This window comes from Squalius cephalus (assembly GCF_949319135.1).
Source record: "Squalius cephalus genome assembly, chromosome: 7".
In the NCBI taxonomy this organism is placed as follows: Eukaryota; Metazoa; Chordata; class Actinopteri; order Cypriniformes; family Leuciscidae; genus Squalius; species Squalius cephalus.
This window is the reverse complement of record NC_137128.1, coordinates 31,137,624-31,400,185: the sequence shown is the minus strand read 5'-3', so window position 1 is coordinate 31,400,185 and position 262,562 is coordinate 31,137,624. Positions and strand designations below refer to the sequence as shown.

Genomic DNA, 262,562 nt, shown 5'->3' with positions numbered 1-262,562 from the left:
ACCAGTCTTAATGGGGAAAAAATAGACGACTTAAAGTTTATGCAACCATGGTCCAAGTAAAGACTCAGCTAAAATCAAATTTCAAGTAAAATTTTTTTGTGACTCACGTGCAAGTCCAGACTCGACTTCAGATTTACACCAGATTCATTTACCAATATGAAGGCCCTGAATCCCTGATGAAGGTCTGTTTAGGCTGATATGTGTTGGTGTTTCTTAATATGTAGCCCTACAAATAAATGCTTTTTGCACAATGCTAAGTACTAAGAAATTCAGATATTCGATAGAGTGGTACTTAAAAGTTATTAAACATTTTGCCCAAGTCATTCATAAACAGGTTAATCCTGTCCTGAAAAAAAATTGAGGATTTACACGCAATGTACTTCAATTCCACGCAACTCAACAATTTCCACTTAAGACCATAAATGGTCTTAAATGAAAATTGTTGAGTTGCAGTAAACTTAAAGAAAAGACAATGAGGGTCTGGTTTGCAGAATATGACATATGAGAACTATTTTAGGAAAGCACTTTGATGTCCTTAAACATCTCTAACTTCAGCACCCTGCAGCAAAAATCTTATTTCACGCTGCTCTCCTGCAGGAAGTAAAGTTCTCAAAGACAAGAGGAAATAACAGGCTGCCTCTGTAGATTTTTGGCGTGGCTCTCATATACCTTTAGAGCTGAGTATGGTGTGCCCAGGCTAGCCCAAACCACAACCCCCTGTGGAGCTGAGCGGACCCAGCCCATGTCTAACCCTGTCTGAGAATATTCTACAAGAGACAAATGCACCCCCCAATGAAGTGTCCAGCAAGGTGTTCAGAAGGAATGTGGACCACCGCTGTTGATGAGCAACTCAAACAGTCATGACCTATAATCAAGGTCCTTATGGAGCTACTGGAATGTGCTGCATTGAAATGAATAAAACAAATTTGTCAACAATCAGATCTGACACGCATCTCCAGTTCCCACTGTAACAGGAGACGGAGCTCAAGAAACACCCCTATGGTTACTTATAATCCCTAATAATTACTAGCTTCGCTGCTCATCGTGAGATCGAAATAATAATGTAAATTCTGTCTTTCAAGGGAGCTTTTCAAAATTACTTTCAGTAACCCATTACATAACATTTGAATCCACCCATTTCACATGAACAAATTAAGAATATTTGTCTGACTGGAGCAAATACATTTTCTCAAAAGATTTTACAGTTCTAGACATATGGATTAAGGAAAACTATCTTTAGTACGGGCTGTTCTAATATCTAGTGATGCATTTCCCATTTTTCGTGCCATAAGACTGTACAATTCATCTACCCACACTCTCAGAAAATAAAGTAAATAATTGTACCTTTAGGGGTACAATGGCTTGTCACTGGGGCTGTACCCTCAAGGGTACAATATTGTACCTAAACCTTTAAAAGAAACGGTACATATATGTACCTTTTAATGCTTTTTGACCCTCAAAAAGGTACATATATGTACCTTGAGGTCCAATAATAAGCCCTATGGGGTACGTTAGTGTAGTTGTACCTTGGGGGACAGAAATGTACTCCTGCTGTACCCCTATTTCTGACAGTGCACCCACATATGGTGTGAAACATAATTAGATGTGTGCAGTTTCTTGAAGTTATCAAATTTCATTAAAAATGGTCTGGATGGATGGATGGATGGATGGACGGACGGACAGACAGACAGAAAAATCTAGCTAGCTGTGGTCATTATTGGTCATTCTTGAGAGACAATGCATATAGACGTGGGCCAGGTTAAATTAAAGGTTGGGTCTTGGTGTGGTTCAGACTCACCTGCCCCACAGGTCTGTGGATGAGGTCTGAGAGCGGCCGGAGGCCTCAAGGCGGGCCTGGGACAGGGGCTGCATGCTGAGGCTCATGAGGAGCTCTCCGCCTCTCACGGCAGGGTCTCTGTCAGTCAGCGCTGGCCCCCTGCAGCCCACAGACTTGCCAGGACACAGCATAGAGAACACACAGGTGAGTGTAAGGGAGAGGAAGGATCTCTGCGTGGGGCCTTAGATATAATACAGTCTAATGTTCTCAAAGGAAGACAACTTGACGGATGATGGACAAATAGGCCATAATTGAGAATATTTTAGAGGGATTATACTGTACTTGTAATTTTGAATGATGGATTTGGGGACAAAAACTGAATGTTAACTGAAGAAAGATTTGTTGAATAGTAATTGTAACGCTAGTTTTTTTTTTTTTTTGTCAGTTTTGTTGTTGCTAGTGTAGTAAACATTAAGTGTCACGTTTGTCTGTAAAATTACCACGTTAAATGAAATATCACACTTTGATAAAGTAATAATAATGCTGCTAAATGTGTACTGTGTGTTTGAAGTGTATTTTCCATGCAGTCATGTGTAAAGTAGCAGTGCACGCAGCATTTAATCAGTTAGCGCTCCTTTAACCACTTGATGTTGTCTTGGAAATCAGCCTGAACTGTGAAAGTGTTTATTCATTTAAACTCCAAAGCTATTTCTAAAGCTAACTTCACTGCAGGGCTTGTTATGGACATCTACACCAATCTGTTTTGCTTGTGACGAAAGTGTGTTGAACAGCTTGCAATAATTCCATAAATCCTGGCAGGGGGTATGAGTGTTTTTCCATGACTGTGATTCCTTTATTAGAACTTACAAAATAACAGCATTTTCCAAGAGATCAAATATAAAGGTCGAGTTAAAAAAAAATCTCTTTGATAGCCAACACCAGCACATGTTGGCATTAGGTATGACTTATTGTGCCAAACTTCCATGAATAGGTTTCCGATTGTCAACAAAATCTTTTCTAAACACGAGCATTGTCTATGAATATTCTAAAGAAACAGAGTCTCACAACTGGAGTGTATGTGTGTCGATACAGACGTTATGGGTGGATGTGTGTAGTGAGTAAGACTAATCGCAAGTCAAAGCTGAACCCACCTAAGCCTGGGGAAGAGTGAAGAGGGACTGTCAGAACTCAGCTGGATGCCACTACCTGGACTATTAGTCATCACACAATAGGAGCCATTTATAAACACTGAAAAGAAAAAGAGATTGGAAAAATGAGTTACTGCACAGGGTATCATTTTCCTAACAACAGACAAATATTTTAGGAATGAAATGCATTCATTTTACAGATGATTTAAGATGGTTTTCACACTCAAATATATACATTACCACTCAAAATGATGGGGTTGGTAAGATTATCTCATGCTTACCATACAAACAGTAATATTACAAAACAATATAATTTATTATTGTGATGGAAAATCTGCATTTTCAGCAGCCATTACTCCTTTAGTCACATGCCTCTTCAATATGCTAATGCTATTTATTTTTCTCTGACCTTTAATCATAATTGACTTATTGTGTAGTTGTTGATTTTATTTTTTATCATGGTTTTATGTTTGTAATATGTTATTTTGTTTATGATTTTATTGATTGATTGTCCTTAGACATATTGTCAAAAGTGGTTGTTTTAATGGTGCTATAATAAAGTTGAAGTTGAAGAAACTGATTTGGTGCTCAAGAAATATTTCTCAATATCAATGTTATGCTGCTTAATATTTTTGGCGAAAACTGTGATCCTTTGATGAATAGAAAGTTCATAAGAAGGTTGGCTTAAAGGAGTCCACATTCATTCTAACTGCACAATGTTTAAAATGTCCTTTAGTGTTCCACAGTCAGATTAAATAAAGCCATACAGAATTTAAATGAAATGAGAGTGAATTTTCATTTTTGGGTAAATTATTATTATTTTAACAAAACACTTATTATAAAGAGCATCAGGTAGCTTGACCAATAAATGAACTTGCACGGGTTCACTCACGGGTACTAACAGGTTCGGGATGGTGTGATGTCCAGGTGACTAAGATCACAGGCCTTTCGAGTGTGCAAACGTGGTGCAAAGTGGTACCATGGTTTGTACAGGCCTCTTAATATGCGTCTGTCACGCAGATCATTGCAAGCACATTCAGGTTCTGTTGGAGCCGCATGAGTAGTAGTTGACTCCATGCATACATTCACACCATACGTGGGTGTGGTTACTCTAGTTCTAGATCAGCTAGTTTATGGCTTAGTCAACTGTACTGCTGCCAATACAGACACGTTGACATACACGTTTTGGATGGATGCTGGCACGTTGAACACCTGTAGTTTCATACCATGCCTTAAATGTCCATAATACTGCTTTATACTGTTATATTTCATTTAATGTTAGCCAAGGGTGACTAATAAAATAAATTAGCCTCATTGCAGGGGTAGGATGGTGTATGGCTGGACATAAGAGGAGGTCAGCTATCATGTCTCTTTTATGACTGTACCTGGTGGGATTCTCCACGATTCCACCAGGCAGGGCGAGGCTGCCCACAGAGGAATGTTGTTGCTGTTTTAAGTGACTATTACTACCTGCTGTCTCTCTTTCACTTGGGCCTCTATTGCCTGGGGATTCGATTGGATTGGAGCTGTAAAGTCTTGTGTTCCATGGGGCAGGTCCCAGGGGTAAATTGATGGGAGGCAGGACCCTCATTCAGGCCCAGTGGGGGGCTACAATCGCAGGCCTGCCCTAGCCTTTGGGCTGCCCTGCTTCCGGCTCAAGAGGCCTCAGCAGGAAACGCTATCCCAGTTACACAGCCCAAGTGACACAAACAACTCTGTCGGTTTAGCTAAAGAATCAATCGTTGATAGAAGAAAGGTATATTACCAGATTTGAGCATTAAAAAAAAAATAAAAAAATAATAAGATTGTTATAAACTACCAATCAAACCTTTGTAATAATGATGTTTTTTTAATGTTAATGATCACCAAGGCTGAATTAATAAAAAAAATAAATAAGTAAAAACGGTAATGCGGAAAAATTCTTGTAAAAGAGCTGGGGGTTTTTTTTTGGAATATATTTTAAAATGTAATTTATTCCTTTGGTGGTAAAGCTGAATTTTTTAGTAGCCATTACTCCAGTCTTCAGTGTCACATGATCCTTCAGAAATCATTCTAAACAGCATTTAAAACTAACTCAGAAACTAATCATTATTCTCTGGAATAAATTAAAAAGGCTTAAATGCAGCCTTGATGAGCATAAGATACTTCCTTAAATAATATTTAAAAACTCTTAATTATTCCAACCGTTTGACCTGTATTGTAAACATATTTTTGTATTTGATGGATGCATAGATATGCTGTGAACAAAATTACATTGATTCATTCCCACAGGTGGAGCTGCTAGAAAGGCCTTGGCCAGGCAGTTCCAGTCCTATGCTTTTAAAGGGGTATGATAATCGGCACTTCACATCCACTCTGTCACATAACACAAAAAGTGCTGAAGGAAGAGGTGAGAAACAGCACTTCCCCAGCCTTAGAAATCTCAAAACAACAACAAAGAGTAGCCAGTGTAATCCCAAATGGCCCAACATGGCAGGTACAGGCCATTGCGATTGGGTTTGAAGAGTTGATGGTGAAGTCCTTCATCTCCATTGTTCGGATGTAGTGGTGTGGCTGAGAGGATGGTGGATCCTCACGTTTGTGTTTGTATTCCTGCTGCTTTGAACTTCAAGTTCAAGTTTGTTACAATTCAAACATGTCACCATTCCGGTCCTGACTTCACACTAATAAAATAAAATCCTTTAATGAAAAATTAACTCTTCGAAAATATATTTTAACAATATAAATACAGTCAAAACCATAATCACAAGCCTTTCCTATGCTTTAGGAAGCCCATTCCCCAGCCATACAGCATGGAGGGGGAGGGGGAGGGGGAGGGGGGGGCACTCAGTCATGATTAATGTGAAAATGTGTTTTAATGATGAAATAGAATAAACTATTTTAAAACAAATCACAATTGCCTAATTGCCAATTGCCACAAAAGGCTTTCTAGCATTAATATTAGGCTACTATTGCAACATTTTGGATACAGTCTGTTTTGCAACATCACATTTTGATTGGAACATTAACCTACGAACTTGCATGCCACGAAGAATGCAGCTCTACTAAAAGGTATGATGAAATATTTGTTTCATGTTTATACTATAATTGTTAGTACTTAGTTGATTATTTCACTGTATTGTTATTGTTTGTATAATTTACCTTTTTGTTTTATGTAGTAATATTATTAAATGTTCTGCCATCTGTATTTGCTCAGTAGCTTTTGGTTTCATAGTTGTAGTAGAGACAGGTTTGTTTATGGTCCGACAAAACGTGAATGGGCCACATATGTTTTTCTAGATCAAGCGTAGCGTTAGTTCTGGCAGGTCACGTTAGTCAAGCTCGCATCGGCTGATCCACATCTACCTATAGGAATACGACACCTATCACCCTATACATATATAAGCACCTTCAGTGTTATCAGCAGCTATCGCGTTCTCAGGAGCTAATTACCCTCCTCCCTCCCCAGCTCCTCCTCTCGCCTAGTCAGGATTTGACATTCTGATTCCCCTTGAATCAGAACAATTATCGAATATGTTGTACCTTTAAAATCTTGAATTAAATATATTTGCAAACATTCATGTTGGTTCTGTTCTGTTTACCCCAAGGGTGATTATTGCTTCTCTCCCTGCTCTTATCCATGCTAGGCTGCATGGATGCACAGGGAGTTCTCGCCCAGAACGGAACCATACCGCCAATCCAAACTGTATGCAAATTGTAAATCATATTTGACGGTAGTGGTCCTGACAGAACTGGGGATACTTTGAGTTACATTGTCGCCTCCTTTTGTTAATTCAGACGCCCCCTTTTCAGTACTCCACTGGCGCCTGCTCTGTGTACCAGGGGTTAAAAAAAAAACATTTAAAACTAGTTTTTATTTGTTACATTAATGTCTTGTTGAGTTTTATGTAAAAAATAATAATAAAAAAAAATGTTGAAAATTATACCTCTAAAACTGATGTAAATAGTTAAATGCACATTCATTTCAAAATCTATCGTGTGTGAAAATTATTTATATACACTTTCACAGAAAACTTGAGAGAATATAATTATTGTGCATCAATTCCAATCAAGCTAGATTTGTCACATTATACAAAAAACTTATATTATTTGTGTTTATTAAGGGTTCATAAAATTATATCTAATGCATAAGCCATTGCAAGACAAAGGAGTCAGCTATTTATATTTTATTTAAAAAACAATTATAATGTTATTTCCACCACAGAATACTTTTAAACACAGTTCGGGATGTGGTGGAAATGCTCATGACATTTCAAAAAAATGACCCTCCAAAAAACGAGTTGGGAAAAGTGTGTTTTAGGACTATTTAATTTCTACAGATCCAAAAGTGCCTATGTTGGAGAAAATAATATATTATTTAATGTATATGTAATTCATCCAAGTGTTAACACTGCACAGTCATAAAAGGTCAAACAAGCTTCACAATCACAAGTACATATACACCCAGTGTACTTCTAAATGTTGAAAGACTGCATGAGGAGAATATTGAAACGGAAACAGCTGAAGAGAGCAGGCATGTTCCTGCAGTGTTTGACAGTCAATGTGACACTGTGGCTAAACTCTTCAGCACCTCTTTGCTCTTTCCTCTGTTTTCACAGGTGCCTGTTGCTGGTTGTTTTAGGCAGAAGTCGGAGCATTAGACTGAGCGATATGAGGAAAGAGGTGGACAGCCCACGTCATCACCTGCCCAGGGTCAGCTCTAGACACTGTTGATCCAACAAGGGCACAAAATGTACTTCCTCCACCCAAATTTCTGCATCTTAGTCATTAGAGTCATAAACCAGATTCATTATCCTATCTCAGGGGGAGCATTAAGGAAATTGTGTCAGCCCTGAAGCCACAATGTTCTTCATGATGCTTGGGGGAACAGACATAGAGCGCATTTCCTCTATCAACACTTTAACACCACACATGCTTCCGTCATGATGATTCACGTTTCTCCAGGGTGAAATTCAGGAAACACTTATAAAAATGCTGCTGATCATTTGATGCTGTGTTCCCTATGTAATCATATATGCCCATTTAATTCCATTTTACCCATATTAGAACTGTTCAAAACTAGATTTTTAAATGTTTTTGATGGAAGTCTCACGACAGACATGCCAGGCACCATATTGGTGGAGTATTGATCACGTACACCTGATACTTCTCAAGTTCATCACCAAGCACACACCTCGAGCCTCATAGTTGTCTGGTCTCGTATTTGAGTAAAGACTGATTACCCGTACTCCTCGTTCCAGCAACGCTATTCTCTGTATGTTCTACGTTCCTGCGTTCCAAGTCTCACTACTCCTCGCCCCGTGTGTGCTTCTCTGTGTTCTACCTACTGTACCTGCCTCCTCTTCGTGGGTCCTCGCGAGGTGTGTGCTCCTCATCCCGCTCTGAAGTCACGACCCCCGCATCTTCTCTGCATATAGTTCCAAGCCATTCTCTTCAGTGATTATCTCCATTGACATCTCGCATCTATTTTCATTGATTTCGCTATACTGCAATAAACCCTTTCTTGATTATATTCCATCTGTCTACATTCATGTCAATCCGTTACATTCATGCTCTTATGCTGTGATCAAAAATACAATAAAGACAGAAATATAGTAAAATATTATTACAATTTTAAATGGATGTACTGTATTACATTGTAATTTATTTTAAAAAGTAATTTATTCCTGTGATGGCAAAGCTGAATTTTCAGAAGCTATTAATCCAGTCTTCAGTCTGAATTAATGCAGTCTTGGAACTAAGGAAACATGTCTTATTATTATCATCAATGATGAAAAAAGTTATGCCGCTTAATATGTTTGTGGAAACAGTGATACGTATGTTTCTTTCAGGATTCTTTGAATAAAAAGTTCAAAACAGCTTGCATAAATACTCACAGGACATTTAAACATGCAAATAATCAAAAATAATGAAAAAAAAGAAGAAAATAAATAAATTGCTTTCAACTTTCTTTTGGGTCTTATTGACCAAATAATCAATCTTGCCCAACAGACCACAACTGTTACCAAGAATAAGACAACTTTATTCTAAAAGAAAGAACGAAAGAAACCCATGCATTTGTTTCTATCCAAGCCGTAAATTACATGGGCTCAATAAACTGTGAAGAATTTGGGATTAAATGTGTTAACTGTCAGTTATATGACAGATCATGTCATAAAAACACCTCGTTAACAGAAATAACTCCTCTTCAAACTGTCAGAACTAACACAGAATAGCTGAATGGCTATGAGTATTTGTAGATGAATAGAGGCCAGAGATGACAAAAGAAAGGTGTCCCTGCAGGCACAAGTGCACCGGCCCAAGAGGACACGATAAAGATCTGGTCTGGCCTGGACATTGCCGTTGCAGCTCCAGGGCAAGACAGTAGGATGAATAAATATGTGCCATCAGATAAACCCGTCTCTCCTGTTCCTCCACATTACAGACCCCACTGCAGGAATCTGAAGCACTGAATATAAATGGAGCCCACCTGCTCACAAAGCACCATCCGGCCTCCAAGTAAACATTTGGATCATTTAGAGACACTTAAGAGACAGCAGAAGTGTCTATGCCATTCAGTTTGAAATGATCTAAATGTTGTGTAAAAGACAGCACTGTCACATAACAGTCTAAAATAAGAACAAAGACCATGCATGTAGAGAACTGTTTTACTGCCTGCTCTATGATCTGGATGAAAGCTTGGACCCCTGCTGAGACAATGAGATTCTGATCTTTAACTCACACACATCCGTCCTCACTCTAATTATATAGAGAACAGACATGCGAGAGGACAGTGACATCCTCTGATCAGGACCTCCATCATGTCATGCTGGACACACATATTCTCTCTGTTTGCCATAGTCGTTCCTTCACTGAAATAAATATTATCCTAGGTGAAGTGCTTTCTGCACTGCATCTGCTGTCTAAGCCATGGGTACACAGTTGATTTAAATGTTAACAGTGAAATGCAAACTCAGAATATTACCCAAACTGACAATAATTAAATGTTAAATGACACAAATATGTATTTCATCTCACTGTATTAAGCAATGTCTTTGCTGCTGACATTCAATGGTCCAATTCGACCACACTAATAAGCAAAAATGATTTTAGTTAAACAAGCAAGCCCAGCCCAGGTGAGAAAAAGTAGCGCAAAAGTAATGTAATGCATTACTTTCCATAAAAAGTAACTAAGTAATGCAATTAGTTACTTTTTAGGGAGTATTACAATATTGTAATGCATTACTTTTATAAGTAACTTTCCCAACCCTGCTTCATTCCTATTTTGAATGAGTTTTTATAGTCATTATTTTTTATTAATTTGAAATATTTATATTAGTCTATTTTTATTTCAGGTTTAGTCATTTTAGTAATGTAACAAACTTTATTTCAGCTATAGTTGCCAAGGCAAGATTTCTAATTTTAATTTAGTTTTTCATCTAATACATATAATATATTTCATTTCAGTTAATATATATGTGTGTGTGTGTGTGTATATATATATATAGTTGTAATCAAAATTATTCAAATTTTGCAGCCAAAATGCAGCCCTGAATGTCAGCAGAGACCGTGTCTAGACCATCCCCTCATCGACATGACTTGCAGTCATCGCCACAGATCCTCAGCAAGGACCAAAAGGTCCTCCGCACAGACCCTATGGCCAGATTTGGCTCTGTACCGGCGTGATGAATCCGATCTTCAAGCAAAAGGAACTGGATGAATATTTGAATGCTACCAGTCCCGATCTGAATTCTGACTTTTGATGCAGCCAGAATCATAATCACGCCGTGTTCATTTGTTGGCCAGAGGAGGAGTTCATGTTCCTGCTTTTATAGATGAAATTAACTAATTTAATAACTGATTATCTATACACCGGAACTGAATCAACACTGAAATGCATAATTTTCCTAATCACTGTAAAGCTGCTTTGAAACAAACTGTATTGTATAGCATGCTATAGAAATAGAGGTGACTTGACTTGACTTGACTTGATGGATACTACAAACTGCCAAATGATCAGAAGGAAGCAATGACAAGTGCAATGAAACAAAAGCTGTAAACCCTGTTAGACTGATTCCAAACTTCACCCTAATCTGAGGTTCAGCACTTGTTCTAACGCCTGACCGTTTGTTTGTGTTGAACCGGGCCCAACGCAAACAGCAGGCTTTTATGTCACTGTGGGGACTGCGGCTCCTTTGCCATGGACATTGACACTGAGCTCTGATTATTAACTGCACATCCGAAGAGACAGGAAATACAGGAAGCAAAAGCAAGTAAAGGAGAGGCTGAGGATAGATGATGGTTTAATGAAGTCTAAAGGTCTTCCCCAAAACGGAAAAGGAGGGCTCTGCAAGTTTTCATGGCTGGACAATATATCAGCCTCTCCCACTGTAGCAGTGAAGGAAAAGACTATTGTCTTTGGTAAAAGGCAATGACAGATAACTGAGAAAGCCTCCTGAAAGGCAAGGCAAGATTATAGCACATTTCATACACTATGGCAATTCAAAGTGCTTTACACAGAAAATAAATAAAATAATCACAAAAAAAGCAAGGAAAATTAAAACAGTTATAAAATGAATTAAAAGAGAAAAAGATGATACATAGATAAACTTCTCATCTGGTAAAACACCGGCGTATCATATTTTTCATTCCCAGTTTTAATTTTTGTTTGTCCCTTACCCAATTCTCAGTGCCATTTGAGTTCAGTTTAGAATCAAAAGGAGGAATACAGTGCAATAGTTAATATTAGTTAATAATAGTACAGTCGTTTTCATGGAGTCATGCAATAATTGGATAATATCAAGCTATTAAAAGCTTCATACACTAAATTTTAAACATATACTATGAATTAAAATTGAAACTATTTGTAGAAAATTGTTTCAATAAAATAAATAAAGTTAAAAGTTCTCTCATACATAACACATCTTGCAAAAAAGTTTTCCCTTTTTGGTTACACTTTATTTAGATGGACTTAGACACAAGTACAGTAACTTTGCAACTACATGTCACCTAACTCTCATTTGAGTATTACAGGCTGTTACATTACGGTCTTGTGTCAGGGTTCAGGTTAGTAGAATAAGTTGACACGTAGTTGCTAAGTTAGTTATAGTCAGTAGAATGTCTTTTGGGGGACCATCAAAATAAAGTGTTAGCAGATATTAAGCAGACAGTCTTGAGTTAGTTGAGATGTAGTTGCAAAGTAGAATGTCTAAAGTGGACCATCAAAAAAAGTATTACTTTTATTTTTGGCAGGGCCAGTGAAAAACTTGGCAGGGCAGGTACAAATCTGAATTACAGGCCTAACCAGGTCAGCAGGAATAATCCTTATTGTTGAAACCTGTCTTTGTTCAGTTGTTCAACAGGAGCAAACAAGAAAAGAAAATTATTATTTAACATTTTTTACTTTTGTAACCAATCTTTATTCTGAACCGCTTCATTTTGCAAGTTTTGCAAGTTCAGATACTTTACAAAACTAGGACACTATAAGATAATGTTTGACCATTCCAATAACAAATAATAACATCAACACTGTATAATTAATCTGGTTCTTGCATTTCAGATCATAGCATCTGGGGAGAGTAAAAGTTTGGGGATTTCTTGTTTTGTTTTTTCACCAGGAAATGTGTGGCATTTAAGCAATTGGCTATCTACCTTCCTCCTTTCCCACCTTTCACACTCTGCCTATTCACATCAAACAGCCCTGGATATGGGAAAGAGGGGAACATGGTGAAGGGGAAAACCCCAGCCTCTCTGTCCCCCTCAATGGAGCCACTAAAGCCCCAATGAGGGACGCAGTGGTTCAGGCCATGACCACTAACAGGCCCCCTGCTGCAAGACTGCGTAGGACTGAGTTAAGGATCTGGCGGTTAACTGATGGAGACGCGGCTCACGGAAGTAGACTGGTTCCCCTAGCGGACACAGAGGAAGCACCTCATGCCCCAATGCCTATTAAAGCCAATTAGGGAGAGCTTGAATGTGGGCCAGCCTGGCCCCTGTTATATTGTTTCAGTAGGATGTTCTGCAAATATAGTTGTATACATGCTACTGTGCATAGGACCACCAAGTCACCAAACCAAGTGACATCTACGAACAAATGCTAGACCTTTTGTATTCATTTTGACCAATATATCTATTTTTTAATAATGTTTCTTCTAGAAAAGTGTGTTTTTGCTATATATTACTTAAAGTGAATGCCATTCGGTTTGGTATGTTGAGATAAATTATTATTTTAAGGGACAAATATATGTGAAATTATATCATTGTCTTGAAAAATGAACATGAATGACACTGTGGCAGCACAGTATGAAGATGGTGATGGTATCCATCATAATTGTTATGATTCACACTGTGGGAACCTCAACAAAAGCAAGATTAACAGAAAGATGGGTGGAATTCCAACAATGAGTCAGAGTCATTTCAGGTTCACCCACACAACCAATGAACTCTCTGTAGTATCCATCCATCATATGTCCTTCACTGACAGATTTAAATTTATCTGGGCAAAATTCTCATGCAAAGGACAACAGCACACACATGTTGTCACAGAAAAATTAAAACACATGGTAGGACTACAGAGAATAGTTTATTAATTCATTTTCAGAACCAGTGATATGTGTCATAAAATCTCAGACATAAAGAGAAACTTCTGAAGGACTCAACAAATTTGGCAGCTGTGCGAACTTGGAAGGATCTAGCTGTGAGTCATCCTCATCACTCTCACTGTCCCAAACTGAACTCTGAATGTAAATATCAGATCAGAAAATTCAGCACTTGTTCATCGCATTAGTGGATGCATCAGTCGACTTCCTAACATTGAACACAACTGACTTGAGGAGATATGGATCAATAGTTTAATTATAATGCAGTTCAACTAGGTCATTTACACTGCGCACTCTCATCTCATGTATTCACTTGTTTTGGTGGATTAATCTTTTTAATTACTCAAAATTCAACTGTGATTCTCACTTAGAATTGCACCGAAGAAGACCTGAGAGCCGAAATGTTTGTGCTTTTCCACTTGTGTAAAACAAATCAACAGTTTAATTAGACTTTCAATCGCTATTAGGAGGTCAGATAAGCATTTTCTACATTTTTATAATATATATATATATATATATATATATATATTGTTATCAGTATTTTGAGAATATTTTCATTAAATTAATTGTATTTTGGTAAAATAGGTATTAGAAAAAAATATGTATTATTTATTACATTAAATATTTATATTTGTTATTTTTTACCACAGATAATTATAACAAATAATTTATTAGGTTTTTAATTTGCAATAGCATTTGGAAATTATGCAACTATAATTTAAATCTGTGACAGCTATAACATTCATCAACACAACCAATGGCATGATTTACTTATAATTTTCAACCCATTCTGGGCACAAATCAGATTCAAAATGTTAACTAGCTTGTAAATTACAAATAAATATAAGAAAACACACGATAGGTATGTGTTCACTGAAAAAAAATATTTTTGCTGCTTGTTCAAATTGCTTATTTAAAATGAGCTTAAGCAACACAATTGCTACATTGCAAACAAATGATGTTTGTTTAACTTAATGGATTCATGTGGAACTGATGTACACCATTAAATCATGTAAAGTCAACACACTATATATATATATATATATATATATATATATATATATATATATATATATATATATATATATATATATATATATATATATGGCTGCCTGCCCGGCAGCCAGAAAGCTTCCCATACCCACCCCCACCCCTTCTCCCCACAGTATGTGGTTAATATGCTGTCAGCGCAAACACATTTACATGCACTATACATGTCAGTCTGCACTGACAGTGTAATCTGCCGGGATTGTAATGACATAGTCGAGGACACAATTTCAGAGGAGAAAAAAAAACTTTACAGTGAAAATGACAGGTGGAAAAGGGTAATTTAAAGACTCGAGTTAGAGCTTTCACTGATCACAGAAACATGCATGAGGTTACACACGCAATATTTCTGGCAAGACAAAACAAGTTCAAATACAGCCTTTTCCATATACTGCAGATGATATATAGGCAACCAAAAGAGAATAAGAGACATCCTATAATTGGAAAGGTTTGTCTGTTATGAGAATTTCCATGCAGGACATGAGAACATATGTTTCTAAAGTAATATTTAATTATTTAGAGATAAACCTTTTTAATGAGAAAATTAGCTAAAGTAAAAAAAAAAAAAAAAAAATTTTTTTTTTTTTACATTTTGTCACAACTTGATTTAATTGTGTTCAATCAACCTTATATATTTAAAACTGAAGTTTACTACATTTGTGTTAAAACATGAATCATTTTTGCTGACATAACAAACTGGGCAGTGGATCTGTAGTTCCCAGCATGCTTTGAAAGGGACTGCATTATAAGAGTAAAATTAGGGATTAAAATGTTATTTTGTGTTTTTCCGTAAAGGGAAAGATGTTGTTTATGTTAGTGTTTAATGTTCAGTTATGCTGCATGAGCATTTAGAATTCTGAGAAGAATTTAAAGAATGTTGGTAACCAGAAAGTTGACAGCACCCATTGACTTCCATAGTAGAAAAAAAAAATGCAATAGCCTATCAATGGGTGCCGTCAACTGGTTACCAACATTCTTTAAAGTAACTTCTTTTGTGTTCAACAAAAGAAAGAAACTCATACAGGTCTTGAACAACATGAGTAAATGATGACAAAATGTTCCCTTTAAGTGCTTTAGATACCGGCTCTTACTTTCTTTTCTTTTTAAAATACGCACTATTTCTGCATTCCTTTAACAGTGTTCAAGTAGCACAGTAAAGTGCAGTAAATCTTGAAATCTGAAATTTAGCTGCATATCAATCACAACGACAATGATTTGTCGGCAAAAACATTGATCAAAGTCACCAGCAAAAAAACGTTGAAAAGTCTTTTACAAAAATAGATTTTGAGAGCCATGAGCAAAATCAATCGGCAGCTGAACTGGAGGCACGCAGGCTAAATAATTCGAGTTAATTAATCATTATTAACTGAATATGACTCTGAATGGGGGAAAAGATGGAGACCCAAGGGGCACGGAGGTATGTGGCTCTCCTCCAGCTTGTCTCCGGCATGGGCCACGGCACGTATATCAAAGGCCCGGGGGATTGCTGACAACCAGCGGCTTCCAAAATGAAAAGAGGAAACTCAGCGGATTTGCTTGTGCGCAACATCAAAGGCCTGAGATAGAAATACAATTTCCACTCAAGATTTTCTATTTAGATGTTATTGGGCTAGTGGCACCAGCAGAATAAAACATTTGTGTCACAGTCACACCCGTCTTGAATGGAAAGTTTGGGGTGATTTTGTCTCCTGTTGCGCTTGGCACCAAATGAAATCCTGCCATTCCTGATTATGACCGAAAACATCCAATTGGAAATTACCTTCTGTGTAGGCTCTTTGAATCTGATAAACTGTTTGTTTGTGCTGGATTCTGATACGCATCTATGCCGTTAGTTGTTAAAAGCCCTCTGCAATCTCCCCTCTAGCGCAGAGCGCAATCATTACAGTTCATGAACTAATAAGTGAGCAGTTGATAAGGAAGCGCGGTCAAAGTGGTAGACGTGACTGCGCAGCCCAGGGGAGTAGCTACTATCAAAATTGTCACAGACTGCGCGAAACGAAAACGTCTTGTGTTCAAACAAGCTGACGACAGCGATCATGTATTTGATAATGCCACCCTTTTTTGCTTGTTAGGCTACTGCGTGAGACATGAAGTTTTGTGACATGCAGATGATGATTATGGCCACTGATATTTGTATAATGAAAAATAAGATGTTATGAGATGTCCATTAATGTTTTGACAATAGACCTAAAAAAAAAAAAAAAAAAGCTAAACCTTTTACATTTTTTTTTTCAATAGTAAAAATCTTGTGTATTGCCAAAAGTGTGTGATAAACAACAGCAGACCAAATAATAATAGCCTAATATCATTCAATATCATTCGGCTTGTATGATAAGTACAGCGCCCTCCAGTGGTCTCACTGGTGCACCTAAATAAACTAAAAGAAATGTACTAGCACTAAGAAACGCATGATGTAAAAATGTCTTATTCAAATAATTGTATTGTTTGTTATATAAAAATAAAACTGAATAATTTAAAAACAAATAATCTAAGTAGATTTTTTTTTCTAGTATCAGGAAATTTAGTAAAACACATAAAATCATATATACACTACAGTTCAAAGGTATAACATTAAACAGCACAACTATTTTAAACATTGATAATATATAATAAGAAATGTTTCTTGAGCACCAGATCATCATATTGGAATGATTTCTGGAGGATCATGTGACACTGAAGACTGGAGCAATGATGCTAAAAATTCAGCTTTGGCAACACAAGAATAAATGTCATTTTCTAATATATTATACTAGACATATTTAATAATTTATTAATTTATTTATTTTGATTAAATCAATGTAGCTTTGGTGAGCATAAGAGACTTCTTTCAAAACATTTAAAAAATCTTACAGGCCTCAGACTTTTAGCGTAAGTGTTGTATTTCACAGAGGTCACTCTGCACTTGCTCCTGAAAAATTATGCAATGGAGTATCATTACATAAGCATGTTACAAAAGGTGCACTACTATTTCTAAAAGTATAAAGCCCTAATCCATGTTTTACATATTTGTGAACAGGATTTAAACATCACAACAACAGACTTTAACCGAAAATACCAAGGGACTGTTGGCATCTCAGTGTAATCTACTTGATGTGGCTTGCCTCACTGATAAAGGATAGCTCTCATTTTAAGGACAGCATTGTTGACTAGTGTTTGGGCAATGGATAAATCTGTCAGCACATCAGGACATTGTCGGGCTAAATAAATCAAGTTCCAGATAAGTGTGACTGATCAGTAAATCACAGCCTCACAACAGGCCAGGTGGAATCTGTTTTTCATCCGTGTTGTCGCTGATGTCTTCAGGATGGATCTAAAACGTCATGGATTTGTGAGTAAAACTGAGGTAGACTTTAAAAGACGTGATGTTGGGAATTATCCAGAATGACAACAGAGCATCATACATGATCTACTGATATGCTCACAAACACTAAAGCCTAAATAAAGATCTTTTACCGCTTCGTTGTTGATAATAGGCTGAATGAGTGAATAAGGCATAATTGTACCATAACAGTCCCACAGTTCTTGGTAGTAAAAGGAACACCTGTTTTCTCAAAGCATTGAAGGAGACCATTCAACATAGCGTTTCTTCATCCTTCTTAAGTCATCAACTGAAATTGATTTAAACTTAAAGTGGTTGATATTTGCATTGAATATCATGTAAAACTGCACAGGTGTAAAATTACTAATAATAAGTCCAGCAGCACTTCATAAGAAGGGGCATGTTACTTGTGACTGCACATATACAGACCCTTTCCAAAAAATTAGAATATCATGGAAAAGTTTATTTATTTCCATAATTCAATTCAAAACGTTAAACTTCCATAGATTATAGATTCAGGGCCCACAACTTAAACGATTTCAAGTATTTAGTTGTTTATTTGTACATAATTTGGGCTTCCAGCTCATAAAACCCACAAAAACAGGATTTCAAAAAATTAGAATATTACATGAAATCACACAGTAATTACACAGTGATACCATGGTCATTGAACCAGGTTTTGGTTATTTTGGCAGTGTGGGCAGGTGCAAATCCTGCTGGAAAATGAAGTCAGCATCTCCATAAAGCTTGTCTGCTGAAGGAAGCATGAAGTGCTCTGGAAATGTCCTGGTAGACGGCTGTGTTGAGTGGACAGCACAGTGGACCAACACCAGCCGATGACATGGCTCCCCAAACCAACACAGACTGTGGAAACTTCACACTGGACTTCAAGCATCTTGGATTGTGTGCCTCTCCATTCTTCCTCCAGACTCTGGGACCTTGGTTTCCAAATGAGATGCAAAATTTGCTCTCATCAGAAAAGAGGACTTTGGTCCACTGTGCTTTATTAAATCCAGAGTCAACGCAGCCGTCTACCAGGACATTTTCAGAGCACTTCATGCTTCCTTCATTTTCCAGCAGGATTTGCACCTGCCCACACTGCCAAAATAACCAAAACCTGGTTCAATGACCATGGTATTACTGTGTAATTACAGTGTGATTTCATGTAATATTCAAATTTTTTGAAATCCTGTTTTCGTGGGTTTTATGAGCTGGAAGACCAAATTATGTACAAATAAACAACTAAATACTTGAAATCGTTTAAGTTGTGGGCCCTGAATCTATAATCTATGGAAGTTTAATGTTTTGAATGGAATTATGGAAATAAATAAACTTTTCCATGATATTCTAATTTTTTGGAAAGAGTCTGTAGAAAGACAACTCAGTGTCACTCCTAAGGGTTCCACATAACACTTAATGTGACAAAAGTATGTAAAGCCCTCAAGCTCAATAGTTGACTAATGACACCAGACAGCTTTTGATTTTTTTGATGTGTCTTTAAGCCTTCATAATGACTTACATGCTTTGCTTAAGCTCCGCCAACCAAAAAAAAAAAAAGAAAAAAAAAAAGATAAAAGCACAACATGAGAAACCATCTGCTATAACAGGCACACACAGACTATGTCTTGTGATATGTGCATTTGTCATATGTAAAGCTGTTGAATAAACTTGTGATAAATATCTCAATAGATCAACAAATAGATAATGAAGGAGACAGAAGGGGGGGGGGGGATACAATCTGGACGAGGGCCAGGTATGTGTCGGTCTGCGCCTGAGGAGCAGTGGTTTCATTGATTAGACAGGTACCCTTCTTGTTTTCAAGCTTGACTACATCATCTTGCTGATAACTGCCCTCAAGTGCTTTCTCTGAGACATCCCTCTGTCAGCAGATCAACCCAAGCTTCACCCTCACTTCTGCACTGAGTGTGCCATGAAACACACCGGTATATGGGTCTGTGAACAATGAAAGTTTTACAGATATCTTTGCATTAAAGGGCTTGAGGAGGAATATGTAAAGTTCAGAACGGGACAGATTATGCAGAGTCTTGTGGTTTGAGGCATTACATAACACCCAGAATCATCAAGTTCAGTAGATATGAAAAGTTATTTTTGTCCAATCAAATATTTTTTTGCATCTATTTGATTTTATTCATAATTTTTTTTAATTTTTTTTCAAATTCTGTTACTGTAACTGTGAAAACAATAAGTTCAAATGTAATGGTTTAATAAATAGATCGGACGATAAATATATAAACCTGATTATTGTGTATTTAAAACACATTTAGTTTATTTTTATAATTACATAAATCTCATTCTTTCTTGTTTCATATGCATCACTGACAATCACATTAAAGGGATAGTTCACCCAAAAATTTTAATTCTTTCATCATTTACTCACCCTCAAGTTGTTCCAAATCTGCATGAGTGTCTTTCTTCTGCTGAACACAAAAGAAGGTATTTTAAAGAATGTCGTAACAGTTGACGGTAGCCATTGACATCCATAGTAGGAAAAGAAATACTATGGAAGTCAATGGGTGCCGTCAACTGTCTGGTTACGACATTCTTTAAAATAAATTCTTTTGTACAACAACTTGAGGGCGAGTAAATGATGACAGAATTTTCCTTTTTGGGTGAACTAACCCTTTAAGTTAATTAGTTTATGTTAAAATGGCTAACTCAAATGAATGAAAATACAAAGTGTATTGTGTGAGTGTGTAAATATTCCTAGAAATTAGGCCCAACAGGCCTAAAACAAGGACAGGAAAAAAAAAAAAAAAAAAAAAAAAAAAAATGAAAATGATTGCAAGCAAAAGTTGTTGTTGCACTGTATTATAGTACAACTAATCCTGACAGATGTCTTCATCTTAAATTCCTTTAATTTAAACCCAACAACAAATAAAGAAATAATAACAGTTCCCATTCATTTTATTATTTACTAGATTTATGATGAAATGTATCACATGCAAATAAAATGCCAAAGTTATCACTGGCAGTGAGATTGTGCCAGTCATGTGCTGACTGTTGTGCTTCTTTGGCATCATGACCAATCTGCATTCTTAATACCTTATAAAAGTTTTAAAAGAATGCTTGACAAGCCTCATTATGTAATACTGTTATGCAATTAGCAGAATCCACACTTAGTATTTTTTTTCCTCACTCACCTTGGCGATATATTAGGTTTTACAGTTTCGAGGTATTATCTTGTCTAAATTATTTATAATTATTATTTTAAAACACTTCAAGTTCCAAGAAACTAGACTAGAGCGACCAAAACAGTACAGCACTGCACTAGCAACGTTAACGTCATGGGTTTGAGTATTCCTAAGGAATGCATGAACTTCCAAAAAAAATGTAGAATCCAATGTAAGCTTGAATAATAAGATCTGCCAATGTATACAGCATCTGTTTGCGGCCTATGTCTATTGTGTTCCATTAATGCTTAACTGTTTTGGGGTCAGAATGCACTATGGCCAAAAAGCTGAATTACAAGGAGAGAGTGAAAGAGACAGAGAAGTGTGCATTTCCTCAGAGGATCCCCAAAAAGAAAGAAGATTTAGTATTTTTCCTCTGACAAGTATCTACATGTTGAAAGTGCCAATCCTGGTTCCCTCATATCTGATCCTTAGTTGTTCCACATACATGCTCCTTTTTGACAGCTCCCTCGCTTCACAAAACAAACCCACACTAGGTGTCTACCGCACTCTAACTTTAGCTTAAGAGCTCTTATTGTTTCATACAAGGCCATAGGGCACAAAGATGTGGAGAACATGGTCCCGTTGAAGATGTCCCGTTTAAGGCATGATCATGGGTCTTTACTGAAACATATTTACAGACATAGTGGCTTCAGATTACCTGGCTGGGTTCACCAGTTTATTCTTGTCTCTGAAGAGCAAGAGGCTTTGTGGGCATTATAGAAAGAGGAAAGACTAATCTAGATGGAAGGTTGAAAGGCCTCCAGCCACACTCAATCAATGACAGAACTCCCATGTCAAAGATATATATAACCCTAACCTGAAGATATTAATGTATTAATTAAAAGAAATTCATACTTTTATTCAGCAAGGAATGCATTAAATTGATCAAAAGTCTATTTCAAACAAATGCTATTCATTTTAAAGAATCCTAAAAAAAAATCTAAGTTTCCACAAAAATATTACTGTTTAATAATCAGCAATCATATTAGAATGATTTCATGTGACACTGAAGATTGTAATGGCTGCTGAAAATCTAAAAAATAATAAAATAGTAACCAGTTATTTTTAAATTGCAATAATGTTTCCCAATATATTACTGTCTTTTTGACCCAAAAATTTGACCAAAAATCTTACTGACCCTAAACATGAAAATATGCTAAAGTAAATATATATAAAAAAATCTTCTTCTCACTTATCTTTTAATTAACTTAGAATTTATAAAATAAAGCTTTCATATACCTGAAACTTCAGAAGTCTTCAAATATAGCATTTACATTAGTTTAATGGTACTTTTTTGGAGCTTGACAGCCAGGATTCAGCAAATTGGGCATTCTGCTAAACTACTTATTTTGCTTTCTACAGAACTAGAACAAACCAGGTTTCAAGCTGAGTAGATGGTGTCAAAACTATCCCTCTTTGAACAGAAATCTGGACACACAAAATAGATAATCTGTGTATTCAACCTCTCTCATGGACGGAAATGACTCATTGATGATTTCAATAGGAGAAGTGTATAAATTGACATAATGGTACACCGAAGCAATCGACAGATGCCGTGATAAGTCGAGCGATCAGAGAAAGTAAAAGAACAATGATATGGATGTGGTTTTATCTCTTCTTGTTCTCAATGGAAGTGGCAGATGAGCAAAACCTGTCCTGCAAGAGGAGAGCCTCAAGAGAGCCGTTTGATGTTCTCTCAATAAGCCAGTTCTCCCTTTTGTCCCGATCTCTTTCTTCTCTTTCTCTGTCACTCCTCTCTCTTGTTCATACACATTTCCCAATCCCCCCCCCCTCCCTTACTCCACACACGCACTTCATTATAAACACACACACATATGTTTATTAGTTCTTGAACATTTATCCCAGAGAACAAGCATTGCATTTCCAGGCTGGGACATGCAAAAACACACTGCACATGAACTACATCCTCCCTGTCAGTCCTGTTTACCTGTCGCCATGTCTCACCCCATCATGCAGGAGCGCTGGAGTTGACATGCAGGAAGTAAACAGAATGCCTGAGCTCCAGAATATAATAATCCATCTCACACCTGCTCCAAACCACTGCGAATGAGGCTGCAGGCAATTGAAATACGTTTTTTTTTTTTAAAGGTGGATGGATGGCAGACATTTTGTCCAGCCTGTTCATCTCTGATGAAATTATACATCCATGTGCCATAATCACAGTGGAAACATGAATAGCTGTTTGAAACCTCGTCTTTGTGCCCGCCAACAAAAGCCATTGTCCGCCACAAAGCCTGCTCTCCTGACAGAAAGATCTGGAAAAAGCAAAAAGGCAGCCATATCAAATATGCTGTTAACTCTGCGCATGTCAAGCCGAGGTCACTGGAGCCAACGTTACCTGTGTAAATCACCACACAATGGCTCGCAATCCCAGTATTCAACAGGTGACATAAAGGACCTTTGGGAAGTATAGTTTCCACTGGTCCTATTCTGCAACAAAAGGTTTCTTAAACATCACTGCCTGAGGACAAATCATACGACACTCCGAAACAGGAAATCTCTAAATCGCCCATTGTCCGACACCACATCAAAATCCTCCGTGCACACAGGCGGGCTGGGGGAGGGCCAAGCTGCTGTCTTCTTTGACAGAGGATATAGAAGGACTTTAAAGAGCACGTCTATGAAGAAATATCCTCGCACTTCAACGAATGACAGCCGGTGCATTTTGAATTGCCATCATCCTTTTGTGCCACCAGTGTTTTGCTATGGTGCAAACATAGCCATGAGGGTTTTCAGCAGTATATTCTATTATAGTATTTATTTTTATTTTTCACTTATCGTTTTCATTTTAGTTTTAGTCATTTTGTTATGTGCTTTAGTAATTTTTTATTCATTCGTTTTATATATATATAGCTACTATTTAGATTTCATTTATTTGATTTCAGTTTTAGTTCTAGTGATTTTAATACTTAAACCTGAAACTTTTTTTCAGTTCTAATTTCATTAAAGCTCTTAAATGTTAGTATTTCTTTAAATATTTATATTTTATTTTACTTTAGCTTTTTGTTAATAGTTTTAGTTACCAATAACGTGGTATTCAGAATGATGCACTTTTTTTTCACAGTCATTACAAATCTACTGTAAGCTAAAATGATACATGATAAAAGCAGCTGGTTTAACAAGGATGTTAAATATACCTTCTGAGAGTGTGAGAATGTGACTTAGTCAAATGTATTTCCCCTGAGGCTTCACACTACAGACATGTAAACATTTTAAAACTGCCATTCATAGACAGACAAGGAATGAAAAAAGGGAATTTGCATTTGGCTTTGGTTTTAAAGAAGATTGGAAAAATATTTCAAGGCAACATGTTTTAACATCATTTTTTAACAACACTGGGTAGAAAAAATACGACTGATGAACGATTGAGTTCATGAAATGTGACTAATTTGCTTTACTGTACTGGAAAGAGAGAGAGAGAAAACCTCTTTGCCATGGGAAAACGAAGAACATGTCTGTGGTCTAACATCCTGGTAGATGAAGTCACACTAGCATTTTCATATTCAGAACGGTTTCAATATTTACACTGGAGAGTTAATAGGAAGAGCGATAAGGTTTATTTGCATTCTTGGGATGTTTACATTCACAGTAAAGTGACATGTTACACGGGCCACAAAAAAGGGAAAGACATAAAGTCAACTGTGACATGAATGAGACAGGGACTGCACTAACCTGTCATGGTGTTTGTTTTCTCTCCCCTAGATGTACTTTAAAACCTATAGTGAGACAAATCCTTACTCGTCCTCCTCTTTTGTAGAGCTGATAACTGTCTGCAATTGGAAAGTTTAGGAAAAAAACTTTTAAAGCAAAGTTTAGCATCGTGAATGGCACAGACACATTTCTTAAATCCTAAAATGTGTGGTTAATTAAGGGAAAATATAAAGGAGGCAGTCAGTTACAGAATACGGTGGATTTGGCGGATTTAAAACCAGTCTTTCAAAACCCTGTTTGCACAGGTGAGTCACGGCGGCCTCGGGCCATCATACTCTACCTGTTCTATCTGCAAAACAACCACAAAACAACAAAAAAAAGATCTCCTCTTAGGCTGGACAAGATCATTCAAAATAAGTAGGCTGTGGAAGGGGTAACAGGCCTCAAAAATGGCCAAGATAAAATACAAAACTTGCTATTCAAAAAAATGATAAAATATCTTGCTATTTCACACTAAAAATGTTTATCTGCTGCCCTCTAGTGGATTCGGATATGTACTGCTAACAACAAAAGTACAGGGCAAACCAAAGTATAGCCATGGAATGATTATTCGCTACATTTTAAATCAGAGGACAGGCGAACTCTGAAAGTGGACAGGTCAGATATTAATGTTCAGCATCATGGCAGACATGTATCACAAGTAACAATGGTCTGCCCAGCAGGAGTGATGGACGAGGCAGAGTCAACAATCTCCTGCTCTCTCACTATATTGACTGTAAAGATCAGGGCGCTGCTTGTCAGAGATAACACACTGCACAAGACAACATGCCTCTGTCCTTATCTTATAACTGGGTCTGGCCCAGGCCAAACAGTTGCCCATGCCTGCTCTCTCTCTGTCTGTCTGTCTCTCTCTCTCTGTCTGTCTGTCTGTCTGTCTGTCTGTCTGTCTTTTTCAACGGCTACCAATGCACGAAGATTAGAAGTGGGTGAATGGTATGCTAGTTAGTGCTAGGCAAAAAAGAAAAGAAAGAACGAAAAAAATCGCTAAAAACCAAGTAATGAATACTTATTGGACATGTTTATAATAATTTAAAAAAAAATCTAAATCATGCATTCAATTTATTTTTAACCACACAGAACTATTCAAAATTAAAAGGAAGGTTCACCCAAAAATGAACATTCAGTCTTTTTTAACTCACTCTCATGTTGTTCCAAACCTGTTTGACTTTCTTTTTACCAAGAAGGGGAAAATTTTCAGTAAATAAGGCCTTAAAATTTGAGTCTGTTCATTGTACAAATGAATAGCATATATGAACACTTGGCATATATGGTGCCAAACTACAAACATACACTACCATTCAAACGTTTTTTGTCAGTAAGGGTCCGTTTTTTAAGTTTTTTTTTTTTTTTTTTAAGATATCACTTACGCTTCCCAAAGCTGCATTCAATTTAAAATAAAGTATAAACAGTAGTATTGTAAAATATTATATGTATATATAGCCAAAGGCTGAATTTTCAGTAACCGTTACTCCCACATCGTCATACAATTTCTAAGGATTATTTTTTTGATGAATAAAAGTTAAAAAGTACAGCATTTATTTGAAACAGAAATCATTTATAACATTTTAATTACTTTTGATCAATTTAATGCATCCTTGCTGAAGAAGAGTATTCATTTCTTTTGAGCTGTAATGTAGTATGGCACTTTTAGGGCTGTTTTAAGAGCTTCAGAGTGCCTGGTCTATGCTTTCATTTCATTGAGAAGGGCAGCAGGAAGATCCTTCAGGACTCCCACAACTTTAATTAATACATTTCCATGAGGTTTCCATGCTCTTTTCAGTCATCAATAATTTTTGGATAAGGATTTTTAAAAAAACCCTTTAAATTCATTCAGACCGATTTGTGAACCGTTTGACTGAATCATTGAAAAGAAGCAACTCAGAAGAACATCACAGACAAATACAACATCACTAGGCAAGCAGGTTTTAGACAAGCAATATTTAGAAAATATTTAAATATCTATGAAATATTTTAGACCAGAGCATAAAAACTTTTTCCAGGCAGTTTATGTGTTACACATAAAAAAAGAAGTTCAAACAGGTTAGGAACAACAAAATTTGCTTTTGTGGATGAATCATTCCTTTCCTTTATGATCTCAAACTCCTTAAGCATGTTTACAGTGTCCTAATGTCACCAAGAACATCTCACAATATTGGTGTAATGTTACTAACAGTAGTTTCCTCACGCCAAATCCAACAACGCATTGTCTGTGTTTGTTTGAGAACAAGTGTAACGTTTGCTAAGTGTTGTAAAAATCCCCTAATTAGAGGCTCTTCCCATTAAACACGCTGAAGTCCAGACACAGAATTATGACATAGTTTAACGCACAGTTAGTGGTATTATTATGCTATTAGCGGAGCAAATCCTCACTAAGGCAAGGTAATTGTGCGACGAGCTGTGACTACAGTAGAAGCACTGTTCTTGAAAGACTGAGAAAACCAAACAAAGCCATTATTACAGACCATAAGCCTTTTAAACGGCCTCAGAAAACAAATGCTTTAACATCTTTCTGAATGTATACAAACGACACAAACACCTTCACAAGCATTTGTACAATACTGAGCCACTGAAAACAGATTAAAGTGAAGCAATATTGATGTTCTGGCATGCTGAATTGTGTGATCATGCACATAGGAACAGTAGGACTGATCTTGTAGTGGCACTACCGGCTCTTGTGAGGCCACGCTCAGAACTGTCGTTCACCTGCCTCTCAGATAGACAGATACTGTAAGGGACACAGAAATAGCAGACCCTCGCACCCCCCCCCCCCCCCCCCCCAGCCCCCCGATGTGCAGACAAAGGGCCAGTGTTTGCCCCCTGGGCAGACGGAAGATGAAAGGTAAGGTGATGAGCGGGGCAGATGAAACGGCGGGAGTCAAAGGCTTCTCTTGTGCGAGCGCTGCGTGTGGAGTGGGTGGCGGAGGGGCTGCTGGGGGTCTAAAGTTTCAACTGCTCGTGCCCATGTGGGAGGTTAGATATAGTCGGCGTGCGATATTTGCAATATCACTCCAAAAAAACATGTTTAATGAGCTTAGAAAATTGACATGAAATCAAACTCTCCCTTTCCGCTGACGTCACTTAGGCCGCGTGGGTTATTTGATACTGGTAACCAATAGTCAAACAACTATTTTAATCATCATTTTAGCAAACTTGCATTTGGTCTGGCTACACTGTGGAATGTTACGTCCCCTTTTCACAGTCCAATAGAGCAATAGATTAATGACGTTAATTTGTTGGTCAACCTGGAAGATTAACTCACCGCTCACATTTTCAATCTTTTAGATCCCACAGACCCCCAAAACAGTGGATGGGACCCCATTGACTTCCATAGTATGGGAAAAATTACTATGGAAGTCAATGTGGTCCCATCCAATGTTTGGTTACTCATATTCTTCAAAACATCTTCTTTTGTGTTCAGCAGAAGACAGAAATTCATACAGGTTTGGAACAACTTGAGGGTGAGTAAATGATAACAGAATTTTCATTTTTGGGTGAACTACTATCCCTTTAAAATGGCTGACTTCCTGATCAGTGCCCTGACTACTCAACTAAAGAGCTGATTCTCATTGTTCTCAATCACATCCATTGTTAACAAGTTGCTTATAACTTGCTATATCTTACTGAGTCTACTCACCAGGCTACTGTTACCTTTGGCTTGCTCAGTTGGGGATATTTAATTGAATTAATCAATCAACAATACTATTGATCAGCATTACCAAACGTGGACGTTTTCCACTAGAAGCAAACATTGATGTATTATTTTAATTTAATACTGTGAAGCTGCTTTGATACAATCTGTATTGTGAAAAGCGCTATATAAATAAACTTGATTTGACTTGACTTACTGTTATAAGCATGAGCCCCGTCTGATTGGTCGTGGTGGCGGTGTTGCAACTATTTATAGAGATATTCTTAATGTTAAAACAGGACACAGGTTTAATTCATTTGAAGTGCTTGTGCTAAATTTGACACTCTCAAATATAAGAAAAGAAAATCCCTACTATCTCTCGCTTTGGCTACCGTGAATAGACCTCCAGGGCCCTATGCTGATTTCCTAAAAGAGTTTGCAGATTTTCTCTCAGGCCTATTGGTCAACATTGATAAAACGTTGATTGTTGGAGATTTTAACATTCATGTAGATAATACAAATGATGCATAAGGGGTTGCATTTACAGATTTACTGAACTGGGGTCAAACAAAAAATGTCACAAGACACACTCATACACTAGATTTAATTATATCGCATGAAACCAATCCTACTGATATAAATATTCTATGGCAAAGTGACGATGTCACCTACATTTGCCATATCGTGCCGCGTTATCGACCAGGTAGAATGAATATCCCAACCACTATAGATATATTCACAAATCACCTGCCTAATCTGTCTCAGCTTCTCAGTGTACCCAAACAAACAAATGAACTTGAGGAAATGACTAGCGGTATAAGCACTATTTTGTATAGTACAATCATGCACACATCAGATTAAAGAAGTTTAGAGAGAAAAGTACTGCACCATGGTACAACAGTATTACTCACGCTATCAAGAGAGAAACTAGAGCAATCTAGAGCGCAAATGGAACCAAACTCATTTAGAGGTACAAATTCAAAATATCATTGTGCATCAAAATGTGTTTTCTAAACCTTTTGATCATTTTTAATGCACATTTTGTAAAATCACTAACTCATAGAACAAAAAATCTGTGTGTTATGCATAAACGACAAAGTCTTTTTAGGGGATACAGTGTAGCTGTCACTATTGTTCAGTACTGGCAGGCAGTATGATAGCCTTTTTGCCTGTGTTTTAGGTTGGTGTTAGTAAGTGTTATAGAAGACAGAGAGGAAAAGCTGTACCTTTTCCAGAAAGTGATGATAGTGAGGGCAGTGCATCAGAAATGAAGTCCATGGTAAGAAAGAAAGAAGGTGAAGATCAAGGATAATAGAAGTAGTTAGAGTGATAATTCATAGATTGTTGTGGAAGTCAGGCATTTTGGAACACTATCATATGACAGTTTGGAAAATATGATCCATAATGTGTCAGGAAAGTGCATATTGACTGCCTATTGGCCTCACTACACTGACAAGCAAATGCTCCAAAATTGGTGATCTGAATTTTGGATCATCTGAATTTGTGTCAAGTTTCTGACATTTTCACATGTGACTTCCAAATCAAATATAGTAGCACAATATCAAATTGAATGTTAATAAAGGTTTTTTAAAGTTGTTTTTTTCCCACTAAGACATTTTCACTACTTTTCAGACAGTGAAAATGCATTTTAATGTCTGTGAAGTTTCAGACATTGTGCTAAAAAATTATTTCAGTCAGTTAAAGTCAGTTATAAATGACGAAACCCTAAAAAAAAATATAGCTCAGATGTAAAAATCAAATTTTGGAAAATGATTTTAGCCTTAAATATAGCCTATTTAAAATCTAAAGTCATTAATGTATTTTTTCAAGCTGTGTTTTCATAATTAGTCCCATGTCATAGTTTGCGCTCATCTTTGGTAGCACCTTTGATTGCATTTCGAGTAAAAGGGCTCTATATTTAGAGACCTGAACCGGAAGCGATGCAACCAGTTTGTAAAACTCTACAAAAATACTGCCACATAACTTACCTCTACTTATAAAAATAAAGATAGATTGAAAATGTGTATAATAATTAATTATTATAATAATTAGTTATAGCCTAGTAATCTATATAACATAATATATTAAGCCTTACACACATTCACAAGCTTTTACTGTAAGAAATCAATGCAAAACAAGCAACTCAGGTTGTTTTATGTGACATGTTGATATGTTAAAACACTTTAAAGACGTTCTCTTTCATTTTTTTATTATTTTTTTAAAAAAAAGTAAATTGTTTAATTTATGCGCAGCACGTACACGCGGACAGCCTGATTGGTTGATAGGCCATAACACTAGTAGTTTTAGAGATGAATGTGCCAACTATGGCTCAATAGGCCTACTCTTAACTACTAGACTAGTCATGTCGACATGTTTCTCACACAGAGATGACGAGACCTTATTCACAGCTGCGCCATTTTTGATTTTGAACAGGAATGAAAGCGAGGTGAGGGATAGACATAAATCTCTTCAGTGGGTTCCACTGTTAAATGTGTTTTTTTTGGATTGTTCTGCAGACGAAACGCTGCAAAAATAAATATCCGAGAAAATAAATAAATAAAGAAAACACCACACAATATGAACTGTGGAAAATTTTAAGTGATTTTGATCTTTATAAGTGACCACTGATCAAAACGGTAAGTCTATCCCTCACACCCTCGCTTCGATACCTGTCATGGGCGCTGCTCTAAAAAACACAAGAGAAATCAGCTACAGATGCAGATCATTTTCGCTATCACACGTCTACCGTATCGAAATGCCTTTGGATACAAAATAAATGGCTAATGTGACGCGAGACCAAAACGATTCAGCATATTACTAAAAAGATGGAGTTTACCTTTTCCTAAGGAGAAGCTTCTCTTCAGCAGTGGTTTGCGCCCTCACGTGGTCGCTACGTCATACTACAAGACACCTGCAAGCAGCTTGGGGGTTTGAAAAGGTCTCATATAGTCCTACTGTATTGTATTGAAAAAATATTGGGAATAAATCTTTCACTTAAAATAAAATAGGCAAACCATCGCTTTACATATAACATAAGAATAGCATGTGTGTGTTTTTGAAAATGGCTTGTGTGTGTGTGAAAAATCCTTTTCACATTTTACCTTGTCAGGCCTTCAAAGTCTCCTGTCTTGTGATCCTTTTGAGGTCAGCAGGTCAGAACTTGTTTTTTTTTGCAGCAGCAGCAGCCAAACACAACAGACAAAGCTGATAAACACTCCGTCAGGCAACAGGAGACATCGCTCTTAGTATGGATGCATCTTGTCACAGGGGTTGTAATACGTTGTACTTGTGATTGATATATGTAATCTTGGGGAAGTAGCGGATATGAATGCTACAGCAGATTTTCTTTGGTAATAAATAGGTCTTGGGAGAGATTACTGAGCCTGGGGAACAACACTCCCACGCTGCCCCATTAAGAGTCTACAGCAGCACGGTCTTAATATCTCATCTTTCACACGAGCAGGTTTATGGTAATACTGTCAATGATAACATACACACACCCACACACACACAGTCACATGCATGCACATACAGCACCTACACAAACACACAAACCATTTCTCCTCACCTCATTATTAAACAAGCATCCCTGCTAAATCCTCATAATGTTACCAGGCAATCTTGTGAGCATTGGTGAATATAAGAACAATTTAGCATGGCTTTAGCCACAATGTTAGCTAGAGAACAAAGCTATTAAACATTGACAAAAACACAATCATCTAATTCTTCCCGGCTGCTTGTGAAAGACAAAAGAAAGGGGGATTATTTTGCCACTAAATGTCCAACTGTTAAAATCCTTTCATTAGTTTATGTGAGCATCTAGAGTAGAGTTTAATGGATGCTGTTCACTGTCAAATGAGCAGATAAGACTTTGGAATAGGGAGATGCATGGTTGTAACAGATTCTTTGCTTTATGTCTAACTTTTTTGTGCTATTTATCTCAAATATTCTCAAAAATTATTGTCTACAACTTGTCCCTAAAGCTAACTGTGTGAATTAATCTCAAGTACAAAGAGTGCTGATGACCCCCCTTTCATTTTAAGCATTTTAATTCGAAATGGGGGTTTTCACAAAAAAAAACAGGAAAAAAAAATAAAAGTTGGAAAAATATTGATTAAATACATAAAATATGAACTAACAAGCAGTCACTAAATGGGCAAAGTCATGTTACAACCCTCTCAGACATGTTTCTAGTATTTATTTATTTTTTATATTTACACTGCTGTTTAAAAGTTTTAAATTGTAATAATATTCTGAAATTCTATTACAATTTTAAAAAACTGTTTATTTTAAAATGTAATTTATTCCTGTGATGGCAAAGCTGAATTTTCAGCAGCCATTTCTCCATCAGAAATCATTTAAATATGCTGATTTGATGCTCAAGAAACATTTATTATTATCATCAATGTTGAAAACAGTTGTGCTGCTTAACATTTTTGTGAGAAAGACTTTTTATAGCTCCACCCCTGCTTGGCAAGATTAACTTTGTGACCAAAAGCCGTTGTCTGTAAGGGAATTAAATCTGTCTCTATCCATTCATGGTCAAATTGGACTAATGCACAACCAGTACATTTTCATGCTGATATTTATTGGCTTCCTGAAAATTTGACAATGCATTCCATTTATATGCACTCTGGAGATGCTATTTTTCCGGATGCTCAAACATTTCAACATTCCTCAATTTCCTCCTGCAGTACATAACAAAATGCCCAAAACGTTTTTTTCCTGTCAAGCATCTTGAGTGGATCGATCTTATAAAGAGGCTGAAGAGAGGAGAGGAGAGGCTCCTAATTGAATGAGTTGTACAAGCACTTCAACCAGGTAGTGGACACACTGAAGGGGAGGAGACACGCTAAAATTCCCACATGAAGGTGTAAATTACCATTGGTACAGACAGCCAATGCAATCGAGGAATTACCCAATGCGACAGAGAAGGCCTGTCCTATTGATTGGTCTGCGGAGATGTTTGTAAACTGCCTATAATGGCCCCCACACTTTATACTCCCCATCAGGGATGGCTTTGACCTCCAAAAGCAATTTCTATAGATCTGCTTCCACTCATCTGGCTTCTTCCTGGTTCCAGCGCCACTCAGGCCACAGGGTGGGCAGTAACCCGAGCCCTGCTCGCAGGCCGTCTAATGCACTCTATGGATCGCACTGCTGTCTGGAACACACAGCCTTGACAGTAAGTAAAGACTTGGGTTAGATGGTAGAGAGGTGAGATGATCTAACCACAGTTACGTTCTTCAACCACTACAGAGGAGACACATTACCACCTACAGCACAGACCCCATTCTGACCTCGGGTAACCGTTAAATCCCTGTCCCTGCGAGGTATCACCAATACCGTTGATACGACATTGATATCAGCCAAATATCAGATGCCTCATTATGAACGGGTTCATGGATTTCTATCAGGGGTTCAAACTGGAAAGGGGGTGCCAGGAGAAACACAGAAAATATCAGAGGAAAATATTGTCAATTAACAATATACAACACCGTTCAAAGGTTTGGGGTCGGTAAGATTTTGTACCTTCTTGTAATAAAATGTTTATAAAAGAAATCACTTATGCTCACCAAACCTGCATTTATTTGCTCAAAAATACAATACAAACTAATATTTTGAAGTATTATTACAATTGAAATGAACTGTTTTCTTTTTAAATATATTTTCAAATGTAATGTATTCCTGTGATGGCAAAGCAGAATTTCATTGTTTTCAGTCTTCAGTGTCACATGATCCTCTGGAAATTATTCTAATATGATGATTTAGTGCCCAAGAAACATTTCTTATTATGCCGTGCTCAAAAAGCATTTATTTGGAATATAAATCTTTGTAACATTATACTTTACTATGTAACATTATTCTATATTATCTTTACTGTCACATGAACAATTTAATGCATTCTTGCTGAATAAAAGTATTAATTTCTTTTTTTTTTAAATGTATTGACCCCAAACTTTTGAACAGTAGTTTATGTAAAAAATAAAATGCTAAAAAACTAAAACATGATGGAATAGTAAATAAAATAAAAAATGTAAATGTATTTATTCATTTTAATCATTTGACACTGTTGCCTTTATAATACCACACTTGCAATTTCTCTCGCACAGTATGAACAAGTCTTATAGAATACAGTATAACTGCCTTTATATTTTAGGAAAGAGTCCATGGAACTGAGAAGTCTGATTTGCAGAATAAAAATGGTCTGTATGTGCACTGTAATTAAGTCCATAAACTGGAACAACATAACTGCTGTTCACTTGAAGGTTCTCCAAGCTTGTTTCTTTTCAAAAGAAACCCACAAACACTTCCAACAAGAGGCTGAAATAGGGCTACACAGACTTAATATAAACTCCTGCTGATTTTCCAACGTATCTATCAGCACTTTACAGGCATCTGAAAGTGTTTAAGGGCCCTGCTACTGTTCGCTCCGATACATCATGAACCTGGAGTTTGGCCTGGGATCAGAGGGTGTACTGGGGAGGTAGACGACTTCTTAATTACATCTTGTAATTTCATGAAATTTTCATTACAGTACTTAATCTTTAAAGTGCACCGTGCTTGTGCTTTGATACAGCTGTTCAGGTAAAACATCACCTGATTATTTAGCCTGCAGATGGCAGAATAGAGCACTAACGTTTCCTTTTTTCCAAGCGTCCAAAATTAGGCCCAAAAAGACCTAATTTGATGCACTTAGTGTCAGGGATAGTACAAAATCAATGGGGCAGTCTCAAAACCTCATCATTATCACTACCGGATGCAGTGTAATGCATATCGAAATGAGAAATCACAATGCCTTAGGAAGTTGTTTTGCTGCCCGACACTCAATGGACATTTATTGACTGATGTACTTCAACAGCTACGTCAGCAGGTAGAGCATGTGGTACCATGATAACCAGCTTCACATCTCGAGTACTCATACTGGTATAGTTCCACTAGGCAGACCAGTGAATGAAGCCAGCACATGATGACCAGTTCAGATTTACAGTCGTTTAATTGATGTCAAATGTAGCTTACAAACGGGAAAGACACGTACCATTTTCAAGAATATACAAGGACACAAATCATATCACACAATCATCTTGTGCAATCTGTCATCTTTGGGGCAGGAACGAATTGTTCGGCAAAGGAAGAATACAAAGAGTCAACCCTAATTCTTATTTACTACCTGTATTTTACAAAATTGTTGCAGAGGGGATGTTGGAACAGCTGTTGACCCAGCCACTGTGAAGAGTTTAAGGAACAGTGAAAGAAGTTATAACAAATGCAACATTTGACTGTTTATTGTGGTGTTGGGATCAGCAATGACCTTTCACTTCTTCCTTTTTTAGCGCTTACATCAATACAGAAATCACAGAATACATAGATGTACAAATATAAAGCACACTGTCTCACTCCTAGGGAAAATGTGAGCAGTCAGTCAGTCGGCCAGTCAGGGAAACGAGTCTGGACTCTTCCAGTTCATTCTTTGAGAAAATAAAAGAAAATGTTTACCATGTCCTTGATGTTTCAGAGAGGATGTCTGAACATAACTTGTAAATGAGAGCACCCTTAGATGTGTTTTTTTTTTTTTTTAAATAAAAATCCCTTTCCGAGGGAAGAAACTGATATGCAACGTGTTATGTTCAACGGAATAAGCAATAATTCCAATTGTTTGTAACAGACAGATGGCATTCATCAGCATTAAGCGAAAAAAATGAAAAATGAGGGTGAATTAAAGCAAATCTTTCCATTTCTTAAAAAAAGCAAAGAAAAAGGAAGATACTTTCCCTTGTTTCATGATTAAATCTACAGTTTTTACTGTATATTTCAATGAAAAATGTACACCTAAATCTTTTAAGTCCTAGTTTGAGTAGTTTATTATTATTATTACTTAAATTTCTTCCTGTACAATGAAATACAACTTCAACTTCAAGACAACAACATCTGCTTTAAAAATACAGAGGGTTTTCTTTTCTTTTTTAATTTTTTTAATTCACCAAGATTGAAACATATGCCCTCCCTCCCGACCCAAACCACCCCCAACTAAAACTGGACTTTTATTCAATATATATTTCTGTATGTGCATGTGTGTCCGTGTGTGCACGTGTATACAAGTGTGTTTTGTTCTCTATGTCATTTACTCACAACACTGTAAACATACAGAGACTATTATACATGTGCTTGCACTGATTCATTGAATTTGGTTGACATGACTAGAACACCACAAAAGTAGTAATGGTTTGGGGTGAATGAGAACACGATGGAGAATCGAGATTGAGGAGTTCTGGAGAGCCTCAGGTGGTCCGTTAAAGTCTCCTCTTCTTATCGTCAGGCTGATGTTCCGGTCGGGTGGACGTCAACGGTCTTGGTGAAGAAGTTGCCACAGAGTGCGAAAGTGGGAGACTAAGAGCAGCAGCAGCAGTGCAGGTGAAGGGACAGAATTAGTACTCTTTCCATCATCTGAGAAGAACAGGTTCCTCATCAAGGAACTAAGCTGACTTTGGAGAGGGTGGACCATGGACCAACACAAGAGGGAAGCGGGTGGGCTCTTTACACAAGCAATTGTAGAGGAGGACTGAATCTATGAAGTCCTCATTAGTCCTACGCTTGTTAAGTCCTTCCCCATTTGAAGTCAGTGCGAGTCTGTGCTCGTGCCTCTCATGGTCAGGAGGCCGGAGGATACTCCACTCCCTCAGGCGGTGGGGAAACCAAAAACACTAGCGCAAATGGAAACAAAAGTAAAACGAAACAAAAAGAATCCCGGCCTTTTTGTTCACAAATAGACACGTCTGAGGTCCCCTGGTGATGTGATGGTGTTGCATTGTGGGCAGAGTTTCTTATTTCCCTATAAGAAGAGAAAGACAGACAAGAAAAGAAAAAAAGAGTGAGAAGGTGGTCATTTCCATTTGAAAATGCAAACTGCTATGCTATCAAAGGGACTTTTTATGTACAAGCATTTTCCTTAGTCTACACTACCATTCATAAAGTTTTGGGTCTGTGCAAATACACTGATTTGGTGCTCAAGTACCAGTGCAGTTTGTACTGTAGAGCAGTGGTTCCCAACCTTTTTTTTTGTCTGAGACCCCCTTTTCCCCAAGAAAATATTTAATTGATATTATCGCTCTTGTAAGCTTGCAACAAGGATGACAAAAAAATTTGTTTTTAACAAACAGTATGTTTATTACTATAATCAGATGTTTGTGCACAAATAATAGCGTATAATATTGAAAATACTATAACAAAAACATCAGTAGGCCATTTGTAATTTAAAAACATAAGCCTAGGAGAAGCCTATTTGAAATGAAGCTTATTTTGGCCCTATTTGAAATGCAATAACAAAAATATCAGTATTCACACTGGTGTGTAGGAAAAAAAAGAATGAATATAGGCTATTACAAATAGCTGCTGCTTTAATGCTCACTGCTCAAAACTTTTCAAAATATGATGCGACCCCCCAAAGAGCTCACTGAGGCCCCCTTGTGGGCCGAGACCCCCCTGTTGGGAACCGATGCTGTAGAGTACTTTAATAGTGCATGTATGTGGACGTAAAATTTGTTTTTGGGCCTTACACGGGCAGCCCACCCTGTTCAACAAGCATGCGCCTTTCCCACTACCACTCTGATGTTCAGCCAGTACACATAAAGCCTGCACCATAAAAGCAAGAGAACAGCAGGGAGAGGTAGAGGAGGAGGAAGGTGAGCTGTGTGGTCTGCTGTCTGCACCACACACACATGCTGAACAGGACCGACTGAACATCACAGGATCTGCTCTTAAAGTCAGCTAACTATATACTTACTCAGCTTCATAAAATACCACAACACTTGATGGAGACCTAAACAGCAAGGCATGAGAGAGAGAAAATCCTCACGTTTGTCGTGTGCCGCCTCTAGAAACGAACCCAACTGTCTGGTGAAGTTCAGACAGTGACGTTACTGTGAGGAATCTTGCAACCATTGGCGATCATGTCCTCGTGTAACCTTCTCGCACATGTGCCACTGATGGCATATTTCTCCTCCTCATACACATGAAGCGCACTGCTACCGCTAATATAGGAACTGACACATTTAGGGGGGGTTTACCATACATGAAAATGACCTTTTGCCCTAGACAAGCAAACTGAGGAATCTGGGAGCAGTAAGGGTGCCAGAGCATGAACCCTGCAGTGTGCCTTCACATCTAACTGTAAAGAGGATTTGTGGCTCCATATGAATCGGTTCATGTCTAGGGTACCAGAACCCGGACCGTTGATCCTGACTGCACAGAATGAAAGAAATCCAGTAACACTACCTGGCTTGTTATGCTGTAACAATGGGCTCTACCATTACACGGCAAATGTGCAAATAATCAAAACAGTTTCAAATTCAACATCATGGTCTGACTATGCGAGTGGTTTATATAGATGTGGCCAGCGTGAAATTGAAGTTGGGTTTTCCTTCTGATTCCCTACATAGACTGAGTCATGTTCATTTACTCTTTTTTAAAGTGAGAAGTAAAACCTGAAGCAGTGTAGCAGAAAAAACTCCAGTGTGCTTCCCTCCTTACCAACGATCCCCCAGACACAAAGGGGACCTGAGATTTGGTTTCTTTGTTCTGGGAAGCAGGAGTTTACCTAGTTTTAATGAGCGTGGGCAGGTCACGGTCTAAACGTGGGCTCCTCGCATCAGTGGCGGGTGGCTGCTGCGCTCCATTAGATTCATAAAACAAGGCTGACGCTAACCAAATTACACGCATTTACTTTGATCAAGACGCAAGGAGCCCCGCCGTGCTACTTTTATTGCTGTCTTTAGGCAACAATTTTAATGCCTGCATCACTAACAATCCGCTGTGGCAGCACAGGCTGGTGCACACACACTTCTCTGTTCCTTCTTGCCAGCGAGCCATACACAGAAGGCCTTGTGATAAGCGGAGATGGAAGGAGCTGATTTAATATATAGCATATTGGAAAACGGCTGAGGCTGGGAAACATTTCCTTATTAATTGTTTCCGTGTGGTGACAGAATGTGTTAGCGGCTAATGAGAGTGGGCTCCCAGAGGAAGACCGGCTAAAACAGCTTAGAGAGAAGAGGAAGAGCCAGTGAGTATAACTGTTGGGATTACAATCGGACAAGTAGAGGTAATCGCAATTCTGAAGATAAGAAGCAAATAGAACACCAACACCGAGCGCTACGTGAGGAATCTCACAGGTCTGGTCTAGATGAACTCTTCAACCTACACTATAGCCAAATACCACAGCATTATCAAAATAAACTACTCCATTAACCACATTAACCACGAGCGACTCACTGCATGAGAAGGGTTGGGCACTCTGTGGTGCGTAGAACTGAAATTTAATATGTACCTGAACTACCCGCATTTCATAATTTACACCAGCCACAACTGCACTACCCCATTCTCTTTTACACTTTAGTGTAGGGCTGTCAAACGATTAATCGCATCCAAAATAAAAGTTTGTGTTTACATAATATATGTGTGTGTATGGAGTATAATTATTTTCTATATATAAATACACACACATGCATATATATTTAAGAAAAATGTGTTATTTATATATAAAATATTTATATATAATATAAATTATATATAATATAAATATATATACACAGTATATACATGCAAATATTTCTTAAATATATACATGCATGTGTGTGTATTTACATATAGAAAATAATTATACACCGTACACACACATATATTATGTAAAAACAAACTTTTATTTTGGATTTTAGTTTGACAGCCCTACTTTAGTGTGAAAAATGTACATAGACATGACTTCAAGCAATCCAAGGAAGAGCTTGTGATGTGTGTCATGTGATATAAGTTTCTTAATGCTCTTCATATATGATGAACCCCATGTGAAGGACCCCTTCCAAAAATATAAAGCTACATATATTCATGTACACAAATAAACTCTTTATAATGGGTGAGAAAAATAAGCATGATTCAGCATGTATTTCTTTAAAGACAACATCAACTCACTTAGTATTAGCATATCTTCTTTTTACCGATTATTAGAGCAACACATAAAAACTTAACATAAAAAGAATAGATAAACAACAATTTATACTGATTTTACTTATTTTCATGGAACCACTTACAAAAATTGAAAGAAAGCTTTATACAGTATATTAATTTATAAAACCCATTCATACTGTGTGAGAAAACATTCTACTTACTATAACTATATATTTACTTTATCAAGACACAAGGAGTCCCACCATACTACTTTTATTGTTGCTATTTATAAACCAAATTTTTCATTTGGTAATTCCTCTCCCTCCAGAGCAACCCCCAACCCCCCTACACACACACACACACACACACACACACACACACACGATAAAATGTATTACATGGAGCTGCGCGTATTACATCTTGATTGTTAACGGACAGCAAAATCAAATTAGCCCAAATGTTTAAAAACAAACACTTAAGTACTAGAAAGCAACATGGAGAATTTAACGAACAATAGGCTTTTAACATTCTGCCTACATTTGCATAATGTCTTGCATTATGACGATTCATTATGGACCTACAGATGAGCAAATGCGTCATTCTTACCAGAGTCCTTAGCCAGCATTCTTCACAGTGCACATGCCAACACTGGATGGAGGTGAGTGGCATTGTATAGGAGTCCTAAGGTAAAGACAGAGAGAGAGAAACAAGACAAAAAAAGACATGATTAATTTAACCAGGTCAAATGAACATAATTTCACATCTACAGCCACCCACATATACAACAAAGGACATCACTAGACAGCACCAGCACAGCAAAGAGCAGCCAATGGAGGCAGGCAGGTGGGCAGTGAGGGAGCATGTGGGGCAATGCAGGGGTCAGGCGGGGTTAGGCCAATGGGAGCACAGAGAGCCTTACCCTCCGGAGTGGGAGCAGCTTCTTAATCCCACTGCTGTCCGCAGTGGCAGTGCTGCAGCCCGTTACGTAGCCTCTGTACAAACAGTACACGCCGAGCTGCAGGGCCTCTGCGCTCCCGTGCCTCTTGACCGCCTGATTCTTGCCGTCAGCCCCTGTTTGGGGTGGCTTCCGCTGCAGGGATATTCAAGAGCGGTACTGAGAAAAAGAATGTGGCCGCCACGGCAGGAACAGACACACACATCAGACCAACTCTCAGCTATCAATAGAAGCTCTAGCGCAAAAGGGATAAAATGGATGGTTGGGAGTTCTGTTGTATTTTTGCACGAGTTTTCGGTTTGGATGTCATGCTAGGTAGGTGGCAACTGTCTAAAACAGATGTTAACAGTTAATTTACTGAGAATTCATTTATTGGGCTGCTCTATTTCCAATAACCAGCAGGTGGCAGTAGACCACCACTGGGAAAAGCTCAACTCCACAGACTGCACATGAGACAGAAGCAAACAGAAAAATGTCTAGAATCTTTTTAATTAAATAATCAAAACATTTACAAGCATCTTTATTCAGGACAATGTTCTCTACAAGGCCACAAGTGATCAATCTGTATATCTGGGTGACTTTCAGGATGTTTTATTTCATTTTAATGAAACTGAAAAGTCAGGATGGATCTAATCAACCTCCAGACATACAGAGGCATGTCTGATTAGTCAGAAGCACCTATATAAATAAAGCTGAAAAGGTTTAGCATAGATATCCAACAGGATGGCCACTACTGCTAGAGGAACTCCTGCAACAGAACCTAATTAAATGGGTTAATTTTCCAGGCCATGCTAGATTGAAGCTGAAGGAGGCAAACCATCACAAAGCTTCAGCCAGCTGGGTGCATGATTGCGGGTGTTAGGTTATCACACCATGGCATGTTATTAGGATGCGGTTATAACCAAACACAACCACATGGACACGCACAATATTGGCAAGCGAGAGTTCTCACCATGCATATGAGACACTTGTATCGGTCTCCTCTGAGGATTTGCTTCTCCAGTTCTCGTATACGGGCCTTTAGTGCCTCCAGTGTGGTCGCTGTAGAGTCCTCTGTGATCCTGAAGGTTAAAAAAAACAAAAACAAATGAAAGTTGAGGTTCAATTAGAGCACAACAAACCAGTTTGGCCCATACATAAAACTGAAAACTGTGGAATGCTAATTACGTTTAAAAAGTTGTGCAGTCATGCAAATTTGCTATTTAAATTTGCAAAGCTGCCACACGGCTTCAGTTAAGACAAACCTGACTGCCAACTCCTAAAAACACTAATGCGAAATTAAAAACAGACGTCCCAACTGGAAACAGTGTATTCATCACTGTTACAGAAGGACCATGATGTCAAAATGAAATAATATGTTTTTACTTTATTGTACTACTATTTCAATTTCAAATCTCATTAACCAGGGAACTGGGCGTCTTCTGAGGTCACACTCGCACCGGTTCCTCCAACTTCTCACCACTCAGGCCTTCACTAAACATTCCTGAGACAAATGCTTCTCAGCTGCTGAATGTATATTTAACACTGTCCACAGCATATGAACTTGCAATAACTAAATCAATATGGCAACCATTGATTGTGCGGCAAGGCGCTTGGCGAGATGTTTATGGTGATCCGCTCATTTTCCAGCCAGATGGAGCACTGATCTACAGTATTGATTTAATGTTGCGCCAGCGTTCTCCTAGGCACAATCCCCCCGATTAGTGCCTGCCGTTCCACTGCCTTTTCCAATAGCTTCATTTATTACATGCCTGTGTGACTCCACAATGAGTACACGCTCAGGACACACACACACACTGGGACATGGGCCTCTCGGTAATCGGGTAGTATTAGAATGTAAATCAAGGAAGGGCCATTAAAAACGGAACAGACCATTTATGGACTCAGTATCTCCTATAAGGCCAACCTTTAGGAAGAACAATGACAGTGTAACTGAAGAACCATGGGCACCTTGAGAAGAAAAGCTTAACCTGTTAAGCTGCAACGTCACTTTTGAAAAATCCCCAGAAATGACATACCCAAACTTAAACAGATACAGTTCATGAACCCTTTGTACTAAAAGCACAAGTATGATCTCATTTGAAAGCTGACACCTGGCAGTTTATTGTAAGTGTAGAATTAATTATTGTCATAATGAAAAAAATTGTTATAAATAGCTTCAAAGTTTTGTAAAGTTATTAGAAATTAATTTTTATGAAACATCCTCATGAAAATAAAATTGAAGTTGGCACTGGAGCAATCTAGAAATGCACTACAGCTAAGGCCACATGTCTAAACATTTTATATTTAAAATCTGAAGATAATAAGTCCAAAACTCTGTATTTAGTTAAATGTTTTTCAAGACCATGTCAATGACTTTATTTTGATTTGCTACTTTAAAATGCTACTGATGTTTATTGCCATCTTCTAAACATCAATTCAGTATATTGTCTCTATTGTTTTGTGGTGCAAACGAGCCCCATTCAGTCTCAGTCTCCCCCTGCACACATTCACACCTCTCCAGCCTGGTTATGGCTCGAAATATGCATTTCTTTTGTCTGCATTATAGTTACTAACGACTGGCTATTCACAAGCTATTCATAGGGTTTCAATCCCTAATTTCTTTTATCAAAGTTCTCACTTAACATTTAAAAACTGGATCAAATGCCCTGCTTGAATTTCAGTAAGCATATTTAGAAAAAAAACATAAAAGGATAACTGCTATATGTGGCAGGTGCACCTAGGGCTAGCTAGCATGTTAGCTTAGCACACCATCAATACACGACAATTTATGAGATTAAAACCATGTTTGTGCTCCAAACTTAATTTATAACGCAAGTCGAGTGTTTTAAATAATCTTCTGTGATATAATTTCGCTTCAGATAAAAAAATCAGACAGAAAATATATATATATATTTTATTCTGCACAATGATAAAGTCTATATCGATTAGCATTACATTATAAATATAATCTATTATTATGGAAATACCTGACATTACTCGAAGAACACAGGTAAACCAAATATCATTTTCAATCATGTTTATTGTCTTCAAAACATGTTACAGCGATCTCTGATAGCTTTGAATGTGTTCGAGACTTCCTGGAATGTCACATGATCATGCCTCTTCTTCATGTATGGACAATTATTGTGCATGTAGCGCCCTCAGGCTGTTGGTATGGATTGAAAACACAATACATCACAGTATCCAGCGATCATAATGATTACATCGACGCATTTGGGCATAAATTCAATAAATATTATTCCTGTCTATAGAAATCTGATGAAAACCTATGAAAATATATCAATATTTCTCCAAATCTGCACATTTTTGAGCTAAAGCCCTGAGGGACGTTGTTTTGTGTATCGCTGTCATGACGACAGCACGGGAGTTTTTTATGAATGAAAGCAGCTGACGCGCATAATTCATATTAAAGGTATCGACTCATTTTTTCATTTCATAACTCCTGACACAAATTAAGACATAACTGTCACTATAAGTTTTTCAGAATACAATAGTGGTCAAATACTGAAACTTGAGTCTTATATCTTTTTAATGATGTATAGTTTGTCAATGTATAACATTAAATCTGATAGTAATTTTTAACTAAATAAAAAAAAAAACGCTTCAGTGCGCCCACGCACTGGTGAAGCTTAACAGGTTAAAGGGGACCTATTATCCAAAATTCACTTTAATATTGTTTTTGAACTTGTCTGCAGTATGTACACAAACGTGAAGGCGAGTTTACGAGAGTGCCACGATGCATGCGCGAGAACTGAGATGATGAGAGAAGCTTGTAAACAGTGTAGCGCTTCCGGTGTGTCGAAGTGCTGAGTCCCAGTGAACTGAGCGAAGTCATCTGCATCATATCAGTTCTCACGCATGCGTCATGGCGCTCTCGTGAACTCACATCAGAAGCCCACACGGAATAGTCTAGATGGGAAGTGCCCAAAAAGTGAAAGTGAGGAGCATTTATGGGTACAAGTCGGGAACCGGCCTACCTTACATATTTCAAGGGTGCTGAGTCCAAAAAAACTGGTTCCCAAGCAACATTTTGAGTTTTTGACCTTCTAATTTGCATATCAAAATGGCCGCCAAATTGCCTATCTTGCTCAGTCGTTGGACCATTTTCCCCTATTTTTTTTGTAAGTAGGCAATCAAGATGAGGAAATTAAGTTTCTAGATCGATAGTCAAGGGTCAGAGCAAAGATATAATGGAGGCTCATTGCCTTTTTTATGTATATATTTATGCAAAATACCAACTTTTAAGGTGAAATTAAGCATTATTTGTGTCATTTTTTAAGGCCGACATACATATTCAATCAATATCACTCTTAAATGTTCCCAGTGTATATATGATATGTGATGTATTCCATATTACATAATAACTAAGAAAAACACCATTGCAAGTTGTCTGAGATTTCATTTTTTATGCAAATTAAGGCGAGACACTACAGGTGAATAGGGTAACATTTTTAACTAGCAGATATCACCATGAAACTTTCACAGTTGAATACCTACATTAAGATGAGAAAAAAATGTATTACAAGTTTTCTGTAATTTAATGTTTAAATATGCAAATTAGGCTATATCTAATCAAATGTGCACTAATTTGCATATATTTAAAACAACGAAATCTGAGTATTGGATAAAGCCAGGTTAAAAATGATTTTTTCATTGTGTTCACATATTAGATGGGAAAAAAAATACAGAGGGATTTATGGATATCTACTTTTGTTATCCTGTAAATCAGAAAATACTGTCAATAGCCTTAAAAAAATGATTTTCGCCATGTTTTTTGGAATAAAATGTTATATAAATCAGGCTAGGAATAATATATTTACAAATCCCTCTGTAAATGTCTTCATAATATAACTAGGTACAAGACTGGAAAGTTTGGTGTATAGGTGCTACTGAAGTGGAGCGTCATCCATGTGGTTTCCTTAGTCTGCTTCCGAAGCCTTCACCGGCCCCAAGCAGGAGGACGGCACCACCCGTCTCCGCCCCTTAGCCGGCCAAAACGCCAGGCTAAGCAGCACTCCTGAGATGGGCAGCTTGGAGTTAGGGCTCAGTTCTTCTCAGGAGCTGGTAGCAGGACCACTCCTTCCCCCGGTGGAGGGCCGGGGGAGAATCTTTTTTCTAAGAACTGATGCCCCTTCCTCCGAGCCCCAAGAGGCCATGGATGGCAGTGTGCGACGCTCTGCCTCGCCACTCTTGTCCCCCTCTGTCGCCAGACCTCTGTCAGAGCAGGCCCCCCATGGAACACTGGTCCTTCCCTGGCCTCCTCTGTCAGGATGCGGCAATGACCGTGCCCCCACACCGGGTCGCTACGCCGCCCACGTCCGGACCGTTCATTCCACTTCGCTGCCCTACCGAGGGTACGTCTGTGGTTCCCATGACCCCGCTGGTTCAGTTCTTGGGAGCCTGGCTAGAGTTTCCCAACCTGTCCCGCTGGGTTGAGAGAACCACCAGGCTCGGCTATGCGATTCAGTTCGCACAATCTCCTCCCCGCCTCCGGGGAGTCCGTTACACTATTTCATGTCATATTTAATAGATAGTTCATTCATTTTAATAGAATAATAATACAAAAACTACAAAAAAGAATTAACACAATGATATAATTTTATTATTTTTACTTATAAATTTGTCATAAAAAGCAATAAATAGAGCACATAATACATGAAAGCTGTATTCCTTTCAGGGTTATCTGGTTTTGTTTATTTTTAGTTTTCTCCACATGGACTCTGTTTGTGTTTTCACCTTGGTTAGCTTATCTTCATGGTTGTTAATTTGATTCATTACTCAGTTCAGGTGTGTGTTGTGTTCAGGTGTTCATGTCTCATTATCCTCTAACTACTTAAGTTCAGATCAGTTTGTGTTTCGTGTTGAGTCTCGTCTATGTGTAGTTGTGTTTGGATGTACCTCTTTGGAGTACTCTGTTGGAGCATTAAAGCCTAACTTTCGTCGTCGATTCTTTGGTGTTTTTGTTTTCCGTCTTGTTTGTGTTTTGCTTGGGGCTGGTGAATGATTCGGAAGCAGACTAAGGAAACCACATGGATGACGCTCCACTTCAGTAGCACCTATATACCAAACTTTTGTACTTGTACCTAGTTATAGTTATATTATGTTATATTATGAAGACATTTACAGAGGGATTTGTAAATATATTATTCCTAGCCTGATTTATATAACATTTTATTCCAAAAAACATGGCGAAAATATTGCTATTGACAGTATTTTATGATTTACAGGATAACAAAAGTAGATATCCATAAATCCCTCTGTATTTTTTTTTCCCATCTAACATGTGAACACAATGAAACATTTTTTTTAACCTGGCTTTATCCAATACTCAGATTTCGTTGTTTTAAATCTATGCAAATTAGTGCATATTTGATTAGATATGGCCTAATTTGCATATTTAAACATTAAATTACAGAAAACTTGTAATACATTTTGTTTCTCATCTTAATGTAGGTATTCAACTGTGAAAGTTTCATGGTGATATCTGCTAGTTAAAAATGTTACCCTATTCACCTGTAGTGTCTCGCCTTAATTTGCATAAAAAAACTTGCAATGGTGTTTTTATTAGTTATTATGTAATATGGAATACATCACATATCATATATACACTGGGAACATTTAAGAGTAATATTGATTGAATATGTATGTCGGCCTTAAAAAAATTACACAAATAATGCTTAATTTCACCTTAAAAGTTGGTATTTTGCATAAATATATACATAAAAAAGGCAGTGAGCCTCCATTATATCTTTGCTCTGACCCTTGACTATCGATCTAGAAACTTAATTTCCTCATCCTGATTGCCTACTTACAAAAAAACTAGGGGAAAATGGCCCAAAGACTGAGCAAGATAGGCAATTTAGCGGCCATTTTGTTATGCAAATTAGAAGGTAAAAAACTCAAAATTTCGCTTGGGAACCAGTTTTTTTGGACTCAGCACCCTTGAAATATGTAAGGTAGGCCGGTTCCCGACTTGTACCCATAAATGCTCCTCACTTCTTATAGAAGGCCATTTTTCAAAAATCCGTCTAGACTAGAAGTGAAGTTGAATAAAGTCGTTATTTTTGTTTTTTTGCGCACAAAAAATATTCTCGTCGCTTGATAAACTTAAGGTTGAGCCACTGTAGTCACTTAGACTATTTTAACAATGTCTTTAACTTTCTGGGCCGGCAGATGCAATTACCAAGCAGCCTATGAAGGAGTGAGCCAGCTCTCAGATTATCAAAAAATCTTAATTTGTTTTCCGAAGATGAACGAAAGTCTTACAGGTTGGAACAACATGAGGGTGAGTAATTACTGACAGAATTTTCATTTTTGGGTGAACTATCCCTTTAAAACGCATAGAGATGATAATCAAAAACAAACAGATGTTTTGTTTGTTTTTGGCAGAGTATCCAAGGCACAAGCTGTAATTGCACATAACTATTCTGGATAGGGGGCGGGAAGCAGCACAGAATGTTTTTGCGTCCACTCAAAATTGGGGATTTACAACATGGTATGATAAATAATCTGAGGGGTATTTTGAGTTGTAAATTCACAGACACATTCTGGGGACACCTGAGACTTATATTACATCTTGAAAAAGGGGTATAAATAGGTTCCCTTTAAATTCAGCCAGCCAGGAATCAAACACATCCCATTTATTTTAAAGCCGAGATGATGGAAGAAGCGACAGATTTATTTTTGTATCTGTATTGTGACATACTTCTGAATAAAGCAGATTATCACAAAACAAAAAAATGTGGAGCGGGGACTTGGTTCAATTCATCAGTTGTTGATTGGATGGGAGGCAAAGGTTGCAGTCACTTGCAAGATAGGTGCAGGGTTTAGGCAGACCAAATGACAGGAAAAGTCCAGCATGTTATGACATTTTGATTAAGAATTACGAGGTCAAAACAAATGTTACAAATTATGACATATGCTTGGATGAATACCACAATAAGATCAATAACATGCATTTAGAAAATAGACGAAGGTGAATAGGGTGAATTTTTATTTTATTAAGGAACATGTTAACAAAACTCTGAAGTCCAGGCATCTTCTCAAGGTCACCCTAAACCTCAACTAGGTCTCTCTCAAAAAAGCCCCAACAAGACAACGACCTTGAATAAGGAGAGCAAGCTGACCGGACGGTCAATTCCCTGCAGCCTACAATCCGCACAGGGACTATAAAGCTTTAAAATCTCTTCTTATTAGTGGCCAGCTTGTAAAAAAGCATTTAGTCTTGATTAGCGTGCATGCTTATAAAGCAGACAGGAGAGTAGGTGTACCAAGCTCCATGCCTGCTGTTTTTCTTTAACAGCTTCATAAATCGCTGTGGTTCACTTGCCCGTATGCCGTCACCAGCCCAACAAAAAAAAATACAACTTTTACCCCAAGTAATGCCCAACCCGCTGCAGCATGAATATTCATTGTGTGGTGCTTTATAGAAAACCACATTCTAAAAGTTATTTAATTCCCTCTGGTAATAAAAGAAGGTTTTACTCTGTCTTTATATGGATGGAGAGATCGTTTGAGGGAGAGAGCCGGGCTGTGTTTTAATACGAAAGCAGGTGTAAAACCTGGAGAGGGGTTGCTGGGTGAATTCGGAACAGAAAATCATCAAGGTCCTATTGAGTGTGTTGGAGAAAGTTTTAAAGACATTAAACACAGGCCTCGTCTCTGCTCTGCAGCAATGTGCTGGCTGAATAATGCCAATGACGTCACCTAGGGAAGGAATAGAGTCTTTTCAATTATGAATTTAAGTTACTAAGGAAACCACAATGAGGACTGACATCCAAACTAATAATGCCGCTTACCTACAGCTGTGGTCTATAATGGTACACCCATTATATTAAAAATCAATGTGGATGTTAAAGCAATGATGGACGAGTTTAATACTTTATACAGGCATCACTCTCTGTAAAGGTATATTTTTAATTTGTAAAGCAACAAATGCACAAGTTTAAACAGGAAGTAGCCTCTGCTGCTATCTCACACTGCCATTATGGCCCAGCACTGAGTGTGAGGCTATTTTTCATTTCATTATCCTGCCCCGTAACCATCTGTCTCTATCAGAGTTGAGCCTAACTGTAGAAGGCGGTCTAATATATAGGTCTACATGGCCTGACACGAGAACACATGAGTTACAAGTACAGACAGATACAGAGAGATCTTTAAAAAGTCACTTGGCTGACAATCAATCCAATAGTAAGGGTCACTGTATATTTTAAATCAAGAGGCTGATTGAGCATAACAGCTTCTGATAAAATATATATATATATTAAACTTGTAGAACATGTTAAATATTATGCAAATTACTTTTACAAATACACACAGACACACAAATATATAAATTGCTGTTTTAGTGTTTCTTAAACCTAAAATGTGTTTCTTGTTTGGAGATATTGCTGATGCTATAGTAAAAATGTGGCTAATGGGAAAAGGGATTGAAGAACAAAATAACTAAGTCATCACTAATGAATTTGTAAAAAATTTGATTATTGTGGAGGTACACAGAAATCTGCTCCATTGCTTCAAGTTGAGCATGAAATGTGGCTGTGATCACACGGGTGGCATAGGAGCCCTCATTTATCATGTGAAGAATGAGCGGAGACAAGAGGCGACCCCTGTACCCAGAGATCATTACCCATCTGGGCACAGGAGAGCTCGGAGAATTCATCAGCCCCCTCTGCCTTACAAACACACATACGTAAGTACACAATTTACACAACTCATGACACAGAAACAAGCTCACCCTCTTACACAAACACACACACACACACCATCCACCATGAATCACTGTAACTAAAGGGGACAAGTCTCATTTTCATTGCAGATTGAAATGCATGTGTTTTACAAACAGTGGGGTTTGAGATTGTTTTCAGGCTGGAAGTGGAATGAAATGATTCAGCTCCTTATGTGGCCTCTTTAAAGCTCACTCACATTAAGAACCCTCACTTCAGGAAATTGGAAATGAAACAATGGCACAGCCATTCCCGTAAGTTTGCATGCTTTATCCATTTGGCGCACACCATGAAGAAAGAAAAAAAAAAAGCATTTTTTTTAATGCTTTACCAATATATCAAGTATAACCTCAAAAGCTACAACAACTGCTATTTGTTTCAGCCAGGAAAGAGTTAATACACCTCCCTCCCCCTTCTCATGACCCCTCAGTATTTGATTAATGACATCATCATTGAGATTTATCTCCCTGGCCCCTTTCATAAGACAATATCACGTAACATCCTGTGATACCTGATCAAATCAGCAGAAGGAGAAAGGAGAGGTGCTCTTCGGAAGAGAGGGCTCTACTGTCGCGGAGAGATGGATAGATTCAGACGGAGGGCCGAGAAGGACGGGCACAGACTGGGAAAAATATTGCGGGCGATATTAAATAAACGAGTGTGTGTCACGTCTGGAGCTAAGAGCTAAGCTAATAAAACGGGTGGCGGGTGGGTTGCACTCATTGCTCGCTCTTTTCTATGACATCAAACAGCTGCGGTGATTCATACCCCGGCCGGCTAAACACTTAATGCTTTCCGATACAACGCTACGGCTAGTCTAAACGGCTGCCTAGTGCTCTGCGCTATATGCGGAGGGAGGGCAAAACAGAAAAAGTCTCAACGGAGGAAAGCAATGAATCAATCTAAGCTGTCACGCTCCTGCAACTCCACTTAGGAATCCCGTTCTGTCCATTTTCATCCTCCTACTCACACACCCACGCTCGGACAGAGACACACAGTGTTCATAGCATCATCCACTAACATTCATTTCCACACACTCAGTCAAACCTATCAAGCAACAGTGTGCAAAGTCACGCCTTTAACTGCAGTTCGTGGAAAACGTGGTTAACAAACGATTTCAATTGCAGACTGAGCTGACATCAAGCTTGTACTACAGATGAAGTCATTCGTAGATGCACACTTGACTAGAGTTGGGTGAGAGGAACGTGCTCACGATGTGCTGACGAGAAAAATCAATTGTGTCGGGTCTGCTGCGCTTATTCACCAGTTATCCGCCCCTGATATTTAATATGGGGCCCAGTGATGGCCGCCCGCACAAGATTGATTCAGCTACATTAGAAGTCTCTCCCTAGAGAAGAGGGCTCAGAGGAGAAAACAGACAGATAGAGAGGACAATGAATTTTCGTTTTCTTTTTTTTTGGGGGGGGGGGGGGGGGGGGTTGCGCCTTTAAGAAATGTTTAGGAATTTTTTATAAATAAACAAATAAAGAGTGTGAAAAAGTACAAATAAATCAAATCTTATAAAAAGACATTATACAAGCAAAATATAAATAGTATTAAATACAGAAAGTAGGCCTAAACTAAACTGTCGAAATGAAAAAAAAAAAGATAAAAATGAATATCTTTGTATAAATCAAAGTAACAAATATTACTGAAAATAAAAATAGTATTAAATACAGAAAATAAACTAAACTGTCAAAATAAAAATGAATATCTTTGTAGAAATCAAAGTAAATATTACTGAAATAAAACACAATTATTATATAAAAATCTAAAATAGTCTGCTAAAAGTGTCAACCACACAAACAAACAAAAAATCTATATTAATCAATTTATCAAAAATAATCAGAAGTTACACATTTACTATGTTTTATAGGGGTAATTTCACATACCCCTGGTTGAAAATCATGAGCACTTCTGTTAAATTCAACAATACAAACTTAAAACTGGCAATGCCCTGGACAATCCTGCATAGTGGGATTAAACAAGGATAGAGACCAGACACAGGTCATGTGGACTGACAGCTGTGCTATTGGGTAGGCAGAGTGTGACTAGTGCGTTGACCCTGGACCGGCTCTAGACAGCAGGGGGAGATCGAGCCAGGAGAGAGGACAGTCGCACCACCACCGTGGCAATAAGCTCCTCTTCTACGAGGAGCTGCGCTCTGACCCCAATTACCCATTCAGTGGGGCTGGGCCCCCGTGTACAAGAGGGAGGAGAGTTTAGCGGGAGCAGTTGTCGGGGAATATGGATGAGGACGCAGAAATGCGGGAATTACAGGTGCCAGCCTTTCACCCACTCAGGTTATTCAAATTTATCTTTTTGTAGGCTGCCTGCTAAAATTCCTCCATCTTCACTTTCAGTGGAGTGTAGGAATTCATCTAGCTTTCTCTGTGTTCCTCTGTTGTTTGATTGTTCACTTAATTTAAGAATATGACATTTGAATTTGACAAGTTTAGGGGGGGAAAAAATCCCTCCATAAAGGTAAAAACTTCCTTTCACTTCTTGCAATTAGAGATAAATATTGCACAATTCCTGCAGCGTAAATCTGTAGTATGGAAATGGCTATGGGGATATTAGCATTCGCGGGCTGTGCGGCGAGTCAGGGCCAGACAAGGCTCAGCTGCCTGGGATCAATACTCTGGACCACTCCCTGTGATCAAGCATGCTCCAGAGAGATGAGCACACTAAATGCATCATTTATGATCTTGCAGTCCCTACACAAACTAATCTCACCCCAATACACCAGCAAACACACTGCCACTGCGGACAGGTGTGTGTTTGTACTCACTTCTCAATCTCACTGTTTTTACAGGTCCTCGGTGTGGAGGACGAAGATGAAGAACTGGGCTCCTGTTTGCTGCTCTCACCATTACTGGTCGACGGCATTTCTGCAAAAAATAGAGACAAACAGAGCATATATAATGAATGAGGGCCAACAAAAGCAACATTTCATTCTATATCAATCCAACTCGAATATATAGACAAAAAAGTTTCCTATACATCTTTTTAGTTAAGATTTTTTAAATAAAAATAATTTATAGAGACCGAACTTACACAGCAATTTCCAGTGGATTAAATATTTTAGAATATTACAACTTACCATTTTTTTATGTTTTTGAAAGCAGTTTCTTATGCTCACCATTTATTTGATCAAAAATACCGTAAAAACAGTTATTTTCTAAAATCATTACAATTTACATTTAACTGATTTAAAATGTTAAATGAGATATATAATAAAAGCACACCATAAAAAAGGCCAACTCACCATCACTGGCCCATTTGGAGAACTCAGGTGTTATTCTATTGGACGGCACACCACCACTACGGAAGAGAAACAGAAATTTATTGTAAGGGCCAAGCCTACAGTTATTATTTGTCATTTTAAAGTCTGTGATGAAATCATCTCAGTGAAGGCCAGCTTACTTCAAAACGGCTCCACGCAGTGCCTCACGTTCTTTGGCCTCTCCCTGGTCCTCTCCAGAGCAAGGAATGATGTCTGCCTCAGTGTACCTGAAACCTTGAATTAAGGAACAACTGCATCTAATTTCAGTTACTGTTTCTGTGCACACTACACCACCACTGAAGAGCAAGACGTCTCCTAGTGAATGAACAAGGATACTGGGCTTTGCCGTACTCCAGTGTGTCATCTCCATCTACATCTAGGTCTGCATCGCTGTCATGGCTCTCCTTCGTGCTACACATGGCAAAGCCTGTTCCTAAAAGAGGGAGGAGAGGAATAATAGTATTCAGTAAATGGAATTTAGGTTTAAATTCTGTCATATTCATTATGTTACAATACATCTCCTGTCACTAGCAACCATCTCCATCTGTAACTGACCCAATCCAGGACAGTTTTGTCATGCCAGAAAAATCCTAATTAAGAAGGCCTGTTCTAGCTATTAGCAGGACCAGATTACAGCAGACAACCCAGGAACCTGGTGCTTTGGGCCCAGATGGAGGCATCAGAGACAGCCTGAATGGGAGTTGTGTCAGGTGCCTGTCAGGGTGTGGGTCCTGAGCACTGGGGCGTGCAGTCTGAGTGGCACTTCTATAAATCCAGTGATGAGCGCACAGACAAACTCCTGCTGCCGGCTGACTGGGTCCTTCAGTTCTGGTTAGGGACAGTTTGGATCGGCAGCAGCCTGAAGGGTGGGAGCAGCCCGCAGAGACCAGAGTCTGATTGAGCCGAGAAAGGCTGGAGCGGGCCAGGCCCCGCAGCGGCTGATGGAAGGATGTCAGGGCACCGCTGGAGGACAGAGTATGTCACGGATGAGGAGCTAAGGTAGGAAATGGAAGTGGTGAACGGTGCTTCCTCTCATTCCGCAAAGTGCTACGACACATGATGACTACTGCACAGTGTGGAGTGGATAACTACAACCTTCAGGGAGAGTGTAAGACACTGACGAAGAAGAGGAGGACTGAAAGTGGATGTGGTGGCCCTGATCTGTCTCTCCTCCTCTCCGTAAAGGGATCCAAAAGAGGCAGAGTAGGGATAAAATGCATCACAAATGCTTGCCCCTTTTTACAATGTGCCGATGGTTTTTAATGATCAAATAAAAGGGACCTTTTAAGTTTTATTTGGTCCCTGTGACTGCAGAGGCATATGCGAACAATAGCTGAGCTACATAAATCCAAGCTGGTCGCACATAGAATCAAGGTTCTGATTGTACATTACCACGGACAGTTGAACATTACTGTACATGTAACGTACATGTACATTACTGTCAACAATAACTTAAACTAAACATGGGTGTCTATTCATTTAACTTGCACTTGTGAGACTGTCTGTCCATTGATAACACGCTAGAATTAATTAATTAAATTATCGAGACCTACTACTACCATTCAAAAGTTTTAGGTCAGTAGGATTTCTGAATGTTTTTGAAAGACGCCCCTTATGCTTACCAAGGCTGCATTTATTTGATCAAAAAATACAGAGAAAACAGTTATATTGTGAAATATTGTTACAATGTAAAATAACAATAATATATAATTTAAAAATGCCTCATTCATTCATTCATAACCATTTTAGCATTCAGCAAAGCTAAACTTTCAGCAGCCATTACTCCCGTCTTTAGTCACACGATCCTTCAGAAATCATTTTAACATACTGATTTGGTGCCAAAGAAAGATTTATTATTATCAATGCTGAAAACGTTTTCCGGAAACCATGACACATTTTTTAGGATTCTTTGATAAATAGAAAGATCAAAATAATAGCATTTATTTGAAATAATCATTTTTATTATACATTTTATATTAATATATATATATATATATATATATATATATATATAGTCTTTACTGATCAATTTAATGCATCTTTACTGAATAAAAGTATTAATTTAAAAAAGAAATCTTACTAACAAGTAGTGTAGCCTGGGGCATGTTTTATAGTATTTAGGTAAGTGTAAGCTTTAATAAATTGTGGCACTGACTGAAGTGAAAGAAGAAATATGTGCGACCACATTAAAACATGAACTGTGTATCCTGCGATCGACACGTCTCATTCTAGCCTGGAAATAGTTTCAGTGTTCTAAAGATAACCCTCCCACCCCTCTGGCCCATCTGAAGTTGGGTAAAATACACAGTCAGACAAAAATAAAAGATCATAATCTGTAAATGATGGTGAACATTTCATTAGTACATTGTTGACAAGCTGCAAAGAAAGCCAAACAGGATAGAGAAAAAAACTAATAAACATTGGTCTGCCCACCATTAGTGGTCACAACAGAGGAAGATATGGCCATAAGCAGTCAAAAGAGAAAAAAATAAAATAAAAATTTCACTGTTAATCTAATCAATTGATCAGCCTAAGGATCCTGGATAATGCTTCGCTAGAACCAGGGCAGGAAGGATGTTATGTAGCATTGATTGATTCACGGACAGGAAGAATGTCCACTTTGGTAAGCACACTGACGAAACCCAGCCAGACTGAAAAAAAAGCAGGGCACACCTTCTCAGCCAAATACAACTTTAAAACAGCAACCTGAATGGTGTATAACTACCCTAGCAGTGTTGTAAGTGTGTCTGTGAAACTGTGAAAGCTGGGGCTACAGTTAAGCGGTCTTGGCAGGCAATCTAATCTGTGCCGAAAAGGTCAGTGCCACTCTAACTGCCTCTCAGTCAAATTATGCACACCATCGCACTGCCTCTTTGCCCAGCAGCGCCTTGGACGTAAGCTTACTCTTCCTTCTTCATGACATACAACTGGATGAATAAGAAAACTCTTCCTCTGCAATACTTCGCAAGATAATGTCCATTTGCAATGTGTCACATTCAAAGAAGACCTTGTATCCCTTTAAATGTTAAGTCGTCACATGCATAAAACACGTTTTTCCTTGTTGGGTCACATTTTACAAGCTGATTTACATATGCCATGATTGTTAAGCACTAATCTACATATGTCACTCGAGACAGGTGTCTCATGTCGTGGCTAAGAAAGGGGACGCAGAGATCCCACAGAAACAGGACATGAAACATGGCCTCTCCTCCACCACGTTGCCATGACATCTATCAGCCTCTCTCAGTATGTGTCGCGGGTCAGAGTTCATCCAATCAGAATGGCATTTACCATGTATGCCTGCCAAGGAGGGGGCTCAAAGTAGCCATCTCTCAAGGTTATTTACAAAGACGAGCGACTGGCCTCTGTTCTTCTTTCCTGACTGCACCGAATCTCTTCCATCTCTGCCTGTGACTGCCATCGCTATCTCTTTATCAGCACAACAGCCCTGCTAAGCCATGGACACAGGAGGCCGTACGGGCCTCCACCACAAACTGATCCTCTTCGATTTCTCTCTTCCTCTTGGTCTCTCTTTTCCCTTATCATGCTCTTTTTGTTCGGTTTAAAGCATTTCCTCTCTGCTTTTTTCCTGGGTCCTCAAAGAGGGAGAGGGGCTGGTGCTTCAGAGACGATAGCCCTCTTATCCCATTGAAGACCCCTTTCAAGCCCCCCACCCCCCTCAGACTAGCTCCCCCCGGGCTGGAGGGATTCTGCAATGCAGGCCGATTGAATGCTTGAGGACTTCAGCTGAGCTTTCAAGACAAAAATCCACCTTCTGAGTATCCTGGGGGGAGCTTTCAAGTGGCCCCTGGGCCACCGAGTCACTTCTCACCAGGTCCCCCCTCTATCGCCATTACACCGGTGCCTGTGCTGAAGATAAAGGGCTGGAGAGCTTCTGTACAGACACATGCAGAATTGATCTGGGCCACCGTCTGTCTAGCCAGGCGTTAGAGGAGCAACTCCGTTTCTTTTCTTAATCCACACAGCTTTGCAATCTGTTCTTTGCTTGGGATCGAACAGCCTTTCCATTTAAGAGTGCATAAGTTTACAAAAGACCACTGAGGGAGGAAACCAAGTCCTTTTCTAAATATGAAAAGGACAGTGAGGGGGGAAACAGAGACGTTTTTGATAGGCATTCACTTAGCACTTCCTCTAAAGTGCCAACTCCACAAACTTAACCGAAGAAATAAACCCCTTTCAAAATAACTGATCCAACATTGAGAAAGTTCTAAGATAAAAATCTGAAGTATGGAGGAATGACTGACACTTCCTCCCAAGTGTAAAAATAATCTGAGGAGGTAAATTATTTATGAACCAACTAGAATTCCCTGGAAAGTCTTTCAATGAGTGTGGCAGCACATCTAAAAGGGTCTTAGGGAGCGAGTGTGTATGTGATAGAGAACGTCCCAGGTGAGCAAAGTTAGGTTGGGAGCTATAATTGCATTCCTGCAGCGGGGGAAGCCCAGGGGTCAGCGGCCCATTTTTCCTCACACACATCTCTGTACTGGGTGAGTCGGGTCAATTGCACAGCTAAATGTGTTTTCCTTTGACTCCGTAAAGGCCGAGAAGGGCCTGGCAGAACTCACCTTGTCTGGACTACAGCTGCCTAGCCTATAAATGAACACACTTGAACAGGTTGATCTTGGGGTACATCGAGAATGAAATGAATGTACCCTCATTAAACAGTTTAAAGGTTATAGTTAGTGATCTTTGACAGCTATTTGACAACCTTGTGTGTGTATGTATGTATGTATGTATATATATATATATATATGTATATTATATATACATACATATATACACATACATGCATACATATATACACAAGGTTGTCAAACAGCTGTCAAAGATCACTATAACCTTTAAACTGTTTAATGAGGGTACATTCATTTCATTCTCGATGTACCCCAAGATCAACCTGTTCAAATATATACACTACCATTCAAAAGTTTGTAGTCAGTATGATTTTTAAAAGAAAGATCAAAAGTCACTTTCATTGTTACAAATATTTCAAACAAGTTTCTGAAATGAAGATTCATTAGATTAGATTTCGATTCGATTTCGATTCCGATTCGATTCAATATTGATTATTTTGGATATCAGGTACAATACATGGCAAATTTCAAATCTCTAAACAAATGTCTTAACTAATGCTGTAAACTATGGGAGTCAGTTGTAGCCTACTAGGCTTCATTAGCCTACTATAATATTGAAGGTAAAAATTAACTGATTTGTATAAAAACTTAAATTACACTTTTATTTATTTTTATAATAATAAAGTTATATGAAATGTAAACATTTAAAAGGTGGCTGTCATAAAAACTTACTAGATTTATTCAAACATGCATGAAGTATTAAAGATCATTAAAAATTATAATGAATATGTAATATGGTGCATATTTAGCAAAATGCTCCTCTCTAGAGTTAATTTTTCTAGCTGACAAATGAGTTTATGGTCACTGGATATGGTTTTTCTGAGGTAAATGTGACGTTACATGACATTGTTTACAAGCCGTTCTAATTACATCTTTCCACTGTTGAAACACTGATTGAGCGATTTCATGTGACATGATACGGATTTCGATAAGTTGTATTCTATCTTTTAACACACTTTCAGATGCTTATTCATGTTTATTTCGCATGGTAACTGGTATTATTAAGGCGGAAGAGAAGATCACGTGCGCTCCGCACTGCTGCTTCTCTTGAGCTGAGCGATCTCACGCCACAGCGCCAAAACGGTATTTATGTTTTGGAATTTCATAAGAAAATGGATGTAATTTGAAATCTGAGACTTTGTTTCATATCAATAGTAACAAAGCACAAAGATTATTGCGATTTATTGGATGGGATGCGCGCTACAATGTTCCATTTCATTCATCAACTGAAAACAGCATGACTACTCGATTCTTGGGATTTAAGAATCGACATCGGTTCGTAAAAATGAGAATCGATTAAAATCGAGAAATCGATATTTTTTATTTGGTCACAACACCCACTCCTAAATGCAATTTATGTGATTGATAACATAATTAACATATATAGATATAATGCATGATGAACAGCACTTTTTATGGTTGTTTTCATAAATGGTAACAGGTATTTTATACTAGTGCTGTCTTTCAACATCTGTAGCACCAATGATTGTTCAGAAAAGTTAGTGTACAGCCCTGAAATATTAAGCTGTTTTCACAATTAAAATAAATAAGAAATGTTTCTTAAGCACCAAATCAGCATATTACAATTATTTATTCTACAATTATTTTAGTTTTAAATTTAAATATTTCACAATATTACAGTTTCTACTAAAGCATAAGATACTATTTTCAAAAACATAAAAAAGCCAAAAAACGCTTACCTCTGAAACCACCTTCCAATAATGTAGTAGCTCGGACCCTCTTCTGTCCGCACCACTCGTATTCCTCAAACCGTGTTCCATTCTCTCCTTCAACATCCGCGGAATCCTCTTCTGTTGCGCCTTCCCTCTGAGAGAACAAAACCACTTATCAAAAATGTACCAACACACTTCAATCGGTCCACTCAATATAAAAAGACAAAACCACAAAGTGTGACTACATCAGAGGAAATCAAAGTAGCGCTTTCAAATCCACTAACTTCTAATGATGTCTAATTTTAGGAGCTATCAAACCACATGCAACAGAACACCCGAATCCAACCACCAAGAATACATTAGTATCATAAGAACTACTGGATTAGATGGGTTAAGAGGAACCTGCTATATAATATAAAGGGCGAGTGCTGCATCCTGAACCACTAAAACGGCTAAAAAGGGAAGCCAGTCAGACTGTGTGAACAAGTTTCCATTGAGCCGCTTTATAAACTCAAAGGCTAAGGACAATAATGTAGAATATCTCTAAAGTAGGTTCAGGACGCTGAAACTGCCAACTAAATCTGCTAAAGTGGTGGAAGAGAAAGAGGAGGAGGAGGAGGAACACTTCAGGAAAAGGCTAATCCTTCAACTCTTCCCTGGACATCCATGTAGTAGTACAACATGATAGTAGTCATAAGAAACTAATTGATCATGTGTATGTGTTTTGTCAGATGCTGATGTCCAGGGAAAGGTGAGGGCAGAAAGGCCAAAGCTTCTAGAGGTTGGAGGCCCAGATCACTGGGTTTATGAAGCTACCTTGAACAGACATTGTTCCACATGCCTACTCATTTCCTCCTCTGTCCCTGCCAGCGGGGCGCTGCACAGTGGACATACCTGTCCATCCTCGGGCTTCCGGCGCTTCATCTTTCCAATCCGGGCTGCAGCACAAGAGAAGAGAGAAACACCATGTGATAAATCAATGGAGCAAAGTGACCATTATAAATACCACAAAAATAATCCATATTGGCACTGAGCTGTGGAAAAGGTGATGATAAAATAAACACGAATATTACAAAAATCCAAAAACAAATGTTTCACTTAAATTCAATTTTTTGGGTTTTCTACTGATAAATATGTATTTACATATAATCTTTAATTAAATATTAAATTAATATATTTTTAATTGAAATGACTATATATTTGTATTGTATTTGACTAAATTTATAGATTTTTTTTTTTACATTAAAACCTGGGAACAACAACAGCTAATGTGGCTGACCAAGGACATCACTGGATACACAGAGTCAAGACGGGAAAAAAAAAAAAAGAGCGAGCAGCATTAAGCCCACACAGATCAGGATCCTTTACAGACTTAGCTCAAGGCTAGTAGGCATCTCTAGCCACAGATTTTACTGAGGGAAGAAAGATGGGTTGCAAAACACGACAGTGACGTGACAGGGCTCAGAGGTGAACTCTGTCCATTAGACCTTTGCACCCAGACACCAATTCCTCCTGGTTACATCGGTGATGAGCACGAAACGGCCAGGGCTTGGATCTCTCGGGGTGTCTCGCTCTACCCCCTCCCCTCCCCGAGCACATAATTAGAAATTTAACACAGCAGAACAGCGCCTATTGCGCCGTAAGTCTCTGTCGCTTTTTCTTAACTGCAAATGGCGTGTGGGGACATTAATTTTTAGGTGGCTGTGATTGCGAATGGGGCCGAGGGGGACTGGAGGAGGAGAGGCGAGAGCTTCTGCCATTACCTCCAGGAGAGGGAGAAGAGAGAGAAGCACCGGCCACGTTGACGGTAATGTGGGGGAGACGGGCGTCATTAAATAGCAAGAAAAAGGCAGATTAATTAGGCACGGCAGGAGTTTTTCCAGCCGGCCCCTCACTCTGAAATCACAGTGTCTCAGATGAGAGGTGATGTACATTAATACGGGATCGGGTTTAAACAAAGGCAGCCCCATTTACCCTTACGGTGCCTGCGGCTGCGATAAAGGGGGGAGGGGGTCTTACCATGCCGCAGGCAGCAAGGGGCTAGGGGCACTCCTCTGGGCACTGGGATTGGGGGGCTTTTGAAACTTTCCTTGGCGTAGCGCCTGCACCAGCAGAGGTCATCGACTGTTGACACATGAAAAAACCAAGAGTTAAGGAGATTCTCTGCTTGGGCAGGCGCTACAGTCAAGGGAAGTGCAAAAACAGGTGGCCACAACTGACTACGAACTATACTAACTAGTTTTGTCAATTTACATAAATTCCCATAATCTATCTTTGTTTAAATTAACAATCAATTAATCGTCAACCTCTTAAATCCGAAGCGGGGTGGGGGCTACTAATATTACTTAACCACCAGCTTAACCAACACAAAGTAGGTGTCGTTTTAAATCTTCGAAGCTTGGCTTAGCAGTGAATATAAGGAATATGACCATCACTAAACATGTGCTTTTAAATTGGCTGACATATTTGAAGTGAAAAACAAACAGCTTAGGCTTGTAGACATCACTCAATCGTCCGCTATAAGGCATGGAGGCTGAGGTTGACATGGATGTCAAGCTTCTGGCAAGGCCACATAACAGACACCAGTGCTGATGAGCATTTGGCTAATGTACCCTGAGAGGTGAGGAGCTCCTTATCCGTACCAGACGGTTACTGACACCCAGAATAACAACTGGCCTCAGGTCAGAGAGCTCCCAGCTCACACCAACCCTCCTCACGGGTGCAGCAGATCCACCATCACACCCACCGACTAATGACTATGCTTTTGGGGGTTCAGGTAACCATACAAAATGACTAGACTCACTGTGATCAGTTTATAACAGCAAGAGTCTTCAGAGCATGTAGTGTAATGCGCACTGAGCAGAATGTCATGTAAATGCCTCAAAACCGTATTATTTTATCAGGAAAAGGTTATAAACGGTCTAACCAAAATACTAATACTCCAATTTTGCTCTTTGACATTTTTCTTGTGCTGTCAGGTATTTATAATGAGCTGATTTTGACAGTTATCGGCGTGTTGTTGTACACATACACACATTAGTCATACTTCTTGTTTTAAATGATGACAAGACTGATCTTCAAATATTAAATTAAACAAATAAGACTATTATTTTCATCAAATATTACTGCATGTAATCAGACTCCAGAAGTAATTAAACTCAATTTAAATATTACAGTTTATTGTTGTTGACTTAATGTGCAACTTTTCATTAATGCCAAAATAATAATAATTATACATCAATAATAGTAGGCTAATAATAATATAGATTAATAATAAAACATCAAATAAGAGACTGCTGGGTAAAGGAAGTTTTCCATATATTAACAGCAATTTATACTGATATAAAGTATTAAAACATTAAATGGATGATAACTACGTTTTTAAAATCATATGTCAACAGATAAACAGTCATAGTACACAATAAACAGTGAAAATTCTCTTGTTGCAGGGTGAAAATATACATACCATTCAATCGTGTTTGCCTGTTAGCTCGAACTCGTAAAAATGTCTGCAGGTGAAAAAAGAGAACAGGGAAAAATCTGTCATTCACTTAAGTGTATTTATAATTTATTTACGAGGACTTTAATGATCCGCGTATAACTAGATTGCGCTGGATTCTGCAGCACATCTCTGATGTCTTGATGTAAACAAAACCTACTTCTCTCTTGCCATTGCTCTGCAACTCCTCTTCCATGGCAAACGCCACAACCCCCCAAACTCATTTGGCTTACTTAAGCATGAAGCCTGGATAACTCTTCTTCAAAACGCCGATAAGAAACTCAATAATGAATTTACGAAGGATGAATGCGGATTGAAAATGTTAGGCTCACTAGAGCAGTTCGTTTCAGCGCGCCATCGCCGCCATACTGCTACCGGTCATGTGACCGTCACGTCAGAGTCAAAAGTTGCTACTGGTGCAGTTTCGTCTTTCGCCACTGGGGCGCAGCAGTATTTAAATGACATATGATCTGTGCTGTTCATTTTGGTCTCAACAAACTCTCCTGGCTTGAAATCTAACCCGCAATCACTTTACTAAAAAAAAGGTATTTTTTTGAGAAATTACATGAATGTGAGATGAATAATATTTAAATAACCTTTTCTCTTTTGAGCTTTGTATTTCTAATTGTAATTTTCTTCTAAGATATGAAACTTGTGTAACTGTGATTGAGGCTATTCCTTATGGTATTTTGTGTTAGAAAAATACATTGAAGAACAATTCTAAAAAGATTGCATAGCATCTGACAAAACAATTAAAGTATAGCCTAATATATATTATTTTTAAGTTATGAGAATATTTTACAAAATTCTTTAAAATTAGTGCTAACATTTGAACCTTTCAAAAACCACTCATTGATTATTTGATATTTAAATGCATTTTTTAGAATAACTTTAATATAAGCACAGGTCCATTTAGGACCTCATTAACATCACCCAGTCATCATATGTAAGCCCCATTACAGAATTAGCATTCTGCTGACCAAAGCAGGCCAGACGTGGGTATGTTGGGAACAGGTTCAAACTGCCCTAACATTCGGCTCATGTACAGCATAATGTATATAGGCAGAAGGCCATTCAGGCATTGCTGTTGAAAGTCAGTCTATTTTATGATGATATTCTATGTTAATTGTCCTATGTGTCCACACCAGACAGATTAGGTTAGATCATGAATTTTAGGGAAAATGCATCATTAACATGAGGTAATTTGAGCAGTTTCATTAATGAGAAGTTCTACAAAACTCCTTCCTTTAAAGTGTCATTATGTTTTTTAAGCCTCTTGACAATCATATTTTCACAATTGCATATCTGTAATTACTTTTAGTTTTGTAATGTTAGAGGCAAATTCGAAGACTTATCAGGACCATGCAGGAGGGCCTTCTTATAGCTAATGTGTAAAGATCTGTCCGGATATTGTTTTAATTGAGAAATTCTCTCACTTCTAGGGTTGAGGGACAGATAGAGACGCAGAGCAAAATGTCCCACAGAGCCACAGCTCCAGGGGGAAAGCAGGAAGAAAACAAACATGTCAAGGACACTGGAGCACAGAGATGATATCCGGGGCTCGGGGCAGCGTAGATTAGCCCAGGGTTAAACTATGGATGATTACATATCAGAGCAGAACACACATTACAACCTGAGTAAACCTGAGGCTGGAGATTAGCCGAAAAAATCTCAGCCTGTATTAATACGTCCAGCAGTCAGATCCAGTCTGGGATAAGATGGAGGATATTGTGGAGGAGAAAAACTGGATTCACATATACACATGATTCTATAGACTATTCTTTTTTTGCTGTTACTTGACATGTTTTAACATCTTTTCATTTTCAAAGAGAAATTTACTTGAATTCATAAATGTGTGTTGTTTCCCTTCCCATTTGTGCCCAAACGATTATGTTTAATACATACAATTATTGTTCAACTGAACTGTAAAGCCAAAATAAATGTCCTTCAAAACCATTAGTTTTGAACCAATAGCAAGTTACTACAATGTAATGTAATAACAAAATTCTGCCAGTTTATGCAACACTTCTGAAATGGTTATTTATGTCTTCACTTCCTGTTGACAAAAATCAAGGTTCACAGTGTAACATCTCGGGTAAAGCACCAACTTTTAGCGACATGGTGCCTAGATTTCATTCAATTTAAAACTCCCACACACACAGCAAGACAGGGTTTCAGCGGTCTGTGTGTGGAGTGTCAGAACTGCACAGTCTGTCAGTCTGCACATGTGACAGACTCTTTCTCTTTCTGAGGTTTGCAGTCTCACCTGGTATCTGTCAGAATGGTGAGCTTCATCAGAGGAGAGCGGGGACACAACTGGAGACTCGCCCTCACGTTTGATGTGCACTGACAACAGGAGAGACTAGCAAGACGGAGAGAAACACAAAAACCAAGAGAAAGAGGTGAGCAGCCATCCGCTAGACAAACGTGTCATCCACAGAACTGATGGTTGCTGTAGCTGGTAAAAAAAAGAATAAAAAATACACGCAAGAACTCCAAAACCGGTGTGTTGAAACAATGTGATTGATGTGAACAAATGTTGACAGATAACCATTAACTGCCATTTCGGCTTCAAACTGTGAGTGTTGACAGGACATCAGTGTTTAGAGTAATGGATGCTTCGACAGAGGAATAGAGAAAAAGCAGGACACCAGACGGCATGACAGTACACTTTGATCACCTATAAACGTACCGCCGTGTGCCGAGACGCAACAGGCCTGTCCTTCTGAAAACCTACCGGTAATTGACTTAATTTCTCAAATGACTGAGGAAAGGGGGAAGGGGAAATACTGCTTATACTTTCCCGAGAGTCTTGATCTCCGTCCTGCTTTTATGAGGCGGCTATAAAATATTTGTATTTACAATCTGCTCTGATTAATCAGAGAGAGAGGAGGTGTAGCTGCTTTAGTGGCTGACAACTGTAATCTAATATTAATATGTGAAAAATGGCAGCCTTTCTCTATGGGGACAGTAAATTAGACATTATGAATGGCTCCTTATGCTTTTGAATCGCAAGGTCAGGAAACAATTTATTTGTGATCTCAAAACCTTTGGAGCTCAGGGAATACGGAGTGTGCCAAAGAGAGAGCATTTGTGCTAAGTGTTTACAAGGGTACCGTATCTAGCGTATGTGATGTTTAACTGTTTCGTTGTCCAGTGAAAATGAATAACACATGAACGGCTAGTTCAGTGCAGGTAATCTGACTTGAAGCAATAATGTTATAATGAATAAAATTGTCAAAATATAATGTAATGTAATAATAAAGGTTATACACTACTGTTCAAAAGTTTGGGTTTGGCAAGATTTTTAAAAAATGTTTTTGAAAGTCTTATATGCTCACAAAGGCTACATTTATTTGATCAAAATACAGTAAAAATACTGTAAAAATCCTTCATAAATCATGCTGATTTGGTGCTCAAGAAACAGGTTGAAAACAGTTTTACTGCTTAATATTTTTGTAGAAACTTTGATAGATTTTTTCAGGATTATTTGATGGAAAGAAAGTTTTCTACTAATTTCTTCTAAAAAAAAAAAAAAAAAATCTTAACCCAAACTTTTGAAAGGTAGTGTACCATTCATATATATATATATATATATATATATTTATTTATTTTGCTAAAAGATTTACGTTGAATAAATATAGCACAAAATACTTTATAATTATAATGTTTAGCTAACTATGCTAGTGGCACCAAGTTACAATAAAATTTGTACCTAATCATTTAGAAGATGTTTAAATTGCTTTTAAATAGCTCAAATTCCTGTAAAATACCTGAAAGTCATTATTTAATTTGCACACTGACGTGTAGCACCAGCAGTAGCAGTGCTGCAGATGTTAGCATGGTAACTGTGCCGCCTACCATCGTTGGCCTTCGCCCCATTGGATTAGGAGCCGCACAGACTGGCATGGAGTCGCTATGGCAATGGCGGCTTGAGAGAGGTGTGAAGACGGGCCAACTCGGCCTGGGGTTAATCCCCTTTAGAACTAGCGAGCTGGGCCTGATCTGCCTGCTTACCGTCTTTTAAAGGAAAAGCATGGACCCCCTCCACCATCCCAGCTAGCCTCTTCATTTTCCACACACTCCTACGGAATACTAAGTGTGCGCTATAGAATGCTCAGTCACGCCTCACATGGCCTGTTCTCTAACCCGCTCCCATGTCTTCTGGCTCCCATGCTTTTTCCATACTCTGCAACTGTGGGTCCGAATCAAAGGGTTTGCCCTCTGGAACGAGGGCCAATCATACGAAGATGGTACGTTTATTATCACCATTCTTATTGAACTGTTCATTTCTTCACCAAGAAATATGCATTTATTCGGGGACAAAGTAAAAATATCTCAAACCGTCTACAGAATGTCTTTAGTGAATGTGAGGTTGGCATTTCTGATTTGCAAAGGTTCATGGCAAAATAAAATCTGTAAATTGAATCTGAAATGCCTGACGTGTCACAATACTCTCCACTGACAATGTCATACCATCCTGTAATTTGTACTTCTTCAAAGTTATGGCATATTCATGCTTAAAGGGATAGTTCACCCAAAAAAGACAATTCTTTCATCATTTACTCATGCACCCTTACCTGTATGACTTTCTTTTGTGGATATTTTGAAGAGTGTTTCAATTATTTTGGTCCAAAAGAACAAAGGACCCCATTGACTCATTGTAAGGAAAACAAAAAACAAACAAAAAATGCAACATTTGAAAAATATCTTTGAGGGCAAGATGAGAGTGAGTAAATGATGACAGAATTTTCATTTGTGGGTGAACTATCCATTTAACATCCTTGTGGGAAATGAAATACAACTGTTTATAGCGCATTAAAACTCTCTAGTGAATCTTGTGGTGATTGCACTACATAATTCAATTGATGTGGATGGAAATGTAATTAGGGAAATACGCTTGGCCTCTTCCTCCTTTTAAGACAATGAGACCATTGGTATCATTTTCCATGTCCAGGTCTTTTGAATAAGCAGTCAGGAAACATAGAAAGCTGTAAGTAAATTACTGCAGGAAATAAAGCCAGAAGTTTGCGGCCACTCTATTTTATCCAGTAGTTACACAAGACTCCTTTAACATCTTTATCTAGGAAACAGAGCTCTAATTGCCATTAATTGTGGCTGAGCCTATCAGTGAGCATAATGATTTAAAATGGCTCCACGGTGGTGGCCATCTTACCTTCGGTGTGCCTGGAGCCGCATTGATGTCCTTGTGTGATGGGTTCTTGCTGTCGGGGGGAAAAAGACACTGTGAGAGATGGCTATAACCAGTATAATGCTTCAGATGGCTATAACCAACACCATGTGATCAAAATTGAGGAAACCATATGTAAAATTTTGGAATCAGCCATAAAATAAAATAAAAAAAAAACACTTTTTGACCACTCTTCTGAATATCAAGGTCAATGTCTCAATGTCTAGGTGCTTTCGGCCCTGCATCTAATCGATGAGACTTGACTTGACACAAAATGGCCATTGAGGAGGACAAGTTCACAGTTGACGTGCTCTGATGTTAATTTCAATGTAATGTGATGTGCGAGAGCAACTTGTTGGAATGATGGCTGATCTATTTTGATCATGTGTCACAGCACTGGCTATATCACCTTTTGACTGAACAGAAACTGCAATCTGTCATATCGAAAAGATGTAAGTTTTGTCCCCTAAGGAACCGGACCACATGTGTCTCCTCCATCAACACTCACTTTAGCTCAGTCACGTTGAGCGCTCCCCTGTTGGCCTCACTTAGGACCCGAATGGGCCTTCAAAAGGACAGCTGAGACAAAAGAGAACAAAGCCACACAAATCACACTTTTAATCATCTGGAGATGGAAAACGGGGGAAAAAAAAATCGAGAGCAGTTTCAAACCCATCCTCTATGCCACTCAATCCAGGCAGCCCTGGGTCATGCTGTATTTGAAACAATTACTGTCCAAAAGTACGACTGCTAAGCAGATTTGGGTTATAATTTTTTTATTGAAGTAATCATTCTCATGGATGCTTCCATCCAGACCTGATCCCCCCCACCGCAACCCTCCCGCAGTTAGACTAAGGCAGAAGGAAATAAATGATTTTGCGGTTATTTGATTTGTCAGTGAAACGCCTTGGGCACTTAGGACTTTGAAATATGTTGAGGACAATGCACTGGCTTGTAAACATTGTATTAAAGAGGAAGAGAATGGCAGAGAGAGAGAAAAAAGGGTGGGGGGGCGACTCCTTCTCGAGTCTGGCGGGTGGATTGTACATTGAATCTTTGCCTTGTGGACATTGTGGATTGAGGATGACTGATTGGAAGGCAGGAATTATTAAACGGGGCGGCTAAAGCATCCACCGACAATAGGGAAAGACATATCAAATCGGATTCCTCTCTGAAACATTAATATCTGTCCTGCCATCTCTCTTCTCTCTGCTTTCTTTTTTGTCTGACTTGCTTTTTTTCACTGTCTGCCTGTTTCCTTGTCTGTCATTCTAGCTGAATCTCGTTTAGAGCCCCCGTAGATTGGTCACTGCTGGGTGTTTATAAAGCAGCGTGATGACGACCTGAGAAACAATGACAGGGTAACATCACCCTTGTCATGTTCATTTTAAATGATGCATTCACACCCAGAGAGATGCTTGCACTGAAACTGAATTAGCCTGCACCCTAAACTGAAAGTCTGATCCAGCGGACGAACTTGTCACTGGACAAAAGAAATGGAGAAAGAGCAAAAGAGAACATGGATCCTGTTTGTGTTTATTTAGATTTGAAAAAGACTTGCAGTTCCTGCTTTGACAGATGGAGTTACAGTACAGTGTGTGGACTGGCTAAAGAGGCTCAAATGTAATAAATGACAGATGAAGGCAGGGTTTGGTGTTTTGCCCCGCCTCTACACTCAGGTAATAAGCCTGAAGCCCGCCTTTTCTGCAGTCAGCATGATTGATCTGACAGCCAGGGGAGAAAAGAAAGAGAAGGGGACAGAGAGAAAAGATGAGACAGAGGAGAAGAAAGAGACAACACAAATCAGGAACCAGGCCTTGAGAGGGGATAAATTGCCCCATCGGTGGCAGTGCGCTGTTTGCAAGATAATAAACAGACTCCTCGGCATCATAAATCCGCCCAGCGTGGCACGGTGAATCTCGGTGACCTCACACATCTCCTCATGTCAAAAAAATAACACTAAGATACACTTCATACCCCGTAGCGCTCTAAATGCCCCCTCTGCACTCATTGTACGGCCTAGTATCTCAAAACGGCAGTGGGACATGCAGGGAAGAACAATGGCAGAAAAACACTCTTCACTACATTAGAGATGCCACACAGGACCTGAACTATAGTACCTGAGGGATATCATGTAATGGTAGGTACTGTATATGTAGCACACACACGTTAATTTAAGGCTTGTGTGCAGACAATAATGCATAAATCATGATGGATTTTTGCAGTGAAAATACTGGCATTTTAAACGGAACCATCATGTAAGTCTTGTGCAAGTGATCTTCAGGCAAGATTCTGTGTACTCAAATGAGACAAAAACTGTGTTAATTTGAGATGCTACTCTTTAAGGTAGAGGGTTTAAAACTTTTTGATGATCCAAAAATAGGATGATCCCTTTGCAAAGGAACTGTGTGAGAAAAATTTGTGTAAGTGTGATGATTACAAATGAAATCATTATCTTGACATTGTACTAAATACAAAAGGAATTATTAAAATATCTACAATAATATTTTAAAATAATTATTACTAATTAAAAATACACTTTCTTAGGATACGTATTAATGTCTCCCTATATACTGTATGTATTAATTCATGAATTTCCCAAATTCAGTTTAAAATTATTCACTGTGTGCACCTGACTTCCCCAAAAACGCCACAATCCGGACAAACCAAGCTTTCCCATTCCCCTCTTGCAGCCAAATTCAGCTAGACTGAGAAGAGAGAGGGAGCGAGAGAAACGAAGAAATGGAGAAAGAGCAAAAGAGAACATGGATCCTGTTTGTGTTCATTTAGATTTGAAAAAGACTTGCAGTTCCTGCTTTGACAGATGGAGTTACAGTACAGTGTGTGGACTGGCTAAAGAGGCTCAAATTTAATAAATGACAGGCAAAAACGCCACAATCCGGACAAACCGAGCTTTCCCATTCCCCTCTTGCAGCCAAATTCAGCTAGACAGAGAAGAGAGAGGGAGCGAGAGAGAGGGAGCTGGTGAAAATTGAATAAATGCCAGTCGACAGTTGGGGGGTTGTAAGCTGGAGATAAAGATTGCTTTTCGTGTCGTTTGCCACCCGGATCTCCCTCGCTCCGCTGGAGGCAAATTGATTACGTGGAGAGGTTGGGAAAGGGTGGGGGAATATGTAGATTGCTGTGGCCCTCAGAGCAGGCAGACGGGTAAAGGGCATGATGGATTTCCATTTCCATACATGAAGAGCGGAGGACGAGTCAGGAGAAGGGGCACGGCGATACGGCCACAGGGGAGGGAGAGAGAGAGGAGTACGGCGACGGGTTCCAATCTCACACACACTCACCCGCATCCACTCAGACATCTGCCTAATGCTACATCTTAAATAGCTTTCCCCATTTTACATGCACTCAAGTCTCATTTGGTGCAGAATGAAACGCTATCATTAAAGGGAGATTTACTACAAATTGCCACAAATTCGCCATGTCACTTCCAATGATCTGTGTGTGCTAGCATGTGTTGAGCGAAGCCCCGCCTGGGAGGAAGTATACAGGGAAGGAAGACGGCAGCAGTTACCCAGAGTTCCACACTGATTGAAAGAGAACCAACAAAGCAATACTGTGACTGCTCTGTCTATCTCAGGATTGCCTTAATTTTGTCCAATAATGTGGATGCAAATGTTGTAGATTAACAAAAATGGGATCATTTCAAGTTTACTGTAGATTTATAGAAAAGATATCAACAACATTTGTAATACTCCTGAACCATGGCAAAATTCCCATGATGAGCAACACCATGATCTAACCAGATACTATGATATAAAGTTTTCTATTTTTATCATTGCTTGTTTTATTTTATTGTCAAGATGTACTGTCTTCAGCAGAACACAAAATAAGCTATTTTGAAGAATGTTTTAACTGTTTTGGTCATTTAATGAAAGTCAGTGGGGACCAAAACAACTTTGGACACCATTACATTTCACTGTTTCACCATTTTTCAAGAATATCTTCTTTTGTGCTGCATGAAAAGAAAAAAAAAATGCATACAAAATTTGGAACAACATGATGGTGAATAAATGATGACACTATCCCTACCTGATGATTGGCTGTGATTTAGATAAATTGCGCGGAAAAGAGAATATTACAGTATGTTTAGGACAAGGTGTAACAGAATATTATCAAACTAGTGAATATTCTCTTAGTTAATTCTGTATTCTTCTAATTTTACTCACCTAAATCACCTAAATCTCATTAAGTCCATCTCTCTCCTTCTCTATATCCTAAATCACTATTTAAGTGATTGCACTGCCTATAGCCCAGGAAAATAACTCTCTTGGCTATAAGCAGGGGTTAAAAGGAGTGCAGGAAAGGCTAAATCACGGGCCTGTAATGTCGAGCGGCATCCAACCCTGACAGACCGGGAGCAATGATGCAATTTCCTTAAATAACCACCACCATCAAACAGACAGAGGCGACCGAGGCCCAGAGCCATGTCAGTGTCCACAGTCACTACCCGCAGGGGAGGGCGGCCCACTGCCCTTTATTAATTATTAAAAGATAACTCCTCACCGCCGTGTGATGGATAACACTCGTGCAGGAAAGACATCCTGCTGAGAATTAATATCTCCCTCTCTCTTTCTCCCTGTGTCCCCGTTTGAAGCCCAGCAGCATAATCTATTAAAAACGAAAAGGGGGATACGATTCGCAGCATGAGGTCTATGACATGCCTGTGACCTATAGATTCAAACGACATTGTTTCTTGTTATGGCTAATGTTCGTTTGAGCTCACAGAGTGAGACTTCCTGCCTGGGTTGGGCGGACGGTGTATGAGAACACAGCGTTTTAACCTGGTCAGGTTGATGTACCAGCAGCAGGGTCCTGGGCTATTGCTCCAGGCTGCCTTGGCCTGTCTGAAGGTCTCAGGCAGTGGATGAATGATGGGTACTGTGCTGGATCTCTGTGATCATCTGACCATACTTAACCTGGCCACATGAAAGGCCTAAGCGCATGTGGGCTGATGGATGACAGGGAGAAAAAGCACCTGTTCTGCTGCTGCATTACACCAGTAGCAGGTGTCCTTACTGCTGATTTTTAGATCAAACTCTTATGTGAGGGAGAGCAGCCAATGTGCTTCATTTGTCTGGGAGACGGTGACAAGAACTGATGGAGCTGTCAGAAGACGACAGGTATAGATGTGCGAGTCTACCTGATGTGCATGTGGGTGAGCCTCTCCATCTCCTGCTCCATGTGCTCCAGGAGTTCTCCTGGACGCAGCAGCACCTGACAGATGGGGCAGATGGGAGCCTGACTGTCATAGAGTGACACCTTCTTCTTACCTGAGAACAGAAAGATAAAGAAAGAGAAGAGAAGATGAGGTTTATCTATCATGATGAAAAAAAATTGGGAAATTTGTAGATATTACTAAACATTCAAGATTCTTTTGTTTGTCAGAGCAAACCCACTACTAACCAAAACTAAAATAAAAAAAATACTGTATGAAACACTTCCACAAACCTTGGCAACTAACTGAAATAAGTTGAAGTTGAACTAAAACTAAAATTGAAATAGAAATAAATTCAAGCTAAATAGGATACATATATCCTATATATATATATATATATATATATATATATATATATATATATATATATATATATATATATATATGTATATATATATATAAAGATGCAGAATATCCCCAAAATATAATTTAAAAAATCCCATTTTTGAGGGAAATCACAAAAGAACACCCAAGAATACAGTAGCATTGGCCTGTTTATATACTAGTACACTTCAAGATGAGCACGGGTCAGATGAGTGCTCAAAGTCTTTTTTCCTCTCTCTGGACTGTGTGGATTAAGTGGCTCAGATTTCTGCCGAAGGAGAATCCGTCATACTCGGCCTCCTGTCTCCTGTTCCCTCATTAAACCAGATCCACAGCTCCGCACAGGACAGTTACGCCACTGAGCGTGTGACACTTCAGCTGTATCTCGCACACACACTTCATATACACTTATCAAATCACCAATGGACAACATTTCATCAGACACTGTATTATAAAGAACCACTATTCTCAGTTTTTGTGAAATGCACAGTAAATTAAACAATAAGGCTGCCCAAGTGACTTCAACAGTTACAAATATATGAAGATTTGGAATCTTTTTATAGTACTGTGTATTGAAAGCAGGCATGTGTACGTGCATTCACATCTGAGCACATGGCCGTGTTTATTATTGTCAAAGTCCATCAGTGTGGGTGGGTGTGTGTATCAAGGCTGCCTGTGAGTAACTAACACATCTGTTGCATGTGAATTATCTAACGTGCGGCTCTGTAAATGAGCGAAAAAACATTTCCTGTTTCACTCTGCTATCTCGTAATCTCTCAGATCTGGAACTAGCCAATCAAAGCGACTATTTTTAACCTCTGGGACAATAGATCCTCCCTCAAACAGGATATCCTGGATGAACTCACTGTTACCGACAGACTACAGCTGTAAGCAGCTGCAAACCCAAGGCACAAATGTATACACAAACAGGAAGTGACAAAATCACTTTTTGGAAATTCTCTGAGATGTACACATGCTAGATTATTCACTAGCATTAGCTTTCTTCAAATATGCCAGGGCAGTTGCCAGGACATTGCTATGCAGTTGCTAGGTGGTTGCTGGGACAAATTCTTATTAGGACTTTCTGAATGGTTGATAGAGTGTCGTTATATGGTTGCTAGGATGTTCTTGGTGGTTTTTAGTTATCACTACTAAAAATGGTGTATAGTTAGTGTTCACGTCTTGATACTTTATACTGTCACATCTCTTAGAACATTTTATTTAATGTGCTTAACGGACATAAAAATGCACGATTTGGTTTCCATTGCACACAGGGAAAAAGCAGATCCATTGTGTCCAATTATCAAAGTGTGTAACAAACATCTGATGTTTTCAGGTTGGTTGGAATGTCTGGGAGGCAGCTATTGATCTGTTGCAGTAGGGGTTAGTGAGCATCTTTTCTCGAGATGATGAGGTAACGTGAGGGCAGGTTGCAAACAGATGTACAAACACACACATAGACACACAGAAGTGGGGCTGTAATCCTGGTTCTTCTCTCTACATAAAGCCCTAGGCTCAGTATGAGCCCGTCCTTGACTTCAGAGGGCACTGTTGTGTTTGTCTTCACATGATGTGTGTGCAGTTTGAGAAGGTGATGATCGCTAACAGTCCAGTCTATGCACACACATACTGACGCAGACAAACATGACCGTAAACACATGTAAACGCTCACACACACACACACATACACAAACACACGCATACATACATGCGGCAAAGTCCCTCCGGGGGAACATATCCTCTGCTCAGATATTGGCCTGTCAGAACTATTTCCTGCAAGAGCACAGATTCATCAGTGAGGAGCTAGCAGGGTCAGTTAGCATCCCAAAACTCCCCCTCCCCCTCCCACCCCCATACATCTCTCCACCTCCTCCCTCTCCTCTCCCCAGTCACGCGTGCCTACGCATACCCATCCCCTATTCTCCAGCACCACTACTTAACGGCCCCACACTCTGGACACTTTAAGTGACTTTGAAAAATAGGTAATCGATTACAATTCTGTGTGTCTCTGTTTCTCTCACCACCCTTTTCTCACTCGCCCCACTCTCCCCTCCCTCTCTCTCTGTCTCTGTCCAGCAACATCCTGCACATCTATTTCTCATTTTCTGTCCCTTTATTTGTTTTCCGTGCTCTCCTCTGTCTTATCTCCTCTCACCTATTTCTTTCTTTCTTTCTGTCTTTCTTTCTTTCTTTCTTTCTTTCTTTCTTTCTTTCTTTCTTTCTTTCTTTCTTTCTTTCTTTCTGCTATATACCGGTAGACACGATTAACCGGTAGAAATTTGTCAACTGGTAGAGATTTTGGACTATAGTCTCTATCGCAGTCATGCTCATGTGACATTGCCGTGCTGCGCGGTCACAAAAGCTTAACGTTTGCATGCGTTTTTTAGCATTGCAGTTTAAAAACAGGTGATTTTAAACTGTTGAAGCGCAATTAGCAGCGAAAGAGAACTCATATCAGTATGTGCGCACCCAATTGGGCTTGAACGGTAAAATACACATACCTACAGTATGTGTCAAAGTGGCCATAATGTATTTGCAAGTAAACAGAGTCATTTATGTCTTGAGTGAATGTAAACAGTTAAGATAGAAAACGCATGAATACAATGGATCCGCGCAGTCGGTCATAAAGTGACAGCATCCAAATTTACCTGCGGTCATTATTAATGCTAATCAAACAACAAAAAAAGAGAAAAAATCTCTCACTGCTCTTGACTGAATCACTTTTTGTAACTTTAATAAGAATAAATTTGCACAGTAAAGACTATGCATTGTATTTTATACATTTAATTACTTTGAACATTTAAACATAGTATTTCTAGTGCTTGAAGTTATTCAGGTCTATTTCATTTGTGTCTTCATTCTGTTGTAATTTGTTTTCTTTGCTCTTTCTTTGTCACTGTTTACTTGTCTTCGGTAAGCTTGAGAGTTTTTTGTAGGCTAGTATTAGTTTTTTAGATGATATTGAAAATGGATAAGAATTACAAAATTTCATTGGTATAAAAATGTTGATATCATGAAAACCTTATTTAAAGCAAAAATAACTAAACCGTGATAAATGTGAAATAAAATTACTCACATCATGATAAAATATTTTGATCATTTCGCCAACCCCTTTCTTTCTTTCTTTCTTTCTTTCTTCCTTTAATTGCAATACTGTTACTGTATCATGGTAAGGTCATGGTCCTCTGACCTGCTGACAGTACATTAAATAGATGTGAATACTGAATTAAATAAAAATGAATCCTTAATTAATTAATTAATTAATAAAAATTAATTAAACCTGCTTTTTTACCAGATTTTTTATTAGTAAATATATATATATATATATATATATATATATATATATATATATATACACACACACACACACACACACACACATACACACACACATATATATATATATGTGTGTGTGTATATATATATATATATATATATATATATATATATATACACACACACACATACACATCTCTTCAAAAGCTTTTTATATTTTTTTTAATGATTTGAAATTGTATTACATATTTTCATTATTACAATATTATTACATTTTATTATATTTAAAAATTATAATTTAATTCATTTTTAATAGTAATTAATTCCTGTGAGACGACAAAGGTGAATTTTCAGCAGCCATTAATCCAGTCTTCATTGTCACATGATCCTTCAGAAAATATTCTAATATAAATTGTACTAATAATATTTCACAATATTACTGTATTTTTGATCAAATAAATTCAGCCTTGATGAGCAAGACAACTTCAAAACATTAAAATAATCATACTTTTTACCCATGTGTGTGTGTGTATATATATATATATATATATATATATATATATTATATATATAATAATGCTTTGGCACGACTCAAATTATCTTGTCAGGGCAATAAAGCTGACCGCTGCTGATGAGAGGAGGAGAGAGAGAAAGGAAGATGTGGGGATGATGGGTATACCATAGATAGAAATAAATTGCAAAAAATTGTATATAATAAAGAACATGCAAGAAAGAAATCTTATATATGTATACATATGTATAATCATGTATATAATTTATTTCTATGTATGTATAATACATGATTATACATATGTATACATATATAAGATTTCTTTCTTGCATGTTCTTTATTATATACAATTTTTTGCAATTTATTTCTATCTATGGTATACCCATCATCCCCACATCTTCCTTTCTCTCTCTCCTCCTCTCATCAGCAGCGGTCAGCTTTATTGCCCTGACAAGATAATTTGAGTCGTGCCAAAGCAATCACCGTCTGCAAGAGTAAACAACGAGAGATCCAGACCCATTCTACACCAGATAAATCTTCAACCAACTCTTTTACCTACTCTTTCTCTCTCATGTGGCCATTTGCAACATGCAATCTGACAACCTGACATGTGTTTGTGTAGGAATGACATAGTCTGTCTACACAAAGTCATTATCATAGAGCTATTTATTCTTAAACTTTTGTGTTTACACGTTGTTAAGAGTTATAATCTAAAATGTAATATTTAAACGGACGGTAACGTGAATGCTAATGTAAATTATGACTGAATCAATGCACCTTCTGTATTTTCTTGTGTATTTCAATTTGTTTCTTTCCTTTTTTGTCTGTTGACATGTCAGATGGTTTACTGACAGAGTGTTACTCTGACTCTGTTATGTGTGCATGATGGGATCTGTTAACAGAGCGTGTGATTGTATGTGTGTGTGTCCCTCTGTCTGTGTGTGAAGAGAAAATGAGTGTGTGCCTCTTGAAACTGGCTCTTTAATTCATCCGTACACAATCAATGGGCTCAGTAATGGAGTCATGATGGTTTGGTCAAGCGCCTGTCGGGACCTTAACCACCTCCCTGTCACTTGTCTCCCTGAAAACACACACTCACAAACAGGGAGCTGGTCATTTGGCAGCTTTGATGTTAATACAAGATGGAGAGGATTCACACAATAGAACACATACTAAATCATCTGTCAGTCAGCACTGTCTGATGAACGCCTATATAGTAAAAGGGTGAGTGGACATGGGTTTGCAAATACCTGAAGCCGTGTCAAAGCTTCACATATATCCATGTTTGTGATAGTGTATAGGCCTAATGTTTTTCCTATAGACCGCCCCATTATGTGTGCATGCAGTGTGGTGCTGGTGTCCACATCGTCCCCAGAGAGGATTGACTAATAGAGACAGCCAGTGATTAATCATGTCTCCCCTGTGAGGGCTGGAGACACACACACACACACACACACACACACACACACACACACACACACATACACACAGTCCATCAGCCCTGGACACACCCTCACAAACACATTATTTGTTATACTTTAGGATATTTCTATTACTTTTGCATTATTTGCTGCCTTTTTAAATGTATGCCTTATATATATTTATTAGGGATGCAACAATACAGTTAGCCCACGGTTCAATACATACCTCGGTTTTTTAACCACGGTTTTCGGTTCGGTTCGGTTCTGATGGCTTGACACATAAGAGTGTTTTTTTTTGTTATTCTGTGCTTAGACAATAGGAACAGTAAGAGGTTAAGGAGAAAAAAAATAAAAACGATTTATTGCAATACTCCTTTATTTTACTTAAAAGCTAAGCAAAGTCCACTAGTTCCTAGTGTATTGTATAATATACAATTAACACTGACATCTCACAGCTGCTGGTAGCCCATGTAAACTGGGGAACACACAAATTCCTAAATTTTGAAACTAAACATAGGCCTACATTTTAGTAAACATAAAGGGGGTCAGTCTAGGACAACTCGAGGTATCGCACACCGGACGCGCACTTTCTCAGTTTATGGCCAGCAATATTGTTATGTTTATAAGGACATTATGAAACTAAGATAATGCCTGTACTATGTTATGATTGTACTGTACAATACAATCGTTGCTAAGTCTGCAGTCTGAACACTTTACCTCAGAGCGTCCGTTAACTGAATGAATGACAATATCACCTGAAAATCCGATAACATCAGCAATTTTCATTCAAGCAGCTGATTTCTGTGAATGAATGTAAAACTAAATGTATATTGCAGCACAGGGTGAAGTCAGTATATACATGAACGACGATTTGAGACAAATAAATGTACATTTAATGTAAAACTATGTAGATGGCGCTCTGTGGCGCGGCAGGATTTTGAACACGGTCCTGAGCCGTTGCTGGGCGCCGCGGACAGACGCCGAAAGGCGCCAACGGTGTGTGTAGCGCTACGTACACTCATAGAGAATAATGTGTTCGAATTTAAAAGACGTGGCGCTGCGCGTCCGGTGTGCGACCCCTTTAAATTGACCATTTCAAATAAACATATTTGTGCCTTCAGACAGTGATATTGCTGGGTGATGGTGCCGCAGATGTGCAGTCATGTTGGAAGTGTTTCTGTTTGAGTAGGCTACACGTGTATAACAATGCTTGCACACAGTTATTTTTATTGTTTACCGTTTTTTCTTCCTCGGCACTATACTCAACGGCAAAACCGAAATGTCCCGACACCACGGATTTGAAAGACGCCGGCGCTTCCTCGTACTGTAGCCTCACTTCACCGCCGCTTGCCATGTTAAAGTGTGGAATGATGGTTAAGCGCCCCCTAACTTTAGAGCATAGTGATTGAATATTTACTCGCGGGGAATTTCCTTATCAGCTAGTAGACTTACAGGCACACACAAAGAGTCAATTCGGAGAGAAATAAATTATTTAAACGTAAAACCGAAAAAACCGCAATTCATAAGCGCGTATTGAACCGTGGATGTCGTACCGAACGGTTCAATATTATATTGAGAATTGTGGCATCCCTAATATTTATAGCTTTATATATATATATATATATATATATATATATATATATATACACAGTGGGGAGAACAGGTATTTGATACACTGCCGATTTTGCAGATTTTCCCACTTACAAAGCATGTAGAAGTCTGTAATTTTTATCATAGGCACTCTTCAACTGTGAGTGACGGAATCTAAAACAAAAATCCATTGTATGGTTTTTAAGTAATTAATTTGCATTTTATTGCATGACATAAGTATTTGATCACCTACCAACCAGCAAGAATTCCGGCTCTCACAGACTTGTTAGTTTTTCTTTAAGAAGCCCTCCTGTTCTCCACTCATTACCTGTATTAACTGTACCTGTTTGAACTCGTTACCTGTATAAAAGACACCTGTCCACACACTCAATCAAACAGACTCCAACCTCTCCACAATGGCCAAGACCAGAGAGCTGTGTAAGGACATCAGGGACAAAATTGTAGACCTGCACAAGGCTGGGATGGGCTACAGGACAATAGGCAAGCAGCTTGGTGAGAAGGCAACAACTGTTGGCGCAATTATTAGAAAATGGAAGAAGTTCAAGATGACGGTCAATCTCCCTCGGTCTGGGGCACCATGCAAGATCTCACCTCGTGGGGCATCAATGATCATGAGGAAGGTGAGGGATCAGCCCAGAACTACACGGCAGGACCTGGTCAATGACCTGAAGAGAGCTGGGACCACAGTCTCAAAGAAAACCATTAGCAACACACTATGCCGTCATGGATTAAAATCCTACAGCGCACGCAAGGTCCCCGTGCTCAAGCCAGCGCATGTCCAGGCCCGTCTGAAGTTTGCCAATGACCATCTGGATGATCCAGAGGAGGAATGGGAGAAGGTCATGTGGTCTGATGAGACAAAAATAGAGCTTTTTGATCTAAACTCCACTCGCTGTGTTTGGAGGAAGAAGAAGGATGGGCACAACCCCAAGAACACCATCCCAACCGTGAAGCATGGAGGTGGAAACATCATTCTTTGGGGATGCTTTTCTGCAAAGGGGACAGGACGACTGCACCGTATTGAGGGGAGGATGGATGGGGCCATGTATCGTGAGATCTTGGCCAACAACCTCCTTCCCTCAGTAAGAGCATTGAAGATGGGTCGTGGCTGGGTCTTCCAGCATGACAATGACCCGAAACACACAGCCAGGGCAACTAAGGAGTGGCTCCGTAAGAAGCATCTCAAGGTCCTGGAGTGGCCTAGCCAGTCTCCAGACCTGAACCCAATAGAAAATCTTTGGAGGGAGCTGAAAGTCCGTATTGCCCAGTGACAGCCCCGAAACCTGAAGGATCTGGAGAAGGTCTGTATGGAGGAGTGGGCCAAAATCCCTGATGCAGTGTGTGCAAACCTGGTCAAGAACTACAGGAAACGTATGATCTCTGTAATTGCAAACAAAGGTTTCTGTACCAAATATTAAGTTCTGCTTTTCTGATGTATCAAATAGTTATGTCATGCAATAAAATGCAAATTAATTACTTAAAATTCATACAATGTGATTTTCTGGATTTTTGTTTTAGATTCCGTCTCTCACAGTTGAAGAGAACCTATGAGAAAAATTACAGACTTCTACATGCTTTGTAAGTGGGAAAACCTGCAAAATCAAATACTTGTTCTCCCCACTGTATATAAAGACAATTACATAAATGATGCTATAAGAATAAATGACCCAAAGAATAATCTAAAATTCCAAATACAAGTTAAATGCTGATTTTGACCAATTTTTTTATAATTGTAAAAATTATAAGAAGAAAATTTAGAAAATTATATGGATGTATAACAAAAAAAAAAATGAATAAAGTAAACTGGTAAAGTTATAACATATATATGTTACAACTTTAACAGTCATCCCAATTTACTTAAAACACACCAGGCACTACACCACATGTGGTCTCTAAAGCATCCCATTTCTCTTGTCCATTTCTTATTCTTCCTTCCATCTCTCTGTTTCCCCCTATTTCTCTCTCTAAGGGAGTGAGTGATGGCTAGCAGAAGACAGAGAGATAAATCCTGAAGCATGGAGGGGGTTTGGCGCATGCTGCTTGTCAGCGCGTTAAAGATGATTAATGTGGGATGCCCCCCTGTGCCGGACCCCTGTGTGCAAAAAGGTGGGGACTCCGTTTAATCTGAAGGGCCGGCGAGACCAGCGTGCAGAGAGGGGCAATAACAAGGAAATAGGACTGACAGAACTTTTTAGTGCTGAGATTTCTCACCTAAATGCCATGCTGTGAGAGAGAGAGAAAGAGAGAGAAATAGAGAGATGCCTTTGACAGCTCTGACTGAGTGCTGGCCTGATCTTCTCTAATTTGCCAAGATGGATAGCTCTCTCTCACCATCTCACACTCTGTCTTCAAATCCCCTCTTTTTCCCTCTTCTAGACATAGCACACCTTTATCACAGTACATTCGCTCACCCGGACCTCCATTCTGATAGCACAGCTAATGAGGGCCAGAGCCAGCGGCCTCTCTCTGCATTAGACATCCCCTAATTATTAAAAGCACTTTCATCACACGTAACCTTTCGCTAACCCCACTGATAGCACAATTACACACTGGACGGCTGAGTTAGCGCATGTTAATATCTTAATAGCGTAAAAATTTGCTGCCTTGGAGAAGGCAGAATCGAGCTAACTTGGCCGCTAGCTGTGTGGTGATGTAGCATTTGCCTCTAGCTGCCTCTGACACTCTTTGTATGTTGTTTTACAAGCCGTTGTGTAAAAAAAAAAAAAAGACAGAAAAAGAGCTCCACAGAAGCCACCTCAAAAGCATGCTCCCCTGGTAGCTGGCAGCCCGCCATCGGCAGCTCCGGCTGGGGCTGTTAGCTGTCTGTCTCTCCTCTCATTTAGCCTCACGCAGCATAACTCAAACAGCATGCGCCTATTTATTTAACTGCTTCCAAATGCAGAAAAATCCCTCCATGCTTACATATCTGTGTCCATAAAACCTGCCGCGGCAGATACTGTGAAACGTTTAGATAGAAAATTGACATATAACATACGTAGGCATCTTTTAAAGATTTATAATGGTATAGTAACACTCCACACATCACTGTTTGGGCAAGTCCCACCTTGACCTTTTAAACATTACTCTCATAATTGCAGTAAATTCACTCGTTCGGTGGGATTAATGGTCTTCGTCTGGTTTGCTAGGAGTCAAGAGTACGTTTTTGAGTTTAGGTGTGTGTGCCACGTGTGTGAGTGTGTGCTTGGTGAACAGAGAGCTCTTAACGCATTGGCGAGAGAACAAAGCTGCCACTAATGGGCACAGGCAGAGAGCATGTGCCTTTGGAAACCTCTCTTTGCTTACAGTGTGCCCATGCTGAGCTCAAGATGGAGATGGAGATGGTAAGGAGTCCCCCCTCCAAACCTGGGAATGCCTAAATTAATTTACAAACACCAGCTGCCTCCTGTAAAGCCGATCACTACACCCACAGGTGCCCAACTGCACCAACTGCACAGCATGGGCATGAAAGTAAATGGATTAATGTACATCTTTTTAGCTTATTCTTCTTTGATCTAGAGGAATTCATTAAAAAAATTTGCCCACATGGTTTGATAAATAAAACAGCTGGTTTTAAATAAATTAGCTGGTTCACCTAGCGATGGTTTTAACCAATCTTACAAACGTAAAACAAAAGCTATTCTAAGATGTTTTACAGAGTGGTACAAAATAAAGTACAAAAATCATACTTTAAACCATATTTTGTGTTTTGACTATTCTGTCTGACCAAAAAAACAACTTAGACTAAGGTGGTTCAGCCAACAATGGTTTAACCAATCATCAGCTAAGCAAATTCATAATGTGACCAGCTTAGTTGATAATTGGTCACAACCATTGCTAGTAAACGTAATATGCTACGTTTTGGGCACTTTTATATTCACCCAGCATTTTAACAGTAATATACAGCTTGTGCCAATAACAGACCAGTATTGTCAGTCTAAAACCTATTTAAGCTGGTTCAATCTGGTCTAAGCTGTTTTCAGCAAGGCAACAACATTTAAATACAAAATACATGAAATATGAGAAAAATGGTTTTATGGATTATCACTGGTTTAATGCTTTCACTGATTAAACTAGTTACTCTCTTTGGCCATGACCATAAAGAAGGTCCCCACTACCACCCAAAAAATTTGTCCTCTTCTTTTCTCATTTCATACAAGAGCACGACGTTAAACGGGTTTTCCAAGCATCAAGTGTTTACGCCTGCCTCATTCTCTCTCCTCTTGCCTTTAAGCATGCCAACATCAGTAAACAGTGAAATCTCTCAGCCTCTTACCGAATGTAACCACATTACGCTGTCTGATAACGTCGTCAAATAATGCCCGATAAGAGGAATTTGATTTGATTCAGGGCCTTTTTTCCCTCCCTTTCAAATGCTTCTCTTTTCTTCTCCTTGCCTTAAGGCCACTCAAACACACACACACACACCTCTTTATACTCTGCATCTTCAAAAATGACACTGCCTTGTATGTGCAATCAAATAAATCCAGCGGGCCTGTCAGCCTTCATTTTTTCGCCTCCCCTCCTCCCTAAATCAGAGCAAGGTGAGCCGCTACAAGTCATCTCCATAATGGGAAATATGTGCTTTATACGCAAAAGGAGGGGAATTAAACTGATAATGGGACTGGCCCAGACTGTCCATGTGTCTGTGTGTGTGTGTGTGTGTGTGTGCTTTTTTACTTTATTGTAAGTGAGCAGAGGAAACACTAAGCAGGCTGGACAGTTCCTAGGCTGATTACTCAGGGTTAGGTGAAAAAGAGGGGAGAGGATGAGAGAAGAAGGGAATGAGGCATCGCGCCTCATTCGAGAGGACGTCTGATGAAATGGAACGAGGTCATCCTCGGTTTGGGACCTGACGAGCGTCGGCGTTGGCGTCTGTGCTAACCGTGCACGGAGGCCGATCACGGCTGACAGTGATGCATTGTGCTGTTAAACAGCAGCTCCTCATGCTACCGATCACACACACACACATACTCAGGGTGTCACATTTAAAAAGGCAAATGCAATCAGCACCTGAGAGAGGAGTGGGACGAGGGGAGTGGTTTTGTGTCGGTATCACTCTGTCATTCTCTCTCAGTGGGGAGGAGTGTTTGGTTAAAGATGATGTCGGTTTGATGCGTATAATCAGCATATGTGCGGGGCGTGCAGAGATGTGCTGGCAGTGATGTGGAAACGCAAGCCAGTTTTAGGGCCAGATTCATAACTGTGCTCATCAGAGGGGAGGAGACTTGATTATCAGAACACACAAACAACTTTAAGGACTTTTTAAAGGGCATGATGGGAAATTGTTTTGCTAGTCTGTGTATGGCAGGGTTGTGCAAAATACATGTAGAATTGAAATTAGAATTAATAAGTGTGAATTTGAATTCAATTTTAATTAAATTAGTCACGCGCCACAGGTACACTATACTGTTCAAAAGACTTTCTTAAAGAAATTCATACTTTTATTTAGCAGGGATGCTTTAAATTTACAGTATTAAGTCATTTATAATGTTAAAAAAGATTTCTATTTTAAATAAAGCTGTTTTTTAACTGTCTATTATCAAAGAATCATGAAAGCAATGTCATGGTTTCCACAAAAACACTAATATTAATATTAAAAATATTAAGCAGTGCAAAATTTATAATAATTAAAATGTTTCTTGAGCACCAAATCAACCAATATTTTACAATATTATTATTTTTCACTGTATTTTTTTATCAAATAAATGCAGCCTGGGTAAGCACTTAATTTCAAAACATTTTAAAAATCTTACCAACCTCAAACTTTTGAACGGTATTGTACACTGAAAGTTTGTCTTGCTTTTCTAGTTAAAATTGTTTTAAATGAATTTCAATTCATTTTAATTCTACTTCCTTTCATTCAAATTGCAATGTTTGCTGCCTTTATTCAAATTCAGGAATTGATTCAATTCTGAATGCTGCACAATCCTGGTGTATGTGCGGAGAAGATGGTGTGCACAGGTTTAAGAGTGACTGTGGCTTGCTTTGGAGAGCATGTGGGTTTACTTTGAGGGGATAGTGTTGAGAAGGCGTCTTATTGTGGTAAGTGTGTGTGTGTTTGGTTTGAGTGTATGGTGTTCAGGATAAGACTTGTGTCAGTGGGTGTGAGCGCTCACAGTAGTGACAGCTGTTTATTCAATCAATCACCTTGTGGATGGCACAGCAGAGTGAAACGGCTGGAGATTGAGTTTTGCCTCACAGGGGAAAATGGAGCAAATTAATAGACCATTACCCAGGCGCTGACCCAGGAAATGAGAGTGACACTGCAGGGTTAGATCTGCCAGCTTGCTTACCTTGCTCGGTCTCCCTCTCTTTCTATCTCTCTACAGTCCTCACCGAAGGCAAAAGCCTCAGTCCCAGCACCCCCTGCTCCTCCCTAGGGGTAAAGACCATTACGAATCTGGCTTTGTGACTGAGAGGAGGCAGGGAAGGGCACATATCTGCTTAAATATGGATGGATTTGTGCAGCTCTATGAAATCATGTGTTTGTCTGAACAGGTGGGCCATGTTTGCTGAGTGGGCAGGGTTGAGTCCCAGAGGACATCATCCCTGTTGGGCTTTGCACACGTGGGCGAAAGTTTTTGCATTCAAGGGTCATTTGTCAACGACCAAAATACCTAATGTCCAATTATATGTGCAGTGAGAGCGCTAAGACACATACTGTGCTACTCATATCCCATTGCTGAATATGGGTGATCCAGGAACCTGCCCAAAATATTCTGGTCAGAAGGTCAAAGGTCATTTCAGCAGTCCTTATGTGCTCAGCATACTCAGACATAACACAGACATATCCAAAAGGTCTTAAAGAGTGCTCATCTGGAAAACATCTGTTGTGTACAAATATTTGATAAACATCTTTAAAAATCAGTTTTATATAAATTCTAAATCATACATATATTCAAGACATTTTCTAAATTACTATGTAAAATCTGACAGGAAATGTCTTGCAGTTTAGCAAACGGTCACACAAATCAAGATGTCTCTGCAATGTATCTGTGTTATTAGGGCAGCATATCTAGTCGAGTGAACAGGAATGATAATAATTCTATAAATAATGCTAAAAAAGTAAAGTAAATTGAATGCTAAAGCTGATGCTAACGTTGCTTTAAAACTCGAAAAAGTGCATTGAATGCTAAAGCTAATTCTAATACTGCTAACTCACACAATGTGCATTCGAAATGTGTTGAAGCATGAATGTAAAACAATATACTTTGTGTGCCCTGAACAAATGTTTATATAATAAAACGGCAAAAAAGTGCTTTTAATAAGATTTGATTTTGTGTAAAAAAAAAAAGTAATAAAGAAAGGGCATATCTAAAGATTAACAAAAGAGAGACAAAGGCTTGGCCAGATGGCATATTGCACGCTGAGTGCTCAGCCTTGTAACTGATGCCATGTGCTGCCTACTTTATGCTTGTCCATTAGTGGGCTTGTACACACACACATGAGCACTGTTTCCTAAATAATGCCTAACCATAATTGATAGCACAAAGCCACCAATAACCTCTACAGGTTTCTTTTCATCAGTAAACTGCCGTCGGTGTGCCCCTCTCACGTTCTCTCTCTCTTTTCCTTCCTGCTCTCATATGCTTGTGAGGGGGAAATAATTACCAGAGCCAATTTACTGTTTATACTCTGATGTTTTAACTAATTACCACTAATGGTGACAGAACAGCAGCCAGTGGAGTTAATTGAATTTAGACTGCAGGTCCATCTGAATAGAGCCTCTCAGGAACTGTCATAACCGACCGCCCCCCACTTCTGCCTGCGTTAACACCCCTGCCTGTCATCGCTTACAAATGCACACACACACACACACACACAATGTCGAATGCATAAACACAGACAACTCACATTCACACGAATCGCCTGCCCACTCCACATCAACTCCCTTTCATTCCTGTATAATCTCATATTATAGATGAATATAGATGTCTTATTAGCATATGAGGCTGACATGTGTACTAAAGTCAATTGTCAGATCATTTTTATTTCTATGATGAATGTCAAAATGCTTTGTAAAACGTCAAAATAACCAATCAAATGCTGTGCATTTGCATAAAGTTCTGTCACTCGTGTCACCTTAAATCGGAAACTTTTATTCAAGTCTTGATGTAACAGAAGTAGCAACAGATCTTTTCTTCCGCCTTGTGACATAAATCCGAGTGAAACGGATTAAGGAAAAATAAATAAATGTACGATGAGGACTTGGTTCTATCCATTGGTTGTTGATTGGATGGAAGCAATGGATTGGATGAAGAAAAGAGTGAAGTTTGGCATTCGACATTAGAAAGTCTATTGTTTCACCAGAAGATCGAGTTATGACATTGATTATAAATTACAAGTTCAAATAATAAACAAACATTTGCATGAAGGAATTGTTCACAACAAGATGCGTTTAGAAAATAATAGAAAGGTGAATTTCCATTTCATGCCAACCTAAAAAATGGCTTTGTCTTTGCAAATCTCCGTCAATGTGAAAGCCCTTTAACATTCTGATGGTTTATCACGTCACGTCTGGTTAGGACATTCTGTGTCAGTAACCTTACACAGGCATTTCTGATTCCTGCTGTTCTGGTTAGCCTTTGCTTGGCCCCTGACTCAACACATCCTGCTTCAGCAATTTGGAAGAGCCAAGACAAAAAAAAAAGTCGTAAAAGAGCTGCCTGATACACTAAAGGCTTAATGATTTGAAAGTTACAAGAGAAAGTGCTGCGGGCCGTCACCGTCAATCATATCTAGTACCAACGCATACGCCAAACGCTCTGGCCGCTGAGCTCACTCTTCGCATGCGACATGGACGCTCCCGGGCCATTTTGAGAGCGCGTGCAACGGTTAACCTCTTTCCCCCCTCCTTCGACCCGGAGCGCATGAGACATATTCCTTTTTACACGTGTTAACCTGCTGGCCTCCTCCGCAGTAGATCAGATCAATGGAGCTGAGCGCCGAGGTGTAGTCATGGCCCTGGTGCGGAAACCGACTTTGGCTCAGAGGCTGTGATTTGAATATGGAACCTGTGAACATGCTGTAATCTCACCCGCGACAGCTCAGTGTATTGAATGACTCTAAATTGATTTTCTGTTCCAAAAGCCACTTTTCTCATGTACTTGGCAGTTGGAGTACAGCCCTAAAGGAAGTTCCGGTCTCTGTTGCCTGCTTAAAGCCCTCAGTGCGGCACTCCTCTCGCCCTCCTGCCGCAGTCGCTCCAGCTCTGGTGTAGACGGAGTTTGAGGGATGGAGAAAGTGAGATGTGGATTGATTTGTCATCAGAGACGCTTCTGTGTCTGCCTGTCTGCAGCTTGTGCCCAAAGCGGAGAGCTGTGAGTCTAACCCTGCAATACGACAACACAGCCATCTCTATTTATCTCTACCTCAACCACACACACACACACACACACACACACACATAAACACACACTCTTCTGGGCATTAGGGCCAGGGATTTCCTGTTCCTAGCTTCTGCTCATCTGTCAGCAAAAGCAAGGAGCTGACATGAGCTAACACCTCCATTCCACAAACCATTTAGAGCCTAAGCCTCCCTCTCTCCCTCTCTCTCCCTCTCACTTTCAGAGAACAGTTAACACGGCACCTGTGCTTCACAGGAGAGATTGGGAGAAATAAAGCTATCCCGCTGCCCTGAACACAAAAGCAAACTCACTACTGAGCTGATGATATTTTCTATCCCCTAACCTAAACCCTCACAAAACTGCGCCTTTAGATTTTAATTAAACATTATTTAATATGCTTATTAAGCAGAGACATTTGCTCATAATACAGGCAAAACACTCACAGACTTAAAGGGATAAACAGATCTAAAAATGTTGGTTAATACAGAAAGGAGGATAATTATTTTTCATGTTATGGTCGATAACAATAAATGGCCAATATTAAATTGTAAAAAACGTCTAAATACATTAAAAAATAAAACACTAAAATCAGTCATTTTAAATGCTACAAATGAATTTATGCATCACATCATTAAAATGTGCAGTATAAATAATATATGATATATATAATATATAAATGAATATTTATTTTGAGATTTGCCAAACCCAGAAGGCCCCAGAGCGAACACAGTTGAGCACATCTACCCAAGTGATTTAATATCACACCGTCACACAGTCACACATATACCAGCATCCATTTCTATGTGTTTGTGTGTGTACTAATCTGTCAGAGGGAGTATGACTCAGAAATATGGCACGGGGTCACAGCAGTGGAGCAGAAGGCTAACAGGAGCGTTGCTAGTTAGACGTTTCTCAGTATAAATGGGCTGTGATTTATCCTCAGCACAGCAGCACAACTGCATACAGCCTGACTTGCCCAGCCTGGTCTCAATCACTCTATCCTGTCACCTCTCCAAAGCTACTGTCAGTCCTGTACTCAGTCTCTCACTCTCTTACCCTCCCTTATATACAGTCGACCCAAAAAGTGAAAGTATTAAAAAGTTTACTTAAAGTATTTACTTTAAATCACACTATTTTTTTTTTTTTAATTCTTCATCTACTCATCCTCATGTTGTTCCAAACCTCAATAACGTTCTTCTGTGAAACACAAAAATGTATCATTTAAATGTTTGTGTAGTTCTTGGTATGATACTTTGTAATATAATGTAAAAACGTTCATACATTTGTAAGGCCAATTTAAGTTTCCAAATACTTTTAGGGGCCACTGCATTTCCCAAATGTAAACAACATTGTTAGAATGAAGCACAACTTTGGGAATTCTGAATTCACCATCATGGTTCTGAAGAGTGACTTCAGAAACAGATGTGTTCATTTCTTCAGGAGGTCTGTATGATGGATTGACAGCTCACCTGCATGTGAGGGCGAAGCCCATTACAGCTCTCAGGCTGTTATCAGGTCTTGTCACCGACAGGCGACACTCAGCTAATCCTCCCACAGTGCTGCCATATCTGTATCTTTAGCTGGCATATATCTCTTTCTCTCTCTTTCAGTTTCTCCTCTCAGCGGGCAGAACTGGCAGATGGGTTTAATAAAGGCCATAGTGCAAATGAGGGCTGAGCATGGAGATGGTTATCTGGAGGAGTGGGTTTTAGAGCAGGCAAACCTCAGGCCACACCCGATATGAAAAGACCATGGGGTCCTCAAGGGTCCCCCAGAGCCTCCAAGAGAATGCCTCAATCAGACATGGCCGATTCCATCATAAACATGAGCGAGCCACCACTGGACACCACAGTGATCTTATCCATGTCTATCTCTAGGGTCCAACATCACCAGCTTCTCCATCAGCTTTATAAAGGAGTATGTTATGACTTTTAACAGCAGAGGGGGATGTTACCCCTTGGCTATGGTGTGTGAGTGAGTGGTTAGATGGCTGTTTAACCTTTAACCTTATGGACATTACTCACCCAGTATCTGCTTCCCCATGAGCAGAGCCCAAAATGAATATTCGCAAAGCTCCAAATGCAAGAAAATGGTATATAGAGTAAATAGAGTATTAGAGAATGTTTACCATTTTGTATTATTTTCATATATATATAATGCACAAAATACATTATGCAACAAAAATAATCTACAAATATTAAGCTACAAATATTTATGCCTTATAATCTTTTTAAATTCCCTGCCATTAACAGGTGTGACTAAAAAGTTAATTTTGGGCTCCAAGAGACAAAAAGGAAAGAGATGACAGAGATGTCATGAACAGGAGACACCAAAGTGAACAAGTGAGGAGGGAGGGCTGATACTCAAAGCAGGAGCACAAGGATCAATAGAAAATTAAGAGGCTGAAACGGTTCTGCTGGCATTCCCTTGCTAACCTCCTCACTCCTGTATCATCTACTTTTCCTCTATCTCACGTTCTCCCACACACACACACAAAAACACACACACTCTCTCCCATTTTCTCTTTTTCTCCAGCACCCTGGTGTCTTCCCAGTACGGTACGGCGACAGACAGAGAAAGAGAGAGAGAAAAAACCTTGTGAGGGAGCTGACAGGAGATGGTGGTGTTTAGGAGTTTAAGCATTAAAAAAGGGGTGAAATAAAGCAATGGAGCAGCGTAATAGCAGCGAGCGAGGGAGGGAGGGAGCTTTAGCAGTCTGCTGGCTGTCTGGGGACTCAAATCTCAGAGCAATTTTCGGGCCGGGTGATTGGCAGCTTGATGTGTATTCTTCCCCTGCAGGAGCGGGGCGATAACTCTGGCCCAGTCGCCCATCTCGGGCCTGTTGTGGGGCTATTACAATGACAATGCCGATAAGGGACATTTATCACTCCTGTGGCGCGCTGACAGAGAGGCCCCATCAACAGGTCTACCGGGGCCTGTGAGGCACGAGCGAGGAGAGGACGTTCACTGAGCCTGAATTACGGGCCACTCTCAGCCACATAACAATGCGTTTATCACAAGCATACGCACATGCACACATACACAAATAGATATGTACACACATTCACACAATATACAACCCAGATATGACACACAATACAGGAAAAGATGCTTTTGCAATATATTATTTGCATACATCTGCTCAGTATTAAGGCCCCTTCACACCAAAGATGATAAATATAACTATAAAGTTTAAATAATTGTTCTAATTCTATGAGAATACGGAAGTGCACATTGCAACAATAACGCCAAAGAAGAACGATATTGTTGGAATCATTGGAAGAACTATATCACTGGAATTGTTGGAAGAACAATATTGTTGGATAACGACACAGAATAACGATGTTGTTGGATACCAGCAAAAGAACGATAAAAACGTTGACAGCCAACCAGAATCCAAGTTTATAGAGCCTGTGCATTTAAAGCAGCAGACGAAATAACTGCACATGCGCACTTCGAAAAAAAACTGTTATCCTACATTTGCGTGGACACTAATATAGTTATCACTATAGTTATCAATCTTGGTGTGAACAGGCCTTTAGACATTATGAGACATTTTTCACATTTTCTCCATCAATTTGGGGGAGAATTTTTTTTTTTAGATTAAGTTTAAAATGACTAAAAATCAATCATCAATCAATCTATCAATCAATAGAGCTTAAATGATTTGATCACACATGAGATGTTTCAACAGCAAGAAACAGTAAAAATTACTGCATCTTACTGTGGTGTTCTTGTTCTGTTTCGTTCATAAAATACAGTCTATATCTAAAAATACAAGTCATGCAAGTCAAATTACAAGTAAATAAAATGCTTTTTTTTGTCTTTTTAGAGACTTTTTAAGTCTTTTTAAAGACTTTTATGCAATCATTTGACACTTGAAAATGACAAATAGTGGAGTAGGTCTTTGCTTTCAGCAGCGTATGATAACAATAGCATTGTGCTGCAGTGTACGGCACGCAGGGCTCTTTGTGTCAATCTGCCCTCTGTGGTCAAAGGGCCCCATTATGTTAAGGAAGGTGGCACGGCTCAGACCCACAGCTGTGGACTGGTGGAGGGCGGTGGCTGGTCCAAAATAGGGTTATTGACCCCCTCCCCACACACTTAAACACACCAGCCTCTGAGACCTGAAACTAAATAAGCCACAGTTACACCCAGCCACCTGTAGGGAGCGCCAACGGTGAGAAAACACAGAAAATTAAAGACATGTGGCCAGAGTAATTCAGATTGTGCATCTACCTTCACATCCGTGTCAACACTTGGATGTCTGGAGATGAAAGATACAGAATTCAAAGAAAACACTCTGAATGAAGACTTCTGTGAAAAAAATTACCAAACGGACTAAACGGTCTATGGTGGCAGCCTGTTGACAGCTGGATCTGAGGTTAAGCCCTGTTCACCTTGTGAATTAGAGCACACATTAAGGCTCTGAACCCTTCTTATCCACCCCAAGAAGCTGCTTCTACCCTTTCTGTCCCCCATTTTATGGCCCTGACCTTGAGCCATTAACACTACAAACCTCCAGACAGGCCGGATACTTTACAACACTAACAGACTGAGAGAGTTAAAAATGGTAGAGACTATAATGATGGTAGATAAATAGCCGGATGCAACCCTTAAAAAATTATGAATGACTTCCACCCCATCTGACAGAATCCAGATTTTATTCGCTTCGTCAACAGTGCTGAACATCACAGTCACCTAAAACCCAACAAATAAACACAAAATTACATGCACCAGAATAAACACCAACTCCATTTATCATCGGGATTCCAGCCCTGCCCACACTGTGCCTTCAACGAGCCGCAGAAACAAACTGCTCCTGATGGATGAGCACTTCTCGGGCAATAAATGTATTAACTTTTAACTATCAGCTACCGCTTGGCATGAGAAGCGCCTGCGATGAATTAACCCCCCGGGTACACCTTCATAACTCAGAGGCAAGTTTTCTCTCCCCTCCGTTTTTGGCCATCTATCTCTATTTCTTCAGAAGGGCATTAGTCAGGTATCTATTACCCATTAGCCTCTTTCTTCACACACCACATGAGACTAAATGCAGGGGGAAAGGTCCAAAGCTGCCTCCATGTTCAACAACAGTCATTTCCTGCTATCTAAGTACAGTACAAATAGTCTTTTGAGCATGTAAAACTCAAAAGGGATGTTGTCCCAATTGAAAAAGCATGTTTCAAAGCTAACTTTAGGACATTTTAAGCAGTTATATGTGACAACTAAATGCTTTCAAAGGGGAAAGCCATTAAAATGTGTGACGTCAAATCCACCACCTATATGTGTGTTCTGCTTAAGGAGGGAGTTGGTTAAAGCGTATTAGTCAAGAGGTGAGTGTTGATAGGTATTTAGTCTAATTTACACATAGACACACACACACACTCTTGACGCATTGCAGAATGACCCATGCCCTGTTTATTGACAGACTCCAGCCAGTCTGGAGTTCATATGTAGTCTTCATAATCTCTGTAGAGATGATTAAAAATTAATTGATCACCACAATATTATCCATACTCCCCAACCAACCAGCACAGATGACAAACCAGCTAATAAATGTTAATTACTGCCCTGTTTCCCTTCCTGTTTTATGACCCCTGCCAGTCTTAGGCCTCCTGATATCAGGTTGTAAATTCATTAGACGCTAACACACCTAGCAGGGCCAGCTCATTTAGCAATGACAAACAAGATTAGGACAGGAGCGAGGGTTGGTGTTCCCTCGGACTCCCGTCACCTGATAAGAATGTATGTCTTCTGTGTTTCTGCTGAACACAGGCAGGTATCCAAGTTGTGACACCTCAATCATCTATGAATGAATGAATGAATGAATGAATCTATCTTTTGTATGACTGCGATGTGTATGTTTGCAAATACAAAATATTAAATCATCTGATCTCTATTATATTCAGCACAGATGCTTATTTTTACCTGTTTGTCTGCATATAATTGAATTGGCACGGGTGGATATAACAAAATAATTTAGACCTAGAAATCAAAGTCGGAGAGAAAAAAGAGATAGAAGTGTGAGGCTAACTGAAGATTTTGTGAGGGGATAATTTCATTAAAGTATATTAGGCTCTGTCATAACCAGGCAATACTTTTAAGACATTCATATTCATCTGAACACACTGATCGAACACAAAAAAGCCACCATCGCCTGTCACATTAAATTGCCAAATAATACAAGGCAGGCTCTAACCTCACCACCACAAACAAAAGACATCAGCCCATTTTTATCTTAGATTAAAAGAAGCAGTGGGGTGCATGCCAGACGTCAGAAGAGAATCTAAAAATCAATCAATCACATGGTGCTTATCAGGAACAGCGACTATGACATCCGCAGACTAGCAGCCAATTTCCCTTGAAAGAAAAAAAAAGCCTAAAGTCAAGACCAATGCTGTTTAATCCCTTTACACCAAGTCTTTTAACTTACAACACAGACGATCTTTAAATAACATATGTCCACTGGAGTTAGCAAATTAATGCTGTCCTTCTCACAATGTCGTATAATCGGCTGAAAAAAATTATCACCACCAACCTCTTACCTAAGAGTTAGATGTGAAACAGACAGTGGAATTTTTTCCAGCAGTGTAAAATGTGACACTCCGACAGAGCCTGAGGCCTGGTCCCTGTGAAACACAAATCTCAAAACACTCTTATTTACAGAGAGAGATGAATGTACTCTCCTCCAGACTCAAGTGCTTAGACTGTTGACAGTAAGAGACTTCTTGGCCTAAACTCTCTTAAGCCCTCAATCACTGCATACTAACAGCTGTAGCAGCCTAAACCAGGGTTAATGGAGCAACAGTAAGGCTGGGGTAGTTCAGTGCTGCTAGGTTTGTTCGTTTAGTGGGAATCATTCAAGAAAGGTCAGTCAGAGGACTTAAGGAGGATACAAAAAAAAAAAAAAAAAGGAAATGTAATATAAGTATTTTTTTTCTTAGAAAATGTTCTTACATTTTCTTATTTCTCTTAAGATTAAAATTATTTTGAAAACCAAAATAAATAAATGTATAATAAATTATTATTAAGAATAATATCATTAAAAGCTCCACATTTTCCTTTTGGACGGCATAATTAATTAAAGTAATTGGGTGATCCTTATGTTTTGACTGACATGACTAGAAAAACAAGCTCCTCACAAAATTGATTTTTAAACCCTAACTATTAAACGTCTCATTTTGCATATACTGAGAGTTTATGTGGAAGTCATGCGGCACGTCTCCAGTTTCATCAGTCTATGGGACATTTTCCTGATGACATTTCTCCACAATGCTCTGTGACATCTGCATCAACAACTGGTGCATAGCGCCACTGAAGGTCAGGGATAATGGGAGAAAAGGCCAAGGAAATATTAGACTGCTTGAAAACAGCGCAAGCTCAGGCTCACCAGCAACTGTCACTCGTAACGTAAGTATATATGAAAGGTCAAGACTGAGGGACAGTTTCCGTCAGGTTGACAGGCAAGGCTGGGCTGTGGTACTAAGTTTCTGCTAGTGCGAAAAGCACAGTTCGGTGAAAACTGCCATGAAGTAAGGTCCTGTAGGTGAGTGAAGACATGTTGACAGCTGATGGCATTTTTTAAAGGGCTTTATATTAAGACATTTTGAAAGTTGTGAGAGTAGAGGACGTAGCCTTGAGGCACTCCTTCAGACTACAGTGCAGTACATCATCGGTCAAAAAGGAGATGGATGGCTGTTAAGCAATAAGGAGGAAGAGGCGTACCTGTGGTAGGCTCATGCCGTTAGCTCACTCAAACCACATTACCAAAGGGCCTCTTCCTCAGGCTAACGGCCAGCCAGGTGGTGCTGTAGTCTGGGCTGCCTGCCTTGCTCAGGAGGGTAAGAAAGAACAGGCATGGGGTCTCCTTACAGGAAACCGAGGTTATGATGCCGCAGACACGTTTTGAAAACATTCTCACACTGCCACTTTGAAATCGGCATCCGCACCAAAACCAGGATTAAATAACAGTGAGGATGTGAAGTGAAGAAGGCAGGCCACACAACACTGAGGGAGTGAGGAGCAGCCACCGAACAGACACCTCGCAGAGGCGAGTCACTCAATCTCAACTGCCCCACCACAGAAAATGATCACATTTCCCTCAGTGTGTAGCAGAGCTTCTGCTGCTAGAGTTTCCCCAGGTGAAGAGTTTGCCTTAAGCAGTGGTCATTAAACCCATCCTGATTCATTAGTCTACAGCTGTTCCTCATTAGCTCAAACGTATGAGCCGTAGTTGCTCTCTTTTACATACACAATAGCTCTGTTTCAAATCCTAGTAAGCTGCCTTGCTGTCTAATACCTATATAAGCATCCTTGCTAGATTATGAAACGTTACCACTGGCCAGGGCTTAATTTGAGTTAAGATGCGAGGGAGTGACATCCCCCTTGTTGAAAAAAATGACAAAAAGCATACCCTCTTCACCACCATCCCATTAAAAGTGTTGTGTATTATGTAAAACTTATCATGCAAATTAAATATCAAAATTATCTACAAATAATTAAGAAACTATAAATAACAGCGATTGACCAATCAGAACTCCAAGACAAGAAACCTTACGCCGTTTTTCCCGCTGTTCAACATAGCCAAGAGAATGGCTCAAGCACATCTTTTGATGTTCTTTAAAAAGAAGAGAACAGAAGGAATGATATTTCTTTGATTAGTGTTTAAGGACATTCCCCTGACATAACATTAGAAAGAATAACAAACATAGCTAAAGTATGTTGATTAAGTAAGGGATCGTTAGCATTGAATTGATGGAAGTGAATTCAAATCACAGAGGTGATAATGCACATATGCATAGCATATGTTAGCTAAATGTATGTGTGTTTATTTATGTATTTAATAAAAAAAAAACTATTAGCCATGCTCCTACGACAATTCAAGGCAAAGCTAACACAGATCGCTAATAGCTCGACATAAGCACTCAAGCCACCAGCCGCTATTAGCTTGAAAGTGGTACTTTTGAAGGAGTTTCTAGCTGTTTCTATCCAGTTATTTAGAATAGAAAGTTAAATAATCATTGTATAAGGTTAGCTACAGGAGCACCCCAGCCACCCCCCTTGAATTTTTTTTTACCATCCGACCTCTGCCAATAACCGATTTTACACTCTAGCAATGATCCCAAATGATTTCAATAGCCATTAACATATTGCTAACATAACACAATATACTAATAAGCATAAAAGTACACATACTGGTTAAAAAATTTGGTTTTAGTAACACTTTTCAATACTTTTCAGTCTTAAATGAAATATATTTACTTACAATAAAAATTTGTCTCACATCATCCGCCATCCCTTTGTCTTTTCGTCACAATGATTTCTGGGGTTGTTTTCAATACTGATTTAAATTCTGCATTTTAGGAGGCAACATACGTAACTAAGATTAAGATATTTAAGATTGATAAATCAGATGATGCCTTAAAATGCAGCTTGCTAGGTTTTGGAACAGAGCAACTGTGTCAGATTATGCGTGTTTGTGCATGGAACAAACAGTGCAGATAGATACAGGTAAGACATACACACACTGTCCTTGCTATCCTCCACCGTTACAGGCATTCCCCATAAAGCAGGCCTTTTACTCTCTGCACACTCTCTATAATATGGCCATCACCATTAAAGCTGTCAGGGCATAGGCACTAAGTGTTATAGCCCATACATTATACACACACACACACACACACACACACACACACTTTGTGGCCTTTCCACCCCTTAGAGCGGACAACACCATCCCAGAAACCCCGAGTTCTGCCTCTCACCTTGTTGCATCCTGCCCTGTCCGTCCCACAGCTCCACCTTGCTTAGGGTTGGCCCACTGCACTGTGGGAGAGCTGTGTGAGAACAGCCCAACTATAATTTACGACCATAAAGCTGGGACCCCTATGTGCATAAAAATGTATATTTTATGTCCTCTGTGAGGCAATGCCCTACTCAAAAAACATCACTTAACAGACATAGATCAGAGGTCAGCCATTTTAAAACCATAGAATTCAGTTGCCAGAAAAGGGTAATTTCAAACAGCAATGGTAAAAGCGTATCATCACAGCATGATGAAACAGTGCAAATGAATATAAAAGAGAACAGAAATTGAAAGAGGCAGGTGGATATGAGAAGACTGACAGGAAGGATAAAAATGACATTGCAAATACAATTCAACAATGCAGTTTAATGTTAGAAAATAATACTTGAAATTTGTATGAATATAATATAATATAATATAATGCTTCAGATTTTTCTTATAATTAATACTCTATGATTGAAAATGACAGGAAGAAAAATAATGACTAGGATGACAAAAAAATCTAAAATGCAGTCTAAAGATGGAGAAGTTAAAAAAGTTGTTTCAGAATAAATTACAATCAATTTAAATTATGTTGTAATATAATTAAAAAAAAAAAAAAAAAATTAAAATGTATTCAATTAAAATATTTAACGACAAAATAGTATACGATTATTATGTTAAGGATGATTGTAAGTGGAACCCTGTAAATGAATGTGTCAATGCTTACTGTATTCTTTTTACAATTTTATAAATGTGCCGTGGGTTGTATCGTGCTGACAGATTCTAAACCACGACCCACACACACACACACAAAAACAACAACAACAACAATGCAATTTCATTTAATTCAGGCAGATCAGCCCTTGTCAAATCCTCCCATTTGTGTCATTCCGCTCAGCGTACCTGACCTCCATCATGCCTTCTTTCTCCCTTTCCTAGTCATTTCTGACGTATTTACCACATTAGTATTAGTGCTTCTCCCTGTCATTCTGTGCTCGCAAACCGGGCTCAGACGTGCTGTTTGTGGCCCCCCAGGAACCCCCGAGGGGGAGTGATCTGGTTCCTCTTTCCCTTCGGTGACAATTTTCTCCCTCCCTTCTACCACACATGAAGAAAAAAGACCAGGCCTGGCAACAACTGAGACCAGCGAAAAGAACAGCGCAGAGGGTTTCCTGTGAGACAAAGATTGCCAATGCCAGCTTCAATATGACAAGTGCCAGTGTTATGAAGACAGACATGAGCAAGGATGGGCGGGGTGACCTTTTCCAAATGTCACATGTCATCAGAGTTTTATGTCACCCTCCAAACAATATGTCAGGGGCATAAAAAAATCATTACACCCTAGAATTATGTTATACAGGGCAAAAATAATAATTAAGATCATATTATTCAAAGCCAAATGGAGATTTGGGGGAATTTATGAGCGATGTGAGCATCGGTGTAAGAATATTCCCATGCATGCCTTTAAAAGTTCCCCCTGACTAGTTAAATTGATCTAAAATGCATCTCTTTAGTCTCCAAATATTGTTTTGTTAGTAGTTGAATATAAAAAAGCTTCAAAGTCAAAGGTAAGGCTTCTGGATTTACAGAGGTTTACTCAGGTCATCATTCCAGTGTCCTTGACTCAAATGGCCCCTGTGTAAATATCTGTATGAACCAACAGCGAGATCCTCGGGAGATGCCAGATGTTATTAATCATGTTATTGATCACCTGACTGAGCTGTTGTCTAGAGATAAAGATACAGAATGAGCGTGTGTATCATCAGGAGGATGATCTTTCCAAAGTCGAACCTGAACATTGTCACTGTGAGCACTGCTAAACACAAGTCTGCGTTTCAGCTCAGGTGTGACCCTTCCTTAGATCAGCAGTATAGAGGAAGTCAATACAGATGGACTTGTCCAATCAGCACTATGCAGCGCCTGGGATCAAAGGTCAGGATGATGTCATACATTCTGACAACACAATAAAGATTGTGTCTGAACAAGCCTGGCTTGTCCTGGTCCCCTTTCTCCATGACTCCATCTCTCTCTCTCTCTCTCTCTCTCTCTCTCTCTCTCTCTCTCTCTCTCTCTCTCTCTCTCTCTCTCACCGATGGTGTAATGGGCTCTTGTCTTTGTTAGCCCCCCTACAAAAGGCTGCCTTTTCCCAATCTGGCACCGGTAATAAAGCACTCTGTGAAATCTTTATTGCTTTAATAAACAAGAAAGGGTGATTAATGTTGGTCTTCTCCTTTAGTGTTTCAAATAAATTATGACAGTTTTATATCACGGTCAAAGCAGCAAAATCCCTATGAAACCCGTCAAGAGTGGATGGATGGTCTGACAAGTGCAAAAATTAGCCAAACAATGCAAGTGCTGTTTCTGTAATCTTCTCAAAAAACAATCAAACCCCTTCAATTTGTCACGGCAGTTCAGGTTTATTTTAAAGAAGTTTTTTTTCCCCGCTTTCTTTGTTTCTCTTTGCCAGCTGGGTGCACATGAGAGCCTTGTAAAGCCGCACTTAGAAATATTGTGCTTGACTCAAAACGATGTTGGACAAAATGGGAGAGAACTTTGGCCCGGTATGTGCCGAAGGAAAATGCTGAGAAGTTCTGGATAGGGGTTCTGAGTCATTCACATTAAACGAGTGAGACGTGCGTCAGTCTGTAATGGCAGAGAGATGATGGTGGTAACCTTTAGTGTAAGACTCCATTACTGAATCAAATGCACACAATATTTAAACACATAAAAGAAAAGCAATAAAAGACAGGTCAAAAGCATTCAGAGCAACCAATGTAATCTGATTCTTTAACAAATTACTTAAATGAGTTGGTTCTTTTTAGTGAATCAAACATATACAGCTTACAACTGTGAAACATAAATCAGTGTAATTACTGACTAGTTCTTCATATGACAACATAAACTTAAAATATACACATTATGCGTTTTGTCTGTAGTATTTTAATAAATAAATGAAACATATAACCACATTTTGTTTAGTACTGTTGCTTAAATATAGCTGAGGCCAATTGTGGGATCGCATTTGTCACTCCTAAAAAAGACTGTGAAAAATCATTAAAAAGTGTTTAAACACCTTTTTATAACTTGTTTTTTTTTTTTTAAATCATCATTGAAATGATTTTATATAAAAATTATAAAAGAAATATTTTAAAAATAAATATTTAATATTTAATTTTAAATGTAATATAATTAATTCAATATTTAAATTTGAATATACATATGTGACCCTGGATCACAAAACCAGTCACAAGTAGCACAGGTATATTTGTGGCAAAAGCCAACAATACATTGTATGGGTCAAAATTATTGATTTTTCTTTTATGCCAAATATCATTAGGATTTTAAGTAAAGATCATGTTCCATAAAGATAATTAGTAAATTTCCTACCATAAATATATAAAACATTTATTTATGTGAGTGTATGCAGCACAATCGCGAACATAAATGGACAACTTTAAAGACGATTTTCTCAATGTTTCGATTTTTTTGCTCCCTCAGATTCCAAATTTTCAAATAGTTGTCTCTCGGCCAAATATTGTCCTATCCTAATATAATAATTAATATTAAAAATAACAAGTAATGCAACTGTTTATGAACCAGGATTGTTAAAAAGAGGAGATGGAACCAGAACCTGAATTGTTGGATTCTTTACGATTCCCATCCCTACTGTTGACCTGACTGCTGTATTTATTCGCTATGAGACAAACAGTGGTGGTCAGAGACAGGAAGGTCAAAGAGATGACACGCCTGTTTGCCCACAGTTTTCTGAGTCAGTGTTATTTCTGTCCTCCATCATTTGATCATAGGGAATTCCTGTTGCACTGTTGTATGCTGTCCCAGACAAGCCTTGCTAAACACACTGCTACCCATCCATCTCTAAACCCCAACTCCACCCCACCCAGCTTTTAATAGAGTTTGAGCATGTTCCACTGAGCTTTCCAACAGCAGGAATTCAGTCATTTCTCCAAAATCAAACCAGATATGCGGGCGTGGTGAGAAAGGCACCCCGTGGTGGGCTTCATTCATTGAAGTCTGCTTTTATAAGCCCCTGCCTGGCAAAGCCTGAACACTGGGGTCGAAGGAGGGGGAACTTATCAGAAATGGGTGCCCGTAAGTGGGCGATGCATTGTGTGTGCTTTTTTTTTTTTTTTGTGGAGTGACAACGCAGCAATTGAAATTCAATGGGAGTTACATCATGCCCGTCGTCTCTCTTAAGTGAGGTGGGAATTAGACGGCCACCGTCTGAAGTGGAAAAGCACAGCTGGCAGAAAGGTTGCCACATGCTAAGGGGGTCGCCCCACAAACGATTGGGAGTCATAGCGGGTGAGGTGGGGGTGGGACTGATGCCCCGAAGTGATAGCAGGGAACACAAGATGTCATCTCCGCACAGTGACGAGACCCCGATGCTCTGTTAAAGCACCACTACAGCCGCCCCCTGAGACAGAAAAGCACAGAAGAAAACGCTTCAGCTGCAAAGCTGTCAATCTGGAACCTTTTACGAGTACCGAATACTTTTTATATGAAGCAGCCATTAAACATTTCCTAGAAAAGGAAAAGCAAGAGTAAACCGCCTATTATATTTGTAGCCTTGGGAAAAGGCACGTGGCGCCATACCTGATAGACTCAGCGGTGGTTAGAATGCCGAACGCTTTACAAGCTCTTTACGATCTCCGACTCCTCAGTCTTTTTCTTTAATCAATGATTACTCCGTATAATGGAGGGAAGGGCCTCCCGATGCTCTCTGCACAATGGCATTGGACACCTGGCACACAGGTAATGAAGTGGCTCCCCATAGACATGATGCCCAGGTGCAAGTCCCGTCAGCCAGGGGTGTGTGCGCCTGTAAGTGGGTGTCTAATGGAGCTCCAGGAGGTGTGCCAAGTGTGTCAGTCCTGTAGCCAGCATGGAGTAGTGCACTAAACAGAAACAGTCAACTCGACGGAACTTAATGATACACACAGAACCGACGGATGGAAATAATAGCTAATATTAGGAGGCCTGACTCAAAGCTTTATAAAAGAAATGATTCTTTACCATGATGTCATGGAAGCAATTGACCTTAAATTCAAGATTTACTTTTACCTTACTTTAAAAGTAACAGCACTACTTTACATCACCAATCAAATAACCAGAATCACAAATATATTCTTTCCTAATCTCAATCTCATTACGATGTCTTCTGACCCTATTTCACTGTAGAACTTTCTGTCTATGGGTCCAATTATCTGGGCCAATACATTACACAGAGGCTAATAGATTAGAATATCATAGCAATACAATCATTTCAGGGAGAAGTCAAGGGAGTCATTCTTCTTATTAGCCTTACTGAGGAATGGAGGTTAGAAATGTTCAAACAGGAATGTTAATACCACTTTACATGTAATTGTCCCCCGCCATTCTCGCCCACTGAAATATCTCTTTATTAATAGTAATTGAGGTTATAAATTATGAATGGAATGATTTTCCCCCAACATGCAAAAGTGAGGCAAAATGATCGTAATTCTTAATCATCTTTCTGCCCCAGCCTCTCTCATCTGTCTCTATCTCTCACTTCCTCCTGTGGGGAAACTGTCTACTGAGAGGAGGAGGAGAGCTGAGCTTTTAGCTTTTTCTTCTCATTCAGAAGCAGCTGTGTGACTTTCGTAGGGCTGATGCGAGCAGCTATTATGATAATCAGTTATTCGGTGCTTACAATAATCAATCAGATATAGATATAATCATGAAGAGTCTAAACTATACCAACATAATTCACCTGGTAGTGCCTAAAAAAAAAAACATTCAAAAAGACAAATGGAAGCTATCTTAGTTTACCAGTTTCAAAAATAACACAAAATATTATATATAAAAAAAAAAATTATAAAAAAAAAAAATATATATATATATATTTTACAATTCAATTTAAAAACTAAATCAAAGTAAAGTTTGAAATTAAACAGATTTTAAAAATAAAAAACCAACCAACCAAACTTAAATTGATTAATGTTGCTATAATTTTACCATTCTGTCCTCACAATGGCTGCTGAAAACACTATTAGTTAAGAATATTTATAGTAATAGTCAAGTAATTGTTGTAGCTGCTGACTTTAGCATGGGCATAATATGCATGAGTTTACCGTTTGGCCTCATTTGGTGTTAGGATCTAAAAGTAGAAGCCACTGAGCTTGGGGTCCAGTGCTGTAGTGAATTCAGCTCTTAGTAATTACATAATTTAGGGGGCCTAATGGCTAGAGAGTCGGACTTGTAACCCGAAGGTCGCGAGTTTGATTCTCAATACCGGCAGAAAACGACTGAGGTGCCCTTGAGCAATGCACCTAACCCCCAATTGCTCCCTGGGCGCTGCAGTGAATGGCTGCCCACTGCTCCCACTGTGTGTGCACTAACTTGGATGGGTTAAATGCAGAGGACAAATTCCGAGTATGGGTTGCCATACTTGGCCTTCACATCACTTCACTTCATAATAAGAGTGCTGACGATTGCCTGAGGGTAGGGAGGCAGCTTGGGCTTTTTTGGCCAGTCTTAGACAAGCGGAGATTGGTCTTTTTAAAGACTGACTTTCCACACCTACGATGAACCGCTACAATTCTTGAGCGCCGTACCCCATCCCTGGTCTGTTTTTTATTTGGAAGATCAAACGTTTCACTTCATTAGGGCCCTTTGTGTTGCATTTGAAGCATGTTTTCCGAAACAAAAAGACTTGGAGGGAAAAAGAAATCATGCAGTCTGCACCGGTTTTATTGGGGGAAATAATAGGCAATTGAGAGAAGGTATTTAATAGGCCAAATCCAGCATTTCATCTGCTGTGGAAAGCCAGTTGGTGTACTTCTAAAATATAAGGCCTACTTTTCCCTGTCACTCTCCCGTAGATACCCATGGCAGAGACTGTCAGAATGAGTGATGTCATAAAGGAGGAGGGGTTTGAGTTTTTAACACACCGGAGGGAATCTAAAGACTCACAGCATAGGGCATCTGCTCTGCATATAAATGAAAAGAGAATGGACAGAAGGCAAAACATTCGCTGATCAATACTCCAATATCTGGAGCAGGAAGACTCCAATAACTGCATCAATGACCACCGATGGCTACATGAGGAAAATGATACACAATCCAAACGACTGACTAAGTGAATCAGTGCTTGACCCTGCAATGATGCTTTCCAACAACAAACCATTTTTCAGCACAGCCAAATTTCAATATACCTCCCAGTAAACCTGTCACCGTAATGCGCTTGTCGCGAGCTATTGGATAATTCTACGAGTTATTAAGTGGAAACCATTAAGCAAGGAGTACGATTTTCTAATAAGAAGGGAGGCGAATGGATGAGCCCTATACTAATCAGATCAGCGAGGGCTGAAGTGGATACAGGGTGCAGGGCGCTGACCTTTAGTGACCAGTGGTCGGTGTGGAACTGACCACAAAGGGTCAATAGCACATGCCCACCGCCACCCCCTCCCCAACGGCACATTCACAGTCAAATCAATGTCGAATTATGGGTTATTTATTGAATAATCAAAAAGGTATTATCGCCCCTGATGTGAAAGAGGTTGTCAGATGGGAACACTATTTATCAGCCCTCCTCTCAAAATTAGGGTAATCAGTTATCATGTAAACAAGAGCCAGCAGCTGCCTGCCAAAGCATGACTATTACTCACAGCTACTCAGCACCGCTGGGAGAGTTTTTGTGTCCGTGTGTGTGTGTGTGTTTGAGAACAAGAATATACATTTTTCTGAACTGCAAAGCACCAAAAACCACCAATGTGACTGAGTCCAGTGCTGCGGGAATATTACACACACCACAAACACACACACACACGTCATCTGAGCACAGTGATATGATAGAGGTCAAAGCACCTCGTTACAGAGAGGCTGCAAAGGACACAGGATGTGGCAATGAGCAGATTGAGTTTCTCTCTCCTGAGCTCAAGGCTGGACACAACTCATGAGCCAACTACACACATATACTATACATATACAAACCCAAAATGTGAAGGTAAAATAAACTTCACTTCATAAACTACCTGATCCTTGAGAAATGGGACAATTTTCTTTTACTTTCCATAATTTATTTAAATAGCAATATATATATATATATATATATATATATATATATATATATATATATATATATACTTTCTACTAAATTAATCAGTGGTGATAAAAAGAATGTTCTTAACACAAATGCCATTTCATTGAATTTTCACTAGTATAAAATATGTTAGAGGAAATTGCAAATCTTATAAACAAATTAATCTAAAATGATTTAATACATAAACTTTTTTTTCATGATGTTTGTAGCATGTTTTGTCCCAGTATACAGAATCGGTGTGCTGATATAATCATACATTTTCACTCATAAACTCTACATCTACACATCAGCTGACATAAGTATACTACCCAAAAATTAGAAAAACATGGCAATTTTCAGATTGAGAAAAAAAACAAAAAAACATGTTCTGTGGAAATACAGCTCAGTTCCACTTCCTTCCCTCAGACTCAGTGAGTTTTAAGATCTCTGCCGCTCTTTACAAATGAAATAAATGGCTGTACAGGTCGCTCTTAAACAGTCCTATCAATCAAATACACTTACATCTGCCATAAATTTCAAAGCAATCATAGGCCCCTTTAATGCATTGGCTGGAGCCACAGCAGTAGAATCTATAGTTGTGGCCGGCTCTTCAAAACCATTCCTCCATTTACATTATTATCTGTCACCAGATTTTTTTTGTCCCTCAAAAGCATTAGAAAAGCTGATGTTGTCTCTCTAACCAGATTAAGATTGGTTTTTGTCTCTGCCACAAGGGAGGTAGAGTTACCGACAATAAGATCAAAATGAGCCAATTCCTTTTCTATTCTCATTCAAAACAAACAAAAGGGGCTAATAGCCCCAGCATCTGTGTCCAAAGCGGTGGCAGGTCGATATACACACTGATAGATGTGAGCCACAAAATTGCTGGTTATTATGGCAGTGAAAGGGCCTTGCTCGGTTTAAGTGGTCAGTTGCGATCATATCTCACTCCCAGAGATTATCTACCATAAGGCAGAGCTGTGTTCACTTATCGGAACGAAGACTGCGCTTGAGAAATGTTCTGATAAGATATATTGGGTTATAGCAGAGCTGTGAGGAAGCAAATATCTAATATTGTATTCCAGTTATTACACTATTTTGGCTGTATGGCATTAATCTGAATCCATTTTTGTAACCGTTGTACTGGCCTCCAAATGTCATGCCCCATAGTGCACATATTTCTCACCGGTACTGCTCGCTGTCGTTATTGAAAAACACACAGATGAAACCAGACGACTTTAAGGGCTGGACAGAGCCCAGCAGCCCACTCAGGTGAGAGCGATACGTTGCTGTAATGTGGATTGGGCAGGCAACGTTAGTCATGGTGACCTGGCTTGCCTAGCTTCCAGTCCTCTGGGCTTTCTGTGTACCTAGTGTCAGCCCTCCCGGGGGAGCTATCACCTCTCTCCCCCGATTCAATTCCAGGCCGATTTCATTCTCTCCCTGCCAGCCCTAGGCCGTGGCCACACCAGCGGCAACCTTGTCTTAACCCCACACTCCCTGGTGTTAATTGCATTAGGGCCACGATGTAAGCCTTGTAAAGGGTCACCTCGCAGGCAAGGCTGCGTGCTGCTTACCTCACTCCTCCTCCACAGCCCATCCAGCCCAATATAAAGGACTCTATTCGCTCTCATCCTCTCTCATTACGCATTTGTCAACTCCCTCGATCCGTCCTGGGACCCGTCTTGTAACTCTGTTAGCACACTTGTTAAGAAAGCGACCACTCTTGCCCACTACCCTCCCCTTCTTCTTACACAGATCTTCACCTCTGGCTCACCTCTCCTAAACCTTTGCCTTTCTGACCTCAAATTATGTTTATTTACCTTGTAGTGGATGTGATGTACCTCCGCACATACTCAGATAGCAGAAAGCGCTGCCAGATAACCAACTTGAAAGCATTTATTAGGCGGCACACATGGACTTTGGCCCCATTGTCCCACCCCTGAGGAACAGCGACAGCAAGCCAAGAAGGTCTTAAAAAGGAATAAAATATTTTAACATGCTTCTATTTATTAATAATAAATGATTATTATTAGAATTATTAATAAAATAAAAATAATAAAATAGTATAACTGATAATAAAAAACCCTAATTATAGCTTATTTTCGATTTAAAAAATGAATAATAAAAAAAGCTTATTCTTATCAGTAGAAAAATAGTCTCAATGTGCTCCCCAAACTATTACACCTGTGCTCTTTCTTAATAGATGAGTTGCGATCATATAATGTCAAACTGGTGCCGTTATAGATTGATGGCAACAATCAAAGACCTACTTTCTGTCTAGGAACATGAAACTTGATTAAACATATTAATTGGAGCAGCCTGTAAATATGGCCTACTGTAAATATGTCTAGGGAAGAACCTTGGACCCCTCTTATGAGAGACACATAAAGCCCTATGTCTCTAGGGGATCTCAGCCAATAAATATCATATTAGGTCCTGCCTCAAACACCACCCAAACCTCACTATAATCAGACTGTTCCATTATACTAAGAGGAGCGTCAGTCTTGAATGCCATAAAGCTCTGCTGCCCACACTCCTCCACCCCCTGATGGGCTGATGTGAGGTTAAGCAGCAAGACGTGTATCTCATGGTTGCACGTTCAGATTTGCTCCCGGTCCTTGGCCAGGCTTGGGGCGAATGATGATCGAAACCGTGCCTGTATAAACGTCCTCGTAAAAATGACAGCTAGACATATGTATAGATCCCCATTAAAATTTTACTACTAATCACCCGGCTGGCAGGCCTGCTGCCTGGGCCGTGTGGACTTTAGGCTCACAGGCGGAGCTGCGCCAGAGGGACCAGTTCTAAATGAAGACATCAGCTGCATCTCCCTGCCTTCGCCAACCATCATAAAAGACAGTCAGCAACACCTAGCCGACAGGGCCCTGTAATAGGCTTTTTATTTTGGATTGGTCATAGTGATGGGGGAAATTAAACCCCAATTTAGTGTTTGGGGGACATGAGCTCAAGGTCATGAAAAGTGAGCTATATTCACTGAACACAGGAGATAACGTTCAAGATTTTATTTTGTCATGTCATGTATATACTTTTAAGGATTGCCTTAATTAAAATAAATATTATAAGAAAACAAACCATGTAATAAACATTAAACAATTATATTGTGGACAAAAGTTACTTTAATGAAAGGATTTTTTTTTTTTTACAAATATATATATAAAAAAAACAACTAATAATATATATATATTAAAAATTTTAAAAAAGGGAAATACATTCATTAACACATTATGCAACACTAATACTGTTGCTACGCTGAGAGGTTAGGCATGTAGATTAGAGATTAGAGTTTAGGAATGTAGTTTTTGTTTGTTGAAACTGTTCAGAGTAATGAGAGGATAGCATGGCAATCCAAACATGCTGGATTAAGTTGCAAACAATGACAGGTGTCTGATGGGAAAGCACACCTGCAGAAATGCACAACCACCTGGAGTTTCCCAAACAATTAACCAACTCTGAGAGCTGAATCTGCCAGACTTGTTATGACTGAAACTGACACTAAAATTGGTAAGTCCACCCTCTGATTTAAGGAAGCTTAATCTCACTCTGCAGCTAATAAAGTGAACATGCGAAAGGATGCGTAGCCTCCGAACCTGTCAAATTACAAGTATTATGTTACTTAAAGTAAGGATTAATGGACTAGGAAGACAGACGCTCCCATATTCACAAGGACAAACAATCTGCGTCCAACACAACTCCCCTCTCAGCAAGTAAAGACCTGTTAAATATCATCAATGCAGTCCATCATCACGAAAGTGGAAGAGATATGGCAAGAACAGAGGAGTCTAGTGGAGAAAGAGAGAAGCGCGGCAGGTCAGATTGAGGAGATACCCTCTAAATGAACCCCTTTTACTAACCCCTCCCACTGCTGCCCCCATATTCAGAACACCTCTTCTGCCTCTATTACCTCCCTGCCCGTTTCATTATCCAGGCTGAACTCTGAATAACCCCCCTGTGGTCATTTTTTATGTCACTTCGGGTACAGGGTCTGTGATTTAAACACACAGTCCCCATAATTTGATTTCTTCACAGGGTGCACTACCGGTGAAGAGACAGGAGAGTGTCGGGGGGGTTTGGGTCTCCGGGGTCGACTTGGTAAGCGATAGCAGAATGACTTGAAGAGGCTAATAAAGTAATCAAGCCCTTCGTTACATGGTGATAATATTGCCCCTAAAACACTGATAACTATTACTTGGCCCAATGATTACCGAACATTAATGGCTTCCCACTTTTTTCGCACCCTCTGTCTCGCTTTCATCCGCTCAGCTGCCAATTAGCAGTTAGATGAGAGAAATAAAAGCCTGTCTCTGCATGGCTGGCAATGACGGTACAGAAGCCACAGAGGAACAGTGAGTAAGTGAGCAGATCCACAGACCAATACTGCCAGTGTGGTGTATCACTTACCTTATTTTACCATCCCACAGTTCCAAAATATACTTAAAAGGACTATATGAGCTGTTAATCTTTAACAATTAATCTTACGTACATTCAAATATACGCTGGACACATTTTGAATGATGTTTTTTGTCATTTAACCCAAAAACAACATGAGGATGAACCACATCAGCTAGAAGATAGTAGGTTTATGGTTAGGTTTACCATTCTCAGAAATTATTTGGAGAATGGTTTAGACTTTTTTATTTAAATTGAAATAAAGTAGCAAACAAGATGCAAAATTGCAATTCAAATTTGAACGCAAGGACGCTGAAATAAAATGAAATATAAATTCCCTCTATATAAATTTGTATTTATCTCAATCTATTTAATTAATTTTTGCAGACCAGGGTGGAAAAACACTTTAATTTCCCAGCATTACCTGTGTTTTTGTTTATATGCAATTCAGTAAATTCTTCTTCCTGTCATTCCAAATCAAATTCCAATTCAACTTCCTGTGGGAAGGTATTCTCGATTCAATTCTGAATGCCACACAACCCTGCATGTACAATGTTTAGCATAATGGCTCCATTTTTGGTGTATTTTGATTGATTCACTAAATAGAACTGGTAGTCCTGTAAGATTTTACAATTTAAAATATCATTACATAACTAAATGATATTTGTAGCCCTGATCTCCTGCTACAAAGACCTTTCTCACATAGGAGAGGGCCTATCGAGCAGACCTGCTGCCAGAAAGGCCCGATCAGTCAAGTGCCATCAATATGACCCAGCTTGTTTACACCTGGAGAGGACACGACTGTGTAGTGGAAATCAATGGGAATCACCTGAGTGGCACCTCGAGCACTAAAGGGAGGGAGACAGAGAAACAGGAGGAAAGGGAGGGACCAGTCCAACAGACAGCCAATAAAACAAACAATCTCTCTCTGTCTAAGAGGTGAAGGGCAAAGAACCAAGAACATAGTGATGTTTGACAGAGGACAGTGTAGTTTTATCCTAAATGCATTGAAATCAATGGGATATGGGTGTTGTTGCAAGCTGTATCCTGCTTTCCTAATATTCGAGGTTGTATGAGCCTGTCAGGTGCCCTGAGACGACTCCATCTGGAGAGCAGACTGTGGGAGCTGCAGCCATTACATATGAGTGCATTCAGATGGAAGGGTGTTTGTGTGTAATAGGGGGTGTCTGCATTCCAAAAACTTGCCTTATAGTTCTTTAATAACACTTAAAATGTTACTTGCTGAGCAGTAATTGGGGACTGTGCTGCCACACCCATGGAGGTGTCACAAAATTAGTGAAATGTAGGTAAAAAAGGTTAAAACATTTATATAAAAAAAACACACATACAGATACAATATATAAATATGTGTGTATACACACACACACACACACACACACACACACACACACACACACACACACACTTATTATGCATTATGAAAAAACTTACCTGAAAAGTGATGAAGAACCATGATGAAGAAACATGCAAGAGAGAGAAAAAAAGATTATATTAACAAACATCCATACAAATTCACATGAAAACACACTCAATACACTTATTTCAATAAAACACTTGTAGCATCTTTTGTATATATAAGTTTGTTTTTGAAGGACAGATGCTGAGGCAGATTGTGAATGTAGCTGTGAACAGCATTTTCATAGTGGACACTCGAGGCTGCCTGTAGTTCACGTCTCAAGCCCGTGTCCCCTCCCGCGCCCTTGTGCTGTGGTGTAAACACACATTGTTAGGTTAGAGGTTAAAAGTGTTGTGCTTAGATTCTTTGACAGTAATCTAATTTCTCCTCTCTTGCGCATCTATATTTATTTGGTTTTGTCAACACTCAGGGCTCTTTTTTCTCCCTTTTGCCTTCAGTGTATTGATCTCTCTAATGGATTGGATCTGATTCCAGAGCGTCTAACATGCTTTTGTATCCCTTTATTTTCACCCAGGAAAATCGATCAGGCAGGCCTGAAAATCAGCCAGGATCAGGTTTTAAGGGATCCACTGTGGTGGGAACACTTGGTGCGCGGACTGGAGAACTTTTAACCAGCCAATAGGGTATTTCAGATACATTCTCCGGCTCTGCCCTTGTACCATCAAGCTGACTGCAGATTGACTGATACTTCATTATAATTCTTAGTTTGTGTGTGTGTGTGTGTGTGTGTGTGTGTGTGTGTGTGTGTGTGTGTGTGTGTGTGTGTGTGTGTGTGTGTGTGTGTGTGTGTGTGTGTGCTCACAGAAGACTTGGTTATAAGCTTTATTAACAAAAGGCAAAACTAAACATAAAGCATGACAACTGTAGCACACACAAACCCAGGTCATCTAGTCCTCTCCCTCAAAGAGTAGAGTTGAATATGAGAAGAGAGTAGATCAATGACCAGGCTGATTTTGGTACTGTATGTGGCAGCTTCTCAGACTGCAGAAAAGAGGATTGGTAAAAGCCGCAAATTCTACCTCCACCTCTGAAATCGGAGCAGATAGATAGATAGATAGATAGATAGATAGATAGATAGATAGATAGATAGATAGATAGATAGATAGATAGATAGATAGATAGATAGATAGATAGATAGAGCTTTTCACTTTCCTCTCTCTTAAACCCGGTGCCGGCAGTATGAGAGGTGCTGCCCCATTTCCCCCAAGACAACTCTATTTGTGAGGCTGCCGAGGGTTTAACAGTGCAGAGAGCAGGAGTAATGAGAGGCCAGTGACATCTCATAAACTGGTCCACCTCGCACACAAACACACCTGTGAGTGGCTCTCTGCCACATGACAGAGTGACATCACTGATCTCTGACATCTGCTCCACGGCTGTCACCAGCGGCTGATGGAGCTGCCCCTCAAAGTACTTACGACATGAGCTACAACCTAACGAGGGTCCCTCGATGATCACACAAAAGATAGAATCATATGTAGCAATCAGAAACAATGCCTACTCTGTCATAAACACGCCCTGATGTTACAGGCAATGGTGCGGAAACCGCTCATACTCACGGTGCAGGTGCAGATCTGTCTGCTCTCCAGCCCCACATACCCAGTGACACTTTTCCCTTTGAGGATGAGAAGATGAGTAGAGATGAAACACTCTCTCTTCCTCTTCCCATATCTCTAGAGCAGATCCTATCAGGCATTCTGTGACATTTGACAGTAGCCATCTTTAAAAGCATGGTGGCATATGAGAGGTCTGAGACTATGTTTTGGTTTTCCTGGCGTAAGCTGCCCAGCTGTGTTAACGTTCACAAGATGTTCTACTCTTAATCACAACAACGTCAGAAGGGAAAACAAAAACATCACTCGGGCTTGACGATAATACTGAACACTCAAGTTATACTTTTCTGCAGACACTTGTAGTCAACCCAGATCTGAATTAATTACATTTTTATCTGGGTGATGATTTCAGGAATTTGTAACCTGACAATCTGCCTATGAATTATTTAATATTTGATAGAGGGCAGAAACGCAGATGACTGAGGAAGAAGAATGAACTCATACATGTTTTAATGTGATGTGCATTTAGGGTGATGGCTTTCCACACACAGATCTCTGCCAGTGTGAAATCAAATCCCCAAATCTTGGAACTGCCTACACTCTCTCTCTCTCTCACACACGCACACACACACACACACACACGCACACACACACGTATGTAAGCGCAGAAGGAGTACTAATATTCAAACACACACACATGCAAAAAAGCCCCTTCTCACAGATTTATCACCCAAGCCCTGCTCCCGTCGGCATCACAGTGGCTGATTTTCTCATTTCATAGGCCACCGGGGTAGAACAGACATGTGCTTGTTCAAATCCACCCAGCAAGACGCACCGGTCTCAGCACACAACTTTCTCTTTAGCAGCTTAACAGATGCCAGGCAGGGGGGTAAGCTCAGAAGAGGGCGCACACGTGAAGGGGGGCACACCCGTCAAGGGCGAACCCTCTTCGTGCACATACACACACAAGGTAGAGACAAAAATGGGGGAAATGAGGTTCCTGCGATCCTGCGCTCTAGCGACCATGACCGTGAGGGGTTTTATTTATCATTCTGTGCCAGTGGTTTTAAATGATAGCACTATTTTGGCCCCATTTTTTCCAGCGTGAACCAAGCAGAGCACGGCTCCTCCAAATATAGAGATCATGTTTGTATTGTTTGACACTGAGGCCTGATGGAGTGCTTATTCTGTTCCTGTCGACATGGGTAACCCCTTCCTGTGAGCATGCTGCCCCCCCCCCCCCCCTCCTCCCTCTTCTCAGAGAGCCTTGGAGTAAGAAATCAGCATCAGGGCTACAGACAAGCGGGCTGTTTGGGAAAGCAGGAACCCACATGAAAGGCATCAGCCCATGCACGGGGGAGAGCGAAAAGAGGTGCATATACTGTATACGTGTGTGTCCGCACATGTAGGCGAATTGCTGTTTATGTGTGCCAGACTGCTAAAAACAGCATTTTTTTGAGGGGGAGTCTTGCTGGAGAGAGGATTTAATTGTGCCCTTTTGAGCAATGCCGGCTTATTGATGTAATGGTTTACTCATGGTGCGGTTGAGGAGGTACAGTTTAACAATAGGGGCTTGTTAGGAGTCACTGAGTCCTGTGCACAGCATCCACATTACTTAGCGGGAGCATGCAGGCTTGTAATGAGGAGCAGGATCGTTCAAATGATCTGCTCTGTTTGGGCTACAGCTCAGCACAGGACAAAGCACATGTAAATGCCTGTTGGCCACTGGGAAACCTCAAGTGGGTTCTCAGACCTAGTTTGGCTACTTGGCATGACACATAATGTGCAACTTGGAAAATTAAACAGTTTCTATAATGAGCCAAATATAGCATTACAAAACTGGCCTTTTGTAGCTTCAGGCAGACAGATTCAAGGGTCAATGACATAAGAGGGCCTACTATACGAAAACGAAATGTAAAAAAATTGTAATATACATCTTGTTCCAGTTGCAGAACAAATATATTTAATGTATTTTTAAATAAATTAAAAGATAGAAGTGTTACATCATTGACCACATGTAAATGCCCACTGGGAAACGTTCTCAGATCTAGCTTTGAAAACTGCATAAAGCAGAATAGGTAACAAATACAGAAGACAAATGACATATACTATGCAACTAGGAAAACTAACTACAGAGTTTCTAAGATCGCACTACAACTGACAAAATTGGCCTTAGTAGCTCCAGTCAGAAAGATTCGGATAGTCAGAAATGGGGTGATACAGACACTCAGACAATTTGGAACAATAAATGAAAGTTGGAGGACCAGAGGTAAACATGCAAGATAAAAAAAAAACTTTTTTTCTTGCAACCTTGGTGGTTTTCAGTAGAATAAAGGCAGGGGATATTTTTCCTTTGATGGTATGCCAGATGGAGTAGCTGTGGATAAACAGAAAGAAGCCAGGAAAATATACAAGGTCCGGGGTAAGGCCTGGGTCTCGCCTGAGGAGCCAAACCATAGGAAGAGCACTCAGTTAGGCATGAGTTCACCTGCCCTGGCCCTGCAGTGCCACACCAAGGATTGGCTGGACAGGCTATCTAGATGCTGTTATTGTAACATGGTGAACACATGCGAGCTCCGTGGCCATTTATTTAACTCCAGTCATCCAACTGAGCCTCAAATGGTACCAAGATCTAAAAGGAGCCAATAGGAGATCCCCTTCCACACAAAATAGCCAGACTGTGTATTTTATTCTTCAACAAAAGCTAATTTCAATTGAAATCTATAAAATGTGAGAGTATGTGGCATGACAGAACGCCACATGGCATGCAAGAACAAGAGGTATGTTGCCTCTAAAAGACACTGTGCTGCATATACATGACAGATTGTTCAAATCTACCAGCCCCTGTTGTTTTCTGTTGTAATGTTTGTGCTGCTATTGCCACAGACAGACACACTCTGGGCGCCTGGTATCCCTGCTGCTGCCCACTGCACATGCTGGTCTATTGTACTTGGCAACCTTGTTCCCACAAACAGATCACAATGCACTAGCTCTCTCTGGCCGGCCTCATGTTTGCACTGGGAGCAGCTGTCGGTGAAATGGCCCTGTAAGCTCTTCCTAATTACCTAACATGCTCTGTGTCTAAGCAGCCCTCCGTTTAGTCCCTTTTTCAGGGCTCCACACTGCCAGGCCTGCACTGGGCAAACAAGCCCCACTTTCCAATGCAAGTGGGGGGTCAAAGAGAGTGAGAAGAGAGGGCAAAAAGGCGACGGGTGGGGGTGGTAACTGGGGCTATGCAGCCTATCGTGCCCCACCCACCTCCCTGGGTCAGCCTGACACTCTTTTAGATAATATATCAGCCTGCCGTCCCCTTGGAAACCCAGCCAGACCCCACACACAACACTACAGGGTAGCCACCCCCTTTTCTGCTCCCCAGTACTGCCACCTGGCCCCCTTCATCCAGCCTCTCAAAGAGAGAGCCTCATCGCTCAGCTAGCAGTCCATTGTTCAGCTCATGAAGTAACTGCGGGCCAATTAGCAAGTTAACAAGTTAAGAGGTGGACTCTGTCAAATGCAGAGCTTTTTCACCCCAGGGTCATCTGCCGGGGGGGGGGAGTCACTTTCCCCATTCTGGGTGGGGCATTTCATAAAATGGCCGCCAAAGAGCTGCTGAGCCGTGCATGACTCTGAGGCTTCAATGCATCTCTAAGTGCTCAGTTATATCCAAGTATACATGACACAACGAGAAATAAAACGCATAGTGTGAAAGATAAAATATTAAATGCACGTCGAAAATTACTTTGAGCAAGCATACCAACAGCAATGCCAATTGTAGTCTGTATTATTTAAGTCTGTTAGTCTGACTTTGCAAAAAATGGACTGTTTTGATTTTAGTCAGGTTAAAGTATTTGAATGACATTTTCAAAAAGACAAATAATTGTTTCAGTGCAACTGAAATCAAACTTTCAAATCAAAAGTGCAATTCAGAGTCAATCCAGTTTATGCTACAATTGAACTGGTGCCTGAATTCAGATGCTCTTTTACAGCCTCTCAGAATCCAGAAAATAATTACAGTGGTGAGATGTTTAGCTATTCCGGGTTAGTTTACAAGGTTTGCCCGTAACCAAATCCGCTTCCATAAAACCGGTCTGAGTTCGTTTTTTTTTTTTTTTTTTCTGTGCATCAGCATTTCAGCTTACCTGTGAAAAAATCTACCAAGCTTGGCTGATCTGTGGAAAATGGGTCTTTCAGACCTTGTTCAATGAAGTCGACCGGTTCAATCTGAAACAAAGCCTCAACATATTTTCTCTTTAAACTGTGCAATTCACAATGCATTCTACGGCTCCCACATACTTTCAATGTCACAGCACCCCCCCCCCCCCCCCCCCCCCACACACACACAACACTTTCTCCTCCATTCCCCCTACCTCCTCGGGACAAAGACAAAGGCCCCAATTTGTCACGTCATGTCCAGCTGTTGACTGGGAAGACCCTTTAGCCAGTGAAAGAAGCACAAGCTGGGGGAGCCAAATGGCTTTTTCCCCTTTCTGTGGGAATGTTTGTCCAAGGAAACAATGCCACCTCGACGGGGCGGGGTGGGGGGTACTCCCAGGGGGGTATGCGCCTAGCTCCTTGGGCTTTAACCCTTTTAGAGAGAGCTGTCCACCTTGAAAAGGCCATTGAGCTGCTGCTGGGTGGCAGAATAGCATCATTAAGCTTCACTAACCTCACTGTGAATGCCAGGACCCTGATAGCAGTGATGCCTCACATAGATTTACTGCCGGATAGTTGGTTTGTTCTCTTTCCCTAAAGGGACTAGATCAGGAGAAAGTCCAAGGCTGGATGAAACAATACTTAGCTGTGAGGTGAGTGAGAGGGCCAGTACCCACTTAATGAAGAACTTATAATAAACTCCCTCCCTAAACCATCTCCATGGGCTTCCCTGTGGTACGCCTATGGTATGACGTTAACTGCTAATTGAGTAAAAAATTGCCAGTTGCTTGACCCTTCTAAACTAATGGCACCTGCACCCAATTTAGGATGATTAATTCATATTCATGTGACATATAGGTTGACCCCTTCAAACCTATTCTTGGGAAACCTCTCAATCCAAATTCAGTGCATACATGCATTATTCAGGACCCCTACCAAGGATTGAGGGGAGGGGGGGGGGGGGGCGTCTTTGACCGTACATTAAACTCACGACATGGAGCACTTTAAGCCAACACCTATAATCAGAGCATCAGAAAAAAATCTCATATTGGACACAACAAGGCTTATCAAACATGTCGAGCCATCTGAAGGCTTTTCCCTTGACATATTGTCCTTTCAGGAAAAAAAAAGGTGGAGTAGGTGTTCCTAACTCTCCTTTTAATGTGCTCCACAATTACAGCTGTCACAGCACAAGCCTTTACGTAGTTTGTTTCATTACCACCCTCCCTTCCCCTTTCAGTGAGTGAAATATGGAGGCAGGGAACAAACCTTCTGTCATAAATACCCTCTCTATGAGAGCTATCAGAGAGCAGCTTCAGGAGAGGAGATACAGGAGAGGTTGCCGGTGGAGGGGGCGAATGCTTCTCATAAATTATTTGGGTGTGCAATAATATTTGCTTTGTGGAACAGGCCCCCATTTGGACTGCTGGCACATAGAGAGGAGAGGAGAGGAGAGGAGAGGAGAGGAGAGGAGAGGAGAGGAGAGGAGAGGAGAGGAGAGGAGAGGAGAGGAGAGGAGAGGAGAGGAGAGGAGAGGAGGAATGACCTCAAAGATCTTCCTCTTTTCCTCTGCCGTAAAACAGTTTGATTTGGCTGACCAAACGTTGCTCTTGTGCACACCAAACCCTAAAACAATTGACTACCTTCATGCTCACGCTAGAGTACATAATCTCCTCAACCTGACTATGGCTTGGCAGAGCCCACTGCTCCACTCCTGCGCCTGATCTAAAGCCATCAATATGCCAATAATCTCTTCAGCCAATATCTCAGGCTGCCTGTGCAATTGAACAAAGGGAAGGTGTTATAGATCCTGCATCTCTCTGTTCTTCCTAAGTCCGGTCACTTGGAAAATCAGGCACAAGGGCAACGTTTAGCTAGGAACCCAATTCAGACTGACACTTTTGGGCTGAGGAGGTCAAAGGCCAGCATGTCCATTATGGACATCCAATTCTTCCTGCCAACTGTCTGCTTTCATCTGGGTTTACTGGTGGGCTGTGAAGCTTTCAGAATGCACTGAGTAATATTCACCAAAGAAGCATGAACAAATCTAACGAAATTTATTTCCTGTATGATATATTCATGCCATGAATAACCACGTTTATTCATGGCACTCACAAGGTAGCTTTACTAGGATTACCGGCACAGACGCCTTCAGCTCGATGCACAAAAAAACGATAAACTCATAAACAGCAGGTCGTAATGCCATGCATATTCTGTCATGCTCAACCCCACTGCATTTTAATTCACAGGAAATGGTACAGATTGGGCAGATGCTGTGACTGATGAGCACAGACACCAATAAGAGGGCCATATAAACAGGCAACGCTCGGAAGCCATTGGAGCGTGGGGAGGCGAAGTGCTCCTCAGTACTCCACTGTCTTCCCTGAGGACCCTGAGGAGTCATAATCAGACCCTTGTAATACACTAGTACTTGTGTGGTCCCCTGGGCTCATTTGCATACTAATTACCGATTGCAAATGAGAGGGGGAGCCAATTGTGTTCTGCCTGAATCGCCGCGGCGGCAGAATATTCCGGTGATGCCACTAAGGAGCTTATCCAACACAGCAAGCCGAGCAGAGCAGGGCCCTCCCCTGATATACAACCCCTCATTAGTATTACAATTAAGGACATGAAAGACACATAAAACATTATATACTGCCAAAGTGTTGTTTTCATACCAATTAACACAGCTACTGATTTACTATCAGAGAAGACCCAGATCTCAGAGGAACCCAGGAACATTTCTCACAAACGTACATGACACATGCACAAACACACACACACACACACACACACTGAGCTCACTGTGGTGGCAGAACTGAAAGGTAACAATAGACTTAGATTTTCAGATGGGAGGACCACATAACAGCCAGACTTAGATGGCAAATCATCGTGTTATTCTGCACTGTTAACTGGTGTAACAAGCCTCACACATTCACACACACACATACAGATATATAGGCTACCAGCAGTCGTTCTTATACACCTGACACTATCTCTGCCATCCCTTTTTCTTCCTTTATAATAGCTCTTTGTTTTTGTCACTCCTTGGACTTTCACTGGTGTGAAAGAAGGATGAGGCGATTGTGTGTGTCATAGCTCAGTCAGATGGATGGTAGGGTCAGGAAGTTAGAGTGTGTGTGTTTTTTTACCTCTGTTCTTGACAGCCACTAGGGGACTGTTTTATAGATCTCTTTCACAGATCTACTGATTTGCCTGCAAAATGCCACGGAGGTCTTTACTCTTAACTTTATAATAAAATGTGTGATATCAGCGAAACAGAACACAAGCACATACACACACACTAACTCAAAGATGTCACATCCAACATGCATACAACAAATATCAACTGCAAAAGATGTATTGTTAATTATTATTTTTCCAGCTTAATATTTAAAAATCCTTGAAACAAGATATGTTTACTGCAGTATCACTGCATACGATATTCATAATAGTTTTCAGAGAATGTACAGTATGTAAAATAAAATGACTTACTGTACTAACTGTCTCACTTACTGTATAAAGAATAAAAAAACAAGGCTTAATGTCTTCTGCAGTATTGCTTAAGTAAATTTATTTTGTTTCTTGTTTATAAAATAAAAATATTAAGAAAAATTAGTATGCATTTCAAATGTATTTAAAATGAAACAAATAAAAATAGACTAATTCAAAGCAATTTAAGAAGTCATTTTCTTTACAGAGTATAACACAATTTTGCTCATTAGCTTTGCTGCTAGCTAACCCTTCTTTTTCACATTTGGCTGGAGTTTATTCCTATCTACTCCTCACTTCCTTGCTGTGGAGTGACTGAACAAGGCAGAATACCTTGCTAGCACTGTCTTCTTTCTCCTCTCAGCGGTGCTAATGGATCCTGTCCCCAGGCCTTCTTTAACTGGGGAATCAATCACATTGGGACAGCCATTCCCAACCATTCTCACTCTCACTCAGTCTTAACCATTGCAAACAGCCCATTAACCTGCATTTAATCCCCACAATGTCTTCTGTGGCCAAACTCTCACACGCGTATGGTCTGCCACAGCCAAACATACACACACACCAGCCGAGGCAGACATAATTATTACTAATTATGATGTTTTCTAAATACTACAGAGGGTCTTTTCAGATGATGATGAGATGTGAAAGATTCTGTTTTTCCGAATTATAAGTGAAAATAACATTATGTTCAAGCCAACTTATCTGTGGGAAACATATCTAGTGGTGCACACAGCTCGTTGTTGCTTTGCTCCAAAAAAAAAGATTAAAAATTATTTTCGAGATGAACATGGTTTTTAATAACACGCAGCTTGAGAAATATATATCTCATCACACAACCTTACGGTGGGCTACGAAACGGCTAATAGACAGAAATATGAGTGCAGGGATTTTTGTTTCAAGTCCTCAAACATTCTCTGCGCACCGTTGGTGACACACATCTTCCTCTCCGCACGAGTCCCGTTCATGAGTATTATATCAGGCCTAATTTTCCCCTCCATTCAGTCTGCTGCTACGCAGGGTTAACACGGATCTTTATCAGCGATCTCTCTCCTTTGCCGACACAGCGTCTCTCACTCACACACACAAACCACACAGTTTGCCCAGTGATGGTGTCATATACACATCCTCTTGCTCTCTTTCCCTCTCTCACACACACAGAAAAAGACACATAATCAGTCTTTGTTTAACTCCTTGGGTTTGTAAAAGCACTAAACATATCCTGACACTCACACACATTACCATCAGCCAATAATTCCACAAATCTGTGCCCATTACTCGCTATCTGCAAAACGTCAAGCCAGGTAATACGATTAGCACCCTCAAATGAAATATCGAAGACTCCTGATGAAAGTAATGAATAGAGGTGTAGCGTGTGATGTGCATATGCATGTTTGTGCGAACATATACAGTGGGACACTAAAGTCTGAGATCACTAATGAAAAGTGCTTTTATTTTGCCTTTTTATCATTTAATACAATTATATCCATTACATTTATATTACTATTATACAAATTTGAGTGAAAAGTGGAAAATATACAAAATGTACATACTACATTTTTTAGTATGTACTTGCTAAACGTTAATATTTCAAGTTTTACAAAAAACAAGAACCTTTTGTTTTGTAAAATGTTCATGTGGTCTCAGACTTTTGCAGCAATAAAGCAAATTCTGACACTGTTAAAGATCTCAGGCATATAAAAAAAATGTGAGGAAGGGGAGTGTTGAGAATGAATAGATGGATGTTGGTAGGCTAAGTACTGTTATCTGTTCTTATTTGAGAGGGTGAAGAGATTTGCACTTTACAAAGGAGTAAGCACAGCTGTGACCTCACTCGCTCCAGGGTAGTCCTGGTGATGCTTTTGGAATGAGGATGTATTTGTGTGGAGATGCGGATGCGGCAATTTTAAAATGCGAGCTTGATGGTCTTTAAATGTAATCTAGACCTAGGAACGATTTTTACTGTCAAACACTAATGATAAGGATCCAAAAGTAATAAAGCTTAAAAACTATGTGGTCTGTCATTTACAAATCATTTTACATCTGTATATTCGAGTGAAACACGATATTCATTGAGAGCATAGATTGGTGTCTGTGTCATTTCAGAAGAAAAGCAAGTTGCTACTTTTTGTTAAATCATTACGCAGCCAAACTATTTTTCTTTCATCCACCAATAAATCATTCACTATTAGACCAGGAATGTACATTAAGAAAGTAAATAGTAAATTTATTTAAATGACAACAAATGAAAGCATATGTTTCCTCTTAAATGTCTTTTCGCCTGCCTATCACTCTTGTCTTGTGTGGAATGGTGTGGATTTCCAGACGTGCTTCAGGGATGGGAGGGCCCATCCTAGCCCACCCACTTCCCCTGTCCTTTCGTCTGTCCTTCGTAAAAGTGCAGGCTCTTCCGGAATGTAATGAAGGTTTACAGCTCAGCACAGCCTGCTAATTACCCAAACTAACAACCAATCTTAGACACCTGTCTGTCTGCCAGGACGTGAGACCCAACCCAGTCGAAACAACACAAAGGGAAACACCAGGCTGTATAAAACTGTCAGCTATGTCTGCATCATACACCCTTATCTATATTTACTGTATGCATACCTAAATAAAGAGGATAATTACCAAGAAATATAAAAAAGAAAAAAATATAATATCTTGAAAATGGCTTAAAAAAAAAGAAAGAAAGAAAAATCTATGAATAAAAATTAAAATCTGTTTTTTTTTCCATCTGACAAAATAAAATGGAAAATAATCTTTAAAAAAAGCTAAATAAAATTAAAAAAAAGACAGGAATAGGCTGATGGAAATCTTTTTTTTTTTAAATTACATTTACAGAAGTTCCAACACCACCTCCTCAAGAGAAACACCTTGTTCTTGACCTCATGCTAACTTTTCTAGAGCCACAAGGGAAAGACGCAGGTTTTGAGGAAGCTAGGATAGCTCTCGGACCACTGAGGTGTGTTCAAACAGTCCCTGAGCTTACTCCTTGTAGACCACTTGAACACTGAAGCCCACCACCACCTAACAGCCCTACACAGACCAATAAATCCCTTTTCATAAACAACGGCTGCGAGAGAGTTGGGGGCACAGAATGATGAAAGAGGAAAGAATACAGTCAGAGAAAACAGGAGAAAGAGATAAAGTCAGCCAGACACAAAGAAAGATGAATCTGTAGATCTGTGATGTTCAGTCTGCTCTGCAGTGCCATGTCTGCTGCCTGACTCAGGCTGGATGGGTCATTAGGGGCTGACCATTTACTACGGCATCACGACTCATTAGAGTGGGCAGCACAGAGGAAGAAAAGGCTAAAATGACTTCCCCAGATGGGAAAGGTCAAACAGGAAGTGCTCAAGGGGTCAAAAAGGACCAAATCAAATACAAACAAAATAGCCAAAAAACACCTCACTACCTTCAAGAAAAACAAAACCATTCTAACCTGAGTCAATAAAAAGACAAAAAGGGGATAAGTTGTTCAAGTCATCTTTGGAAAGACAGGAAACTTCCAAAGAATCGGGATTTATTAAATGGAAATGTATTAAACGCTATTCCTGGTTTGCTTTCTGAGAGATGACCTAAGCCTTTGTCTCAGAGTCAGCCAGAAGTGTTGGTGGAAAGTTCACTGCATCCTTCCTCTCAAAAATACAGATCATAATGTTTGGAGAGGTGCTGTCATGTTGTGGTGATGGCGTCACCACGAAACTACAATTACATTGTGGCCACATCACAGGGACATAATGGAAACATGGCTGTAGATCGGCCCGGGCATTCTCCTCAGCGAGCCTGCTATGCTGCAGGAGGAAATTAAGGCTGAGAGTTTGCCATAAAACATTCCATTACTGTATCTTCCGCCAAACCAGGACATAAATTTCTACAAATGCAGCTATTTTCCCCTTTTGGCTAAACAAATCTTGCAGCATCCAGGGACAGATTGCTCAACTTAGGACTAAAAAACAGAAAAGGGATATGGGAAAACATCTATTTACAACACAGGAGACTTCCAATTCCTTCATTCCATTATCTTCATTGTGACTGTACATCAAGCTCTTTAGCTTTTCAACACTAACCTCTGAGATTCCTCTAGTTGAACTCTGAGAGTTTCTTAGGCTTGTGGGAGCTAGCGGTCTTCAGTGAGGCCCGCCGGCCGAGCCTTTGAAAGCAGCTGGCTTCTTACCGAAGCACAGGAGCTCCTTGACTATTAGTTTTACTGGTAAGGCAATCAGCCCTGAAGGCTTTGTTCAGCGGCCTTACAGAATGTTTCCAATACTATAAAGTATGGAGCCCAAGGACAAGACACCGGCACCACGTCTCACACACACATATGGACACCGAACGGGCCTGAACGGGTTTGCAAGAGCACAAACTTCTTGCGATGATATCAACCCAGGCACAATCATGTTGACAGATGTGCACATGAAGGCAACTCTATCATCTGCACACACTTGCCATGGTTAAACATGTGGGTCCAGTGCTCAATAGCAGGGCATCCCTCCCTTTAAGACCAGATTTAACGCTGCATGTCCACTACTCAGTATTTGCTTGAATGATTTGTAGACTCCAGGGACTAGGGATGTGCCTTTTTGTAGTAAGCCAACAATCCTAACCCCCCCATTTCCCTCCCTCTTCTGAATGCTTTGAGTCTCTTCCCTGCTGTCTTTGAACTGAGATCAGAGAGAAACATTTTGGCACACATGATGCTGGTCGATCAGGTGCAGGGATAGCCTCCTTTTGAGTGGTCTGTTGTTTTAATAACGTAACCCCCTACCCCAACCCCCAACCCCAACAAGCCTTCGTCTTCCAGTGCTCTTCCTTGCACCCCTCCCATATCTCCCTTCTCCTTTTCAAAATCATTATAGCCCCCTTGGATTTCTTTTACCCCACGCCATGCAATTACTTTTTTGAACAAAGAGAACAAAGTAAGGGCAGTTTGGGAACATGGGTCCAGAGGCTTCGGACAGGAGAAGGGGGGCACACTTAGGATATCTGATGGAGGGGGTCAGAGTCCACACTAACCCCAAAGCCTTGCCTGGGAACTCATGAGTGGAACCTCTTTTAGGGGATTAATCCCCGGCTGGGCTGAGATCTCTTTCTCTTCGCTGGCACTTGAAGGAGACTCTTACTTATCAGGAAGTGATGATATAAAAGTCGATGGCTTAAGAAGTGACCTCGTAAAAACGAGAAGGAACACAACTGAGGTGTGGCAAATTCCATCGCTTCTTTGAAATAACAAGTGCACTCCGTCTTAAGGGTTCAGAGGGACAGATGGAATGAGGAGGAGGGTGGTTTTGTCTAGAGTGAAAGGAAAGGAGGTTGCAGAAGTGGTCTAATTGAATAGTGCCTGGGTTGTGATTACTTGTCTTCAATTAAGGTGCCAAAGTTCCATGCAGAGAAAAACAAAACTTTGACATTTTTCCCCTGACAAATGAAACCAAAATAATAATATGAAAAGGGAGGGAAAAAAGAAGAGAAAGTAGGGGGGAGGATATCCTGTTTAACTACCACTTTTTTACACCTGTCAAGCCTTCCAAAGCCTCGGCACTGCTCTGTTTATCTGGGATAAAAAAAAGACAGCTTTGATTGAGTAAATCAGAGAGTGAAATGTCTGCAACCGCACGGAGGGCAGCGAAACAGCCGGTTTCAGCACAGCACTGCAATTTGGTGTAAATTTGACCTGAAAAACACAGGGTGTTTATTGTGCACTATCATATAGGCCCTGTCAAAGCACCGGCAATTATTGCCATTAGGCTTCCATCATGTCAGTGGCTGTGGCTCTTGAGCGGCCCGCCCCCTTTCTCCAAGCCCTATAATCTGAACACACTTTTGCTCCATCAGGACGGCCTGAAGCAGGCAGATTGTTAAACTGGCACCCATCACCCTCTTTTTCCCTCTCTTTCCAGACGTCAGACAGGAGGGCGAGAGCTGGGTGCTAAGTCACCGTCGGCCGCTCTTTTCTTTTTCATTTGCCTCCATCCGTTCCTGGCACTTCAGTAACTCTGACAGGCGTTTGGGGACCTGACTGATGTTTGTATTGTGTGCACTGAATTGAAAAGGAAATAGCCATTAAAGTATGGGAGATGGTGGTATGCGAGCGGGTAGGAGGATGAGTGGTGAAGTGTGTGTGCGTGCGTTACCGTCCAAGTATTCTTCAACTCATCCTCCAGACTGCATTTTAACATGCTTGGCTGGCACAACTCAGTTCACAGATACTAGATGAATTGTCCTGCGTATTAAATTTGTGAGTCCCCCATGGTCACCCAGAGAGATGAAAGGGTGTAAAAACTCTCCTTCCGGATGATGTCATCCTCTGCCCTTTCCACAAACGCCCCTCAACCCGACAGGCCTTGTTTCTTCAACCTCCGCCCAGCTCTCCCTCCTCCCTGCTCTCGGCTCGCATCAGTACCCCAATACACACCCCAAATCCACCCAGCCGCCTCACACTCATGCACCACTCCAGCTGGGCTGGATGTGGGGGGAGCAGGAGGACCACCACCTGTTACACTTCTCTGGAGCCTGAACACATGGCCTCGAAAAATGTAACCACTGAATGATCATTTACTCAAGTGATCATCACTAAAATTACACAGGTGTAGTGATTGATAACCCAGATTATTTAACAATAGTACAATAGTAAGTTTTCTCATATTAGATATGACTAAAGGAAGCAGTATCTTTCCAGAACTCTTACTTTTGTGAGAGTCAAGGCTTGAGCCAGTTGGCTAAGATGCGGGTCTCCTGTGGGCCCGAGGCCGTTTGGCCAGTGATCAGGAAAGGAGAGCTTTGTGTACGAGTACACACACTCACACACACTAACGCAGTGACAGCGAAGTCAGTGTGCATGGCTGCAGAGCAGCGAGCATTCAGGTGCGCAGTGTGGAGAGTCTCCTGTGTGGATCATTAGGGCTCTCGGAGGCACTGGAGTGGGATTAAGTGACTTTGAAAGGTAGCAGGCTCAAGCCGCAGACTCTGCCTGGTGGCCACTTAAAAGCAATAAGGTCTCTGGCACTATGATGTCTGCCCAGCCAAGTAGGCTGAAACTGTCTCACTGCTGCTAGGCTACTACTCTTTTTTTAATCTTCTCTTTCTATATCTCTCTTTCTTTCATCCTCTTTCCTTACTTCTACCATTCCCTTCCCTTTTATCTTTCATTTCTTTATTTCCTTATTTCTTCTTTTCTTTGTTGTCCTTAATTTTTCTTTTTTCCTTCTCCCTTCTGTACTTTTTAATCATCATTTTTCTTCCTTCCTTCCTTCCTCCCTCCCTCCCTTCCTTCCTTCCTTCCTTCCTTCCTTCCTTCCTTCCTTCCTTCCTTCCTTCCTTCCTCATATTTTCATCCTTTCATAATTTCTTTCCCTTATTCCATGTTTATCATCCTTTCTTTGGTTTTTCTTTCTTCGACTCTTCCTTCCTCCCTTTCCTTTCTTCCTGTCCTTCATTTTTTTATTCTTTCTTTCCATCATTGTTTTTTTTTTTTTTTATTACTGTACCTATGAGTCTACAAGAAAAAGACTAAGAAAATGAATATGCCACACAGAGTAGTAATATATATATCAATATATATACTGGCCTCCACTCCACTCCCCTTGAGCACAGAAAACAAACACATGTGCATACATGAGCAAAAATGCACAAATCACACATATTTGTGGGAGGCAAATGGATAGAGAAAAAGAGATTAAATGCAAGTGGGAGAGGGTTACATAGTCATTTGTCCCCAGAGAACCAGGCTCTTTTTCTTCCTTCTTTGTTTTCTTCTTTATAGTATATACAGACAGAGCACAAAATCTATTTATTGAGCAAACTGTATATTTTTGGTTGCTTGAGTTATATTTGATGTCAAAGAAAAAATGGTTGCTTGAGTTGTTGTATTTGATATCAAAGAAAAAATATTTTCTGTAAGAAAATATATGAATCTACATTCAATTAAATTAATAACTTCTAAAATGAATAGTAGGGAAATATTTCATGTGTACAACCCTCAACAAATAAAATAAAGCTTCCAAATTTCGGGTCAGTTAAAACAGAGATATGAAAAAGGATTTCAAGACACTGCCTTTTGGGATACAAAACTTTTTCTAACCACATAAAAACAAACATACCAATGTACAAAGCTGTTTGGCTAGTCCGATGAATACAAACCTTGTCACAGATGGTTCATAAGAATTGGACACAAATACTTTCTTGCCCACTCTCTCTCTCTCTGACAGATTTAAGAAAAATGCTGTAGTCAATGGTGTGGATAGGGCTGTGGAACACAAAGGGTTGGCTTCATCGCAGCTCTTTTCAGGGCTGCGGGAGGATAATGTCCGTCCTGTTTTGTGTGTGCTTTTTCAGGGTCACAGAGGAGGGCACATTAAGCCAGTATCGCCAAGCTGGTCATTTCACTGCTACTTCTGCTGGCAATTTCCACCTCCCTCTTTCCCTTTCTCTGTCTCACCCCCCACCTCCCACCCACCCCTTCACCCTTTCTTTCCTTTCTAATACAGCACCAAGGTCTAATAGGCCTCTATTGCTGTGCGGCCATGGGGGCTTTATTGAGACACTGGAGTGTTTAAAAACAAGAGACGGAGGTGGCGGAGGGGTTGTTGGTTAGCTACCTTTACCTTGTGAAAAAGAAAAAAAAAACTCCCGCTCACTTTCTCTGCTAGTGCTTTTGGAAAGGAGACGGGAAACAGTGGCTAGTGACTCTTTCCCTCACCCCCTCCTTCCCTGAACCCCCCCGCCAGGATGAAAGCTGCCTCCACTTTAAAGTGGATTAGAGGAGCAAAACACTGAAACAATGGGAGGTGAAAAATCAAATTAGGCTCTTAAACATCAAAAAGGGGCCTTGAACAGTTAAGCTTCCTCTCCTCTAATCTGTTTACTTTCAGTCAACTATATATTTACAATCACAAACTGTTTCTCCACAAGCTTGGCACTAAAATGCAAGTCTGTTCCTGTCACTGGAACAGTCCAGGGACTGTAATACCGTCCACACAAACAAAGAGCGAAAGGGCACGGCAAGTCTGTGTGGTTTAGTCTGAAGTGCTTTAAAATGATCACTTTTGAGAGGAAACTCTTGAGAGCCTGAATGCTGCAGTGGGTAAATAGTTTGTCTTATTTCCGTCTGTTTTTCTTTCTTTCCCTTCTTATTTACTCTGTTTTTATTTTCTCCCTTACTCTAAATCTCTCTCCCACTCTCCCCTCTCTCTCTCTTCATCCAGCAGGGGTGATTTTCACTAAAGAACACCCCAGCAGTGTTCCATGTTGCATTGTTCACGCTCTGCCTCCAATTTGCTTTCCACATTCTGCAGCCCCGTCCGAGACGTTACGCTGGCTTAAGAGACAAATCGCACACACAAAAAAGGGGGAAAAAAATGGAGAGAGGAGAAAGGGCCAGCCCTTCACAGCAATGCAATTATCACAGCATTTGATGCCGGCGGCTGCCACTGCTGGCTTTTGTAGTGTGGCTTCTGCTCTTCTCTGCTTGCCCTGTACTTCACCAGCGCACCTAATAGCCATGGAAGCAGCGATTTTTACGGTACAAGACATTAACATGGCTACACTCCCCAACAATGCCCACATTCAATAGGACTTAAAAAAGAGAGGTGGCTTCGCCTACTTAAGTAAGCCAGAACCTGCCACTGAAAGAGACAGTCCGTGAGTTTATTACACCTTCAGAGAGAGAGAGAGAGAGAGAGAGAGAGAGAGAGAGAGAGAGAGAGAGAGAGAGAGAGAGAGAGAGAGAGAGAGAGAGAGAGAGAGAGAGAGAGAAATAAAGAGTCTTCAAGCTATGTTAAGAGTTTTAGTATAAAACTTAAAAATTAAAATATATAACAAATTATAAACATTTTCTCTCACTGATCACACCTTTATTAAATGCCACAAACAGCTACAGGCAACCAGAAACTGACATATTCACGTATGTCTGTCTCTCCAGCTAAAAATGTATTTAGTAATAAACAATATGTTTATAATTGTGGTATATTGCTCACAACATTTTACGTGGATAAAAAAATGTGTATAATGAAAAATTAGCTTAAAAAAATGATTTTGTTGTTATAAAACCATCTTTGTTTCTATCCATTTAACTTAATTTCTGTTATGTCTACTCTATTTTATGAGTTTCAAAATTTAAATGAGCCAAACTGCATTGAAAGTGCAATATACTGCAGGTTGTAACTTTGGCATAAGTTGGATTTTAAAATAAAAAATTAAGGCAGTAATTAAAAATTGTAATTATATAAATGTTATATGTTATAATGCATTGAAATTTTTTTTTTACAGAATGGGAGCACATTGTCAAATGTCTTCAACATTCAAGTGCCGGTCTATGTTTTCACAGATGTTTAGTAAAATTGAACTATATTAGGAAGTAAAAACATAACAAAGAATTTATTTTTTGCCCTCCACAATCTTTCGGCAAAGTAATTAATTTTATAATTTACTCAGTGCAAGACATTAAAAGTTGCTAAAACATGCTTCTGTATATTTGTGCCCAAATACCAGAAGAACAAGTTGTCGGTTGGCCAGTGTGTTTGTGCTGGTTTGTGTTAGTGATACGACGTGTGATATTCTGCTGTTCGCGGTTGCAGATGCACCAGACAGCAGAGAGAGAGAGAGAAGGCAGAGGAATAAAGGCGGGAGGAGGCGGAGGTGAAAAGAGGGACAGATGAGCAGGAGGGGGCACTTTTACAAAGGCGATGGAAAGAGAAAGTTAGACACAAAGAAACAACGAGGAGCAAAATGCGGGACACGGAGAAAAGAGAGCTGAGCCATTGAAAAGACCATCTGTGATTTGAAATGGATGAGTGTTTTGAGCACTGTGTTTTTCCTTATTCGGCGCTGAATGGACAGAAACCAATCAGTAACTTAAAAAGGCCATAAACAAATAAATGTGAAAAAAAGAGCCTTTCGTGTTTTCTCACAAGACAAATTATACGGGGCGAGATGTCTCGACACAGCCTTTAAAATAACAAAAAACTATGAAATTGGGAATTAACCGCCGATAAATTATGAATAATGAACATTCAAAATTACATTTTAATTCAACAAACGCTAGTAAAAAAATGTGTGGAAAATAACAGGGAAATACTAAAAGTGATTATACAGGCTGTAATACAGATCGAATAAGTTGATAATTGACTAATAACCATTCAATCTAATTATCATTAGGGTTTTTTTTCTTGTGGTTTATTTTTCTTAATATTGGCAGCAGCAGAAATATTGTTATTATTGTTAATAACAATAAAATTTATCGTGTTGTGCACTTATCCTTATTTAAATTCATGTTACCATATAACCTTAAAGAAAATTAAAACAACCTGTGATACAAAATTACTCATGCATAATTATCTCATGCTAATGACTGTTTATGAATAAAGAGAACACTTTAAGTGATTGACACAAATTGTATATAATTTAAATCATGAACTCAATCTAAAGTGCTAATATTCACTTTCTTTCTAGAATAATTCAGATAAACGTACATGGTAAAAGAGAGGAAAATCTATATTACAATAATTACTTTTTTTTAATACAAATGAGAGCAGAAATAACTTCTATAAGGGTAACATTATTATTAATTATAATATTTTATATATTATATTATTACATTTTTGTAACAACAACAACAATAATAATAATAATAGTTATTATTAGTACTGGTAGTACTATTAATGTAGCTGCTTAATATGAATGCTGATTAAATCAGACCTGTAAAATTTCATTTGGTCAATTATTAAATTAAGCACATAACAGCTTTGTATACATTACTGGACATTAAAGCAAAATAATAGACTTCTCTAAAAGCATCACTCATTAAATGCGCCTACATAGAGCTCTACCGGGACAATGAATTACTTTTCTCTCCATAAAGTAAAATAATGTGAAATATCGCATATTTTAATCAACTTCAAAAGTATTGCTATCCTCAAACTTTGGACGGGTGCCGAACACATTCATGGCAGTTTAATTAAATTAACTCATGGTACATCTTTGATTTGTACCCATTAAAAATACAATTTTATGACTCAATTCGAAAAAGCATCATAGAAGGTTAATGACTAAAAGTGGGGCATAAGAAGCTTAATTGCGGACAGACACTGCAGACAGTATTTTATTGTGTAAAGCTAAATTCAAGCAGCTAAAAGGTTTGTGGATGGCATTAAATCAAGGGGTGGCCTGAGACAACTGCTCTAGAGGACAAAAATCATCCTTTAAAAACGTGAATGAACTTTTTATATGCCTCAATCGAGGGTTTAATTTAGGATTTGATTGCTGGATGTTTGCTTTCGTTTAATTAAACATAATAAAATTAACACCAATATATTAATAGTCCCATAAAAACTATCCAAATTCATTATTAAATAACTTTATAAAAAAAGAAGAAAAACTAAGAAAAAGATGATAAATTAAAAGAGAAAGAGAGATCTGCTCTACTACCTGCATCAGGCCTTTTACACATAGATAAACTAACGGCTAATAATTTAAACATCCATTTCAAGCAATGTAATGAGACATTTTATTGATTCCTGAACTGCAGTATATCTAGACAAGTATGGGTGTCAAATTGAATATATTAAATGTATTTTATCCATCTTCCGATGCTGAAACACACCTTAACCGAAGGTTCTTAATATGCTCATTTTAGAGCTTAAAGGATTACAGTGCTTGGCACAATGAGAGTGTTGAGTTGAATCTAACCTATAGGTGAAGCAAGCTAATAAACCAAAGATGAATTTCCGGATGGTGATTAACCCATGCCTTGGCTGGAATGAGCGGATGTCAGTGGCGGATACTGAAGGGATGACATTAGCTGTAAATGTAATGATGCAGCGGTCCATCTCTCACTGCTAGGATGAGCTGCATGATGAAGTCAGTTGGGTAAGAGCACAGGACTCTTATTGACCAGGGGGAGTTTGCCTAGCACTAAATTCTCAGCAATAACAATGTAGTGAATAGGTGAGAAAGGAAGGAGAGCATAGATCAGCCTGCGGCGTGACCCAAGAAGGGGTGGCCTAGGTTTGGGGAGAAAGGGAGGAGGAGGAGAATAGGGTTGACGACTAGTCTCTTGACCTCCCAGGATCTTGGTTCCTCTTGGTGCACAACCAAAATGACAGGACCTCCCATCTTTATTTTCTCACGCACTCACTCATTCACTATTAAAACGCAAAGACACAAATAAGCACCCTCACAGGACATATACTGCATTTAGGGGTATTACAAAAAAACGAAAATAGGAAAAAAGAGCGAGACAAGCTTATATAAGTTGTCATATCTACTAAAATATTTAAAATTGCTGGCCTTGACACATTAGTACATTGTGAGGGCGAAGGAAGAGAAAGTGTGAGGAGAGTGGTAAACAAAACATCCCCTAATGGATGGGTGTGTAGGGGTTTTTAAAAGCGGTCTACAGTTGCCATTAACAGATTAAAGCACCCTTTTGGCCTGATCAGTAAAGCATGTCGGCAAACTACTCCTAACTACTAGCAAACTGCTCCGAAACACTCCTGCCATATTCTCACAGCAGACACGTTGAGAATCTTCAGCAGTTTAAAGAGAAAACGGACAAGACAGGATAACGAAGGATAACGAAGGATAGGGTCTGACCCGCATGACTGCCCCCCTCCCAGCACCCATACTCATTGACAGGGGGTAGTTCCAGCCTGGTTGTTGGCAGGGCTCTCTGATTTCACGGCAGGCTGGGTGGTGCCATTGAGCACTCATCATGCTCTCTTTCAGCCTTTTAAACTACAACCCCCCCCCCACCCGCTACCTCATCCGCAAGTCTCACACACACGTTTCAACACTCTCACCCAAGCACTACTATGACCCTGCCCTGCCATATAGCACTGTCATAACACTGCTTCTCACACTGCGTCCAAAGATTTCAATGTTCGCATGTTAAAATGTTGAATCTGGCAGACTTTTTTCTGTACTGATTTTGGGTGAAAATCTGTAGAATTCTTCAAAATATATGTTTTCAAAATATATATAATATGTAAAATATATCATAATTTTTGATAAAAAAAAAGAAGATAAAATATATCATAATCATAACTATTTCTCCCAAATATTTTAATAAACAGAGGAACTGAGAACATGTTGAATCTGATGAGCTTTCTGTTGAACTCCATGTGGGCCTACTTATAACTTAAGCACCATCCCATCATTGTCCCCTAATGTGTCATCTGTCACACAATACAGAGACGTGACGTAATTTAGATGCCGTGTGAGGTGCGAGAACCATGTGCACAGGGTGACAGTGTCTTACAGGGAGCAGTGAGGTAACCTCTTCCTCTTTCTCTCCCCTATTGTCTCCCTCTCCTCTGAAAGCGCACCCGAGAAAAGCTGTTTTTTGTTTGCGAGTGAAGTTTTCTCCTCCTCTCTGAGTGGGTTGGAGAAAGTCTCCCTTCTCTCCTTTAACAAACTCCCCTCTCTTCTGTCAGACTTCCAGCGGGCTAATTAACATGCAGCAGGGTGACTTTTCGCCTCTTGTGTTTCTCTCTCTCTCTAAAGGGTACTTAATAAAATGTGAGTATGCGGAATGTAACAAAGGCACAGCGCCTTAGAGCAGCTTCATTTCCATTAGAGAGGCCTCCCGGCTCTCACACTAACGTCTGGACCTGCAGTTCATTCTCGCAGAGCGGCCCGACAACAAGTCGGTACTGCCCCAGTGACAAGGTACAATTTGTACTCATTTTCTTTAAAAGTGTGAAACGAAGAAAGCACTTTCAGTCCATGAATGTGCAAAAACTGATGAAGATACAGTGACAGACACTCTAACGTTACTCAACAATCAATTAAAGGTGCGATTATCAATATTGTTTATATCAATAAAGCATATAAGAATATATATATATATATATATATATATATATATATATATATATATATATATATATATATATATATATATATATATATATATATATAAACACTTTTAATGAGGAAATTACTGAGTGCATCTTTAATGAAGGATCATAAACTCCTAAGTTTTCATCATTTTTTCTTTTTTCTTTTTTTTCATGATAAACAAGATTAAATGAGATTTGCCTCTCTTTTATTTTATTCACTGTGGGTCAATATAAGGGTAAATTCAAGATACTAAAGGATGGCTGGACTAAAAGACAAATAGTGTTTACTTAAAATATCCCATCATCACCTCATTAAAAATTCCATTTGTTAAAATTGCGCAAATATGTGTTTCATTACACATGACAAATGGCTTTGGTATTAATGAAACACTTGCAGAGCTAAGGAATTAATCATAGAAGAGACAACTGAAATAAGGTATTAAAAGTTATTCAGGTACAGTTATCGTGGATGAAAATTGTTTGACTAAGATGAATACTGCTGATTCTTAGATTTAAAGCAAGAGATGATGACGCCTCCCGAAAAAAAAAAAATGCTTGAATAAGACCTCGTGCTACAAAATCACCAGTGATGATATCATTGTGGTATAATTTCCAATGGGAGGAAAAATTACCCCACAAAATAAAAGTGGTTTTCTCCTCGACTTTAATTTTCTTCCTCCTTACGTTCTTATTGCTCTCTCTCACTTCCCCAATTGTGTGTCCCTGATGTCTGGCTCTCCCTCACATCCTTTCTAAATTATTCACAAGCAGTCCAGCAGTTTGCTTGATTAGGTTTTAATTTCAGCAAATTACCAATCAGCAGGAGGCCACCCTAGTTATTTATCAGAGCTGAGGAGGTGAGGACACTTTAGAGCTCCCTGTACTCTAATCTACTGGACACTGACCTGGACTTCATTGTGCAAATAGTCAATAGGCCACAGCTAGTCATTTACTCACTCAAGCAGCTACACCTGACTTTGAATTTGTGTTCACGTTGCTATTCTGTGAGAGAACTTGAAAGCAAAATGTATTCCTTTACATTCTTAAAGGGATAGTTCATCTAAAAATGAAAATTACCTGACACACTTATGTCAAAACCTGAAGTTCAGTCTTGTTTTGGACCCCAATGTCATTCACTGTATGGACAGAAACAGTTGTAACATTCTTCAAAACATCTTCCTTTATGTTCCTCAGAAGAACCAAAGTCAGAAAGGAATGACATAAGGGTGAGTATATCTTTAGATAAACAACTTAGGTTGATTCTGTGACATTATATATTTGACTTGAATCAAACTAGTTAAATTATGTGTTACCACAAGAAACATTTTTTGGTTGCCTGACATAACATTATTATAGTGTATGAATGCATTTTGTCATTGCAGCCTGGGAACAGCGTGATATTCCCCTACCAATCTCCTGACATCATATGTGGGGAGCAGATTAGCACTCAACACACTGTAAATTACATTGTGGTCTCATTAAGACCTAATAGCATCTTATTACTCTAATTTACCGATATAGGCGTTTGAAGAGCTAGCAGTAGCACTCCATACCACCGCTAACTCCGCGCTTATAGATTAGCGCTCTCCTTCACAATAATCAAGCACTAACTGCAGGTAGTAATTTAGCACTCAGGATAATTACCACTAATGATCACGTCTGTGTCAGAGCGAGGAAGCGCACATGCGTGATGTGCATTCACGCAGCATGTTTGCGTTAACATGCAACCGCTGTTGATTTGTGCGTGTGAAATACTAACGGTAGCGCAGTAGCTCATAACCCATTAGCCTGAGTGTGGGGAGGTAGCCAGGGCCCTGCGTCGGATTTATCACGCTCTCCCTGGGTGATTGTCCAACACGGCTTTCCTGTAGCTCTGACAATAGGGTTGGGATTAACGCGGCCTGTCAGTTTCCCCCACACTACAGATCTTTTTGTCCTCGTTAAAAGCTCCTCTAATTAGCGCAGAGGGGCTTCGCTGCTATCTGCTATCGCTCAGAAACACCACAGGGTTATAGCTGAAAAAAGGAACACATTTTTCCTCGTGTTTTCTACTATGGGCAGCACACCCACCCACACACACACACACCCCTTACGTACCTACGAGATATCAGCCTTCCCCTTTCTGTGGCTTTAAGCACACCGATCATAGATCTTATTAATGGGCAGTATTGCCTTATTGTGGTCTCAGCTTTAATGAGACATAATAAGGGGGACATTTCACAGCAACACGCCGCTCTTTTTTTATTTGCTGAACCGTATCTCTCTTTCTCGCTCCCTCCCTCCCTCCCTCCCACTCTCGCCAGCTCCCACTTGGCAGATGAATCATATCTCTCGCGCTACATATGCTAAAGCCATGTAATTACAGGGCACCTTAAATACAACAAGTCTTAAAGCTGTCGCCAGAATTACCCCGAAACAAGGCAGGCGGCTCTGTAACCAAGCTGTCACTGTTAAAATTAATTTATCATGGGACGGGGAGAGAGAGAGAGAGAGATAATTTGGCAGAGGAAGGCTAGTGGCTGTAACAAAGTGAATCGAAAGCTAGACTGAATGACAGGAATAAAAAAGGATGAGGTAGGATGTCGACTTGAGACGTTCCACACCGAATGACTCATCTTAATACGTTCTACTCTTTTCTATTCATTTTCTATTCCATCAAAGCTCACTATATGCTGTGATAGGGTTGGCTATCTGACTCACAAAGGTGCGTTTAAAAAAAAAACAAAAAAAGGACCAGGTAGGATGTGGACATGATACGTTCCACACCAAATGACTCTTTATTCGTCCTACTAATTTCTATTCGGCTTCTAAGGCACCACAGCTCACTATATGTTGTGATAACTGCATATGATTGGCTCACAAAGGTGCGTTTAAGATGTAGACAAGCAGTGTGTGTGCGCGGTTCAGCAAAGTTTCAGCTTCCCCCTCCTGGCTGCTAAAGGCTTTAATTCATCAGCAGGCTGCCTGATTGATCTGCTTCTCATGGGCCGCTCTGCCGCTGCTGATGCTGCAGAGCGCGTGTAGACGGCTGGCAGAATAAAGAGTAGCAGTTGTGTGGCTGGCTGCGAGAGTGGATGGGACATTTTTTAAAACGTATTAATCGCCCTGCCTGATCAGGGCCTGAGTGCTGCAGACAGGCCCTGTCAGGGCGAGCCCGAGAGAGAGATGGTCTGTAGGACCGCGCGGGTCTCAAAAGGGCTGCTACTCACGCCTACAAACACGGCTGAGTCCTTCTGTTCTGTGAATCATACACACACACATACAAAATCAAACACACACGCTCACTAGCAGCACACATGAAAGAGCACACAGCTCTCTGATGATCTTAATCGGGCTTCGATATCAGCAATTCCCTGAACGCTAAACAAGCTCCATGAAGGAAAACCAATTTGTCATAGTTTTGTTTTTTCTTCCGTTGCGATGTTATTTGTACTGCCCTCAAAGCTATGTGATTAATACATTATAATAGCAGTATTACTTCACTCATCCCGGGTGCTTGTCTTTTTCCATTTTTTTGTGCACATACAATTCAGTCATTAATTGACGAGGGATGCAGGGAGGAATAGCAATGAGAGAACCACAAGACGAATCGTACGGCGCTGTGCTTTCAGCCCCATTTGAACAGAAGGGTTTGCTATTGTGGTTATGCTACATCAGTGCTGGGCTCTATAAGTGACGTCTCTGTTTAAGATGTTTGTGGTCACACGCCGTGCAACTGGTGGTGGATTAACCTATCAATTCCATGACCTACCACTGAGGAGGATGTAAAGTAATATTAACTTCATTTCCTGACAGTAGAGGTGTTTTGAACAAAATTTAGAAAATCTAGGCAGAATGGAAGCAATGGATGCTGCAAATATATGACAATAGAAAAGTTATTTTAAATAATATTTCGTGGTATTACTGTTTTACTGTATTTTGATTTTAAAAAATGCAGCCTTGCTTTAAAAAAAAAAAAAAACTTCTTTAAAAAACATTTAAAAAATCTTACCGACCTCAAACTTTTGAAATGCTGTGAAAAATGACATCAAATTATGATATGCAAGTAATAAAACCAATAATGGCACATACACTGTACAAACACAGAGATCTATTGCTATTCCTCAGTGTTGAGCCTTAGTAGAGAGTGCATGAATCTTAAAGGAATAGGACAGTTTAAAAGGACATGCTATTAATTACCGGGCTACAAATGCAACCCACAAATGGAGCACACTAAAGGAAGCCATTTCTGATTGAATGACCATTGACTGGGACAGGGGAAGAGGGAGGAGCCAGAGAAGAGAAAGGAGAGAGACAGAGAGAGAGAGAGAGAGAGAGAGAGAGAGAGAGAGAGAGGGTGTGTGTGGTCTGGGCCCTGCTGGCTCCCGGGGTGTTCCGCTACACTGAGGACAGCACAGGGGAAGTGAGAGGAGGGAGCCAAGGTGGCGAATGAGAAGGGAAGGTGACAAGACATCAGGGAGAGTGCAATGAATTATTTATGAGGCCACTGATGGACAGGCTGAATAAGAGAGACAGAGAAGGGGGGAGACATAAGGATCAGTGAAGGGGAGGGGTGGACAGTAGAAACCAGGGACTCTTTCATGCTTTGCACACACATATAGACTCACACAGACAGACAGGCGCACACACACACCACAAGCTGTTGTGTGAGTCCGGCCGGAGAGGTAGGGTGATGGGACGCTTTGATTGTAACAAACCCCGAGCATAAGGGTGCGAACTGCAGAGATCACAAGGGATGTGCGGTGTGTACATGTGTGAGGATATGCACACGTCTTGTCTGTCCTGAGACCTGCCCGAATGAAATTCGCTGGTAAGAATATAGCGAGCTTAAAAAAATAAAAATAAATAAGAGGACTGTCACTATTTTTCACAGTTCCTGGCCATAAGAAGACAGTATGTTTAACCTCGGTTCCCTCCTTGTGCTCTAGGCCTTGTTCAGGGCACATGTGAGTGATGTAGTGCTGAGAGCTCTGTGCTCATGTGGCCGCTCTGTAGGTGCACTGTGAGGGGGGCTAGGACTGGTTAAAGCTGGGATGATGAATATTTAACCCATGTAGACGGACGGTGGTTAATTTGTCAGATCCGCTGGTTAAATGCCACCATTAGCATTGGGCCCCGATATTGACGGGTGGAGGCTGGAAGCAGGGATGATGGATGTAGAACAGCCCAAACCAGACAGCCGGCTCATCACGTCGCTGTATCGACAGAATATTATTAACACAGCAGCAGAGCGTGCTACAACAGGTATAAGAGCTAGAAAAGACCCCCGAGGGTGGACACAAACACACACACACACACACACTCAAAGCTAATAATTTACATACCAGCTACTACATTATATGCTTATATTAAATTATATTATATAATATGCTATTGTGATATAAATGTGCAGCTGAAGTTGCAATTGTTGTAAATGTAATCTATATTTAGCATAGATAAAAAAAAATGTGTATACAACACACACATACATAATATATATATATTATCTACATCTATAACATCTACACACAGACACACACATAACTATAGAGATTTCATTATTTATTAAATATTAATATTAAAATATAAAATATTTCATTAAAATAAAAACATTATTACTATTTATAATTATATAAATATATTTTTATAAATCATTATCACATTCATATTAACCGAATGAACTTTGGTGTTTGCTAGACTGTATGAAGGACAGGAAATGATGGAGAAGAATTGCAATTAAAACCAGATTCAAACTCACATCATTCATATGAGCACCGTAAACTGCTAAGCCACGACACCAACCCGATATTCTGTTTACTCTTTATGAAATACAGCTTTATCCTCAAAAAATACAGTTATAGGGCAAACTGTTTTATTACCCATTACTTAAATACTTTTTCGCTCGTGTTTTTTACTTTTTGTGTAAGCCTTTTCAACACCTCTCAACAGCATGTGGCTAAGGGTGAGGGTCATGTCAGTGCTGTTCTTACAGTCACAGGTAAACCTCTCCCTGTGCTCCACGCCCTGCCATTACAGCGCACAGCAAACCTCGAACCCCTACAAAAACATTTCCCACCATGCAATCTGCCTAAGGAATGCAGACATCCTGGCCCACTGGGGCGTCTGCCCCGATCCCGCCAATTGCCCTGTTACCACGGATATAACACCAGGTTTCTGCGTGAGGCCATTTCTCCCCAGACACCTGCCACTGGAGCAGGCTCATAACATCCCTCCAGTTGTTACTGTGACATTGCTGCAAAGACAGGCAGTTTTAAAACCTCCACTTTACAGGCCCTTCTGCTATTCACACAGTACATGCCGCCGTCTACATCCGCTGCTGATGCAAACAGCCTCACACTGTCATTATGAGAATTCAGCTAGAGTCGTAACAGTTTGGAACAGATTGCCTGAAAATCCACCAAGGGAAAAAAAACAAGAGGAAAAATAAAACTGGCTTTCTGGAGAGGCAAAAAACAAATCTTGTATTTCTTTGTGCATCACTCCGTGAAATACAAACACATCTGAGAAAACGAAGTGAAACATTCCTCTGTGTTCACCCCAGCTCGGCAAGCCATTGGTGGCAGGTTTGTTGAAGCCTGACTGAACAAACAGTCTCATCTCAAAAACAAGCCTCCTTTTTCTGGTGCTGCGAGTAAACTATTCGCTCTCTTTCTCTAGTTCTTTCTTTCTATCGGTCCACCTCACTTCTTTTTAGCTATGTTCATACGGTAATGTTTTAGGATTGAAAACTGTATTTAAAAGCAGGTGTGATTCTTAAACTGACCTGTTTAAACAATGACTTTCAGAAGTGACTTTAATAAGGTCAGTATTTTTCAGTTAAAAAAGCGATAAAAAATCCAACCCAAAAGATTTCAAAACATGGTATTTTTTTCCCCTTAACCCTCATGTTCTGTTGGGATTGACATAACTTTTTGTTTGAGACCTCAATAATGTCCATATAAAACAGTAATAATTAAAAATCAACCATTTTACTTTCCCTTTAAATGATGTACCTCTGATCTAGTCAAAAGAAAAGTGAAGAGAAATTATTGAAGATGTATTTATTTTTTTACCTGGAATAAAACTTCAATATTTGTAGAATGCACATACTGTAAATAGAATTTTAAATGAAAATGAACTGTATTCATTTTAAATGTTTTTAAAATATGTAAAACAATGAAAAATATTAAAATGAAGGACTTAAATGTGTCAGATTCGGTGAAAGATAGTGTCACATCTGTTTATAAATAAACTATGTGAATGTAAACATATTTAGCACTCTAGAGTGACATCGGTATTCTTCTGCTGTGTGAACGTAGCCTTCCTCCCTTTCCTCCCATCTCTTTCTCTCTCCCAAGCCTGATATACTGAAGGATAGGCTCGCTCTAAGAGGCGTAGGCCCTTCTCCCCTGATACTGTTCGTTTGTACATGGTCGCTTTGTTTCCCTCCTCACTGCTCCACAGATTTTTACATCTCACCATACTGTGTGTATCTGAGGAGACCAGTAAAGTTAAAGTGGAGGGTCTGTTTGAGCCCTCCTAAACCCCACAAAGCAAACTGGACACACATGCAGGACCAAAAAAATGAGGGAAAGTTGAAGCAAAAGGCCCCACATGAGGAGCAAATGCTGTCATACGTGTGAAGAAAAATGGTCTCATACGGAGAGATCTGCAAAGGGGAAACGGAGGGGAGCCAATGCCTTTTGATTATTTGTACTTGTTTGATGCCCCCGCAAGGAGGACAGAGAGGAGACGTGTTTAACTTCTAGAAGAGAGCATCACGCTGTGTCCGAGCCATACGACCACTATCACTAAACCCCACTCAGCCTGCCGCTTGTTAGTCAGAGCACTGGAAAATCAATATATCTTTGAATGGAGGTCACAGGGGTGACTGCTTTGGGAAAAGTGACAGATTTGCTCTCTTTTGCTCTCTAAGCTCACCCCCTCCTCCTCCGGACCCCATTCGCCGACTCGACTGTGCCCCCCCCTCCACCCCCGTTTCCCCAGAGGCGGATGCCGTGCATTCTGCCGTGGGGATGTGGTATTAGACAGCCCGTATCCAAATGGCACCCGCAGAGCCGCGCGAGCACGGGAGCCAGGGGCCAACATGACTACAGGATTACACAGCAGCAGGTGTGAATCACAGCTTAACTCACAAAAGCACATATACACACACACACACACAGGAAGGGGGGACTAGATAAAGAGGGAGTTCAGATTAGCCACTTTTAGGTGCCATTTTCAATGGCGACAATTTTCGGCTCTGCAGTGCTGAAATTGTCGTGGTCTAGGGCCTGCAGGCGCACAGCCGCCGGGTTGAAAATGGCCGACCGAAGGGGGGGCCTTTGATAGGGGTGAAGTGGAGGGGGTCTCTGCTTAAGAAGATTTTTGACCCCCTGGGAGGAGATGCGGTCAAAGAACGTCCGTGTTCTTTGATGTATCACAAAAATAAACTCGCTCTCGGCTTGCAGAAAACACAGACAGGAAAAGCACTCGCGCATGAGATCACTCGTGACCACTGTGTCTTCTCTGTCCAATACTGTATCGCTCACATGGAGTGGACACAAAAAGGAACAAAGAACAGTGATGAAAAGCGAATGAATCAATATACCTCCCACCAAATAAGATGAAATTGATGATTGCCTCGGGCTTCTTAATTGCAAAATGTTGTTTTTTTAACCTTAACCACCCCCATGTTCTGTTGAGACTGACTTTACAATTTGTTTGAGACCTCAATGATGTACATATGAAATTAAAGTAGTAGTAATTAAAAATAAACCTCTTATTTTCCCTTTAAATTCTTTAACATCTTTATTCCATTTTAACAAAAATTAAGCTTCATTATGACTTGCACAACAGATATTTAAATTAAAGTCCACTGCATTAATAAATGTTTTGCACCTTTTATAAATATATAAAATAATAAGATATAAAGATATATATATATATATATATATATATGTTTAAGAAATTATAAACTACCTCATGGAGCATGATTAAAGCATTATCAAGTTGAAATTGTTTATAAATAAAAAGATTTACAAAGCAAAGATTAACAAAAGTCATCAAGTATGAATCAAGTTTTTTAGGTTTGTGTTAACAAATTTTGTAAGATTTTTTAAAGTTATATATTCTTAAATCATTTAATTATTTAGTGTAATTAAAACCTTTTGTTGTTGTTGAAACTTTTATTTTGAGTGTTTTCAATTCTTTTCAATAAAATAAATTCAATAAAAATCCTGGAAGACGAGGATGCTAAAATGCTAACAACTCTGGTTCAATGATAGCCTGAGATGCATATGGTTAAATTACAGCACCGCGCCAGTTGACAGGATAATATGACCATGGATCCATGTTTACAAAATGAAAGGAAGAGGAAAAAGGAAGAGGAAAAGAGAGACAGAGTAAGAGGGAGGGAGTGGAGAAGAAGAGGAGAGGGCCATTTGTAATGTATACTACAGGAGGCATTGATGATTGCAATTATCAAATAGCTGTTTTAAAAGGCCATTGATTGGTGTCATTAACTCAGCGAGTGTTTACTGATTGCTGCATTTGCACGATCACTCATGCTGGGCGCTCGCGCATCTGTTCTTATTAGCCCTGAAGAGGAGTGGGCCATCAAAGGAAGGATATAAGCTCACACACGTCCAGCTGGCAGTGAGCACACGGAATTAGTACACAGGCAAATTAATAAAACACACACATACAGTTCCAGTATGTGCACACATAGCCAGAATTCTCAGACGCACAGCGGCTGGCACACGAAACGCTTATCTACTCAGGGCTACTGTATTCAATTATGTCAAAAGCCTTGTTAGAACACAACTGAGAACCGCGGCGTAACCCATCGTGATAGGAGAGGGGGGAGGGCGTTCTTAAGTGCCTATTTTAACTGTTTTCTCCCAGGCTGCCTGGCTAGCAGCCCACCCCCGAAACGGCCTTCTTTATTGGCATGTAAAAGCCCAGTTTGAGGGGCCTGGCCAGACAGACCAGCCTGACAACTGCAGGAGCGCTTCAGCTTCCTGACCGCCCCGCACTCTGGCCTTTTCACTAACCGCACACAGCCACAGCAACCAGCTGCCATGGTGCTCTTATCAGTGGGTGCCTTCCCTGTCACCACAACAAACAAGCCCCTACTGCCACCACACAACCACACACAGAGAATAAGAGAGGGATGCAAGTGAAAATGCTAGATAGGAAGAGAACAGGTAAGAGAAAGGCTGACCAAAAGATGAAAAATGCTACCTTTGCAAGTAGTAAACAAAGGTAGGAAGGCACACTCACTGTCTATGATATCCAACAATACTGTTCATGCAATCTAGTGGTTGGTAGAACAAATACAAATGGTGAATTGAGTTGAAAGGAATACAATTATTTTAAACTTTATATAGACGATAGTTTCAATCAAATGTAAAATGCCCAGTTGTATTGTGTCTCTAATCTATTGTTAACTTATAATATACAGACAGACAGATAGATAGATAGATAGATAGATAGATAGATAGATAGATAGATAGATAGATAGATAGATAGATAGATAGATAGATAGATAGATAGATAAATCTTGCAAGAGCAAATGAGATTGAGGATAGAGAGAGAGAGAGAGAGAGAGAGAGAGAGAGAGAGAGAGAGAGAGAGAGAGAGAGAGAGAGAGCTAGAAAAGAGGGATGGATAGATAGCAGCTGTTTTAGGTTTTGGACAACAAAGAAAGTAAGGGGAATTTGGAATGAAACTGAGGGTTTACGAAATAGATATATATGTAAGTTTCATGATTTCTTCTCACCCTCATTCTTCCCGATTCTCTTTCGTTTCCTACCACATCTTTCTGAATAAAACCCCCCTTTCCATGTGTCACTTTAAAAAACGACCATGCAGTCACACCTGAGAGGGGACGAAAGATACACTCTCACTTCCTCCAGAACAGCTGTAGCTTAACTCTGAAATGCAACCGCAGCGACAGACGCAATAGTCGACGGAGTCACACGGCGCACAGACAGTCAGGCGCAGTGACAGGCATTGAATTTAAATATGAGCTAGCTGCTGCGAGAGGATGCACAATTAGAATGCAGGATTGGATCAATAAGCGTGCTGACAGATGGATTACTAAGGTAAATAGATGATACATGCTGCTAAATAATTAATCAGGCCCCTACGAGCGCCTGGACAGAGAGTGACGGGAAGAAGGTACAAAATGGCAACACTTTCTAATGTGTGCGGGCTATTGGCATTCTGGAGGAGTGTGCGTATCTCCATGCAGATTCTCCTGAGCCGCCTTTCTGCCTCAGGTCTCTGCGACCGGTAATGAGCAATGATCACACATGCGGCCCTCTCAAAACCAATAAAGCAGAGCTGGAAGCTTCGGTAGCAGCCGAAAACAAGCAACAAACTGCTACAGGTGTAAGGGCTTACAGCACGCCTCTAGCTAATGCTAATGTTCGGAAGAAAGCCGAGCTTACATTAAAGACATTTCTCATGCAAGATGTCACTTTGGATGCTGTTGTTTTAATCCGACAGTCGTCTGAAACTCCGAGAAAGCGCCCAATGCATCCCACTCAGTAATCACTTGTGTTCAATAATTCACATTTAAGGGAAGCAATAAATATATATAATATGTGTGTCCTTTAGCCAAGCCGGCTTTTTGGAAACAAGTCTGTCACAGAAGACTGCACCCGCACACGAAGAGAAGATTAGATTACTGGGGGAAACAGTGAGGAGGGGTGAAGGAAGGGAGAGAGAAGGATAAAGAGGTGGTGGAAGCGAACGGGTGGCTGGCTGGGGTGGGTCTGCTGTGCTCTGGGTGGTGAACCTGTTAGCGAGAGTGAAGTTTCATCCCCTACCTCTTTAAGGGACTCAGGGGGATGAGGCTTTTCAGCACATCTGCATTAGTCTAGGATGGGGAGGAGGGGAGTTTGAGCCTGATCTAAGGGCTGTTCCTGGTTGCCGGTGGCCCGGAACTAAACTCAGGGCTGACGGACGGCCCGCTGTGGTACCATGACCGGCTCCCTGACCCCGGGTGCATGTGCAGAACGGATACTAATGCCAGCTGTGCGGTTCTACAGGACTCAGCGGACCGCTTTCAGCTTGCTTTTATAGCAAAGTGTGACATCACCACAAGGCCCACATCCAGGCCATGGGAACAAGCCTGACCTAAAGCCTGGGAGACTGGGTGCATGCCTGATGCTTGCCAGAACCTCCATACAGCTGCATGTACACAACAGTCAAGAGCTTGCATCTATGAATGGAAATCATTTAGGGCATAACGTTTATATTATTTAAAACCACAAATTAATCAAAGCAATACACTATTTCATACCAAACAAGTGTGTTTGTTAGACAATAAAGAGCTACTGTATATTCATGAGCATTGTGCGGTGGTGTGTAAGACCTTCACTCGTTCACTCTGATCCCAGCTGTTTGTCTGGAGAGGATGCATGCTCTCATCCCATTTCCCCTGTTCATTTCCCTAACAGTGGCTCCAGCGGTCCGCACACACCAGCCTGTGTCCAATTCAAGTGGGTCTGCCAACAAAGCTCAGGATGGAAGCCCTAATCCTTGATCTGCATCATGCCGCAACAATGGCCTGGCCCTGTGCTCCCTTACACCGCAAAGAGTGGTGCAGCCATGGCCTGCTGCACTGACACCTGCTGTCTTTTGCCAAGAGCAACCACAGAGAGAAAGAAAGATCACACACTTTACTCTTCAGATCTGCAATAAAGTAATTCTCATCTCTCTCAAATGCTTCTGACAAGCAGATTTTCAAATAGAAATGAAACCTCAATCCCATAATGTTGATTGCAAGCAAATGTTTGATATAAAAGAGAGAGACAGACAGTAAGACAGACAGACAGACAGATAGATAGATAGATAGATAGATAGATAGATAGATAGATAGATAGATAGATAGATCTTGCAAGAGCAAATGAGATTGAGGATAGAGAGAGAGAGAGAGAGAGAGAGAGAGAGAGAGAAGCTGGAAAAGAGGGATGGATAAAGGGTGGAGGGGTTACCAACAGGGAGGCAACATGAGAGGACAAGCCTTTTAACATCTGGGTAAGCACAGACGAGCGGTCGCTCTGCAGCCTAATTATTAGAACACTCTTACTTAACTTAGCCTCGCCACTAGACCGTGACAGAGAGGAGGAGGGAGCAGGAACCAGAGCAGGAGGACAGATGAGGGAGGGAGGGAGGGAGGGAGGAAGAGACAGAAGGAGGGGGGATTTTAGCTGGGATGACAATGTTGATCTCCTTAACTCTTCACCTGCCAGAGACGAGCAACAACACTGTCTGCTTGAGAAAATTATCCTCAAACGGAGCCTAAAAAAACGTTTCCCTTCAACTGTGAGCAAGCCAGCCATTTTTTATTGTTCAATAATAACAAATTTCCATTATTATGATGTATCCTGGTGTATTTGCCACTTCCTCTGCAACTGTTTCCCAAAGTTTTCAATACATCCTAAAGAAAAACACACACAAACATGCCACTGACATCTGCTCTCTGACAAAAAAGAGGTAAAAAAACCCCAACAACTGTGTGTTTTAACAGCTGTCAGTGCACACTGCTCTTCAGAGCTTTTGAAAGGGAAAAGACGGCAGAATAACTATACAGTCTGACAGATCTGTGTGGCCCAATCGAAAAACATGAAAACAAGAATCAATCACGCAGACAGGGTAGGGAGTGAGGGTAGGGAGAGAGAGCAGGAGAACGAAAAAGAGACAGAGAAAGAGCACCGGCAAATAATTAAAGGCTCAAACCCAGTGGCTGACTGGCAACTACAAAGCCAGAGAGCGACAGGGAGAAGCAATACAAAAATAACTATGCTTGCTAACACAATGCATCTCGGCGCTACTCCTCAGTAGCCGTGTAAATTAGAGAACGAGTCCCTTCCAGGTTTGCCACTGTAACAATATATCCTCGTGACTGACGCTCTGGCGCATTCAGGGAGGACACGGGAGAATCTTTTAACATGTTGACGTGTGCTATAATCTGCGCGCTATATCAACCCGGGCTGAAATCATTTGAAGTTCAGAACGAGTGTGTCGGAACTCCACGGGGAAGGACGGGTGGTCGGCGGCCTGGCTTTAAGACTGGGCCGGGGTGGTGGGGGTTAAGCACGGAGCTGACAGCCACCCAGTTCCCCGTAAATCAGCGGGGATTTATGGAGACAGGCCCACACGGCTCACGAGCTGGTCACGTCAGGAAGGAAGCCCGTGTAGCTCCGCTCTGTTGTCTTAAGGATTTTTTCCCTTTTATTTCAGCTGCTCAGGAAGGCAGCTGCAGTCTGCGTTTCAGCTCACGGCGCTGCTGATTGCTCATCCCCTGCCTTTTATTATTTTTTATCTTTCTTTCATCTCTCTCTCCCTCATTCCTTGCCTTCTCTCCTTCTAAGACTACGTCTCATGTCTTATTTTTTCTGTGGCTCACACTGAGTTTGGAAACAGGTTACACTATCTCAGTCTCTCTGTTTATCACACACATTTTCCCTGTGGATGAGAAGCTGGGATTGCTGTCCTGGGTCAGGTTCACTGCTCGGCACTGCCGCGCCAATGTGTGGAGGGAAAAGGCAAACAAACAAGCTCCAGATGTAACACATTCACACTGGGAAATGAGCATACCAATACACAAATCACATGCTATAGAAGAAAGATTTTATGGTGACCATAATTTCAGTCAAGCGCTTCAACAACCATAATGAAATTACCCTTCACAATAGAAAATCCTTACAATGAACTCTGTTAGAGCTACATATGGCAATTTATCTGTTCAATAAAGTACCTTACTTACCTGTTGTGAAATAAAAATGCCATCTCGATGTAGCTTTTACAACATTTCAAATCCCTCAGTTTTTGCCATCTAAGAAAAGCCAAGCCAATGTTGATTCTCGTTTTATTACGAGCTCTGTCACATTCTCTTTTTGCAAGCAGAAACTCCTCTGTTCAACGGTGTATTGACTTAGTTGTATAGTTAATTTTTAAATAAAAAAAACTATATATATATATTAGGGGTGTAATAGTACACAGAATTCACAGTTCGGTACGTACAACAAATCCCCAATGCTAGGTTTCTTTTCATTTATTTTGAACAGACAGCAGTGCAAATTGCAGTTTGTTCCACCTAGTGGTATTTAGTCCCCCCAGAAGTAGTTGGTACAGGACAGCCTCCTTTCAAGTATTAAGCACTAAGTAGTAAACAGAATGCACTCTTGCATAGGTAAATATTTTTGTAGGGCTGATAAAATTAATATTTATATGATATATTTTAAGTTATTACTATCAGTTACAAAACTGAAAAGCATCTTGTGTTATAAAAGTACAAACTAAATACAATAATGAAAAATAAAACTTGTGCAGAGATTAGATACAATAAGAATATATTCAATAAGAACAAAACATTGTGCTTTTGTAAAATAACGAAAACAAACAGGATTCCGATTCCCAGTTTTCTTTCCGTGAAGTTAAGGGACCATGTCCCATCATTTTATTGAAACTCAGCACTTGCTTGCCATCTGAACTCTTATTTTAGGTTGGTGCATAGATCGTCTCTTCTTCTTCTGCTCATTTTCTTGTTGTGGCGTTTAGCAAACAGCATTGCATTACCGTACGCGCCCCCTTCTGGATTGGAGAGTGGATCGCCTGTGACTGACTGTATTTGTCATCTAACTCTATGCACTGAACCGTGACATCCATACCATGACGTTTGGGAAAAATGTACCGTTACACCTAATATATATATATAGTACTTGTACTGCGTGAAGTACTTGTTCTATATATAGTCTGAAAATCACACCGGCAGCAGTACAGTGCAGATTTGGGGCTTAACGCCCAGAGAGAGGACAGGGCTCCTGAAGTGACAGCCAGTAGCACAGTAGCCAGTCAAGGGGAACCCAATTTAAGTCTCTTCTACAACACTGCTGGAAATTCAATTGCATTAGAGCCCTTGGTGGGCCTAAGGTTTAATCTAATTAGATTCAGCTTCAAAAGAGAGGAGGAGAAGGAGAGAGGCAGAGAGTGAGAAGGCAAAACTGTCTCCTACTCTCCAAATCATTGTATTTTAAAACTCTCTCTCTGTTCTTTCTCCTCAGAGAGGAGGCTGAGGCTTTCCTATCCCTTCCGCCACCCTAATCCCCTCTCATTTCAGCAAGAGAAGCCGCTGCTCTTATCTGATAGTATGAATGTCAGATTACAGTCCTTTGAGGAACTTGGATTATACCTGGATTGGCCATTGAGAGCCACTATCTGCGCTTAATCTGAGCTGAGGGTGAAGGTGTTATAATCCATCTAGCCGAAAGGACCGGCACTGCATCGCTGCTTCCTGTGCAGCTGCTGGTTCAAAAGCGCTACGATGGATGTCTTAAAAAGTGCTTTCAAACGAGACACCCTCAGAGGGGAAATTCTAGATGAGATACTGGACACAGTTTCCTCTAGTCTGTCTCTCTTCCTCCCTCACACTCCTGCTTTCCTCTCTTGTTTCTTGTTGGGTGTCATTCACGCTCCTCCCAGCCTGCGTGCTGCTGTTTTTATCGGATCAGTCTCAGCTCGCCGCCCTTGTCTCTCATCTGTTCGATCAAGGGTGCTTCCTCTCTTTCTGTATCCCACTCTTGCCATTTCCCCCACGGCTGGGCCTCCCTGTCGCACTACAGCTCCCCCTCCCCCTCCACCCCCCAAAAAATGAGCAGGTGGGAGAATAGTTGAAAATTAGAAACATTTGAAAATCTGAAACTTGATTTGAAACATTGATTTGAGAGCGAGTGCGCATATAAAAAATGAGGACAGATGCTACAAAGAACAGTGATGCTATGTGTGGCAGAGTGTGGCAGAGAGAGGCCAATAATTAGACAAGAAAGCCAGATAAAATAAACAAGTAAAAGATCCCATTTAAGGTCTAACATTAGTTAATACATTAGCTAATTTGAACTAACAATGAGCAAAATATTTTTTACAGCATGTATTCATTTTTCTTAATGTTAGTTTATGAAAATACAATTTAAATGCATTAGTCAATGTCACATCAACAAAGCTTAATAAAGGCGGTAGAAGAATTGTTAATTTTTAGGTTTTGTCAACTAATTTTTACAAATAGAACCTTATAGTTAAGTATCACTGGAAAAAAGAGAACAAGAACAAAAAATAGAGATGGAATCCAGCAAGACCTGCAACTGACTTTATAACCTCTGAATTTACATGTATAAAGTGTATTTACAATACAATACACTCATATTTGTGTGTATGTGTGTGTGTATGTGTGTGTGTGTGTGGGGGGGGGGGGGGTATAATTGAGATACATCTAATGAAATAATGAAAAAAATTTATAATAATTTTGGACGATATCCAGGTACAACTAAATTAGACAAATGATTTTAGTTCTAAAAAAGGAAAAAAAGTTTTCTTGAGGTTTGGATTTGCCGAAAGTAATTATGGTTAAATAAATATAAAAATAAAATAAAAAATAGAAGTCCACATCATACAACTATGTGTCTCGTGACCTAGAAAGTGTTCTCAAATTAGATTTATTTACAAAAATAATTACTTCTTTTTGCTGGTAAACATACTGTGAATAAAAGCTGTAAAAAAAAGGGTTTTCAGAACCGTGTGTGTGTGTGTGTGTACCTATGTTTTCACTGGGACTTCTAATGTATTTGAGTAAGAGTGGTCAGGTTGGATTACTTCAGTAATACCACTGGGCTTCCGCTCTGCAGAGGTCTTATGAATCTGTGCACACATTTCACATTTCCTCAACTCCAAAACGCACACATACTCACTCATACACACACTCTCTCACCCACGAGAAACCCCCATTTCATTTATGAGTTTTATCTGTGGAATTTATCAGCTCTGTAGAACCGGTAGGACACACTCTCTAAACATTCCCCAGCAGTTTGACTTGTGACACGGGACACGTTTTCTATATTACAGGGATAACATATCACAGCAAGAAATTTATAGGTTAAGCACTGTTACACACAGAAAGTATTTATAAAGTTTATAACCTTGATGTTTAGGTGGAACTTACAGTATATTACCATGAGTTCCTAATAATTATTCTTAATAATTTCTCATTGGATAAATTTAATTGGTTAACAAATGTTTATTTTTCCATTAAAAATTGTTATTGTTTTTTTCTCCATTATTATAAATGCTTTTCTAATATCACCCTAACTGTTGAACTAACTTAGTTAACTAAGATGTTTGAGAACTATCTTAGAGAAGGTAGTTTGTTGCATACAACAAAACAATAAAAGTTATCAGACAAATGTGTGCAAGCGGACCGGACCTACAGGACAAAAAAAATGCATTTTGGGATCTAAAAGTAGTAGAAGACTCCAAAGGTTGTCGTTATTTTAAAGAGTACAGCTATAACAGTTAGCAGACATTAATAGTGCAGTTCGTTAAAAAAAAGAGTGTACTCACAGCGCTCAATGCGATCCTCTGGACTGGACGAGGTTTCTCGGTCCGACAGCAGGCCTGACACTGCGAAGATCTTCTTCCCTGCGTCTTCCACGGCTTTGAGAGCGCTAGGTGAGCTGGAGGGGATCTGAGCACCGCCAAAGTCATACTCTTTCCCTTCTGCGTCGGAGTAGCGCAGGTGCGGGGAGGCATCGGCCTCCAGGCAGCCCTTTAGCCGCTTGGCAGGGGTGAAGGCGGACTGATATCCCCCTCCAGCTCCATCACGGTCCTCTGGAGGTGAAGCAAAGGGCCGGAAGGCCCCGACGCCGCTGTGGTTAAGCATGCTTATTGGCGAGCAGTCCAGATTTGGAGGGGCAAACTGATGATGGAGGTGTAGGAGGGAATGAGGAAAGTCTCTGTTAGGGAAGCCGGGTGGTACGGCACCCTGCCGGTGGTACATGGAGGCGAACGTGTAGGAACCGTTGTTGAAGGGGAGGTGAACGTCCTTCTCCACGGACACCGGCACACCGAATGGACGAGGCTGCTGGCAGGGGATGGAGGCATCGCGGCTGGCCTCTGCTGTCGATGCTAGCACCATTAGCGCTGGGGATGCTAACGGGTTGGGCAGGTAGGAGGAACTCTCCATTTTGAAAGCCGCCCGGTGCAAGTCCATTTTGGAGACTGGGCTGAAGTTGTGCGGAGGGGGGGTTAGGGGCGAGAGCAGAGGGGAGTGGGGGAGGGGTGGAGAGAAGAGAGACGGGGTAAACGGTATGGGCAAAATGGTGCAAACTTTTGTCGACGCTCTGGCAGAATCGGGGGTCGCTCTCACTGGCGGCTCATCCTCGATGGTCCTCCACCTGCAGAAAGTTGAACAGAGGAGGAGTTAAACCACTTAAAAACACTCTGAAACTCTTGCCTACTTTTCCCTTTCTGAGATAGAAAGTTTCCCCCCACAGATCTGAGGTTCAGATCACATATAAGCCTCTTACTCCATCTCCCTGTCTGCGGAGCAGAACGGCGTCTGAGGCAGATAAGAGCCGCGCGCTGATCAGATAAGAGCACGGCCCTGCTCATGTGAACACCCTGGTCCTCTGCCTCCAATGGGATTCTCATACTGATATCGTATCAGCCTGCCATCTGCACAGGATATTTGACTGAATGAATAAATTAGCCGCACTTCACCCCTTGACCCCAGCTGCAGCCAAACAGCCCGAGAAGAACCCCTGGAGGATAAGATTCACTGATTGGCAAAAGTGTGAGTGGGTTTAATGAGAAGCATTTTAGCAAATCTGTGTCTATTTGTGTGCATGTGCATCTGTCCATCATCGCCAATCCCTTGAGGGTGACCCGAAAGTGATCCATCAGAAGTTAAACAGACATTTAACTTGTATGAAATGTAGAAATGAACGTACTGCTAAAACTGCTTGCTTCATTACAAATCAAAATTAGGCTACCTTGTTTAGCATATTTGGAATCCTTTATTTTTATCATCAACCATCATTAAAAGGGTCAAAAGTGAATATTTACATAAAAGTGAACTGTACTACTGTTCAAAAGTTTGGGGTCAGTAAGATTTTATTTAAAGAAAAGAATACTTTTATTCAGTAAGGATGCATTAAATTGATCAAAATGAACAGTAAAAACATTTATAGTGATACAAAAGTTCAAAGAAATGCTGTTCTTTTGAACTTTCTATTCATCAAAGAATATTGGAAAAAAATGACCACATTTTCCACAGAAAAAAATTCTAAAAAAATATCATCAACAGTAATGATAATATGAAAAGTACTAAATCAGCGTACTGAAGTACTGAAGAATCATGTGACACTGACGACTGGAGCAACGGCTGCTGAAAATTAAGCATTGCCATCACAGGAATAAATTACATTTTAAAATATATTCAAATAGAAAACAGTTATTTTAAATTGTAATAATATTCTACAATATTACTGTTTTTATTGTATTTTTGATCAAATACATATAGTCTTGGTGAGCAAGAGACTTCTGACCCCAAACTTTTGTATGCTGTGACTTTGTGAGATGTCATGCTTGTATGGAAAACAGAATTTAATCCATGCATCTGGAGAACAGGTCCTCTTATTCAGAGTAATTCAAATAGATGGGCCTTTAGACTTGTGTCACGGCGAGGCCATTTCAAATGCCACACAGAATATCAGACTGCATCAAAGAAACTCCAGGGGAATTTATCAGGGCATTTTTACAGATATCAGCTGTCCAGAACACTCATTCGAATCAATTTTAAAACTCGATCTGCACACACACACACTCTGCGGCCCAGTAAAAAGAGCTTTACATTATCACATACATGGCAGGGGAATGTGTGCAGTTTCCTGTCTGTAGAAAATGGGTTACACTACACCGCTTGATGCTGGCGAGAAGCCCAAGAATCGCATTACCTTCTGTCTTCTTACTCGGCCTAGCTGGGAAAATAGCACCTTGAAAATGTACCAATATTGAAAGCCCCCTCTTTTTTTCCCTCTCTCACACTCATCAGGGCCTCGTCTCTGTATCGAATCTCTCCCCTCGGATAACCTCTAAAAAATGAGTGCGGGTGGGTGTTGATAGCAAGGTAATACAGTGATAAGTACCTGGATATTTCAATTTTATTATCATTACCATCAGCGCAGTCAGGCAGTGTGAAACTGACAATCCAATAAAAGGACACAGGATATCCCCCCAATGGCGCACGAGAGAGAGAGAGAGAGAAAGAGGGGGCATAACTAGGCTGAGTGTTGTACAGATGTGCTAATCATTTCTGTGGCTGCGGCCGGTCTGCCTGGTGCCCCAGCTACACACACGCACAAAAGCATGCACTAACTGAGAGCCCAGTGTCCCAGAGCAACCAAAGAGAGCAGTGAGTCAGCCTGACACACACTGACACGCCAAAGAATGCGAATGAGTGAGGGGGGGTAGGACCGCAATGTCCACCGCAACTCTTGTCACGCTTTTTTCCCTTCGTCTATCAATCATTGCAAGGAAAATCCAAGATTCATGAAACCATCTTAAATGACCCAAACTAAAAATCCATTAAGTGCTCAACATTGAAATTCATCTCCGTATCAGAAAAATTCGTAGAAAATAGACTTGAATGGCAAAGTAAAAAAGCCGGTGTTGACATAAAATAACAAAAGAGACTACAATTTTTTATTTTATTTTAATTTAAATAAATGCAGAATTAGTTTTTCATTTAAATGTATTATTATTATTATTAATAAAAATATAGTATTATAACTACAATAAAAAATGTATTCCCCTGGAAACTTGCATTTAACTTTCATTATGATATATTTGTCACAAGTTAAAATTGAGATTGATTATCTGGGAAAAAATAAATCTGTCACTGAACTGTTATCCAGCAAAAATCTAGCATTGCATTTCCTTTTCAAATTACATTGTTATGATATTGCAGTGTCAGTTGTAGTGATGAGCTGCGTGTTCTCTCTCAGAAAGTTAATGATGTAAGGAAACAGAAAGGGTACAACAAAGACAAATAAGAAGTTGTCACCGACACATTTTCTCGGGGCGCAGCTCTGGGGAGCCGTGCAAATGAATCCAATTTCATCGAAAACAAACGACTGTCAAATTTGACTGCTGAGAGAAAATGCAAAAGTTTCGGCAGAGGGTGTCACTCAAAAACCACAGCTCCTGCTCCTCTGCCTGTCTGTCAGTATATTTAGAGATTGTTGACAACCGTGAAAGTGCCACTCTTACATTTTATTACAGGACAGGGCAGACACTGTCATTCAATACCCTCAGAAAACACACACTCAAACCCACACATCTCTAACTGTCTGACCATGTGAGAAGACAAAAATGGCAACAGTTACAAGAATGCGGATGACTAACGGATTTCATGCTAATTGCTGCTCCAAATTAAGCCATGCCAACGATTTCTCACGCTTTTTTAACTTTCACTGAAATGCTTCCAGCGCTGTCAAAAGACATGATGCGGTGTGAAGGCTGTTATGTGTGCAGCTGCTAAAATGGAGAGCCCTCAAACGTCGTCGCAGGAAATGACACTGCCGCAGCATGGAGCACATTTGAACTTCTTTAATCTTGAAAACTTCCCAAATGCCTTTGTCTGAAGGGTCTTAGCAGCACTCGAACTCGTTGCGTTTTTTAAATCACCCTAGAGGGTAAACTTATGTTTATCCACAACCGTCTTCTTAAGTATCCACTATGGCTGCCGTCACAGACACAAACATGGCAATCCAGCCTCATGTCAGCTTGTCAATCAGGGAAGCGGTGTTAAATATTTGCGGTGCCGTGCGTATCACTCAGGCTGGACTTGCTCGGCAGAGGGCGGCTCACTTAGTATTCCGTAAGGAAGCGCTTTTGGACCGGAGGACAGTCGATATTATTGAAAATACAGTCATTCACTGTCGGCTGGCCTGCAACTCAGGACCACGCAGATAATGTGTCCTGCTGAATTAGAATCAAAGCCCTTGCGATATGAAATCTTCCACTGAACAATTCAATAACGTGTAGCAGCTTCAGTATGAGACACAAAAAAAGGAACGCCCGCGTTCTGAAGACGTGAAAGTGAGATTTAATGACAGAGTGAGAACGCAGTGAAGGATAATGACACTTGGACATACAGCTAACTAAATCAATAATGATAGTACAAGCTGTGCCTCAACACTCCAGTTCACTATCAACAAATAAATTCCCCACAGTGTATGACACACAATAAAACCTAGCAATAAATAGTGGTAATCAATCACTGCTTTATTGGATCTTATCGCCTGCATAAGTATACCGAGGGCCTGCCTCTAAACTTTCGCAACTTTTTTTCTTTCCACCAGACAAAATTTGCACGATTTACTCTCGCTGTAAAAAACGTGCACTCGGTATGAGCTGTCAGAATAAGTGAGGATTTGCTTTTCAAATAAAGCTTTGCGGCGGGCACCAGGGAACATTGATTCATTGTGAACAAAATGATTTTCAAAGTTTCCTGTCCTGCCTGGCCTATTCATTTCAGGGGCTGATGGACTGTTTGTTTCATCCCACCCACCTGAGCCAACTAATTCCTCACTAAGCCCAGATTATTTGCAAGGTGTCTGGATCCTCTCTGCTCAGAGCCAGGACCGGACTGCAAAGAAGCCAAGCCGCCCCCATCCCACACACCCACCTCACCTCCCTTACAGCTGTCCACTGCTGCCCACCACTGTGTACTGAGACAGGCAGAGCAAGAGAGAGAGAGAAACGCTTTTGATTTTGCCTGGTTTGAGCACACTGTTTGCCAACCAGGGGTTTGTCAATAATAGATAACGAAGCACAATGCAAGAGCAGTCTGCCACTAAACCGCCTGAACTTGTTGGCCAGCCTAACACAAGAATAATTTAACTATCACGGTTGGCCTCTTATTCCAAGTTCAGTTCCACAACATTTTCCACCGAGTAAGAAAACAGAATGAATTTCATGCTTATCCTTCTACAAATTTGTGCATAAAAAAACAAAACAAATTGAATTCGATCCCTGTAAGAATAAAACACAATAACTAATATACAGGGCATTTATATATATATATAAACTGATGGAATGAACTGTTTCTCAGTATTGTTTAGTGGGAAGATAACAAGCAACATTCGGACAAGCAGAGAGATGTAGGACTCTTATTGATCCCAGCCAAATGCACTGGTAATGCCTTGTGAGAGAGGGTGTAAAATAGCACTAAACTCACATCTAAATAATGGACAGGTAGGTAAATCAAAAAAGAACAAATTACAAAAAAGATAGCATTGACTGTCAATGAATCTTTGGTTAGCTCAACATTTTGTCTCTAACATAAATGTCCATAACTTAATGCTTTTCAAATGCAGTTTTGTCTTAATTCACACAGGACGTTCGATTTTTTTGTTATTTGTTCAACTACATATACATTAAAAAAAATCTTACAAAATATGTATAGGCCTACTGTATGCACTTTAAAATAAAGAGCACACGCAGCCAACGCCCCATTGAATATCACTGCAATGACTGATTCAGTTCTTCATAAGTTCAATGCGCGTCAATTTATAATAATTAAATTAGCGTTGATATAGTAGTAAACTATTTAATTTAATAATTAAAAATGAATAAAAGCAAAACATTTCATTATAAACGCTATAAGCTTTAATGATAAAAGCTATTACACGCAGTAAAACCCCTAAAGATATAAATCACAACAATAGAAAAATAATTTTACTCTTAATAATAATAAAGAAGCTATCTGGAGTTAGTATAGTAGACAGGCTAGTAAAAGAGGACGAAAGCGATCCTCAGTGTTCAAAAACGCAGATTTTATTCAAAGGCATTGCTGCGGTTGGGGCGCTAACAAACAAAGTATCTCACTCACCATAAAATTTCAAATGTTCCGCCTCGGCACTAAATAAAAAGGTACATGAATAGGCGTGTCTGCACGCTTCAAAACATAATAGAAGGGGACATGGTGAAGTTAGGCAATCCAAGGACTACACCTGATTATTTTCATCTTTATACAACCGTCCAAACACTTGTCACGCACGCGCATCTTAAATATTTCTCGACGAATTCAAAAGAATCCTTTAAGGACCACGACCTTTCCCTGTGCTCAAACTGTGGTATTATTTGTAGATTATTTTAATTACCATATCATGCCACCATCTGCATGACAAATGAGCTTTCGGTGAAGTGTTTATTAGCACGTGAAAACATAAACATGCACGAGGGCGGGTGGGTAGGCTACCAGTTAACGGGGTTAATTCTAGTTTAATTCGTTGGGAAACAGCACGCTTGTCGATAACATGAACTAGACAAAAGGCCAATCAAGCCGGTGCATTAGAGAAATGCGTACTTTCAGTGCACGGGGTCGGAGGGATTTTTCTTTTGAATCCAGACCTGAAAGACTTTTCCAGTCATATATTATTGCAAGTTAGAGCCGCAGAACTTCTTGCTGTCTCCAACCTCGCTGCCTGAGGGGAAGGATGCTCTCTTCTCCTCCTGATTGTTAACAAGAATGAAAACGTTTAATTGCGCTTGCTCTATTTTAATTCTACAAATCCAGATTAAAATAACTCTGGTCATTGATCCGGCTACTGGAATCGACATTAATTTTAGTTCACTTCTCACTTTGCACGGGGATCAATGAGAAGCAATAACAACTGACATCGGCACTGAAAAGGACAGAACAGAAAACGCAGGGCTGAAAATCGAAACGCTGACGAATAAATCATCTGCTACTTTTCTTCCATCCTCTACTCGTGTCTTGTCTCATTGGGACTCAAATCGAGCTCATGTCAAATTATTCGGGGGGAAAAAAATAATCTTACGCGTTTATGGGCTTGAAAACTTTAAATCAGACTGAATTCATAGAATTGCGCTGTTGAAGTTTTAGATGCAAGAGCGCAACAGGGTGTCGTGATTTAATTTGTTTTTATTAGACTAATAATTCTGATAAAACGAATAAAAACCACGAGAGTAAAATTTTGAACTTTTAAGAAATGGAAATGATTATGGATGTTTTGCATAACCCCAGGCATAATAGGAATGAATATGAATTTTAAATGAATTAAATGAACAATAAATACAATATAGGTAGTAGATTCCACAGGGTTCCGTATCTCACTGTCAAAACTTGTATTTATCATATAATCTAATTTAACAAATATCAATTAACACATTTATCTTAGAAGACACAAAGGGCATTTCAGATTTTTTTAGATTCAAAAACATAAACTTGATGTTATTATTTAAATAGCCTATCTAAGTAACCATTAAACGTGGACCAATGGAATATTAAGTGTAATAATAAAGATTTATGACTAAAAATCGAAAATTAAATATCGAGCAAATTAAGCGTGTAATCGTGAAAAATGATTCGCCCTGTCTGAATGAAAGGGCGTAAATACAGCGCGTTACTGTCCTGTAGAACAATGTCTAAATACAGATAAACAACGAATTTTATTTAATTTAATAATGTAGCCTACATTTGGAAGTGCTAAATATTGTTTGTTTTTTGTTTTTGTTTTTTTGTTATTGTATGAGATATAAAATTCAGAGTTATAATTAATAATATGAGTCAATAGGCCTACAATATATTCACAGTTGTAAAGTGCAAAATAACTTCATGTTTACTGCACAAGGCCGTCAAATAATACGGGAATAAAATAATGAGCTAATAAACTCCCTCTTACAAATGAAAATTCACAAATGAAAAATGTTAAATTAATGAGGCTATTTACTGCACCGAATGCATTCTGTCAGCCAAAATATAAATAATTGATATGAGTGTAAAGACATTTAGATGTGTAGCTCTAACCTAACACAGACTGAAAATATGAAATAGATAAACCAATAAATGTAAACATACTTTTATGCAATAATACTCCTTTAAATTGCAGAATCGAAGCCAAGTGTTTAATCGCCTTTGCTTATTTGTCTCTTTTTAATATGTAGGCTATTTGTTTGTTGTCACTGTTGTTAAAAAAAGACTAAGAATAATGCGTTGTGAGAATTATTCAAATTATTGCAAACTGTAAATAATAATAATACAAAATAAAACATTGTGACGATTATATGCAAAAGATGCGAGAATAAGTCTTAGTCTGAGAGTTTTGCCTATAGAATCTTCCTTAGAAATTCTATTAACAACTCATATGCACAGCGGAAACACTCCCGTAGCCTATGTGTTGTGTAAATTGTAATGACCCATAGTAAACAGGTGTTTCCTTGCACCTTGTTTCTCACTGCACGGATTTGATCTACTTTCCTCGCTATAACTGCTATCCAACTAATTGCTCCGAGTAGGCCTATAGTTTTCTTATTTAACAACCATTGTTGAGATTCATTTAAAACTAAACATTTCTTTATCAATTACCACAAATGTGCACGAAAACAGGCGAAAAATAAAGAGTGGCCAACAGTCTTTTGTGGCTTGAGTACAAAATATAAATTATCCGCAACATTGGTCTCGAGCGCATTAATTCCCGCTCTGATTACAGACTATAAATAGAGAGGACTATAAATGGAATTGTAAAATCTCCACTCACAGGAGCAGTTCTCACTTCCACTACCAGTTACAAATTAGTTGGGAGCGTAACTGAACTACCAAGCAAATGGTTTTAAAGCCGGTCAGCACGGATAACGTTTCGTTATTAAAGGTTGACCCACTAAACATCACACACGATCTTATACTCGTGGGTGGCCGCAGACACGCGCACATCATCACGGGTATCAATATAACAAGTTCCCTTTCAGTTCTATCATCCAAAAACACCAGTATTTCAATGACTTCCCTAATTTCCCACGACTCTAGACAGCACTTGTGCCATTCTTAAATGTGTTTTTATGTTTACCGGCATCTATGATACGTTACGCCTTGTTAAACAATATTGTTTAGGGCCATATGATTTATTGGATGATGATAATAATATGTTGGCTAGACACCTTTTAACAGTAATAAGTGTTTATCACATTCTCAGATAAATGGCTATGGCATTCCAGTCAGTTAATCTGAGGTCAAATGTACAATTTCAGCAAACTTTAACACCACGAACTGATGTTAAGTCAAAACAAAGTCAGCCGCTGAAATGTTTTAGGAGTTCAGTAACTTCCATACTATGAAGGCGCTCCATAAAAAAAGTCACTAAAATAATTGCCGCAATCAAGCCATTACGCGCGAGCGAAACATTGTAGCCTATGTGATAGGAGATCTGTTGATATGGAATAATAAAGTTGCGCATCATCGCCTTAACTCAATTTCCACACAACAAAAAGCAAACAACAACAATAACAAATGCAATACTATCCTGGAGCAAGAGACAGCCAAGTTAGGGTGCGTTAAATCTGAACCGAAGTCACTCATTAAGCAGTCAGATAAAACTATATTTCTTCACTGAAACATTTAGACGTCAAGACATTCGGAGCACTTACGTTGTTTAAAAAAATCCTTTGGAAGGTTTAGCTGTCCTTTTATCCCCACAACCGAAACTTTTCGAAACAGGCGAGCGAAGATCAACGCGAAGCATGAGAAGCAAAGTAGAGTCGAATCTCGAGGAAAGAACGTGCGACAGTCGCGGCGCGTGAGACAGTTCCCGGGTCGCGTCGTTTGTTGAGAGTTGTATCAGTTACATGTACCGATGAGAACGAGTCTTCGTTCGGTGGCAAAGTAGAGACGATAGGCAGAGATTTGCTCAGAGGTGGAAACCAAGTGTTGGAGGTGCAGTGCTGCCGCTCAGCGCCAGGTTCGCTCATTGACTGACATTCATTCTCTCCTCCTCGCGCGCTGAGGACCCTGACCCCCCTTCTCCACGCTCCCGTGGGGGATCTCATGGGCTGTTTTGTGAGCACGGAATGAATTATCGTCTCTCTTCACTATTTAGAAGACCTGGGAAATGAAGTCCACCGCAAAACAAAAGATGTTTCAACAATGCGCGAGGTCTTTACAGACATAGGTAAGTGTGCTGGCTGGGTTGCTCGCGAGTTTATCTTTAGCTATTTGTATTCCATAAACTCGCATTTGGGTGTTATAGGTGTTGTAAAAAGTAATTCTAGTCTACCTGTTGCTTATTTTTTGCACATACCTGCTACTGAAGTCGAATAAGGACCATGAATGCGTCTTCAACACTTGTCAATCTGGGGGGAAAAAAACGGAAAACGTGCGTTTTAGTCATTCGTGTTTTTTATGTTAAACAAAATGTAAAACGAACATATATATATATATATATATACGCGGTGATCTAATTTCTGCAGCTTTACTGAAATTAAATCAGTTTATGAGTAAACACGTTCAAACAGTAACAGACTAGATATGATTCAACAGCACGCAGAAATCCACCTGCTGGACGGAGCTGGAATTACACATCGTTTCAGCCTCAAACAGAACGCTAATATGAAGCGCAAGTTTACAAATGTCAATAAATAAATGTCTTGCTTTGTAAATAATGCGGTATTTTATTGAATTCTTTCTTCTAAGAGAAGTCCGTACAACAAGTTAGTTGTTTGTGTTCCCAGGCCAGAGTAATGGGAGGGAGGGCAATGTTGGGGTGATGGGAGGGCAGCAGCCATACATATGTGCATTACTGCATTACATTAGCACTCTCTTGTATTGCTAATGACCTCCGTTAAAGCATCAGTGAAACAGAGGAGGAAAAAGCCCATCCATGTCCAAGGTCCCTTTCCATTCAAAATCAAATTTCAGGCCTCAGTCTCTTAACATGTCTCTAAATGGACTGGTGTGGATTGGTGAAGTGCTTTGATGACAGCTCTTTTTACCAGGCTTAAGCACAAATCCTCTCCTCCATTTCCAGAGCCCCCTGATTCGATTGAAATTATTTTACATTCTCTCCAGACTGTATCAAATAACAAAACATATTACTATGACTTGATTGAATCCATTACAAGCAAAGCTGGGACATTTATAAATCTACACTTCAGTCGATATAAAAGTTGAGGCAGCCAGAGAGCTTCATCCGAGTGTAAATGATCTGCTTTGTCTTTATGATAGAGAGACATCCTACTTTTATTTCAATTTGAATGCAGAAAATCTTAGAAGTAGATGAAAGATAGTAACAGTAATATCATGTTAAAAGTGTTTTTGTTTGGCCTCATAACTGCTCTTTTTATTCTTTTCAGGTCTCATTTGTCATCCTTGCCACGTCCATGTGAACGCAGAAGAGGAGTAAAAATCATCACCACTTGAAGGGAAGTTAAACATCACACATTCATTTACGCTGAGTGATTTTGACTTCTCAGATGTCCCTTTAATGCAGAGCAGTGATAATTGAGGGACCTGTGTTGAGGCAGAATGGCCACTGCTTAACAGAGACATCTCTTCAACACACCCGTCAGATCTTAATTATTACCTTTACAATGTGGTTGCAGTGAAATGTGTACCAGAGGACCTATAGCGAGATGTCCCGTACAATGGAGCCTCAGAACAGATTCCTCATTAGCATATGTCAGCCATGTGCTTCAGATGGCTATTCATTTCTGTCACTTAGCACTTGGAAGTGCTCATGCTAAGAGCTGGTAAATTAAATGCTGTATTCCTGCACTATAACCTAAGATTACGGCGTTGTCACTGAGCCTGTCTCCGCTAGTAGATTACTTTTTAAAAATAAATTAATTAAAAAAACAGACAGGACAAAAAAAAAAAAAAAATGTAATGGACAAGCAAAATGGTGCTGCTGTAAAAATGATTGACAGTTACAATATGAATGAAAACCAATCAGAACCAGGAGATCACTTTTCTTTTCACCTGATGGTGGAGGGATAGTTCATGCAAAAAAAATAAATTCTGTCATTTACTAGCCCTCATGTTGTTCCAAACCTGTATGACTTTCTTTCTTCTGTGGAACACAAAATAAGATATTTTAAAGAACGCTAAGGAGCATTTTTTTTTAAATTACTTTCATTGTACAAACAAAAAAACACATTTTCAAAATGCCTTTTTTTATTTTCATTTTGGTTGAACTAACCTTTTATACACTTTTCAGTAGACACGAGTATAGATTCATAAATGAGATGGAATGATCCCTGTATCCATCGTAGAGCCTAAAAAGAAAAACAAAAGAATTAAAGACAAAGATAGAAATGGCAGATAAGTATGTCACAGTGAGATTCCTGCAAAAAACAATCATTAAATTCCTCTTTCTCTTTTTTTCTCAACCGCTTCCTGTACTCTAGGTGTCATGAAGATGATTCACCTCAGCACGGAAGCTGATCCGGGCCGCTTGCCTTTTTTTAAAACCAGAATTACACAAGGCCTCTCTTCTTATCTAAATCCAAACCCGAGGACACCCATCACTCTCAATGGATCTATTGCGACGTCTCTATATACACATGCACAAATACACACAAAAGAACAGAGAGTGTGAAAGACAGAGGGGGAGAGCGAGCACGTAAGCATACTGTAGACAGTGCTACATGATCAAAGGCGACGGGGAGAGAAGGGGAAACGAGAGCTCTAAAAATGGTTTTGCAGCTGATTCTGTGAGTCCTGGCAGTCACTCTCTCCAAATACATGCAGGCACACACACACAAGCATGCTCGGCGCTTTCATATTTAACTAAAGGCAGGGCCCGGCGTGTGTCACACTCCAACAGGGGGACACGACTTTCGCTCGTTTGAGGAGCGGAGGCTTTGTTTCCTCTTGGTGGTGTGGCACCGAGTACCTGGGGGGGGGGGGGGGGGGGGGGGTGAGAGATTGTTTCTCTTCTCTCTTAACAGGAAACAGCATCAGGAATGAAGGGAAAGTGAGAGGGGAACCCGACTACTATGAAGTTTCTCCCAGACTCCATTTCAGAATATGGTGCTATAACTCCCCTACATAAAATCAATGATTTGTTTAATTTAGACAGAGCTCGTAAATGTGCTAATTTCAGGGACAGCCAACAAATCTAGAGGGCCTTGTTATCCCATTTGCTGCTCCATTAGTTGGGAAATGATACAGCCCAGCGTTGTTAAGAAACTGAATGTTCGGTCTTACCATTCAAAAAAGGAAATAAGTGACAATGCTGCAATTGTCAATGAAAAAACTAAATTCATATTAATATTACATATTCACAAATTTACTTCAGATTATCTTTTATTTAAAACTGACAGCAAGTACAATTATAACCATACAGGCCTGACCGAGACCTTTATAATACTGTTTTCCAGAGTTGTTTTTTCTTCAATTTGTACCATTTTAAGATTGTTCGACTATTTATTGTAAAAGACAAATTTAAAAAATGTACAGGTAAAATATATTTGACTAAGATAAAAGTAATTATAAAATTATTATATTTTATGTTAAATTATAACCTTATATTATAGATTTATTTTTTTATTACATTTTATTATATAATTTTATATAAAACAATTAAATAAATATATACCTGATACACACACACACACACACACACACACACACATACACACACACACACACACACACATATATATATATATATATATATATATATATATATATATATATAAATTATATAATTTAATGAAAAGGGTCTGAAGGGATCCAGTGAGTCTATTCATAGCTTGAGTTATAATCTTTAGCACTCCATGTTCCTGTCCTGGTAACAATATTTTATCAGGGGTGTTATATTCTCTCTCTCTCTCTCTCTCTCTCTCTCTCTTTGTCTCTCTCTCTCTCTCTCTCTCTCTCTCACACACACACACACACACGCACACACACTCCAGCTCTATTCTCAGTGCCAGGCATCAACACTCATCTGTCTGACTGGGACTCAGCAATTAGGGGCCACACAAGCAAATGCCACTCATGACCTGAAGCGCAAAGCCACTGACAAACAAGCAGAGACAAATCAAGGGTTGATTTAAAAGCATATCGCTAAAATCTCAATATTTGGCCATTCAGATTTAGCAGCTTGCCCAGACAGGGCCATAAATTCACCCTTCCATAAATAATTAATATGACAGTGCGATGTAAATCTGAGTCAACCCTGTTGGTTATGGAATGAAGTTTACTGTCATTATCATCATTCTGTGCGGTTGCCTAAAATTCGAAATATAATTTATTTAATGTGATAAACACATACAATTACAAAAGCAGAAAAAAAAAAAAAAAAAAAACTATAATTCAACCCAAACTCACATAATCCAAAAGCAAAAACGGGGGCTTTATCTGATGAGATGCTTCTTTGGTTTGCCTTCACTTTGCATTTAGATTATCAACTTCCACTTCAGATGGTCGTTTATGGTGCCGCCCCAGTGCCAACAACACAAGTATGCCTGACCACACCTTCTGATAGTATTCTGGGATATACTCCCATTGCCCATAGAAAGACATTTAAAACAACTCTGGCATGGGACATGCTGTCTGGATCTTACTGTAGCTCTTCTGCAAACCGTGCACAGTAAATCAAGTGAAGCTAATATGAATCAAATCAAGACAATATATTACACTAATTGCCTTATCAGATGGCTGTCTTGAATGCTTTAAGGTTCCTTGCACAGGGTGTTGAGGCTGTATTCATAAACAGGGCTGTCCTTGAATAACTCAAACGAAACTCTATTTCAATAACAGTCTGCTAGAATAAGTCGAATAAAAGAGGCCAGTACGTCGTCGAAGAGTGGAATTCCAGCCCTCTTATATCTCTCTTAACCACATCCAAGTGTGGAATAAGGGTCTTTGTGTTTGTGTGTGTTCAGCGTATGTGTCGCATCGGCTCTGGTGGTTTCCTCTAGGATTATAAGTGTGCCCTGAGCGAGGGAGATTGGTCAAATGCACGCCGAGCTGCCACCTCTGACTGTGAGCATGATTCAATGTGATGTCCACTTTGTGTCCCTTTATTTGCCTCTGAAAGGAAAAGCTTGTCTTTTATGTCTGCCACGCGGCCCTTTCCAACCCTGCACAGCTAATCATACATCCTGTCAACACGACTGTTTTACACTAAACCCTGTTGTTCTGTTTAGAAAGCCCGGTTCTGTTTATGGTGCAGAAATGATGCAGCCTTATGGTAAAATCAATAAAGTTGCATGGGTTATAAATATATGAATCTGAAAACGACAGCAGAGGGGGAGTAATTATACAAATAAAACATTGTGTTCTCGGCGGGAAACACGCTAGGACATAATTGATTAGCATTTTGAAGGTGATAACGAGACATTTTGCGTTTTGCTCTGTTGTATAGCGCACGCATCTGTGTGTGTGGATTTTAACTGTCTTGACATGTCCTTGTGGAGTGATCTCAACCGTGATGGTAATAACAATAATTATCTTCTAAGTGTGGAAAGTCAAAGACATGAATATTCTCATACAGCGTTAAGTTCAGCAGACAAGTGCTTTCACATGATTTCATCAGGACAAATTAACAGTAATTGCACATTGAATTGTTCCAGAAATATCAGATGCTGTTGCTTTCTTAGTTTGATGTTCAAAGAAAGGTTTTTTTTTTTTTTTTAATTCAGTGGCACCGTATAATTTGTTGGTCGTGGCCATGAGGAAATCACATTGAGAAAAAAACATGTCCAGAAAAATGAGTTGATCAAAAAAAAAGTTCACATAAACAAACTAAAACTCAAAAGCAACCAAGACTTTATAGTTCCATTTGGAAAAAAAGGCAAAAGCTGGCCAAATCTGCCATCACTTTTGATTAATTTTTTAGTTACTCTTTCACAGGCATTAGATATTTGAAAAATTGTTATTAATAAGGACATGATTTCTAGAGATTAACCCCTCGTTCCTTTATCCCTGATCCAGAGACCTTTGGAAAATTGATCCTGTTAGATTGATGGATGTCCTGTTTAAGGGTTTGTCCTTGTGCTAGTGTTTTTGCTGTAATCCTGAGGGCTCGTTTGTTTAATGATGCAATTGTATCTAATTTTGTCACTTCTGTGTAATGTCACATTGAACAAACCTTAAGTTGTTTAATTTTGGGTTGTATTAGTCCTAAAGAAAACCTTCAGACAGAATAAACATTTTAAGTTACTTTAAACACTTAACCATTTTTGTTTGTCAGTTGATGAGTTGGCAGACAGTAAAAACTATGTTCCATCAAGATGATGTGGTCAAAATTTGGAATGCAGACAATAGCTATTGTGTTTCCATTAAAATCAGAATATCACAAAACTATTTGTAAATACATGTGCAAAATAGAAGTGAAACAGTTGTAGCCATTCTATAAAAAGCATTCAATTATTTGTGGTTTAGAGCGCAAACAAAACTATTGGACAAATTTCATGTTTGCCAGCAATTGGTGGCAAATGCCTTATGTCTGGGAACAATACCACATCTGACAAATCAGTTCAGTAACAGTCCAAATGTACATTATGCACATTAAAATTTATGCAAAATCCCAAAAGTTGCATTGAAATATGTAGACGAACACTGGGCTAATGAATGTTAGTGCAGTGGTCATGTTTACCATTTTGTAAACAAAATGTGGATTGATGACCATCGCAGATATACAGCCATTTAGCACAGGATGAATGGTCGAAATGAGCTTCATTATGGAGCTGTGTCATGGGGCCCTGTTATCAGGCACTGCACCATGGGTCCAACTGCCTGAGATAGAGACAACTCTGTGGACAGAGCCTTGATGTTGACACACAACATATTAGTCCCCCTGGAAAAACGGGGCTTTGTCCCAAATTTCCATTTCCTCTCCCACCGTTTAACTGGTGTCATCAAACAAGGGCAGATGGAGCTGGACACTATGAATGAGGGAGCATCTGAGGGAGAAGGAGAGAGAAGAAAAGGGATGTTTATTGTCCATGTATTTTTAAAGAGGGCATCTGCAGCACTAGATGTGTAAATATAGCTTGACCCTAGAAAGTAAGAAGTAGTCGTGTTAAAGAGGATCTTCGGGTAAGAAATGGCCAAAAAAGGGCAGTCAATAAAAGTCATTGAGCTTCATTAACACTGACATACACCTTTCTTCCATGTTATTAATGCCCCTTATTAAAGCATAAAATTGCATATTAACTATTGATTACCTATTACCATTCTTCAATAATCAATCGTAACTGCTTCAAACGCATTCTAGTCCATCTTTATTTTAATTTGGTTTAAACTGCTCTTTTGTCTAATTTTTCCATTCAAGCTGAGAGCAAATTCTATATTTATCGTTCCATTATGTTTAAATATAGGGGATGATCAGCACACGTCAAAGACAGGCAATGCTAAAACAATTATCTTTATAAAGTGGTAACCTTTTGACCTATGACCTTCAAAATAGGGCAGTACAATTGCATGGAGATTTCGGTCTGTTTTGTGAAAGATTAAAGAGAGACGATCTGTTGCACCTGCCAGCCCAGCGTGTTATTATGGCGCACTACGGCTATGACAGGTCCATCTTGCGTCCCAACTGGCTGATGTCAAACTCTTTTCTTCTGTGGTCAAAATTAGAGGATCAAACAGGATTGGATACGTTCAGGTCCAAGTATTCTGCCATTTCAGATCTGTAAGAAAAAGAACAGAACTGCAGTGAAACAACAATCTGAATATGAAATGAATGGCTTGCCAATTAGAGGCGAGTTTTGGGCTTCCCTGTCGTGTCAGGGTCGTGTTAAAAAGAAGCCTGTGATCTGGGTAGATCTCTGGAGCAGCAGCGGTAGGCTTCCAATACCATCCTACACCCCCTGAGTTCACAGGACACGTATCACCTGCGCTCAGCATCTCGGCTCCATTACAGGCCTGCCGCAGCTTCGGTGCCATTCTGCGCATCTGCTCCCAGAGCAGTCAAAAGCCCATAATGAGCTTCTCTCACTCCAGCTGTCCCACTGATAGCCTAAAACCAGCTGCATGCTGGGAGCTGCAAGGATAGGCTGTCAGCAGGCCGATGGGCTTGACCCTTGACCCCTAGCTCAGCCGAACTTCAGCATTCTGACTGATGACGCAGAGATTAGCGCTCCCCGGAGATGCGCCGCCACACGTCTGGTCGCCGCTTTGCCATTGCGACATCGATTCATGGGATTTTGTTTTTTCCACACATAGGTTACAGACCAGTTCTTGTGTAACCTTTGAACTTTAGCAGTGAAACAGCAAGTCTGTTATCCAAGTGCCTGATTGGAGCAGCCATCACTGAAGTGTGATTAGAACTCCACCAAACAAACATGGAGGCCTTCATTGGATTCCTGTCAAGTCCATGCAAACCAAAGGTGACAGATGTAATTTGTTTGTCCCGATAGTTTAATTTAAGCTGATACCTTTAAGCTAGAGCCGCAGTGTGTGAAATGGCAGAAGGAAATGGGTATGGGGACAGTGGAAAATAGGGAGAGAGAGAGAGTTCCTGTCCACTTGTCTCCTTGGCTTCTTAGTATATATGCCTTACTGAAGGCCAGCTGCATCAGCCAAAGAACTTCCACATTTACCTTCTGAAAACAATCCATTAAAACTGTGCCGGGCTACCGGCCCTGCCACTCCACGAGGAGCGCAAGAGGGAATGGAGCGACAGCGTGAGATAGGGACAGTGTATTAACCAGGAGTGAAGGCATCATGTGAGTAACACAGTCGGGAAGGGAGATAGAACGAGAGGTAGGAAGAACGATGGAGAGGATGTGGGAGAGAGAAAGAGGGAGAAAGGGATTGGAGAGAGTGAGTGAGGACACTGGCGGACAGCTACAAGATGGAGTAGCAGCATGCGGGAGATAAGCTGTCGAGGCGGAGACATTGTGTGACAGTCCTCGAAGCGGCAAGCAGGCGAGAGTGTGACAGGGAATACAGAGAGCTGCATTATTGTTTAAATCATTGATTGCTTCCCTCCTCCTCAGCCTGTGACGTGTGTGACACCAGAGAGAGGGCTGAAAAAACAGGGTGCAAAACCTCCTCCTCCTCTTCCCCTTTGTTCTTCCTCATTTACACTGGATGCACCGTATACCTGCCGTCTTTGTCCTAACCATCAACTGGGGTTTGTCTTCACTTGCTTTTTTGCCGCTGTTTCTTTTCTTTCTCTACTTCATTGGTGTGTCTGGATTGCATTTAATTAAGCGGCAGAGTGGAGATTTCTGAAAACTACATATATATATATATATATATATACACACACACACACACACACACAGAGGTGTCATGCCCATTCAAACTGATTTTTGAGCCAAATGGATTAGAATGCAGCTTCCATAAGAAAAAAATTAATAAAAATGATAATTAACCCTTTAAAGCATACAGTCACACCAGTGTGATTAGAATCTTCAGTGCGTCACATTATCAACTGCTATATTCAAATCTGTATTTGCACTTTGGCGGGCATTGAGCCAGTGATGAACACATCACATGCATCATATCACAACTGTTTAGCGTTATTAACCATATAATGCTTATTTATGATTCTGACATTTAAATAAAGATAAATAAAGGACAAGCAAAACATTTATAGTTTGTAAAATATGCATTGATCTCTATTGTCTATGGAAGCGGCAATAATCCTTTCAAATATAATTGGGTAACCGTGTTTTATCCGAAAACCTAGTTAACACATTGTGTAGGTAACTATAAAGTTAACTCTACTCTTAGAATATTGTAGGTACAAAATTAATAATGCCCTAAAGTTGTGTTCTTTTGGTGAATTTCTTCGTTTTGAAGCTAAAGTTTGTCACACAGCCTGGGCGATTCGTTCAGAACCATCGAGTATTCGCGTGCGGGTGGTTGGGGGAATCCGTCCAGAATTTCTGTTAAATTGACTTTTACCGATGACCGAACTCTGAACTTCAAAGAGCAGCTTCTGATTCACAAAATGTGCTGCCGAACACCAAGAAAAGGTGCAGTTTGCGTTGTCAGTGCTTAAATGCTTTAAAATCGTTTGTTTATAAGCTACAGAATAGGCCTACTTGGAAGAATGAATTGATGCAGGATTTATAGGCCTAATAGGCTGGAATAGCGACAGTAAATGTGTTAATAATGTATATAATAGTTAATATTGGATATGACGACATTACTTTAATTATTGCAGTGAAAGCAAGTAGTTCTATTATAAATAATAATCGTTTTTATAGTTGTATTTGGGTAAATAACTATAAACCCCCAACTGGTGCCCCCTCAACAATATTGAGTGCATGACACCCCTGTGTGTGTGTGTGTGTGTGTGTATACATACATACATACATACATACATACACATATATATATACACACACACACATACAGTATATATACATACACACACACACACACACACACACACACACACACACACACACACACACACACACACACATAGTATAGTTGCAAAACATTACAAAAACATTTTACAGTTTTTGCTATTTTTAAAGTGACAGTTCACACAAAAATAAAAATTTTGTCATTTACTCAACCTCATGTCGTTCCAAACCTGTATGGCTTTCTTTCTTCTGCGGAACACAATGTGATATTAAAAAAAATATATTGAAAACGTCAATATAATGAAAGGGTCTGTCAACCCATATGACAAAAATCCTGGTATGATAGTCGTCAATACAACTTTTGCGCTATATGCCAAGTAGCAATGTCTAATTTGTAAAGGAATCATTCTTTTTCAGTCTCAATAAAAAAAACTAAATTGGTCTGAATAATTCATTCATGAATCAGGCTAATCTGTTTCTGGAGATCAATTTAACTTAAACTGAGATTAACAGGCTACTAGATAGGAAGATTATCAGTGCATATGTTACATTTCTTTTGCGATGAGGTTTTTGGAAGGACATGAGTAAGTAAATGATGACAGAATATTCATCATGCATTTTAGTCAAGGCTAAATCATCCACACAATTATTGTGGAAACTAAAATATTTCCATGCTTTCTATGATTTATTTTAATGCTCAGAAAACTGGGGGAACTTTGTTTCGAGATTTAAGAATGCAATAAATAAAGACTGAACAACTTCTTCCTGCATTTTATCCTGACACTGCAAGAAATTTGATCAATTTCACCATTCAATCAACCTTTGATATTTTCCGTTAAGTGAGAAAGTCACCTCTTCTACCGGTCAAATGCAAATTCCATACAGAATCATCTTCCCGTTTAGACCATAAGGACATGATTTGTCTGTATCTTTATGATGTGCAGCTTTAAGTTCAATAAATAACACCAACATTAAGCCTGGTAGTCTAGTCTACACTACTCATACTATAGTTTAATTAAAACAATGTTTTCACATGGCTTTCATTAGCAATGTTTCTTGAGCACCAAATCATCATATTAGAATGATTTCTGAAGGATCATGTGACACTGAAGACTGGAGTAATGATGCTGAAAATTCAGCTTTGCCATCACAGGAATTAATTACATTTTAAAATATAATAAAATAGAAAGAAAAGAAAAAGAAAAATCACAATATTAGTTTTATTTTTGGTCAAAAAGTTCAGTTTACATAATGCGACTCAAAGATGAATCATGATTTTTGTGAGAAAACACTTGTTTTCACAAATATCTGTGAACATGGTGAATGTGACCCATCAAGTTCAAACCCTACACTGAAAGACGTCTCTTTTCCTCTCATCTTGCTCATCTTGCTCGCCTTTCTCTCCAAGTGCAGGCAGTGGAGGTGTTGGGCAGAAAGTGGCTAACAGTGAGGTCTTGTGACACTCCCCCCTCCACCCACTCTTCCTCTCCGCAGGCCGGCTGTCTCTCTCCGCTCGCCCAGAGCCTGACACTGACGTGACACTCGTGAAATAATTATGAACCAAAAACACTGCTGACAGCAAACAGCCCGCTCCCCTCAATGATGTGTCACCCATGATTAGCATGGGTCCTGGCATCCTCGCAGCCCGCAGGCGGAAGAAAAGAGGAGGGTGAGGGGACGGAGGGAAGGAAAGGGAAGGGGATGGGGGGACGGCGAGATGGACAAAGAAAAAGTCTAAGAAAAAAACGCAAAAATTAAACAGAGAGGGATGAAGCGTAAAACTAACAGAGCTGGTAAACGGAGGGAGTGATATAAGGACGTACAAGGATGTGGGGTGGAGTTAGATGCTCTGCTTGAAGCTCATGACCGTAGGGAATAAACCTTAGATACTGACACCTGTATCTGTCATCTGCTGTTATAGGAGACATATGCCTCGCTTCAGGCCACCACAGATCAGCACCGGCGGCGCCACGCGCTAATATGTGGTCCCTGACCTTTGCCTGTTAAATACCAAAGGTCAAAACAGATGTGGGTGAATCAGGGTTGGACATAATTCAGAACTGAGTGTGAATTTGAATTGAACTGACCACACCCTACAGGAAGCTGAATTGAAAAGTCGGGACTTGCAATTCAGAGAACGCAGATTTACTGCATTCTGGGAAATTCACACAAAAATGATTTGTGAATGAAAATTAAGTTGTTCCAAACCCATATGACTTTCTTCTGTGTGTCTGGGTTTTTTTATTCTTCTGTTTTTGTCATTAGGGTCCAAAACAAAATAGCATTGTATGGACAAAAAACACCAAGACATTTTTCTAAATATTTACACACACACACACAGCCATGTTTATGTGATTTGTGAGGACATTCCATAGGCGTAATGGTTTTTATACTGTACAAACTGTATATTCTATCCCCTTACACTGCCCCTATCCCTAAACCTACCCATCACAGGAAACATTCTGCATTTTTACATTTTAAAAAAACACTGCTTAGTATGTTTTAAAAGCCATTTGAAAAATTAGGACCCCCAAAATGTCCTCATAAATCACGTATTTTCCCGAGTGTCCTCATTTGCAGGTGTGTTATCATAAAAATGTCCTCAGTTGTCATGAAAACAAGTACACACACACTAATGCAATTAACAATCTAACGTCAACATTTTTCAACTGTTAAAAACTTTTAAACAAGGCAAGCTTTCAAAGTTTGTCTTTATATGAATTCACTTTAATTCTATTTCATTGCATTTGAATTTCAATAGCAATTCTGCATTCTGCATCCTAAATTCAAATTTAGAAATTCAACTGTAACGTAAAAATCAATTCAATTCTGAATGGCAGACATTTCTGCAGTGAAACTTGAAGGAGTTTGTGTGGCACGTGTAGGACAAAATGTGCAGTTGCGACAAAAAGTCAGCTAGTACACGTTCCAGGAAGTGAAATCCATCAGCCACTTTGAAGCAGGCGGACCAGGCGTTTAAAAAAGCAGACCGCATCTCTCCAGCCCTCTCCAGTGCCAGAGTGAATTTGCGCGACGGCGTTGAGATTGATAGGTGGATTCACAAAGCCCTTCAGAACTCTAAGGAAAGCAGCTTTGTTTCCATGACTGGAGGTATAAAATGCACAATGTACATAACTCTTCTTAACAGAGAGTAAATCCCGGTAAAACAACTTGGCGTCTGAAGGGACAGTACATTTCACCTCACTATATTTGGAGATAAATCTAGGATGATCAACCATGAAACACTCACCGTCCAGAGCTGGGAAAACACTGGATTTATAGAGCTGGGAGTTTCAAAGAGCTACAAAACGTCTGAGAGACAGAAAACACAAATAAAAAACATTTTTATAGTGCGTCAAATAGATGGGCATCCCAAAACGTTTTATTAGCCGCTTTTTGTGACAGGCTTTCCTTCTCCGACACGATGCTCAGGCCAGCGTTGAGCAGTAAAATGAGAGGACGGCTTTGTTGTGCTAACTCAGACTAGTCTAGACTAGCATGTGGGAAAAGCTTTGAAAATGAAAGCCGGAGTCTGCGTAGGTAGGGCTACAGACGGAAGGGTGTGTGTCGGTAGCAGTGGGAGGGGTGGCGTTGGCCAGGGCTGTTGGTTGAAGGGTGGCACAGAGAGAGAGACACATGGTGACACCGCAGCTTTGAAAGGTTCATACAATATTAATGTCCACGAGGGAGAATCACTAGCCTGGCCCCAGGGGTCACCCAATTAACTGGAACACACTCCCATTTCCAGTGTGTGTTCTGTGCAGTCGGCTCCATACCTCCTTTCTGACATCAATGTGTGAATGTGTGTGTGTTTGCTCATATCTGCGCACAATGATAGTCACCGCACTCGTAGCTCATGTTTTCTTCTGTTACTCTAGTCTCTCTCTTGGAAGAAGAAGTGTTACAGACAGTGATGCATGGCTGTAAAAAGCTAATGTACTGTTTTACTTTTTCAGCTTATTAATTTGCTGAAAATTAATTGACTGGCCTGGTGGAGCTGGCTCAGGTGAATCTAACAAACAGAGCTGCCCTTGGATTTGGACCTGGCAGTGCTAGACACAGTTTAGTCACACAGTAGAGAAAGGACAAAAAAGAAAGTGAAGAGGGGAAAATGGGGGAACAGCCTGAGAAATGCTGCAAGCTGAATTCAAACCCGCATTGCGTACACAAGCACCAACGCTCAACATATCTGATGCAACGGCTAACCCACGACTCTAATGATCTAAACATTTTAATAATATTTAATGTTAATTTGGTACAATAATTCATTAATATAAGTAATTAACTAAACTTAACGTAATTCATATAATTAATACAATTTACTTAGAAATGTCTATACTGTTATTTTTGATCAATTAAATGCATCCTTGCTAAATGAAAGTAGTATTCTTATTTTTTCTTTTAAATCTTACTTACTCCAAACTTTTGAATTGTATGCCCGGTTCCACAGACAATTAAGGACTAAAATGCATATTTGAGCTGTTTTAACTGAAAGCAACTTGCACAGGCATATCTTAAAATATGTCATTGTTCTGTCTCAAGATGCAGTGATGGTTTTTTTTTCTAAGGCACATTCATTAAAGCTACTTAAATGTCCTCCTAATTGAACTAAGGCCTAGTCCTGGATCAATCTAAGCCTTGTCTGTGAAACCAGGCTGTAGTGTATCACAAATTCCACAAACATATTAAGAAGCAAAAACGGTTTTCAAAATTGTTAAGAAGGATCATGTGACACTGAAGACTGGAGTAATGGCTGCTGAAAATTCAAATTTACCATCACATTACATTTTAAAATATATTTAAATAGAAAATAGTTATTTTTAAATGTAATATTTCATATTGTGTGTGTGTGTGTGTGTGTGTGTGTACGTGCATGCGTCCTGGTATATCCTACATTATAGGGACAAAATGTCCCCACAAAAATGACAATATCCAAAGCTTTCTGTGATGGATAAGTTTAGGGGTAGGGTTAATGTTGGTGGGATAGAATATACAGTTTGTACAGTATAAAACTAATTATGTCTATGGAAAGTGTGTGTGTGTGTGTGTGTGTGTGTGTGTGTGTGTGTGTGTGTGTGTGTGTGTGTGTGTGTGTGTGTGTGTGTGTGTGTGTGTGTGTGTGTGTGTGTGTATTTATATAAAAATTAATTGCTCTAAATTAACATATCAAATTGACAGCATTAGAATTAATACAGAAACATGATATACTCTCTGTTCTATTGTATGATAAAGCTTATTCTGTGACAGTAAAGCTCAGAAAGACTTTTCATGGTAAACGGATACATGATTAAAGTCCCTATTCACAACTGACAGTATCTCATGGGGCACTGTTACTTTATCTGGATGTCATAGCAGGTTAAATGAGGGCTAATGGTTAGGCTAAACGCTATGAATCTGGGTGTCAATGCCCTGATTGTGTTCTTATCAGCTCTCACAAAAAAGCAGCACCATCTCTCTCTCCCCTATGTCTCATATTTCACACTCAGGTCTACAGTCCCCATGGTCACAGACCTCTCTTGAGCACCTGCAGATGACTGATATTAGCCTACTGCAGGCTGTACTGATGTTATATTTGCACTGCAATTCAGCCCTCCATGGTGGACAGGGTATCATGATGTAGATAACTGTGAAAGGTTATGCAAAGAACCACTACATTGAGTAGAAGCAGAACTGTGACATTTCATATTTCAATGCCATGCAAATTGGACAATTTTAGCTGACCACTGGCACAGATTTATCTCTACTAAAGAAGACTACATGCTGAATAATCCAAATAAATACTTGTATCAATTGCGGTTGAGATTGAATGTTGGAAAATATTAAAGTCATCTTTCACTATGTACCCCAACACACAAAACTGATGTAACAAACTTATCGTTATCAAACAAAACAGTGTGGACTAACCTTTACAGTCAGTATCTAGACTATGTGTGTGTCTCTAGTTCTACACTGCAAAATAAACAAAAGCTTAACAAGAACCTGTACAAGAAAAAAAAAAAATAATAATAATCCAAATTTAGGATTATTTATTATATATTATAGCAGATAAATTCTGCTATTTTCTTGAAATACACATTAATAAACAATGATAACCAATGAAACCATATAGCTAAAATTAGTAAAAAAAACGAAAGCCAAAAATGATAGCCTTTTTTTTTAGCCGAATTTCTATTTAAATAAACATTTTGTTTAAAAAATATTTAATTATCAAAACCAATAATGTTATTATTTGTTTCAGTCTATCACTATTTTCACTACACACCCTTACGTCACCTGACTGCAGGGGCAGCAACGAGTATGAACCCACTTCTGATTGTTGCAGCAACACTATTTAAGCATATTTAGTCCTTGTCTTAATCACAAACATGCTCATAAGATTCCCAATTAATTACACACATTCATAATAGTCATTTAAATGCAGGGACTCGTTTTAAATGAGATCAATTATGCTAATAAATGCATGAAAGCCCATTTAAAACAATTCATACCCAGGGAACTGATGTGATAGTATTTAGACCTTTTCTAAATATGTAGAGGACTTTAAAAAAAAACACACAAAAAAAAAAAACACACGTGTATGGACTTAAAGGGCCACAGTAATTTAAATGGATTATTGTGCTAATGACTACCTGAAATAAACTTTGCCATTACGTTATTAAAAGGTTATTAGTAAGAATGATGCTTCAATGAAAAGAGTCATTCTGAATGTCCATACCAATATTTTCTTTATTTGCCACTGCATTTTTTTGGCTTTAAGAAATTGCCTTAAAACAAGTCAGGACATATAAATAGAGTAGATATTTCTCTCTTTGCTACTGTTTTTCAACCAGCAACGTATTCTGGAGCTGATGAGACAAGTGGGTGAGTTCGGCGCCATCTTTAGACAAGCTCTGCATGCCGGTGCAATGGCCTGTTAACAGCCTGTCTCGAGACCAGCCATCATGACAACAGCTCTGCCAAACACACTGTTTATATACAGTGCTGAAATAAAGCATTCATCTATGTTTCTGTCATGTGATTTAGTTTTGTTAAACAAATAATTAATTGAATTTAAATAAGTAAATTGTGACCCTGGACCACAAAACCAGTCTTATGGGTAATTTTTTTAAATTGAGATTTATACGTCATCTGAAAGCTGAATACATAATCTTTCCATTGATGTATGGTTTGTTAGGATAGGACAATATTTGGCCGAGATACAACTATTTGAACATCTGGAATCTGAGGGTGCAGAAAAATCGAAATATTGAGAAAATCGCCTTTAAAGTTGTCCATTTCTATTGGCGATAGTGCTGCATTCACTCACAAAAATAAATGTTTTATATATTTAAGGTGGGAAATTTACAAAATATCTTCATGGAACATGATCTTTACTTAATATCCTAATGATTTTTTGGCATAAAAGAAAAATCTATAATTTTGACCCATACAATGTTTTGTTGGCTATTGCCACAAATATACCCGTGCAACATAAGACTGGTTTTGTGATCCAGGGTCACAATTAAGTAATTGAACAGTAACTAACCCATCCTCAGACAGGATCATATGGAAGCCAATTTCTGGCACATAAAAAAGAAATGATGATTTACCAAAGCATGACTTATGAAATAAAAACTCATAATTATGGCAAAAAAAGGTCAAAATTATGAAATACTAAGTCATAATTATGAGACTTAAAAAAATCTAAATGAGACTTAAGACAAAAAGTGACTTAAATGACGAGTCAAAATTGACAAATCAAAATTATGAGATACTAGTCATAATTATGAGATAAAAAGACTAAATTTGTCATACGTTTCTATGTCACATAATTATGACTTGGTATGTACTAATTATGATTTACCAACGCATGATAAAAAAAAATTTTATTTCTTATGTGGCGGAAATTAGCTTACGTAAGATCAGTCGGAAAGGAAAGGGATAGGGAATGCGATTGGGACATGACAGATCTGAACCTGTGAGCTCGCAGCTCTTCGAAGTTCAGTCAGCAGTGGAGTGAGTTTGAGAGCGAGTCTCTCACTAAATGACCCTGTTTGCCGCCTCCACAGTTTCCAGGGGAAATTCAATTGAGCCCAGTGACATATTAGCATTCTGCTGATCAACACAGAGGGTGGACAATCCACTTAACGAGCGAAAAGACTGCCGCACAGCTCCTCAATATACGATAACATCACACATATACAGGAAGGTCACAGCTCGGGGTGACCAAACCACAGCCCACGACACGCATACTCCACAAAACACACACTGAGACTTACTCCCACTGACTGACTGCGCAAAACATTTTTGTTTCTACAAACAGCATGCGAGATGGACTTAAGCTTCATGACCTGATGTAGTGATTTCAAACAAGCTTATGAATACAGTATAGAGAATCAAATATAACCTGGTGCTAATACAACATAAAAGAAAGTGTGTACATATCTATTACAGAATGCCAATTCCAACACATTACGTTCCGAGTTTGTACATTGCATTTTTCATAAACACTTCAGTACAGGCGTTTACAACCATATTTCATTTTCCTTCCCATATTAAAGTGTCCTCAGCATTCTTCTAATAACTACACGTCGAATTACACCTCGTGCCACAACCCCATTAGTCACTGACATTCCAACAAATCATTTTTTGGAGCAACCCTATCAGAGCAGGCTGACAGTAAACTCGCCATAGTATTATGAGCTTGTAAATACATTATCCGTGCTTTTGACTGTCATAGGCGTGCGTGTGCTGAGCAGTGCTATTACCATGTGCCTCTGTGTGTGTGAGTGTGTGAGTGTGTTTGTGTGTTGATTGAAGTAATTAGGCACTCACTGGATGGACTTTAACTCAGCCTCGCCAGCTAATAGCCAACAAATATATAAAAGCAATAAACTAATGGTGTGAGTAATTAAGCAAAGCTGTATTTACACGCGTGAGGGAGCAGCCGGCGCGGCTGGTTCCCGCTGGAGATCAGCAGAGGGTGGAGTTTTTTTCTGCTATGTCTGATAATCAGAGACTGAGAACACTCAGACAAATCAGAGGAGCAAGACGACATTTCCTGCTGACATTTGGAGTGATACGAACGCAAACATTTTCACAAATACAAAGAACAGGATTTGTTCTTTCAGACAGGAAAGTGATCAGGATATGACACAGAGTGGATTCTAACCGTTAAACACGCCACTTTTATTTGTTGACAACATATGCACTATATGAAATTCTGAAATATTTGGAAATATTTATGAACAAAATGCAATAAAGTTGTTCATCATTTAAATTTTAAGCGTGACATCATTCTTTTTTATTTTCATTTAGTTCATCCTCTAAAACAGGTCAGAGTCAGACCTGAGGCCTTCTTTCCTGAACAACAAACCTAATCTACATACATTTCTGTGGCCTTTGATGGATTTGAAGTGTGGCTGACAGCTCAGGAATTACATATCAAGAGGACTAAAAAGCGACGGATTTATTGCGCGCTGCAGTGTCCGCGGTGCATTTTAAAGGTCGCAAACGCAACTGTTTCACACCAAAGTTCCCGGGGCCTTCCGCCGAATCTGAATACAGATGAGGTTCTCTGATAGATTGATGCATAACAGCTTCCAGCATGCACAAAGTCCCAACAACCCGCAACGTCGGCTCCCTTTAAAGCCCGGGTGTATCTTAATTTGAATGTAAGCAAGCGATGGCAAGTTTTCATTATAGGTTAAGTTAAAACATCAGTTTCCAGTGCACTCTGCCATGCTTGTCCATCAGGTTGTTCCATGAGGGATCACTCAACTGTGTGAATGTTTTTTTCTTTGAAACAAGATAGGCACATTCAGTTTTTTTCAATATTTTCTTTTGTTTTTCAATTTCAAAAAAATGTGCTTCAAATACTACATGTGGATTCCAAAAAGACTTCATGACCAGTATATCACTTAAAAAACGCCGGATGGAAATGCCAAGATGCGCATAAATTCTAAAAACGTGTATAAAAAACTTTTTTTTGTTTATCCGACAAGAAAACATGCACATAAACTACGACAGAAACACATTTATCGTATAAATTCCTCGATGACTGGGTTTATTGCTTTGCGCATGCGCATTCTGAGGCACAAATAATTTATTATTTATGAAAAGACCCACTGTAGCCCACTTCTACTGCAGCAAATTAAAATTTTCTTAGTGATATTTGGCGCGAGTTTATCAGGAAGTGAAGATTTTGTTCTCTTCGTATCGCTGGATGGAAACGGTGCTTTATTCGCAAATGTTTTAAGCGACATTCCAATTTTGTGCGGAAGTTAAATTCGCAACTCTGAATGGAAACATAGCTAATATTTTTATGTTACGTCTGAATTTTGCAGTCATTTTTGTAAACGAGTGTATCTTGTTTTTTTCGAGATGCTGAATTTTCCTCTGTCCAGCTCTGAGGATATTCGCACCTGCAATCTCAATATGTTTCCTGTTATATCATTGTGTTCATTTTACCCCAGATCTTCAATATCTGCACTCCCACCAGCTCTCCTTTCTGTGTTGTCGAAGCGTGTGTTGCCTTTAGGGTAATAAGGGCAAAGGGAAAAATATTATGTCCTTTCACAATTATCAGCATTGCAAATATTAAAGTGTCTGGCTACATAGCAGAGGATACTTTGATTGGTATCTTAACCTTTGACTACACTATAAAGCAGTCAACTCCCGGTGCCCATATTGGAAGGGCTGGAATTTAATTCTGAAATGATTTGGGATAATAAGGAAGATGGATAATGTATGCAAGAGGGATATTACGTTTGGGCTAAATGCAGTTGGGGGGCCAGCGCTATTGGAGTTGAATAATCACAGCGAGTTATAATCCGGGTGATAGAAATACCGCACTGTCACAGTCAAGAGAGCAACTCTTAAATCACGCAGAGGAAGAGAGGCAGAGAAAGGAGGGAGAGGAGACGCAGGCAGGCCAAAGGCGCCCACCGCTGCACTTTGACTGAAACTTTCATTAACGCTCTCGTGTGCCTTTGTTTTTTTAATAACCACGCCCTCCTGTCAACCCTCCCTGACTGTAACACATTTAATTTCTCAAAAATGCCAAATTACACCGGCGACTCAACGACATTAAGCCGGAGACAAAAATTCAGTGGCAGATTTCCACAATGACAAATTCATATTCACAAAGATCAACAGGCAATTCTGATCACAACAAAGGGCCAAAACAAAGCGCTTTAATTAGAAATCCACAGATAAATTATGTTGTTTAGGGTAATGAAGACTTTTTCAAGCACTATCACTTTAAAAAAATAAAAAATAAATAAAAATAACATAACAGTTGGCATAACAAATTTCAATGTTGACCTAGCTACAGTATATGACATTTTGTCACAAATTAATTGTGCATTGACATTTTTGGATGCTTAGACTGACTATTCTGACATTTTTGTAAACTAGTGTATTTAGCTTTTTCGAGACGCTGAATTTCTGAGGATCTTGGCGATAAAGACACATGAATGCACTATTCCCTTAAATAAGAACAGTTAGTTACTTCGCGTTAAGTGGTATGATACGTTACTGTTGTTGTGCATTTTATAGAGGGCAAAACACAAATTTTAATGTTCAAAGAAAAATTTCTGCAACTATGACAGTTGTGAATGGGCCAGGCTACACAAATCAAACAGGAGAGGAAAAGTGCATAACAAGTGTAATAAATCACAAGCGCTCCTAAAGTACAGGGAGAAAATACAATAGAGTTTTTAATTACACAAATACCAAACTCATACATGATTCTATGAATTAGCATAATGATTTCATAATAGTAATGTTAAGTCTCTGCTCTGTCTTTGCCATGCTAATAAATCACATGATATTGTCTTTTATTCCAAATTCATTTCATTCAATTTTACAAAAAGCTGCCAAACCCTTATCTAAAGTGCTTAAATGATATTTCAAGGAGGGGGTATTTATCATTGTACTATGTCTGAAATAAATACCCAACATCACAATGTTTAGGAAACAAAACAAAAACAAATGTTGACAAAATATAATTTCTGATCTATATTTCTTCAGCAGATGAGCGCAGGCTATGTCTTTAACTCTGTGAACTGTGCAGTGTGCATGATAATCTCATATAAAGACTAACATGACGTATAGTCTCACTTCAGTCTGGACACCAGTGGTGTTTCAGCCTTTAATTATTCTCTGTAAAAATCACCTCACCTCTCCTATTTTTTCCGTCTTACTCTGTCTCTCTCTTTTCTCTTGCACTCCTTTGGCTCCTTTTGTTCTCGTTGTGCCTATTTATCACTGTGTGAAGGTTGAAAGAGATATTATTAATCCTGGGGAATGAAGGCAGGGTTAGCGGCATGGATCGCATTGTGAGAGGGGTAATGATAGGCAGACGTGCTTGGCCAGTGGTCTGTGTGGGCTTGATGAATGGGGAGCAGGGGCAGAGTGAGTGGAGCTGGGTGGCGGGCCGCTGGGCCATGCAGTACACCCCCCCCAAACACTCCGACACCCACCCACCTGCCACTCTTTTATCAGATCAGCATTAGGATAAGAGGAAAAGCAGGGAAGGAATATATATCTACATATGTATTAGCACTTACAGACACACTCACACACTCTCTTTACCTATCTGACTAGTTCATATGGCAACTATACGAGTGTGACAAATTCGAACCTGAGCCCCCATTGCACTAACCACTGCACCATAGCTCCACTTTTTATTTTATCCTCAAACACCTTTGGATTCAAGTACAAAAGTGATTTAAAGTGGAACTGATTTACTAAAATTGAAAACGGATCATCACTTTCATCACAAACAAATACAATAATAGTTATCTGCTTAAACATTTGATATTAAATAGAAAGAGAGGATGATTTAACAGTTAAAAAATAATAAAAAAGCCATTTATGCAGTATGTGTTCTTAGGGCTGCAGAACTGTTTAGCATAAACCATCAGCATAATCAAAACATGCACAATTATGCAAATCAAATCAACAAAAAGTAAAAGCCAAAAATATCATGAAACCACAAATTATGTAAATGTGTATTTATGTGTTGAATGGCAAATAAGACAGGATTTAAAGGCGATAGTGTGGGGTGCTAATATATATGCAGAGACCTCACAAGAGTGTTCTGCATTGGAATCTTATTGTCAAAGCTCAGCGCCACTGACAGGAAGACACTTGATGTATTTTCAGCAGGAGGGAACATGATGGTTTCGCACACTGCCCTTTTAAACACACTGTCATGACAGCTCTGACAATGCAACAAGCCAATCAAGCCAGCTCTATTACTCTAAGTGTCATGTCTGTGGAGAACTAACACCGCGGCTCAGCTCTTTCCCCATCTACAGGGCCACAATAACACCTTACACCAACCTTATCACCACTCACGCCAACATGCGATTGCCACATTTACACCCCTGAACACATAAAGAGATGTTTTAGTCACTTATTTAAAAGAAAAAAACACATTATATTATTATTATATTATGTTTAAATATATTTAATAGAATTTAGACATTTAAAATGTTAAAATATTACAATAAAAAGTATATTATTACACAATATTTGAATAAAATATTATTACTTATAGTGTACATATACACACACATATATACATGTATATGTATATGTATATATATAAATTGTTGTATACCTACTATGTGATCTATTGACCAGCAGTGGACTCCAGCACCAGTAATTAACTAAAAAGATTTAAAAAAAAAACACACACACACACGATACACTATGAATCATTACCTCCCTCTACTCTGGAAACAATAATAGATTAGCATGAATTTAATATCCCACTATATATCATAGTATTATTGCCTCATGACAGATGTAATTGAAAAACACTCATTAGGGCCGTGGGGGTGTTTTATTCAAAGCCAAAGCCTCAAGCAGAGAAACAGTCACGTCATACATCACTACCAAGCAAATTTCATGACACCAAAGGATAAATGCAGGTGAACTTTACCACACATGCTTTAAAAACTTTCTTCCTGGTTCTAGTAGCGCAACGCTAACACTTCTGAGAGACATTCACATGATGCTTACCTAGTTTTTTACTCCTCAATTCCCATCAAATGACTGTTGATTGTGTTAAAAAATATCTAGTAATTTGTTATCTGGTCAAGACAACACATGCCGTGTCTTACCAACAGCCTTTTCATTCCCTGAGTGGCTAAGTGCTAACCAGTGAGCTCTCTGCCCTCTGGAACACTGACAGACAGTTTAAGAAAAGTATTGTTTTCTGTCCTCTTCCTGCTCATCTCTGCCACGTTCTGCAGAGCTGTGTTGGTAATATTTTACCTTTTGGCTGTCTATGTTTGTGCCTCCGGTCTGCCTGATGTACATTTATCCGATTATCCTCTTACTTAAGACGCAATATGTCTTTCTGTTCCGGTGTTGAAATGGGAGGCCACCAATGTGCTGATGCTTTTTAAGTAACTGGGGCATAATAATTATTTTGAGAAATTGGGCTGTTCAGGACTTAAGGTGTCATGGTGTTTTATCCATGACCTGTCCTCCATCATGGTGAAAGCACTATCTCTGGAAGTGGCTGGCCATTTCATTAAGTAGGCAATATTTCACTGGCAAAAAAAGTTATTTTATACACTGAATATCCGTCACGTTGTCCATTAACCGTCTCTGGGACTGATTTTTTTTTGCGTGCCGCATCCCGGAGCACCTAGCCTGAGCGATGCTGACAACCTCTGAATCGACCGCTGTGATCTTACCTAACAAGCATTCTCTGTGTCAAATTAAAGACAGTGCTCACCATAAGAAAAAAAAAAAGAAAGAAAAATCCTGAACGTAGCTCTGATCACAGCAAACAAGGTGTTATTTGATCCAGTTTCAAAGGCATCTGCTTAAGCAAACACTGATCAAATGTACCTTATGTTTGGTTCCCAAATGTTTGAATACTGATTTTACTTCCTTTGTTTTTTATCTTCTTTTTTTTTTAGGTAATCTGTTTCAAAATAAAAATGAAAAAGAAACAGGCTATTTACACGCTATATATCAGTAACATCTTACAAATAATGTACATTACAGGGACTGATCCTTCAAATAATGAGTATTTTAATTTGTAACGAACATTTTAATTTGTTATTTTGTCAAACAATGAACTTTACTTTTCCATTTATGTAATTGAAATAACATTTCATTTTCCAGAAGTCTCTTTCTGCCCTTGATGTCTTGACATGGGTTTTGATACAAGATTTGGCAACACATTCTACATTTTGTTTTATTCGCTTTATACTATTTTCACAAGTAAGGTGTACATTTTCAAAACTCTTAGTATAAAAACATGAATCAGTTCATTCAACAGCAAACAATGCAAGATACATGTTTCAAATCACCCTTGTTGGTGAAATAATTACAGTAATCACTGTAAAAAGTGACACACGTAAAACGTGATAATTTAAGTTGAGAAAACTTAAATTCTTTAGGTGTTACCAATTGAAGTAATTTTTTTAAGTTGATCCAACTGTTCACTTTTTACAGTGCAGGCTACAGTTGCCACATTAGAAAATACACTTACATTACCTAATTTATGTAATTGAATCCATAATGTTTGTAATAGTATATATCTAGTGTGTTATTAAAAGGTGTGATGAAGTTATAAAACTGCCATGAGGTTTTGTGCTAGAACAGAGTTTGCTGCCAATACAGTAAATGTTCTCACTGTACCATATGACTAATACTGTTATCTATACTGGTAATCTGTTTACAGTATCACATAGCATACATGCTGTAATGTAAAAGGCTGAATTTGATGCCATCTGTCTCCCTTCTACTGATGCATCTCTGATCAATCTGATGTTACTATACAGTCATTGACTGTTTCCTCTCCCTTGTACTCTTTCTTGCTCCGTTCACAAATTGCAAATTTCTCTGTCTCTGTCTCTCTCTCTCTCTCTCTCTCACACACACACACTTTGGACAAAGTGGTGGTTATTATCTATAAATCACTTATGTAAAAATTATTCATTACATTTGGTAATCCATAATGGAAAATGCAAACAAGTTATATAGAAACTGTCTATAGAATCAATATCTAGGTGTACCAAACGATTTATTGATTAACCATTAAGTTCAGTTGGATTAAATAATAGACAAATGTATTTAACTGAATGAGAAGAGATGCACATCAAAAGGTTGATAGTAAGAGCTTTATGAAAGGAAGCAACTGTGACTGAAACACTTATTTTGTGTTGTGAAAAGGATGCTTTGTGATTTTGTGTATTGTACTAACACAATTGAAAATATGCTAAAATGTTTGAAAAAAGTGCACTTTTGATGATCTGTTAGTACTAAGAGTTTTGAGAATGTACACCTTACTTGTGAAAATAGTGCCAAAGCGAGAAAAAAACTAAAATGAAAATCATCTGGATCTGGAATGCCCTGTATCTATTTTTATCTGTATTAGCAGATGGTTTATATAACATTCAACCAGGGGGCTGGGGCCTACTAGGAGGCTACAGCTATTTTAAATTGTATTATTATTATTATTATTATTAATATAAATATTCAAACAAACGTGGGCGAGTAAATTATTACAGATTTTTTTTTATTTTGGGTGAAGTGATTTTTTTGTTGATTTTAAATGCCACAAAAATAACTACATGTAGTTGATGATGCAGTAATGTAAATTTCCCCAGCACTGCCTGATATCATGTAAGGGTTTCTGTGGCATTTAAACAGCGGACGAAAGCCGGGAAGACGAAGAGAGGTGACGCTTGTGACAAATAGACACTCATGGCTCAGTCTTTCACAGTCTGGTCAAAATGGCCAATCCATCATAAACTGGCCATTTCCCAACAGTGAGCAATAAAAGTGAGCGGGGAGCACGGCGTGTATGGCGGCATGCAGCGGCCCATCAGGGACACGGCCGGCGTACTGGAGTCAGGAGTGACAGCGCATGGACCAGGCTGATTATGCCGCCATTTCCCTGGCTCGCGGTCTGCGCCATGTGATTTGGGGGGACAACGATCAGTGTATGAATGTTTTGGGAGGCTGTGCCAGCTTGTCAGAACATTAGACGTGCTAATGGAAAAGCTCCCCTCCACACACACACATACACATGCGAGAGCAGCATTACTGCAGCCTGTCACACTTGGCTGGACACTAAACTAATGGTGCAGCAACAAAGAGACAGAGAGGGAAGCAGCAGGAAAATAGTTTTTTGGTGAGAAAGGACGAGAAAAAACTCTGATGGAGACAGAGAAGAAGAGGCTAACAGTGAAGAAGGATGGCAAAGATAGAAACGGCATACAAATTAGGCAAGCGGAAGAGTGTCAAGGGGAGATGAGCATGACGAGAGATCGAGAGGGAGAGAGACTCATTATTAGTTGTGAGTGACGTGGCGGGGCCATGATGAGCATTATGCCCTGTTGGCAGAGACGCCCAGTCAGAATGCAGCAGGCCTGCCACCTCTTCCCCAATCTGGGAGAAAACAAGCCATCCCCCTGGGGGAAAAGACACACAGGCCTTCACCGCGTGGCAGCTCCTGACACCCTCGCATGGCATAGGAATCCAGACGAGCCGGGCAGCCGACGGGTACAGCCAGGCATTATCATTCCCTCTCATCCCTACATGTAAATATGTGTTTTGTTATTGCAATATGTGCCAAAGAGGACGCTAGGTGTCCAAATCCGGACACATGTAAATAGCGAAAGTTTGTCCAACTTGTTTCAGGTGAACGCAACCAAGAAGATGTCAGGCGAGCGCTGTCAAATCAGCAGCTGGGGAAAACAGTCTTTGTGACTCGTCTTTGAAAGAGGGATTCCTCCGGAGCACCGGGACGGGTCGGATCATCAAAAGATGACTGCGGTGTGCCTTCCTGGATATGAAATCAAACAAAGGTCTACATACTTAAAGGATCAATTGGATAAAATTGTATTAGATAGTTAGTTGGCTAGTCGTTACCACAAGGATGAGACTGAGATGGTCGTCATACTGACAACTAACCCTTTTGATCAACCGAAGCCATCTTTTCCCCAAGCCTGGCCACAGAGGTGGCTGTGTCCATTACCAATGTCCCCTCCCCTACCGCAGGGATCCTGCCAGGCGTAAAAAGTCTCAAACTGTCGGCATCTACACAGCACTTCAAAAATTCATCAAAGCTAACAAAAGAGAGCATTCTGTCCCCACTGGACCCTCACATCTAAACACACACACACACACACACAAGTGTCACAGTAAGCCCACCGCTAGCACTTTTTCTTCCACCTCTGGTCGATTCTTCTCATCCTACCCCTTTCCCTGTGCAAGCAAACAGAATATGAGTGTTAAAAAAGAGGCGCTCTCACCGACACTCTCTCTGACAATTGCTTTATTGCGTCTTATCGAGGAATATGAAACTGTGTTGCATGACATCTCGCGGTAAGCCGAATAGATATGCCAATTCATTTTTTTTCCCGCAGCCAGCGATTTGACAAGCTAGACTGCCCCTCTTGAAAGGCATCAGTCAAGCGCGGCGCTGTCGCCCTGGCTTTTCTCTCTCTCCGTCGCCCTCCCTTCTCCCGCCGGCTCTCTTTTTCCCTGGCAATCTGTAAGCCTCGTCTCCAAAATTGAAAGGCCCAGTCACTGACAAAAAGAATGAAAAGAAAGAAGAAGGTAGGGGGAAAAAAGCCCCCCCACCCCCCCAAAAAAAAAAAAGGAAAGAGGAGGAAGGTGGGGGGAGAAACGATTTAAGTATTGCAAATATAAAATGATAAGAAGGATATATGGAGGCTGCTGGAGATAACATTGTGGATATCATAAGGGGAATGGAAAGGAGAAAAAGAGAGAGCGAGCGAGAAAAGGTGCTAAAGAGATTGGTGCCATAAGCTCCAGGTTGAGGAGATGTCACCAGCACTAATACGAGTGTTTAAATATTTGATGCTTTGGGATAAAGAAGGATCGCCTTTGAACGGTATTGAGTGTCTGGGGGAGAATCTATTAGTGAAAATCTGCTGTGATTTGACAGCAGAACCACGGCCTGGTGTGTTATTCCTCAGTAGTTCCAGCAATCTCCTGCTCCTCTCTTGACTTTAATGTTTCTCTGCCTTGCTTCAGTAAGTGCTGATTATCACTTTCTCGGGTGGAGCGGGGTTGTGGGAGCCGATGGTGAGACGAAGAACAAGAGAGGGAGAGAGAGAGAGACAGAAGCAATGAGAATGACATTATCAAATAGGGATGTACTACAAAAAGGTCATTTCCTCAGAACAACTGCTTTTGAAAATTTAAAGTCAATGTGTAATTTTAACATTTTAGGACAGAAGATCTCTCACTGTTATCTTCAAAAACCAACTGAGGAGTTACAGCTGGAACACTTAACTAACTCGTAACCTTACTGCCCTTATACTATTTTAAAAGAGTGGGAATATTTCAGTACTCAATTGGTTTATAGTACAACTGTAAGCTTAAGTAATATCTGCACAGAACTGCAAAAATAAAATGTTTTCAAACACATTTCCAACTGATATTTGTCAGTCAAACAGATAGCCTCAGCCCAAACTCATTCCATTGGTTGAGCCAATGTTGTTTTGACCCATCCAGTCACTATGATAAAAGCATCTGCTAAATGAATAAAATGTTCTAATACTTTACAATTTAATGTGCAGAGACAAATATAAATAAATGATTAGTAGGTTTACCTCCCTGTAATGTGTGAACAACACAGGTCTAACAAAACATTGATCAGTTTGTTTAAGTGGTCTGACAGTGTAGCTTTGGCTCAGCTAAAATAAAAATAGATAAATAAATAAAAATAATAAACTTAAATAATAAAAAATAAAATGAATGACTCTTATGATAAATTGATTGTGACGATCCTCATTTGTAAGCTGCTTTGGATAAAAGTGTCTGTTAAATGACCATTGCAAAATATAAACGTAACAGCATGAGTGGAGAATGTTTTGCGGAATATTAAAACAACGCAAGTATACAAAAGTCCTAAGGAAGTAACACAGAAAAAAATGTCTAAAATCAACCATCAAATAAAGTATAAGCAGCAACACGTACCATGTACTTTGGTTTTTACTTCAGTACAGTTCTCTACAACCTCCGACAGCAAACAAAACATTGCATTTCCCTTCTCACCTGGACCTGATTGAGACTAGGCCGTGGTCTGGCACCAGATTGATGTACTGTAAGCTTATAGCCAACCTTTACCCTGACAAAATGAGAGCAGTGTTCTACAGATTGCAGGTGTTACTTCACGCCAAATAGCCATGCCCCTACAAGACCCACAGCTGAATAATGCCTCTGCCTTCAATTTCTCCTCACATCTACACATGGATCTCTCCTTATAAACTGCTGTGCGTTATGTTCACTACTGCAAAGTTTTGTATTCTGTATTCATATAATGAATATTTATCATTTTATTTTAATATTTGATTATTTAAAAATCAGAGATATAGTCATTAATACTTGTTTATAAAATGATATGTATATAGATACATAATATATATTTTTTAATATTTATATAATTATAAACATCGAAAAAAACATATTTATAATACATGATTTAATACACAAAAAAGCAAACAACAAATTTGTTGGTAAAGTATCTGACATAACCCTAATCCTAAATCTTTTTAAAAATAATAACCCTTGTTAACATTAAAATAAATATGTTCATTATAAATTATGACTGAATAATTCTGTTACTGTAATTAGTTAGCTGATAAATTGCTCCAATTATCTGTTAATGCTCACCATTTACAGAACACTTGACTCCTTCCCTTTTCCGTGAGTCTAGAAGTTTGGAGAAGCTTACAACCCCAGCATTGGGAGCATTGGGCCTACTGAAAAAGTGAGTAAGATAATACACTGTCACACACACATACCACATAATGAACCAGACACACTCCATAATGCACCCATCCTGCCTCTCTCCTCCATCACCTTCATGACACCAGATTAGGGTGGTGAGCACATTCACACACACACACACACACACACACACACACACACACACACACACACACACACACACACACACACACACACACACAGAGAGAGAGAGAGAGAGAGAGAGCCTTACAAGCAAACATGGCTGTTCTGTTTCATGCCGTCACGGTGTCTTGTCACATTTCCCTCTTGTCTGCCATGCAGCTGGGCGACGGCCCCCATGCACAACTGACATGTAAGTGGCCTCGTCTCCAGGCGATCGATGGCTGCTGGCACTTCCTTCCCTGGCCAGGAAAAAACAATTAAAACCCATCGATCCTGCGCCGATCCGAGCCATGAATATGCAGGAGCTTCTCCTTGACCTTCAAAGCTTGGGGAAAGCCAGGTGACTTCATTCTTCATGCGACTGGCACTACACTCACTGCTACTCTTTTCTACTCGTCTATGGATATGTTTTTTTTATTTCTTTTATGGCCATATGTGGACTTCCTGTTTTCACCGCACTGGCATTAAATCTCTTCTGATGTATCTGATGCTCGATCAGCTTTTATTGTGTTTATTTGTCATGCTGTCACATTGGCAGAGCATGTCTCTTGTATGCCACTGTCTGTTGTGATTACAGATGACATGCTAATTATTGTCGGGCAGGGATCAAACCCTGAAGATGTGTGGGAAATATTAAGAGTCCATCTTTACACTTTATCTGTGCATGTGGGGCTTGACTCAACATGAAGCTCTTTGATTACCAACAGATCAATTATGCAAAAAATAACAGGTGTAACGCATGTTTTTTTTAGCTAGTGTTTATAATTTGAATGTGCACTCAGTAGAAAATGTTAAATTGAGTTTACACAGAAAATGTTGTTTGGGTCAAACCTTTTGATCCAATGTCATTCAGGCTACATTGTCAACTTAAGTGTTTTATTTAGAATGTTAAGGATCTAAGGATTCTCAATAGTAACCTCTGTGTGTGTGTGTGTGTGTGTGTGTGTGTGTGTGTGTGTGTGTGTGTGTGTGTGTGTGTGTGTTACTTTAATTGAGCAAATATACATATGTGTTGTGTTTTATTTTCTTATTTCGTTTTTTGATTTAATTTTTTAATCATTTATAATCATTAGTCATTTATGTAGCTCAGGAGTCTGATCATTGAAACATAGGCAACTAAGATTATTCAATAAACTGTCAGAAATTATTCAATAAATTATCATCACTTCGTCTCCTTCTGCTCTTCCCTGGCTTTCTCAGTCAAACTCTCAGGCTGATAGAAGACTTATATCATCTATATCATCTAGCAGGGTCGGATCTAATATATCTGATATTTCTAACGTGGAGATCTATCTGATCTAACATTTTGGCATAGTCGACAGGATATCGGCATGATCTAACAAGTGTATGGACCATATAATGTACCATCGATAAACACTTTTACTGGAGAAAAAAAGGGTTTAGGTCGGGGGTTTTCACTTTTTTTATGGCAAGGACCATCAAATAGGATGATTACCTTGCAATATTTTCAACATAATATAAAGCATTATAACTTAATTTTGTTTCTAAATAAAATAATTGGACTTTATAAAATGTAAGTGTAAATATAAAATGTAAGCCGAGGTAAATTATTAAAATATTATCTGAAATATATTTGCTTTGAATAAAGTTTTATACCACAAATATTATTGCAAAACAGTTTTACAGAGAATAGTGAGCAAGCTAATTGAGACAATGGTGATGAAAAACTCTGAAAAGAACCAACAATGTAGAAATATTTAACATGTGCCGCAAGACAGGACAGATGAACACTAAGAATGTGATGCACATTTGAGGTATTATTTCTTAATCCTAAAAACTAGGGCTGCAGAATAAAACATTATTTCCAGAATAAAATAGTATTAGTTTATTTTAGTCAGAATTAAATAATGCTATTAAAAAAAATCTCATAAGTTCTGACCAGAACAGAATGATACTAATACAGTAATATGGTAAATGTATGGTAAACCCCCTAGTGCTGAATTTGGACTTTTTTATATATAAATCTACACATATTTTGAAATAAAGTCATATGAAATAAAACTGTTTTCACTTGTTGTTTCAGATCAATTCAGATAATCTATCCAAGAAGCACAAAAAAAGTCAAAATAATATGTCTCCTTGATTTACACCTGGCTTTGACGAGACTGATTATGTAGAGCTAAATTCAATAAGTCCCCTTTTATTGAGCTACAGCTTTGGTGAGGATCAGACAGACAACAGACTATGTGATGTGGAGTGATGTGTGTACGCTGTACGTGTGTTCTGTGTGCATTCTTGCATGTGTGGGTGTAAATGGCGGGTGTCAGCGTGGAGCTGAGAAACACATGGCTCTCTCTCTCTCTCTCTCTCTGCTAAGCTAAAGCGACAGGGTGTCCGTTCAGGCTGGCGTGTTCTCCTGCTGTGAACCGAAGTGCAGCATGGGTGCAGCTAGAGAGGTTCAAGCTGCCATTTATCAGCTTTTCTTAGCATCTCTTCAGCCTGGCTGCCCCCAACACATCCATTGTGTCTGTCGGCCCCAAGTCAGCTGACAGCCAGAGAGAGCAAAGAGAGAGAGAGCAAAGAGAGAGAGACAGAGAGAGAGAGAGAGAGAGGCATAGTGATACACAATCACTGCAGTCACACTCGCCTCCATCCGCCACACCGACACTAATATGGGCTCATTGGACTCTGACCACGGTCTCTTGAAAAATAACATAAAGTGCAGTGTTTCCATCATGCGTGATTGACATGGACCTCTGCTGAAATTCTTTTGTTGAAGCTTGTCTGTTTTTGATTCTTTCTGGAGTTATTGTATTATTTTTTTCCGCTTGGGATCACAGAGGTGTTTTGGTTACAGGTCATTTTTGAATATTTAAACTGGAAATTTACATGACACAAAAAAAGATGGGAATAGACTTTAGTAAAAAAGTAGAGAAGTCAATTGCTTAAAAGATTGATCACATTAATTAGGCTACGTGATATGCTGATTAAAAGAAAGTACAAATGCTGAGCTCACAAATGGCAAACACGCATACATATACATATACATATATATATATATATATATATATATATATATATATATGTTTTATATATGTATATATAAAACATAGCTCGTCAATGCTGTGACGTAATGTCAACTGCTCAGTTTCTGTGGCCATCAAAACAGGGGCCTATCAGTGGCCCAGTCTACAGCCAGACAGCACTTCCACTTGTTTAAAGCCAGAGTGGCCAGTGTGGCAGTAAACACTAAGGGTATAATCAATGTAGGCCAGCACTCATTGTGAAGCAATTTCATTTGAAGTGCCATAGGTCAGGCCATTCTTATTCCACACCATACCAGGCCAGGCCAGACAGCTGCACCATTCAATATCACTGGAAATGTACACATATTGAACGCATCACAGGAACATTTCCCAAAACAACATCGATGGCCGTTCTTAGCACACACCATCTGGAGAGGCCACACATGCTCAAGTCTCCGTCACAGAATTTTAGAAGTGTGATTTTTCTATTGTTTTAAAATGTGGGATGGTATCTCATCAGGAGAGAACTGGCTGCTTTCAACAAAGAGTCAATTTGTGTCCTTTTTCTTGTCTCTTCAAAAGTTTGGGGTCAGTAAAAATATATATATATTATATATTATAATATTATAATGTTAATGTATATGTATGTTAATGTATATAATGTATTCATCAAAGAAGCAGTTTCTACAAAAAATTCTAAGCAGCACAACTGTTTTTTATCATAACAATAAGAAATGTTGCTTGTGCACCAAATCAACATATTAGAATGATTTATAATTCTGTAATAGGTGCTAAAAATTCCACTTTGCCATTACAAATTACATTTAAATAAATAACATTTACACCGTTAAAACGGTGTCGTGTTAGCGGCCCCTAAGTTAATAACTAATGATTGTTGCGACGGAAGTGAATCAATCAAACTAAATTTAGCTGGACAATAACTTTATTCTAGAGCTGCTATAAAGCCAAAATAATCTCTGTTACTTTAATTTCCTATTATCACTGTAAAGCTGGTTTGGAACAATCTACATTGTTAAAAGCGCTATATAAATGAAGATGACTTGACGACATTTTAAAATATATTCAAACAGAAGACAGTTATTTTAATTTTGTAATATTATTTCATAGATTACTGTTTTACTGTATTTTTGAACAATTAAATCCAGACTCTTTTTTTTATTTATTTTTTTATGAATGCATTAAATGAAAAAAGTTTTTATATATGAAAGTTTATTTTATTTTAAAATTAAATCATTTAAAAAAAAAAAAAAATCTGTTGGAGCCATGGCCTATCTGTAAGCATTGGTTCATTATTTCTTGACATCTCATCCATGTAGATAAATATGACTACCAAAATAATTAATGCAACCTAAAACAAGTCTTACCACACAAAAAACCCAAAAACCTCCTTTCCTCTTGACTTGGCCTTCATTAGCCTGTCTGCCTGCTAACTGAGCTAAACCTCGCACAGCTGGTTGACTGACTTCAACTCATCTGCAAATAATTCAGCCACAATTAAACAATTTAACAATTTCCTTTAAACCAAATATCAAATTATTCGGTCAATTGCTCACACCAGAGAGAATTATTGGCATGCGTTCATAACTGATGATCTTTGATGCTCAGCGCTAACTGAAAGCTCCCCAAAACACACAGTTTACATTCATATAGCATAATATAAATGCTCATGTTTCGAAACCATAGTGTATTCTAAAAGGAACCTTGAACCACAGTATAATAATCAGCCAGCGATACAGGTGTATAATCTGTGTGCAGGGTTTGTTGATGCATGTAAGATAGATGGTGAGACAGACATAGGGAGAGAGATCGGTGCCCGTAAAGCCACAGACGGCCATGTCTGTTTGAGGGTAGTCAATTTTACAGCTCAACTCCTACCACAGACCTGACAAATCAATAAAAGTTAAGGAGATAAATTATTTAAAGCCAACTCTAATTAGTTAGCTATTCCCGTGCTATAGATTCCTCTACAATATTGATGATGGAGTCCAGTTTACAGAACGGCATACTTGCTCTCACTCCCACTTAGAACTCAATTTCTCCAGCCCATCGCAGAGGATCAGATGTGTTTAAGTGATTAAGAACAGTCTGAATATAAAGATTTAGATGCGAAAAAATAAACATCTTCTCCACAAGGCCTAAGCATTAAGAAACTTATGAATAGTGATTAATACCAGACACGGAGTGCATCTTTGGTGTATTGGGGGTTGGATTTGAGCTGGTATTGATCCATCTATAAATATATACATGACAGCATTAATATATGTTTGTTTTGTGTGAGTGTGTGATTTGCTTTCTGTTTTGTAATCTATCTTGGAGGGCTAATATCTGAAGAACAAATTGTGATTTAAAATGTGGCCTTCCTTGCTGAATAAAAGTATACACACACAGTATAGTCATGTGCACTTTCTGCATTTAAGAAAAGCCAATTCAGGTGCTTAGATTGCAGTGTTGTACAGTACCTACAAAGCAGGGTTTGCAAATCCATGGGGGATCATGAAGTATAGGCGGTGTGTGAGTTGATCAAAAGCTAGTTGACAAAATCATACAAATGTCAAATTTAAATAATCATCTAACAAAACCAAATCAAAATTTGCTAAATTTACCTGCATGTCATGAGAGCATTAAACAACATCAGAGAACTATGAGGAACATGTAAATGTGTTGATAAACTATTGAAATATTACCAACTTAAGGTGCATTCACTGGTTGCCTAGTAATGTTTGTGAGTGACATTCACGGATGTTATCCCATGTTGTAGACAATAAATCAGTTTTCTTGCCGCTACAAACAAACATTTTGGAAGGAAAAGTCTAAACAAATGGAATCAGTACATATAATGCAAAATATTAATGATGAATGAGAAACAGTGAGTGCTCTTCGCGGATATTTAAGTGCAGCAAAAGGGCAAATACCGGTCTATCTGGGTTCACAAAACAATTCAGGCTCGGAGTCAGCCTATGTACACTGAGACATATCATAAATTACAGGACAGTTTCTGACTGCTAAAATTAGCTTCTCATTCATCTTTCCTCGGTCGGACTCAGCACTGAAGAGTGACATGCGCGTGCGCTCCACTGACTTCACTCCTATTGGTTGTCGCTCCCGAAAGTTGCTCTTCATTTGCATAAAGTTGAATTATCTCAACTTTGTCACATCGCTGGACACACCCCATCCGGTCGCTAACGGTCACGGTCTGTCGTGTCACTGGAAATCACCCGCTCTCCATTGAAATTAATGGGGTCTTGGGATCAGCTGAGTCAAAAAAAAAGCTCAAAACAGATTTCCAAGATCAAGAAAACTGCCATGCAAACTGAATCAGGTGCTAAAACAAAGCAAACCACATGTGCCTCCTTGTACGTCCCATCTGTGCAACATTGTATCCTCATTAAAAAGTTCAGTAAAGCATTTCTAGTGGATATTATAATTTATGTGTTTAAGTAATGAACAATTCAATGCACATCTAATCATCACATAAAAGATAAATTTGCTAAGTTGTTCTTTGCTTTCCCATTTAGCTCCCCTTTTGTTTGTTTGCCTCTTACTTGTGTGTCCTCGCATTTCTTCTGTCCTTTGTTTGGGAGAGAGTTGTTATCAGACACAAGGGGTGGTGGGAGGGCAGACTATTGATCATCTCTTTTAATTACCCCCAGCGTACCAAGAGGCCTAAATTAACTCCCCTCTCCCCTGAAATAGCCATGAATATTTCAGAGGGACGAGCGCCCACTGTTTGTCACTCACGTTCACTCCTGTTCATCTCTTATCTCACACGGTTTCCCCTCGTGGGTCAACACATCACTCTTAAACATGTCTGACACACTCAAGAGTCTGAGATCATTACACACGCTAATAGAGACAGATTTAAAAAAATGAACCACCAAAAAACAGCTAGTATATTGCGCTTGTAGCAATATTTATTTTATTGTTATACCCAATATTATAAATCTATACTTTTTTTCCTGTTCTTAAAAAATATTGTTCACATTATTTACAAGTAAAACCAGGAATCAATCAAATTTAATGTGCGATTTAACATGATCAAATTATCAGGAATCGATCAAATTTAAGTTAATCTGCAAATGAATGAATGAATGAATGAATGAATGAATGAATGAATCTGCAAATGAATGAATGAATGAATGAATGAATGAATGAATGAATGAATGAAAGAATGTGCGAATGAATGAATCTGTGAATTAATGAAACTGCGAATTAATGAATGAATGGACAAATGAATGAATGAATGAATTAAGGTACTATCTGCTCCCAATATCAGCCCAATTGGACCAATAATGATCATATAAAACCTGTTAATTATGGCCAGTACCAATATGTTCACTGTTATATTGTGCATCCTTAGAGGAAACTCAATCTCTTTCTCTCTGCGAGCCGGCGAAGACGGTATCCCCCAGACTCTGTAAGCCCCTCCATCCTAATGACAGGTTTTAGTAGGGACATCTGCATGGCAGCCAGCCACTGACACTCCGTAATCCACTGCCATGTCGCAAGCTGTCAGCCATGCCAAGCCCTGGCACAGACTACCACTGGGCCAATCAGCCAGCATTAGGGTGAGCTCTACACCCGGCAGCTCTGAATAATGACCAAGGCCTACAGCAGCAGCGAGACCCATGGAGACAACTCAGATCAGACACAAACACCCTTGTCCTAACTACCCTCCAAGGCTCAGCCAGTTCATTACTACAGCAGCCAACCTGTTTCACTGATATCTATTTGTAAAGTTGAATGCACAGTACGACTTTTTCCAGTGTTCAAATACTTTAAATAACAACATATATAAAAACTGTTCAAGATAAAATCAAATAATAAATTACACAGAACACTTATTAGCATTGGGAAGTCTGATTCATTTTAGCAAAACAGTTTGTTCAAACAGTTCACTGATTTGTGTTCCCTAAATTCACTAAAAACCATCCTATGTTATGTATTTTTTAATAATAATAACACACACAGAAGACTTCTTACCAGTGGAAAGTCTGATTCATTTTAGAAAATCTGTTCATTCAAATACTTTGTTTCAATGAACTGGTTAAAAAATGTATTCACTGATTTAAGTCTCTCAAAAATATTCCCTAAATTCTTAAAATACTTAAAAAACAGCAAAAAATAATTACAAATAAATAATAATCACCATCATCATCTAAAATAACATTAAAATAAAACAATAATATTACATAATAAAATAATCATATAATTTATAAAAATGGCTCATTTGTATTACAATTATTTAACAATTAAAAATAATTTTAGTTTTTCCAATATCGATTGCATCAAATGTTGAGTTTTGCTAATCCGTTCGACTGAATCTTCAAAAGGAACCGGTTGCCAGGGAAGAATTCGTTCACAAATCGGACTTGGCTACTTTTTACAATACAGCGGCTAGACCTGCTGGAGGATGCCACTGAGATTATGTATGAAAATCTTGTCAATAAAATGTTTGTTTGCTTTTTCCTCTTGTCTTCACCCAATTTCTTTTTTCTTTTTCTGTTGACTCAAGTAATAAGACAAAAACATCAAGAAGACAACACCCCGGCTCCCTGCTGTAAGCTAATAAGCTGTATCCAGGCTCTGCGTTCGTGCAGCAGTCTGTAGGTAATACGCCTGTCAGACAAACCCTCATTTGTGTATCAGTGGATCAACAACTCCCTGCTCTGAGTGGAAGAGAGACAGAGACACAGCAAGGCAGAACAGCGGAGCGACGCCAAGAGACGAGAGGAGACACGGGACCGGGGCAGGAGCGAGGGAGGATGGGACATGCTGTTCTGAGGATGAGTGAAGGTTGAGCAGGGGGAGACACGGGTCTCGTTCTCCCCTCATCCCGACTCTCTTTCTTAATTGAAAAGGAAGAGAGTGTGGGCCGTTGTCAGGGCAAACAGTAGTCAGTCAGTCAGTCAGTCAGTGCATTATTCCACAGTGCTTGGCTAGGCTCCCCTTCACTGGCTGTAATTTAAATGACTGTCAGGTCAGTGGCGAGAGCAGCACCTCTCCCAGTAAAAGGGAGGCTGCCATTGCCTTCGCCAGCCTGCCACGCGCCTGATTGTCTGTCTCTCTCTCTCTCTCTTTTTCTTTCTCTCTCTCTTTCTCTCCTATCCCAAACCAAATGGCAGGGAGGCACAGCTGTCACCCACTGGTCACAATGCATTTACTTAGTGACAGAATTCTAATTAGTCTGCAAGGTGGTGTCACTAGACTGAGAAGAGCAGAGATGGAGAGAAGGAGAGTGAGATAGAGGGAAAAGGAGGGGGAAGTCAGTTGGAGAAGATAAAGCTGGAATCGGATGAAGTAACACAGTCGGGTTGCAAAGAAACCACAACATTCACATATTTCTCTGCTCGTAGGACTAAATTAGAGACTCAAGAGTCGCCAAAGCAGCATTAGATGAAGCAGAGCTGGCAACTTTTGAGTTCCGCTTGGAGTGAGAATTATAGTTTTAACGCAAATTTCACAATTTGATCCGATTAAATTGATAAGCCTACGATTAGATTCAATGTTGATTCATTTCGATATACTGTATATCAGGTACTGTTTATCAGGTACATGTACATGTTATTTCTTTCTCAAGGAAAAACAATTCTCGGAACTAATGCTGTAAATTATAGCCTACAGGGAACCATGTCAGCTGTAAATTATTATTAAAAGTTAAGATTAACTGATTTGTCTATAATTGCATGTAAGGTTTATAATAATAACAACATTATAAAAACTTTTTAGTGATGTAAGTGAATGTAATATAGTGTGTTTTTGCTTGTTGATTTGGTGTTCATTCTTTAATAGAAAGTTCAAAAGAACAGCATTTATTTGAAATATAAATATTTTAATAAATGTCTTTACTGTCACTTTTGATCAATTGAATGCATCCTTGCTGAATAAAAGCATTAATTTTTTTATTTTTTTTAATTAAGTAATGATAGGCTCAAGAAGTGAGTCATATGCTGATTCAATAACGCTCTGATGGGTCCAGCAAAGGATTCACTAGTAACTCTTACTGGAGTTTGCATTTTGTTTTTTTTTGTTTTGAACGATGTACCAAAATCTGTAAAACTACAAGTCAAAAGACCTCAAGAAGACCTGTGGTCACAAGAAAAATTGCGCCATTTCTGAAGTAACCATATTCCTCCCAAGAACCACAGTTAAACTGGAAACCTAACAGTTTGGAGCACTCAAAACAACCCTGTGGACCTGAAAGAGGGCAGTAATAACTGGAGGCAGTGATGAGTGAAGCTGCAGGGAATGCCCTGCTTCACCCTTCCCTGTGCGGACTGCAGCGGCACGAGTGGGCCTCGTCTCCTGCTCTCTCCACAGTAAAATGCCTCCTGAACAAGAGGCTTTTAAGGCCCTTGAAGAGTTCATCCAGGGCCCATTACCATAGCTCAGGAGTGGGATGTCGACACCTGGTTGGCCGAAGCACCAGAAGCAGATCATGAGGGCCCTCCAGGAAGATAGCTAACAAGAGCCCGTTCTCTCTCTCTCTCTCTTCTTCTCTGCCTCTTCACCCCACCCCCTCTTTTTCATCCCTGACTTTCACCCCCAACAGCACAAACGCAAGCACCAGTGGAGACTGGCAGGCCTGTCAGGGGTCTCCTCCGGTGCGGCTGAAAGGGTCGAGGGTGGCACTGATTGCGTGTGAGGTGCCCAGGTCACAGCGCATTTACTCAGTGACACAATTCTAATTAACCAGCTACTGCTGTGTCACTGCACCACACAGACAGGGCGCACACCCACCCGTACATTCACACACACACTCACACACACACACACACACCAACTGTGACTCAATAAAAGTGCTTCCGATTTTGTAAAGTGTAGAAGATAAGACAATTTTTTTTTAAACTAAATTACAAACTCTTAGAAGATGTCTATAACACTAGATTGATTGGAGGAATTTCCCCATGATGTCTATTTTGAGTGGTTTTGTCACCTGTGCAAAATTTTTACAAGTTGCCCCATAAAAAATGAGTTCCTGATAATCTCTTTATGAGGAGATTATGAAGAAATAATTTCCTTAAAAGACACCGTTATATGGTGTACCGGTTTCATTGCTGTGTTTTTGTCACATATTGCACTTCCTTTAGACAGGTTATTGAAATGATTGCAATTGATGACTCAAAATCAGCCAAAAAGCTCTTCAAACCCAGTTATTCATTCATTCCTCAGATTCCTACTGTCTCAAACCCACACAACAGCAGATCAACAGCAGATTCACCTACTGAGAATTTAGAGATGTAGATTACTTATTTGAATCCACAGAGGTAATTGTATATATATATATATATATATATATATATATATATATATATATATATATATATATATATATATATATATATATATATATAAATTATACATTTTTATTTATTTTTTATTATAATCTTTTATTATTTTTATTTTTATTTCACATTTTGTATATATACCCACATGCCTCACACTGAAAACCGCTGGTCTACTCCACTGTTGCAAGCCATACTCTCTCACTGAACGTAATAGCAGGCAAAATAAGAGGAGAGATCACAGTACGGGTCACATGAACACTGGCAGGAATGTCGGCGGATGACCTGACCTTGTCTGCTCTACACACAAACTGCACTGGCCACATTATGCAAATCAATCTCTGCCCAGATACACCACCAGCACAAGGAATAATCGTGCATATGTATGTGTCTGGGTGTGCATTTAGCGGTATCTGTTTATTTGTGTGTGTGTGTGTGTGTGTGTGTGTGTGTGTGTGTGTGTGTGTGTGTGTGTGTGTGTGTGTGTGTGTGTGTACACAAAACAGTCGATGAGGGGGTATTTGAAAGGCATTCCTGATAAGGTGATGTTCCCAGATTCATTTGCGCTTGGGCATAAGGATTAAGAGGACAGAATCTGAAGATAGAAGACAATTGAACCCTGTTTAAAGCTTTTTCCTCTCTCTCCCTCTCTTTTAATTTGTACATGTGTCATGTCCTCCTTTCCACCCCTCTCTCCCTATTCAACAAGCTCGAGTCATTAGCGGCTCAGGTGGTCGACTCAAGGTTAAAGAGAAAGTCAGTGAGGAAAGATAAAGGCTAGGGCTATAAGACAATAATGGAAAAGTCAAATTAAAATCACTGCTAAGTTGGTTCTGGGGCGAAAAATAGATATGATGGCTCCATTAATGAGGGGAATATGGCTGCCGCTTTCCACGAATATTTCTCTGATGTGCCCTTTTCAAATTCATGCATCACTCTGGCGGAAAGCTGGTGCACGAAGGGCTAAGTTAGAAAGGAAATGTGGTGGGCCAAAGGAGAAGGTCAGGTTTCGAGTAAAAGGAAATCTGATGTGTGTGGATTTGCACTTAAAGCGTAACTCTCGCCAAAACGCAACCTAGGGTCTTTTTGTTAATCTACCCGAGGAAAATTTTCGTTTAAAAGCATAATTAGAATGGAAACGACACTTTTAAGTTTGACCGTATTTTCGTTTTCGGTCAAATTGCCTTTTGAAAGGGAGTGCTAGGGACATGACTATGATAGCATCAAAATTGCTATATTTAAAACACTAAGAAGGCTTGACACAACATGAAACTTTGCTCGAAGTATCACCAGGGACAGCTCTACACATGAACTCGAGCATTGAGAACATTGTTTGTGTACACAGAATTTACTAAAAAGAACTATTTTGAACAACTCACTGTAGTGGTTGTTGTTTCCGTCCGCCGGCATTTTGTCAGTCAAAAATAGTCGATCTCCGAATGCAACGTAACGGGGAGGAGAGTAAAGATGGAAAGCTCCTAAAGCTTATAAATTCACGGATAATTTGTTGTTTTGTCGTTAGTGAAAATCAATATTGACCTTGTATTTGAAAAAGGATCCTCATATAAGAAACAATACTAAAACTCAGAGTCAGTTCATTCGCATTCGGAGATCGACTATTTTTGACTGGCAAAATGCCGGCGGACGGAAACAACAACAGCAAGTTGAGTTCAGTGATTTGTTCAAAATCTTTCTTTTTAGTAAATTCTGTGTACACAAACAATGTTCTCAATGCTCGAGTTCATGTGTAGAGCCCCTGGTGATCCTTCGAGCAAAGTTTCATGTTGTGTCGAGTCTTCTTAGTGTTTTAAAAATAGCGATTTTGAGTCATCCCCCAAGCACTCCCATTCAAAAGGCAATTTGACCGAAAACGAAAATACGGTCAAACTTAAAAGTGGCATTTCCATTCTAATTATGCTTTTAAACGAAAGTTTGCCTCGGGTAGGGAGGATCTGTACTTCTATACCTACAGTATCACAGAAAATAGCTGCATGGGGTGTGTTACCAACATGGCCGTCGACTGAACTGACTTGATTTCAGGTGACTTTGGATTAGAGAGAATCTATAAAGCCAACAATCCACTGGCCCCTTTCAACTTCAACCAGCTCCAATTTCTGATGTCAAACCACAACAGGTCATAAGTCTTATCAGAACTTCCATGCAAAATGGATGTCATAGGAACACTCAAGTGACAGTGGGCTAGTTAATTTTAGCCTGAGAATGGCAGGCAGAAGAGCTTCCACTGTTTGGAGCCTTGTTCACCGAGGCCATCACTCTGACTCCGGTGACCCATCCGGGTGACCTCACTGGTGAAGTGGAGCACTGGAGTAGGGAATAGGGGTGAAGAAGTGTGACCTGTAGGAGGTTAATACATGCTCATACTTCATACTGAGAGGGTGAGCCCATTTAGGGTAATTTCGCAAGAGTGCACTAGCTAGAGCTACTTCAATGCTAAGAAGTGGCCGGCGAAAGTAGGGCCGCTCTGTTCATTAACATGCCTGCCGCAGTGAAGCACCTGCCACAGTCTTTTGATGGAGAGCTTTTGCATGGCCCCCTCGGCTTCCCCAAGCCTCCGTGGCTCGATTACACTTTGGATAACTTCACTGGCCTTGGAATAATTCATTTCTGCTAATTCCTCCTCTTTCGGGTCCCATCATGCTGGGCACAAAAACCCCATGCTGTCACCGGTCCCCTATCTCACTGCTTTCCCAGCAAAAATGTACAGGCAGGGAAATTAAATGTCACCATAAATAATCCCTCTTACTGTACAGGCCCTGCGGGATCAGGAACTGGCTCTTCTCCATGTTCCTGGGGAGCGGACGCCAGCGCTAAGTGATCTTTGGCTCTGTTGCGACACCCCTCTGAGATTTTCACTCTACACTTTATTCAGAATTAACCAATCAGAAGCGAGATCTGTAAAAAAAAAAAAACCGAAGCCGTTTTATTACTCCCTTATTTTCACATGCTTGTTGTACTATGATGTAATAATCATACTCTATGTAAATGACAGCAAAATGAATGTGCTCTCCACCGGCACATAATGATGATCGCGTGTGTCATACAGCCTCCCCCGAGACCAACCTACATCCTTTTTATGGTAGTCATTCTCATAAAATGAAGAGCCATTCCTAGGCATGGTGAGGAAATAAATTAAGCTTGTTCTTGTCACGTGGGAAATAAAGCCTGTAAGTTGCATAGTTTTATCTATTTGTTCTTCACTCAGATACATGCAAGAAGCAAAACAGAAATCAAAATGTATTTATTTATTTTTCACACTTCCTGTCGATGCAAATAAGGGAGTCTCAATAAGTGCCTGCTGTGTCCTGGAATTTAATGATACAGTGTTCTCTGCCCCACTCCACAGCCCGGCCTCTGAGCGGAGGAGAATCCACCACATGGGAATAGGATGATATAATGATAATCAGTACACATGGCAGCCACACAATTCCCATTTTAATGGCCGATTGTCCTGGAAAAGACTCGTTAATAGGAGCATATCTACCCGAACTTGTGTGTAAAAAAATAAAAAATAACAACCCCAAAAAGTACATATGATTATTGATTCCCAGCATCCTATTTGATTTTGGACAAATGAAAAGGCAGATGATGATGAACCCTCGCCATGTAGTATGTGTGTGTCTGTCTTGCGCAGAGTTGGTGCATTTGTGTCTAATGAGTGGTTTAGTGCGAGAGCTAGTTAGCACGGGGGAGTGTTTGTGTGGAATCGAACGGGCTGATTTAAGGTACGGAGGTCAAAGGCCGGCCCAATTACGTCCTTGGCGAGGGCGCCTCCTGGCTCTTTGATTCTGCACTTCTAAAGGGGCAAGGGAGGGGCAGGGGTCTGTGGCAGCCGCATTATGGGGGTGTTAATTGGAGCATGTTGTTTTAGACGGCCAAGCCATCAGGGCAGGCCACAACACCACCACTGGTCTAATTGCAGAGGCAAAGGCCTTCATGTTCCCTCACAACTGTAAGCTTTTACATGTGCCCGTACAATACAAGCACACACTCTAGTCCATCAATGTAAAACAGCCATTTTAAGCTGTGCATACAGCATAACAGGGCAACTTGTTCAGCCTGTCAGCTAGCACGGAGCAATAAAAGTTCACACATTATATGTTGAATAATCCTGGCTTTGTTATGGCATGTTGTGTAAAATCTAAATCTCTGTGACAGCGAGAGGACGGGATCTATTCAAACTCCTCATTTGCAAGGCTGTCACCCAAGCCATAGCTCTCTGTAATGTTTAATTACAGACTAAACAGAGACAGGTTTATAATCAGTCGACTCTGCTCAAATAAAGCCATCCTGTAAAAGATTCAGGAAGCTTGTTTCTGATTTGTGAGAAATACAAATTTTGACTTAATTTCCCATAACTGTAACTTTGTATCTCACAATGTGACAACAATATATATAATTTTACACTCAAAATTATGACTATTTCTCTCAGTGTGACTTTATATCTCACCATTGTGACTTTAATCTAAAAATGGTAACTTTATTTCTACAATGTGACAATATCTCTAGATTTATTTTTCATAAATTTCTTTCTCTTTATACTTACAATTACAACTACTATTTCTCCCAATGTGACTTAAAATCTCACAACTGCGACTTGTCTAATTGGGACTTTTTTTTATTAATTAATATAATTATATTAATATAGGGAATATTTCTCACCATTCCATTTCTCAAAAAAATGATCTCTCACAATTGCAACTTTCTCAAAATATCATTTTATTTCTCACAACTGCAACTTTCTTCCCCTCAGATTGAATTAATATCTCACCATTTCTACTTTTCCACAATGCTACTTAATATCTCACAATTGTGATGTTTTTTCTTATTTTAAACTTTTTCTCACAATTACCTCTTTTTTTTATAAATCCTTTTTCTTTTTTTTTAATCTGAGACAGAAGCAGGCTTCAGTATGGTACTGTGCTGCAGAAGGACGACATTGAGACAGCTGATATTATCACTGATATCATCTTAAGTCTTCTTTTGGCTTGTTTCATTTCAACAGACTTCAACAATTACCACTGAGACCATAACATCAGCTCAACCTAAATGGTTGTCCACATATCTACCTCTCTGCCCTCTTCAGTGTAAGAGAGATATTTGTGTTGTGCTGATTATTGCTCTCTTCTGCTCGTCAACACAAAGTAATTTGTGCGAGATGAGGTATTGAGCGGTTAAATTGTGCCACCGGCACGTTTAGCCTGTCATAAAACATGTCTTCTTTATTGGGATGGCTCTCCAGGCCAACACTGTCCACCGCTCTATAATCCAGTGCTAAGAGCTCCCTCCTGGGCCTCCACACAGCGAAAAACTCCTCTGATCAATGCTTGTCACAAGAGAACAAGGTGCCGAAGGACTGCTGGGATTTTCAGACATGCTCAGGTGCTTTTTGAATATGAGCTGCATTCCCTGGTCACAACTTAGCTACAGACTCCACAGTACCTGTTCTCAATTGGTCAGAAAAAATGTTTGGTATTGATTGTGAACAGACTGCAGATAAGTCCTGAGTCAGAACGTTATGACGGGACAGGGATGAGAGGTAGCCTGACTACGTCAGACTTCCTACTTCCGCTAATTTCATTTCGCTCCTGTAGTCAGTCTGAGATAGCAGCGTATCTTTCAGTTTTCCACCGGCCTGAAAACAGCCGGGCCAATCAACGAACAGAGGGCGGGCTGAGAGAGCCGTGACGTAGACGCTGATTGTACCGTGGTGGATGCGTACTTGCGTAGATTTACTTCACATCATCTGCAAAAGTCGTTCACAGCCATGTTCACTCCGGTATTTCGCTTGATGGTTTCGTCTTTGCATCATACATGTGTTTACAGTGGAAGTTAGATGCGGCTGAGCATGCGCATAACACACGCCATAACCAAACGTTATGTGATTGGCTTACGGGTAACCAATGATTTTAAACTTCAGACAAGCGCCCCCCCGCGAGAGAGAAAACACTTCTCTATTATGCTATTCCAGACTCTCTCTACGAAGCAAAGTGAAGTAGCAGAGTCTGGTATTACCAGGCTAGATGAGAGGTGCCCTAACTAACAAATAAAGAGGTCTGGAGACAAAGCACCTCATTGGAATTACAGATGCATTTCAGAGCCATGCAAGTGCAGAAACAGATCCACAGATGTCTAAATTAATTGATCGCATTATAAAAATTTTCCCTCTGAGAGTAATCAGTCAGAACTATTGATAATGGGGCCTGGTGCCATTGGCCTTGTGTGTTTATTCATAGTGATATGTTACTATGCCTTTTGCACTGAGTGCCTGAAGCTGGAAAGATGGATGAGGCTTCTGCTGCCACAGGCACTGTATGAGCTATTGTGGCCAGTATATTGCAAATCTCTCTTTCTCTCACTCTCATTACACTTCATCTTTTTCGGATCTTGGAGCATTCACTGAAGTGATGTCTACAATTATGTCGCCTGCTCAACAAAAACGTAATAAGATATATTTATACATACTTTAATGTTCTTCCCAGATGCTTTTTTAGCCAAGTGAACTACAAAAGAAAGCTAATTTCCAGTCTACTTTGAAAAAAGTTCAAAATAGTTTCATGTAAAATTAGCTTTAGTACCTACAGAATTGTAAATTGCTTAATTGTACTTCATTATAATACTTATTGGCATTATTTTAGAGAATTTGTTCTGAATAAATAAGCTTTCCATTGATGTATGGTCTGTTAGGATAGGACAACATTTGGCCGAGATACAACTATTTGAAAATCTGGAATCTGAGGGTGCAAAAAAATCGGAACATTGAGAAAATAGCTTTTAAAGTTGTCCACTTATGTTCGCGATTGTGCTGCATTCACTCACAAAAATAAATGTTTCATATACTTAGAGTAGGAAATTTACAAAATATCTTCACGGAACATGATCTTTACTTAATATCCGAATGATTTTTGCCATAAAAGAAAAATCGATAATTTTAACCCATACAATGTATTGTTGGCTACTGCCACAAATATACCCTGTGCTACTTGTGACTGGTTTTGTGATCCAGGGTCACATATTTTAAGGACATTGGGTTCCAAACAACATTGTATGGATGGACATAAAAACACTAAGATTCTTCAAAATACCTAATTTTGTGTTCCGAATTGGAATGTGAGGGTGAGTAAATGATAACAGAATTTTCATTTATGGGTGACTATCACTTTAAGTAGAATTTCTAAGTACACTTTACACTTCTGAGGACCTGTAACATTCCTGTGAAACATAAATATATTTTTGACAAAAGATGACCGAATTCACAGTACTCATAAAAGAATAGGTGAAAAGTACCTACCCAGATGACCTACTACTTCCGGAGAGATTCTGAAGTGAGTATATAAGCCAGGGCGAGAGGATTTGTGAATGGCATGAAGCGGCACAACTGACGCTGGTAGGTCACATGCTAATGACAACATGGTGAATGTAGCATGTCCAGATTACATTCATACTACACACACTCTATATAGACCATAATTAGCCCTTGCAAAGTAAGTACTTATTCAAAATGAGGTGTACTCAAGAGAGTGTGCGATTTCGGATACAATCTAAGATTCTTCACAATATCTTATTTAATATCTAAATTTACATTCAACACTTCAAGTAGAATTTCCTAATACACTTTACACTTCTGAGGACCTGTAAGAGAAAAGCATTTTGTCCCCATGTACACAGAATTGAATGACAATAAAGACTTGATGGCTTTGAACTTTATTATTCAGCTACAGGTGTCAGTGCAGAAAAGTGAGGCATGTCAAAACATCTGGAAGTTATACATAAAGTAAATAGAGTCTGAAAACTGTAAGGGCTTGATTTTTAGTGGTAAACAAAGTTTAAGTGCCCAGCCGTGCATCTGATGACAGACCTGACAGATCAGTTATAAAGCAGAACAGAAGAGGATGTCCCTTGTGGGACACTGGTAATGAGGGTTCAGGCCAGGGTGTACAGACTGAGCATTTCCCACTTAAAATTTGTGGACCACTAAAAATCAAGCCCTTACAGTTTTCAGACTCTATTTACTTTATGTATAACTTCCAGATGTTTTGACATGCCTCACTTTTCTGCACTGACTACCTGTATACAAGGCTTCCACTCCAAACTTATTTTTGAATTAATAAGTCAAAGTCACACAAACTTACAGCCATATTCAAGATCATTAAAACAATAAAACCATGCACGAAAGAGCTCTGTTCAATTTCCTTTACAATTGAATTACAGTACACAAAAAAATCTTAATCTGATGTATCATACCAGCAAAAATCACATGATTAATCCAGAATTACTTTCAGGAGACTGGCATTGTGCTTACATCTCAGTTCTCGGACCTGTGCTAAATCCAGTTTAAAAAGCGGTGAATCTCACAGTCCAAAAAGTGTCAGAGCATAGTATAAATCAGACCATGTCTGTGTCAAACACAATACAACAACCCCACCGATCCCGCAGCCCAGCGCCGGGGCCTTTCCACCCCCATGTTACGTGATGCATGTAGTCTGATGGATGGTCCCCTTTCCAGGGTAGACACCATGATGAACACAATGCCTGGAGACAAACCATGCCCCCCTCTATAGGCCTCTGCTCCTCAGATCCCCCCACTGCACACCTCCATTCATTCTGCTTTTATTTATTCACACGCTCACAGCCTGTTTGTTTTTTTAAGCAAAACAAATTGAAAGGAATAAAAGCAAGCGTGAATTGCGCTTTTTATATTCCTCTTTGTGTCAAGAAGTTTGGCTCAGGGTTGTGTATCATGCCACAAAGGTTATGCATAAGATCTCGGCTGTAAAGTATGATTAAAAGTGCAGGAGGATACTAATAGAGATGTGCAGGGTTATAAGACTTTCTTTCAGGTGAAAGGTCCAGAAAATTTCTAAAAATATGAATAATATCCAAACAAATAAATGCTAATTAAATGCATGCTATCTAGAGAACATCAATCTTGTTTCTACACTCTATCAGTTCGTAACTTATAGCCATTGTGGCATGACTGTCCAGTAGAGATGTGCCTAAAGCCTTATTTGAAAATGCACAAACCAGACTTATAATATATTTATAGATTAATCAACCAACAAGGACAAGCAGAGTGATCATTTCCATAGAGAAAAATATTCATTAGACTGATTATCTAACAAACAATATAGTGGAAAATATTCATAATAGAAAAAATATTACATCTCATTAAAATATTTTTAATTAATATATCTAAAATTACAATGCGATGATAAGTCTGTAAAGTCAATAAGACTAAGTGTGAACTTTATACATGCAAAACTTTTTGAATTTTGTACCTTTATTCTTCATTGAATAAATATTTTTAATATCATATCATTTATAAAATTCATGAAATATAATTTTATGAATAATACAAGGCATATTTGCTAAATAGAAACATTAAATTGAATAGTTACATCTAAAACTTCCTGTTTAGACCAATCCACATCTGGTTCTATCCAAATAAAGATATAGATAATTTTTCTATGCAACAGATACAGACACATGTATACACATAATGGCACGCCTCTGCTCTCAACCATTGTTTCAGTATTACTACAAAAGTTTCCTTCAGCACCATGGACAGCAACTGTATGGTAAAATGGCTGGCACATCATTCCCACCTGTTTATGTTGACCAGATAGGATAGTCTCTTAAACACCCACTTTAAGACTGATCTCGGTTCAATTACACTAGTTGGCTAATCACATACTAGGCTACAGGAGGTGAAAGCGCTTTGAAGGTAGGATCTAAACATCAAAGCTGCAGTCATTAAAACGAGGATGAAGGAAGAAGCTGCAGTAGTTTCAGAAGCTTCCCTTCCTCTTCATTAAGAAACAGATCGGGGTGGGGGGGTGGGGGGGGACACAACACAAGTGCAATCAAATGAAGTTTCCCGACTCGGCTTGTTCGGGGCCAACTGCTTCCGTCAGCAGGACGAGACCACGTGAGCGTGCAAACGGGAGAGGAAGCGAGACAAATCCCCCGAGTGTAACTCAATAAAGGCAAAAGTGTCACGTTGACAAATGAAGATGGGGAGATATTATTTATAGCTGAGACTATGTTAAACAGCCTGGGTTTGCTCTGTGTACTTTTACTCCGTTTTGAAAAAACGACCAGGCTAAATCTTCTTCTTGGCGGGCAATGATAAATAAGGACGGAGGGAGTCACCGCTGGTCTGCCGGGCAGGCGGCAGGGATGTTGTTGATGCTCATTCATGTTTACCCTCAACCTCAGGCTGCTCCATCACTCCTCTTCCCCACCCTCCCTCCTCCTTATCTCTGCTATGGCCCTGCGGAGGGAGGAATTGTGGGAAACAGCCAGTCGAGAAGCCTGACAGAGAGCACTGACTTTAATTTTGTCCAGAGGGGGATCAAGCCTCTCTCTCTTCCCCACCTATTCCTCGATCTCATTCTCTCGCCCCCGGAACAAACAAATATTTGTCCTCATTATTAATTAAACAGGGTGCCGAGAAGCACAAAGGTAAATTGACGACAAGCCGTCCTCAAGCCCTGCACACAAACTGCCGTGCACAAACACAGCACCGAGCGCAGCTCGTGGAAAAACTACTCTCCGGTTGTGATTTACGAGGCCCGTTGCATGCAGGCTCTGGCCTGCACCAGTAAGCTATTCATAAACAAAAGCAGCTAAATAATGAATGTCTCTCTGGCTGTGCGGCCTGCCCATGTGGCGGTTAAATGAATAGGAATTAGTGGGGAGGAGTGGAGTTGGGCCCTGTGTGATGTTGTTTATGTGTATGGGGATATTCATTTATCTCTCCCAGTGTTCGCTGCCATGTGGTGAGGGCAAGAGCACGGAGACTATAAAGTGTGTGCGTGTGATTCCTGTTCATTTTTGTCCTCTCTAACAGGCCACTTGTGGAGGTGATGTGATGCCAAAAGAGAGCATTTGTCAGCTGAATACTTGCAATTTTAAAAATGCATGTACCAAAGTAGCATGTAAAGTCATCTTGCCCCAAAAGACCATTAAAGAGTCTGAATTAGCATGATCTTGGTAACATTTTCCAATAAGGTTCTGTACATTAGCATTAGTTAATTCCTAACATAAAATAAAATAAAAACTTCTTTTACAGCATTTATTAATCTTGTTTAATGTTAAACATTAATGTAAAACATTCGCTAATATATTTTCAAGTTGCATATATTAACATTTGTATCATTAATTGTCATTAAACTAGTTTAAAATTCTAATTAAAAAATACTGAACATTCTAAGACCAGGGATGGTTGTAACATCTGTTTGTTTTAATGTTGTTGGTTTTGTTTGTTTGCACTATTTAGCTTAAAATTTTATATGTAGCAATATGTGAGAAAATTATATCAAAGATACAATCTGGACCATCGAAATAAAGTGTTACCAAAATAATTTTTACACTAACCCACAACAGCCCCTTCGCCCAACTTCACCCAGTCAATTTCATTTTTGATGGGGGTGGTATATACTGTCCCATTTATTTAAACTTTTATGTAATCCAATAAAAGTAAATGAAAGTACACTCACCTAAAGGATTATTAGGAACACCTGTTCAATTTCTCATTAATGCAATTATCTAATCAACCAATCACATGGCAGTTGCTTCAATGCATTTAGGGGTGTGGTCCTGGTCAAGACAATCTCCTGAACTCCAAACTGAATGTCAGAATGGGAAAGAAAGGTGATTTAAGCAATTTTGAGCGTCGCATGGTTTTTGGTGCCAGACGGGCCGGTTTGAGTATTTCACAATCTGCTCAGTTACTGGGATTTTCACGCACAACCATTTCTAGGGTTTACAAAGAATGGTGTGAAAAGGGAAAAACATCCAGTATGCAGCAGTCCTGTGGGCGAAAATGCCTTGCTGATGCTAGAGGTCAGAGGAGAATGGGCCGACTGATTCAAGCTGATAGAAGAGCAACTTTGACTGAAATAACCACTCGTTACAACCGAGGTATGCAGCAAAGCATTTGTGAAGCCACAACACGCACAACCTTGAGGCGGATGGGCTACAACAGCAGAAGACCCCACCGGGTACCACTCATCTCCACTACAAATAGGAAAAAGAGGCTACAATTTGCACGAGCTCACCAAAATTGGACAGTTGAAGACTGGAAAAATGTTGCCTGGTCTGATGAGTCTCGATTTCTGTTGAGACATTCAGATGGTAGAGTCAGAATTTGGCGTAAACAGAATGAGAACATGGATCCATCATGCCTTGCTACCACTGTGCAGGCTGGTGGTGGTGGTGTAATGGTGTGGGGGATGTTTTCTTGGCACACTTTAGGCCCCTTAGTGCCAATTGGGCATCGTTTAAATGCCACGGCCTACCTGAGCATTGTTTCTGACCATGTCCATCCCTTTATGACCACCATGTACCCATCCTCTGATGGCTACTTCCAGCAGGATAATGCACCATGTCACAAAGCTCGAATCATTTCAAATTGGTTTCTTGAACATGACAATGAGTTCACTGTACTAAAATGGCCCCCACAGTCACCAGATCTCAACCCAATAGAGCATCTTTGGGATGTGGTGGAACGGGAGCTTCGTGCCCTGGATGTGCATCCCACAAATCTCCATCAACTGCAAGATGCTATCCTATCAATATGGGCCAACATTTCTAAAGAATGCTTTCAGCACCTTGTTGAATCAATGCCACGTAGAATTAAGGCAGTTATGAAGGCGAAAGGGGGTCAAACACAGTATTAGTATGGTGTTCCTAATAATCCTTTAGGTGAGTGTATATAAAAGTAAAAAAAAAAAAAAAGTTGTGTTGCAACCCTCCTCGTCTGCTCAGACTTGATATAAATGTTACTAAAAATTTAAAATAACATTTAGGAATAAATGTTATTAAATGAAATAAAGAAAACTGCTGATTCAGCTGATGCGGTTTATAATTTAACACATTTTAACATTATCGCAAATACATTTTACAACATTTGTAAAATGTATAATTTTTACCAAATTTTTTTTTTTTTTTTTTGTGATGTAAATTACAGTCTTCAAATTTATTTTGTAACCTCAAGAGGAGGGTGATCATGTATGATAGTGATTTCCCTGTGCATAATTTCCAATTAAGCTGACAGTGTTAAAACTAGAGCTGCACGATTATAAATAAAGAATCACGATTTTTTTGTTTCAAATAGAGATCACAATTGTCCCATGAATCTAAACTAAATAAAAAATAATGCAATTTACTAGAGGTTCTGACAAAATATAAATTGCTGCAGTCTATTTAAAAATGTTTAATTAATTAGAATTAGAATTATTTATTTTTTTCAAAATTGTTTTAAATGAATGATTCAATGACTTACTTACTCATAAAGACTTCACTTTTCTCAGTACTGGATGAATCAGTGTTTTTGAACAAATCTTTTGAAAGAATGATTCAATGACTCACTCATAAATGGCCCTGCCCCAAATGGAACCCTAAGCCCTTGTGATCTTCCTCAGAGTCCACACTTTCGTGATGTAATGCCGCTTTGACTGTCGGGTAGATGTCTGCTGCGGAGCTCGCGGGCTTGCAGGATCGGCAAAAGTGTACATTGAGGGCGCATATATCCTTCCGAATCCTAAAATGACAAGCGGTCATGTGGACTTAATGGATGTGCACGCGGTGGCCATTGTAAGTCACAAGAGCGCAAGTGCACATGAAGTGTGTCATTTGGGACAGGACCCTTACTTCACTTTTTTCATTACTGGACGAATCAACATTTTTGAACGAATGTACATTTTTAACAGTCACATGTCACCAAGTAGTGGCATAACAATGTAATCAATAATCAATACAATGGATATTTGAAGAATAACTACCGTAGATATCAGTGTTTATATCCTAACTGTCAACTTTTATTCCAATACTTCTGTGATCATTTGAATTATTGTAAGATAGTTTAAAAAGACTGTTGGTGAAGCTGTTTCATACCTATACACAACAACTGTTCTCTCAGGGTCAGAGGCAGCGCGAACACAGATTTGAATGTACCGGTATGATTTTGTCAAAAGGTTTAATAGACATAGCCGAATCATTGTCATTTAGGAATTAGATTAGTGTGGGTGTTTGAATCGAATCTTTTACAGATTAATCGTGCAGCTCTAGTTACAACTGACCCCATGTTACTGACATCCCCAGTCTCAATCTACCTAATGCAACTAGTAATGTCAACGAAATGAACCTTATTGTAAAGTTTTACCACGGCCTCCTATCGGGACCTCCCACAGCTCAGATTCAGCTTCTCTAAGCCTCCAGGACTCTGTTTAAACTGTTTCTTATGTCCATGATTCAGCTGGATGTTAGGAATGCAAAACGCTGACCTTTCCTCAGTCCAGCGGCCCAGCCCTCAGTCAGCACTCGTTTAATGGCACCTGCCATCCTCCACTGGCCGTCCGTGCTTTTTTGCAGGGGGCATATCTGTCAGCAGTGCTGAATTAGTGATCCGTGTGATCTGATAGCAGAAGGCCCACCGCAGCTCCTGATACCAGCCAGAGAATTCTCACCTGAGGCTGAGTGACAGCCAAACAGCAGGGGATGGACAGGCAACCCATGTCATTCATATTCATTCATACGTGAAGACATTCGCATGGACATGCTGGCGCAGACAGGGTTCTGGTCTAGCACACTAAAGATGGGCAAGATATCCATCCGTATGCTTAATATGTGTGAGAATCACATAACGTTCAAATGAATGATGAATCATTGATGGTAACTCTCAGCGTGTAAAATCAAAGTTTCATTACAGTGATCAGCTGGACTGAGGGGGTCCCTCTCGACTCATTAGGACCCTCACGCTGACCCTAGAGCTTCTTATTGACTCTGAAGTGAAGAGTATCACAGGCAGCAGAGAGAGAACTAGCCCTGAGCCATCCTTTAACCTCCAATGACATTTAACTAAAACCCAATCTCCATCTCTATGAAGGCTAGCTCTGACCCCAAGGGTAAGAGAGGGATCATGAAGAAAAGAAAAACATTTGATATATTCATGCTCACCCATGATCACAATCCGTTTGATATGCTGAACATCATTTTGATCACATTTAAATTGTACATGTCTTAAGTAAGGCTGTCATTAGATTAAAATGTAAACATTGTTTAAAAATTACATCGACAGTCGACATTATTATTATTTTTTTATTTTTTTTTTATTTAGCCAGAGATTGTTAGGGGCAATGAGGGGTGAATCAAGTAGAGGTTGTTCTTTTTATGACATTCGGCGCCCATTCCCAACATTGTTTTCGATTATATTCCCTCGGTAAAGAACTAAAGCTGTGCAGTCTGTTACAGAGGGCTGTTTTTTAATTGTTGACCTACAGTATATACATGCAGACATAGATAATGTGTCACATCTTGTGCTATGATTGTCGCATTTTTAAGACAGTATGTAAAGATAAAACAGTTATTTTTTTACATTTACCACACTCAATTAATGATAAATTGTCAGCCCTAGTTTTGAGCATATATTTCATTGTGTGTGCGTGTACACACTCATACACACAGATACGTGTGTCTTTACAGAAGTAACCACAGTGAGCTCCATTACTAGGAGAGAGGTCAAGGTCCAACACACTGGGACATCATCATCTCCATCTTATCAGCGTTGTAATAATTTGACGATAAAATAAAATAAATAATAAAAAACCACCATAATCTCAGCCAGCTGGAATTGGAAACTTATACAAGGGTTAGCAACTGGAGGTGGATGATGCCCTTGGGCCTCTGCTGTGCACTGGCAGCAAGGGAGAGAACAACTGAAAATGTCCTTCTGTTTGACATATTGCACATCATGTCGCCCCTCTTTTACGGTTCTGCAATCTTTAGCATTTCACAGAAGGGTTTTCGTGTGCAGGTTAACTAGTAGCCAGGGGCTACAGAATTCCGTGTGACAAATGGAACAGTCAATTGGTATGAGGGAGTGCAGCAAGCAGGGTGGGGTTTGAGGGTTACGCCATGCAGGCGGACTGATCTGTAGTTATGGGAGGGGGGGGCAGATAAATCTCTTCCTATGTAGCTTATGATGGCTAGATCGAGGTTTGGGGCTTGAGTCCGTGCTCAGGGGCAGAGGTCAAGAGCCGGAGATTGTAAGGGGCAATGAGGGGTGAATATTCCCTCGGTAAAGAACTAAAGCTGTGCAGTCTGTAAACAGAGTCAAAACACATCTAAAAACTGTCCTTTAATGACAATCATTTGCCACTGAGGTGTAACTCCATTTCTTAGTTCATGTATAATGCCCTAATATGACAACAAAACCCCCGAAGAACACCATACACAAGATTTTTTAAAGGGAAGTAATAAATAGATTTAAATAGATCAAAAGTGTAAAGACATTTATAATGCTACAAAAAAAAATTATATTTTATATACATTTTCTATTCATCCATTAATATACACTCACCTAAAGGATTATTAGGAACACCATACTAATACTGTGTTTGACCCCCTTTCGCCTTCAGTACTGCCTTTATTCTACGTGGCATTGATTCAACTCACTCATTGTGAAACACACATTGTCCTGTTTACTTGTATTTGTGCCATGTTTTATTTTTATTTTTTATTTATTTGCTTGTTTTTCTTATATTCTTGTGTTTTTATTTTGTACAGCGACCTTGAGTGTCCAGAAAGGCGCTTTTAAATAAAATGCATTATTATTATTATTATTATAACAAGGTGCTGATTAGCATTCTTTAGAAATGTTGGCCCATATAGATAGGATAGCATCTTGCAGTTGATGGAGATTTGTGGGATGCACATCCAGGGCACGAAGCTCCCGTTCCACCACATCCCAAAGATGCTCTATTGGGTTGAGATCTGGTGACTGTGGGGGCCATTTTAGTACAGTGAACTCATTGTCATGTTCAAGAAATTTTTTTGAAATGATTCGAGCTTTGTAACATGGTGCATTATCCTGCTGGAAGTAGCCATCAGAGGATGGGTACATGGTGGTCATAAAGGGATGGACATGGTCAGAAACAATGCTCAGGTAGGCCGTGGCATTGAAACGATGCCCAATTGGCACTAAGGGGCCTAAAGTGTGCCAAGAAAACATCCCCCACACCATTACACCACCACCACCAGCCTGCACAGTGGTAACCAGGCATGATGGATGAAATTCTATGAAGCCTCTCTCCGGGTAAATAAGGGGAATTTATGTCGGTTGATAGGTTAAAGAAGTATAGGAAAGTGTCAATGGTCCATTTCTGAGATAGGTGGCGGTAATGCACATATTTGTTTGCGATCCGCCGAAAAAAAAAAAAACAAGAGGAAGAAAGTGCCGGAAGCGCGCGCGCGCCCTCAGATCACTTGGATGTGGTTGTGTACAAGAGGTAAAAACGATATAAATACTGTTCGTTTTCTCACACAAACCGCTCGTTTCGTGTGTTATGCCATCAATGTGTACTTACGATGGGGAATTGTTTAATTTGGACTTCTCTGTGCATGCTCTTTCAGATAGTGTCCATAGACCTGCATTATACGACTGACAGACAAGAACGGTTTGACCTAAAAATATCAAAATTGAAACTACTGCGGAAACAAAGACACCTACATCTTGGATGCCCTTGAGGTAAGCTAAAACATACCAAAATTTAATTTCAAAGTGAACTATCCCTTTAAAACAACTGCCGTTGACAAAAGTGCTTACCAGCATAGATAACGTACCGAACCATGACACCGCTGTGTCGAATTGAACCGAACCGTGAATTTTATGAACGGTTACACCCCTAATAACTTTAATATATATTATTTTATATTTTTTTTATTTTTTTTCTGCACCAAGCGAATAAGAGTCAAAATACTCACTTTAAACATTCAACACAGTCCTTAAATGTCATTTGTACTGGTGAGAAACTCCATTTCTAAGTTCATTTATAATGTCCTAATATGACAACGAGGCACCTGTGAAGAATCCCTGGAGTTTTGCCCTTTCACAAAATTGAGCACATTTAACAACCCTCTTAAAAGTCTCTGAAATACATCAGCTGAAGGACTCGTCTTTTCTCCTGTCAGCTTTCACTCTCAGAGGAAGCAATTTTTCCAACATCCCCATCTAATTTTTTTTTATCCTCACATTCTTTAGCTCACACACACACAAATGCTCCTTCCATCACCCCTTCGTTTCTTGGCTCTACAAATGCATTTGTTCAATACCTCCAGCAAACAGATTAGAGGCTTCTTATCTGAGGCAGGAGTACGTGATAATGGCTTTCACCAGATCCCTCCACTGTCACAGATTAAAATGGCTCTGGCTGAAGCGTATTAGCAATCACTTTTTTCTTCTACATTTTTTTTTTTTTTTTTTGTTTCTGCTTGCCATTGGATTTCCTGTCCAATCTATTGTAGCAGGACCCTAAAGATACAAGGAGAAGTCAGTTTCAATCTGATAGGTGATTGTTTTTTTTTTCCATCTCCCTGTTGCTGATTCCCTGGTCTGCCATCGATCGATGATTCGCCTGGCTGCTCGTCACCTTGGTGTGTGTGTGTGTATAATGGTGTCAGTATGCAAGTGTGTGTGTGTGAGTGTGCGCACAAGTGTCTTAATGCTCACCTCCAACACTTCCTTTAAACTTGATACGAAGTGATTGATCTTTGGGTCCAGTGAACAAAGGCAGACAAGTAGGCCTGCCAGAGAGGGACAATGCGTTTTGCCAAGCCGCTACAGAGGCTCAATTACAGGGGTTACCTGCGTTCCTTATTGGATCACACCTGGGATGCATCTCAGAGCTCTGCACTTCCTTCTCTCCACTGCAACACACTAACAGGCACTCCACTTTGCTTAATGTACTATAACTGGGATCAGACTGCTGGGATTGCTGCTTGAGTAGGTTAACCCACCAGCTTACTGCACAATCCATTAATAACTCTCTCCTTTACTGGCTTCACAGCAATACCTGTCCGACCAGAGTATCGACGCACATACTGCAGCTTACGTGAGATCACAGAAGGGGAAGTTTGTCTGAGGAGTGCAGATGTACATTCTGTCCCATGTGTGACAGCAAAATGTGTTATATGGACTGGCCAGCTCAGGAAAAAAACAGAGCTGAAAATAACAAAAAAAAAAGGAAATGACACACCTCCACACTAAATTGATCTGGTTGACCTTTAGACCTTTGCTTTGACACTTCCTACTCCCCCGGGTCGTCCGTGAACATCTGAGACACTTGCAGATTCCTCTAAGCCCCCCTTTCACTTGGCATTAACATGTGCTTCTTATATTCTGTTTTTACACATTTACGTGTTCATTCTGATGACAATTCCACCAATGCATTTAGGCCTATATGTGAGAGGTTGTGTTAACTGAAACATTTCCTTCATTTACTTAAAGGACAAGTTCGGTATTTTACACTTAAAGCCCTGTTTACAGATCGTATCTGATGAAATAGAATGGTTAAGATTAAAATTTGGACACATGCTGCTGTCCCGAGAATTTTAGGTTTATTTCGCTTTCCCCCCACCCCCACAATGGTTGTCTAGGTGCACTGGAACATTCCTTCATAAAACACATTAAACTTTCGTTTACAAAGACGTGAAACTCACCGAGTGGTCAGGGGTGTTCACTGGTATGCTCACTCAAAAATCGCTGAAAAAGATGCATTCCAACAGGTTTTATCATAGTTTTTGTCCAACTCCATTGACTTGTATTGAAAGAGCTGTGTGAGGTACGGTATTACTCCGCCGCTTCTTCTTCTGCTTCTTCTGTGTATTCAGTGAAATGCCAGTGGTTTGCTTGCAATCGGCAAATGTGCATTGTCGCCACCAACTGGGCTGGAGTGTCTATTATTCAAGCTCTCAACGGAAGAATCTACAGGTGTGAGACGTTTGGAAAAATAGGTCCACAGTTTTACAACTAATGGTAAAACACCCGTTGGAATGCATCTTTTTCAGCGATTTTTGAGTGAGCATACCAGTGAACACCCCTGACCACTCGGTGAGTTTCACGTCTTTGTAAACGAAAGTTTAATGTGTTTTATGAAGGAATGTTCCAGTGCACCTAGACAACCATTGTGGGGGTGGGGGGAAAGCGAAATAAACCTAAAATTCTCGGGACAGGAGCATGTGTCCAAATTTTAATCTTAACCGTTCTATTTCATCAGATACGATCTGTAAACAGGGCTTTAAGTGTAAAATACCGAACTTGTCCTTTAAGTGCTTTCAGTCGTTTCTGTTTTGTTTTTTTTGTTTTTACAAACCCCTCAGTAAATGTTTAATTATGCAGTGAAAAGGGGAAAGAAAAATTATAAAGAGCACTCTTTGGAGAGAGAAATGAGAGAAACAAGATAATTAAGATAATTCAGTAAAATAAATCAATTAAATCGAGTGAGCAAATAGCAAGCGAGGAGTGTTTGTTGTCTTTTTCACATTATAAGAGCAGAATAAAAGTAAAGAGCCAACAACATAGCACTAACAACTCAGTCAAAGTGATGTATATTATTTTGTGCAGTGTAACCTTATTACATACAATACTGTACAAAAGTTTGGGGTCAGTAAGCTCCTAAATGTTGCATAACTTTATGTAATGTGTGATTCGGAAGTTACTGCGGTGTTTGTGGTGCTCCCTGGTCATGCGGGTACATTAGCAAGCCGGTGCAGCCTTCGCACACATTCCTCAGCCATGTCATCGACAGGAATTTACTGCATGCAAATGAAGCCGAGACGTGCAAGAACGGCTTGTAGATGAGATATACATATTTAATGAGATAAAATGAAAGGTGGTAGAAGGAGGTGGGGAAGAAGGGGTTAGGGTTCCAGATCCTCTCGTTTGCTTGTTTTTATAGACTGGTCCCTTACAAGCAAGCAAATGTCACAGCTGCTGTTAATCCTGCTACATCTGGACTAATGAGGCAGCAATGCACATACTTGTGAGAGTGTGTGGGTGTGTCGGGAAAAAAAAAAGAGAGAGAGAGATGCTAAACCACTTGTGTATATTTGCACATGACTGTGTGTGTCTATGTGTTTCTCAGCAGTGCTGCCCGTTGGAAGGTCCCTCATTTCCCCTGGGGGAGACGCTCACTGCCTTGGTTTTATCTGCGATGAGAGTGATTATAGAGATGGTCTCTTAATGAAACCCTTCCACAAAAGTGTGTTAGACAGTCATCGTCAGCCCAGCAGGACATTGTCTTAATCATAGAATGGACCTGACATGGAGATTCTCACAAAACACACTAACTAGATTCGTTTCAACTCAACCTACCTTTCTCTCTCATTCCTGCTATCCAGAAAACCCAAACTAATGTTGACATTGTAAAAATACCCACATATACTGTATATATATATATATATATATATATATATATATATATATATATATATATATATATATATATATATATATATATATATACACACACATACACATATTTATGCATATTATATATATATATATATATATATATATATATATATATATATATATATATATATATATAGCCTACATATTATATATATATATATATATATATATATATATATATATATATATATATATATATATATATATATATATATATATATATATATATATATATATATATACAGATATTATACACACACACACAATATCAAAATATTTTGTTTTTAATAAATAAATATCAATAAATTATGTTCTTACATAAATATACATATTCATTTTAGTTAATATATGTGTGTGTTTTTGTCCGCTAAAATAAATAGTTTGTTTTTTATAAAGGAATTATCATTTAATGCCTAATTTGTCCTGCCTTTTGAGTCAGTATCTCAGTGCAGGTCAGTTTAGTTTACATTGAGTTCTGTGCTGTAATTGTAAGACATTGTTGGTGTGCTGGTTTAGAGTTGCTCGGATCCTCAGAGATGAAGAGACCCTAGACCTGCTATGGGTTTAAATCACTAGAAAATTGGTTCTTGCAAGCTTGATTGTGTTGGTAAATGAAAGTGTATGTGACTTTGGTGTGTGTGTGTGTGTGTGTGTGTGTGTGTGTGTGTGTGTGTGTGTGTGTGTGTGTGTGTGTGTGTGTGTGTGTGTGTGTGTGTGTGTGTGTGTGTGTGTGTGTGTGTGTGTGTGTGTGTGTGTGTGTGTGGTCAAAATCATTCGATTTTAAAATGACAAAATGAATTGCAAGTCTAACCTTTCCTTTTATAAAGAAATTTCTGAATAATAAAGTCATTCCTATTTATGCTACTAAGCTTATGCATTTGTATTAAACATGATGCTGTGAACGTAGCTACCTAATATTGCACATGAACCTCAAGGCTATGAAGACACATGATAAACAACTGCATTTTTTAGTACAGTATGTTGCATAAAACCGGCAGAATCACGTGGTGGCGAGTTTTCCCATAAATTATTGAGAAGCCTACACATGCCATACAGCTGCAAAGTGATAAATCATCCTCGAATCAAATAGAAACATCTCCATATAAGCATAATGAAAAAAACAGGGAGGTAACATTTCCACAGGGCGACGGGACAGAGCTCGTACTGGGGATGGGGTTCTAGTGCCCTGGGCTGGCAGCATCTTCCCCATTACTCTATTGTGCTGTCCTGGCCTGGCCTGTCTCTGTCAGCATACCATTATTATGAATAGTGAGCATAATGCGTTGCCATGAATAGGATTGTCTGCCTGATTGTGATGTATAGTTTTTCATTACTGCTCCCCAGCCTCTGCCATTAGGCATGTGGAAAACTCTATTTATCCCCTAATTTGTAAAAATCCCCTCCCTGTCTGATAGCAATCAGAGGACTGTAATTGTCTGTGGAGCAGTGACGGCTATGGCTTGATGAAGAGCTATGTGCGCAGAAGAGCAGGCCGCCACCGCTGGCCGGGCCGATCGCCCCCGTACAGCCACCACGAACCCCCGCGTACAACCCCGCACCTCATCCCTGCATGCAATTAATAACCATTTGCAAATGGCAGACATGTAAAAACCCTCCCGTCTCCATCTTCCAGTATCTTCCTCTGGCGCGTTGCACACACACACACACACAAATGCGGACGGGTGAAAAGGTGCTCCGCCAGTGAGCGGACAGGCAGGAGAAATGAAGACGTGGCAGGGCGGCATGTTAATTAATGCAAATGTAGCATGGAGCGATAACTTCATCCACAGTCTGAGCTTCGCTGTCTCGCCGTTGCTACAGTCGCCTAAATTTTACAGGCTCAATTAAGGCTCGCTCTGAGGCCGCTTCTCTGTAGGCAATGCCGTGTAGCAAAACTCCACCGTTAATTCCTACTGATGAGAACACATGCGGACAGCTAAACGAAAGTCATTGTTGCAATTTTGGAAAACCACCTCCTCCATCCTCCACCAGTGTAATTCTTCTAATTTGCAGCGAGGTCTTAATATATGCGTGTGCATTATTTTAGGCAAATTTGAGAGTTTTGCATGTTAATCGGGTTATTCTAATTTATGATACACCATTATGCAGATAATACTGAATTACTTCTTGATTGAAGACCACTAGCGAATCCCCTACCCCCACAAAAAATAAAATAATAATTGTAAACGCAGTAGCTACACTACTTGCAGTTAACGGTCTTTGTATTTTAAAGGGATCCTTTTAAGTGGACGTCCGTCTTGATAAACACTTTATGCATATCAGCTTCCACTTGTGGCCTGGCAGTGAGAATAATGGCTGTCTAATTGACTCATTTAGGGGCCTTTTGCCTACAGCAGGACTTTGCATTAAATGTTTGATCGCTCTAATTTCCAAACACATCATTAGGGACATCTCAGGCCTCTTAATAACAACTTTATGAGGCTGCTTTAAAAGTCGTGCCTCTTTTTTTCCATTTTATTTTTGGCCACTCTGTTGTTTCGCCAAGTCGCTGGTCATAATTAAGTAAAACATTTCAAAATATGGTAATGCAGAACCTGTTTGAATAAGTGTCTTCCATTTCCATAATTCTATTATGGTGTAGAGCCCGTTAATTGGTTGAGAGTGTGGGTATAGCTCGGTGGAAATGTTGCAGTAATTACAATCAGAGTGGTCCACCAGAGTTTATGTAAACACACTACCTCTCTTCTCTTAAGGAGTGGACAAAACGTAAACTGCAAAATGGATATGATATACTGTAGTGTATTAGATGGTACACATTATTCCATGCAATCACTACTGGTAAAACACATTATGGAAGGAAGCACATGCTGTATAGAAGAAAAGTGCAGAAAACTAAAAGAAATGCAATGACAACACTTAATTAATGCAAAACATTTCTAGACACAATTGTAATAAGACATGGAATATAAATATATTTTACAATTTTCCAATAAATGAAAAAGCCAAACGCTTATATTTGTATTCATTTGCATAGTATTGCAAATCGTATTGGAAACAAGTGACAATATTTATAATTAGTACAATATCATTGATCTTATTTGCTTTTAATTATACTTTCTTTTCTGCACTTGTGAGTGTGTGCATGTTTGCACGCTTGTACATCTGTGTTGATTAGTGTGTTTCAGCAGGTCATGCTGTTGACATCCTGTCTGCCTTCCGTTCAGTTCGTGATGAGGAAATCATGATACTTACTACAGAAATATGTGCAGGGCTATAGCTTTTTAAGATATGTAAATTAACTGAAAATCCATGGCGTAAATATGACAAAACCAAAAAAATATTGCAAATATTACTGTAACTGTTAAACATAAAATGCTCTGTTAGAAGTTATTGTGAAATCTATCTAATTGACATGGTTTGAGAAATAAGATTTAAACATTTCAATTGTAAATGATTTACAATAGAAATGTAGGGTACAAATATTAAGATATTTTTTAAAAATATATTGTTTCTTACCTACAATATGTTGTGCAATACAATACAATACAATCTGATTGTTTCAGATATTTCTAAACTTTTTTTTTCTTTTTTAAGGTTTCATTAAAAGCACAGTATGTAAGTTTCACCACTAGAGGTCGCTTATTCAAAACAATAATAAAGACGTAGCTTGATGACGCAGTGATGGAGCGTGGAATCATGGGAGTTGTCGTGTTCACCTCCACAGCCGTTTTCGCTTTATGGGGTTATCTTTGGCGACAGAATCTGCAGCAAACAATAATAAACAATTGTGGTCCATCATGGAAAAACAAACAACTGTGGCTTGCTAGATGCTACCAGAGATCGTCAGCTTTGACGCTACAACTAGTACTACCGCTTTTTTGTTGTTGTTTTTTGCATTTTTATATGGCACAAACAATGTCACAATGTAAGTACACAAGTCAACAAAATGTATAACATTGTTCTAGTGGTTTTTGTACATATTGTGCCTTTAAGATCCAGCTAGTCCTCCTAAACAATCTCGTCTATGTTTAGTTGAGAGGGCATGTTTGTCATCTCTCCTCAACAGACAGATTTCATTACAGAGGAATATATGTCTTCCATGTAATCCCTACAAATGTGGAGAGAGGAGCAGCCCAAAGTCAAACCACATAACAATCAAGCATAATTTTTAATCTTCAGCATTCCCGATTCAAGACTGTTTACCCTCGGCCTGTTGTTAGAGAAACGGTGTTGAAACACTTTTAGTGAGACAGCAAAGAAACAGTGAGAAAACATTCTGCACACTTGTGTCTCCAGCATCTGTAATTAACCTTGATGCTTACTGCTGTTGTTTCCATTGATTTTTTTGTTTCACATGTGGGTGAAAATTGCACTTTAAGTTACCCTGAGTGTTTAAATTAATAATGAAACCACAAGAGTGCCCTCCTCTGACTTTCAATTAAAACGATCAAGCTTATCGGATCAATGAGAGGAGAGGAGAGGAGAGGAGAGGAGAGGAGAGGAGAGGAGAGGAGAGGAGAGGAGAGGAGAGGAGAGGAGAGGAGAGGAGAGGAGAGGAGAGGAGAGGAGAGGAGAGTGCACTGCTAAGCTGGACGTGGTCGGCACGAGACAGCAGGAAGTCAGAAACATAAACAAGCATGTTCCAGAGGAAGCAGGTGCTGTAGGTTTGTATCTGTTGGTGTTTGGAGCCATGGATCCCCCAATCAGAAGCTCATCAGGCAGATGCATCCGGGTCTCATGGCCAACACACCAACAGACAGCAGCACCGCCCACATGCTGGCAGCACAAACAACCTGTCAACCGGGCAAACAGGCTGACCTGTCAGGTCACAAAGGTCAGATGCCAATAGAATGATCACATCTCTAACACTGTAATAGGCTGAAGCAGATAGACAGCGCTTGCAAGACAGCTCTGTGTTGATATTTCTTAAATAGTCTAGTAATGGTTTGTTCTGTACTAAAGCTTTATGGACTCAATTCAAATGTGTTTTGTAAACTTTTACAAACTACTTTAAGAAATGTAAAAATAAAGTTTGAAATGTTCCTATTTACTGACACTGAATCTCTGTTCAGCATACAAATTGTGAGGGCATCACTGTGAAATTCACATATTGAATTATGATTGGGCCTGTCTTTGCATACATTTAAATATCTAGTTTACCCACAAATTTAAATTTATTTAAATCATACTCATGTCATTTCAAACTCATGTCATTTAAAGATTTTGAAGAATTGTTGTTGTTCTTTTCCATGCAATTACAATTAATGTGTGTATATAGTGAGTATATATATATATATATATATATATATATATATATATATACATACTGTACAGACACGGTGTCTTATACTGTTCATTCTAGTGTGTAGATGAGACACGTGCTGCATTATGACAACAAAAACCAAATAATTTACAAAGAACCAAAACCTAGAACCTAGAATATTAATTAGGCCTATTCTTTTGCTGCCTTGCAAGCACTTACATTTCAGTGCATTTAAATCTATCGTTCAAGTTTACTCTCACACTTCTGACCAGGACTTTGACTAGAGCAAAGCTTTAACTGTGAGGTAACATTGCCAACCTGGGGCGGTTGATCTCATTGGCAGGGAGGTGAAAACAAGGGGAGGATCCAGTCGATTGTCAGACCACTGTCAAAGGGTGAAAGTGCAGCGAGGTGACTCAGCGTTAGCCTAGGTAATGGCTTCCTCTTCCTGCTGGCCCGGTGTGTCCTGCTTCATGGCCCACCCACAGTTTGGGCCATGTGGAATCATGCCTACAATAACAGCCTCCAACAAGCAGGGAAGGGCAGCAGGTGGGGATGGGCCTTCATATCTCTGCGTCAGTGCTCGTATTGTCTGACTCTCTGACCGCGAAGCAGGAGGATGTTTGTGAGTGAGGAGGCTGTTTCGATCTCCCCTCCGTCTCATTAAAAAATGCCCTCATGGGAAAGTACTTCATAGTTAAGTCACAACATTTCCCCTCAGTGAAAATAGATAATGAGAACGGCTGGGGCAGAACATTATTGTGATTCAAAATGGTGCAAATCACACTTATCAAGTCATCTTGATTCAAAACAACAAATTATGGAACTCAGCCAGAGGCAATGGATGCACAACAACGGGTTCAATCAACGCTAAGTTGATGCAACAGTGAAGATCAACAATAATATTTAGCATTTTATGGTCCAGCATTTAATGGAGTTAATTCATATCTCATTCCTTTAGTCCACGATCCTCCCTCACAACAATTTCTCAGTTTTTGACAGAAATCATTGGCCCATGTTTGCTGAGCTGCTTGATTGCTTGGCACATTTAGTTATGGATGAGTGACACCTGCTGGTGGTTAACTTAAGCAATGCATCAAAAAGCATCTTCAATGCTAACACAAGGCCATTAAAACCATTTTGCCCACTGTATGTAATCAACTTAGTGTTAAAGTGTGGGAATGATAAGGTCAATTTTTCCATGCAGATGACCCGCTGAACAGGGTTCAAAGAGTTTCGGGACAGGGTCACTGTTGGATTGCCACAGAAAATGTAACATTCGTTGATCTTAATTATTTTATACCTTGCAAACAGAAACATGGTTTATGTGATTGTATTATATACTTTTGTAGAAAATTCTGCTCATTTGTCATTGATAATGTTATAGGTGGATCATAGATGTGGTTTATGTCAAAATAGCAAAAATTATTTGTTATCATTTTAAAAGCATCAGTAAGAATGTGTTAAATAACAAAACAGTCATTTTTTCCATTGTATGCTAAAACGCAAAAATGTGTTTAATTCTAACATTAGAAACTCAGCAAAAAAAGAAACGTTCTCTCACTTTCAACTGCTTTAATTCCAGAAAATGTCTTAACGTGTAAATATTTGTATAAACATACAAAGATTCATCAACTGACACATAAACTTAACAAATTTCACAGACATTTGATAAAGAGAAATTGAAAAATGAGTCCATGAATAAAGGGGGGGTCAATATCAAAAGTAGCAGTCAGTATCTGGTGTATCCAGCAGGTGCTTTAAAGGAGAACTCAGGTCAATTTTAACATTGAGCTCATTTTTTTGTACATTTGGAGTGCTGTCAATACAGAGAACAACGACAAAAATCGGTGTTGCCTACACCGTGTTATCCTCTTTTTAAAAGTTGCACCCTGTTGACTTCAATGGGGCAAGTTTTAAACCTGCTTTTAGCCTCTTAACATCCTTGATGTGTCATTACAAGTGCACAGGTCATGTGAGTGATTCCTTCGGAGTGAACGCAGGTCAATCTGACTGCAGTAGATGTGAAAGATATGAATAAAAATGATATTTATTTAGCCAGCGCTCATACCTGTATTTACATCCTGTTTTCGGTCGAAGTCCATAGTAATCGATTGTCGAGTTCACGCGCATGATCATAGGTACTAAACCAATGCTTGTGAACTCGACAATCGATTACTATGGACTTCGACCGAAAACAGGAATAAATAAATACAAAATGAGTGTTTAAATCATGCAGCTACAGGCAGCATCAGCATACTTCTCCCTCAGAACAATATAATGCCACTAAATTTCCTAATTTGTTCTAATCCCTAACGTAAGCAGTAGCGTCCTGGGAGGCAGTCAGTGGAGTCTGGCTCCATAAGAACTTGCAGTGAGTGGATTACACATGCAGCTCTCCTAAGCCCAGGCAGTCCAAGCTGCATTAAGTACAGTTAAATATCAACCACTAAATGAGATCTTCTCTTTGCTCTGGGAAGGGGGCAGAGTCATCAGAGTGCAGAAAGAGACGCAAAGGAAAGGGAGGATTGTTTTCCTGGTCACTCTGACATACCCGCTGAACACAAATATCATTCATTAACAGTAATCTGCCATTTTAACACTGATGTATGGTCCCTAAACACTAAGCCACTGGTTCACATCACCAGCTATAAAACACAGGGACAGTTTAAATATGGACCTGCTGGTCCAGGGATGACTGGCTATCTGTCTCTCCCTCCCTCTCTCCCTCCCTTCATCCTCTCGTCCTAACCTCCAGCAGAGCTCAGGTGCCGCACCATCGCGCCGCAAATGAACACATTTCCAGCGACCAGCACCTCTGATGGCTCTATGATTTCTGACAGGTCAACAGCTGGAGAGAGAGAGAAAAAAAAAAGATGGAAAGAGAAAGAAGACCTTTTAAAATCATCCTAGAGTCCTATGCTTACTCAACTAAATGAAGTAATGAAATGCATTTAATAATTAAAAAAGTGATACGTTAAGATGTATACTCAATTGGTGCATACAAGCTCAGATAATGGCAGCAGTAATGGTTGGTCTTGAATAGAATAGAATAGAATAGAATAGAATAGAATAGAATAGAATAGAATAGAATAGAATAGAATAGAATAGAATAGAATAGAATAAAGCAGTAGCCACACATTTTTATCTAATTCCACCACCCATCGAGAAGATTGGGGTTTAAATTGGCAGACCTCTGTAATCAGCTCCGTTTAACACTAAGTTGATTAAGGCAAGTTAATGAACACTACGTAACTTGAGTACAAATAACGTGAAAAGAATGAACACAATCTACTTGTTAACACTGAACTTAAATGTGCCCCAACATTCAAATACTGAGACAGTGGAAAAGGTCATTTTAAATTATGTTAAGAATGTTCAGAAACATACAACAAAAAATGTATTTAACATAATAAGCATAATGGTTACCATGAAAAAAGCTTATTGGCAACCTTGACAACCATTTTTAAGATTAGGATATTATTTTGAAAATAATAATTGCAATTGTGATTTACAAAGTCACATTGCGAGACAACAACAAACACACATTGAAAAAAAGATATACATTTGCAATTGCAATAAATAAATTCACAATTAAAGTTGCAATTGTGATACAAAGTCACTTTGCAAATTGCGAGATATGAAGTTGCAAAAATTAAGCCGCAATAGTAAGAAATAAAGACTGATAAAAAAAGGTAAAAATAATTAAAGTTAGAATTAACTTTTTTTTAAATTCATCATTCATGACAAAATTTCAATGTCTTTAAAAGTAATACCACATTTTCTTTAGGTATTATGTGGCCCCGTCCCGAGCAATTTTTACACACCCCATCAGGGGTCTGCGGCCCACACATTGATAAATGCTTGTCTAAGGTGTAGTTTGGATATCTACAGGACCTAAAATTAACACTCACCAAGCCCCAAATGGGAGTAAAAATTGGCATTGGCGAGTATAAGAAAGAGTGTCAATCACCAGTTGGCCGATAACACTTCTATGAATTATAACAGTGAAATGTTGTGAGAACATGACGTGATCGACGATCTGGCCAGTCAAAGGGCCAGTGCTGTAAAATCACGAAAGTTTAGGCTAAGCCTTGCCAATTTAAATATTCAAGCGCAAGATGACACAAAAGGGAACTCAATTTATTACTCGCACACTGTGTGGGATCCGAAGCGCACGCCCAGAAAGCTGCATCTCAGACAGCACATGAATACTAAATTGGTCTGTCTTTCACGTCTTCTTGCGCTTGAACAAACAAATTCACACAAATGTAAAAAAAACAACAAAAAAAACACCTCCAGTCTTAACAGGTATCCTAGTAAACATAGTCAGTTATGAGTGAACATAAACAGTTTAAAAAAGAAAATGCATACCAGTTTATTTGATCCATGAATTAGGTCTTAAAGTGACAGTATCCTATAGAGCTGCAACAACAAATCGATAAAATCGATTATTATCGATAATGAAAATAATCAACAACGAATTTGATGATCAATTAGTCATGTCTGCGCGCTCTGCTCAGAAACCAGTTGCTTTACAGTAGTGAATACTGAATAACCCATTTCTAGGGACAAAACGCATATGAAAAATAGCAGAGGACAGAGTGAGCTGCTGCGGGAAAGGTACATGATCCAAGTTGTCTGAAACATGAGAATGTATTTATAAGCGCTTCAAACAAAAGCATAAGCGTTTACCGCGTCTTGTCCTCAATCTTGTGCTTTGACAGATGTGCGTGACGTTTAATGCCTCTGACATGTGTTTTTCTCAGCGCATAACTTAATTTTTATGGTTATATCCGTATCTGTAAATATTACATGCGAGTATTTCCAGTTTGCATATTCTGACAACAAGCATCTTGTTAAACTCCAGTGTTCAATGAACGATTCTATTTGTGCTACTGTTTGTAATTTGATTATTAGTTCTTATGTTTTTACTGACTGTTTACTTGTGTTTAATAATGTTTCAAATTTATATTAGTTAGGCTAGTAGTTCTAGCTGTGCTCATAGTAGTTTTTAACTGCCTGTTTTTGCAAAAACAGTTTCAAGGCTGGTAAAAAAATATTTATGGGTGGTAAACTAAGTAACCGGCCATTGGCAGGCGTGGCAAAAAGTTAGTTTTAGGCCCTGGTTATCTAATTATTTATTCAATTAAAACTTTGGATGATAATATAAATATCAGCATATTACCATTTACACAACCAAAAAGCACTATTTGCACAAGAGTACAATTAGCATTGTCTATGTGGCATCCACAACATGCAAATACAAAAACTATGTTACCATTTACAAATAAACACTAAATAGCAATCTTAATTTATCACCCAGGGTTGAATGGAATTGCCCTGAAGAACATTCACACTTTTCCTTTCTGTGAAAGACTTTGTGTAGCTATATCTTACACAAATACAATGGCAAAACAAGATTAATATGCAGCTATTGGTTCATTTTACCCATTTGAACCTGCATAATGAAGAATTTCAGTTTTCTCATAGAGACCCCTGGTGTTGCGGGAGACAGTACAGACTGTGAATCAAGGCAAAACTCAGCGCCAATCCCAGCCCAGCTAATGCAGACATAAAGCTTTCTCCTACAAATGAATAACTGCATATCTTAATCAAGTTAGCATCCAGTTATTTCGGCTGGCAAATAAATATTTCTATAATGTTATACATGGGGCTCTTTCCCATCAGGGCTGGGCTATTAAAGTGATTACATTAGAGCCCCGATAGTATGAGAGATGGACACACGGTGACTTTTATGTGCCGGTGGGCCACAACATACAATTACAATAGCAAAAAAGTCATTTAGAGAGATCGCAGTAATATGAGAATGGACACGGTGAGCTGACCTCTCTGTCCTCTCATTTCAATGCAGCCATTTTGTTTCATGCAGTGAGGATCCATGGTGGCTCAGGGGGTAGTTTGTCCTCATTAGAGCGGCTCTGAATGGGAGCGTGGCACAGGCGCGTGTCCGACACAATCTGATAACACAGCTGAGGAGTGGGGAAAATCAATCTGCTGTCGGCATGACGAGGGGAAGTGTGAGGAGAGATGGCTTCCGTGGCACAAGAAAGGAGAAGGTCGGAAACAGGGTTTAAGTGAGGGGAAAAATTAGTCATGTTGTTGGCACTCAAACCAGTGATGATGATTTTGAAGCAGAAATGTGCTGACACTTTAAAGACTAACATATAGAGCATATAGGCACACACATACACACACACATACACACTGCCACCACTGCAAAGTCACTGTGATATTTCATCTAAATGCAGAGTGAATAAAGAGGCTGGATAAATTGGAAGCTCCACAGTTAAGTTTATCATTCATCATAAAGTCATCATGACCTCATTTTTTAGATGATCTTATGAGTAGTTACGTACAATAAATTTTACAGTGTTTTATTTCCACCTCTCCATCATCTCTTACTTTTTATCTCTCTTTCTCTCTCTCTCTCTCTTCAAAGCTCAGAACAGAACAAATGTACACTACCCTTCAAATGTTTGGGAACTGTAAGATATTTTTATGTTTTTGAAAGAAGTCTCTTATGCTCACCAAGGCTTCAATTATTTGTTTAAAAATACAGCAAAAACGGTATTATTGTGAAATATTATACAACTTCAAATAACTTTTTACTATTTTAATATATTTTGAAACGTAATTTCTTCATATGACGATAAAGCTGAATTTTCAGCATCATTAGTCTTCAGAGTCACATGATCTTTCAGAAATCACTCTAATATGCTGACTTGATGCTCAAGAATTATTAATGTTGAAAACAGTTGCACTGCTCAAAATTATTGTGAAAACCGATTTTAAGCTATTTTGTTAAGAAATTTAAACTATTGTTAAAATTTTCTGTAACAATGTAAAAGTCTCAAATAAACCTGATAGTGGGCATATTAAAAAATGTACATACACTTATGTCACATTTGTTAGCCGTAGGTGCAAACAGCGCTCATGTTAATTCGTGCCAAGCCTGAACCTCTTTGTTCAGATTTTGTCTCCTTCCACATTAAATTTATGAAAATTGTGTTTCTAATATTCCTTGAGCCTGGCCCATAACGGCCTTATTAAATCAATTGGGTATGATTATGCTGGATAAAAAAAAAAAAAAAAAAAAAAAATCAATGCCAGCCTGTAATTGCATATTACAGCGTTATTTCTGCATTGATATTGATAATATGTATGTTTACATTTCACATGATTAAAATCAATGTTGTAAAGTGAGTTATGACAGCTCCCGTTGATGAGTCACATTTATGGAGCGTGGTTAATAGGGTAGTTGATGCTTCACATAGAGTGCCATCATTTATCTCCATATAGAAAGCATCCAGAGCCAGAGAGAGGCGCTTTCTCTCTTTTTCTCTAGCTTATCGTTCTAGTGTTTCTTTTCTTCTTGCCATCTACTGTATTTTTTTCCTGATCTAGGCTATATATGCAATTTTACTATTCATTTATCAAGCTAACAAGTGAAGAATGATGCAGTAAAATAATAGTTTTTTTGTTGGAATACATACAAAAACAAAATTTAATTTGTAAATTTAATTAAGGGGAAATGTGTAACATTTTTACTTATTCTGGAAGTAAACTAATCATAAGCTGATTTCTAAAATAATTAAATACATTGCTCAGTTTGTCTGAGCGTCCCAACCAGCCTGACATAGCAACAACGGCTAGTGGGGGCAGGACTATCTGTTTGTCTGACCAGTGACAGACAGGGGGAGTGTTCAGGGAAACCTTAAAAAAAAATCATTATTTTCGCAATTACATTTTGACCAGGCAGTAGCGAAATTAGACACTTCACCATCCAGTCCTTAATTAGATTTACAAAACATTGAAATAATAGGATTTTATAAAAAGTTAGAGGGTTGTTTACTTGCATTCAACTGGAAAACAAGGTAAACACAAAAAACAAAAACAGTTATTTACAACGTAAGTGCATTATCATTTGACTAGTGGTGTACAATTTTAGAACTGTCCCATTTTAATCTTGAAAATTTCCCCCCTTTTGTATATTTGCCTCTGATTCAATCTTCTATTATAGCCAGAATTTGCACTTCCATTCCTGCTCGAGTGACGCGCCCATCACCCAAATGAGATTGGACTCCTCTGAAGGATGGATGCCCCTCTCCAAACTGTTTTCCCCCCTCTAAATAGCTGCGGCACTTTACGCTGCCACTCAGAGCGTTTTGTTGGTGCTCGGCACCTATGACGGCCTCACTCCTAATTGTGTTAGGGGGCTCTTTGGATTATGCGTTTTACTTTGGGATGCAATGTTTACTGCATGTTCCCCATATCAGGTGCCTCTGCTGGAGTTTGTGTGCGTAACCAGATCCACCTCAGGGACGCCTCTGCAGTAAAAAAAAATCAACACAAATGTGGGGATACATTTGGGGACACATACACATGGTAACAAGAACATGCAGTCTGCTCTCTGCACTGATATCTTGATCTTGAAAATACACCATCACCCACTGTAATAGCAATAATTTAATATTTGAATTTATTGAGGATACTTTTTTTATTATTTACTTTGTGTTCTGATGTAAATATTAATGTTAACAGCATAGCCTAACAATGAATTAGAACTTTAAAGGCAGATCTGGATTCTGTGGGAACAACATATTCTCAATATTCTGAATTGACTGCATTTCTAAGAACAAATGTAATACAATTGTACAAATACAAATGTATTATAATAATATTAATACTGTCACTCTTTAACAGATACAAAAGAAGAAAGGTTTGTGCACTGCAGGGGGAAAGGGCACTTTCACTTTAGCCGTCAGACAATTTTTTGTCATTAAAGAAATTTGGTCTATTAGGTAGAATTCGTAAGCCAGCCTTCTTACGTGTATGATCATAAAGCCGGGATTGGGAAGTGTGGGGAGAGGACCTGCATACCCCACCCCCGATCCCCATCCCCAGGTCTCAGTCTGCTCTGCCGGTGAAGCTTTAACTTTAATTAAAAGTTTGTTCCCTGTAGGTGACCTACATCCCTCAGCAAGGTGACTGAGAAAGAGAAGAAACTGATTATAAAAAAGGGTAAGTGGGAATAAATGATGGAAGTGTGGCAGAGGGAAAAAAAGCAAGAAGGAAAGTTGAATAGCTAGTCAAAACGGAGCCAAAACATGAAATAAAATAATCAATAAAATAGAATAAAAATGAATATTACATTACATAACATTATTCACACATATAATATATATACAGTATATAATATATATATATATATATATATATATATATATAATACAGTATATAAAATATATATATATATATATATATATATATATATATATATATATATATATATAACATTGTAAAAACCCAACATCTTTGGTGCAATTTTTTATATATATATATATATATAATACAGTATATAAAATATATATATATATATATATATATATATATATATATATATATATATATATAACATTGTAAAAACCCAACATCTTTGGTGCAATTTTTTTCCTTGTTCATGAATCATGTCTGATAGACAAACTTACCTCTAAAGAAAGAGGTTCATTATAGAGGACATCTTTCGACTATTCTTTTATCAGTAAGTGTTGAAACACTATGTCAGTGCTGATCATAAATCACAGAGTCATGATTATAAGACAGCAAGCATCTGTCTGCTAACACTTCCTCTGGCAAATGATAACTGAGAATCAGACTCTCAGGACGTGGCACCACGTTACACCTCCCTGAGCTCACCTAACTGAGGACCCCGATCTACAGGAGCTACCCCCTGTTCTTCAGCACGGCCCAAGGGGAGAAAGATGAGAGAGATGGAAGCACGGGGGGCTGGTGGGTGGGTCGAGGATGAGAGAGCTCTCTGTTTTACTTAGTGTCTGTCTCCCGGGCCGGCTCGCAGCTGAGCCCTCCTCTGACTGGGACTTTATCTGCGTTCAATCACAGCGCAGCTCCAGCAGGCCAGATCGTTGGCCACCCCGGGCTCCCGGACAGTGAAATATGGCCACAATTAGCCCCGGACACAGTTCAATGATGATAAAGCGCATTCGCACCTTTTACGCCATGATTAAAAGGCCTGCCCGCTCAGCCACTGATAGAGAGAACTAATTTCACATTATTATTATTATTATTAGCATTCCTTGATTGTAATGCACTGACCCATTCCTCCTCCTCTCTTTCAATCCCTTTCTTTTGTAGCATCCAAGCCTCGGATAGATGCCGAGGGGCTCTTTATCATTTACACATCAGCGGCTGTGCATTGCTCCCCTGTCTGCCCCATTTATTTCGCCTCTCTTTTCTATGTATACCTATACCACTCTATCTTTATTCACATCTATCAGTGCATACGCTGGGCTGCCCATCTGCCCGGGGCCACTTCTCTGGTGCCAAACAAACAAGACACCTGCAGAGAATATTACACAGTTCCGTCAGCAGAGAGCCTCCAATGTCATCCACGCAGATATGAACCCCACTGCCACGGAATAGATACACATATACAATCACACTGGAAAAAAAAAAACAGGAGCATAGTCACTCCTCACCCGAAAAGAGTTGATAAATGGAGGGGCCATAATGAAATGGAGACATCAAGGAGCATGAAAAGAGAGGACGAGAGAAAGAGAGGGGAGGGGGCCGTAATCCTGCAGGAACAGAACAGGGAAAAGAACAGGGGAGTGAGAAAGAGAGAGAGAAAGAGGCAGAGGAATAAGAAGGATCGCCTTTCGTCCGTGTTCCATCAAGGGAGAAATTACACATTTACTAAGGTTTTTTCTTAGGACGACGGCCCCCATAGATCAAACCACTGGATGTACGAGCCAATTTTCAACATGAAATATAGACACCAAGAATCAATTTCACCTGTGTTCTCTCCCCCCTCTCTCCTCAACACCAACGGCCGGACCCATGGATCAGACCATGGTTTATGTCTTTCCGTTATCCACATACTGTCCAATACACCTCCATTACGAATGTCGAGCATGTGTAAGATATAAGTATATTAAATAGACTTATTTAAATAAATCATGCTAGCTGGCTCTGTAAAAATCTGCTTTTTATCCTTTTACCAGGACGTCATGGGACACTAAATTCCAGTATTATGAGAATAGCCAACAAAGCAAACGTACAAAAATTAAATGAAGCAAAAACTACCAATCAATAAAAATGCATACAATATGATTACCTTTCAAATATAAGCACAATTTGCATAAGCACAGCATATTGTTTATAAATAGGCTAACATGCAGCGTCATATGCATATTCCCAGTGAGAAAGTTAATAACGACACTCCCAGCACATATCCAGACATTTTCAGGGGAGAACAAGCTTGTTGTGATAGCAGGATTATTCTCATGGTTTTTTGTGTATGAGGCGGTGGACTTTATGACATGTGATAGTGCTTTAATATTCACACGAGCAGCAAGAGATGCTTACACAGCTGTGCGTTCTGCACCTGGACAGCAGGAAGTGACTCAAGCCCACTTCCGTTTTGCTAAGAAATATATACAGCGGATGTTCGGTGCGAACTGCGTTCTCTTCTTCACTGGCTGACAAACAATACAGAAAATTGATTTTTCTGCATAGTTGAGGGAACAGACTTTTTTTTTTTATTGCTGTATAAAATACAGCAAAATACCGTCAACTGAATGTTTTAAGTTGAATATCATATTTCCATATGAAATAATAACATCTATGCAATGTGTAGTATTAATCGGGGTCAAAATGTGTATAAACTAACAATAATTAAAACAACTATCATTCACTGTGTTTTCTGGACATTGATCATTTTCAACATTGATAATAATACAGTGAGGAAAATAAGTATTTGAACACCCTGCTATTTTGCAAGTTCTCCCACTTAGAAATCATGGAGGGGTCTGAAATTGTCATCGTAGGTGCATGTCCACTGTGAGAGACATAATCTAAAAAAAATAATCCAGAAATCACACAATTTTTTAACTATTTATTTGTATGATACAGCTGCAAATAAGTATTTGAACACCTGAGAAAATCAATGTTAATATTTGGTACAGTAGCCTTTGTTTGCAATTACAGAGGTCAAACGCTTCCTGTAGTTTTTCACCAGGTTTACACACACTGCATCAGGGATTTTGGCCCACTCCTCCACACAGATCTTCTCTAGATCAGTCAGGTTTCTGGGCTGTCGCTGAGAAACACAGAGTTTGAGCTCCCTCCAAAGATTCTCTATTGGGTTCAGGTCTGGAGACTGGCTAGGCCACGCCAGAACCTTGATATGCTTCTTACAGAGCCACTCCTTGGTTATCCTGGCTGTGTGCTTCGGGTCATTGTCATGCTGGAAGACCCAGCCTCGACCCATCTTCAATGTTCTAACTGAGGGAAGGAGGTTGTTCCCCAAAATCTCGCAATACATGGCCCTGGTCATCCTCTCCTTAATACAGTGCAGTCGCCCTGTCCCATGTGCAGAAAAACACCCCCAAAGCATGATGCTACCACCCCCATGCTTCACAGTAGGGATGGTGTTCTTGGGATGGTACTCATCATTCTTCTTCCTCCAAACACATTTAGTGGAATTATGACCAAAAAGTTCTATTTTGGTCTCATCTGACCACATGACTTTCTCCCATGACTCCTCTGGATCATCCAAATGGTCATTGGCAAACTTAAGACGGGCCTAGACATGTGCTGGTTTAAGCAGGGGAACCTTCCGTGCCATGCATGAATTCAAACCATGACGTCTTAGTGTATTACCAACAGTAACCTTGGAAACGGTGGTCCCAGCTCTTTTCAGGTCATTGATCAGCTCCTCCCGTGTAGTTCTGGGCTGATTTCTCACCTTTCTTAGGATCATTGAGACCCCACGAGGTGAGATCTTGCATGGAGCCCCAGTCCGAGGGAGATTGACAGTCATGTTTAACTTCTTCCATTTTCTAATGATTGCTCCAACAGTGGACCTTTTTTCACCAAGCTGCTTGGCAATTTCCCCGTAGCCATTTCCAGCCTTGTGGAGGTGTACAATTTTGTCTCTAGTGCCTTTGGACAGCTCTTTGGTCTTGGCCATGTTAGTAGTTGGATTCTTACTGATTGTATGGGGTGGACAGGTGTCTTTATGCAGCTAACGACCTCAAACAGGTGCATCTAATTTAGGATAATAAATGGAGTGGAGGTGGACATTTTAAAGGCAGACTAACAGGTCTTTGAGGGTCAGAATTCTAGCTGATAGACAGGTGTTCAAATACTTATTTGCAGCTGTATCATTCAAATAAATAGTTAAAAAAATCATATATTGTGATTTCTGGATTTTTTTTTTTAGATTATGTCTCTCACAGTGGACATGCACCTACGATGACAATTTCAGACCCCTCCATGATTTCCAAGTGGGAGAACTTGCAAAATAGCAGGGTGTTCAAATACTTATTTTCCTCACTGTACATACATACATATACATATATATATATATATATATATATATAAAAGCAAGCAAACCCTGTGTCTCTGTGTGCATGTGACAAGTCTTCTGAAAGCTGTCTCCACTCTCCACTGAAGTTCACCTACAGTCATTGTCTCTGTCAGAACACAATTACTCCACGTCCAGGAAAGGGGCCCCGGCGATAAGCAGTGGGAGGGTCTTCATGTAAAATTCACTTAGGTGCCATATTTTTCCTCCTGGACAAGATTAATTGTATTATAACTCGTTTCAGGGAAGAATAATGGCAGGGCCGGCATTCTCCTCAAACACTCCGCTCACGGGTATTTCTTAATCCATCCTGCAGAATTGAGGTTAAGAGGGATCTCCTGGAGGTTATCTGACTCCCCTACAAGAGCCAGCAGAGATTGATGGGCTAAAGAGACTGAGATGCGATGGTCATATTCATATGGTAATGCCCCATTGTCGCAAGCAGCGCATGGTTTTCCTAATCTCAGCTGTAGTGAAATTGAGCCAAGCGCTTTATCATGTGCTGCAATGATGCGGCAGGATAGGCCACAAAGCATGTGTTCCGAATTAGACGTGTTTTGTAGAACATGGATTATTTCCCGTGGAAATCTGAGAAGTAAAATGATAACTCAATCTGTGACTCTTTTGGTGTTTTTTTTATCTACAGTATGAATTCCAGTATTTGAAGAGATGAAGGATCTTGCAACAAAAAAAAAAAAAGATTTTAAAGGGCCGTCCATCAGGGATTATAGTGTCACGTCATGTTTTTCTTAAATCCATCAACAATGTATAACTGAGCACATATTATCAGATTCAAATCCTTGTAATATATTGTGCAATGCATAAATGTCAGACTATTCATTGTATGATCATGACTAATAACACTGAGTTTCAATAACTGGCTCTGTCTATTCATCCATGATCTGTCCAATATGGCTTTTTTCAAAATGATTTTGACTGCTGTACAGTATAATGCCATCTTAATTCTACCTCTTTTAATGTTCAGCACGAAATACCACAATACAAGCTTAAAGCTAAACTAAGTTATGCATCAAAATGACAATCACAACATATTTGCAGAAATTAAAAAGGTGGTGTTGTAAAAATAGCTGCTTAATGTTTAAGACAACAAAACTGAAATCACAGAATTTAAATTAATTGAAAAAATATACTATAAAAAAATACTCTATTTACTTACTTTCTTAATACACATTAAGGTCTCATCTTATTGTGAAAGATTCATCGATGTCATTAAAAATATATATACAGTAGTTAGTCTTCAAATACTTAATCGAAATGTCATGAAGCAATTATACTGTATATTACAGTAAGTCACTTGAGACATTGATTTAGCAACTATCACTATTCGGTCTGTCTGCATTCTGGTAATATCCACTTTCATAATACAATCTCTATACAGAATGAATAAAATCCCACCCCACATTTTTCTCATTGAATTTTCTGTTTCACTCTGAAGAATGTAAATGGGTTTGCAAACAGCAATTTATGTTTACTTAACAAAAATGTAAATTCTGACATCATTTACTCACCAAAACAATGCTGAACCCCACTGACTTTTATTGTATGAAAAAAAAGAAAAAATAAGACATTGTTCAAAATATATTTGTTTGTGCTCCACAGATGAAAGAAGGTCATACAACTTTGTAACAACATGAAGGGGAGTAAAATATGGCAGAATTTACTTTAGGAGTGAACTATACCTTTAATTTTTTTTTTTAATTGTCAAGTGGTCAGAACCATGGCCCAGTGGTTAAAATACATGCTCTTTAAACTCATGCAGGCGATACAAGTTTCAAATCTAACTTGTGACATTTCCTGATCCTGTTCCCCCCTCTTCTCGCCCATTATTTCCTGTCCTCTCACTGTCCCTATAAATAAAAGTGGCAAAAGGCCAAAAATAATATTGTGCACTCTGATTAAGCAGAGTTGATATTGTGACTGCAGCAAACCCTCTGACCAATAGCTTGTTTCTGCAGTGGCATGTGGACAGATATCTGTAGGAGGATTTGATTAAGTTAGATGCAGTGTTTTTGACTCCTGGTCAGTCTTTCAGCACCCATTGGATTTCTGCATCCAAATGCTTGTGCGTGCATTTTTCTCCATATCATCTGCACACCTCCCAGGTCGCTAATCAATAGGCATATTAATCATTCAGGAGAAAAAAATGTGACAAACCAATTATTAATCTGCCCTGTCAAGTCCAATACAGTAATGAATTTACTAAAAATGGTCTTCACTTCATCCATTCATTAACTGCTGATGGGTGGCAGACTTCACAATGTCACTGGATTTTCTCTAGTATTGATGCCGGCCTGGCAGCTAATTTACAACCTTGCCTCTTGTGCAGAGCCCTAGTCTGCACTAATAAAATGGAGCTTGATAATCGTTAAGGGGCCTGTCGGACAGCAGGCATGGCTTCGTCTGCCTGTACCAAGCCCACGAGCACAACACCGGATCCAAAACTAACAGGTCAGGTGTGTACACAAAATGTGGATGCGCCTATTACCAGCTTATGTGTGTTCTCGTGTGTAGGTTTACTCTCTACAGCTGCAGTAGTTGACAGAAAGGCAGGTTGCACTCTGGGAAGAGAGAGACACTCACTGTCATTTCCATAGCGGGCAGCCATCTCGCTGTCTGCTCTCTCTCTCTCTCACACACACACACACACACACACACACACACACACACACACAATCACAGCAGCCTATTAAGTTCGCAGCAGATGATACACAACTCCACGGACCCACAACTGTCACTGCAAGAGGCACCAACTTCCCTTCATCATTTACTTACAGTATGTCTTCATCAGCCTTTATTGATGGGTGTTTTACACCCCACTAAACCTATTGACTACATAGAGATCAAAGACAGATGATGCATTGAGAAATCATTTACTGGGTGCAACTCTCCCTTGTAAGTTCAATTAATGATCATTCCATGAGTCGAGCAGCTTGTGTTTTGAGGTGTGATTGGAAATATCACAAACAAACTGGATTTGTTTGAGCTAGGCTTTAAATCCAAGTCTGCATCAGCGTAAAACAGCTTTGGTGGGCCCAGACTAAGATCATGTACTATTTATACACTTACTGTTGTCAAGTGCTGAACCCTCTTCTCAGCCCCACAACCCCGAATTTGCATACAAATGAAGTTCTAAATGGGCTCAATGACATAATTGACTTGCAATTAGAAATATTCCAGAGCTGGTCACTTTGCAGTGGACAGAGCATGAGCAAAATGAGGGGAAAAAGGCCTGTTTAGCATATTAATGAAGCTCATTAGCTGTCACTTCACCGAGCTGACAAGAGGACTTATATATGCAATGGCCCCACAGCTTAATTTGAAATGTGAGTTCTCAACACTAATTGTTTTTGAGCATGTTTCTTTAGATCATTGAAGAAATCGTGTCATTTTGGCAGCTGCGGAAGACGACTGCGGGCAATACAGACTGCACGCATCAAATCTAATATCAGAATGTTTCTTTAATTCAATTGACATTCAAATGCGCAAGATGGGATATATAAACATGAAAAAGATGAGCAAAATAAGGGTCTTCATCCTCAGTAGCTGTGCGTGTTCAATCAAATCAACACTATAATGAAATAGAGGGTACTTTGGTGGTGCTTTCATGTATTTGATGGAAATAAATGATTGTAATACCCAAATACCATATTATTTAGGCCACATTGTATTCCAAGTTATTATCATGATCTCTGCTCACAAACATTGTATCACCATGCTAAATTTATATGTATGAATTTAACTGACGTCATAGGACCAGGGCTGGTATGAAAGTTTGGGCCAGAAAAAAAAAAAAAAAAAAAAAATTATAATAATAATAAAGTTTAGTCAACAGAAAATGTTTCTTTATATATATAAAATATATAAAAAAATGTATATGTATATATATATATATATATATATATATATATATATATATATATATATATATATATATATATATATATATATATATATATATATACACACACACACACATTAGTTTAGAATTTTCTCTTTTATTATTACTAAAAAAACACTTTTAGGAAATATAGTACATTGCTAAGAATACAAATTGATCAACCTTTTGAGGTGGGACCATATAGATCAGTGGGTGGGATCAGTGAATGCAAATAAAAATCTAAACTACTGGCCCAACAGTAAAAAAAAAAAAACTTATTGTTGAGCCACTGTATTTTTCAGTAATCACATTTTTGGTGAGTGTGCCAGCGTTATCTTGCCACAGTTTATATACAAATGAATCAAAGACAAACTGGATAGAGCAGTCAAGATGAAACGTCTGTGGTTGAACAGCAAGCTTGAAATAGTCTGAGATACAGAGGTAAGTGACGGGCCACTGCAGCTCTCCACTGTAAGGAAGGGTAAGGAATGAAGCCAGGCTGCCTAATTATCCACTGGTGTAGTTTGTGCCAGCCTCGGCATGTGTGTGTGTGTGTGTGTGTGTGTGTGTGTGTTTGTGCGTGTGCCGAGGAGGTTGGTGGTTATCGCATAGACAGCTTTAGCACCCCCACATTGTAAACACGGGCCCCAGTCGCTTCCCCCGGCTTGTTAACATCATCTGCGTCACTCAGCACACCGTTACTGTCAGGTCCTCGCTGCGCCTGCCGCAATCAGCATTAACCATGTCAGCCCCTTAATGGGCCCGCCATAAAACCAGCTGACAGGCCAGCCAGCGTCGATCTGCGCCTAAGACAAACTGCCTTCCCGCCCTCCGTGCACACATACACTTGCCCACACACACATACTGTAGACACAGTCTAGTTAGCTCAAATACACACAGCCACACACACAAATAATGTCTCATCACTTGCCATCTCCCCAGCCTGCCAGACTCACTAGTGCGATGGAGGTTGTGCTAAGAGATTATAATAACAAAAACACGGCCACCCAGATCCATTCTCCTGTCAACAAGTGGAGAAAAGCCACTTGATAACGCCGCTCTTTCTAAGCTGCCATTTTTCTACCATTCACTGACCCTCCACTGGGTCTGTAACTGCACTGTGCAAAATATTACTCTATCATCTCTATGAAACTGTGCCATTTTTTTGTGAACACACACTGCTTTTCCTTTTTTTTTTATACAATGAGCTCGGTGTTACAAAGCCGTTCTCTAGCTGAATGGTACAGTAGTCGATATAATTATACTATTGAAACGTAGACACTCTTGGTATTTGTTTGTTTTACACTTCATGTAAGTGGTATGCACTTGTGTATGCACACAAGTGTTATGGAAAATCAAATGGATTGGTCCTAGATGACTGAAACCTACACTGTGGTTATACAAATTAGTTGCTTGTACCTTGGAAGGCCTCGTTTTGCAAGGTGAACTCCAAAGCAAGCACACATTTCACATATTGGTCCTGTCTATGTATTGGATGCATGCTGGATCAAATAAGACAAAGTGCCTCCTTCAAGGTTAAGCATAACTTCAGATGAGATCTGAAAAGGGAAAACACAAAGTTATACTATTAAAGCTTTTCGGAAATAATAATGCCCAACCACGATCTAATGGCAATATACAGTAGAATATTAATAGAGTAATGGCAGAGTTCATACAGGATCAACACTCAAAAAAATAACTTTGCTGCTTGTTCAATTTAGATGATTAAAAAATTAGCTAATGCAACATATATTATTATTATATTACACACATACACAGACAATTCTTTCTTTCTTTGTGTATGCCAGAAAAGAAAATCAATATCAACTAACTATCAAACAATGTCTTGTAAAAAAATAAATTACTAAAAACATATAATGGTTATGAAGTAATTTATTGTGCTAAAAATGAGAAAAGTCTTTAGAAAATGATAGGCAGTGCATGTGATCTGAGACACTGTGTTGCAAGTGTTGAGACCCAGGCTCAAATATCGCTCAGTCCACCTCATTCTTCATTGCACAGTAGTCAAAACTAAGTTTGTACAATACCACTCAAACAAAATCACTAAAATGTTTGAGTGAATTATGTATGTGGTCCCTACATGCATAAGGGTAACTGTATTTGTGCTGATTAGTTTATAGATTTTTGTGCTAACGTGATTTGGTACCTGAACAAGTTAACAATATCAGCTATCAATGGTATAAGCTGAGAGCATCAGCTCAGAGAGAATGACAGGCCAATAAAAAAAACAAAAAACATCCCGAATCACTCTACTGAATTCAGACGCTTGACATTCAGATTTTCACATGACTTCACTACAACAAAACTCAACATCCTGAAGCACAGGTCCTTCTGCAGATCATTCAGGTTGAAGACGCTCTCACATACAGTGCCATCCGTTGGGACATAAAAGCAAGGGGACGCATGAGCATGTCAGATGGTGGCCTTTACGTAAACGGCTCTTGGGGCACAAAGGCTAACTACCTCCTCGCCCCCAGCCGACGGCTGCTTTTTCGGACGGCGCTCTGAGACGATGCCTCTCCAGGTAGACCGAAATGGCCACCACTGCGAATGCGCTTGACCTTTCCCTCCCTGCTCTAATCTGATTGTGCCTCCTTTATGTAATCAGCCGCTAAAGGTCACTGAGCTATTTAACATGGGAACCCTTTAGCTATGGAATTTGCCTTGCAGTAAATTACCTTTATTATGTTTCACTCACATGTCACCCATGCAAAAAGCTACTTAACTCCTTGGGTGTCAAGAGTCTTACAAGCGATAATGTTAATGGTTAATCGTTACTGTAACACTGTCCCATTCGAGGGTAAATCATTTGATATATCGGTAAATGGAATGAAGAGACAAGGATTTTACATGAGGGCTACTCTGACTCACAGGTAAGTGCGAATGACTGGTCGAGCAAATTTAATGGCACCTTTGAACATAATTGTGTGTGTATATGTGAAGTACATTTGAGGCGCACAAAGTAAATCCGTGTGTCGGAAGAGAGGATAAAAAAAATCTCAAGAGAAATTAGAGCTTGACCATTGTATATGTCTTGATATTTATTACTGCAGTGTTGAAGCAAAGCGTAGACCATCAGATAATATCAAATCCATACATGGACAACTGTCAGATATGCAAAAATAAAATATTAGGCCCAGTATGTCATTCTGCGCTGGGTAATGACAAGTCAGGGAAAATTGATGGATTTATCATTCATTTTGGAGTTTCGTAAATCTCTGTTTTTCGGTCTGACAGTTGTATGTGAGTCAATTATGCCAGAGATCTAAAATTCAGTTCTTAATACAAGAATTCACTCTCTCTGAGAAGAGAGAGGAACAAAAAGTGGCCTAACATGGAACTGACTCTGCATATATAGTATTTTATCTTATTTTTACATTATTTTTTAATTGCAGAAGAGGTTCAAGATGAGCTACAAAAAATAGGCCTATATATTCAAAAGTAATGCATCAATGCTACAACCCTTTCACAAAACTTTTCAGACATTGCCTATATACCTAAAAAAAACTCATGAAACGTAAAATTATGAAGCACACTTTATTATACCATGCAGAAATCAGAGATTTACAAATAAAACATATTTCAGTTCTGTCCTTCAGATTTCCTTTCCATTTCCACTGCAGCAGAACAATCGCTTCAATTCAAACGGAAGCATGAAACTGTAAGGCTCTTAAACCCTCACAATATAACACAGCACAGTCCTGAAAAGGGTCCAAATGAGATAATTCATGTCTGTTTGCTCTAAATGGGAAAGCATCGTTTTCTAATAGAATCATATTTCACCCAGACTAAAAGCTTCCTCAGGAACAATTAAAGATAACGAATGAGCAATGCCTTATTCAAACTGATCCCTCCACATATGCAGCCATAACTCTAGACCAATTGTAAAATTGCCTCTTTGCGAATGTGCTGCTACGTTTAATATGATGTTACAGTCTCTTTCATTAATCAACTGCTAATGAGATTGAAGCCTTACTGTTGACCAGGGCTAAGTCCTGCTCACTCAGGTTGTGATAGCCATTTTCACAAAGAAACGTTTTTCATTTACACAGGCTCTACAGTCGAGTAAAAGAGAATGAATAAATAAATTCAAGAATGCAACAAAACACACACAATGTCAACAATTGCTTAATTTTTGTGATAACTCCAGTAAGCATCAAGAGATCCAAAAAAATCTACTACAATATAACGTAAAAAGTTATAAAAGGAAAATATTGCATTAGAACTAATGCAGGAACAACAGCTTTTCAGACATTAGCAAAGACACAGCTCTATGGAGAGACTTTCTATCCGTTTTCTTTTCTTTTTTTTTTAACCAGGCTCTATTTTATTTAAACAATCAGCTAAAACAGTAAACTAAAATAATGCAAAACAAACCAAGAAAAGAAAGTACTACATCTGAATAAGTGCAGTAAGAAACCTCTGTAAATTCTTCTGGTAGTTTTCATCGCCTAACTCTTTTTAGTAAACTTTATTAAATACAGGATAAAAGTAGTACAAGAAGATAATTCCCAGTAAGACAAGTGGTACAAATTAGCATAAAAAAGTTAATGTTCCCCCATTGGTGTACTTTATCTTAAAGCAATATTAGAGTACACTCTCTCTGTTCTGGTGTAATATTCTTAAAACTTATTCATGCTTATACGGTACCAATTACACACATCTATCCGATTAAAAGTGATGTAACAGTGCTGAAAATGCCATCCCTCCGCAGTACTTATGCCTATCCTTTCAGAGTAGTGTCATTTAAATGAAAGACACCCAGTGCTGCAGGGCTGACCAGTCTCATTCTATTACTGAGACTCGGATGTAGTCTATTTTCTGACAGTGTGAAATTCGAGTGAAATAAAACTTTTACTTTTCCCAAGAGTGGCAAAAGTTTAGAAAAATGTTCCTCTAGAGAAGCCTAAAAGCATCTCTAGATGGCTTGAGGATGTGAAATGAGCGCTTTAATGTGCCGATTGCTTCTTCCCAGCCAGGGGTCAGGTAAATACTGTTCAGATCACATAATGTGCTGGTAATATTTTGTAGATCATGTTTCTATTATTTAAATGACATTGTGCAAGGGAGGGAATCACACTGGCACACGGAAAGGTTGAGCAGTGAAGGGAAATGATTTAATGTAATGGGAGGAATAAAGCATCATTAGCGCAAATTAACTATTGTCAGTCGAGGTGATCTTGTTGGGTGCTAATGCTATTGGCAGCCGCTGAAGGTGGCAATTTATGCACAGGGGGTGGGGTGAAGTGAAGTGCACATCAGCATGCATTTAGTGCCCAATGGCAGGCGCGGTCACAGTCGTTCCATTGGGTTTTGTCTCGTAGAGTTTAAGTAGTGCCAAGATGAGGAATGCCCATGTTTAATTCACGCCGCTTATGTTTAACTTCAGGCCAGGAATGGGCCGCAGTCCATTAATTAGTAACAAACGGCCGTTCAAAACAAGATCTGCCTTGTACAGGTCGCCCATTTTCCTAGGTTTGAGAGGCTGCAGTTTTACCTCCGTCACCTGCCAAGCACTTTGACGGTAAAAAATTTAATTTCAAAAAAGTTTTGGACAGCACTGATACAAAACAATTACAAAAAAATTATAAATATATCGCTTTGCAGTTCCTGTGGGTTTCTTACTAAAGTTGCCAAATAACATTTTAAGACACACTTAGTTGTTGTTGTTGTTGGTGTGGGTGTGGGTGAACCTGCTGAATATTCATATTTCAAAAAGTACTATTCATATGTAAAACAATTTAATAAGGACAAAAAGTACTGAGTGCTCCTTTAAACGTCTATTCTGAGTACAGACCTCAATATACAAGACCCGAGATATCACTTTCAGCTATCACTTAAGCTTGCTCTTACCTGAGACTCCCATGACAGTACTGGTCTATGGGATCATCCAAAAGAATCCATTTGGCAGCTCCTTAAAAACAAACAAACAAAAACATCAATCATATTGTAAGTTGAAAAAGGGCTATACCAAAAGAAAGTAAATGAAAACTAAAATGAAAATTCTGTCATTAATTACTCACCCTCATCTTGGGAACACAAATTAAGATCTTTTTAATGAAATCTGAGTTTTCTGTCCCTCTATGGACAGCCTACGCAACTACCACTTTCAAGCCCCAGAAAGGTAGTAAAGACATCATAAAAGTAAACCATGTAACCCAAGGAGTTTAACCTCAATTTTATGTTTTTTAAGTGACACGAGTGCTTTGTTTGCGCAAAAAAACATAATTTACCAATTTATTTACAAAATATTAATCTCCGACGCACAATCGAATGCACGAATGAATGTCTTACGGGTTTGGAACGGCATGAGGGTGAGTAATTAATATGGTAATTCCAAATGTGGTAATTCCACACTGTAGCCTACTACTTCAACCCCGGTTATGATTCATTTTCCCAAGAAATGTCAAACTGTCCATTTAAACAAGAAAAAAGCTTGACAGCAGCCGAAATTAATATCACAGGAGGACGGACAAAATGCTGCTTTCTCTCAGAATGAGAACCAAACTGATATAGGGTAGAGTGGGGGAAAACACCCCCCTACTGTTTTTCCCAAAATAACAAATAGATAAAGATATGTTTTGTTGTTACTACGGACTAAGTTGACAAGAGTGATGTAGAAGTATTCACTGTGAAGCTTACACCGGTGACGTACCTGAGAGAAAACAGATTTCACAGTAGCCTAAGTGATCTAATTTTCAGCAGTAAGAAAAAAAGTGTTGTATTGGGGGAAAAAAGCTTGTTGTTTTGCAGAACATCACAATTATAAATGATATGAGAATAGTAAGGCCTGTAGTTAGGGAGTACATGTTATTTAACGAAAATATAAATATATTTTAGAATGAAATATATTTTTTTTTTCAAACCTTGTCTGTGGGGTAAAACGCCCCAGGGAGCATGGCTTCCCACTACCATAATTACTGTAGTGTAGTTACCATGGTCTGAACATCACATCCTTTGTTTTCCCATCAAATATAATCTAACTAGGTGGCTGAATAAAAATATTTGGACTTTATTTCTTAAAATTACCTCAAGTTAGCATCAGCTAGCCAGTTAGCATCAGCTAAAGACATTTTTAAAATAGGCTGATTTTCAGCATGTTTCATTCATAAATATTAATATTTATCTATTGTTATTTTGGCTTGTATTTTTAAGTTTAAGCTAAACTGCTTGTACTCTGATTTTTCTGTAAATGTATAAAACAAATTGCTTTTTTCAGAATGGGGGCATTTTACCCCACCTGTGGGTGTTAAAAATCTAATAACATGAAAACTCTGGATATTTTTCACACTTGGTTTAAATGTCATTGTCACTAAAACTAGGATAACTGAATCTAGACACATTTAACTTTTGTTTCACAAGAGGGAAAAAATACACAGTGCTTAAGGGGGGCATTTTCCCACACTCTATCCCAGTGGTTCCCAAACCTGTCCTGGAGGACCACCAACACTGCACGTTTTCTTTTTCTCCCTTGTCAAACACACCTGATTCAACTCATCAGCTCATTATCACATGGGTTAATGAGCTGATGAGTTGAATCAGGTGTGTTTGACTAGGGAGAAAAAGAAAACGTGCAGTGTTGGTGGTCCTCCAGGACAGGTTTGGGAACCACTGCTCTATCCTATCTTACGTCATTTTCATAATAAAGACGTGATTCGTTCGTTGTGTTTATTGGTCTGAATTTCAATGCCAGGAAATCGCACATTAACTTACCTCTTGCTGTCCGCCAAACACTCCGGCTCAATAGAGATCATGTCTCCTGTAAGTTTCTTCTGCAGTAGCAGCACGAACTACTGCGCAACATGGAAACATAGTCTGTATTTTGTTTGGTATTATTTTGCTGTAGGCCCTAAGCGTTAACTTTCGACGCAATTTCTTAAACGCAGACGTTAGCTAGGTTACGTCAGCTCAGTGGGGATAGTGTACATGTATTTTTTAAGGTCGGTTTTCTCTTTTAGGTAAACTACCCTCATTGGGGAAACAACAGTTTGAAGGGAGCTTACAATACCTAAATCAAAGTTTCTTTGCCTAAATTAATAACACGTCTAGCTTAATAGGGCACCTGAAAGTGACGCTATCGGCTACGCCCCCTGGAGTACGGAGGTCTGTAACCGTCGAGAGACATTACCATAGTAGACTGTAAAAAATAGGACATTACACAGAACACAACACACACACACACACACACACAAAAAATCATATGATGAGGTCCAAATTTCTGAGGCCACTTGAAAATAAACAGATTTTTTTTTAAAAACATCATTTTGAAAAATTATAAACAAAATGTATTTGTTAAAATAAAGAAGAAATAGCCTATTTAAGATTTTAAGAAGCAAATTTGTGGCATCAGCCATGTGGAGTTCATTTCGGTGGAAGTGTTAAAAAGAGGACAGACCAAATGCTACGACATTCTGAAAATCATGTACATTTTTTCAATTACATTTTTTTTTTACTTAATTTGTGATGCTGATAATATAATATGTAGTTTTAAAAAAAAGGACAAAAGTGAGCATTTCTACTAGTGCATTCAGACTTTTGAACCAATTGTATAGAGTAGGCCTATATATAATTACCAGTGAACACAGCAAGGGTTTATTGTTATTAATTAAATTTATATGACTGAGACAAAAGAGCAGCAGGGAGACACATGATCATTTCTGCTGCACTGAACAGCTAGTCACGTGTGCGGTGAAGGAATAAACCCCTGCCTGTTAATTAACCCAATGATAAACAGGCTTTTCCCACACACATGTGGCTGTTGCCATGAGTCTCCTGAGTGTTTCACGCACACCGATGAACCCCTCATGGGGTGTGTGGGAGTGGAAGAACAGATTAATTG

At 39.4% G+C, this 262,562-nt stretch overlaps 2 protein-coding genes and 1 long non-coding RNA gene across 15 annotated transcripts; all 3 read right to left on the bottom strand.

The window, feature by feature from the left end:
- Positions 1-23,177: 23,177 nt before the first annotated feature.
- LOC307161494 lies at positions 23,178-31,325 on the bottom strand. Of its 2 annotated transcripts, none has more exons than XR_013821742.1 (3): positions 31,259-31,325; positions 23,422-23,513; positions 23,178-23,338 (listed from the first exon to the last, which is right to left on the bottom strand). It is a non-coding gene; the product is annotated as an uncharacterized lncRNA (long non-coding RNA). The 2 variants fall into 2 exon arrangements; XR_013821743.1 differs by lacking the exon at positions 31,259-31,325 and adding an exon at positions 24,756-24,839.
- A 4,564-nt stretch (positions 31,326-35,889) lies between these two features.
- Positions 35,890-167,399, bottom strand: rnf220a (ring finger protein 220a). Of its 9 annotated transcripts, none has more exons than XM_079876212.1 (17): positions 167,079-167,219; positions 157,191-158,023; positions 74,511-74,640; positions 69,332-69,380; positions 66,422-66,517; positions 64,123-64,165; positions 62,676-62,780; positions 61,551-61,594; positions 60,684-60,810; positions 54,665-54,761; positions 54,469-54,555; positions 54,311-54,366; positions 53,834-53,933; positions 42,267-42,375; positions 41,279-41,449; positions 40,966-41,040; positions 35,890-37,252 (listed from the first exon to the last, which is right to left on the bottom strand). In XM_079876212.1, the coding sequence occupies exons 2-17, from the start codon at positions 157,837-157,839 to the stop codon at positions 37,181-37,183; spliced, it is 2,010 nt and encodes a 669-aa protein (XP_079732338.1). In that variant the 5' UTR covers positions 157,840-158,023; positions 167,079-167,219; the 3' UTR covers positions 35,890-37,180. The 9 variants fall into 9 exon arrangements, with proteins under 9 accessions (XP_079732338.1, XP_079732337.1, XP_079732341.1 ...); XM_079876211.1 differs by having other exon boundaries at positions 61,473-61,594; positions 167,079-167,214; XM_079876215.1 differs by lacking the exon at positions 62,676-62,780 and having other exon boundaries at positions 167,079-167,220.
- Positions 167,400-174,007: 6,608 nt separating this feature from the next.
- LOC307161087 (uncharacterized protein) lies at positions 174,008-261,771 on the bottom strand. Of its 4 annotated transcripts, none has more exons than XM_079875594.1 (7): positions 261,437-261,771; positions 259,577-259,637; positions 198,697-198,847; positions 198,369-198,457; positions 191,314-191,362; positions 174,912-175,067; positions 174,008-174,338 (listed from the first exon to the last, which is right to left on the bottom strand). In XM_079875594.1, the coding sequence occupies exons 2-6, from the start codon at positions 259,587-259,589 to the stop codon at positions 175,019-175,021; spliced, it is 351 nt and encodes a 116-aa protein (XP_079731720.1). In that variant the 5' UTR covers positions 259,590-259,637; positions 261,437-261,771; the 3' UTR covers positions 174,008-174,338; positions 174,912-175,018. The 4 variants fall into 4 exon arrangements, with proteins under 4 accessions (XP_079731720.1, XP_079731722.1, XP_079731721.1 ...); XM_079875596.1 differs by having other exon boundaries at positions 191,318-191,362; XM_079875595.1 differs by lacking the exon at positions 261,437-261,771 and adding an exon at positions 259,747-259,778.
- Between the last annotated feature and the right edge of the window lie 791 nt (positions 261,772-262,562).

Coding starts and splice junctions, on each gene's coding strand:
- rnf220a (XM_079876211.1), bottom strand. CDS start 157,839: ATGGACTTGCACCGGGCGGCTTTCAAAATGGAGAGTTCCTCCTACCTG. Junction 60,811..61,472: donor TGGAACAATGTCTGTTCAAG/GTAGCTTCATAA, acceptor TTGTTCTCTCAG/AGGGAAGGCGCAACAGAAGA. Junction 41,041..41,278: donor AGCTGCTCCCACTCCGGAGG/GTAAGGCTCTCT, acceptor TCTTTACCTTAG/GACTCCTATACAATGCCACT.
- LOC307161087 (XM_079875594.1), bottom strand. Junction 198,458..198,696: donor CAGAACAGCCATGTTTGCTT/GTAAGGCTCTCT, acceptor TCACTTTTTCAG/TAGGCCCAATGCTCCCAATG. Junction 191,363..198,368: donor AGTCAAGTGTTCTGTAAATG/GTGAGCATTAAC, acceptor AAATCTTTTTAG/TTAATTACTGGTGCTGGAGT.